This window comes from Sminthopsis crassicaudata, chromosome 4 (assembly GCF_048593235.1).
Source record: "Sminthopsis crassicaudata isolate SCR6 chromosome 4, ASM4859323v1, whole genome shotgun sequence".
Classification (NCBI taxonomy): domain Eukaryota; kingdom Metazoa; phylum Chordata; class Mammalia; order Dasyuromorphia; family Dasyuridae; genus Sminthopsis; species Sminthopsis crassicaudata.
In genome coordinates, this window is record NC_133620.1 from 308,037,286 (window position 1) to 308,325,643 (window position 288,358).

The 288,358-nt window shown below is 34.1% G+C and overlaps 1 protein-coding gene and 1 pseudogene across 12 annotated transcripts; both read right to left on the reverse strand.

Moving 5' to 3' along the window:
- Positions 1 to 5,331: 5,331 nt before the first annotated feature.
- Positions 5,332 to 5,982, reverse strand: LOC141540771 (prostaglandin-E(2) 9-reductase-like; annotated as a pseudogene).
- An 18,178-nt stretch (positions 5,983 to 24,160) lies between these two features.
- MYOCD (myocardin) lies at positions 24,161 to 147,999 on the reverse strand. 12 transcript variants are annotated; one of them, XM_074312040.1, is made up of 15 exons: positions 147,588 to 147,660; positions 116,383 to 116,448; positions 108,490 to 108,533; positions 102,145 to 102,194; positions 100,042 to 100,117; positions 98,882 to 99,004; positions 92,072 to 92,233; positions 62,105 to 62,250; positions 59,781 to 59,906; positions 45,506 to 45,753; positions 43,067 to 43,217; positions 39,563 to 40,492; positions 33,165 to 33,308; positions 30,787 to 30,844; positions 24,161 to 30,219 (listed from the first exon to the last, which is right to left on the reverse strand). In XM_074312040.1, exons 7-15 carry the CDS (start codon positions 92,088 to 92,090, stop codon positions 29,669 to 29,671), a joined length of 2,373 nt encoding a protein of 790 aa, XP_074168141.1. In that variant the 5' UTR covers positions 92,091 to 92,233; positions 98,882 to 99,004; positions 100,042 to 100,117; positions 102,145 to 102,194; positions 108,490 to 108,533; positions 116,383 to 116,448; positions 147,588 to 147,660; the 3' UTR covers positions 24,161 to 29,668. The 12 variants fall into 12 exon arrangements, with proteins under 12 accessions (XP_074168141.1, XP_074168139.1, XP_074168136.1 ...); XM_074312038.1 differs by having other exon boundaries at positions 98,882 to 99,067; XM_074312035.1 differs by lacking the exons at positions 98,882 to 99,004; positions 147,588 to 147,660 and adding an exon at positions 147,864 to 147,999.
- Between the last annotated feature and the right edge of the window lie 140,359 nt (positions 148,000 to 288,358).

The following is a 288,358-nucleotide window of genomic DNA, read 5'->3' on the forward strand; positions in this document are numbered from 1 at the left end:
GATAATGAGATATTAGGTTTTTACTAAGTGCTAAGTCGGTACTTAACAATTTTCTAGTTCCAGCCTTTCCTGGGAGTTTGACTTGTGAATTCCTGGGGAAGAGCTTGCATGCTTAGGAGGAGCAAGTTCTTTGGTTGAAGTGATTCTTCCCAGAAGCCCTTGCATTATCCCATGCCCATTCTCTGGGAGGATAAAGAGGGCAGCTCTGGAGGAAAAAGGGAGTCTCTGCTCTAGACCAGACTTGAGGCAGCTCTCTGAAGGAAGGGAAATCACTTCTCTGGATGAGAGTTAACAGCAACTGTCTGGAGACAACGGTTCTCTACAGGAAGAAGAATCTGTCCAAGAGATTTGAGTTGACACAGCAGATCTCTCCCCAGAGAGTGATCGGCAGCTTCTGGAGACAACAGCACATTACACCCCAGGAAGTAATCTCTGTGGATATTAGGACTGCCCAGTGGGTGGGATCTTGGCCACATTGAGATAGCTTTGTAATGGGTGACTCTCTTGCTGATTGGCTATGTGTGTGACCTCACAGGCCCTTTATAAGGCCACTGCAGACAGCAGTCACTTTCTTTAACCTGGTGCTCTTTAACCTGGCTCCCTAACCTGGGGTAGCCTAGACAAGCCAACCAGATGGATAACTGAGAGGTAAGGAGTTGGTAGCATTAATCATAGCCCAGGATTCTGTAGATAGACAGGTCATGTCTGGTGCTGAAAAGTTCCCCATCAGTCCCTGACTCAAGCAGCTAACTTGGCTGTAGCACGGTTACTGTTCAGGGAGATGGGGCACTATATTGTGAGAAGCATTTCTCATCTCATTTCTTCTCTTTCTGTGTGTCTGTTGCTGCAGCTTCCAGGTTCTGAGCAGCATTACTATGAAGAGAATCAACTGATGCGTTACATCAGTGGAGATGTGGAGATTGGCTTCTTTTTACCCATAATCTCACCTGAAGTGAGCAAAGTAACAGGAGCAGAATGGTTTCAGAGTCCTCCTAACAAGGTTTGTAGGGATTTTAGCTCTGATTGATTTCCACTGCCAGGGGGAGCATCCCTTCCCCCAGGACGAAACTGATCTCTTGAACTGGAATCACCAAGCAAACTGGCCCAATCTCATCCACTGGGGTGCCTCTCCCTCAGATTGGAGGGCTGAAGGGTGGAGCCATAAACTCTGGTCCAAAAGGTTTCTGACTATAAGAACTCTCTGACTACAAGAACTTCTCTAAGGGCAGTGTTGGTAGTAGGAAGGGAATTAGCTTTTGGGTAAAATCTCAGGATTGTTCTGCTCTGAATTGTATAAAGCCAAACATGTCATTCTAGTTTCTGGGAGTCATTTCTCATCTGTAAAGTAAAGATTTCATGACATTTCCTCCAAATGTCTTTGGAACTTCAGAAGTTTTGCTCCCATCACCCAAAGTGCAAAGGTATATCTGTAGATCCTATGATTTTAACCTTCCAATGTGGGTAATATGATGACTCTGCAAGTGTCTTTGTTCTAGTTGTTGGAGAATGGAAATTTGTCATCAAAATCCTTGACTAAGGAACCTCTGAGGTTCCTTTCATCTCTAGCTGATGGGTGTTATGATCCTACATAAAGAGGGAAACCCACTAGGAGAGGAAAACCATGAGCCCTGGACTTTCTATCATGACTCTTCAAAATGGATTACACTGTTCCCTGAGCATGAGACCTGGCTCACGTGGACCCTGGTGCAGTGAACTGGATGAGTACCATAGCTAACAATTCTAGAGTCTTTTAGGGAAATTTTCATCTCTGAAGGATTTAATAAATTTTGTGACACATAATAGAATATTTCATGAGGTTTCTTCATCACAGGTTATTGATTGATTTCAGGTCACAAAACTGTTTTCCTACAAAAGCCACTTCTGGGAAGCAGCCTGACTTTGAACAAGGGAAAGAGAAGTCAAAATATAATTTTGCACTTATAGTTTTCCTATGGGAACACAGCTGGAGATGCCCCAGGGAGTCTGGTCCCTAGAATTCTTCTGAGATTGAGACTTCTCTGTGGAAAATGGAATAAGAGGAATGAACCCCATAATTATCTAAAAATAAATATACCAAGAGGCAGAGAGAAAGTATATAATGGTCACTCATCTTGTGCCATTGTCCTGATCTTGCATATGGACCTGGTTAATGTCCTAGTGTTTTCTCCAGTGTGACCTGTAGATCATAGACACGGGCTACCAACTCCTTACCTCTCAGTTATCCATCTGGTTGGCTTGTCTAGGCTACCCCAGGTTAGGGAGCCAGGTTAAAGAGCACCAGGTTAAAGAAAGCGACTGCTGTCTGCAGTGGCCTTATAAAGGGCCTGTGAGGTCACACACATAGCCAATCAGCAAGAGAGTCACCCATTACAAAGCTATCTCAATGTGGCCAAGATCCCACCCACTGGGCAGTCCTAATATCCACAGAGATTACTTCCTGGGGTGTAATGTGCTGTTGTCTCCAGAAGCTGCTGATCGCTCTCTGGGGAGAGATCTGCTGTGTCAACTCAAATCTCTTGGACAGATTCTTCTTCCTGTAGAGAACTGTTGTCTCCAGACAGTTGCTGTTAACTCTCGTCCAGAGAAGTGATTTCCCTTCCTTCAGAGAGCTGCCTCAAGTCTGGTCTAGAGCAGAGACTCCCTTTTTCCTCCAGAGCTGCCCTCTTTATCCTCCCAGAGAATGGGCATGGGATAATGCAAGGACTTCTGGGAAGAATCACTTCAACCAAAGAACTTGCTCCTCCTAAGCATGCAAGCTCTTCCCCAGGAATTCACAAGTCAAACTCCCAGGAAAGGCTGAAACTAGAAAATTGTTAAGTACCGACTTAGCACTTAGTAAAAACCTAATATCTCATTATCTCATTAGCACTTAGTAAGAACCTAACAAGAAGTGGTAAGCTTTTCACCAAAAACAATCCATCTCTCACAATTATAAAAGCCCTTCTCAAGTAATCATGGAGAAATGTAAGCAATATACAGGAATTTCCTAATGTCTCCTAATTGAACTGTGCACCACTGCTCTTTTATGCATTTATATATAGTCCTGACATATGCTTCCCTGTCAGAAGAAGGTAGAGTGCCTAATTTCTGCCCCATTAGGGTACTTAACCGTCTCATCAGAACTTTGCCTAGTCTAGAAACAGTGCAGTTCAGTGGGCTCTCCCAGTGGAGTCCTCTTAAAGGTTGTCTTGACCATACAGTAGTTCTTAACTGTGAAGTGCTCACTCTAGCACTGTTTAAAGTTCCTGTTTGGGTGCCAGTTGTTGTGGCCATCTTAAGAGCTCAAAGCTTATGAGCCTTTTGATCTCAGAGATGAGATGAATGAGGTGGGAGACTCATAGAGTGTGAAAAGAACTCTGGTTTATTATGCTGTACAGCCTTATTGATATATTTTTACAAGCATGAGCAGCACGTAACCAGTAGGCAATCCCCAATTACCACTCAGAGAAGCAGCTTGTGGGTTTTGTGTATTCATGGTATCTACCAATGGGAGGAGAGCCAATGCAGCAATTTAGCAACTAGCTCACAGGCAAGAGGTCCTGTCAAGTTATTCCTGCTCATGAGCCACTAGGTGTAACCCTCAGGCTTACACCCATTTCCATGATCACAAATCATTACTTCTTGCTCAACAAGGGCATTTCTGTAATGTGGCAGAAAACTTATTGTGTACCAAAGGGCAAGGAATTATATCAATAATTTGACCCCCCCCCCAAAGCTCTGAATTGAAATTGTATTATAAAATGAAAAATTCTATTCTAATTATAATTATGAAAACTCTAAATATAAAAATATAAAATAATCATACATATTTTACATGAAACATTCTATAAGAATTTGAAGACTAAAATGTTAATACCTCATAAACTTATAATTATCTTGGAAAATTTCGTATTAAATTTTATATTCAAAAATTTATAAAAATTCAGGTTTGGGGGGGCCAAATTATTGATATGAATATCAATATATTCATATATTTAATGAATAAATCTAAAAGAATATTATGGATAGTATATTAGATTACCCTAGAGTTTATAACATTTTTAAAATATTAATTAATTAATTTTTAATATTAAAAAGAGTTCATGGAAGAAAAAAATATAAGGAACCACGGTTCCAGTCTAATCCTTACTTTTTAGATTTAAAAACTTAGGCATGAGAAACAATGCATGTGATGATGATTGAGCACTAGATTAGGGTCAGGAGACCCGTATTCAACTTCCCTCATCTGACATTTAGAAGTTGTGGGACCATGGGGAAATCATAACTTCTCTGAGTTTGAGTTTTTACATCTATAAATTTGGAGTAATAACTATAATACCTATCTTATAGGGTTATTGTGAGGATTAAATTTAATGAACTGCTGATATAGGCAGATCAAGTGTCTCTGCAGTTGCTTCAGACAAAACCTTTGTTTCAATGAAGCGAGCATTGTGGAACAAAAGAACCTAAAGGAGAAAGAAAGGTGTGGGTAACTCATCAGTTTTTATGGTTTCAACTATCATCTTTAGGCTGATGACTTACTAATTTTGTAGCCTTAAACCTCCCCTTCTAATCTCAGATTTGCACCTTCAACTTTATGTTGCCAATACATCTTAAACTCAACATATCACAAAATGAATTCACAATCATTTCTACCAATCCCTACTCTTGTTTCCCTATTACTGTCAAGGGTCCTACCATATTGGCAATCACTCATTAAGTGTCATTCTTGAGTTAACACTCAATAGTGGAGCTTTTACTTCCTTAAATATTTCATATATTGCCTCTTCTTTTCTCTGACACCCATAATATTCTCTTATCACCCCATCAAATAGCCTGCTGTTTGATCTCTTCATCTCAATTCTCTCCCTAGCCCAGTCCTTCCTTCACTCAATTGTCAAATTAATCTTCCTAAATCATGGTAGTGTCTTACTCAAAAAACTCAAGTGGTTCCCTGTTACCTCCAATATCAAAAATCTTTAGTTTGACATTTAAAACCTTTCACAATCTGCCCTCCTCAAACCCTCTTTTCCCTTTCCAGTCTTCCTCCACTCACCCTGCACTCTATGATCCAGGCACACTGAACTTCTTGCTGCACCTTACACATATACTCAATCTCCCAACTCCAGGCATTTTCATTGACTGTTCCCCTTTCTTGCACTTTTCTTCCTCCTCATCTCTACATTCTGGCTTTCTTGACTCCCTTCAAGTTTCATTAAAATCTTCTATGAAAATCCAAATATCTCTTAGGGCTAGTATCTCCCAATTGTATTTCTTGGCAATGGCTCCCAGGATTGGGTCATCTAAGATATCAGGAGACTTTTATCCATCTGTGGGAATCCTGTGGGATCCCTATAATATGATACCAATATTATGTAATTTTATTTGCAGAAATCCCAACAATTTGCTCTGGTACAGGTAAGGATTGCATTCTACCTGATTGTAGACATTTTTTTTAAATTTTTAAGCCCAGTTTTATTCAGGATCATCTCTAGTTTTCTGTGGTTGAAGTTCACAAGCAAACTTCAGTGAATAACAACTTCAATGAACTTCACAAGACCTGTATCCTTACATTTTTCCATGGCCTCCTAAGCATCATGGAAATTCACAAAGTCACTGATAATTTTGGGATTTTCATCAATTGGGATTTTGCCAGGTTTAAGAGAAGGCAGCCAATGTATAATATAGAACTCAAGACAATCAAGCTGGAGTCATTTCAGGATAAGCCTGATCAATTTGGGGAGGTGGTGTGTACTCCATGACTTCCCTTTATAGAATATGTGCTCTCTGGTCAGTGTCCCATCTATAATCTTTCTTTGGATTAACTGTCCAGCTTCTTTTTCATTTTCATATAGGAAAACTTCATTAATATGGTGGAAACCCATTTCAATAGTCATCTTTGTGGGCTTTTGACAACACTTTTAGGTGCATATGTACCAAGTCTCACAGTGGGATAGTATTCCCATCATTTATCATTACCCTATGAAGCCTAGAAAGAACCATTTCTTTTCACCTCATTTCACCTTAACCATTTTACTCTTACTGAGGGGATGAAAAAAAATGTTTTCACATGTAAACCCAAATAAGCAAGAGTTACAATCATGCCACATGACTGAGCAAACATAAAAATTCAACCAGAGATAAACTAGAAAACTATATTATTCTGAAACTACCCACAAATAACTAAAAGCAACAAATTTAGATATTAAGGCATTTGGAACAATGTATTAGCATCTACATTTATAAAGGAAACATTAACTGAATTATAAGAATACATAGATAGTAACAAAATAGTGAAGGATTTAAATAGTTTAAATTAAACATTTTAGTTTAAAAAAATAAACAAAAAGGAAAATATGGATCTGAAAAGATTGTTGGAGAAATTGGAGCTAAAAGACTCATGGCTTCTCATTCAGCAGAATAACATTTAGCCCTAAAGGGAAGAGAGCCAAGATGGTAGAAAGAAGTCAGGAAGTTGCCTAAGCCCTCCTCAGTTTCTCTTTCAAGCCTCTAAACTAATTCTGGAGTGACGAAACATACAAAAAGATGGAGCTTAAAATAACTTAGAAGAATTTCAGACAAAATCTGTATCACTTGGGTAAAAAGGGAGTCAGGAACAAATAGTGTCCAGGCAAACCTGGGGAGGGTCTTAGCTACAGTGCAGCTCAGCAACCAAGGCTCCTCTGTCCTGGTTCAATAGACCAGTGACACAGCAGGTTAGTGGTGTAACCTCCAGTTCCAGCACAAAAGGCAAACTGCCAGCCCTGAATACAGGCAACAAGCTCAACTACGCCAGGGTAACCCAGCATAATAAACAAGCCACCAGCATCTGAGGCCCTAACACTCGAAGTCAGTGATGAGGCCTCTGGTCCAAGCATAAGGAACTTGGAACAATTCTTCCTGTATCCCAGGTGCAGAGTTTGACTTTAAAAGCCATAAAACAGGCTCAAAAAAAAAAAAAATAAAAGATAGAACAGTGTTAGGATTACTAGGTGAGAACTCAGGTTGTCTGGACAGTGACAAGGTGAGAATTCAGGTTGTCTGGACAATTACAAGGTGAGAACTCAGGTTGACTTGATAGAAGGAGCAAGCTCATTGGCTGAAGTGGTTCTTCCCAGAAGCCCTTGCATTATCCCACGCCCATTCTCTGGGAGGATAAAAGAGAGGACACCCAGAGATAGAAGAGGTCTCTGCATTACATCAGGCCTGACGGGGGCTCTCTGCAGGAAGGGGAAGTCACTTCTCTGGACAAGAGTTAACAGCAACTGCCTGGAGACAAGGGGTTTACTACAGGAAGAAGAATCTGTCTGAGAGATTTGAGTAGACACAGCAGATCTTCTTCCCAGAGAGCGATCCAGCAGCTTCTGGAGACGACAGCCTCGCTACAGAACAGAAAATTGGGAAAAGAAATGAGAGGAGCACAAGAGAGTATCAATACCTTGGAAAAGGAAGATTATAAATTGACTGAAGAAAATAATTCTTTTAAAATATATCACTGGCTAAATGAAAAATAAATCCACTGAAGAAAATAACTCTTTTAAAAGAAGAATTAGTTTCTTCATGAATTCAAGCAAAGTGAAATGTACTGTGTATAAAGTAATAGTAATATTCTGGGATGATCAGCTGTAAATTATTGCTATTCTCGGAAGTACAATGATCCATGAATACTCTGAAGAATTCTTATGGAAAATCCTATTAATATTCAGAGAAGGAACTGTTTGTATCTGAATATAGATTGAAGCACTTTCTCTCTCTCTCTCTCTCTCTCTCTCTCTCTCTCTCTTTCTCTCTCTCTCTCTCTCTCTCTCTCTCTCTCTCTCTCTCTCTCTCTTTCTCTCTCTCTGTCTCTTTCTCCTCCTCCTCCGCCTCCTCCTCCTCTTCTTCTTTCTCCTCTTCCTTCTCCTCTTCCTCCTCCTCCTTTATTTTCCTTTAGACTTTTTTTAGAGTGGGAAATCTGTGTTTTCTTTCATAACATGACGGCTATAGAAATGTTTTGTATAGTTTCATATGTGGTTTCTTAATAGGGACTGAAAGTGGAAATAAGAAAGAGAATATAGAATTCAAAAGTTTCAAAAAACAAATATAAAATTGTTTTAAATGTAACTGGGGAAAATATTAAATTAAAAAATAAAGGCTTTCACTCCCAAGATAGAATTAGCCAGCTGGAGAGGGAGGTAGAAAAGCTAACTGAAGAAAATAATTTCTTAAAGATTAAAATTGGGCAAATGGAAGCTAATCTCTATAAAATATCAAGAATCAGCCAAATAAAACTAAAAGAATGAAAAATATAGGAGAAAACATAAACCAACTTATTGGAAAAACAACTAACTTGAGAATTAAATCCAGGAAAGCTAATTTAAGAGTCATCAAACTATTTGAAACCATCATATGAGACAGAGACAGAGAGAGAGAGAGAGAGAGAGAGAGAGAGAGAGAGAGAGAGAGAGAGAGAGAGAGAGAGAGAGAGAGAGAGAAAGCCTGAATAGCATCTTTCAATAAATTATCAGGGAAAACAAACTTCCTGGTTTTTTAGAACCAGAGAGTAAAATAGTCACTGAAAGAATATGCCAGTCACATTTTGGAAAAGACCCCCAAAACTCTAAAGAATATTGTAGTCAAATTCCAGAATTATCAGATAAAGAAGAAAATCCTGCAAATAACCAGAAAGAAACAATTCAAATATCAAAGAGCCACAGTCAGCACTACACAGTAGTAGTCCTAAATAGTAGATTTAGTAGTAGTAGTCCTGAGTAGTAGTACTAAGTAGTAGACTTAGTAATTTTAAAATTAAAGGATTGTAGGGCCTGGAATAAAATATTCTGGAATGCAAAGAAGCTTGGATTATAACAAAGAATGAATTACCCATCAAAATTAAACATTATCTTTCAAGGGAAAAGATGGATATTCAATGAAAAGGGGGATTTTCAATCATTTCTATTGAAAAGACTAGAACTGAACAGGAAATTTGATCTTTAAATGGTTGACTCTAGAAAAACATAAAAAAAGGTCAATAGGACAGGAATAAAGACAACATGTTATTCAAAAGAGGATGTGGGATGTGATGATATATATATATATATATATATAATTAAGGGGTGGAAAAATAGAGTAAATTATATCACATGAGAAGGCATAAAAGACCCATTACAGTAAAGGGAAAGAAAGGAAAGAAATGAGCATTGTTTGGTCCTTAATATCATTGGATTTGGCTCAAAGAGGGAATAACATGTACACTTAGTTGAGTATAGAAATTCATTATATATTATAGAGAAGTCAAAGAAGAAAAGGAGGGAGTGGATAGAAAGGAAGGCAGATTGAGAAAGGTGGTGGTCAGAAATAAAACACTGGAAAGGAGGGACAAAGTAGAAAGAGAGAATAAAGTATACACAAGGATAGGATGGAGGGAAATTCACAGGTGGCAATCATAATTGTAAATGTGAATGGGATGAACTCTCCCATAAAAAAGAAAGTGGATAGCAGAGTGGATTAAAAACCTGGAATCCTACAATATATTGTTTACAAGAAACACATTTGAAACAGAGAAATATAAACAGAGTAAAGGTAAAAAGCTGGAGCAAAATCTATTTTGCTTCAGTTGAGGTTTAAAAAAAAAAAAGGCAAGGATGCCAAATCCAACTTCAGACAAAACAAAAGCAAAAATAGATTAATTAAAAGAATTATGCCTTGCTAGAAGGTACCATGGACAATGAAGTTAATATTAATAGACATATATGCATGGCATCCAAGTTCCTAAAGGAGAAACTGAGTTATAGGAAGAAATAATCAGCAAAAACATACTATAGGGAATTCAATCTCCTTCTCTCAGTACTAGATAAATCTAACCTCAACATAAACAAGAAAAACTTAGAATTTTAGAAAGGTTATGATATGGAAAAGTTTGGAAAGGTTAGAAAAGTTAGATATGATTTATACCAAAAATTTAAGACTGGTTAAATATTGGGAAAACTATTGGCATAACTGACTATATCAATAATATTAAGAGAAATTATATGATTATCTCCATAGATCCAAAAAATTTTTAAATAAAATAAAGCAACACTAGAGAATATTGAAAAAATGATAGGCAGTATCTAATTAAAACCATCAGCAGGCATTATATGTAATGGGGATAAGCTTAAAGCATTTCCAACCAGATCAGGAGTGAAATAAGAGTACCTGTTATCATCACTATTATTCAATACTGTACTACAAAATGCTGGCTTTAGAAATAAAAGAAGAAGAAGGAATTGAAGAAATTATAATACTAATGATAGTGATAAGGAAACAAAACTCTTTGAAGATGATATGATGTATATTTAGAAAATCCTAGAAAACCAAATAAAAACTACTTGAAACAATTAACTACTTAGTTAATTGCAGGATATAAAATAAACCCCACATAAATAATCAGCACTTCTATTTCTTGTAAATAAAGTAGAGTAGCTATATATATATATATATATATATATATATATATATAATGAATAACTCTCTTTAAAGTAACTGTAGATAATGTAAAATAATATTTGGGAGAGCAAAAAAAATGAAAAAGGACCCATATGTTCAAAAATCTGTAGGAGCTCTCTTTGTGGTGACAAAGAATTGGAAATAAAGGGGATGCCATCAATTGGGAAAGGCATATGAATATAATGAATGTAATTGAATATTCTTGTCCTATAAGAATTATAAACAGGAAGATTTCAGCAATAACTTGGAAAGATTTACATGATCTGATGCCGGGTGAAGTGAGCAGAACCAGGAAAATAATGTATATAGTAAGAGCAACTATAATAGACTTAGCTCTCCTCAACAATACGATGATCCAAGATACTTCCAAAAGAACCATGATGGAAAATGCCAACCACATCCAGAGAAAGAGCTAAGAAATCTGAATGCAGATCAAAACATACTATTTTCACTTTTTTTGGTGTTTTCCTTTCTTTTGTTCTGATTCACTTTCACAACATTACTGATGTGGAAATATGTATTATATAATTGTACATGTATAACTTATATCAGATTCTTGCTGTTTTGGTGAGTGAGAAGGGAAAATATGAAAGGAAAAATATACAATTCAAAATCTTATAAAATTGAGTGCTGACCTCTTGGTAGTGGCCAGAAACTGGAAACTGAGTGGAAACTCAATTGGAGAATGGCTGAATAAATTGTGATATATGAATATTATGGAATATTATTGTTCTATAAGAAATGACCAACAGGATGATTTCAGAAAGGCCTGGAGAGACTTACATGAACTGATACTGAGTGAAATGAGCAGGACCAGGAGATCATTATATATTTCAACCACAATACTATATAATGATCAATTCTGATGGACGTGGCCATCTTCAACAATGAGATGAACCAAATCAGTTCCAATAGAGCAGTAATGAACTGAACCAGTTACATCAAGCGAAAGAACTCTGGGAGATGGCTATGAACCACTACATAGAATTCCCAATACCCCTATTTTTGTCCGCCTGCATTTTTGATTTCCTTCACAGGCTAATTGTACATTATTTCAAAGTCTGATTCTTTTTGTACAGCAAAATAACTGTTTGAATATGTATACATATATTGTATTTAATTTATATTTTAACATGTGTAACATGTATTGGTCAACCTGAGGGGAAGGGAGGTGGGGGGAAGGAGGGGAAAAATTAGAACAAAAGGCTTGGCAATTGCCAGTGCTGTAAAATTACCCATGCATATATCTTATAAATAAAAAGCTATAATAAAAAAAAAATTGAATGTTGAAAACTGTAGAGGGCTAGAACTGAGCAGATGCAAGGTAACCTGGCACTTGAGTCTAATTACCAATTGGACAATTTTCTATTACCACATGTTTAGAGGATGACCTACTTAACTATTCTGTGCTGGCTCAATAGGTAGGTATGGACAAAGAAGGGGAAGTGAAATGAGTGGATGGAGTAGGAGGAGGAGAGGAGGCATTCTCTTGGCAGTGGAGAGAGAGGAAGGAGGTGTGGAGATTGCTAGATCTAATCCCCTGACTGTGACCACAAAAGACCAAGAATAAAGACTTTTGTTTATCCTGACTCCGGCTGATTCTAAGAGATGCAGGGTCTTGATATTTTGGCATCCAATGTGTGGGCCAAGCACCCTACTTCCACTGAAGTCCTCCGGTGACCAGGAAATTAGGTGAGTATTTTAATAGACAAACAAGGAATTTACTTTATTAAGGGCTAAACTAGCAACCTCTTATAGCTAAAATGGGGCAAATGTTAGGTAAAGATTCTCTCTCTTCCCCAGCCCCAGCCCCACCCCCACTCCACCCCACAGTGTCACTATAGAAAACATGCTTAAGTTAATTGAGGAGCAAAGTTTACTTATAACTTGGGTACAGATTGCTAGATTCTTGGGCACATTAAAATGCACGTCCCCTTTGTTCTTGTTCTTAGAGGAAGAAAAAATAAGTGTTAGATAATTGGAAACTTGTTGAAGAACAATTTAAAGAATTCCACACAAAAACAGGTCCTCGTTCAATTTCCACAAAGCTATTTTATATATACCACATAATTCAATTGGTCTTAAACTATCTTGCAAGTTGTAGAAAAAGGAAAAGTTTTAGAAATGGCCAGATGAGGAAGTGTGAGGGGAAAAAAAAAGACAATAAGCAATCTCTAGACCTTGCCTGAGGGCAACAGGACTTAAATGAGGTTCAAGGGTGTGGTGATTCTGGCTCTCTTGAGGCAGCTTCAACCCCGCCTAGGGAGCAGATTATTGACAGACCCCCATCAACTCCACCTTCAGGGATGGAAGGAGGAGGAGTAGTGGGAGGGGCGGTGATATCACCAACATCTCCCCCCCTAGCAATCACTGCCTCCTATAACTAGATTGCAAAAGGCATTAATCAAAGCCACTGAAGAAGGGAGGGATATAGGGGACCTGAGAGTTCAAATTTTTCACGTGATTCAACAGTTTAACTCTTCAGGACAAGAAAGTAGAAGACACGCTCCTTTTGATATAGACATCCTCAAAGACCTGAAAAAAGCTTGCACTCTCTATGGTGCTACATTAGCTTATGTTAAGATGTTATTACAGAATTTGGCTTATGAAGTCTTAACTCCTAGTGACTGGAAATCCATAGCAAGGGTGTGCTTAGAACCTGGACAAAACTTGTGGCTTTCTGAATATAGTGATCTCTGTAGGATACAAGCCCAACAACATAGTCAAAGTGGAGTTAATACTTCAATCATCTGTGACCAACTAACAGGCGTAGATTTTTATGCAGAAGTTTCAGTACAGATCAATTACTCCATAGCAGCATATGAGCAAATTGCTGCTGCTGCTATCAAAGCATGGGCTTCTCTCCCCAATAAAAATGACAAGGGTGAGACCTTCATAAAAATTGTACAAGATTTTGTAGGACATCTGCAGATAGCTGTCACATGGACTAAGGGTGAAAATACAGTAACAGACACTTTGGTAAGGCAATTTGCTAAAGAAAATGCTAATGAGGTTTGCAGAAGGATTATACTAGGACTATACAAGGATGCTCCTTTAGAGGAGATCATAAAACGTTGTGCCACAGTGGGCACAAATACCTTTTATAGTCAGGCTATGATGCAGACTTCCCAAGATCCCAATATGGGAAGACAGGGTCCCTTTTGGCAAAGGACATCCAGAGAGACTCGTCAATGCTTTCTTTCTTTTTTTTTTCCTGAGGCTGGGGTTAAGTGACTTGACCAGGGTCACACAGCTAGGAAGTGTCAAATGTCTGAGACCAGATTTGAACTCGGGTCCTCCTGAATTCAGGGCTGGTGCTCTATCCACTGCGCCACCTAGTTGCCCCCAATGCTTTCAATGTGGAAAGTAGGGCATCTGAAAGCTCAATGTTGGCATAGAGACAGAGTGAGAAAACAGGCTGGGAGAACAAGACCCAAAACCCCATGTCCAAAATGCAACAGAGGACTCCATTGGGCATCAGAGTGTAGACTGATTCAGGGAAATGGGATGAGGGGCCCAGCTCCAGGGCCCCAGGCAAAAAACACTTGGGGCATGATGGCAGCCGATGCCACACCCAGAGAGTGCCTCCAAGTCCAATACCCAGACATAACCAATCAGCCAGGAAGCCATCTGATGGGAGAAAGGGATTATACAATCAGTCAGCCAGGAAGCAACATGATGGGAGAAAGGGACTACAATTAGGGAGGATAGAGTTGTATGCAGTTGGGACAACTGAGATACCCCCTGGAGAGGTGAAATCTGTTCCTCTCCAGCCTATGGATCCCTTGCCTCTAGGCACAGTAGGCTTGACCATTTCACCTCCTGATAGTACTTACAAAACAGTGCACTGATGTGGGGAACTGGGGAATGTGTAGATAACATCCCAGTCACTAACACAGGTAGACAATGTGTGACTTATCAACCAGGGGAAGTAGTAGCTTCAGGTTTATTGATACAGACCCCTAATAAGCAACCTGGTGATAGTCACCCACATTCTGACTCCAAGCAGAAAAAACCAGGAACATACTGGACAGCAGCTGTGACAGCTGACCGACCTATGCTCACCATCTATATAAATGGCATACCATTAGAAGGACTGGTGGACACAGGTGCACATCATACAGTCATTAGAGGTGCCAACTGGCCCAGTCACTGGCCAAAGACTAAGGCAGACACTTATATGTCTGGAGTAGGAGGATCAATAGCAGCTGAAGTTAGTGCTACCCCTTTGAGATAGATATTTGAAGGTGAAACAGGAATTTTTACTACTTTTATAGCTGAAAAAATCCCCATCAATCTGTGGGGAAGAGACATTTTGCAACAATTAGGGTTAAAAATGAGTACTTCAGCTTTTTAGTCAGGGCTCCTGTTGAAGGCCTGCCAATACTTTCACCTGTTCCTATCCAATGGAAAACTGATACACCAGTGTGGATAGAACAGTGGCCCTTAGGTAGCGATAAAATTCAGGCTTTATTAGATATAGTACAGGAGCAACTTGAACAAAGACACTTACAACCTTCTCTAAGTCCTTGGAATTCCCCAGTATTTGTTGTAAAAAAGAAATCTGGGAAATGGAGGATGCTGACTGATTTAAGAAAGGTAAATGGAAACTATGGGAACTCTTCAACCTGGACTTCCATCTCCTACTCAATTGCCTAGAGAATGGCCTCTTTGGGTTATAGAAATTAAGGATTGTTTCTATGCTATCCCTCTAGATAAGGAGGATATGAACAAAACCATGTTGATTTATATTGTTTGTTATATCACTACTTGCATGTACAATTCATGTTTGTTACAACACATGGAGCCTGCACTGACTGTGGGGAGAGTCATCACTAATAGCCTGTGTGTTATTGCTATGTGCTTGTGTAATATCTCCCATGCTGATGGGTTTGTGCATACTTGTCTCTAATAAGATCCTTCAGTTCAGAAACCTGCTAGCAATCCCCACTTCCCTTTGGTACTTTTCATCTCCCTTCCTGACATGTCAAGGGGGGGGGGGCATAATCACCTCCTTTTTGGTGCTTTCACTTCCATTCCTGAGAAGTCAGAAAGGGTGTGATCATCTCCTTTTGGGGGTTCTCACCTCCCTGAGAAGTCAAGGATGGCGTGACCACCTGTGTTCTAAAACAAAAGAAAGCAGGAGATGTAGAGGGCTAGAACTGAGCAGATGCAAGGTAACCTGCTTATCCTGACTCTGGCTGATTCAAGAGATCCAGGGTCTCAACAGAAACTATCTTTACATGTAATTTTTTCCAATTATTTTTCCAATTTATTTTTTCCAATAAAATACTATTAGAAGAGGGGAAAAAATATCCCTAAAGGGGAAAATCTTTTTCATAGAACCATATATTAACCAATAAAGAAGACAGAATTAAAAACTAAATATATGTATATCTTTAAAAAACACAAGAAAGTTGAGTAAATATAGCATAAACACCATAAAGGGGATATTCAAAATTAGAAGAGAAATAGATAAATGGGAATTTATAAAAAACATAAATATGATAAGTAAAATTAAAATGATTCTTTGCAAAAACTAATAAAACTTATAAAGCTTTAGTTAATCCAATTAAAATGAAGAAGTTAAAAAATCAATTCAATATAGCAAATGAATAAGGTGAAATCAGAAGAGCAGAAGAAATAAAAAGCATAGTCAGAAGTGACAAGCAAAAATACACACTTTTAAAAAAAGGGAGAACAGAAAAGAAATAAAAGAATATCAAAAGTATGATATTAAAAATGTTAGAAGACCACTTAGAGATTTACAAAACATTAATATAAGAAAAGGAAAAACTATTTATAAAGAAACTACCAAAGAGGAAAAAAATCCTGGTCCTGATAGATTTACAGAATAATGCTATTAAGTCTTTTTTTAAAAAGGCAATGCTAAAATTAGCTTATGCTAATTCTCAAAAATTAATAATAAAAAAATGTACCATATCAAAAACTTTTTTACATGACAAATATGGCCTAATACCTTAACCAGAAAACAATAAAACACAGAATGAAGCAATAACTAATGAATACTAATTTAAAAATTTTATATAACCTCTCTCAAAGAGGGATTAATCCAATAAATCATTCATTATGAGCATTTATATTAGAGAAAGAAGGTTGATTCAACATAAGGAAACTCAACATAATTAGTCAAATTAAAAACCCAAACATGGGAGGGGGTGAGGAGAGGGGCAGAGCCAAGATGGCAGAGGGCAGACATGGCTTTCAGTGATTCCTTTGAGCTTTTCTCAAACCAACAGTAGGTTAAGCCTCTGAACTGGTTTTGGAGTGACAGAACCCACACATATTTGGAGTACAACACATTTCCAGAAGAAAATATTTTGGAAGAACTTCAAAACAGATCTATTTCAAACAGACAGGGGGACAGTCTGCTGAGCCCAGACCCAGTAAAGCCTGGGGCAAAGAGCTAGGGGGAGCCAGAGTGTTGCAGGATTCCTGCACTGGGGACTCTTTTGTGAGGCTCTTTGGCTATTCTGTCCTTACTGCAAGCAGGTGGTTTAGCACATTTGCTACAAAAGCCAAATTGTAAGCCACTGAGTCCCAGAAGAATGCAGGAGCTAGCTAAAAAAAAAAAAAAAAAAAAAAAAATGAACAAAAAAGTAAAAAGACACCTCACCATAGACAGCTTTTATGGAGAGAGAGAAAAACAGACCTCAAATCCTGAGGTTCTTCAGGAAATCAACTCCTGCTGAAGCTCCACAGGTCCCCATTTCATAAGGCTTTTGTGGAAGATTTCAAAAAGGATCTTAAACAAAAGAAGAAACATGGGGAAAGGAAATGAGATCTTTGCAAGAGGTAATGGAAAAGAAAAAACAGAAACTATCTAAAGAAAACTCCCTACAAAATAGATTTGATGAAGTGGAAAAAGCCTATAACTCCTTACAAAATAGGTATGAAAAAGATACCAACTCATTGAAAAACAGAATTTATGAAATGGAAAAAAATGCAATCAACAAAACAATTCAATTGGCCAAATACAAAAAGGGCTAAAAAAGGTAACTGAAGAAAATAATACACTAAAAATTAAAATTCAACAAATGGAAGTGAATGGCTAAATAAGACAGAATCAGTCAAACAAATTTAAAAAAAAAATGAAAAAATAGAAGAAAATATGAAATACCTCCTAAGAAAAACAATTAACCTGGAAAATAGATCTAGGAGAGAGAATCTGAGGATTATTGGACTTCCTGAAAATCATAATCATAAAAAGAATCTAGACATCATTTTTCAGGAACTTATCAATGAAAACTTTCCTGATGTCTAAGAATCAGAGAGTAAAGTAGCCATTAAAAGAATTCACCGATCAGTTTCTGAAACAGGTCCCAAAATGAAAATTTCAAAGAATATAGTAGCTAAATTTTAGAATTATCAGATCAAGGAAATTATCAGATCAGCCAGCCAGAAAGAAACAATTCAAATAATGAGGAACCACAATAAGAATTACCCAGGACCTACTTTAAAGGATTGAAGGGCATGAAATCTGATAGTCTGAAAGGCAAAGGAACTTGGATTATAACCAAGAATAAAGTATCCAGCTAAAATGAACATTATCCTTTATGGAAGAAGATGGACATTCAATGATACAGATGAATTTAATCTATTTCTAATAAAAAGTCCAGAGCTAAACAAAAAATTTGATCTCCAAATGTAGAACTTAAGCATAAAAAGGTAAAAAGGAAAGAATTCTTGAGAACTCTATTTCTGTTATGAGAGTGTGGGTATCATTTTATTTTATTATGATAATATGAAAAAGAAACTAGAGGTATAAAAGGGATTATACTGGAAAAAGATGAAAAAGGAGGTAAAATAAGGAAAATTACATCTCATGAAGAAGCAAAGAAGACCTATTATAATTGAGGGAAAGAAGGGAAGGGGTGAACATTATATGAATTTTACTCTCATCAGATTTGGCTCAAAGAGCCAAATATCAGACATATTTGGTTTCACAGAGAAACTTGTCTCATTTCATAGGGAAGTGGAAGGGGAAAAGGAAAAGAAAGGGGAAGGCTAATGGAAGGGAAAACAGAAGTAATAGGGGAAAGGTATAAGAAAGAGGAAGGGGTTCTAAATGGGGAGGGCTGTTTGAGTGAGGTGGTGATCAGAAGCAAAATAATGGGGAGGAGGGAACAGGAAAAGGAAAGAGAAAAACATAACTTGGGGTAAATAAGATGGCAGGAAATAGAGTTATTTTAACTGTGAATGGGATGAGCTCTCTCATAAAGCAGAAGCAGATAGCAGACTGGATTAAAAGTCAGAATCCTACAATATGTTGTTTACAAGAAACACATTTAAAGCAGAGTGACACATACAGAATAAAGGTAAAACGCTGGAGCAGAATTTATTATGCTTCAGGTAAAGTAAAAAAAAAAAAAATCAGGGGTAGCAATCCTGATCTCAGATCAAACAAAAGCAAAAATAGATCTAATTAAAAGAAATAAAGGAAACTATATCTTGTTAAAGAGCACCATAACTAATGAAACAATGTGAATACTAAACCTATATGCACCAAATGGTATAGCATGGAAAAATAAATATAAAATTGATTATGTAAAACTAAAAAGCTTCTCCATAGAAACACTAATGTATCTAGTATAATAAAGAAAGAATGGGAGAAAAAAATCTTTGCATCAAATTTCTTTGTTGAAATCTTGGTATCTATCTATTTCTATCTATCTATCTGTATTTATCTACCTTCAAATAAATGTCATGAAATAATATGGACAAATAGCTCCCACTTGCATATATTTGCATATATATTTATATATCAAATAATATAATATATAAGAGGGGATTCTCAGTCTTTGTGAAGATGAGATATTTTTGAACATTTATATTGCATTATTTGGATGTACTGAGTTTTTTCCTTTTCTTTTTCTCTTGGTCTTTAAAAATGCTATTTGTTACATGAAATAGATCTCTGGGAGAGGGACTGAAGAAAACAATATTCTATGTTATAAAAGCAAAATAAAAACTTACAAAAATGGAAAAAGTTTATGAATATTCAGGATGATATTCAAAATATTATGGATAATGAGAGGTGCTGTAATATGGAAGGCTAAATATTTTTATTGTCACAGAAGGGAAGACATTGTCTGCACAAATAAACTCATTTTCAATTCTTGGCAAAATTTTATTTTATTTTATTTTATTTTTTGGTAGAGGTAAACTGTTCTTTTATTTTAATAGATTTTAATTTTTCCAAATACATGCAATGATAATTTTCAGTATTCAACTTTACAAAACCTTGTGTTCCAAATTTTTCTCCCTCTCTTCCCACCTCCTTCCTCCTCCCTTAGACAGCAAGCAATCCAGTATAGATTAATTCTTCTAAACACATTTCCATATTTGTCATGCTGTGCAAGAAAAATCAGATCAAAAAGAAAAAAAAACCATGAGAATGAAAAAAACAAACAACAATAAAAAAGGTGAAAATTCTATGTTTTGATTCACACTCAGTCACCATAGTTCTCTCTGGATGCAAAGGGCTTTTTCCATCACAAGTCTATTGGAATTACTGTAAATCAAGGTAAACTGTTCTGATCTGTTAGGTCTTATATACCAGCAATATTTTATTTAATAATTGAAGGTTGTGGTGGGAGCAGTAATCTAAGGCTCTTATATCACTGAAGCTTAAGCTAGTTTTTCCTTAAAAGGTTTTGAAATTCTCCTAAAGATCTAATTGATTCAGGAGTTCAAGGTTCAGGCCATGCAGCTGGTTTCCTGTTCACCTGAACACAAAAAGCCTCAAAGAGTTTAGCTGCTTCTGGATACTTACCGTGAGTAATACAGAGGCAGGGAAGTTGGACTCAGATGAATATAACAAGTGTCCTTGCTAGGCTATAGATGAATGAGTTTCTTTTTGGTAGCTGTCAGATCTTCTAGGAGTGGTTCATTTAATTCCAATATAGTGTCTGAGATTCTGGTTTCCTTGTTTAGACCTGGACTACAACTAAGGTGCAAGTAGGTGCAGGGAGATTGTGCAATGAATAGAGCACTGGGCCTGGAGTTAGGAGAATCTGAGTTCAAATCTGGCCTTAGACACTAACTGTATGACTCTGTGCAAATCACTTTAATCCTTTTTGCCTTGGTTCCTCATCTATAAAATGTGCTGGAGAAAAAAAATAGCAAAACCCTCTAGTATCTTTCTTCGCAAAATTTTAGAATGGATTATTAAAAAACTGGCTAGTTTACATCCAGAAAAGGAAATGGTAATTATTAATGACCTTTTTAAGAACAGATCATGCCAGATAAAGCATATTTTCTTTTTTTGACATAGTCATTACAATGGAAAATCTAGGGGATGCTGCTTACATGGTTTACCTAGATTGTAGCAAAACACATTTTAGAAAAAATATCTTGACCTTGATCTTATGTTATTCTTACAAAAAAGATGAAGAGATGGAACCTTATATATTTAAATATTACACATATTTTCTGTAGTTGAATGAATAACCTTACTCAAAGAATAATATAAGTTGGAAAGCATCTTGATAGGATGTTTGCAGTAAAGTGTACTAAGTGTTTGTACTTGTCCCTGCAAAATTTTTGTTTTGTTTTGTTTCTTTTTGAGACATGGCATGTTTTTCCTCTTTTACCTAGGGTATAAGAGCAATGGCCTCTTCCTGGCCAGATTTCAGTATTGTTCAGCACAGAAGCTTTAATGTGTTTGTTTTTTGAACCTGTGTCAATTCACCTATCTTTAGGCAGCTTGGTGACTCTATTTTGGAGGATACACAATATTTGTGCTGATCTTAGTAGTAGTACACAATTTGTGCTACCTTGGCTCAAAATTTCTGTAATCAAATTATCCACTAGCATCATTCAGCCTTCCTCAAATTAAGGATTATAGCCTGGCCATGCACTTTGGACATTTTTAAATAATGATTTGTATGAAGGCATAGATGGCATATATTGAAGGCTTCATCCTCAGATCAGGTTAATATGACGGTGAAATGAGTTACAATCAGTGAATATTTGGAGATTTACCCTGCCCTGATACATAAAGGATATTCAACAAGAATACCGAGAGGTATTTAGCTTCTCTGACAACAGTCTCCCTTGTCTCTATATGGAAACATCTCATCAATAAGAGAGAATTATAGGTTTCTCATGGTTTTTGTCTATCCAGAAAGTCTGAAGGGTCTAGATTCCATGTATTTGTGATTTTTTTAAACCCTTATATGACCAAATAATTGTGTGATGGACCCCAGAGACTTTCATCTAGACCAATCAGTTCTGAGGATCACTTTTATCTTCTTCTTCTTTTTTTTTTTTTTTTTTAAAGTAAAGTCTCCCTCTATGTTATAAGTAGGAAGAACGAAAGCATGAAAAGAAATATTAGTCCTAACATAGTAAATTTCTATGACCCAAAGTATGTGGGTGTGAGGGAAGTTAATATAGTATAGATGACTGAATAAGAATCCAAAAAGTTTATGAAAGGTTCAAATGTTATTTTGACTCTTACATTTTAAACTTTAAAAATTGACTTCATAAATACAACTGAACTTCTTGTTGTGTTTTGCTTTTTTTGCCTTAGTGCTTACTTAGCACAGGTCTATAGTAAGTTCTTATTAAATACTTATCAATCTGACTTGACTTAAATGGTTAGATAGTCATTTGCCTGAAAAAATATCTAAGGGTTTTCATATAAAATAAACTCAACATAAATCAGCAATATGAGATATCCCCCCTCAAACCTTAAAATGATATTGTATTGCAGAAGTAGAGCTTCCAGGAATAAGGAGATAATGATTCTGTTGTACTATACCCTGGGTTCAGTTAAGAGCCCCAATTTAGAAAGGACATTCATATGCTAGAGAGAGTCCAGATTATAGTACCCAACCTGGTTTAAGGTCATGCCATAAAGGACTAATTGAAAAAAGTGAAAATAATTTGGAATAAAAGAAAACTCAGAGAGATCATGATAACTGTGTTCAACTATTTAAAGGATTATCATGTGGAAGAGGGAATAGCCTCATTCTTTTGAACCCAGGAGTAAGAATTAGGAGCAATGGTGGGTGGCAGTGATAAAGAGACAAATTTAGACTAGATATCAGGAAAAATCTTCCAGTGAATAATGCTGTAAGTAGACTTTCTCTCAGGTTGAGGTGGGATCCCCCTTAATGGAGGTCTTCAAGTGGAAGCTGGGCATTCATTTGTCATATATGTAATGAGGGATACGTAGAGAATGTATCATTTCAACTCTCTATACTCTATGATCTAAGTGTGAAATATTGAATACACTATTCACTTATTTGCTTTGTCAATATGTTTTTTAAAATTACTTTTCTTTGTTACAAGGGATGGTTCAACAGGTCTAGAAGAGAAAATATATTGAAAAATGATTGTGATATGGGGGAAAGGCATCAATAAAAAGACTTGTTAAAATGATACCAAAAAGTGATAGAAGCAAGTATAATATTTCAAATGTGGTTTAAGACAATGGAGATCCTTACACTAAACTGCCACCTAAAGGAAGATAGGTGGCACAGTGGTTGGAGGACTAAGCTTATAGTCAAAATTTGGGCTCAAATTCAACTTCAGACACTTAGTAGTTTTGTGATCTTTGACAAATTGCTTCATTCCTCTCTTCACCTCAGTTTTTTTTTCAACTAGCAGCATATTGTGAAGACAAATGAGATATTTGTAAATTATTTGGTAGTTTCTTGCACATAGTAGGTACTTAATAAATGCTTACTCTTTTCCCATTCCTAAAATGATCCTTTGTCAAGTGAAGTAGAAAGGATTTATTTGAACTCGATTGTATGTATAATCTGTACATAGGCCACTACACATACACAGAACTACATACATACACACAAATATATATATATATATATATATATATATATAAATATACAGATATTTATATATATCATCATTATTACATCTTTAAGAATTTAATTAGTCTATGAACATATATATATAGTTTTCACTTCCATGCTACTAGATCTAAACCATACCACTTCCACTTGAGCTCTTATTCCTACTCTAACCTACAAGAATTTTGCCCCTAGAACTATGTTGTCCTCTCACCCTTCAATTTACCAGCTTTTCTTTATGCATTGTCTGCTTCTGTTAGAATATAAATTCCTTGAGGACAGGGAGTATTTTACTTGGTTGTATTTTTAACTTCAGCACTAAGCTCGTTGCATGGCACATAATAAACACTCTGTAATGATCATTTAATTACTAAAGGTTAACATTGCCTTAATTTTATTAGCAGCTGCATCATTGCACTGATTGAGCATTTGACTTGTGGTCAATGAGAAGTAGAACTCTTCACAGGAATTTTTACATCTTCTGCTGGTGAGTGCCATTCTACTTAAAACTCCCATGAGGTAAGGAATATGGGGTGAGCTGAGGATAAAGGAGAATCTTTTATAGTAACCAACAGGAAAAAAACAAACTGAGGCTCACTTTAAGGTGCCTGCCACACACACACACACACACACACACACACACACACACACACACACACACACAGAAGAGACAAAAACAAAGACAGAGAGAGAAAGTGAGGAAAGGAAGGAGTGAGGGGAAAGGGAAAGAGGGAGGAGGGGAGAGACACCCACAGAAAGAGAGAGAGAGTGAGAGAGAGAGAGAGAGAGAGAGAGAGAGAGAGAGAGAGAGAGAGAGAGAGAGAGAGAGAGAGAAGAAGAAGAAGAAGAAGAAGAAGAGAGAGAGACACACAGAGACACACAGAGAGACACACACATAGAGAGAGACAGAGAGAGAGAGAAGGATGGAAAGAGGGAAGGAGGGAAGTGAAGAGAGAGGGCAAGGGAGAGAGAGAAGGTTTGCTGTTAACATTCTCTTTTTGGCCAGAGTACAAGAAGTATTTCACAAGCTAGGAGGAAGCCTGTATGGATGGGTGAAAAAAGAGACACTAGTGCCAGATCCTCAAGATATTTTTAAGTGGTAAAAGAACAACTCAGGCCCAAAGAATGGTAAGAGACATTCTAAGTATATTGCTTCTTTAATATTTGTTGCTGAGTTAAGTCTGCTCAGAGTTCTAAGATAAACAGTTCCTCTGAAGTAGTTTCATAATATGATATGAGAGCCAAAATGCCACAAATAAAACCTAATGTAATATTAGAATGTATAGGTACAGCTTCCAGGACATGAGGTAATAGTGCTGTTGAACTCTGCCCTAGTGAGACTATATCTGGAGTTCTGTGTTGTTCCTAGATTTTGAAGGTGACAAGTTGTAATATATTTGAAAGTTATAGACAATAAGAACTGTTGAATGAATTTGGGACAAAGGGAATTTGCCTGATTGTAGACAGAAAATGAATATATAGTTACTAATTATGAGCTAAGGTAGAATTATTTAAAAAGAAGTTGTAGAGTGCAAACCCAGGAGGATGAGAGAGATGTCTAAAAGAATGAAGTTTGAGGCTATAAGCAATAAATACTACAGTTACTATTGAGGAGTAAAGTCTAGTTGAGCATGAAAACAGATTGGAAGCAAACACAATTCATTCATCTGACCATCTATATGGTGTGACAGACATTCCGTTTGGATCAATTCAGTGATCAAACAGTGAAAGTAGTTAATCAATACAGAAGCTAGTTTATATCAAAGCACTTTTATGGATGGTTTCAGAGATACAAAGAGGACACTAAAGTTTATAATTCCAAAGTTATGTTACCTTGAGAACATGGATTTTCCTTATTCATGTCCTCTTGCTTCTCTCAGTGCATGGGCACACCTCCCTACACAATCTCAACATATTATAGGGAAGTTTGATCAAAGTTTATATCATATACAATGTATGGATTGTGACATTATCATTCAATACATTTGCTTCAATATAAGTACCTATGATAAAATCTTTTGCCTTATTGTTATGTTAATGATAATGCTTACGATTTAAAAGTTTCATTTTTGCAAGTGGCTGATTGTGGAAATTGAAATGAGTTGGTGAAATCTCAAAGATTTGAGTAGTGAATAGATTTATCCCTCAGACAAAAAGTGTGGTGGAGTCAGCTCCAAGTGGCTCACGAGTGACTTAAATTTTCAGTATGAAAATTTCACTTTGGAAATCCGTGCTATAAATCAGAGTTTGATGTATTGTTTTGTTGTTAGGCTTAAGAAAATGCTGGAGAAAAGAGTAGTAAAGCAGATGAAACTTAGAAGTGTGTTTTGCATAATTTTTCTCACCCGAAAGGTGGTTGTTTACCAGATTTTTAGTAGACACAGATGCCTAAAACACTGTAATAGTTTGGACAAAACTGTGTGGTAGTAGCCTTTCTCTAGAAATCTATACTTGCCAGTATGACAGCAAGTATGTTAGCCAGACTAGAGAATGAATAGTTATCCATATAGCCATCTGTGAGGTGAATAGTTATCCATGTAGCCATATGAGAAGTATAGCTACACAGTGGGAGACTCTCCCCATGCACCTATTACTTAAGTGATATTGCATTTTCTATTTATGAAACACAGAGAAAAACATCTTAAGATAAAAATAGTTTTTCTACTCCCTAGTGGAATCACTGAAAATACTTGAATACCACAATCCTTTTCCTTCTCAGTATCTATGGTTGAAGCTACATTTAGAATTCTTAAAACGTTCCAGTGTTAAACAAATGGTTGGAATAATTGGGCCAGTTCTCTACAAGGCATATCCCACAGGAAGGTGCCCTGACATTTGCAATTTTGTAATAGTATTACTAATATATAATAATCAATTTATTAGCAATGTATAATATTTTAACATTTGCCCTTAGAATTATTTATCCTCTGTAACAGAATTTCATCTCCCCCTTTCCCCAGATTCAATTAATATTATCAGGTGAGTAATGTTCTTTTTATTCCACATGTCTTGCTCATTAAATATTCATTGATAAATCTGATTTTTAAAATTTCAGCTGGAAAATATTTGGTTTCTATAGAACTGAGTAAGAATACATAGAAATATTTAGAATACATAGAAAAAGACTCCTCAGAAGAACAGGATATACTTTTCCAGATCTGATATAAATTAATTTGAAAAACTAAAGCTACCTTTCATAAAAGAATGTAAATTTCTTTACCTCATTTACCTCACCATAATTGCAAAATTAAAAGTCAGTTTTCTCTGGAAAAATGTGACTTAATTTTTTTTATCATAGTACTTCCCTGAAGTACTGTTTAAATTGACTAGAATATGGGTCATCTTTATAATTTAAATTATTTAATCTTTATTTATTTATTTAAAAATTGTAAAAAAATATATTTTTAAATTTTATTTAATATATTATTATATGATATATAATAACATGTTAATATAATAAAATATTTTATATTAAATTTATCTAAAATAAAATTTATTTGTTTATTTAAAATTAGGGACATTGCTATTAAGCAGAGTTGAAGGCATTTGTTATGCTGACAAATTTACTATTTCACTTAGCTAAGTTTGGACTGATATGAGAAAATAAACATGTAAGATATGAATGAGTTTCAATTTGGTATCTATAGGCTCTGGGAGTTGCAAGAAATCTGAAAGTAATAGAACTACTGTACCAAACCTTTTTGTCATATCTGCTTCTAATGCTATGCAGAGTATAGTACAACAATGAAAAAAACTTGAAGAATTACTACTTTGAAATTCCTAGGACTTCAAGGGTTAAGAAATCCTCAAATTCTATTTTTCATTATAATTCAATTGTTTTGGACATAATTCCTCATTGGAAGGGGACCCTGAGTCTGTCACCTCAGGTTTTTTTATGTACCCTGGGAGAAAGATGAATGGTTATTTGTCACAGGAGCAAATAAAAACTTGAGATAATAAATTTGTATCTTTAGAGGATGCTAAAATCATTGGGTTTTGTTTTTCCTAAACAATTGGGAAGATCATTAGAGGAGTGACCTTTAGCATACCAGAGAATCCCCAAGGCAATACTGCTCAAGGAGGTAATGCTAGAAATTTCGGCTGGTGTGTAGCAACTTGGGTCTGATTTTGTAGTCTGAATATTTCTTATTTCTTTAGAGAATAGAGTACTTTGGGAATACCACTTAGTTATGTAATTGCTGAGTGAGTGATAGAGACCAAAAGATTACTCTGGACTTCTTTTTGTGTTTCATGTTGGTTTTCTGGTGCATATTGGAACAAAAAAAATCTTTTGATTAGAACAATTCGACTTCTATGTGCATAGATTCAAATCATAATATTTCCTAAATAGGTTCCATTAAACAAATAAATTATGCTATCACAAGTTCAGGAGTCTTCTTAATTAGCTCTTATTTTTTGTCAGAAAAGAAAACAATACTTCATTTTTGAGAGAAATAATGGAGGAGATTACACAAAATTTGTGATTTTTTTTTTAAAAGGAACTAAAAAGAAAAAAACAAACAACATGGCATGTGGCAATATATACCAAGAAGGAAGTTAGATAAGATCATATTATCTTATGAACATGAGGAATGTATTAACATGGTTTCCCTTCTCATATCTAGATTCAAAGAAATGATGATTTCTCCACTTGGATACTCAGGAATGAATAGATGTTCCACATGAATCTTTTAAAACAATATATAATGCTAATTTCTATTGAGGAATGTAATATAATTTGAATATTCTTAATGGACTTTTCCACAGATAATTGTTCAAATCATTTTGTTTCTTCATATCTGTTCTTGATAAGTGAGGTATTATAGACCATGTTCTAGGCACTTAGTTGAGAATAATCAGTTACTTCACTGTAGTCTTGTATTTAATCAGAAAGTTCCTGTAGGATATATCCAGGCATCATTTCATAGCAGCTAAGCAGTTAAACATGGATGCTTAATAATACTGCTTTGGAGACCAGAAAAAAAACATTTTCCCGTCACAATAAGACCCTGGAAGCTTATATAATAGTTGCAACCACCAAAATGACTGTTTAAACATTATTTACAGAGAATACTGGAATGATTATCAGTCTTTGGTTTTCAAAAGAAATCTTAAACATTATGAAATTGGCAATATTTTTCCTATCTTAGGAGTGCACAGTGTATGATATTTATAAAAATAGAAGAAAATAGTGTATTTGTGATTAAAAACAAATCTATAGCTACTTTCTATATCTTCCAAAGCAATACAGAACTGGTTGGCAGTAGCAGTGAGAACTGAAGAGAATGTTCTACAACATTCTTGTCAGCTCCTAGCCCAAATCCAAAAGGTCATGGATCTTTTACCCTTATAAAGTATGACATTGAATAGTTTTCTATTTCTGGCTAAAGTAATAACCCTTCTTCTGATTTTATTTGCTATTCTGCTGAAACCTCTCCAAGGTTAAATTAAGTTCATTCCTTCTTAAGTACCATTCTGCTGACTCAAGCCTTAACTGACACTACTTTCCTCAGTCTCTTCTCCCTGTGTTTGGAAATCTGGAGGATGGAATATCAAACTCTTCCCGATGCCTTCCTTTGGGCAGAAACTGGACTTTTTAGCCCGCTCCACTTTGTATATGCTGTTCTTTTTCTCAAAAACAGTGATAGCTGTTTGACTAGGGTTTGAAATTGAAGAAGGTACTTAACAGGGTTAACCTGGATTTCTTGGGTGTGTCAGCTATTTTCAAGGATAACAAAATAAAACAAAAACAAAAACAAAAACAAACTACTCCTTGGAAAAAGCATTATAACTGAAAGCTACTGACCTAGCTTCCCTGGAATTAAATGGGCTTTGTCCTTTTCTACTGATGGCTTAAAGGCTATCCAAGGATTTTCCTAAGGAAAGTAGGCATTCCACTCCCCAAAGTAGTGTCTAGTCAGCATCATCTCTGGAAAATGAGTAAATTACCTATAATATGAAGATATTCCATTTCCTGAGGTTTGAACATGTTTTTTGATAAAAATATCATGCATTTTGTTCTTAAAAGAAATCTCTTTCCCCTTCTACATTATGTGTTGAGTTGTCCAGTTATGTGAATAGGTTTCATTTTAAGATGAGACAAGACCCAAACAGTGCTTGAGAAAAATCCTGTTTTTTAAAAATAATGTTCTTAGAGGCATTGAAAGACATTCTTTGCATCTGAACTCTAAAAAAAGCCAACAATGAAAGATATAGTTTGAATAATTTTCAGTAACAAACAATTGATAAACATTATATAATAAAGTCCATTTCCCATTGGCTGGAGCTATTGCTTCTTTTTTACTTTATCTCTTCTATTATTAATAAAGGCATTGGTGATTATCCTTCAATGCATTACTTAAAATTGTAAATCTGGTATTTTACCACTGTTGTAAGTGAAGGTCCATGGTGCTATTCAAACTGAGATCAGTAATATCCAAGAAATCACTGTTGAAAATGCTTGGGCCTGTGGCTGTAAGAGAACTAAAGTCTGTGGTAGAACTTGGTGGGGTAAGGTCTAGCCACTCCATAGTTTCCCAGGGAGATTCTGTTAAACTCATCTGTAAACCTGTTCCATTTATGGAAGAAGGTGAAAGTTGAGGCTGAATGGGAGAGAGAAGAGCTGGCAAGATCTCATGAGAACCTAAAAGTTCATCTGTTGCTTTGTCCATCATCCCTTCAAACTGAAATTCGTCAATTCCAATTTTTAGAAGTTTGACATCGCTGACTTTACCCAAGGGACTGTGAGAATTCAATAAGACTTCAAAGTGATTGTCACTATTAGTTGTGCAGTGATCAAAAGAGAATTGGGCTGCTGAAGAGATATGTTCAAATGGACCAGAAGACTTGTGGAGAAGACTTTGAGAAGATCCAGTTATCTTTTGTACTTTTTGAAAACATGAATGATCTTCTTTGGCATTTGCTGGCATTTCTGTTAAAACATAATGCAGTTAGATGTATGTTTGAAATTAAACTAAATCATCTTAAGAGAAAAGAAAATCATGTCAAAGTGTGTTCAATTTGTTTGCTAGTTTTAATACAAATACATTTTATAGCATAAAAATTGTTAAATATATTTAAATCTATATAGGTAAGCCAAAGCATTATTTTTTTTTCTATTTTCTATTTGTTGCAAACAAGAAAAGAAGAAGATTTGAACTAAAATAGAAAAAATTTAGAAGAGTACTATGGAAAAATTGGGGAAAGGGGGAATAAATTAAAAGATAAAAAGAATGAAAATGAGTTTGTGACAACAAAAATAACCATAGGAAAGAGAGAGTGAGGAACTGGCTACCAGAGTGGCAAAGTATTAATGTTTTATTCCCGTTTTTTCCATTGGACAATAAGCATGGATTGCGAACTCAAGGCCACTAATACATTAATAGATTATTTTAGTTTTTGTTCTAGCTCTCAAATCACCAGTTAATGTATCTAAGATAATAAACTGGTTAATGCCACTTCCAGTAGTATGAGAATACAGCATTCAACAGTTTCATACCTCCACTTTCAATGAGGACATCAAGGAGTTCATCCATCTGCTGACTTTGAATCATTTGCTACAGTGAAATACACAGAAAAAGAGAGGACTTAGAAAATCATTTTTCCTGTATACCAGGGTCATTCATTAACTTTAATATGGGAAAAATTAAATAAAAAATTATATTAAAAATAGCTTAAATGGTTAGGGGAAAAGTTAGATCAGAGGAAAATTTGAAACTGAATGAAAGTATAGAAGAGGCAGAGTCTTCTTTCTTTTTAAAAATTTCTTATCTTTAGTGTATTATATATATAATATGTAGAGAAGCTGCTTCTTTTTTTTCTTCCTTGCTCTTTCTTTAAACTGTTTATATCTGATACAAATATTTGATTCATATTCTTCTAGTATCATTAGTTTGAACTTAAAATATTTTTTGATTTGCATCTTAGCTTAAAAATTTTCATCTCAGCTTAAAATATGGTAGATTTGCTTTAAATGCAGCAAATGCATTTGAGATTTAGTTGGTCTTCAGTTCTCTTTTTAGTTTTGAAGCTTTGTGTTTTATTTGTCTCTTGAAAGTCAACTTTTTCCAGCTTTTCTGTTTGAATGAACATTCAAAAAATAACATGGACTTTTCCAGAAAGAAAAGAACTTGAAGAATGTTATAGTGTGTTATTATATTAAAAAAAAAAGAAAGCTTTTTTTTTCAAGTGACTAAAAGAAATAATAATTATAATAATAATAACTAGGATTTATATAGTGCTTTAAGGTTTACAAAGCATTTTATGAATATTATCTCATTTTGTTCTCAAAAGAATCCTGGAAGTTAGATGCTATTATTATCCCCATTATACTGAGGCAGACAAAGGGTAAGTGACTTATCCAGCTCATTTAACTAACCTGGATTCTGAATTCATCTTCCCAAAACTAGATCAATTACTCTATCCATTGTACTACCTAGTTAACTTCAATGGTAAATTTTAGATAGAGATTTGTGAAAATAAGAATTTTTTTTTCCCAATCAGGTTCATGGATCCCTAAAATTTCTCCATGTAGACCTTGGTTTAATAATTCCTACTCTAGAAAAAAAAATCATGCTGTTATCTGTCTTACTCTATAAGTGGGAAATTGTGTTATCTCTGAAAGTCCTGAACTTTATTTTGAAAAAGTTGGGGATAGAATAGAAAGTTTTGATCCTGCCTGACAAGAATGTAAAACAGCTATATATGCATGAGGGAAATACAGGGAAAGTCCTCTCTTTTTTTGAAAGAGTGGTTCTAATTTTAGTAATCTAGATTAAAACAACAACAACAACAAAAAACCATATAGTCTAATTGTATGGAACTAAGTTTCCTAGAAAAAGTTTTCCTAGTTTATTAATCTAAAAAGCATAGTATCAGTTGAAATAGTAGAAACCTATTCCTGCTGTAGACTTGCCTTATTTGGTATGCTTTCCTTTAGGAGGGATCCCTCTACCTAACAACAGAAGAGTAAGAGTAGGGAAGGAAAATAATGAGAAGTTAAACATAAAGTAATAAAAGACCAAAAAAAACAAAACAAAACAAAACAAAAAAACCCCAAGATTTCTTTTCTGCATCTTTCCATCAAAATTATGTGTATTCCCCAAAAGTTTTACAGGTATAAGTCACTTACATTTTGATTCCTTAAATTCAGTTTTATCCATTCCATATAACTTTCCAATGTTAGTGGACATTTCTGTTTCTTTTCTTTGGCAGTTACAATAGCTTATTTTAGCTTTCGCTATTTACAAACATAAACCCTCAACCAGGAGACCAACAAGCTTGGTTTTTTTAAATTGTTATTTCCCAAACACATTATACATAGTCCTCATTCTATAATAATAGTGCTATTAATAGAAACTAGAGTTAGAAGGAACTGGTTTGGAGATAGATCCTGAGTTCAGTCTTGGAGCATGATGAATTATAATTGTTTTCCTAGCCTTCTATGCAATTTCAGAAGAGGCCAACTAGATGGCTCAGTGGAAAGAGCTCTGGACTTAGAGACAAGGAGAGTTGAATTTTAATCCTATCTCAGACACTTACTAGTTTTGTGGGCTAATCACTTAACCTCTGTTTTCATTAATACACTGGAGAAGAAAATGGCAAACCTCTCCAGTATCCTTGCAAAGAAAACTCCAGACAATAGGGCTTGAAGAGTTAGACATGACTGAACAACTACAAGCAAGGGAACATGAGGACCAGTGGATTAAAATTATTTGTTTTTATTCTACACCAGATTCCTTGTGACAACTTCAAATTCATATCTTTCTGAATCAATTAAGTGGCTCAAAAATAGAAAAAAATTACTAATATAATATTATTTTCCCACACTGGATTCAGTTACTTGTTCTAATAGAGGAAAAAAAGATTCAAGCTTACCTTGTGTTTTGTATCAGGGCTTTTGGGAGAAGCATTGCCTCTGGTAATTTGGCTACTGTTTGCCTGGGTGTCAAGGAAAGAAGTGTGGAGGCTTGATAATTCAGGAGAGAAGCATGAAGTACTGTCATCTTGTACTCCTGACCTCTATAGAAAGAAACAAGAGATAAACATGGCATATGTTCAGATAGTCTCTCAAGATCATGGATTTAAAGCTGAAAGAGACCTTCAAGATATTTAGTTACATCCCTTCATTTGACTTTTCTAAGGTCACACAAATAATAAGGATCTGAATTTAAGACCAGCTTCTTTGATTTCAGCCAATGCTATTTGTCCACTACCATGCCTTTCTCTTCAGATGATCTGTAATCCCTTTAATGCTATGCAATTAATTTTTCTAAAACAATTTTATACATCTTAATCCCTGACAAAAACCATCAGTATTTCCTAATTTCTGAATGGGTCATTATACTAATAATCTCCATAGCTAATTAGTACTAATCTAATAGTAGATATCTAATTCAGTACTAGCTTTCCTCAATTTCTCAAGTCAATTCAACTCAACAAGTATTTGAGTTTGTTATGTACCACACAGTGGGAATACAGACAAAAAAAAAAAAAAGGAAGTACTTTCTTCCTCAGAGTTTAAATGCTCCAGGAAGGAAGTAATATATATATATAGAAATAAATGAACACAAAATTTGTTCAAAGTAAATACAAAATAATTTGAGGTAGTGCTTTCACTTGCAGAGATCAGGAAAAGTTGTAATTATCCTTGTCTGGCATGAAAAGGTGGCCTTTTTCCTTTGCAAGGCTAATCTCTGAATATGCACAAGGAATTTCATTTTATCCCCCAAAATTGTCCCCATTATTCTAGCTCTTTCATTTATTTTCATAACCTTCCTGTTCACTGGCTATTTCCTTAATGTCTATAAATATATTTAGGTCTCTTCCATCTCTAGCAACACCCCTGAGTGAAAAGGAAGAAACTACTTTCCAAAGAATCAATTTTAATTTTCCAATCATTCCAATTATTAGTCAGTGTTTTTTTCCCTTCCTATAATCTACTTTTTCTTCTTTTTCCCTACTTTCGTTTTTACTTCTATCTGGAGTCACATATATAAAAATCAAGTAACATAACTTCAATATTTTCTAAACTGAACTAATCATATAGGGCTTGACATGTAAACTCCATAATCCCATCCTCACAAACCAATTCTCACTTTTAACTTCTATAATTGTTTTAATTTTTTTCTAACAGGATTAAAACTTCTTTTTTTGAAAAAAAAATTGTTCGTTTTTTATTTTTAATAGTATTTTATGTATTTATAGTTTTCAACATACATTTTTTAAAACTTTGTGTTCTAATTTTTTCATCCTCCTTCCCTTATCTCCCTCCTTCCCAAGACAGCAAGCAATTTGATATAGATTAAACATATTTCCATATTTGTCATGTTGTACAAGAAAAATCAGACCAAAAGAAAAAAATACTGTGAAAAATGTGAAAACAAAAAAGTGAAAATGAATGCTTTGATGCACATTCAGACTCTATAGTTTTCTTTCTGGATGTAACTGGCATTTTCCAGAATCAAAACTTCTGATTGATATTTTATTCCATACTTTCCTTTGCCCTCTATATCTAATCAGTTTCCAATTTCTGTTGCAGTTTCTTTCTAATTCATCGTCTCAAAGACAGCCCCACAGCCATTAGCCTATTTCCAGGTTTTAATACCTCTTTCTTAGACTATTGCAAAATTTTATTATCTCATCTGTTTTCAAAATTTCTTCTTTAATTCATCCTATGTTCCTTGACAAAGTGATCTTGCTAATACAGGCAATTTACATAGTCCTTTGAATAGGTAATTGACCTTCCCAAAACATTTTCTACTAAAAAAAAATTTATGAACTTCTTACTGTAGCAGTCAATTCCGCAATTTGGTCCCAATTACCATTCCAATGTTAAAGCCCACAACTACCATCATATACCCAGTACCTTAAACAAGCTAAACCACTCCCTTATCCCTAGACTCTGTCTTTCTGGAATTCCATTAAAATCTGACTCATTCCTACTTGCCATCTAGGGGAGGGCATGATGGAAAGGGGAAGGAAAGTTGGAACACAGAGTTTTGCAAGGGCTAATGTTGAAGAATTTTCCATGCATATGTTTTGAAAAATAAAAAGCTTTGATAAAAAATAAAATAAAAAAGAGTCAATGTAGATTAAAGCATGCTGTTTTGTTTTGTTTTTTTTAATCTGACTCATTCTTCAAAAGTGAGCTCAAGTATTGTTCTTCATAAAGTCTTCCTTGATTATAGGGCACTTAGTCCAAACTTATCCTTGACAAAGAATCTCTTCTACTATTGTCTTATCTTCCAAGGCAGTAGAGTCTATTTTTTGTAAGCTCTACATGGAGTTGAAATCTGCTTCTCAGTAACTTCTAACTATTTTGGACCTAGTTCCTGCCTTTGAAACAAAGAAAAATAAATGTAATATTTCTTTCATATGACACTCTTCAGATATTTGAAGAAAGCTATCATGTTTTCTCTGTTTTGTTTTCTAGCTTAAACATCTCCAAAACTTTGTATGATATGATCTTAAACCCCTTCACCATTCTGATCTCTCTCCTGGATATTCTTTAGATTATTGATGTTCTTCTATAACATTCAAAAGTGAACATAGTATTTGACATGTAGATTAAGAACAAAACGAAATATAATGAATCCATCATCTGCCTTACTTCTCAAAAAAGACAGCTAGGTGACATGGTAGATACAGTGTTTAGTCTCCAATCAAGTAGAAAGATCTGAATTTAAATTTGGCTTCAGTCACTTATTAGCTGGTAATTCTGGGCAAGTCACTCAACTTTTGTCTGTTTTGGTTTTCTTAACCAGAAATTGGTACTTACTTCCCAGCATTGTTCTAAGAATCAAAAGAAATAATATATATAAAGTGCTTAGTACAGTGCTTGGCACATAATAGATGCTTAACAAGTGGCTGATTTCTCTTCTCACTATTGTTAAATGCAGTTTAAGATCACATTAATCATTTTGATTACTTTATCACATTGTTGAAGCATACTAAGATTGACTCAGGGAAAATTTTCTGGAAAAATTACCTTCCTCTATTTTATACTTATAAAATTTATTTTCTGAAATTAATTTATCCTTATTAAATTTCATCTTAGTCCTAAATTTTAACCTGTCAACCTATAATCTTCTAATAATACTATTAATTTAAAAGTTGAATCATTCATTAAAATATGAATTATTCTTTCCAGATTTGTGTTATTTTTATATATGGTAACAATGCCATCTATTAATATGTCATCATCAAAGTTCAGTGAAAGGAGAGAGTAACTGAATTGACAAAATTATCAAACAGTACAATGCCAAACTTTGAGATCACACAACTAGAGACTTCCTTCTAAACTAACATGAATTCAATCTTCTGGTCTGGTCGTTCAAATAACTTTGAATCATTCTGCCTACTTGTGGCATTATCTAGTTTATACTTTCTTCTCATTTACTAGTCTAGTAATCCTATGAAAATGGAGAATGAAAATAATATGGCATGACAAAGTAAAGGGCATTTGAGTAAACAAAATTATAAAATATAGATAAAATTATTTCCACATTTTATCAGACATTTACATGTATTATTATTCTGCAGATTACTACACCAATAAGTAAGAGGATACATACATGGAAGAGGCACATAAATAGACACATATCAGAGGAAGCTGAGCAGTAAGGACAACTCAATCTGCCTTGGTAGTGTTTCTATTATTTCAGCATTTCTCATTCTCCAATGCTGTTGTTACTGCTATCCCCTCCCTCCTACTGATTTCTTCTTGTGATGTCATTGTCTTTACTGAGCTGTGATTCTCTCTCTCTCTCTTTCTATCTCTCCCTCTTTTTCTCTCTCTTTATATAGCCATATAGATATATGTATATATGCACATATATATAAATACATATATATACATGTATATATATACATGCCTTGCTGATATGTCTCTATTGATGTTTTAGTTGAGCTCTTTCCTGCCAAAAGTTGGATTCTAGCCTTATATGATCTTTTCCTCTATGCAGGAAAGAACCTATTCAGTTTATATCCCCAGAACTATTGCATAAACGATTTTTAATTAAGCCATGCTGTCTCTTTGAGGTCATTTTCCTTTTCTGGACTTAAATAATCATTCTCTTAATAAATGACTCAAGAATTTTACCAGAAATCAAGTTCCAACTCACTAGATAAAATTTGTGAACTCTACTCACACCCTTTAAAACACAAAACTATTTGTCATTATTTAGCTCTATATCAGTCTTTCAAATATCATTGACAGTGGCTTAAAAATCACATTTGTCAGTGCTTTTAATACTCTGAAATGTGTCTGCTTGGGTCTGGTGAATCAACTCCTCAAACACAGTTTGGTCCACTCCTATCAAATTCCTAATAGTCATTTTCACTCATTTGGATCTTATCCTTTTGGTGTACTTACTTCCTCTTCTGAAATGCAATAGCATGCTCTAACTCTTATCATTTATACTTTTATTATTCCTTCTTTAGTCTGTAAGATCCTTGAAGGCAGGGACAATATCTTATTTATCTTTTAATCACTCATGGTCTATAGTAATGAATTCACAAAGTAGCTTTTCTCCTGAAAAATAATCTCTAAAATACTTTCACACAACAATTGACTGGAAACCTTATCAAAGTTACTGTTGACAAAATTTTCAAGTACATGAGGAAAACACCAAACAAAATGACCATACTGAAATAAGGCCAGTTGTATTTTAAACAAAGTAACATTTTGATATACAAGTAAGTAATAAGATCCTAGTAAAATTCCTTCAAAAGATACCCTGGGAAATAATTTTTTTCCCCTCCTCTGGCGATTGAGGTTAAGTGACTTTGCTCAGGGTCACACAGCTAGGGATGATTAAGTATTTGAGGCTGGATTTGAAGTCAAGTTCTACTGACTTCAGGGCCAATGTGCTATCTACTGCGCTATCTACTGTGTCATCTAACTGCCCCCAAAATATACTTATCTTGATAATACTGATATAGTTCATTTCTTTTGTTTCTCATTGGGAATTATCTTGATATATTTATTTATTGTTTATTGTTTTGAATATTTTCAGGGAGAGAAAATCTAACCTTTGACTTAAGAAGTAACTAAACATTCCTGAGTGATTAATTTGGTTAGTTCCTAAAAAAAAAAAGAAAATCCATCTTCAAAAGCTAAAGATTTACCATCAGTGAAAAATTCACAATAATATGCCTAGTCTCCCAAACAAATTTTCAAAGAGCAGTTCCAACAAACAATTTTACAATTATTTTGTAATTACAACATGTTTTCTATATGGTTTCTGATTAGATACTAATAACCATTGCCTTGTGAAGTAGGAGGTAGTACAGATATGTGAAAGAATTTAATATTTTATTTTAGAAACTATTAGACTTTTTTGAGAAAGGGAATGACATAAAACCCGTGCATTAGAAATAGCTGTTAGCATTTGTAAGAAGTATGATTTAGAGAAGTAAGAGATTAGAGTCTGAACTTTTGCAAAAGGCCAAACATATGAGTCTGGTGGCCATGTGAATGGAAAGGGACAAATATCTTTCATTTTATTGAAATGATCATGTGGTTCAAGGCAGAGCAGAACTAAATTTTACTTTCTTGGTACTTGACTCAATGTTTTTTTTTATATTATGAGAACTATCTTCAAATATTTGATGAATTGTCAAGCTAGAGAAAACTATAGTGTCACTTCATAGAGTAGAGATAGAAATAAGGAGATGGCATGGTATAATTGTTTCAATACTAGATTTAGAGTCAGGAATATATCTACTTTGAAATATTATTTCAGATACATATTATCTATATGTAAAAGTTGCTTAAAATTCTTTGAGTCTCTATTTCCTTATTTTTTTTTTTAAATGGGAGCTAATAATAAATAGCGTCTACCCAAGAGAGTTGTTTGGACCAAATGAGATAACATTTAAAGTATTTCACAGGACTTAAAACATTATATAAATGCTAGTAATTATTATTATATTATATTTTCCTTTTTATCATAGACTAGAACTAGAAAAGATCTTAATTTACATGTTACATTTCTCCATTAGATTGTATACTTCTTAAGAGAAGGTATTGAGAACTTACTTAGCACAGTGATTAACAAATAGTTGACATTTAATAAATCTTTTAAAACTTGAATGACTCCTTCCTAAGTACTTCCTAAGGAATACTAAATGCTAAGGAGTACTTGCTAAAGTACAAATTCTTTTTATGAAGGTCTGTATGTCTAGCCTATCTTGTAAACTGAAATGATAAACTATAGCTCTTTAGCAGTTCATTCTTAATAAATTTTATATTTCCCCAGGGAGCTCCTTACCTGAATTGAGCAAATTTGGCTGTGGGTTTGTGAGAGGCCATTGTGTCTCTCTCCTTGGGAACTACAAGATAAAGAGAGGAGGTAATGGTTGTTGGGTGATGGGGACTGACTGAAATGTTGTGGACTTTTTGCATCTCCAAGAGGGGAATGTTGTGGAGAATTCTGAGGACTAAGAAATGTGGAAGAAAGTACATTGGTCTGTCCTATAGTCTCTACACAATGATTGTTTAGAAGGGAAAGGCATTGAGTACTTAATTCTTTCTCTGAACTATTATTCTGTATTTTCACAGATGTTTGTTTTGATGGAAAAGGACAACTGCATACAGTATCTTCCTTCTTAATGGGAACACCAAAGAAATGTGTCTGTGACTCTTTCTTCTTTGTACAATTATTCCTCTTCTGCTTCCGAAGTTGCATCCTCAGCTCTTCCACTTGTCTTTGCTCTTGCTGTAGCTTCATGGTAAGTTCATTAATCACCTTTTGCTTCTCTACTAACATCTTGTCCTTGTCAGAATCAATCCCATCTAAATCAGACTGGATGCATCCACCATTGAGGCTGCTCATTAGGCTCTCTTCTGCACAAATGTGGACAGGAGAGGGCTGCAGAACAAATGATGGTGAAGTATCATTGAATGTATCTGGTAGAGATCCAGTGACTGAGACATCAGATGAAGCTGGGGAAATAGGTGGTGTGGAGCTGGTGCTACCAAAGTGATAGAAGCCATTAGTTAAGACACTAGTAGAAGAGGACTGATAACTGGTTAGAGTATTGGATGGGTTGACAGGAAAAGTGATAGTAGTTATGTCACTAAAGTTTGGCACTGTGGTCCCAGGGCAGTCCTGGAAAGGTCGAAGACGATTTATGAGGGTTGTTTTAGTGCCAGACACCGGTAGACCCCTTATTCGAAGTTGTTGTCTCAATTCGGAGACCTAAAACAATAAAGGAATTATTAGAATTTAGATTGTTTTTGTCAGTATATTCATAACAAAATCTGTTATTAATAATGTGTATTGTTAACTAGAAAAACTCATTTTATAATTAAAATAAGAATATATTTAGTTGAATTTCCCTTATTCTTTTTGATATATTAATTAATATATATGAGTTTGGATAGATGGCAAATGGTGTATATGCAACAGGTCAAAAAAATGAACCCTGTTTGTAATGCCATACATGGAGTGAACGAACCTATCTATTTATAGTTATAAGTCTACTGATTTGCTTATTTGCGTGTTTAATCTCATCATTCTGAGTTCTAAGAGTATTCTCAGACACTAACTCATTAATTATTGAATTACTACATTTCTCTTATTTAATCTCTAAGCCTTTACCCCAGTTCATCAATTATTATTTTTAACTACCTGGAGAAAACTACTTTTCCTACAATGTTGTTTATTTTTATCACAGGAAAGAGAAAAAATATTCCATGGGAAATAGAGGATAAGGAAAAGTAATTGAAAAAACTTTTACATTAAAAATATTAATATTAGTGCAAGTTCCTTGGAAGTGTTGTTTTTTCCTCTGTGTGTGTGTGTGTGTGTGTGTGTGTGTGTGTGTGTGTGTGTAATGTGTGTTTCTCTTTAGCATTGAACACAATGCCTTAGATGCAAGAAGTTCTTGATAAATGTGTTTTGAATAGTTCCATTTGGAAATGAATTCAGAAAACTATGTTGGCACAGAGGAAGTAATGCAGTTTTCCATAATTGAAAGGGAAAAATTGAAAAGAGAAAGCTGCAGTAGCCACAAGGAAGAATTCTAGCTTTGAGTGTCCTCTGCTGGCCATAGGTGATGTTACCGTCTTTTTAAAGGTTGCTAGACAAACTCTTTCCGGTCAAATATGAGACATTTTAAATAAAATCATATTTGATGATTAACTCTGATATATTTACATTTTGAGTCACTTCGAATCAAATTGGTTAGATTTTAATTCACTCGATAACCATTCCTATAGATGTAAGGTATACAAACATCACGTAAGGAATAGAGGTTGGGAATTAGATTCCTGTATTGATTGCAGTGCATTAAACTAAGTAACTATTAAAATTGGTACCTACTCTCATCTTTAGGACACAAAGATAAAAATTAAACAATCTTTTCCCTCAAGAAGTTTCATTCTATAACAGAATATATGTAATTCCTTGTGAAAAAAAGGAACTAGATGAGGCCATTCTTCATGAAATAATCTCACTAAATTTAGTAAGGTCATTTGGGAGATTATTTCATCATCAAATAACCAAATATTCTTATTTTCATCATGAATTCTATAATGTCAAATATAAATTTAGATTCAAGTAAAAATAAACAAAATAAAACCCTTGACTCCCATTCTTGGATGTAATCTCATTAGTCTATTTTTCCCCATCATCATTTTTAGTGATTTTTCTTTAGCAGAGAATGTGTTTATCCAATAGTAAACATTTGTTTCAAGAATCCAGTTATAGAAAATTAATTACTTCCCAAGACATCCCATTTCTATTTTGGACAGCTCCAATTATTAAGGCTATCCTTATTTGCAGTTCAAATCTTCTTTTCTGTTCTTCTCTGCAACTAGATAGAACAAATCAAAATTCTCTCTTTCATGACAAAATATTTTAAAATAGATATTATTTCTTTTCTTCTTCCCCATTCTCCTTCCCCAAATTTTCCCCTACTATTTTCTGTTTCCCTGGTTCTCTTCTCCAGGATAAATGTTTTCATTTCATGCAAGTAATCTTTAACATGGATATAAGAGTTGTTACCATTTCCCAACCTTGAATATACTCTAACCTACTAATGTTTTTCCTAAAATGTGGCATCATCATGAACACAAATATTCCAGATGTTCTTACCAGGTCAGAATACTCTCTTTAGACAATTTGAACAGATTTTTTTTGCAAAAATCTTTTGATTGTAGCCACCAAAATATGAATAAAATGCCAACAGAGAATTATAAATGTGAAAGTATTTATTCTCAGATGACTTAGTTAAAGGGATAGATTCTGTGCACAGATTTCTAGTAGGCTATGTATATAACATGCAAGTCTCGGAATCAGTAAGACTTGATTCCAAATTCTGCTTCTAACGCAAACAGTGTGACAGTGGACAAATCATTTAGGTTCTTAGTGTCCTAGACTCTCTACAATTTAGAGATAAACTGCAGACTTACATAGAGAGTTTCCTGCAAGGATGATACTGTGTTTTTTCACTTCTGAAAATATATTGGATAAGGATTTTTTTGATATATTCTTTCATGGAAAGGAGTCAAGTTACACTACTATGGAATTGATTGCAATTATTTAATATTACATAATACATTATTAGTGTGGAGCAGGGAGTTCTAAAAAATGGTTGATGACTAGGATTTTATGCAATGATAAAAATTCTTCTCTCCTTTGCCACAGCACAAATATAGACTACTATTATATTACCTACATAATAATATTGCTACACAACCTGCTATTGGTGATTTCTGCTATACAATCTTTTCTTTTTCTTCTTTTTTTTATAGCCAGCAAAACCTATACCTTCAGATCATCCAGATTTGATGGAAGAGGACCAAGCTTGAGAGAACAAATGCCAGTTTGTCCAGAAAAAGTATCTTTGGCAGGAGACAGAAGAGTATTGCTTATGGAAACTGCTGAGTTTGGATTTCTGATCAATTCTTCATTAGATTCCCTAAAAAATAGACAATGGGATATTTTAGACAACTTCATAGTTTATCTCGCACATAGCAGGTTTTTAATAAATGTGTGTTGATTGATCAGTCTGGCAGCATATTTTTATTTAGATTCTTCAGTAACAATTTAGGGCCTGGATTGTCCATATCCCCAGTATAGGAAAGTTTAAAAGCTTGAATATGGCGAGGACTAGGAATATTTTCCATCATGAAATGAGAAAGAATGAATAGAGGAGAAATATTTTTATCTTAAATTTAGAGAGAGTTAATAACAAAATTTGGGATTGTTTCTGTTTTTGAGTTTCTTGATAAACTCTCATTCAGTTATGGAGTTCTTGGATATATTGTATCAAATGCTTAGATAATTTTCCTTTTCCTCCTAAACTATAATTCATATGGAAACAAATTAGAGAGATAGTCTCTTTTCCATGTGGAGTTACATTTCCGTCTTTGCTCTAAATACAAATGTTGTTTCATCTTATCTAATATATGTTTTCTGAAAAATAGGGCCAAACCATTGACTTTCACAAAATTTGTTCCAACTTTTTTTTTTTTTTTTGAGGCTGGGGTTAATGACTTGCCCAAGGTCACACAGTTAGGAAGTATTAAGTGTCTGAGGTCAGATTTGAACTCAGGACCTCCTGAATTCAAGGCTGGTGCTCTATCCACTGCGCCACCTAGCTGCCCCTACAAAATTAAAACATTTTAAATGTAAATTTTATTTAAAGGAATTTACTATAAATCTTTATCACTTAAGAAAGATTCCATTTGTGATATTATGCCCTAAATTTATTAGTTTTATACGTCTATACACTGGATTTTCTTAAAGTTGGGCACAGTAGTATTATAAATAGAAGAAATAAGCTTCTTTGTTTCTTCCAAGAATTAACAAGACTTAGAAATAAGTTGTACTTGCTCCCTTAGGGTTAATACCTTTCTGAGGTAAAGTTAATACTTATCTATTCAAGTTCCTTTCCCCTCCCCTCATCTTTCAGAATTTTGATTGCTTTGGTAGGAATCTAGAAGTGATTTCTCTTTTTATTCTTAATGTTACTTTAATATCTGTTAATTACGACTTCTTTTGGAGGCAGGAAAACATAGGATTAGCAGATGATTTTGTCTGCTCATATAACATATCAATTGTGGTAAGAGATTAAGGATTGAGGAAGGAAGACCAAAATTCAGATTGATCAACCAACAAATTACAGTGACTGGACACTTTTAAAATCACCAGATGACATAAAACACAACCCTTGTCCTCAAAAGGGTTAAACTTTACAAAGAGGAACCCACATTGGCATTATTTATTCTCAGTCAGTGGTTTGGTGGAATGAGTTCTCTTTGCAGACCCTGAACTTCCTACTCTGAGGGATTGCTCTCCTCAAGCTATCTCTTTTTTTCATCATCACTTCTCTCTAGACATAAGTTTCCCAACATACTTGTTTTGGCCTCAATACCCTGGTAAAAATCTAGCTGGGAAGACAAAGCTAACACAATTTAAGACAGCATACAACCAGATACAGAATAATGAAAGGTAGCATACAATCAATGTATAAGTGACATGCAATGTTAGAATCCTTACTAGGTGCTAAGTCAGTACTTAACAATTCTCTACTTCAGAGTTCACACCTTTAAAAGGAGTTTACACCTTTAGACTTCTGAAAGGAGTTTACATCTTTAAAGAAGCTTACTCATTGGTCCATAAGGAGTTCCCACAAGCCCCTGAAGGACCCACAAGCCCATTCTCTGGGAGGATAAAAGGAGGCAACATTGAGTGGGCACAGTCAATCTGGAAGAAGGCAGTCTGGAAAGAGTCAGTCTGGATTGGGTCAGGGAGAAGACTTCCCACACTCTTGGAAACAGAGTCAGATTCCCACACTCTAGAAGATTCAGAGTGAAGATTTCATTCCCACATCCACCTTCACTCTGGCTGGAGGCTCCAGAAGCCTCCCAAGAAACCTGCTCCCAGAGAAAAGGATTTATAGAAAAGAAACCTCCTCCCAGAGAAGGATCACCATCTAGAGACAACAGAAATCACAATGCAATAGGTAAATAGGAAAACATCTTTAGGGCAGAGAGTGGAGGGGGAAAAATTATATATTAGTCAAATATATGCATATTTGAAAGGAATAGCAAGTTGTACAGAATAGATTTGCAGTTTCATGTACCATCATCTTTTTATTGTATGGTATTAAGGAAATGTTTATTTTATTCCAAAAATTAAAAATAAAATAAAAAAGAAATGACATAGAAATGAGAGATTGTAATGAGTTCATAAGTGACTCACTTTAGCTGAGCTTGATGATGTCCTGGGTAGTTGAATCTTTGCTGCTGTTGCTGTTGGCTGAGGATTTGCAATTGTAGGAAAAGTTGTTGCTGCTGCAGAAGCCTAGCATAAGCAGAATCCATGGGTGGAGGAGATTTTTCTGCCTTTTGATCAGGGGGAATGTACTGGTGATATTTGAGCTTCTTCACCTTTGGTTTGGTATCCTTTGGTTTTTTGTGCCGATTTTTGCTGTCACTAAAGGACTTAGACTGCAAAAGACATGAGGAAAATAACATAAGAGTTAGCATGCAGACAAGAAAATGAAATTATATCATGGAAAATTTCTTTGTAGGGAATTTTTTGAATTACAGAAACAAAATGCAGAAAAATGAATTTGACCCATGGCTTCTAGAAGATATATTCTCCTAATAAGAATGGATCACAGTGAATCATCACTTTCAATCTCAATCATTAAACCAAAAAAATATCACTTCATGGTGTGGGAAGTGATTAAGAGCTCTGGTCAGCATGTAAAGCAGCCCCACTCCCCTCTTCAAGTTGAAAGATGAGAGAAGGAAAGAGCACCCTTTATGATTTAAATGACAAAGACTGTACACATTATATAGCCAGGATTTGTTATTTAACAATAGCTAACTTTAAAAAATGTTTTAAACTGTATAATTTATATGCATCATGTCACTTTATCCTAAAAAAATCCTGAGATAGATATTACAACTATTGTTATTCCCACTTTACCAATAAAGAAAATGAGATTTAGAGGCATTAAATGTCAGAATCAAGATTTCCCTGTCATATAGTATAGAGGAAAAAACATTGATTCTGGAGTCAGAGCATCTGGGCTCAGATGTGGAACCTGTGGAAGCTGTCTTAAGTCATTAAAATTTTTTGAGCCTCATTTTCTTCATTTGTAAAAATTACCGGGTCAGATCAGATGCCCTCTGAATTTCCTTCCATCTCTAGGATCCTATGATTGCCAGTCCTCTATTAAACCATATTGGCTTTACATGAAATCTATTTTGAAATCTGAGTATAGTTTATTGACTATTGTACCAGGATTAAGTCAACCTAGAGTAAAGGAAAAAAATTGGTAATTCTAAAATATCATGAAAGTATATTGAATGAAAAATGTTGAAGATATAAGGACAATGGCAACCAAGATAGTGGTAGTCTCACTAGAGAGAAAGGAGAGGTAGATAGAGGTTCAGTAAGATATGAAAATTTTAATTTCTTGGTAGATATTTACTTCTTAATATTTATAAAGTAATTTTATTTACAACAGAAGGACAATAATATTAGTATTCTCTCATTTTATGCTAAGGAAATAAAATTTGAGGTATATATTTATATATATATATGATATATATATATATTATATATATTTATAGTTATATGTTTTACATATAGTTATATGTAACATATAGTTATATGTATTTGAGGTATATATTTATAGTTATATGTTTTTCCCCCATAGTTAATGGCTGATAAAAGGCAGAATTGAGATTTAAATCCAAGGCTCCTGACCAGGATCCTTTGCTGTTTTGAGGAGAGTAACAGCCTCAATAGTCAGTAAATAGCATTAAGTGCCAGGCAGTATGCTGAATGCTGAGAAAACAGATTTGGGCAGAAAGAATGTCAATTCTTGCCTTCCAGGAGCTTGCATTTTACTAGGGGAAGCAAAGAAGAAGGAAAAGGAGAAAGGGCTAGAGAGAGAAAAGGAAGGAAGGATAAGAAGGGGGGGAAAGAGAGGGATAGAAGAAACAAAGGCATTTAGTAATAAATAATCATAATAGTTAACAGTTATATAACACATTATGTGTTAAGAACTGTGCTAAGTGATTGACAATTTCTATCTCATTTGATCCTCACAACAACTCTGGAAGGTAGGTGATGTTATCATCATTTCATACATGAGAAAACTGAGGCAAATAGGTTCAGTGACTTGTCCAGAATCATACAACTATATTATCTCTGCCAAAGGTCTCATATTCAGGATATTATAAGAATTAGATTCAAGTTATTCCTAAGAGCTATTCTGAAATAGATAAGTGATTAAAGGATATAAATAGACATTTTTCAGAGGAAGAAAAAAACTGTATAAAGGTCAGCTAGATGGTGCAGTGGATAGAGTACCTGCCCTGGAGTCAGGAGGACCTGTGTTCAAATACAGTCTCAGACACTTAACACTTACTAACGTGTAATCGTGGACAAGTCACTTAACCCCAATAGCCTCACAACAACAACAACAACAACAGAAAAACTGTATAAAACAGAGTACTGACCCTAAGAATCTGAGTTCAAATCTGGCTTCAGACATTTACTAAATAAATGACCCTGGACAAGTCACTTAATCCTGTTGTACCAGTTCTTCATCTATAAAATGAGCTAGAAAAGGAAATGACAAAGTATTCCAAAGGCTTTGTCAAGAAAACCCCAAATAGAGTCACAAAGAGTCAGACACAACTAATATGACTCAAGAGCAACAAAAAATTAAACTTTGAGGTTTATCTCATACCCATCTGGCTGCCAAAGATTACAAAATAAAATAACCAATACTGGGAGGGCTGCAGAAAACAGGAACACTTTTGGTAGAATTGTAAATTTTGGAACTATGCCCCTCAAATTTCTAAAGTTTGTGTACTTTTTGGTCCAGACACACCATTATTATTTGTATGTATACACATATAATGAATATATACATATATATTTTTATAGATATCAATAGTTTATATATACATACACATATATATTCCCCAAAGAAATAAAAGAAAGAGAAAAAATAAATATGAAAAATATATATTTATGGATATATGTATTGATATACATATTTTCAGATTTTTTTATAATAATAAAAATTATAATCTAAGGTGTCCTTTTGAAGAAGGCTAAACAAATATGAATTGAATGGAATATTATTGTGCCATAAGAAATGATGAAATACACAGTTGTAGAGGAAATTGGAAAGACCCCCTATGAACTTATGTAGAAAGAGGTGAGAAGAATGAGAACAATTTATACAATGACAACATTAAAAAGAAAAACAAGACCATTATGGGCATTTATTTTTTTTTTTATTTTTTATTATATATATATATTTTTTTTATAATATTATCCCTTGTATTCATTTTTCCAAATTACCCCCCCTCCCTCTATTCCCTCCCCCCGACGACAGGCAATACCATACATTTTACATGTGTTACAATATAGTCTAGATACAATACATGTGTGTGAATATCATTTTCTTGTTGCACAATAAACATTAGAATCCGAAGGTACATGCAACCTGGGCAGACAGATATTAGTGCTAACAATTTTCATTCCCCTCCCAGTGTTTCTTCTCTGGGTGTAGCTACCTCTGTCCATCATTGATCAACTGGAAGTGAGTTGGATCTTCTTTATGTTGAAGATTTCCACTTCCATCAGAATACATCCTCATACAGTATTGTTGTTGAAGTGTACAGTGATCTTCTGGTTCTGCTCATTTCACTCAGCATCAGTTGATTTAAGTCTCTCCAGGCCTCTCTATATTCCTCCTGCTGGTCATTTCTTACCGAGCAATAATATTCCATAACCTTCATATACCACAATTTACCCAACCATTCTCCAACTGATGGACATCCATTCATCTTCCAGTTTCTAGCTACAACAAAAAGAGCTGCCACAAACATTTTGGCACATATATGTCTCTTTCCGCTCTTTAGTATTTCTTTGGGATATAATCCCAGTAGTAGCGCTGCTGGGTCAAAGGGTATGCACAGTTTGATAACTTTTTGGGCATAATTCCAGATTGCTCTCCAGAATGGCTGGATTCTTTCACAACTCCACCAGCAATGTATTAGTGTCCCAATTTCCCCACATCCCCTCCAACATTTGTCATTATTTGTTCCTGTCATCTTAGCCAATCTGACAGGTGTGTAGTGGTATCTCAGAGTGGTCTTAATTTGCATTTCTCTGATCAGTAGTGATTTGGAACACTCTTTCATGTGAGTGGATATAGTTTCAATTTCTTCCTCTGAGAATTGTCTGTTCATATCCTTTGACCATTTATCAATTGGAGAATGGTTCGGTTTCTTATAAATTAGGGTCAGTTCTCTATATATTTTGGAAATGAGACCTTTGTCAGAACCTTTGTTTTTAAAAATATTTTCCCAATTTGTTACTTCCCTTCTAATCTTGTTTGCATTAGTATTATTTGTACAGAAACTTTTTAGTTTGATGTAATCAAAATCTTCTATTTTGTGATCAATAATGATCTCTAGTTCTCCTCTGGTCATAAATTCCTTCCTCCTCCACAAGTCTGAGAGGTAGATTATCCTCTGTTCCTCTAATCTATTTATTATCTCCCTCTTTATGCCTAAATCATGGACCCATTTTGATCTTATCTTGGTATATGGTGTTAAGTGTGGATCCATATCTAATTTCTGCCATACTAATTTCCAGTTTTCCCAACAGTTTTTTCCGAATAATGAATTTTTATCCCTAATGTTGGAATTTTTGGGTTTGTCAAAGATTAGATTGCTATAGATGTACCCTTTTTTGTCCTTTGTATCTAATCTGTTCCACTGATCTACCGGTCTATTTCTTAGCCAATACCAAATGGTTTTGGTGACTGCTGCTATATAATATAGCTTTAGATCAGGTACACTTAGACCACCTTCCTCTGAGGTTTTTTTCATTAGTTCCCTTGCAATTCTTGACCTTTTATTCTTCCATATGAATTTTGTTGTTATTTTTTCTAGGTCATTAAAATAGTTTCTTGGGAGTCTGATTGGTATAGCACTAAATAAATAGATTAGTTTGGGGAGTATTGTCATCTTTATTATATTCGCTCGGCCTATCCAAGAGCACTGAATGTCTTTCCAATTATTTAAATCTGATTTTATTTTTGTGGCAAGTGTTTTGTAATTTTTCTCATATAATTCCTGACTTTTCTTTGGTAGATGGATTCCCAAATATTTTATACTCTCAACATTTGTTTGGAATGGAATTTCTCTTTGTATCTCTTGCTGTTGATGGGCATTTATTTTGCTGATGTCAATTTTTCTTCCTTTCTCCCTCCCTTCTTTCTTGCTTTTTCTTTCTTTCCCTCCCTTCCTTCCTCCTTTCCCCCTCTCCCTCCCTCCCTTCCTTTCCAGAAATGCTAGCTTTAACAAAAAATCATGAAAAAGAAATCAATGGAATAAACATAGGAAAAGAGGGGAATTTTCTATCAATTTTCTATCATTTTCTATCAATTTGATAGTTTATCTAGACTTTCAAAGAGTCAACTAAAATTAATTAAAACAATAATAAAGCAGTAATCACTAAAACTTTTGGCACTGGTTTAAAAATAGAAGTCATCCAATGAAATACATTAGACTTACAATATATAAATGAAAACAAACATAAGATAATCATGATTGATAAATGCAAAGAGTCCAGTTCCTCAGGTTTAGATGCATTATTTATCAACTGCTGGGAAAATTGGAAAGTAGTCCAGCAGAATTTTTGTATAGAGATTTTTTTTATATAGAGATGTTAATCTCACATCATATATCAAAGTAAGATTCAAATTAATTCAAGATTTACAAAAGAAATGGAACATCATATTAGAAGTAGAGGAACATGGGAGTGAGATCAGTGCCTTTATCTTTACAAAAAATATTCATAGTCACCTTACTATTATTCAGTTGTTTCAGTCCTATTCTTTATGACTCCATTTGAGGCTTTCTCAGCAAAGATTTAATTTTTGGTTTGCCAATTCATTATCCAATTCATTTTAGAGATGAGAAAATTGAGGCAAATATGGGGGTTAAGTGATTTATTCAGGGCTACACAGCTAGTAAGTGTCTGAGGCCTATTTGAAATCAGAAAGATGAGTTTTCCTGATTCCAGGTCCAGTGTTCTGGTGCCATCTAGCTGTAACTGCAAGCAGATAAATTAGAAAGGATCTAAGTGTTTAACATGGATTATAAGATTACAGAGCTGGAGCTGGAAGAGAATTTGAAGTCCACCTAGTCTAATCTCTTTGCTTTACAGATGAGGAAACAGGTCTAGCTGTGCTAACACAGATAGTAAAGCACCTAGCAATTAAACTACAGTTCAATTAGTACTGAACATATTCTTGCATATTATGTTATGTTGAAAATTTGTGATTTTAACAGTATGGTAATTTTCTTCACCTATGAAGATAATGACATTTTTATAATTTAAAAATTTAAGAGAGTTACCAGAGCCTGAGAGAGAATTTTAGCATACTGGAATATTGCAGTGTCACAAAATGATAAATATGGACCACCTAAGGAAAAGTGAAAATGCAGAGCAAAATCAGTACTATCAAAACTATATATATATGGGGCGGAGCCAAGATGGCAGAGAAGATACATGCGACTGTGTAAGCTCCTTTCTTCCCTCACAACCAACTAGATATAATCAGCCTCAGAAATAGCGCTGGACTGATAGAATCCACAAGGACTGGAAGCACGACTTACCAGCTGAAGAGAATCTGGAGTTTCAACAGGAAAGGTCAGCTCCCAGGGGAGGAAGAAGAAAGGCCAGCACAGATAGTGGGGTAGTGGCACACTGTGCCGATTGTGCTGGGGAGGGCTCTGGGACAAGAGAAGCCACTGAGATAGAGGAATCTGGCACAGGCTGTTAGCTCTTCTCTGCTTATAATACAGCAGTTCAGAAGAGAAATCAAGCCAACTTAAATTTTAAAACCAGATTAGATCTTCCCGGATCCCGGGGGGTGACTCAGCAGATCTCGGCACTGTGGGTGTGGCCAACATAGGCAATCCAGGCTTTTACCTGGGGGTAGTTAAGAGATTGAAAAGTGGGCGGGGCGGTAGCTCATAGTGCCTGGCTTGGCTGGAGGCTGTGGAATTCAGCCCTGGGAAGTCCCAGAGAAGCGGAACCTTTGAACTAGGGACCGTAGTTTCTGGCAGACACTTCCAGTTTGAGTGCAGGGGCTTTTCACGTCACCTGCTGCTGACCTCCACGCCCCACCGGGATGCATAGGCTAGGCTTTGAGTCGCCTTTACTGTTCCGTCTCAAACCTCAGGGAAGCCGCTAGAACACAGCGCCCTCAAAGCACAGCAGTGCTGATCACCTGTGAGGCACTTCCAGGGAGGGGGTGGGGAACTCTCTCCCAGAGCTCTCTCTTAGCTCAGGCGCAGGGGCTGCTGCATCCATCCGGTCTGGGAGGAAGCTGGTAAAGAAATAAATAAATAATTTCCTACCCCAGGGACAGACTCCAAAAGATTTTTTAAGTATGAGCAAAAAGCAAAAAAAAAAAAAAAAAACATTGACTCATTCTACACAGAGAAAGAGCGGGTATCCAACCCCGAGGAAGTTAACAGCAGAGAGTCAGCAGATAACAACCTAAAGGGGAACGATTCCTGCCCCCCATCACATAACTCTCTCCTAGAAGAGACTATTAAAAAGCTAAGAGAGTTTGAAGAAAAATGGGGAAAGGAAAGAGAAGCTATGATAGAGAATAACAACGTTCTGAAATTGGAGTTGGAAAAAATAAAGAATTCACAGGAGATGCAGGGAAACAAAATTAGTGAATTAGAAAAGGTAAAAAAATCACAGGAAAGTAGGATTTCTGAATTGGAGAAGATAAAAAAGTCTCAAGAAAATAGGATTTCTGAATTGGAAAAAGAAAATAATTCTCAAAAAAAATTAGGGAAATGGAAAAAAATTCAATAGAGCAAAATAACTCATTTAAAAACGAAATTGGGCATTTACAAAAAGAACTAAAAACTGTGAAAGAAGAAAATAACTCCTTAAAATTCAGGATGGAACAAATAGAAATGAATGATTCATTGAGAACCCAAGAATCAGTCAAACAAAAAAAAATGAAAAGCTGGAGAATAACGTCAAATACTTACTGGGAAAATCTATAGACCTGGAAAATAGATCTAGGAAAGATAATCTGCAGATTATTGGACTTCCCGAAAACTATGACCAAAAAAAGAGCCTAGATTCTATTTTATAGGAAATTATCAAAGAGAACTGTCCAGAGATAATAGAAACAGAGGGGAAAGTAGATGTTGAAAGAATTCATCGAACTCCTTCTGAAATAGACCCTAAAAAAAGAACAACACAGAATATTGTGGCTAAGCTGCAGAATTACCACACAAAGGAAAAAATCCTGCAAGCAGCTAGAAAAAAACAATTTAAATACCAAGGTGCCACAATAAGGGTCACACAAGATCTGGCTGCCTCCACATTAAAAGATAGAAGGGCCTGGAACCTGATATTCCAAAAGGCAAAAGATCAAGGATTGCAACCAAGAATAAACTACCCAGCTAAGTTTAGCATCTTTTTCCATGGAAGAAGATGGTCATTCAATGAAATAGAGGAATTCCATATGTTTCTAAGAAAAAAACCAGACTTAAACAAAAATTTTGATCTACATCCACAAGATTGAAGAGAAACAGAAAAAGGTACACAGAACCCTTGAGAATTATATCTCTGTTGTGGGTATATAGAAAGTACGCATGGATAATTAGATTTTACTGATATAAAAGAAAAAAAAAAGGAGGGGGTGTAGTAAAGGGAAGGGGGTAATATCAGAAAAAGGGGAGAGAGTGATAAAAAGAGGGAAACTACATCCCAGGAAGAGGCATAGAAAATACACCATATCTGAGGGAACTTAGTGAGGGGGAGAATCATTGTGTGAATCTTACTCTCATCAGGAGAGGCTCAAAGAGTAAATAATTAACATATTTGTTTTTCAGAGAATTTTCTCTCACCTCATTAAAAGGGGGGAGAGGAAAAGGGAAAAGGAAAAGGAGAATAAGTGAAGGGACTTGGAGGGAGGGGGGAGGGATACTAAAAAAAAAAAAAAAAGGGAGGGCTGTGCGTCCCAAGGGGGGGTCTATAAATTAAATATTGGGGAAGGGGTTCAGGGGGGTCAAGGGAAAAAGCATAATCTGGGGATAATATGATGGCAGGAAATACAGAATTAGTAATTTTAAGTGTAAATGTGAATGGGATGAACACTCCCATCAAATGGAGACGGATAGCAGACTGGATCAAAAATCAGAACCCTACAATATGTTGTTTACAGGAAACACACTTAAAGCAGGGAGATACATATAGAGTAAAGGTAAAAGGTTGGAGCAGAATCTATTATGCTTCAGGTAAAGCCAAAAAAGCAGGGGTAGCTATCCTTATCTCAGATCAAGCAAAAGCAGAAGTAGATCTCGTTAAAAAAGATAAGGAAGGAAACTATATCCTGCTGAAAGGTAGCATAAATAATGAAGCCATATCAATACTAAACATATATGCACCAAGTGGTATAGCATCTAACTTTCTAAAGGAAAAGTTAAGAGAACTGCAAGAAGAAATAGACAGTAAAACTATAATAGTGGGAGATCTCAACCTTGCACTCTCAGATTTAGACAAAATCAAACCACAAAACAAATAAGAAAGAAATTAAAAAAGTAAATAGAACATTAGAAAAACTAGGTATGATAGACCTTTGGAGAAAACTGAATGGCAATAGAAAGGAATATACTTTCTTCTCAGCAGTTCATGGATCCTATACAAAAATTGACCATATATTAGGACATAAAGATCTCAAAATTAAATGTAGGAAGGCAGAAATAATAAATGCCTTCTTCTCAGACCACAATGCAATAGAAGCTACATTCAGTAAAAAGTTAGGGGTAAATAGACCAAAAAGTAATTGGAAACTGAATAATCTCATCTTAAAGAATGATTGGGTGAAACAGCAAATTATAGAAACAATTAATAATTTCACCCAAGATAATGACAATGATGAGACATCATACCAAAATCTGTGGGATGCAGCTAAAGCAGTAATAAGGGGAAATTTTATATCTTTAGAGGCTTATTTGAAGAAAATAGAGAAAGAGAAGATTAACGAATTGGGCTTGCAACTTAAAAGGCTAGAAAAAGACCAAATTAAAAACCCCCAACCAAAAATTAAACTTGAAATACAAAAATTAAAAGGAGAAATCAATAATATTGAAAGTAAAAAAAAACTATTGAATTAATAAATAAAACCAAGAGTTGGTTTTATGAAAAAGCCAATAAAATAGATAAACCTTTGGTAAATTTGATCAAAAAAAAGTAAGAGGAAAATCAAATTGATAGTCTTACAAATGAAAAGGGGGATCTTTCCACCAATGAAGAGGAAATTAGAGAAATAATAAGGAGTTACTTTGCCCAACTTTATGCCAATAAATTTGATAACTTAAGTGAAATGGATGACTTCCTCCAAAAATATAGGCTTCCTAGATTAACAGAGGAGGAAATAAATTGCTTAAATAGTCCCATTTCAGAAAAAGAAATAGAACAAGCTATTAATCAACTCCCCAGGAAAAAATCCCCAGGACCAGATGGATTTACATGTGAATTCTACCATACATTTAAAGAACAATTAGCCCCAATGTTATATAAACTATTTGAAAAAATAGGGGATGAAGGAGTCCTACCAAACTCCTTTTATGACACAGACATGGTACTGATACCTAAACCAGGTCGATCGAAAACTGAGAAAGAAAATTATAGACCAATTTCCTTAATGAATATTGATGCTAAAATCTTAAATAAGATATTAGCAAAAAGACTTCAGAAAATCATCCCCAGGATAATACACTATGATCAAGTAGGATTCATACCAGGAATGCAGGGCTGGTTTAATATTAGGAAAACTATTAGTATAATTGACCATACTAATAATCAAATTAATAAAAACCATATGATCATCTCAATAGATGCAGAAAAAGCATTTGACAAAATCCAACATCCATTCCTACTAAAAACTCTTGAGAGTTTAGGAATAAATGGATTATTCCTTAGAATAATCAGGAGCATATATTTAAGACTGTCAGTAAGCATAATATGCAATAGAAATAAACTGCAACCTTTCCCAGTAAGATCAGGAGTGAAACAAGGTTGCCCACTATAATCATTACTATTCAATATAGTACTAGAAACGCTAGCCTCAGCAATAAGAGCTGAGAAAGAGATTCAAGGAATTAGAGTAGGAAATGAGGAAATCAAACTATCACTCTTTGCAGATGACATGATGGTATACTTAGAGAACCCCAAAGACTCTGCTAAAAAGCTATAAGAAATAATTCAGAATTTTAGCAAAGTGGCAGGATACAAAATAAATCCACATAAATCCTCAGCATTCTTATATATCACCAACAAAACGCAACAGCAAGAGATACAAAGAGAAATTCCATTCCAAACAAATGTTGAGAGTATAAAGTATTTGAGAATCCATCTACCAAAGAATAGTCAGGAATTATATGAGAAAAATTACAAAACACTTGCCAAAAAAATGAAGTCAGATTTAAATAATTGGAAAGACATTCAGTGCTCTTGGATAGGCCAAGAGAATATAATAAAGATGACAATACTCCCCAAACTAATCTATTTATTTAGTGCTATACCAATCAGACTCCCAAGAAACTATTTTAATTACCTAGAAAAAATAACAACAAAATTCATATGGAAGAATAAAAGGTCGAGAATTGCAAGGGAACTAATGAAAAAAAAACTCAGAGGAAGGTGGTCTAAGTGTACCTGATCTAAAGCTATATTATATAGCAGCAGTCACCAAAACCATTTGGTACTGGCTAAGAAATAGACCGGTCAATCAGTGGAACAGATTAGATACAAAGGACAAAAAAGGGTACATCTATAGCAATCTAATCTTTGACAAACCCAAAGATACCAACATTAGGGACAAAAATTCATTATTCAGAAAAAACTGTTGGGAAAACTAGAAATTAGTATGGCAGAAATTAGATATGGATCCACACTTAACACCATATACCAAGATAAGATCAAAATGGGTCCATGATTTAGGCATAAGGAATGAGATCATAAATAGATTAGAGGAACAGAGAATAGTCTATCTCTCAGACCTGTGGAGGAGGAAGGAATCTATGACCAGAGGAGAACTAGAGATCATTATTGATCACAAAATAGAAGATTTTGATTACATCAAACTAAAAAGTTTCTGTACAAACAATACTAATGCAAACAAGATTAGAAGGGAAGTAACAAATTGGGAAAATATTTTTAAAAGTAAAGGTTCTGACAAAGGTCTCATTTCCAAAATATATAGAGAACTGACCCTAATTTATAGGAAACCAAACCATTCTCCAATTGATAAATTGTCAAGGGATATGAACAGACAATTCTCAGATGATGAAATTGAAACTATTTCCACTCATATGAAAGAGTGTTCCAAATCACTACTGATCAGAGAAATGCAAATTAAGACAACTCTGAGATACCACTACACACCTGTCAGATTGGCTAAGATGACGGGAACAAATAATGATGAATGTTGGAGGGGATGTGGGAAAACTGGGACACTTATACATTGTTGGTGGAGTTGTGAAAGAATCCAGCCATTCTGGAGAGCAATTTGGAACTATGCCCAAAAAGTTATCAAACTGTGCCTACCCTTTGACCCAGCATTGCTGTTATTAGGATTATATCCCAAAGAAATGCTAAAGAGCGGAAAGGGACCTGTATGTGCCAAAATATTTGTGGCAGCTCTTTTTGTTGTAGCTAGAAACTGGAAGTTGAATGGATGTCCATCAATTGGAGAATGGTTGGGTAAATTATGGTATATGAAGGTTATGGAATATTATTGCTCTGTAAGAAATGACCAGCAGGAGGAATACAGAGAGGCTTGGAGAGACTTACATCAACTATTGCTGAGTGAAATGAGCAGAACCAGAAGATCACTATAAACTTCAACAACAATACTGTATGAGGATGTATTCTGATGGAAGTGGAAATCTTCAACATAAAGAAGATCCAACTCACTTCCAGTTGATCAATGATGGACAGAAATAACTACACCCAGAGAAGGAACACTGGGAAGTGAATGTAAATTGTTAGCACTAATGTTTATCTACCCAGGTTACTTATTCCTTTGGAAGCTAATAATTAATGTGCAACAAGAAAATGGTATTTACACACATATATTGAATTATCTAGGTTATATTCTAACACATGTAAAATGTATGGGATTACCTGTCATCGGGGGGAGGGAGTGGAGGGAGGGAGGGGACAATTTGGAAAAATGAATAAAAAAATAAAATTAAAAAAAATATATATATATATATATATTTATGAAAGGAAGTGAAAAAAAAGAAAGGAAAATGGTGGAAAGAGAGAAGGCAGGCAAAGATAAGAGAAGAGGAGAGGAGACAAGCAAAACATGAAAATAAATTCAGGATTAATGGAACCCAATGGGCTTGAAAAACATTCTTTGCTTTTTTGTTGTTGTTTGTTATTTATTTGGTTCTGTCTTTTCAAAGGCTAAGAATTCATGAGTTAAGATTTGTGTTTATTTTGTTTTTGTTAATAATTAAGTCCATAGTTTTTTAAAAAAAGTTATTTAATTATTTGTAGCAACTGAATTGACAAATTAAGTTTATATAAGGATAGTGACAATCACTAAAAACATACTTAGCTTTCCTAGTGAAATCCAGCTAGGAATACCATATCTTCAGAGCCCCATAGCTCAGCCATCTGACTCTCCCTTCCTAGATTCACATCCACAGAACTCAGTAACTACAGTAAGAGCGATCAGCCCGGAGGTTCTGTATTTCCTTTTTTGTTTGTGTTTTTTATTTTAATGGTTTTTACAAAGAAGAGCAGCAATACCTCCCTTTCACCTCTCTTTATCAATTACTCAATCTTTTTGACTAGAGGAAGACTGAATTTTATTGAAGTCTTCCTTGATCACTCTAGTTAACAGTAATCTTTTCTTCTTGTATTTTTTGTATTATTCATTAGCACTTAGCAAATTGATTAAATTCACCTGAATTTAGGAATTTTTAGGAACTAGCCATGGAAATCTTTTCACTGGATATAATCAATATTATTATTCTGTTATTCCATGGTTTTACTAACCTCAATATCCAGTAATAGTTTTTTCCTTTTGGATTTAATAATTAATATGAACCCTGTAATTTTCCAAACTGTTTCCTTGGTTAATACATGCACTCTCAGGAACAAGGGAAATTATCAGAAAGGATTCTTTCATTTTGAGAAATCATCTTGATGGAGAAAATTTTTCTTAGAATCATAGACTCTTGGAGGGTTCTTGGAATACATCTAGTGAAATTCAAATAGAATATAATATTCCTATCTGTAACATCTTTCATGAACTCAGACATGATTCAGATAATTAGACTCAGAACTTTATTACTTTACCCTGTGGGCTGAGTGTGACCCAACAGATTGGCAGTAAGACTGGATTTAGCTGTTACGTGTATTTCTGTACCTTCACCACAGCAGGCACAGGGATGGGTGAGGTCAATGGGCCATTCACCTGCTTCATGTTGTCTGATTGGTTGATGGGATGTGACACTGGTTCATTTCTATCATTTTCTGAGCCAGAAGTAAGATCCTGAAAAAAAAATAATTTTATTAGTGAGGAAGAAGAAATATAATGATCTCCTACTTCCAATTCTAATCTAACCTAATCCTAGGTTTTCATATTTTTCCCCTAAGGAGTTTACATTAAGCATTATGAGTGTAAACCTGCCTGAAAGCTGTTGGATTCAAATGGATATAAAGGGAACTGGAGACTCTGGATCTTGAGAATGGGAAAAGGGGGAAACAATGAGAAGAAAGAAGACACATGTTTGTTTATATGTTTTGGTGCATGTGGGACTGACTATGTAGATGGAATGACAGGTTTGTAGCTTAGAGTTGAGTAGTAAAAATGAACTGTTCATGTTTGTTTAAATGCTTTTGCATGATTTCACATACTTTCTAAATCACTTCCTAGAAGTTACATAAAAAGGTATAAAACAAATATAGAAAGGATAAAACCATTATAGTCCACCTACAAACCTGTATCATATTCTTACAGAAATATATTTAGTATCTGTGGTGAAAATAGTCATACACTTAAACAGAAATCTGGCAAAGAAAAACAGGAGTGGGCACACGGAAACCTGTCAGGGAAGAATAAGAGTGAGGAAAAGCCATGCCATGTGTTCAGGATAATTCCCAGTACATCTTGCTTATAAATATTGTTTTTACGCTGTTTCTTACATTAGAAGGAATTCCTTAGGACTCTCTATCCCCAGTGAACTGGGGATAACACTGTACCTGGCATATAATAAATATAATAAATGCTTGTTGAAAAGCTGAATAATACTAGAATTATAAACTCCCATGTCCTTAATTCTTCAGTAATTGTTTAAAAAATTCTTTAACGAATGAGATTTCTGTATTGAGTATTGAAAAGGTGCTACTGAGATGAGTTGATTCACAATGTTCTTGACTAATATCTCAATGGGTATGTTATCTCAACCAAACTATTCAAGATGCTAGACAAATTCCCTGATTCTCTGCTTCTAGGTGGTTCCTCTTTTCTGTTAGATTTAACTTATCAAAGACAACTATAGTATCCAACACTTCTAGCTTTAGACTTAGATGATCCTTCAGCTAACTAAGTATCTATTTTTTTAGGAAAATGCAATATTCTTTTTTTTCTTTCCCCCTCCTCCTTCTTTTCTTCTTCCCCTCCTCCTTCTTTACTTTCTCATTCTCCTCCTCTTCTTTCTTCTTCCATATTCATCAGCCTTTAATCCCTCAATCACTTACAACTTGAGATTTTTTAAATCTATAAAACAAAAAATAACTGAGGTCCTAAGAGGTGAAGTGACTCGTCTTTGTTCTAAAAGCAATATTAGAATTAAAATTTGAACCTGTTTTTTTCTAATTTAGAATTGAATGCTCTTATTATACAATGATGCTTCATAGTTATGTGATGGGCCTTGATCTAGGCCCAGATCCCCAGAGATGACAGGACCCTCATGAAAATTGCAAGACAACTTGATTCTGAGATAGGTTTGAAAGACATTATTCATAGTAGGGATGCTATGCATTAAGTTGGGAGAGAGGAACTGAGGAGATGAAGCCAAGGAGACCTTGAAGCCCAAGAAAAGCCAGGATAGTTTGAAATATGCAAAAAGTATTCTATCTTACTCCATATTATAGAATATCTTTCCACATGCTACCCTTTCAGGTAACTTGTTAGGGCTTCACCTTACATTTTTTTTTTTTTTACTTTCATTTCTCTAGTTCTCCTTATGGACATAAGACAAAAAAGACAAGTATGGAAGTAAGACAAAAAGAGCATTACTTTTTTTTCTTAGGGGGTAAGAGGTAGAGTAATAGGAAGAGTGATCCTGAGTTTGAATCTAGGCTGCTAGCTATGGAAAAATCACCTAAACTTTCCTTGTTATTTGCTTTCTTTATCTGCATAATAGGGATAATATTACTACTAACTAAAGGTAGAATAGGAAAGTTAATTTGGAAGTTAACTTTTAAATTACACAATAACTTTATACATGTGATAGAACTATTTTTTGAGCATTCAGTAGTGTGGAATCAAATTTTGCTACTATCAAATTGGCCTGCAAAATGCATGAGGAAAATTAGTTATTTTAAATCACATCAAGAGAAATGCCAAAGACACCTAAAATGAATTTTTGACAGATATTTATTTTCAGCCAAGAGAAATTCTGGAGTATTTTTCCTTATGGTAAAGACAGTAACACAGGTTTGGAGACCTAAATTGTGTTCAATTACCTGAGTTGTTTCTGATCGGACAGTTGAAGAGGGCTCTGTGGCTTTTGTGTCAGGTAGGAAACTATTAGACCCCTGTGAGTCTTCACTTCGTATCTGTTCTGGAGAGAATTCATCATTGCTGCTGTCCTCATCAAAGGCAAAAGCATCTGTTGATTTGGAGATGTTTACATGGTTACCTATCAGAAAATAGCTATTTCATAATATATTACCTTCAGATGACCCTTATTTCACCTATTTTAAATCAGTTCCTTATATGTCTTAGAAATTACATCTTTTTTAAACAAACATTCTGTCTATTTTTTTCTAATTATTTGTTGCAGTGGCTTTCTTTGTGAAAATACTTTTCAATTTTATGTAATCAAAATTATCCATTTCCTCTTGTTTTTATCAAACATCGATAAAAACAAATCAATGTTTTTATCAAACAACCAAACATTTATTAATTGTTTACTATAGGTGAGACACTCTCCTAAGTGTTATTAAAAAATAAAAGCTAGTCCCTGCCCTTATAGAGCTCACAATTCAAGGAGGAAATCACACTCAAACATAAATACAAAGCAATCTCCATATAGGATTATATATAAAAAAGATTTTTCCAGAAGAAAGACAATAGAATTAAAAGATACTGGGGAAGACTCCCAGTAAAAGATGGCACTTAAAGTTGGTCAGGGAGATCAATAATTTTTCATGAACTCTGCACTTATACATAGATTTTAATGGTAAATTCTCCCACTTAATTTATAGTTTGACCTTTTATGTATAATCCATATAGCTATTAGGAACTCTTATTTGATAGATGGTGCAAGATCTAATATTTGATATATGGTATAAGGTCTAAAAAAGTGCTTTCAAACTTTCTCAATAGTTTTTGTCAAAGAGTGAGTTTTTCCCCACTAACTGAGATCTTTGGATTTATTAAAGAAAAAGATACAAGGTCAATTTATTTCTGTTTGTTGTATAACTAATCTGTCCCACAGATCAACCTCTCAAAATTTTTAAGTGATATCAAATAATGTTTTATGATTATAGTTTTATTGTATTTTTTGAAATAATTGTTTAACATTGTTTCATGATTCCCTTTAGATTCTTGACATTTTTATTCCTGTAGGTAGATTTTATTATTTTTAAGCTCTATAAATTTATTCTTTTATATTTTGATTGGTATGTATTTGAAAAAGTAAATTAATCTAGGATACACTTGCACTTTTATCATATTGGTATGGCCTAAATCTAAGCTTAAAATCAGTATCTCAATATTTAGGTCTGTCTTTATTTCTGTAAAAAAGCATCTTATATTTGTTTTAAAAAAATTTTTGCATGTGTAAATTCTGAATTTTTAAGATATTTTCCCTCTTCCTCCTGGGTTTTGTTGAAAATATATAGAAATGCTAGTGTTTGTGTGCATTTTGTACCCTATAATTTTGCTGAATTCAATAAATTTTAGATGAGTTTTGAGGGTTCTATAATTCAGAGAGCTGTCAGGCATGCAGGATGCTGGTCACATGCTTTTTATAAATTCCCAAGTGACTCTCAATAAGATTAAAATGTATTTGGAAAATATTTGACAAAACAAATAGAAATACAATAAAATAGAAATAAGATCACATTTTAAAACTAAGTCAAAATGTGGCCTATAGCAATACTTGTGTATAAATTAGAGGATCCAGTTTTTGTTTGGTTTGTTTTAAATACTCCACAAATCATTTCCAAAAATGATTATTTTCTATTTGTCTCTACTTATTCTCTCAATTTCTTTTTCTTAGTTTATTACTAAATCTAGCATTATTAGCACTATGTCAAATGAGAGTGGTGACAATTGACATCTTTTCTTTACCCCAATCTAGGAAGGATTCAAGTTTATCTCCTTTGTATATAATGTTAGTTCTTGGTTTAAGCACAGTAAAATTGCACCAAGACTTTTAATTTTTTTAAAAATATAAATGTTCCCTAATAAATATTGATGCTAAAATCTTAAATAAAATATTAGCAGAAAGATTACAGAAAATCATCCCCAAGATAATATACTATGACTAAGTAGGATTTATACCAGGAATAAAGGGCTGGTTCAATATTAGGAAAAATATTAGCATAATCAACTATATCAATAACCAAATTAACAAATACCATGTGATTATCTCAATAGATGCAGAAAAAGCACTTGACAATATCCAACATCCATTCCTAATAAAAACACTTGAGAGTATAGGAATAAATGAACTATTCCTTAAAATAGTCAGGAGCATATATTTAAAACCATCAACAAGCATCATATGTAATAGAGATAAATTGGAACCTTTCCCAATAAGATCAGGAGTAAAACAAAGTTGCCTACTATCACCATTACTATTCAATATTGTATTAGAAATGCTAGCCTCAGCAATTAGAGTAGAGAAAGAAATTAAAGGAATTAGAGTAGGTAATGAGGAAATCAAACTATCACTCTTTGCAGATAATATGATGATATACTTAGAGAACTCCAGAGATTCTACTAAAAAGCTATTTAGAAATAATTCACAACTTTAGCAAAGTTGCAGGATACAAAATAAATCCACATAAATCCTCAGCATTTTTATATGTCACCAACAAAATCCAACAGTAAGAGATATAAAGAGAAATTCCATTCAAAATAACTGTCAATAGTATAAAATATTTGGGAATCTACCAAAGGAAAGTCAGGAATTACATGAGCAAAATTACAAAACACTTGCCACAAAAATAAAGTCAGATTTAAATAATTGGAAAAACATTAAGTGCTCTTGGATAGGGCGAGCAAATATAATAAAGATGACAATACTCCCTAAACTAATCTATTTATTTAGTGCTATACCAATCAGACTTCCAAGAAACTATTTTAATGACATAGAAAAATAACAACAAAATTCATATGGAAGAACAAAAAGTTGAGAATTTCAAGGAAATTAATGAAAAAAAAAAATCAAATGAAGATACCCTAGCTGTACCTGACCTAAAACTATATTATAAAGCAGCAGTCACAAAACCATTTGGTGTTGGCTAAGAAATAGACTAGTTGATCAGTGGAATAGGTTAGGTTCACAGGACAAAATAGTGAACAACTATAGCAATCTAGTGTTTGACAAACCCAAAGATCCCACTTATCTTTGGGATAAGAATTCATTATTTGACAAAAACTGCTGGGAGAATTGGAAATTAGTATGGCAGAAATTAGGCATGGACCCACACTTAACACCACATACCAAGATAAGATCAAAATGGGTCCATGATTTAGGCATAAAGAATGAGATCATAAATAAATTAGAGGAACATAGGATAGTTTACCTCTCAGACTTGTGGAGGAGAAAGGAATTTGTGACCAAAGGAGAATTAGAGATCATTATTAATCACAAAATAGAAAATTTTGATTACATCAAATTAAAAAGCTTTTGTACAAACAAAACTAATGCAAACAAGGTTAGAAATGAAGTAACAAACTGGGAAAACATTTTTACAGTTAAAAGTTCTGATAATGGCACCATTTCCAAAATATATAAAGAACTGACTCTAATAAAGAAATCAAGCGATTCTCCAATTGATAAATGATCAAAGGATATGAACAGACAATTTTCAGATGATGAAATTGAAACTATTTCCACTCATATGAAAGAGTGTTCCAAATAACTATTGATCAGAGAAATGCAAATTAAGAAACTCTGAGATACCACTACACACCTATCATATTGGCTAAGATGACAGGAAAAAACCATGAATGAATGTTGGAGGGGATGTGGGAAAACTGGGACACTGATGCATTATTGATGGTGTTGTGAACGAATCCAACCATTGTGGAGAGTAATGTGGAATTATGCCCCAAAAGTTATCAAACTGTGCATGCCTTTTGATCCAGCAGTGCTACTACTGGGCTTATATCCCAAAGAAATACTAAAGAAGGGAAAGGGACCTTTATGTGCCAAAATGTTTGTGGCAGCCCTTTTTGTAGTGGCTAGGAACTGGAAAATGAATGGATGCCCATCAACTGGAGAATGGTTGGGTAAATTGTAGTATATGAATGTTATAGAATATTATTGTTCTGTAAGAAATGACCAGCAGGATGAATGCAGAGAGGCTTGGAGAGACTTACATGGACTGATGCTGAGTGAAAGGAGCAGAACCAGGAGATCATTATATACTTCAAAAATAATACTGTATAAGGATGTATTCTGATGGAAGTGGATATCTTCAACAAAGAGAAGATCTAATTCAGTTCCAATTGATCAATGATGGACAGAATCAGCTACACCCAGAAAAAGAACACTGGGAAATGAGTGTGAACTGTTTACATTTTTGTTTTTCTTCCCAGGTTATTTTTACCTTCTGAATCCAATTCTTCTTGTGCAATAAGAAATTCGGTTCTGCACACATATATTTTATCTAGTATATACTATAATATACTTAACATGTATGGAACTGCCTTCCATCTAGGGGAGGGAGTGGAGGGAAAGAGGGGAAAATTCGGAACAGAAGTGAGTGCAACGGATAATGCTGTAAAAATTATCATGCATATGTCTTGTTCAAAAAAAGTTATAAATATAAAATTAATTTTAAAAATTAAAAAAAACAAAAATAAAAATATAAATGAATATTTTATTTTATCAAAGACTTTTTCTGTATCTAATGACATGATTTTGTGGTCTTTGTTGTTCTAGTTATTAACATGATTAATTACCTTGATAGTTTCTTGGTATAAATCCAACTTGGTCATATATACATTTTTTTTGATATGTTGCTCAGCTTCTTTGCTAATATTTTAGTTCAAAAATTACTACTAATATTCATTAGAGATAGTTTTCTTTCTTTTTTAGACTCTCTTGTTTAGGGGAATATGAACTTGAAATTTATATTTGTATCAGAGAAGAAATTTGGTAAAAGCGCGTTTTCCTACTTTTGCAAACAGTTTGTATAAAACGGGAATTCATTTTTCTTTAAATGTTTGATAGAATTTATTTTTAGAGCCATGTGGTCCTGCATTTTTCTTCCTTTAGGATTTTTTGGATGGGTTTGTTTAATTTAATATTTTTCTAAGAGTGGGTTATTTAAATTATGTTTTTCTTGTCCTATTAAATTCAGAATTTCATATTTTGTACATATTTGCTTTCTTTGTCAGTTTTATTGACAGATTTAGGCAAAAGAGTTTCTAATAATTTATTTTTATCTCTTTCCTATTTTTGTGAATTTCTGCCTTTCATTTTTGATATTAATAATCTGATTTTCATCCATAAAAGATAAAATCTATTTTGTTTCTTAAAAATAGCTTCAAGTTTATTTAGTATTCAAACTATAATTAATCATATTTAAATGTCCAAAATCACCAATAAATAGAGAAATGCAAACTAAACCTACTTTGACATTCCACCTCAGACTTATTAGATAGGCCAAGTTTATATAAAAGGAAAATGACAAATGTTGGGAAGTCTGGGAAAAACAGACAGTTTCTAGCATATGTCATTTTCTGTTTGTGTCAACTTTATTAAATCTGATGAGTGTGTAGGTCTGGAAGGAAATGTAGAAAAATGTCCCCATCATTTGACCCAGAAATGCATTACTAGAATTATTTCTGAAAGAATAGGACTTGTATGTTCAAAAGGACTTTTTTTTTCTTGATGGTGTAATGATCGCGTTAGCATCCTGGATACCTCAGAATCAGATGGAGTCAGGATCAGCAAAAATCCTTGATCTTTAATCTTGGTCGAAATGAGAAGAATGGACACAGGAATCCCCTCACTTCCTTTCTCTCTCTCCACTGCCCAAGAGTGATTCCCTCTTGTCCTACTCCACCCTCCCATGCCTTTCATTTACTGTATATACCCACAGATCTAGCCAGCACAGGATTGTGGGCTGGGTCATTCTCCAAGCATATGCTAATATGCTTGTTATCATCCAATTGGTAATTAGCCTTAAGTGCTCAGCTATTCAAGTGCATCTACTCAGAGATTCAGCCCTTTATAGATGATTTATTTTTTGGTGGTTAAGAAATGAAACTAAGGGGGTTCCCATCAATTGTGGAATGGATGAATAAACTTGAATGTATTCAAATGTAACAGAAATGATTGAGTTGTTGTTAAGGTGTTTTCAGTTGTGTCTGACTCTTTGTTGTCACACTGTAGTTTTCGTGGCAAAGATAGTGAAGTAGTTTGCTGTGATGGCTGAGCTAGCTCCCTATTGACCAGGACCAGCCAGAGTCAGGATCAGCAAAAGTCCTTGTCTTTAGGGGGAGAAGTAAAGGAGACGGATAAGACTCCATGAGGCTCACCACCAACCTCCCTTCTCCTCATTCTCCTCCAAAGTGACTCTGGCTTGTCTTACTCCACCCCCTAATCCCTCCTAATTGTATATACCAAAAGATTGAGCCAGCACAGAATAGTGAGAATGTCCATTTTTCCATATGTTAACAGAGTATTGTCCAATAGGTAATTAGCCTTAAGTGCTTGGTTGTCTGATTCCAGTGCACCTATTCAGAGTTTCAGCCCTTTATAGTTTGCCATTTCCTTCTCTAGCTCATTTTATACGTGAGGAAACTGAGGCAAACAGGAGTAAGTGACTTATCCAGAGTCACACAGCTTTATATGTCAGAGGCCAGATTTGAACTCAGAAAGAAAGATGAGTCTCCCTGATTCCAGGTGAATGGGACTCATGGGATGAAGTTTTCTCAAGTTTATGAGATTAGGCCTTGATCCCTATTCCCAGGCCTTGAAACCTTGGATGCAAGAAGTTAGTGAAGTTACATGACCCATCAGAAGCAGACAACATTGGTGACCATTGGTCAAGGAGGGTTACATACTTTTAGTCTATCCCATGAAAAGGCTTGGGTCTTTTGCTGTTAAAACTTGAACAAGCCAGAAGCTGGCTAGGTTTAGTAGCACATTGCAAGAGTTGGAATGGCTCCTAGGTGTGTATCTGGGCCTCTCCCTGTAGGGATTAAAAAATTGCTTTCTCCTTGTACCTGAAGATATCTCTGATTAGTTAATTTGGGAAAGGGGTCTAGTACCCATCCCACACAGGTACATTTTCTTAGCTCTTTTGTGGGGAAAACCTGGGTTATTATAATTAAGCAGTCTTCAAGTTGTTTTAGTGTTGTTATTCCCATCCTTCCCATTTACATGGTAGTCATTGTGTATGTTTTCTGAGTTCTGCTTACTTCTCTCTATATACATTTATCTCTCATATTTCTCTGAATTCTTCACAATTACTCTATTTAGCCAATTTTATATTTCTTCCATTTAGCAAAATCTTTACTTCTTTAATTTTTACATTTCCTTTGGGAATTTGGATACTCCACAATCAACTATAAGAATTCATTTTCAAGGTGACAATATCTCATACTTGTATAGTATTTACGTTCAGATACATATTTTCCTTTGGTTGTTGCAACAACCCTATAAGGTAAGTAGTATATAGATGATATTATTTTTTTTTTGTCAGTGAGTAAATAAATCAAGGCTCAGGGAAATTTAAAGAAAATGTTCCTTATCACATAGCTAGCAAGTATGGATCTAGAGTCGGGACCCAGGTTTTCTAATTTCTTTTTTCATTATAGTTTCTATATTCTTACAAACACTTTCTAATGCCAAACTGATTAATACAGAGTAGAGTGTGGAAGAAGAATGAGAGATAATGCTAAAGATGATATATACATATATATGTGTATATATGTGGAGAGAGAAATATCTATGTATCTTTTACATCATATTTTATGTTGATATTTTGCTTTTGTAAGACTAAAATATGACAGCTACTAAACTTAATTTTTTTTTTTTTGAGACTGGGGTTAAGTGACTTGCCCAGGGTCACACAGCTAGGAAGTGTTAAGTGTCTGAGGCCAGATTTGAACTCCGGTCCTCCTGAATTCAGGGCTGGTGCTCTATCTACTGTGCCACCTAGCTGCCCCAATAAACTTAAATTTTTAAATGGAAAAAAAGTGACATCGTTAAAAAAAATCCTCATTCAAGCAATTCATGAAATTTTCTAGATCACAAATTTCATTTTGGTTCCTATTTTCTTCACTTAGATTTTGTTTCCTTCTGTATATCTACCTCCATTTTCAGAATACTCCATGGTTTATGGGTATTCCCTCATGGAAGACATTTTAAATACCATTAAATGTGATGGCATGCATGTGGAATAGGACTGACAAACCACCTTTGTATATAGCAATGCCCATATTTGCCCATTAAATTTTTATTGCTAAATCTCACCTGGCTTGTTGTCTAAGTCCACAGTACAACATGTACTGAATACAGATAACTATTCTGTGTTCCAGACATGATTCTTCTGTCACTAAAGGAATTTCAGTACTATCAGGAGATTTTCTAGTTTGGTATTCTGCAATCAAAGTGACAAAAACTCTTGATTTCTGCTTTGTGTAAATAAAGACAAAGAAGCTTTTACCTTAGTGACTGGAAAGTCAATGATGAGGTGAGAATAACAAAACAGAATGTTTTACTCTGGCCCACAGCCATTATTGGTATCTCTTTGGTTTTTCAGATAGGTCTCAGATAGATTGGTGTCAAATGGGGAAATATGGGCTCTAACTATTTCTCTGTTTTATAACTTCTGGTATTTTTTTTTCCAATCTATTACTTTTCTAAAGGAAAAAAAGGACACTGAATATTAAGAATAGCCCTTAGGTTTCCATTCTCCCCCTTTTTGTACTTTTCCAATTATTATGATGGAACCTTGGGATATATCTTTTTTTCCCCTTCTACTTCACTGAGAGATATCTGAGTAGAAAGAGTATTTACCCTGATGTTAAGAAAGGTCTGAGTTTGAGTTCTAGCATTGTCATTTACTGGTAGTATAACCCTAGACAAATGTCTTAAACTTTGAGAGTTTCAGTTTGCCCATTTGAACAAAGGATTACTAGTACCTGTCTCATACATATATGATTTACCTCATAGAGCTTTTGGGAGATTTTAAGGCCAAACAGAACAAGTCTAATCCCTCCTTTAAATTACATTCCTTCGGACACTTATAGATAACTCTCATGTCCTCAATGACTCTTCTTTTCACTAAATATGCCTATCTCCTTCAACTGATTCCCATATTTCATAAATTTAAGATTTTTATCATCCTACTAGGCTACTGAACATCTTCCAGCTTATCAATATCCTTTTAAAACTGTGAAATCTAGTACTGAATATACTATAGAAGAATTCTTATATTACTAAATAATATGCCCCTCAATTGCAACCTAAAAGAATATTAGTTTTTTGACTGCCATTCACCTTGACTCATATTGAATTTGCAATTCACTAAAATAGATTATTTTTCAGAATGCCTGCTATCTATTTATGTCTCATCTATTTCACGTTTGTGAAACTGATTTTTTGTACCCAAGTATAAGACTTTAGTTATTTCTACTAAATTTTACTAAATTGTATTCAGTTTAATACTTTAGCCAAAATCTGCCTGTTGAACATTTCCAGCTGAATATGGCATAGACATATCAAATATAACATGTCCATAGAACTCAAAATATTTTTTCTTAAATCCATCCCTCCAACTATTTTTCTAATTCTGTCAAGGGCATCATTTTTCTTTTAATTATCCAAGTTAAAAAACATGAGTCATCTTCAAATCTTCATTTTCATTCATTTCTTCATATTCAATCAGCTGTCAAGTCTTGTTGATCTGCCATTTCAAAGTCTCTTTCACCTGTCCTCTTCTCCACTAATACTACAGACTTCTTAGTTCAGGGACTCAATGTTTCTCACCTAAACTTTTACAATATTCTCTTAATTGGTATCTCTGCATCCAGTTTCTTTTCTCTTCAGTTTATCTTCCCTGCAGCTTCCAAAATGATATTCCTAAAGTCTACTTTTGACTATAGTACTTTCTACTTAAGAACTTGGTTGGTTGGTTTCTTGATGTCTCTAGGATAAAGCAAAATTCCTCTGTAACTTCAAGACCTTCACACTTGCAGTTAAAATTATCTTTCTGGGATGATTACACATTACTTCTCCATCACACAATCAAATTCTATCTCTTATCTCCAGCCTATACACCATGCCTAGAACATTATTCCACCTCACCTCTTTATCTTGTTATCACTACCTACTCTCAAGGTTTAGCTCAAATTTTACTACCTTCAAGAAACTTTTCCTGCTTCCACCCTATCCTATCTCCACACTCATTTGTTAATACAGTTCCCCCTCACATCAACTAATATTTTTTGGCTTAAATTGCATTTGTTTATCTGAGAATATATAGTATTTTTTCAGTGAAATGTAAACTTCTTGATAAAGAGTCTGTCTCAATTTTGTATTTATATCTCTGGCACCTATAACTGTGATTGGAACATGATTAGTGCTTAATAAATGCTTGTTGATTGACTTTATGCCACTTTTTGTTCTTAATATAAACAATCATTAGTTATATGCTACAGTTTGCTTATACCATTATTCATTTTCCCATTGCCTTTTTGGCAACCTGGAATTTTTTTTCTTAAGAGGTTATGGTGTATCACAATTCATAGGCATAGAACATCACTGAAAACATACTCTGCCCAAGATTATGTGACTAGTACGTGAATTATGTGACTAGTGAATATCTGAGATGAAATTCAAATTCAGATTTTCCTTACTCCAAATACATTTTCCTATCTAGGTACTTCAAAAACATATCCTCCCCTGCGATCTCTTCAAGTTATCATTATATCTCTTTTACCACTCTCAGACAAAGTCTTAGAAAAAAAAATTATAAGAAAAATTGTAATATAGCATAGTGAAAAGACACTGAATTATGTAATCTTGGGCAAAAGTTACAACATCCTTTACTTTGCTAATCTGAAAAATAAGAGAGAGAGATTAAAAGAGCAGAATTAATAATCTCATGGTTAGAAATTACTTTAGAGGCCAAACCTGTTCTTGGATAAGAATTCATTCCAGAGCCTACTCCCTGGCTTGGAGACCTCATTCACTAACTCACCCACTCACTATGTTTAACTGATAGGTAGTTTTTCTTGACATTGAGCCTATATTGTACATTGCTCCTATTTTCTGCTCTCTGGGACCAGGCAGAACAAATTTAATCCCTCTTCCCCAGGACAAGTATTTAAATATCTGAAAACAGTTTATGATGTTGCCACTATCATCTCTTTTCCAGTTTAATATTTAAGATTTCTTCAAGTAGTTCTCATGTAGCTGATATTGAAGTACTTTTTGGGAATATCTTCTAATATGTCAAAGCCATTTAAAAAATATAGCACCTAAAATTGAATAAAACACTTCAGTTGTAAACTAATCACAGCAAAATATACCTCATTGCTTTGGTGCTGGATTTTATGCTTCTTTTAATGTAGTCTAAGACCATTCTTGGCAGCCAAATTATAATCTTAATACATATGGAGCTTACAGTTAATTATAACCTCCAAATCATTTTCAATTGAGTTTTCTACCCATGATGTTTCTTGACACAAGGAATACTAACATTATCTTACACATTTGAAGTTGATATATTAAACATAGGTGAAATAATTAATTTTACTTTATTAAATTTGATCTTCACAACTTCCAATCTATTTTAGGTATTGATTCTATTGTCCATAGTGTTATCTAGCCATTCTAGCTTTGTGCTGCCATATACAAATTTGATAAGCACACTACCTATAATTTTATTCAAGTATTTGATGAGAATGTAAACCAGAACAAAACCCATTCCTATTAAAAACACTAGAGAGCATAAGGAATAAATGGAGTTCTCCTTCAAATGTTCAGTAGCATCTATCTAAAACCATCAGCTAGCATCATATATAATGCGGATAAATTGGAAGCATTCCCAAAAAGATCAGGGGTGAAACCAGGTTGCCCACTATCACTATTACTATTCAATATTGTATTAGAAATGCTAGCTTTAGCAATAAGAGAAGGAAAATAAATTAAAGGAATTAGAGTAGTTAGTGAGGAAACAAAATTATCACTCTTTGCAGATGATATGATGGTATACTTAGAAAATCCTTGAGAATCAACTAAAAACAATTTGTAAAATTGTAAAAAAAAGTTGCAGGATGCAAAATAAATCCACATAAATCATTGGCATTTCTATATATTACCAACAAAGTGCAGTAGCAAGAGATGCAAAGAGAAATTCCATTTAAAATAACTAGATAACATAAAATATTTGGTAGTCTCTCTGTCAAGACAAAACCATATATATGTATATATAAACACTTACAAAATGCTTTCTAGAAATAAAGTTAGATTTAATATCAAGTGCTCATGGACAGACCAAGCTAACATAATAAAAATGACAATTTTACCTAAATTAATCTACTTATTCAATGCCATACTAATCAAATTCCCAAGAAATTACTTTGTAGAGCTATACAAATAATAACAAAATTCATCTGGAAAAGCAAAAGTTCAAGAATTTCAAGGGAATTAATGAAAAATTCAAATGAAGGTGGCCTAGATCTATCAGGCCTAAAACTATATTATAAAGTAGTGGTTATCAAAACCATTTAGTACAGGCTAAGAAATAGACTAGTTGATCAATGGAATAGGTTAAGTTCACAAGACACAATAGTTAATGACTTTAGTAATCTAGTGTTTGATAAACCCAAAGATTCAAGCTTCTGGGAAATAAGAACTCACTATTTGACAAAAATTGCTGGGAAAATTGAAAAATAGCATGACAAAAATTAGCACTGACCATCACCTAACACCCTATACCAAGATAAGATTGAAATGGGTCCATAATTTAGGAAAAAAGTGTAATGCTATAAGCAAATTAGGAGAACTAGGTATAGTTTACCTTTCTGGTCTGTAAAGAAGGAAGGGATTTATAGCCAAAGAAGAAGTAGAGAACATTATGAAATACAAAATGGATGATTTTGATCATACTAAATTAAAAAGGTTTTGTAGAAATAAAATCAATGCAACCAAGGAAGCAGAAACCTGGGAAGAAATTTACATCCAAGGGTTCTGATAAAGGCCTAATTTCTAAAATAAATAGAGAATTGATTCAAATTTATAAGAATTCAAGTCATTCTCCAGTTGATAGTCAAAGGATATGAACAGACAATTTTCAGATAAAAATATTAAAACCATTTCTAGTCATATGGAAAATGCTCTAATCACTATTCAACAGTGAAATGCAAATTAAACAACTCTTGAGGTACCACCACTACAAACCTCTCAGATTGGCTAATATGATAGGAGAAGATAATGATAAATGTTGAAGGGAATGTGGGAAAAATAGGACACTAACACACTGTTGGTGGAGTTGTGAACTGATCTAACCATTCTGGAGAGCAATTTGGAACTATACCCAAAGGGCTGTCAACTCTGCAGCATTTCTATGAGTCTGTATTCCAAAGACATCATAAAAAAGTGAAAAGAATACATATGTGCAAAAATAGTTGTATCAGCTGTTTTTCTGGTAGCAAGGAACTTGAATGGATGCCTATCAGTTGGAGAATAGCTGAATAAGTTATGGTATATGAAAGTTATGGAATATTATTTTTCTATAAGAAATGATCAGCAAGATGACTTCACAAAGGCCTGGAGAGACTTACATGAACTAATGTTAAGTGAAGTAAGTAGAACTAAGAGAATATTGCACACAGCAATAAAAAGGTTATTCGATGATCAATTCTGATGGATGTGGCTCTTTTCAACAATGAGATGAGTCAGGTCAATTCCAATAGACTTGTGATAGAGAGAATCATCTGCATCTAGAGAGAGGACTATGGGGACTGAATGAGGATCACAACAGTATTTTCACCTTTTTGTTATTGTTTGCTTGCTTTTTTTCTTTCTTACTTTTTCTTTTTGATCTGATTTTTCTTGGGCAGCATGATAATTGTGTAAATATGTTTAGAAGAATTGCCTATGTTTGATTTATGTTGGATTACTTGCTGTCCAGGGGAGGGAAGTAGGGGAAAAGAAAGGAGAAAAATTTGGAATGTAAGGTTTTGCAAGAGTGAATGTTAAAAACTATCTTTGCATATATTTTGAAAATTAAAAAAAGCTGTTATTAAAAAAGGAAAATGCTTTGTAAACTATATAATATGTACATAGAGTTATTATTGTTCCTTAGTTGCTTTAAACCTAAATATCCTCACAAGATATGCAGTTGAAAAATAAGGACAGGACAAATTTTATAGGGTTTCTATTTTGCTTTAAGAAATTTGTGGTTGCGAAAGAATCCAGCCATTCTGGAGAGCAATCTGGAATTATGCCCAAAAAGTTATCAAACTGTGCATACCCTTTGACCCAGCAGCGCTACTACTGGGATTATATCCCAAAGAAATACTAAAGAGCGGAAAGAGTCATATATGTGCCAAAATGTTTGTGGCAGCTCTTTTTGTGGTAGCTAGAAACTGGAAGATGAATGGATGTCCATCAGTTGGAGAATGGTTGGGTAAATTGTGGTATATGAAGGTTATGGAATATTATTGCTCTGTAAGAAATGACCAGCAGGAGGAATACAGAGAGGCCTGGAGAGACTTAAATCAACTGATGCTGAGTGAAATGAGCAGAACCAGAAGATCACTGTACACTTCAACAACAATACTGTATGAGGATGTATTCTGATGGAAGTGGAAATCTTCAACATAAAGAAGATCCAACTCACTTCCAGTTGATCAATGATGGACAGAGGTAGCTACACCCAGAGAAGAAACACTGGGAAGTGAATGTAAATTGTTAGCACTAATATCTGTCTGCCCAGGTTGCATGTACCTTCGGATTCTAATGTTTATTGTGTAACAAGAAAATGATATTCACACACATGTATTGTACCTAGACTATATTGTAACACATGTAAAATGTATGGGATTGCCTGTCATCGGGGAGAGGGAATAGAGGGAGGGGGGGTAATTTGGAAAAATGAATACAAGGGATAATATTATAATATATATATATATATATATATGTATATATATATATATATATATATATATATAATAAAAAAAATTAAAAAAAAAAAAAGAAATTTGTGGTAAAAATAGCATGATGGGTCTGGTCAAAATGTGAAGACAGATGCAAAGGGAGTTACTGTGAATTTTCCTGGGTTTAAAGACACAGTCAGTAGGAAGTGTGTTAACCATTAATTATCTTTAAATAGCTTGCATTTGGCACTACAATGGTAGCCTATATGGATGTGTGTGTGTGTGTGTGTGTGTGTGTGTGTGTGTGTGTGTGTGTGTGTGTGTAATGGAGAAGGCAGTAATTAGAGGGGCAGAGCATTAACATGGTCTTAAATTCCCAACATGCATCAACTGAAAGAAATCCTATTGCCAAAAATAAGGCTCAAGGGAGCAAAAGCCAAATACCTCTTAAGTGATCCTGTTCTCTTGAGAGTAAAAGGTATCTTGACCAAGCTATCAAATAAAGCAACTTTGCTCTATTGCTGTTACTGCTTTTGCAGGGATAGTTATGTTTCCAGGGCCTGTCAAATGTTATGCCATGAGGTATCTGTTTCTGGTAATAGGAGCAAAGGAAACAAACAAGTTGCATTTTCTTCTTCCCTACTCAAGTGGTAGGATAAAACGGAGTAGGAAGAAAAACACCATGTCAGGATGCTCTTGGAACAATCTAGTTGTCAGTGTTATCATTTTAAGGAGAATGTTCTCTACTCAGAGCTGTTTTTAATACATAATCTGGGTATTGTCCTAGCCAGCATGACAGGCAGAGTGATAACAAGGACTAGTTTGAATGGATTCTTACATCATTCTCCTATTATGCAGAGTATAGGCTGACTTCTGGGACTGACCTCTTGAAAAGCTATTTACTATGCATTCTTTTTTTCTCTCTTGGAAGTGAATAGATGAATGAGTCAATTGTGCTTTCCACTACATAAACCCAAAGTTTAAACTAGGATAATCCAAAACCAGTCACTTTTTAGCTATGACTCAAACCAATGACTAGAAATCTCAAACCAAAATGGATCCTCTTTGCTTATCTTTGCTGAATACCCTGTGGGAACTCCTCTATAATGATCTATTGATATAGCTCCATTTGCTCTAGGAAATGCTGAAACAAATTCTTTTCCTCTAAGAAAAACAATAATAACAACAAAACTCTTCATTTGTTTCTCTTATCAAACTGTATTAGCCAGACAACCCATATTATGATATCCAAACAAAGTAAATATGCCCTTAATTTAACAATTCAATTCAATGATTTTAAAAATACCAGAATATCATTTACCTCCTAGAGCTATGTGTCCTGTCCCTTAAGAGCCTCTTTAAGTAATGCAGGTATCACTAATGTCACTTTAATTTTTTTTTTTTAATTTGAGACCATGAAGTTTGCACTGAAACAGATATTTAAGTTAAGTCTGTGGGAAAGTGAAAAATTGCAAAGTTTCAGTGTAAAACTCTCAAATGTGTGCATAAGCAAAACTATGATATCAGCAAGGTCTTTTAAGACATTGCCTTCTTTAATCTTATTACTTCTCATGAATTAGGCAAAGTATACTTTCCTTACCTTCAGTTTTTTCTTCTTTTTTCACCATATAAGGACTCAGTGTCCTTATAATCTCTCCCTTTTCCTCCCTCTCAAAATCTGCCAACTGAAAAGACTCTAAAATAAGTAATTCACAAATCAGTGTGAGTAAGCTTGCTTAATTAAAATCAGTTTGGTAACTATTGGTGGTAACTATGGTTTCTTGAAAGTTATGTTAGCTGATTATAACACAGGGATCCTACCAAATTAGAAAGATTTTGAGTTTTTCAATCTATCATCCATATAGCTGTCAAAAAGATATTCCTAAAGTATATACCTGACTATCCATCCTTAATAAACTTTAGTAGTTCTAGGATTAATATAAACTATTCTGACATTTAAAGCCTGTCACAACATGGTTGTAGCTTGTTTTTTCAGTTCTTTTATTTGCTACTTGTGTGATCTTGACAAGGCTATTTATGTACCTTTTAAGCCTCAGTTTTCCCATCTATAAATGTAGACTTATTCCATCCACCCTTTAAGCATATTGGCTTTACTCATGACACTATATCAACCAATTCTTTTTCTTTGAACCAACTTGGAATGCATTCCTCCTTATCGCTGCCTCTTAAAACCAAAGTTTTTTTTAAAACTTTTTTATTTTTAAAATTCACACATAGGTAGTTTTTAACATTCATCCTTGCAAAATTTTGTGTTCCAATTTTTTCCTTTCATTTTCCCCACCTCCCTCCCCTATACATCAAGTAATCCAATATGTGTTAAACATGTGCAATTTTTCTATACATTTTTCCACATCAGATCACAAAGGAACAAAATGAGATAGAAAACAAAAAGTAAACAAACAACAACAAAAACAGGTGAAATACTATATTGGGATCCACATTCAGTCCCCATAGTCTTCTCTTTGGATGCAGATGGCTCTCTTCATCACAAATCTATTGGAACTGTCCTGACTCAGCTCATTGTTGAAAAGAGCCACGTCCATCAGAATCATCACATAATCTTGTTGTTGCTGTGTACAACATTTTCTTGGTTGTATTTACTTCTCTTAGCATCAGTTCATGTAAAACTTTCTAGGGCTTTTTGAAATCATCCTGCTGAGCAGTCCTTATAGAACAATAATATTCCATAACATTCATATACCACAACTTATTCAGCCGTTTCCCAACTGATGGGCATCCCCTCAGTTTCCAGTTCCTTGCCACTTACAAAAAGAGTTGCTACAAACATTTTTGCACATATGAGTCCTTTTCCCTTTTTTATGATTTCCTTGGAATGCAGACTCAGTAATGACACTATTCGGTCAAAGATTATGCATAGTTTGATAGCCCTTTGGGTATAGTTCCATATTGCTTCCAGAATGGTTGAATCAATTCACAACTCTACTAATAATGCGTTAGTATCCCAGTTTTCCCACATCTCCTCCAATATTTGTCATTATCTTTTCCTGTCATCTTAGCCAATCTGAGAGGTGTGTAATGGTACCTCAGAGTTGTCTTAATTTGCATTTCTTTGATCAATAGTGATTTAGAGCATTTTTTCATATTACTAGAAATGGCAAAATAAAAAATTTCATAAAAATTTAGTTCAAGCACCATCTTTTACATGACTAGCAGGCCCTTCCTGATCTGTCCCAGCTGCTAGTATCTTTTTCTTCTCTCCATTCATTACCTATTACCTTTATATGTATTTTGTAAATACTTATATATGTACATGTTGTTTTTCTTAGCTTATTCTAAATATTTGAGCTTTTTGAGGGCAGGTATTATTTTATCCTTGTCTTTTTATTCCAATTTCCTAGTGTGGTGCCTGGTACCTAGAAAGAACTTGATAATGCTTGTTGACAGATTTATAAATTGTTATTAGTGAACCAGCTGAGACTCATGATCCTGCTGAGACTCATAATCAAAAGGCTGACCAGTAAGTAGGTTGAGTATTTTTTCATGATGTAGCATGATATAGCCAATTATAGAGGGTTAGAAATTCTTTTTTCTATAGAATTAAATGAATAAATTTGAATGTCATGTCTATGATTTTATACTTCTTAAACCTTTATTTCTGATTATGAAATGAAAACTTTGTCTCTACCAAAATAGTTTCAAGCACCAATAATTATGTGGAAGAAATAATGCATGTGTTTTTGCTTTCTTTTTTTGTTTTAGATTATGATGGTGGTGGATTTGGGAGCTTTTTTGAATGTTCCTCACTGCTCATAGACAGCCTTCTATACCTCTTAAATTAAACTCCATTTTTATTAACCAGGAGCCTTAATGAGCAATTTCAAAAAAGGTATTTATTAATATGGCATAGTAAAAAGAATTGGTACAAAAACTTTTCCCCCAAGTCAGGGATAAACTCTCTCATAATGACATCAAGATTCTAGAGGAACAATGGGTTTAAATTTATAGTACAACAATGATGATGATAATAATAAATTGTTTCATATTACTTTTTTTTCTGAGACAATTGGGGTTAAGTGACTTGCCCAGGGTCACACAGCTAGGAAGTATTAAGTGTCTGAGGTCAGATTTGAACTCAGGTCCTCCTGACTTCAGGGCTGGTGCTCTATCCACTTCATCATCTAGCTGCCCCATATTTGCTCTTTTCTTTATGATGACAGAAACAAGATGACTTCTTCCCCTAAGAATATCTCTGTTTCAAAAGCTTGGCTTGAGTTAAGAATTCTCAACTTCAGAAATTAAATCTTTCACTGCTAGACCAGAATCCTCTGATCTGAATTCAGCAATAGATTTGCTACTATTTTATACATAGACTCAGTGTGTATGGCTGAATCTAGGAGCTCATCACATCACTTCTTTTCTTGACCTAGTAATGACTAAATAAATTCTAGAAAACCCTTTATACTTCATATTGATGTAATCTTGAATAGCTTGGAAGTAGTTCTGTATCCAAAGAATGATGTTCATGAAAAAACTCCTTGCGTGTATCCGTAGGGGAATTACTGAACGGTATATTCATCATTAGTATGCACTAACTGGAATTGTTGGCTTTAGAGTGGGCTGTCATCAAGAAGTCCAAAGATTATGGAGCTAATTTGTAAGTGTGGAAATAAAATAATTTACTAGTTTATAATCCATTTAGGGTCAAATTAATGCTGCCTATGAGAAATGAGTATCAAGATCAGCTAACATGAGTTCACCAAATATTATTGATAGCAAATAACTAATGTAAGTACAGATGTCCTTCCCACAGGATTCATGATATGGAAATTGTGATGATAGTTATAGAAGCTGTGAGGGCTATTTATGATACCCAAAGAGGAAGTTTATAACTTAAGACTTTGGCAAGATACTGTCAATGCTTATGAATTCTTTTGCACCAAGTAAATCCTCTGCCTTAGCTGGTTGAGGATGATTGAAGCAAAAATATATGTGATAAAAGAGTGTAAGAGATCATAAAAGCAGTAAAGCAAGTGGCTGACCCTGGGAAGCACAAGTTCTATTCGGGTGAATGAATAAGACAATGGCAAAAACTGTGCAATATAATACTATACTAGAGAGTAACTTTCAAAAAAGGGAAGAGTTGGTTTTATTTGGATTAATAAATTTAATATCAATTCTTACAAAATTTCTATAAAAATTCTATGTAATTAAAATATAAAAAGCATGTAATATATACCTATAATATATTAGATTCATTTTAGATACATTAAATGTATAATCTATATAATTAAAGTTTACAATGATTATCTGGTTAAGGAATAATTATCACAAATAATTGTTTTGTTTTTACAAAGAACAGATACAACATAGTCCCCACCCAGATAAACAGAATTTTTCTGTGCAGTTCAATCAAAACTAAGTATTTCTTAAGAATTTATGTTGGGGGGCAGGTAGGTGGCGCAGTGGATAAAGCATCAGCCCTGAATTCAGGAGGACCAGAGTTCAAATCTGGTCTCAGACACTTAACCCTTCCTAGCTGTGTGACTTTGAGCAAGTCACTTAACTCTAGCCTCAGAAAAAAGGGGAAAAGAAAAAAGAATTTATGTTGGGCACTTTGCTGGGGATTAAGCATATTAAGAAGTTGTGGGGATCCCAGAATTCACCATGATTGGTCAATAAGATCCAATCATGATTGACATATTCCTGTATTATTTATAACTGTAGTGTGGAGAGAAGGAATAAAAATGATAGATCTCCTTTGAAAGGAGCTTTTAGGACCATTTTAGTTCTAAGACTATATTGTTGGCATTAAGTTCATTGCATGTCAAATGGATCATGATTGCAGTTAAGAGCAAGAAACTCATAATAGTCTCACTAGGTCAAGAATGATGTATGGCTGGCAGTCAACTCCATCTTTGATGAACATTTATATAACTTGCTAATTTGTCCACATTCTACATACATTAAATGAAACATGCTCATTAAGCCCTGTTTTTCCTTGGAGTACTAAATTCACTGTGAAAGAATTATGGAAGAGACGATTGCATCACTGGATTGTGGGTAAAATGGATAATTATTTTAGTTAGGAATAATAAACACATTCTCACTAAGTTAAAATGACATGGGGATATTAGCCAACTATGTTTTGGTTGAGCAATTAAATATTCTACTACTTTGTTCACATCCTGCATGTTTTTAACCTATTCCCTCCTTAAACAGTTTCAGTTAAATACATAAATAGTTTAAGAGCCAAGATCTTGCATGGATTAATGCCATGGTAATGCCTTCTTGATTGTTGTCTATTGTCTTTTTGTCAATCCCCTAACATATCTTGAATTGGTTATGCTGAATTTGTATCCCTCTTTCCTTAGAATTCCTTTGTCCTAAGTGAGACACTTTTGTATTCCAGTGTGCAACACCACCTCCTACCTTAATATCTTACTCAGTGCCCCACATGTCCTTTGATTTTGTAGCATTGGCCCTCTTATTGTTCCACAAACAAGACATTCCATCTCTCAGCTCTGCTCTGTCCTCTATCCCTGGAATTCTCTTTTTCCTCATTTCAACCTCTTGCCTTTCTTGGCTTTTTCTAAATTCCAGTCAAAATCCCATCTTCAACAGCAAGCCCTTCACAATCTCTATTAATTCTGGTGTCTACACTTTTCTAATTGTTTCTTAGTTATCCTATATGTATCCTGTATCTTATTTATCCTTACATATCCTGTAGGTTGCTTATATGTATTTGTTTGCTTGTTGTCTTTCTCCATTAAATTGGGAGCTCATTGAGAAAAGATAGTTTTTTGTCTCATTTTGCATTGCAACCACTTAGTACCTAGCACATAGTAGCCACTAGCAAATGTTTATTGATTAACTGATTGACTGATAGATTGAAATCAGCCTTATTATAGCCCAATCCCAGAAGTACCTTGTTGTTACTACTGAAAAGAAAAATAACCAAGAGGAATGCCTCCTTTCTGGCATTACCTCAGAAAGCCCAGTTTTGTCACAAACTCCAGATGTAGGAGATCTGAGTGAAATAGAGAGAGGAACCGGAAGAATTGCAATGAAATTCTGGGGATGTGGGTTGTTTTAGGCTGCACCCAGAAGGCAAAGTGGGATTTGTAAGTCCATGTCTTCCTCACAGGGATTGGGAGCTCCAAATACTGTTTAAAACAAGTATTTTCCTTATGCATCTTTTCTTCAAGTGAGGAAATGATTTCCATTAGATATGTAATTGACACATAACATGTCTCTATTATCACATTTGAAATTTTATAGGATTTTACTTGAATTGTACTTGTAACTTACTTTTTGGACTTAAGATGTAACTAGATAAAAGATTCTAAACACAAGGAACTAGGTAGTGAATTGTACTTTTCATAACCGAAGAAGGTTCAAATTAAAAGATTCTTGAAAAATCAGAGAAAATAGTTAAATGAATTGGATACAATATTAGACTGTCAGGTCCAGGAAATATGGACCAAATCTTGCCTTTGAACTGTATGACCAAAGGAAAGTTTTTTAATTGCTCTAAGCCCTCTGCTATTCTATTAAAAAAAATCATTGACTGTCTACTTTGTCATTTTGGAATAGTCACTGTCCTTCTCTGGATGATAGGAACCTCACATTAGGCAGAGAGTTGAACTAGCTGATCACAGAGATCACTTCTAGTTCTGTAATCCTAAAATAGTTTGTTTTCTTACCTTCCTGTGTAGAGAAATTCCTCTGCACTGGGCATAAAGGGATTGATTGGAAAAAGGAATTCTTCGTTGTTCTGTTTTCTTAAAGAAAAAAGTGAACTAGTATTTTTGGGTGGGTATTTTTTTGGGGGAAGTAAAATTCTTGGTCACTTTGTAGCTGTTCCTCTTAATTTGGTTGACAATTTGGGTGTGACTGCTAAAGAAGGTTTATTTGATCAATTCCTTTCTCACAGACTCAGTGTAACCAAGTCAAAACATTCCTTACTGATTGTGCTAGATTCTGACCAAGATATAGGGACCTTGGAATAAACCTTGGAGTAAATTTATGAGATCCAGAATCTATTCCTTTTATAGGTCTGCAGTCCATGAATAGCTAAGCTGAACTAAGAGATTCAGGAGGGCTAAGGATTGTTAATGAACATCATAATTTCTTAGATTCAAAAAACATGATTGATATTAATATGGATATATTTATTAACATAAATTAATTATACTCAGAACTAGTCAGGAAAGACTGTGAAATAGGAAATTGTTTTTAGTAGACCTAAGCCAATTTTTCTTTTTCTTTTTTGCCCAGTAGTTTTATATTTTCAGAGTTCTATTGATTGAAAAAAAATTAGGGAGGTGGAGCCAAGATGGCGGAGAAGGTACAAGCGAGTCTTTAAACTCCTCTCATGCCCTCATTACCAATCTTTGAATTCAGCCTCAAAAATAGCACTTGACTGGTGAAATTCACGAAGATTAAAGGTACAACGACTTACTAGCCGAAGCTAATCTGGAGGACCGCCAGAGCAGGTTTGTCCTGAGAGGCAGGAACAGACCAGGGGCAGGCAGGGAGATAGGAAAGACTGGTGTTCTGAGCAGACCAGGGATGGGGGTAGCTTCTATGGCCAAAAGAGTAGTGGAAACGACTCTGCCATAGACTGACTGCTTTGCCTTGATTGTAAAGCAGTGGACCAGCAGAGAGATTAGAGCCAGGGTACTTTACAAAACTCCAGAACTTAACAGAATCTGGCTGTATCCTCCCTCCCAACCCCAACCAGAAGTGATTCAGCATAGACCAGTGCAACTGTGCAGCTGCACGCTGAAGCACAGGTAGGGCAGCTGCAAATCTACATGGCAGGGGGGTACAGCCAAGGCAGCCTCTAATCTACACAGTGGAGGGCTTGGCCTGGGGCAATAGAACTTCTGCAGTGGGACTGTACTTCCAGGGCAGAGACACTTTCGGTCTGTGCAGGTCTATTTGCTGGCCAGCTGCTAATACTCACAGCCCCACAGCAGGCTTTGGATTAGGGTAGTGACACTTTCACTGCTCACCTCTTGCCTCAGGGCAGTCGTTAATCTGCAGGGGTTCTTCTCATGGCACAACCCCTCCCCCTCTCCTTGCAGCTGGCCGTACAGGCTTGAGTCATTTTCATTAAGGAACTATTTCCCAGAGAATTCTCCCAACTGGCCATTCTTTGTAGCCAGTTGAAAGACCATCCATACACCTATCCCTGTTCTGCAGAGGAAGCTGGTAACTTCCTGGCTCTGAAGGCAGACCCTACAGGCTTTAAAAAATGAGTAAAAAAATTAAAAGGATGATTGATAGCTTCTATACAGAAACAGAGCAGGTTTTCAACCCTGAAGAGACTAATAGCAGACAGTCTCCAGACAATTGTTGGTCCCCAACACAAAAGGCTCTCCTAGAAGAGATTATTAAAAGTCTTAAAAAAAGAGAAAGAAAAATGGGGAAAGGAAAGAGAAGCTATGTAAGAGAGTAATAATTTTCTGAATGGTGAACTGGAAAAGGTAAACAACTTCCTGAAATTGGAACAGGTGAATTGGAACAGGTTAAAAAACTCCCAGGAAGTGCAGGGAAACAGAATTTGTGAATTGGAAAAGGTAAAGAACTCCGAGGAAAGTAGGGTTTGTGAATTAGAAAAAGAAAATAACTCACTAAAAAAAATTAGTGAAATGGAAAAAATTTCCATAGAGCAAAAGAACTGATTTAAAAACTCAATTGGACATATACAAAAAGAAATTTTAAAAAAAGTTAATGAAGAAAATAACTCATTAAAAATCAGAACTGAACAAATAGAAATGAATGATTCCTTGAGTCATCAAGAATCAATCAAGCAAAACCAAAAATGATTTTTTTAAATGGAAAGAAACATTACATATCTACTTGGAAAAACAACAGACCTGGAAAATAGATCTAGGAGAGATAATATAAAGATTATTGGACTTTCCAAAAATTATGATGAAAAAAAGAGCCTAGATACTATTTTACAGGAAATCATCAAAGAGAACTGCCCAGAGGTAACAGAGCCAGAAGGGAAAATAGGCATTGAAAGAATTCATCAAACACCTTTTGAAAAAGACCCTAAAAAAACAAAACAAAACAAACAAACAAAAAAAACTCCACGGAATATTTCAGAACTATCAGACTAAGGAAAAAATATTACAAGCAGCCAGGAAAAAACAATTCAAATACTGAGGTGCCACAATAAGAGTCACTCAAGATCTGGCTGCATCCACATTAATGGATCAAAGGGCCGGGAATCTCATATTCCAAAAGGCTAAAGAACTTGGAATGCAACCAAGAATAAACTACCCAGGTAAGCTGAGCATTTTCTTCCATAGAAGAAGATGAACATTTAATGAAACAGATGAATTTCATTTGTTTTCTAAGGAAAAAACCAGATCTAAACAAAAAATTTGATCTCCAACCATAGGACTCAAGAGAAGCACGACTCAAGAACTCTTGAGAACTGTATTTCTGTTGTGGATAGACATAAAATCCACAAGTATAATTTGATTTTACTGATATAACATAAAAAAGGGAAGTAGAAATGGGAAGGGGATAGTGTCAGACAAAGGGGAAAGGGAAGATAAAAAGAGGGAAACTACATCCTACGAAGAAGCAAAGAAAACCTATCATATCTGAGGGAATTTAGAAAGGGAGAGGAACATTGTGTAAATCTTACTGAATAATCTCATTTTAAAGAATGATTGGGTAAAACAGCAAATTATAGACACAATTAATAATTTCACTCAAGATAATGACAACGATGAGACATCATACCAATATTTGTGGGATGCAGCTAAAGCAGAAATAAGGGGAAATTTTATATCTTTAGAGGCTTACTTGAATAAAATAGAGAAAGAGAAGGTCAGTGAATTGGGCTTTCAACTTAAAAAGCTAGAAAAAGACCAAATTAAAAACCCCCAATCAAATACTAAACTTGAAATTCTAAAATTAAAAGGAGAAATTAATAATATTGAAAGTAAACAATCTATTGAATTAATAAATAAAACTAAGAGTTGGTTTTATGAAAAAAAAAAAACAATAAAATACATAAACCTTTGGTAAATCTGATCAGAAAAAGCAAAGAGGAAAATCAAATTGTTAGTCTTAAAAATGAAAAGGGGGAACTTTCCACCAATGAAGAGGAAATTAGAGAAATAATAAGGAGTTACATTGTCCAACTTTATGCCAATAAATTTGATAACCTAAGTGAAATGGATGACTATCTCCAAAAATATAGCCTTCCCAGATTAACAGAGAAGGAAGTAAATTGGTTAAATAGTCACATTTCAGAAAAAGAAATAGAACAAGCTATTAATCAGCTCTCTAAGAAAAAATCCCCAGGACCAGATGGATTTACATGTGAATTCTACCAAACATTTAAAGAACAATTAGCCTCAATGTTATATAAATTATTTGAAAAAATAGGGAGTGAAGGAGTCCTACAAAATTCCTTTTATGACATAGACATGGGACTGATACCTAAACTCAGGTTGAAAACTGAGAAAGAAAACTGTAGACCAATCTCCCTAATGAATATTGATGCTAAAATCTTAAATAAGATATTAGGAAAAAGACTACAGAAAATCATATTCAGGATAATACACCGTGATCAAGTAGGATTTATACCAGGAATGCAGGATTGGTTCAATATTAGGAAAACTATTAGTATAATTGACCATATTAATAATCAAATTAACAAAAACCACATGATCATCTCAATAGATGCATAAAAGGCATTTGATAAAATTCAACATCCATTCCTATGAAAAATACTTGAGAGTGTAGGAATAAATGGACTATTCCTTAAAATAGTCAGGAGCATATATTTAAAACAATCAGTAAGCACCATATGTAATGGGGATAAACTGGAACTTTTCCCAGTAAGATCAGGAGTGAAAAAAGGTTGCCCACTATCACCATTACTATTCAATATCGTATTAGAAACTCTAGCCTTGGCAATAAGAGTCAAGAAAGAGATTAAAGAAATTAGAGTAGATAATGAGGAGACCAGGCTATCACTCTTTGCAGATGATATGATGGTATAGAGAACCCCAGAGATTCTACTAAAAAGCTATTAGAAATAATTCACAACTTTAGCAAAATTGCAGGATACAAAATTAATCCACATAAATCCTCAGCATTTTTATACATCACCAACAAAATCCAACAGCAAGATATACCAAGAGAAATTCCATTCAAAATAACTGTCAATAATATAAAATATTTGGGAATCTATCTACCAAAGAAAAGTGAGCAATTATATGAGCAAAATTACAAAACACTTGCCACAAAAATAAAGTCAGATTTAAATAATTGGAAAGACATTAAGTGCTCTTGGATAGGCTGAGCGAGTATAATAAAGATGACAATACTCCTTAAACAACTCTATTTATTTAGTACTATACCAATTAGACTCCCAAGAAACTATTTTAATGACATAGAAAAATAACAACAAAATTCATATGGAAGAACAAAAAGTCGAGAATTTCAAGAGAATTAATGAAAATAAAAAAAGCAAATGAAGGTGGCCTAGCTGTACCTGACCTAAAACTATATTATAAAGCAACAGTCACCAAAACCATTTGGTATTGGCTAAGAAATAGACTAGTTTATCAGTGGAATAGGTTAGATTTACAGGACAAAATAGTGAACAACTATAGCAATCTAGTGTTTGACAAATACAAATATCCCCACTTTTGGGATAAGAAGTCATTATTTGAAAAAAACTGCTGGGAAAACTGGAAATTAGTATGGCAGAAATTAGGCATGGACCCACACTTAACATCACATAACAAGATAAGATCAAAGTGGGTCCATGATTTAGGCATAAAGAATGAAATCATATATTCGCACACATGTATTGTACCTAGACTATATTGTAACACATGTAAAATGTATGGTATTGCCTGTCGTCGGGGGGAGGGAATAGAGGGAGGGGGGGTAATTTGGAAAAATGAATACAAGGGATAATATTATAATATATATATATATATATATATATATATATAATAAAAAAAAAAGAATGAAATCATAAATAAATTAGAGGAACATAAGATAATTTACCTCTCAGACTTGTGGAGGAGAAAGGAATTTGTGACCAAAGAAGAACTAGAGTTCATTATTGATCACAAAATAGAAAATTTTGATTACATCAAATTAAAAAGCTTTTGTACAAACAAAACTAATGCAAACAAGGTTAGAAGGGAAATAACAAACTGGGAAAACATTTTTACAGTTAAAGGTTCTGATAATGGCCTCATTTCCAAAATATATAGAGAACTGACTCTAATTTATAAGAAATCAAACCATTCTCCAATTGATAAAGGATCAAAGGATATGAACAGACAATTTCCAGATGATGAAATTGAAACTATTTCCACTCATATGAAAGAGTGTTCCAAATCACTATCTGAGGGAATTTAGAAAGGGAGAGGAACATTGTGTAAATCTTACTCCCTTGGAGTTGGCTCAAAGAGAAAATAATTGACATATTTGTTTTACAGAGAAATCTCTCTCACCTCATTAAAAAGTGGGACAGAAAAAGGGAAAAGGAAAAGAGTAATAAGTAAAGGATACAAAAAAGGGGAAGGGATTTAAAGGGAGGAGAGAGGGATACTAAAGAGGGAGGGCTGTGTGATGCAAGTGGGGCCCATAAGTTTATTACTGGAGAAGGGGTTCAGGGGGAGCAAGAAAAAAAAGCATAATCTGGGGATAGTATTATGGCAGAGAAATGTAAATTAAGACAACTCTGAGATATCACTACACACCTATCATATTGGCTAAGATGACAGGAAAAAATAATGATGAATGTTGGAGGGGATGTGGGAAAACTGGGACACTGATACATTGTTGGTAGAGTTGTGAAACCATTGTGGAGAGTAATCTGGAATTATGCCCAAAAAGTTATCAAACTGTGTATGCCCTTTGATTCAGCTTATATCCCAAAGAAATACTAAAGAAGGGAAAGGGACCTGAATGTGCCAAAATGTTTGTGGTAGCCCTTTTTTTAGTGGCTAGAAACTGGAAAATGAATGGAAGTCCATCAATTGGAGAATGGTTGGGTAAATTTTAGTATATGAATATTATGGAATATTATTGTTCTGTAAGAAATGACCAGCAGGATGAATGAAGGGAGGCTTGGAGAGACTTACATGAATTGATGTTGAGTGAAATGAGCAGAAACAGGAGATCATTATACACTTCAACAACAATACTATATGAGGATGTATTCTGATGGAAGTGGATATCTTCAACAAAAAGAAGATCTAATTCAGTTCCTATCGATCAATGTTGAACAGAATTAGCTACAGCCAGAAAAGGAACACTGGGAAATGAATGTGAATTGTTTGCATTTTTGTTTTTCTTCCCAGGTTATTTTTACCTCCTGAATCCAATTCTTTCTATGCAACAAAAAATTCAGTTCTGCACACATATATTGTATCTAGGATATACTATAACATATTTAACATATATGGGACTGCCTGCCATCTAGAGGAGGAAGTTAGTGGAAGGAGGGGAAAATTTGGAACAGAAGTGAGAGCAAGGGATAATGTTGTAAAAAATTACCCATGCATATGTACTGTCAAAAAATTATAATTATAAATTAACAAAAACTAAAGTAGAAAATAAAAAAAATATATAATAACCTATGATTTTTTACTGGTGTAGGAATTCCCAGTGAGGATATTTATCTTGCAATATAAATTCAAAATTTGGAAAGTTGTCTGCTACCTCTCTGACTCAAAATTTTGAACATTAAATTTTTAATGCTACCTTTTCCAGGAAGTATTAGTTAAAAAGAAAGAATTTGGAAAGGGTAATAAATATACCTTAATCAAGGAATTAGAAAATTGTGAAATATTTGGAAAAAATTGCATATCTTCCAAATGCCTCACAAATTATATAAAGCATGTGAACTATCATGGGCAACAAAACGTTTGGAAGATATGGACAAAGATGGGATGTCAAGATGTAAGAATAATTGTCTCATACTGTACATAAAAACCTGTGTGTGTATGGAAAATTTCATAAAACTACATTATATGATGATTTTATAATCTGAGGACCTCATGTCATAATGTGTTATCACAGAGTAACAACTTTTTTCTGCCCATATAACACGGGAGACAATTGTATTTTGCTTTAACTACCTTTCACAGATTCTTTCATAGTTGAGTCAACAGGAATTCTATTCTTCTCCACTAATTCCCGGAGACTTTGCCTGAGAACAATTTTTTCAGTCAGGTCATCTGCAAGTCGGGCTCTTTTAAGCTTTATTTGAGAGGCTGGAATGGATCCCTCTGCAGTTGTTTCTAAAAGGTAGAAATATAAAACTATCAGTTCTTAACTCTATTACTTTTTTGCCTACAGTTACAACAAAGTATCAAAACATGTTTTATCATCTTTCAGCAATAACATTATCAATTAACATGAATAAAGTAACAAATGGGTTATAAAGCATGAGATAAGTTCCAAATAAGGAATAGGGAAGAAAATATACAGAGAAAAAACAAAGTAAATTGGTTATGAAAAGAATAGGAAATAATATTTGGTTACTAGGTGAATAGCTCAAGAGTCCTAAATCTTTCTCTGAACTTGCTTTTAGATGTTTCAGGAAGCTTACTTATTTTTTTGTAGAGCACTAGGGCTTTATGAGCACATTAAAACTTCATCCATTGTTATCATTAAAGGTTACAAAATAAAAGTTTCATCACTTTCAACATCATCTATTTTAAATTTCTGTTTGTTATATAAATTTATTATCTCTATTAATTTCAGAAGAGGCAAAACATTCACAAACTTTTTCAATCCTACTCTTTTATTATTAATCTAGTCTAGGTCTATACCATCTAATAAATTAAATATTGCAATAGCCTCGTAACTGACTTTCTGTTAGGTTCTTACTAAGTGCTAAGTCGGTACTTAACAATTCTCTAGTTCTGGCCTTTACTGGGAGTTTTACTTATGAACTCCTGGGGGAGGAGCTTGCATGCTTAGGAGGAGCAAGTTCATTGGTTGAAGTAATTTTTCTCAGAAGCCCTTGCGTTATCCCACGCCCATTCTCTGGGAAAATAAAAGAGGGGGGCACTGGAGAGATAGAGAGTCTTGTCTGGACCAGAGTTAGAGCGGCTCTCTGGGAGAGAGAGAGACTTGAGGCGGCTCTCTGGAGGAAGAAGTCTCTCCTCTAGACCAGAGTGTGATCCGCAGTTTCTGGAGACAATAGCACATTACAAATTGGTGTCCACAACGTGGAGCAAGGACTTTTGCTTATCCTGACAAGGACTTATTCTGAGCCCTTCAGAGCTAGCCCGGACCTTCTCATTTAAGGACTTATTCTGAGCCCTTCAGAGGAGCTAGACCGGATCATTGCAACTTTCCTAATTTTAGTTTCTTTCCCCTCACCCCACCAAAAGCAACTCACCTTCTCCCTTCAATTTAATCTTCCTAAAATGTCTAGAAAAGTATTAAAGTATCTTGAACCTCCCTTCAAACATTTTCAACATCTTCCTACTGTCTATAGAATCAAGTTGGAACTTCTTATCCTCACAATCTAGATCCTTTCCAATCTAACAATCTCCCACTGTTACTGTGTTACCCGTCATGTGTTCTTACATTCTTTCAAGTTGGTCTCCCCATTTATTCATTCAACAAGTTTTTATCAAACAGCTACTATTTGGAAAATGCTTTGCTGGGAACTGAGGGTACAAAGATAAAAGTGAAATAAGGCTTGTTGCTAAGAATGTGAAATAATGTGGCTGGAATACAAATTGCATGAAGAGGACTGTAAGATTAGCTTTATGTGAAGGGTTTTAAATCACATATGTGAGTTTGTATTTTATGCCACACACAGTTGGGAGCCACAAGGGACTTTTGAGTACAACCAGAGTTTCACTATCATGCCTGCTCTTCCATTTCATCATTCTCATCTCCCTCTCCTATGGTTTTCTCAAGTTAGAACTCCTTTTCCCATTGAGTTCTTTCTGGTACCTCCATTTTGAGGAAGAGCATAGAACAACCATGCTTCATTCTTTATCTGACTCTGATTCTATATGTCCAGACTTTGCCACCATGCCTCCTCCTCCCTATTTTTTCTCTCTCTCTTTAAAAATCACATTTATCAATGGTTTATCTATTTTATTGGTTTTATTTATTAATTCAATTTTTACATTCAGTTTTATTAATCTCACCTTTAATTTTTAGGATTTCCAAGTTAGCATTTTGACAGAAATTTTATTTGTTCTTTTTCTAGGCTTTTTTTTTTTAATGTACACACAATTCATTGGTCTGATCTTTCTCTATTTTATTGATGCAAGCATTTGGAGATATACACTTTCCTATTTACTGCTTTTGCTGTATTGTTTAAGTTTTGATATGTTGTCACATTCTTTTCATTCTCTTTAATGGAAATATTGATTGTTTCTATTATTTATTCTTTAACCTACTCATCCTTTAAGATTAGTCTCCAATTAGTTTTTCGTCTACATTTCGACCATCCCTTATTAAGTATTCAGTTTTATTGCCCAATATACCAAGTCAAAGGAAACAAATTCTCTCAAGTTTAGCTAGGTGGCAAAATGTTCGTATCATTCACATTCAAAGTTATAATTACTCTTTGTATATTTCCCTATATTCTATTGTTCCTCACAATTGTACTTTTCAGTCCTTCTTTTCATCCAATTCTTCCACACGAGTATAATTTATCTCTAACCAGTACCACCCTGACCATTACCTCTTTTTTAAAAAATCACTAAACTTTATTTTGACTTTATGGGATAAAACAAGAATTTCCATAACATAGCACAATAAAAAAAGATGATTGCCTGTGAAACTACAAATCTAGTACATATGATTTGCTTTTTCTTTCAAATATACAATAAAATTATCACCTATATTTCTTTTTTTTTTCCTTCCCTCTCCCTGTCCTAGACATGGCTACCATTAGACCCAAATAGAAAATTATTTTATATATACTATTTATCAATTCTTTCTTTGGGATAAAGATAATATCTTCATATGTCCCTTATGATTAATTAGGATATTTATAATAAGTTAAAGTAACTCATTCATTCAAAGTCATTCTTAAAATAATATTGCTGTTACTTTATGCAATATTCTCTTGCTTCTGCTCATTTTGCCCTTCATTACATCAAACAAGTCTTTTCATGTTTTTCTAAAATCACTGAGCTCATTTATTATGACATGGTAGTATTCCATCACAATCATATACTACAAATTGTTCAGCTGTTCCCCATTCGATATATCCTTATAATTTTCAGTTCTTTGCCACTACAAAGAGAAATGATATAAATATTTTAGAACATATACATTCTTTTCCCTTTTTCCTAATTATCTTTAGAAATAAACCAAGCTAGGTCAAAGTATTTAGATATATACCTATATACTTTGAAGAAATAATGTTTTTTCTTTAGTGGGGTAATTTGGGGATGGAGAAGTAGATAATATGTTCAATTTTGGATATGCCAAGTTAGAGATGCTCAAGGAAAGAAGGTTTATGCAAGAATTGTTGTAAAGGTAATGTCAAATTTAACTCAAGGCAATTTAACTGAGACAATAACCTAAGCAATTTAACATTTATTAACAAGGCCATACAATCCATAATAAAGGATGGGTCTAATGGCTCTCCCCCTTATTAAAAGACTGAATTGAGAGTGCAATGTATTTTTAATAACTATAGAACAAAGAACAGAATAAAAATCATAACATTGGCCAAGATTGGTCCTAGATTATAATTTTTGTCAATAAAAAAACATGTGCATGGGTAATTTTTCAACATTGATCCTTGCAAAAACTTCTGTTCCAATTTTTCCCCTCTTTCCCTCTATCCCTTCCCCTAGATGGCAATAGTCCTATACATGTTAAATATGTTAAATATGTTAAAGTATATATTAAATACAACATATATATATGTATATATATATATGTATACAGTTGTCTTGATACACAAGAAAAATTGGACTTAGAAAGAAGGTAAAAATAACCTGGGAAGAAAAACAAAAATGCAAGCAAACAATAACAGAAAGAGTGTAAATGCTAGCCACCACCTTAATTGTTATTCTCCTCATTAGTTTTTTGTATCTCTTTTTACCTCACTCTCATTTTATCTTCCCAATTTTTTTCTCTACCTCTTTTATTTGATTTTCAAAATCCCTTTTAAGCTCTTCCATGGCCTAAGACTTTCCCTTCTTTCCTTCCTCTGTCCACATAGAGTATCATACCCTTACCTATGGATGCTCTTAAAAACATTTTTTTCTCTTTTGCACCTCTAAATCCTCCCAAAATATCATGGAATTTACTGGCTAGATTTCTCAAAGCTAGGCCTTAAGCCAAAATTAATCCGATTCTAATTGGCCACCAATACATGCTAGACCAAACCCCATTTGATCATTTTTTGGGCCTGATTGACTCAGATAGATTATAAATAGCAGTCATTTCTGCTTTGGCCAGAAATGCTAAAAGTCTTCCCCACCATCATTCATTTGTTTTATTTATTTAGATTTTTTTGTATACTAGGTGAAAGAAGAGATGCTTTGCTTTAACTTGCTATGTAGCCTTAATCATTGAATGGGTACAAACTCAGTCAAACTGAGACTTGTTGAAGACTAGCTTAAAAAAGCCAAGGTTTCCCATTTCATCCAGGGACATCTCCAGTTATCTTGACCTTGCTTTTGAGATTGGTTTTAGACCTAGATAACTTTGGAAGGAAAGTGAGGCAGGTTATCTTCCATAGCTTTTCCTCACTTAAATTTAACTCACTTGGATGTCATGGCATCACTTCCCTGATGTCATGTCTTCAACAACAAAAGACCAAACAACAACAACAATATACTTCCAGGTATAAAAGTCTAGATTGCTCTCCTAAATGGTTGGATCTGTTCATAATTCCACCAACAATAAATTAATGTCCCAATTTTTCCATATTTTCTCCAATATTGGCCTTGCTTCTTTTATCATTTTAGTCAATCTGGTAGATATAGAATAATATCTCAAGGTAGTTTTAATTTGTATTTCTCTAATCAATAATGACAGAGCATTTTTTTCATATAAGTTGTTTTGATTTCTTCATCAGAAAATTTCCTATCTATTTATATAGTAGGGAATGACTCATGTTCTTAAAGATTTGAGATAGTTCTTTATATATTTGAATTACCAGATCTTTGTCTGAGAATCTGTCTATAAATCTCCCCCCTACACACTTTCTGCTTTATTTCTGATCTTGATTGCATTTAATTTTTTGGTATAATTTTTAAATTTAATGTAATAAAATTATCCATTTTACATCTACATTTGTTCTTTATTTCTTTTTTGTTCATAACTTCTTTGCTTATCCTTAAGTCTGATAAATAATATGTTCCATGTTCTAATTTGCTTATAAAATTTCTCTTCAAATCTGGGTCATGTATCCATTTTGACCGTAATTTGGTAAATGGCCTAACATTTTAGTCTACACTCAGGTTTGCCATTCTGCATTCCAGTTTTCTAAAAATTTTTTTCCAAAAAATGAATTCTTATCCCCAAATCTTTTTCCAAAAATTTAATTGTGATTTTATTTGCATAATTTTTTTATAATTTTGTTTGCATAGTTACTGGGTTTGTCTTGGCAGGCATACTTCCACATATTTTATACAATATAGAATTATTTTAAATGATGTTTTTAAATTATCTCTTCTTGCAAAGTTTTGTTTGTGACATGTAGAAATGCTAATACATTGCTAAAATTATTGTCTCAACTAACTTTTTAGTTGAGTCTTTGGAATTTTATAAGTATATCATCATATTATCTTCAAAAAGAAATAACTTTGTTATTACCTCCTTCCTTATTCTGATCACTTCTATTTCTTTTCCTTCCCTTATTGCTATTGATAAGATTTCCAATGCAATATTGAATAAAATTGGTGACAGTTGTCATCTTTGTTTCCTTGTTTCACACCTGATCTTACTGGAAAGATTTCTAATTTAGCCTCATTACAAATAATACTTCTTAGTCTTAGATAAATGCTTATTAATTTAAGAAAAAAACTATTTATGCCAATTCTTTCAAGTGTTTTTAATAAAAATAAGTTGAACAAATAGATGCTTTTTCAGCATCTACTGATATAATTATATGATTTTAAAAGTTATTATTGATATAATCAATTATATTAATAATTTTCTTGATGTTAAACCAACCCTGAATTGATCATTGATAAGGACTTTAGTATTAGGTATGGTTATCAGAGGAACTAATCCCTGAGACAGGCAGGGAGAAGGCTCTGATAGAAATTAGTTTAGCTCCATCATGGTCCCACCCTCTGAGGAGGTTTACCAGTCTGAAATTCAAGTTATGACAAACTCCTGAGATCCACTCTCTCTAGAGGCCTGGAGCAATCTCACCTTGCCATGCCTTGTAAGAAATCCCAGTCATGTCTCCAGAGTCAAATTTTCCCTATAAAATCTACTTATGAGCCATCCCATGGCTGCTGTCTTCCTTTGGGTCAGTCTGTTACTGCAGGCACTCTGCTTCATGGTGTCTTTCCCTCTCCCTTTCCCCATGCCACATAGTATACTTCCCTAAGAACACTATGCTTCTCAACTCCATTTTTCCTCCTTACAGCTAACAAACTGTGTTAAGGTGCTAAGTCCATTTCACAATTTAGCCTACCAGTTAGAGCATATCCCAATCTCATGAGTTGCTCCCTTTCTACTGGGTAATTGTGAGTTCACTGAGGAATTTGTCTTTCATAGGCTCTCCCACCCTATTTCATAGTTACCATTCCTTATGTCTATTGTATCCCTTCATTTTGTTTATAGCCTCTTCCCTAAATAAAACTTTTTTTTTTTTTTTTGCCAAAGAGAATAGCCATTCTGAATTCTTCCTATTCCCCTTGAATAGATTTTATATGCCACCATCACCAGATACTGGAAAGGCCTTTAAGGGAAAAAATGAAAAATAGGCTGTTTACCTTTGTTTCTTAATTTTCTGAACTCCTCCGTAATCTGTTTCTATTCCCCTTCTCCATTCACGATGTTAAAAATCTCATACTCTACTTTGTCCAGCTCTTCAGTTCCAAAATATCCCCTCCTTCCTATTCCAATTAAAATGGATTACTTGAGTTCAGATGATATTAGGTTACTATTGATCTGATTTTCTAAAAAAAAAAAAAAAAAGTAATTTATTCTAAGACCTAAGTAAAGCTTGGTTCTTTCCAGAGGCACTTGGATTTTAAAAGAATAAAGATAAATGTTTTGAGCAAGGTGGCCTTTCTTTGCCTTCTTCCTTACTATTATCCTCCCTTCTTTTCTAGGATACTTTCCTTTCTTGTACCAAGTATTACAAGGGAGCACCACCCATTTTTCTATTCCCTCCCTCTCATATTGGGCTCAAGAGCAATTTTAAGAAGAGAAAGTGGGATGAATCAACCAACTTTGTATATTTGAAACTACAACAGAGGACCTCTGGTTTGTCCAGTACTTGATATATAAGATCATAGAATAATAAAGTTAGAGGGTACTTCAGAGGTAATATAGTCCAACTCTCTACTGGAAACAGCTCCCTTCTTTCCCAGCACATAATTTTCCTGTCTGTCTCTGTTTCTGTTTCTGTCTCTCTGTCTCTTTCTTCTTTCTTTGTGTCTTTTTTATCTCCTTTTCTCTATATCTCTGTTTATCCCTATCTTTCTTTCTATCCATCTCTGTTTCTTCTCTCTATTCTTTTTCTTACTTCTGTCTCTCTGATTCTCTATTGCTTTCTCTCTGATTCTATCTCTCATCTAGACCTATGGTTTAATGTTCATAGTGTAGAATCTTCCTCCATCAATTCAAATCAGCAATTCTGTAAGTGTAAACTCTAGAAATTCATTGCTGCAGTTTTTTCCCCACACAATTTTAGAAGGTCACCTTGAGGAATGGCCAAGTTATGTGAATTATCTATGATTATGTAATTAATATAAAACAGAGGAAAGATTTGAAGCCATGTCATATTGATACTCGATAATTGCATAACATTTTTATTTTGAATCAGAAAACAAAGAAGCAGAGAAAATAACTTTGCAATTCAAAAGAGATGAACTCAAGGGAAAAGAAGTCTAACATGAAAATGTGGTTTGTATCATTGCAGACTTACCTTGTAATATGTGCATGTTGATCAAGTTGGTCCCTTGAGGCCTATTTCTGATCTTGTGCTTTAAATAGTCTTCAGTCTGTGTAATATAAATACAGAAAATTCCCATGACAGATCCTTACTAAATAATTCAACTGTACTATTTCTAAATTTAAAAGAAATCTAAGATACTCTCAATAAGGAGAAATTGCTTTTGTGATAATTGAAATGCAAGAATACATACAACCAGACTGATTTTCTCCAGCTTTGAATTAATATATCTAGGTGTCTGGTTCACATTTCTCTATTTCATCCATAAAATTAGAATGGGAAACTATCAAATGTTTTGTTACATAGTCTTACTTAAATATTTTAGCAGAAAAATGAGGTGAGTTGTACTGAAATAATCTCTAAGTTAGTTCCCCTCTTTATCTACATTGTGTGGTAGTAGAATGAACACTAGAGTTGGAGTGTCATCTCTGTCACTAAATGCATAACCTTGAACAAGCAGCTTAACTTTTCTGAGTCTCAGTTTATTCAACTGAAGAATGGAGTGGAATTGACTTGTAGTTTTGTTGTTATAAATTCATTTGTGTATATGTATATACATATGAATGTCTGCATAGTATATATGTATATATGGAGAAAAGTTGCTCAATGGATAGAGCTTTTGGTCTGGAATCAAGAAGACCTGAGTTCAAATCCTTCTTCAGATGCTTACTATGTGACACTGAGGAAGTCATGTAACTTCTGGTTGTCTTAATCCACCACTCCAGTATTTTTGTCAAGAAAATCCCATGGATAGTATTGGTATGCTATGGTTCATGAGATCATGAAGAACTGCATGAAGGACTGATTGACTGAATGACAACAATGTGTATACATACCTACATATGTGTGTGTTAATCCCACATGTTATCATAAATACATACATATGTATCTGTTGTGTGTATCTATATATGTATACATATATGCATACATATGTATAGAATCTTTTGCCAGTGTATATTGGCTCCTACTCTTTAATGTCTTAAAGGGCTGTCTGGACACTGATAAATGATTTGTCCATGGTCACAGAGCTAGTGAATGATAGATAAGACTTAAACCTAGATTTTCTTGACTATGAGAATTCTCTTTATCTGATTTCACATGCTGTCCTCCTTATAAAATGGGAATAATAATATTTGTAGAAGTCATTTAAAAGGCTGTTGTGGAAAAAAAAGTGTTTTGCAAACTGTAAAAGTGTTGTTCTTTTTGTCTAGGTCATGAAAAAAAATGAAACAAATCAGGACTCAAAACAGAATATAATGTTCCTTCTCAAATCCTCAGGATTCCTGGAAAACAATTATAAGGCAAAAAATAGACATTTAGTCAGGACTAGATGGCACCATAAAAACCATCTATTTCAACCTTCTTTTTGTAGATAATAAAATTAAGGCCCACAAAGGTAAAATAATCTGTTCAACACTGTATAGTGGGATGCTAGTATATCCAGAACTAGAAATAGGCTTCTTAACTTCCACATTACTCACCTTTCCACTATAACAATACAGCCCCTCTTTTGCACTTATTTGTAATATATAACAAACATCAATATCTTTTTGTTTTATTTATTTATTTATGTCATAGCAAATAAACTATACTTTCCTTTATTCATGTAACCTGTTCAATCAAGAATTTAAATAAGGAGAAAAATAATGTAGAATTTTCCAAATCCTTTGTATTCCCTTCATACAAATAATAAAAACTATATCCTCATAAATACTTCCCTATAACAATGAAATCACAGACCTGAATTAAAAGGTTTTTTTTTTCTTTCTTAAAATGGAATGTTATCTTCTCTATTGAATTAAAAGTTCCCAGAGGACAAGAAAGAACTCTGTATTGTTATTTTTTTCTAAAGTCTAGCATAGTAACATATACATAGTAGGTGCTTTATAAAATGTTCATTGAATTAAATTTATTATTTTTGTGTGTCAAGGGAGAGGACTGTATAACTAAGATCAGTTTGTTTTTAGATGCTCTGTTTTTCTTCCCTCATCTGATACTCAGAGAATTCTGCATTGAAGTTGATTAATTAACTAATACCCCTGCCTCTACTATCCAAATGCATTTTTCAAAAATTACCTTATCAAAGCCTTTTCTTTGTTCTTGAAATATCGTTTGATTTTGCAATGCTAAAACAAAAGAAAATACAATAGAAGGAAGCAATTCAGTTGCTGGTTAGCAATGAGCATTTTATTAAATGTATTCTATTGGCTCACACACCATATAGACAATTACATCTAATTAAACCAACAAGGAGTTAAAGAAAAAAGACCTGGAAGACATCATTTTATATAAAGCCATAGGATATAGTGGAAGATGGAACTCCAGCCTAGTAAGAGACGAGCATTAAGCATAGAAAGTATACTAGTACAGGAATAATGTGAACCATATTGAACTTCTACCAAAATATGAGGCCCACAGGAGGTAAAAGCCTATAAGAGCAATAGAAGAAAAAATATGAAATTGAAATTTGGAGAACTAAAGAAAATTCTTGGGACAACTATCACCCACTTGCTCTTACTGTGCCTTTTAGTAGCAGAAAAAAAAAATGAATTATTTCATTATGTATGAGGAATATTGGAAAATTATTTGTTTTAGATATGAAATGGCTATCCACTTAGGTGACAATCACAGAAGTATACAAAATATCAAAACATCAAACATTAGAGTTAAAATTGGACATCATTTAGATCTAATATTCACATTTTATAAGGGGCAATTTAGCTGGTTAGTGGTTAAATCTAAGTATCATCAATTCTAATTTAATGTACTTTATATATCATGAAGCTATTTCCCCTGATTTTCAATTATGATCTCAACACTTTACACTTAATAATTTAACCTCAAAATAATAATAACTCAAATAATAATTTAACCACATGAAAATGTAAGATAGAAAGAAATAGTTATTATTTTCATATATGATTATAAATTTAGAATTGGAAGAAACCTCAGGAATCATCCATTTTCCTTCCTTCATTTTAAAGATAGGGAAACTTGTTAAGAGACTTGATCATTCTTCTTACACAGGGAGTATACATACATACATACACATATATGTACATATATGTGCACATATATATTTAACTGAGTATATATATATATGTATATAAAGATATATATACTCAGTTAAATATATATGTGTGCATATATATATATATATATATATATATATATATATATATATATATATATATATATACATATACACACACACTCAGTTCTTCTGATTCTAGAAACAGAGATCTTCAGATTATATATTTCCTGAAGATATAGCAAATCTTGAACTTCATTCAGAAGCATTGCTTTTTTTCTCTCTTATTTAATTTAAATATAGAATCCCAATTTACGCTAAATATTGTAGCAACTGACCCAAAGCAATACTGAAAATTATAGAACATACTGATTTTTCCTTTTGAATTTTCATTTGTACTCAATGGTGTGGATAAAATGATACTGTAGACTGTTTTCTTTTGCCATTATCTGTCCATGTTTGTTGATTTTTTGCAGAACTTCTCCTAAACCCATTCTAGAAAATATTATTGTTTGGAGCTTTCTATGTATGAGCCTCATTCAGCTTTGGAGTTGTATAAAATGCATTCTTAAAAATATGAAAATGTGGATTCAGAAGGTCTTCCTGGGCTTTCAGCTAATGTGAGGGATTTAGTGTTGGATAGGAGGTAGGAGTGGGGAGGGAACATAATTTATTTTTTCTAAATCATGGTAAGTCACAACATTTTGTTTTTGCTTCTCCTAGTATTTCTCCACTGAGAAATATATAAAAGTAGTTTGTCTCGGCTAAGAATTATTTAAATATAAAGTATTATCTCTGGAGCACAATTCTACACATTTAGTGCTTGTTGAATAGTTTAATTGCCACATCTTTTAAATTTGATCTTAATTTATCTAAAATTAGAATTTTAGAAAAATTGATGCAGATACTCTTCAACTATTGTTAACATAGTGAACTGTATTGTGTCACAGTATGATGTGATAAAAAAGGCATTGCATTTGAAGTCAGAAGATCAGAGTTTTTTTCCCCAGTTTCACAATATGCAATTTCTCTGCATCATAGTCTCTTGACAATGAGATGTGGATAACATATCAAACATCAGCCTTATTAATGTGGTAGTGATCAAATGAGATAGTGTAAAGCATATCCAAAAGCAACTTATCTTCTTTATGAAAAAGCAATTAGGTGATAGGTGATATGAAACTAGGTAGTTTCATAGCTTGTCACTCTACAAACTTTACAGATCTCCTTTAGAAATGATATTTAGTCTAATATGATGAGGGAGGCTATTTAAGGTATAACAAAGCAATAGTCATTTACTGTGTTTTTCACGTGATACCTCTCCATATCTCCTGACCAAGTAATCCTTTAAATCCTTCAAATAGAAATCCTTTCCTAAATATATATATATATATACATATATATATATATACATATACATACATACATGCTAATAGTTAATAATAGTCATATACATATATTTAATATTATTTATTTGGATATGTACTTATACATGATGTATAATATAATATGTATAATGTGTAATACATATATATGAGGTAGTTAGGTGATATGGTAGAGAGATCTCTAGACTTGGATTCAAGAAGACCTGAATTCAAATCCAACCTCAGATACTCATTAGTTTTTGATTCCAGGAAAATCTGTTATTTTTTGCCTCAGTTCCTCCAAATATAAAATGAGGATAATAACCTCCCAGGATTGTTGTGAGAATCAAATGAGTTGTTATTTGTAAAGTGCCTAACATAATATTTGGCATGTTTTATGATTTTTTACAGGTTTTACCTATTATTATTATTTTAACATTTCTTGGGAATTACTGTAACACTTGGCTTGTTCATTTAATTTCCCTTATTCTGTTATTAATCCCATATTGAAGGTTCAGAGAAATTAAGTAGATTGCCCAAGGTCATAGTAAGTTATAGAGTTGTAACTTGAATTTGAATGTTCATGAAAGAGTAAGAAAATCCCCCCTTCTCTTTTTTTCTCTGTCTCTCTGTCTCTGTCTCTGTTTCTCTATCCCTTTCCTTCTCCCAAATTTTGAAGCAATTCTTTGTGGCATACATTCTTGATGTCTTCCAAGCCTCTGATAATTGTCAATCATCCTCTCTTCCATAATATATTCTCATCTTTCTAGGTTTTTAAGATGCCATTTTGTCGATTCGCCTTCAACTTAATCTGATCATTCCTGTGGCATCCTTGTTAAATCTACCTAACCCCCCCCCCCCAACCTTTCTGCTGACTTTCAATCTCAAACTGGTTTTCAAACATTTTGAACTAGAGGTCCATTAAAATTGGATGTCCAAAAACTTCTTAAACTCTACACATCTAAAATTGAATTCATCATCTCTCCCCCAATCCCTATATAAAGTCTTCATCTCATTCCCCAGCATCATAACCTAGACATCTTCCTCTACTCTTTACTATCTCTCATGCCTCATATGCAATCTATTGCCAAAACTGTCAATTTAACCTTTGCAACATTTCTTGATCATTGTAACATTTCATCTTTTCATCCCCTATGATACTTTCACTATACTTATACAGGCCCTTTTTACTTTTTGCTTGGATTATTGCAACAGCCTACTTGTGGGTCTGTCTGCTAGAAATGCCTTCCTATTCCAATCCATTCTCCATTAAGCCGAGAAAGTGATTTTTCTAAAGAACGAGTCTGATCATTATCACTTATAATTAAAGCTCTAGTGTTGCATAATACCTCCAAGATCAAATACAAAATCCTGTATTTGGCACCCAGAATCCTTCATTTACTACACTACCCTGTCCCAATTTTTCTAGTCTTCTTATTCCTTATCCCTGCCTTAATGTATTCTTCAATCTAGTGACGCTGGCCTCTTTACATTTCAAATAGAAGACACTTCATTTCTTGACTTTAGGCATTTCTATCTTATAGCTCCCCTAAATTCCTGTAAATCTCAACTAAAATCTTACCTTCTAATCCTAAAATTCCTAATCCCACAATTCTAGTTCTTTCTCTCAGTTAGCTTTTTTCCTATTTATCCTGTTTATAGCTTGATTGTACCTTTTTGTTTGCAAATTGTCATGCCTATTAGAATCTGAAGGAAAGAAATATTTTTTTTTCTTACTTTGTATCCCCAGTGCTTAAAACAATTGTTGATCCATGGTAGATAGGTGCTTAATAAGTACTTATTGACTGGATTTGTGTTGTGTGAAAATGGATTTGTTTAAAAGTTAGCATGCTTATGGAAATAGATATTAAAATCTCAATGTATACTAGGTAACCCTATGGAATGAAGTCTACTCATAACACTTGTGGAGAAGGAGAAAGACTTTTTTCTTTTTTCAGGCTATGCTTTAAAAAAATATGTTTAATCTCTAAAAGTAAACAATTTGAGTTATTCAAACCATGACATTTAAAAATGAATAAAATTGATATTTTTCATTTTAGCACCTTGGACTTCAAATATCAAATGCTTTAATTTTAAAAGCCATTGAAATTTGTGGCTGAAAAGAATTTTGATGATTCCAAAGCAAAACTACTGAAAGTAATTTCAAATAACAAATTAGGTGGTTTTCTTAGCCCAAGAACCTCTTTAAGTAAATTTCATCCCCTAGGGGCTTCTAGGTGATGTAGTAGTTAGAGCACCAGCCCTGGAGTTAAGAGGATTCAAATTTGACCTCAGATACTTGACATTTAACAGTTGTGTGATCTTGGCTAAGTCACTTAACCTGATTGCTTTTTCTCCCCCTCAAAAAAAAAAAAAAAAACAAAAAACTATAAATTTTTTTTTCATCACTTACAAAGTAGGTAAATTGCACAATATTTTTCAGTGAAAAGGACTCTACATTTGGAATCAGAATCCAGTAATTGGGCTCTAATCCCAAATGTGCTGCTTACCACCTGTGGAACTTGACTTGGGTCTCAGTTTCCAAAAATTTACCAGTGGATCTCTAAGATCTTTTATACCTTGAAATTTTGATGCTGAATTTGTAGTAAATTCAGTTCTTCCTGAGTCAGATAAATCACAGAACTATAAAATCATAACCTTATAGGATTTCATAATTGCATGAAATTTTAAAGATCATAGGACACAATAGAGAAAATGAATTTTCTATCACTGCACTTCTAATATTACAAGTTATATGCATTTCTCTTTTTGACTAATTTGAATCATCATTGTAGGGAAAACTCTTGCTTTTGCGGGGAGAGCACATCCTGGTTTCAGAAATAGTTGATATTGTTGATAGTTCATTGGTCCATGGGAAATCAGAGAGAAAATAAAATGCTAATATGTCTATGAGGAAGTGATTAACTGGAGCATGATTCCATTTTCCCCAGAGGTAAGGTTGACTGGAGAGACTTACCGAACTGGCTGACTAACAGTGGATTGAAGACCATCCTACTCATTCATTACCTGGGAAGACTTTGCATGTTGAAAAAGTTATCCGGGATATTGAGATGTGGTATTTAAAAATCTTATCTATGTTGAACTAAATAATCCTGGAAGTGCAATTAGGGAGATTTAGGCTTAAACCCATGCTTTATCATTTATCTTTGATAAATTAGAGCAAGACAATTAAGCTCCCTCTACTCTCAGTTTCCCATCTTTAATTTCACTTGCAAAAAGACAAGTCTGATCATAAACTCTTTTCCTACAAACTACTCACCCTTTAGAAAGTAAAGCTTCTTTGAAAACTATAGTAGCAAACAACTTTTCCAGGGCCTTACATGAAAAACTGTGTATTGAAAATGAGTCATAAAATTGCCAAAAGTAATTTTGAAATACCCAAGATATAGTTTCAACTCTGGGAGGAATTTGTCACAACATATATGAAGTATTTTGAAATTCTTGGGAGAGAGACATGACACACACATAAATACATACAAATATGTACACATAAAGTCGATCTACATCCATATATATATTCACACACACATATATATATACATATATATATATACTTATTGTGTCTATCCATATAATTTAAAAATATTCTGATCATTGTGTTATGCAAAATTTTTTTGAAAATGCTCTGTAAAAATCTTTTTAAATTTAGGAAAGATAATTGAGAGCCAGAATCATGAATAGGATTGGCAGAAAGGATCTAGACACCTGCTTCTGAAATTTTTTATACAATAGCAACAAGGAAAGAAGTAGATAGATTGACCCATCTGTGCAGAATTATGCGAAACAGCCAACAGGGTGGGATGCTTATATAGAGAAGCCAAGTCAGGTGAATGCACTGAAAAAAAAAAAAAAAGAAAAAGAAAAAGAAAAAGAAAAAGTCTTTTTGTCCAAGCAAAATCTTAAAACTATTTTTGAAATTGCATATTGTGCAGGAGTGTGCAGGAATTGCCCAGTTCATTCTTCATGCTATTTAAGATGAGGAGATCACATAATTTGAGAATTTACCAAGGCTTTGCAGTACATATGTGGATTCTGTGGCTTGGATTAGTCTGCAAAACAAATAAAGGCAGCACTATTTATAGATAGATCATTGCCATTGGTTAATTCATCTACATTAACTTAGCCACTGGACTAGATTGCCCTTCAGATCCAAGGTTATTCTTTCCCCATTGGATTCCTTCTTTGTCTTTTCACTCTATCTTTTTATTCATACCTAGCAACCATAATCTCTGTTACCTAGTTCATCTAATGGTGGAAAGAGACCTAGAATTGTTGTTGTTTTTTTTTTTTTCATTTTTTTTTCTCTTTTTATGGGAGGGTGCAGGGTTAGAGAACAGAGGGAAAATTTTAAAGGTAATTGAACCTAAGAATTTGGAGAGGAAATTACACTCAGAATACTCCTATTTTCAAGGTAATCTTTTGAATTAATTTAGCTTTGATCAACATAATGACAATGCACAATTCCAGAGGACTCATGATGAAACATACTAGCTACCTCCTGATAGAGAGGTGATGGATTGAAAAATACACATCAGTTTGTATTTTTGAGATTTTTATGGACATAGCCAATTCTGGAATTTGTTTTGCTTGACTATACATGCCTGTAGTAGGTTTTGTTTTTCTTGTTCTCTCAATAGAAATGGAGTGTTGGATGGAAGGAAAGAACTCATACCTGAAATTAAAACAAAATTGAATTTTAAGAAATAGGGGCAGTTAGGTGGCACAGTGGATAGAGCACCAGCCCTGAAGTCAGGAGGGCCTGAGTTCAAATCTGATCTCAGACACTTAATTAGTTAGACACCTAACTCTGTGACCCTTAACTCCAATTGCCTCAGAGGAAAAAAAGAAAAGAAAAGAAAAGAATTTTAAGAAACAATGAATGTTAAGGGCTGGGCCAGATCTTTCCAAAGCTATTAAATATCTTGATTCTTTCCAGATAAAGAAGTCTAAGTAAACTCTGTCATAAGATTGTAAATGAAGAAGCACTGATATCCCTTGCTCTGCTTCTTTAAGAATGACAAAGGAGAAATAGTAGACAGAAATATCTTCCTAACTTCTACTAAAATCAAACAATCTCTGGGCAGGCAATTTCCCTAACAACATTAGGCAATTAGGTAGTTGTCAGAGGATTGTGGTTGTGGCTCAGAATAATTATTTGGGGGGGGAGGGTAGGGGAAGATAGCAAATCAACTAAAATTTTCTCATTAAATTAAAATATTTGTTATTGCTCCTTGTGAATGATTGTTCATTTATTAAACAAACATGTCTATTGTATATAGCTCCAGTTCTTTCCTTTACCTTCAAGAACTTAATAAATGGGAGAGTAAAATATAGACAAAATGGTTGCAAGTTAATAAAGGATAAATTCCATCAAAGGCAAACAAAGCAATAAGGGATAATCAGAGAAGAAAACAAAGAATTGGGATTAAAGTATTGTTACAGTGGAAAAAACATGGGATTTTAAATAAAAACAATAAAAACTCCATATTTCTGTATCTTGACCCTGTTTCTTATAAAACTATTAGAAACTGATTTCACCTCATTATATCTCAGTTTTCTCATCTGTAAAAAGAGATAGTTGAGTTAGATGACCTCTATCCTTCCTTCTATCTGTGAATCCCAAGTTCTTATTTTAATTAGTGTTAGAATTTCATACTTTACGAGTAGGAAAAGTCTTACTTAATATTTTAACATATACTTTAGCATAGACACTCTGACTCATTCAAGTTTAAGAAATAAATAAAAATGATAATCTAGAATTAGAATGTTCAATTAAAGAGTTTTAAAAATGGTATTTTCCTGCTAATCCTTAGTATATATTTAGTTAAATATAACAGAGGGTTTGCCCTACAGATATACCACTAGGATATAAATAAAATGAAAATACTGATATAAATAATTTCTTTGGAAAAATCACAGAAATATGAATATATTAATATGGGAATAATTTTCCAATTAAATTATATACTAATATTTTGAATTATAAAATTAATTTGGGAATCACATTTCATTAGTAGTACAAATTATACTACTTAAAGGGAGATAATTTCCAACAATATTTTTAAAAATGCTCAAATCTTTCATGAGTGTTTTAAAAAGTTAACTTTTGTGCCTTATTCTTCAAGTATAACAAAGCAAAATGAGCAATTTTTTTCTTTTTTTCTTTCTTTCTTTCTTTTTTTTTTAGAAATCTATTTCCCAATGTTCTTCCATTGCTTAGATAATTACATTTCAAAAAAAAGCCAATTTTTATACAAATTCAGTCTTCTTTCCCAGACTCAGAAAGTTTTTACATAGAACCAACTTGAGATCTGTGACTCTTAAGTCTCTCGGGATTATGGTTCACTTAGCATGGGGCAAAAGATCCTGTAGTCTACATCTTGTGCCTATTGTCTTTCGTCATTAATGAACTTTAATTTGGTACTGTCTGGCTTTATGGTTCTTAAACTAATGACTAAAATAAAGATGTGGTCATATTTTTTAAAATGAATATCACATGTCCATCTAGTGGATAACCTAGGACATCATCATAAATTGTAACAAGTCTATAAATTGAATTCTATCCTACTCTATTGGATTAATAGCTAAGCAAAGTGGATTATATAGGCAATGGTGGGATTCAGGAACACAACCTAAAATAGTTTAAGTGGGAAGACTTGGATCTCATTTAAAGCATCGTTCACCTGAACTGGAGACCTCTGGCTTCCTCTTTTATTTCTTTTGGTCCTTTCACTGTTTATTAATCTCTCCACTGAAGTTTGGGCAGAGGAAAGAAGTGAAACACCAACCTGATCTTCTTATTTCGCAACACAGGTGTAAAGACTCCCATAATTTTTTGCATTGCTGGATGGGATGGGAACTTTTTTGCATTGCTGGATGGGATGGGAACTTTTCTAAATTTTTATTTTTTGGTCTGGGGCTGTAATGAAAGCAATCTAAATATGTAAAATTAAAAAACTTCTATTTACATGTGTTTTAAAACATTTTATAGGAAGGAATTTCATGATCTTACTGAGAATTCTCTCTAGAAAGTTTTAAAAAGTTGAAAGTTGTTAGGGACTAGTTAAAGAATTCATAGAAAAGATGACAATACTACCTAAACTAATCTATTTATTTAGCTCTATACCAATCAGACTCCCAAAAAACTATTTTAATGACCTAGAAAAAAAACAACAAAGTTCATATGGAAAAACAAAAGGTCAAGAATTTCAAGGGAATCAATGAAAAAACAATCAAATGAAGGTGGCCTAGCTGTACCAGATTTAAAATTATATTATAAAGCAGCAGTAACCAAAACCATTTGGTATTGGCTAAGAAATAGACTAGTTGATCAGTGGAATAGATTAGGTTCAAAGGACAAAATAGTCAATAACTTTAATAATCTAATGTTTGACAAACCTAAAGACTCCAGCTTTTGGGATAAGAACTCACTGTTTGACAAAAATTGCTGGGAAAATTGGAAATTAGTATGGCAGAAACTAGGAATTGACCCACACTTAACACCGTACAAACAAGATAAGGTCAAAATGGTTTCATGACCTAGGCATAAAGAATAAGATTACAAATAAATTAGAAGAACATAAGATAGTTTATCTCTTAGACCTGTTGAAGAGGAAGGAATTTATGACCAAAGAAGAACTATTTGATCATTTTGTGATCATTATTGATCACAAAATAGAAAATTTTGATTATATCAAATTGAAAAGTTTTTGTACAAACAAAACTAATGAAGACAAGATTAGAAGGGAAGCAATAAACTGGGAAAACATTTTTACAGTCAAAGATTCTGATATAGACCTCATTTCCAAAATATATAGAGGATTGACTCTAATATATAAGAAATCAAGCCATTCTCCAATTGATAAATGGTCAAAGGATATGAACAGACAACTCTCAAATGAAGAAATTGAAACTATTTCTAGCCATTTGAAAAGATGCTCCAAGTCATTATTAATCAGAGAAATGTAAATTAAGACAACTCTGAAATACCATTACACACCTGTCAGATTGGCTAGAATGACAGGGAAAGATAAAGCACAATGTTGGAGGGGATGTGGGAAAACTGGGACACTGATACATTGTTGGTGGAATTGTGAATACATCCAGCCATTCTGCAGAGCGATTTAGAACTATGCTCAAAAAGTTATCAAACTGTGCATACCCTTTGATCCAGCAGTATTACTACTGGGTTTATATCAGAAAGATATTTTAAAGAAGGGACAAGGACCTGTATGTGCAAGAATGTTTGTGGCAGCCCTCTCTGTAGTGGCCAGAAACTGGAAACTGAGTGTATGCCTTTCAAATTGGAGAATGGCTGAATAAATTGTGGTATATGAATATTATGGAATATTATTGTTCTGTAAGAAATGATCAGCAGGATGATTTCAGAAAGGCCTGGAGTGACTAACATGAACTGATGCTGAGTGAAATGAGCAGGACTAGGAGATCATTATATATTTCAACAACAATACTATATGATGATCAATTCTGATGGACATGGCCCTCTTCAACAATGAGATGAACCAAATCAGTTCCAATAGAGCAGTAATGAATTGAACCAGCTACACCCAATGAAAGAACTACATAGAATTCCCAATCCCTCTATTTTTGTCCACTTGCATTTTTGATTTCTTTCACAGGCTAATTGTACACTATTTCAAAGTCTGATTCTTTTTGTACAGCAAAAATAACTTTATGGACATGTATACATATATTGTATTTAACTTATACTTTAACATATTTAGCATGTATTGGTCAACTTGCCATCTGAGGATGGGAGTGGGGGGAAGGAGAGGAAAAGTTGGAACAAAAGGTTTTGTAATTGTCAATGCTGAAAAATTACCCATGCATATATCTTGTAAATAAAAAGCTATTAAAAAAGTAAACTCAAAAAAAAAAAAAAAAAAAGAATTCATAGAACTGGAAAAAATCCAATTCCATTTTACAGATAAAGAAACTGAGGCCCAGTAAGGTTAAGTGAGTACTTTAAGGTTACAAAGCTCATTAATATCAGAGGTGGTACTTAAATCCAATCCTCTTGACTTCTAATCCAATGCTCTTTCCACTATAACCAAAAGCTTTTTATTCAAATTATTAAGCAATACCTTCAAGCTGCTAGAAATACCTGATAGAAAGAACAGTAAATTATAAATTTAAAATTAAAATGGAACGTTTCTTTCCCCTAATTGGGAGGAAATGCATTAGATTTGTTGTTGTTTTGCTCATGTTTTGCCTGTACCTTTCTTCTAGTGTGTAGAATGAAGTTCAAAGTGGGAGAGCTTTTTTCAGGAATAGACTGTGAAAGAAGGCACAGTGAGGGTAATTTGATACTGAACAGCAGGAAGTTTGAGTACTAGCTCATTAGCCAGTAACAGCTTGATTCCAGCCCAAACTAAAAAGTCTTGATTCTTGGCAGTTGTGGGAAGAATTTGACTATGAGGAAAGATTCAGGGTGAATTAGAAAAGTTCATTCTAATTACATTATGAAGAAAAGAGCAGGAATAAAAGTCAAAAGTAGGACAATTAAGCCCCCAAAGCTAATGATATTCGGCTACATTGAAAGACATACTTTTTATAATAAAGAGATTGAAAATACCATTACCAAAAAAAAAAGGTGAAGTGCTGTTTTAAATTCTTTGTGCTATATTTTAGGAAGGATATATATATATAAACTTGAGAGGTTTTTTTGGAAGAAATAGTAAAAATAATCAAATGTTTTAAGTTTATACCATGTGAAGATTGAAGAAATGGAAGATATTTAAATTAGAAAAGAGAAGATTTAGGGAGGGAGGTGATATATTTGCTATCTTCAATAACGTGAAGGGCTATCAATATAGAATAGAGATTAGATTTATTCTGTTTGGCAGAACCAAAAGTGGTTTTTGCAAAAAGTATAGTTTAATCTGCTTATAAGGGGAAACTTCTTTAAAATAAGTTATCTCAAAGTGGAAAGGTCTGCCTCAGGATGTTATGAATTCCCCATCTCTGGAAGTCTCCTACCTAGCAAGTGTTGGGTAACCACTTATCAATTAAACTATATTGTAGGTTGGACTAGGGTGTTGCTGAAGCCTCTTCTATCTCCAAAATCCTATGATTCTGATAATAGTTAAGAATTAGCACTAAATTATACTTATCTCTCTTATAAAGTTTGCTCTCTACAGTTACCTATAGGGTTATTTCCTGTTTTCTTATTTTAGGAAAATTATATTTTTAATCAAAAAATGAAAGATCTGTATAATTCATAGTATAAAATCTAAATCTCATGTAGAATACTTACCTTACTGCACAAACCATGAGAACACATGAATCATAATATATAAAATCATTGATAATAAGGCTAAATACAGGTAAAGTTACATAGGGTGACACCACTACTACTACTACTGCTGCTGCTGCTGTTGTTGCTGCCACCACCATCACCACTGCCATTCTATCATTTTATACTTTAAGGTTTATATAATGCTTTAAAAATATTACCTCATTTTATCCTCATAACAACCTGGGGAGGTAAGTACTATAAATATAAAACTTGCTGCCACAAAATAATAAGTTGATAATAATCATACCACGGGGGTTCAGAATTTACATTTGTGTTATTGTATCCATTTTCTGAGGGAGAACATTCAAACAAACCTATGAGATTAAGGATTAAATTACTTTTATCATCTAGGTCAATGATTCCTGATTTATGATCTAAGTTTCCTCAGGGCATTCATAAGATTCTTTCAAGGGGTCCTCAAGGTCAAAACCAATTTAACAATATTAAGACATCAGTTGCCTATACTTGTCCTTTTCCCCACCAAACATCTGTGTATTTTATATATACACACATAAATATATAAACATATACATACATTAACGAAAGCAACATATTACAAAATAGTGAATCTAGAATAAAGAACCCACTTGCTTTTACTGAGCTAGACATTAAAAACATTTGTAAAAATATGTAAAACAATGTAACGCCTCACATTTTTTTTGTTTTTAAGTATTTTTCCCATTAAAATGTTACTTATGTTAACAAGCAGTGAATTTATTATAGTTATTTTAAGTAAATATGTATAAAATTTATATTAGTTTGTTATCATAAATGCTGATAGGCATAATCCACATGAATCAAAGATCTTTGTTGCCCTCAATAATTGTTCAAAAGTATAAAGGACAAAAGTTTGAGAACACCAATTTAGGTCTTAGGACCCCATCTTTTGTTGCTGAGGGAAAAATAACTGGATAAATGCACACTTTGATGTTTTAATGTGAGGAGAAAAGTTTCAAATATCTGTCATTTACAAATGCTATTAAAACAATATTTTCTTTTAAGTAAAGTTGATTGGGTAAAAATGTAAAACAAAGAACAAAACCAAAATAATCCTGAGATATTATTTTCAATGATGTGAGTATCCTTTCAATTAATGCAGGTAAATGCAACAGTAGATGGTCTTTGAAAATTTTTCTGGCTTAAAAAAAATCTGTTCACCAGGACATTTTTCGAGTAATTTGTAAATAATAATGAGGGAAATGCAGTTATTTAATCTCTCTTTGTTCCTTGTTCAGTTTGTTACTATAATGTTGTACCAAATAAAGTGGTACCAGTATTGTAATCCAGTCCAAAGAGAGGAAGTACTTGGCAATTACAGATGAGCAAAGGGATACATCTCTACAATCAGATGACAGAAAATTATAAAGAAATATATTGGGAATGACATTTGGAAACATTGTATTTATCAGAAAAGCTATTGGTTTTCAATATTTCAAAGCAAAGACAGTGCTTTATGTCCTACCAGAGTCTAAGTCTACTAAAGTACTCATATTTACAGTGAATATAATAGATTAAAGAGAAATTGCATACTGAAAGCAAATTATCAATAAAGAGTACTATAACTGATAAAAAATACTCACACAGCATTATGTCTTGATTAGCCAGTTGTTCTTGGGTCCTTCTTTGCTGAAGTTGTACCTGTAAAACTTAGGAGGAAAAACACATAAACTTTTTATCTGTCTTTCAAGCTACTACTTGTCATATTTACTTCTCAATCCCTTAAAATTTGGCTTCTGACTTTATTGATCAACGGAGACTGCAGTCCTAAAATTACCAATGATCTTTTAATTGAAAATGTTAATGGGCTTTTCTTAGTCACACCTTTTTGATCTCTCTGAAGCATTTGACAGAATGTATTGAGCACCTGCACATTGGTTCTTCTCTGTGATTTTGATTACATGGTATTGAAAAGTTTATATAAGAATAAAATCAATATAGCTAGGATAAGATAGGAAGCTTTTGATTAGGAAAAAACTACATAAAACATGGGCAGGGAGATAACTCGCAAATCAGTAAGATCACAGATACTTTTAGGATATTTGAGGACATTAGTAAATTTTATAAAAGTCTTGATTGCAAGACATATTGAAGAGTAATAAGATAATAAAATAAGATTGAACAATTCCATGATAAATAAAATGATCAAAGAATATGAGCAGTTTATTGACTATCTATATTCTTGCAAGTGGCTTTGTTTTTCAGTGAAGAGAAGCTGATTTGTATTAAATCCTGGGCCAGTATTTTCTATAAGGGAGTGAATAACAATGCAAAGGAAAGATGGTATAGAAAAATTACCTTACATTTTCCTCCAAACCTTAAAAAGAGGGGCTAAATCAAAATAGTTGTGATTTTTATCATTGTTATATCATGCTGCTATGCCAGGATAGTGAAATTTATGAGCCACTTTCTGTCTTCCTGTCCAGGTGTCCTGCAATCTATATACAATATTGCCTTTTCTTCCTTCACTGATCTATTCTCAAGTGTTCTCCATTATGCTTGCTCTTTGTGGATTCCTGGATTTCCTCTCATGAATCCATTTTCTTAATATCTATCTGTTTCCTTCACTTCTCTGTTGATTTTTAGCATTAGGTAGAACAATTTATTCCAATACCAACTCTACTGTAGGACTAACCCTAGTTGTTGCCTTATGTAACTGGTTTCAAGTAGGAATCCTTCCCCATTGCCAATTCCAATGTTGTACCAAACATCAGAACTTCCTGAGGCTGCTTTAAGAATAATCCAGGCCATCCAATGGCATCATCCTTTGCTAGCTGTATCACCAGACTGAGTTCAATGAGACCATTTCCAGAGGGTGCTGAGTTTTGCTGATAACTTCCAAATGCCAGTTGGATCCATTCTAGTATCTGGCCTGGATCTCCCTCAGGTAGGATTGTATCACTAGCTTCTAGTAAGACATTTGTCTAACTAGTTTCAAAACGGGATCAACTTCTTACCTGGTAGCTCATTCCTCCAGAAAAAGTTCCCAAACTCCTCCTTCAAGCAGAACTCCCAAATCAATAAGATCACAGATCCTTTTAAAACATTTGAATATTTTAATATCTCTTATGAAAGTCCTGATATCCAAGTTACATAGATAATAAAATAATAAAATTGTTATGCCACATTCTCCTTGAGCTGTTCTACCTCAGTTTCCCTGCACTGGTTTCCCTCATTGTCCTGACTGAGTTTCCATGAATTGTTCTATCTCAGTTTCCTTAACTGTTCTGCCTCAGTCCTCTAAGTCATAAAACCCCCCTAGTTCATTAAGACTGAGGACCATTTGCTCTAAGGTTATAAATTGTCAATGGGAGAAGAGGAACAGATCAGACTTCCTGACTTCTAGCTCCTTCTGCTCCCAAGAATTTATGACACTGCCCCTCTAAAATATTCCAAAAGATAAGACTATCTCAGATACTTCACTGACATCTTTACTTCTGTTATTCAAACATCCTGACTCTGGCTTTTAGTAAAAATTTACAACTCCCCCCCCAAAAAACTGAAAAGGCTTCTAATTTTCCCGCTCTTTTCCCTTTCCTTTGTCTGAAGAGCTATAAAAGTGTTTATCATTCCCCCATTCATTACTGGATATTTTGAGACGAGAGTCCTATCCAGTCAATTAAACTCTCCAATTAATAAAATATTAAAAAAACCTCTCTAATCTCTGTCTTGCCTCAGTTTCTCCGGCATTACAAAATAAGACTGAACAATTCCATGATAAATGAAATAATCATAGAATATGAGGAGTTATTAAAATAGTTTGTTTATTGACTATCTATCTCTTCTAACCTCTCCTAGATTGTATATTATTTTCACTGGCTCTCATGCCCACTCTATAGGACAGTTTCTATCCCTCTCTATCCTCTTCTATTCAATGGTTCTCTTCAATCTCTGGAGAAGACATTAGCATTATTTTCTCTCAAATCTGTCTCATCCACAATCTTTCTCCTTGCTCTTCCTTAGGGTGGAAAGGAAGGAAAAAATTCTTCTTGAAAGATTTGAATCAATTTACTCCTTATAATGTGAATCCTTTCTGAGAGTAGTGGAAACATTGGGTTGGAATTTCTGGCTTCCCATTTCAACTCAGAGGAAACTCTGAGAGGCTCTGATCCTTTCCTTGCTGGACTAGACTTATTTCTACTAGTCCCCTCCCCCCCCCCCCCAAAAAAAAAAACACAGAAAAACCAGACTCCTGGGTTTCTTGGGAAAACTAATCTGGGATATTCTAATTTTTTGTTTGTTTGTTTGTTTTGTTTCTTTGTTGTTACATTTTTATGATTCTGAATGTTCCTCATGTGTGACAGACTGACCATTTCAGGAATTGGCTCTTTCTATAAAACAACTGTGTTATAAAACCCAAAAAACTTAGAACCTTCTAATCATCCATCTCCCTAAAAAGACTTTCTCTAATGATATTCCTTTTGGTCACATTTCCCAACAGTAAGCCTACTCCTACTCCCTTTTACTCTTTGTATTCCAATGGTACTAAACCCCAGTCAAAGAACACATCACTATCTTCTATTCCATCTACCTGGTTTCTAAATCCCACCTCCTCAATTCTACTTATCTATTGTTTCATTCTATCTGTGCCTGATTCTTCCATTGTTCCCTTCATAATCCCTTGCTTACTCTTATTTCCAAAATCAAATACAAAATCCTCTGTTGGCTTTTAAAGTCCTTCATGAATGGACCCCTTCCTAGCTTTCCAATCTTCTTACACTTTATTCACCCTCTACTTAAGATATGATCCATTGACACTAGCTTCCTTGATAACTCCTCAAATAAGATACTCTATTTTGTGACTATGAATTTGTACAATGTTTGCAATTCTCTACTCACTACATTGAGAGCTTCTTGGGATAGTGATTGTTTTTGCTTTTTTTTTTTCTTTTTTTTTTTTTTTGTACTGCTTAGCACAGTATCTGGCACATAGTAGTTATTTAATAAATGCTTGTTGACCTCTCTTGATTGAAAGTTGTAAAAACAAAAGAAATTCTTTAACTGATAAGTGATCAAAGAGAAAACCAGAGTATATTCAACAGTATGTAGAGGAAAAATAGAGGAATTGGGAATACTGTGGTTCATTTTCAGAGCAGAATACTGAAATAAAAAAGCCTCTCTTACCCCAAAGAGTAACATCAAATGGTTACCTTCCCAAAAAGAATTCATAGAAGAACTTTTATAAAGACTTGAAATCAAATGAGATTGAGGAAAAGCTCTAAAAAATAAGAACAATACAAGAAAAACAGGAAGATAGATATATAAGGAAAATAAATTAATTAGAAAGGGAGATCCAGAATCTTAAGAAAGAAAATTACTCTATGAAAACCATAATTGGGCAAAATTATGAGAGCAAGAAATAATAAAACAAAATATTTAGAATAAGGTAACAGATTTCAGAAATGCCTGGAGAGATTTGTATAAACTGATGTTAAGTGAAATGAGTAGAATCAAAAGAACATTTTAAACAGCAACAACAAAATTATGTGATCAAATCTGATGGGCATGGCTCTTTTCAACAATGAGGTGATTCAGGCCAATTCCAATAGACTTGTGACTGAGAGAGCAATCTGCATCCAGAAAGAGAAATATGAAGACTGAATGAGGATCACAACATAGTATTTTCATCTTTTGTTGTTGCTGTTGTTTGATTGCTTGTTCTTTTCTTTCTCATTTTTTTTCTTTTGATCTGATTTTTCTTGTGCAGCATAATAGATGTGGAAATATAGTTGGAAGAATTGCACAATATTGAGTTACTTTTTGTTCAGAGGAGGAAGAAGGTGAGGTGGGAGGGAGACAAATTTGAAACAAGATTTTGCAAGAGTGAATGTTGAAAACTATCTGCATGTATTTTGAAAACTAAAAAGATTTGTAAAAAAAGAAAAAAGAATAAGAAAATAGAAAAGAATGTGAGACATTTCATAAGAAAAGCAACAGATTGGAGAATAGATTGAGAAGGAAAAACATTAGAATAATTGTAATGCCTGAAAGCTGTGACCCCCCAAAAAAGAATCTTTGATGGGGGTTGAGGTCTCTTTAAGATTCCTTTATGATTTCCAACCTCCTTCTCCTCCCCCCCCCCCCACCTCCATGGTTGAAGAAGCTAGGATCTTTTGATTCACAAATCCTGGTCAAAAAGCACCCTTTTGAATTCTAATGATATCCGGGGTTTCCCCAGCCGCCCCTGGATCTGAGCTAACTTGAGTTTTCCCAAACCTCATAAACAGTTTTATCTAAAAACTCATTGAATTCTATTCAATGTTGACCCTGGCTGAAAACCTGCCAGGAGCCTGGGACTCCACCCACCTTCAAGATCACCAAGAGTCCCCACTATAAAAGGGGCAACCCTGGAGTCCATGCTTTGCAGAAGTCCTAAGCATGGCATCCTTATGTCGGTCATGTCAAGGGTTTCTGCCCACCAGACCTATTCCAGTGCCCTTTTATCTCTACCCTCAACTTTACTAACTAAACTTTACTTCCAAATCCCTACAATAAACTTTTTTTTTTAATCAATCTAGGTTTTCGGGCCTGTAAATTCCTTTACAGGGGACTCTGCTCTGTCACGGGACTATCCTTGAGCCGATTCAAAAGGGGTTCCCCCTTTCCTAACTCTTATTACCTTGATATAATAATAGAAAAAATAATTAAAGAAAATTGTCCTGTGATCAATTCTGATGGACATAGCTCTCTTCAACAATGAGCTTATTCAGTCCTGTTTCAATTGACTTGCAATGGAAAGAGGACTGTGGGGACTGAATGTGGATCACAACTTAGTATTTTCACCTTTTTGGTTTTTGTTTGCTTGCTTTTTATTTTCTTTTTCATTTTTTTCCTTTTTGACCTGATTGTTCTTGTGCAGTATGACAATTGTGGAAATATGTATAGAAGAACTGCACATATTTAACATACTTGCTCTCTAGGGGAGGGGGTGGAAGAAAGAGGGAGAATAAAAATTGGAACACAAGATTTTGCAAGGATGAATGTTGAAAACTATGCATATATTTTGAAAATAAAAAGCTATAAGATGATTTCAGGAAAGCTTGGAGAGCCTTATATGTTCTCTTGATTCTACTCACTAAAGTGAGTAGAATCAAGAGAACATTGAACAAAACAAAAATAAGATTATGTGATGATCAATACTGTTGGGACATTTCAACAATGAGGTGATTCAGGCCAATTCCAATAGACTTTTGATAGAGAGAACCATCTGCATTCAGAGAGATGACTGTGGAGACTGAATGTGGATCACAATAGTATTTTCATCTTTTTTTTTTGTTGTTGTTTACTTGATTTTTATTTTCTTTCTCATTTCCCCCCTTTTTGATCAGATTTTTCTTGTGCAATGTGGTAATTGTGGAAATATATATAGAAGAATTGCACATGTTTAACATGTATTGAATTATTTGCTTCTAAAGGAGGGGGTGAGGGGAAGGGAGGGAGAAAAATTGGAACACAAAGTTTTGCAAGGATGAATGTTGAAAACTAGGCATATATATTGGAAATAAAAAGCAAAAAAAAGAAGAAAAGGAAAAGCTATTATTTTTAAAATAAATGAAATATGATGGTTTGTTCTGTGATAAAGTTGAAAAAAATAAAATTGTTCTAAAGCATTAGAATAAGAGGGGAAAAGTAGAAATAGAAAAAAGTTCACTGATCATCTGAAAGAGATTCTATGAAGAAATCCTACAGGAACACTATAACATAGGAAATGGTAGGGGGAAAGTAGGATTCCTTGGAAGTGGGGGGATGTTAAGTAATAGAAAGACAAGATAGCAGATATAAGGAAAGTAGAAGAGTCAGCAGAGATAGGAAACAGATACAAACAAGCATAACAAATAATAAAGAATAGAATTTATATATAAAAAAGTAGAGGTAGTAATCCTTGATCTTAAAATAGATTCAATCAAAAGAGAAAAATAGAGAAACTACACTATATGTCAGTCACTTTAATTAATTAATAGTTTTAGACTATTTAAAACAATTCAATAGTGTAAGGTTGAAATATTGCTGTGGTGTAGGAAATGATGAGGTAGTGAATTTAGAAAAATACAGAAAGACTTGGATCTAAGACAGGTAATATTATCCACTCTCATAAAAGAAGAGGATAAACAAAAATATATAGAAGGACTTGGACCTAAACAGGATGATGTTATGAACCTTCAGAAAATATAGAGGACAAACATAGAAGTACATGAATGTGTATATGTGTACATAGATATGTATATATGGCCATATATGTCTGCATATATCTATATATCCATGTATATATAAATATATCCACACTTAATTGTAGCATGTTTGGAGGAGATGGAATGAGGAAAGGGTGAAAAAAATAAATGAAAAGTACATAGCAGAGAACAAATGAAAACCTATAAGGAAGTAAAGAAAAAGATGAACAGTTCTAAATACAATATGTAGTATTTATTAGTTTTGCTTTTCTTGAAATGGAAATTTATTGTTTCATATTTTGAATCCCCTCTTTTGTTCTGCTATGCACACGACATTTTTTTCTTTTTTTCTTTTCTTTCTTTTTCTATTTCATATTTGTTTTAAATACACTAAAAATAAAAAATCAAACTTTCAATGTTCTTCTTCTAAAAATGTTCTTAATCACTACCAGTAAGTGAAGTGAAAATTCTATCAACTCTAAGATATCTGAGGTACCAGTAAGACTTCTAAGATGACAGAAAAGGAAAATAAAAAATGCTGAATGGGATGTGAGAAATTAGGAACATTAATTCATTGTCATGGAATTGTGAACTAGTTCAACCATTCTGGAGAACAATCTATGCTCAAAGGGCTATAAAACTGTATACCCAGTTACCCAGCATTACCACTAGTAGATCTATGGCCCAAGGAAATCAAATAAAAAGGAAAAGGACACATATGTAAAAAAATATTTATAGCATGGGGCAGCTAGGTGGCACAGTAGATAGAGCCCCAGCCTTGAATTCAGGAGGACCCGAGTTCAAATCTGGTCTCAGACACTTAACACTTTCTAGCTGAGTAACCCTGGGCAAATCACTTAACCCCAGCCTCAGGAAAGAAAAAAAGAAAAAAGAAATATATATATATATATATATATATATATATATATATATATATATATATATATTATATAGCAGCTCTTTCTGTGATGGCAAAGAATTGGAAACTGAGGAGGTTCCTATCAAGTGGGGAATGGCTAAACAAATTGTATGACTGTGAAGGCATAATATTCTCATGTAAGAAATGATGAAAGGGATAATTTCAGAAAAACCTGGAAAGCCACATATGAACTGATGCAGAGTAAGTTGATTAGAACCATGAAAAATATGCACAGTAACAGTAATATGGTAAGGAAAATCAACACTCTGATTAATACAATGTCTATTGCATTGTAATGCATTACAAAACTCTATGGGACTTATGATATAAAATGCTATCTACCTTTAGGTAAAGAATTGTTGGACAAAGATTGCAGATTGACACACATTTTTCCCCTTTCTTAATTTTTCTTATTTCTCCCCTCTTTCCCTAGAACATGCCTAATGAAGAAATATATTTTGCATGTCTGTGTAACTACATAAGATGGATATCATATTTCTTGCCTTGTTGAAGGAGGAGAGAAAAAAAAGAATTTGGGATTGAAAACTAAAATAAAATTGAAATAAAAAAAGAAATGTGGGAAGATGTCTGTTAGTAGAGCCAAGATGGCAGAGTAAAGTCAGGAGCTGCTTGAGCTCTCCAAATTTCCCTCAAAAAGCACATGAAACCAAGACTCTGAACAAAGTCTAATGGAATGAAACCACTTTCCAGCTCAAGATGGAATGAAAAAACTTCAAGAAAGATCAGTCTCACTGGGATGTAAAGGATGTTCAGCCCAGGCTAGGTAGAAAGGGAAAGCTGGTGAGAGGGTCTTAAGTACAGCAAATCAGCAACTAAGACCCTTAGTCCTGGCTCAGTAGAGGAACAAATCAGTGGGACAACCTGAAGTACCAGCTCAGATGGCAAACTCTGGGAAATCAGGCTGTTCCCTGGAAAGGACAGCGAAACTACTCCTTACAAATACAAGGAGCTCCCGTGCTCAAAGCCATAGCTCAGAGCTGCACCAGAAGCTTGGGACAGCCCCACCTTTACTCTAGGAGTAGAGTTCCACCTTAAAAGTTAAAAAAGAGGAAATACCAACAGAAAAGGAAAGAAAATGAGCAAGAAACAGAAAAAGCACCTTGACCATAGAAAGCCTCTACAGACCAAAACACAAACTCAGAGGACGACAGAATGTCCATGGAAAAAATCTTTAAAAGTGAGATAAATTGGTCTTAACCCTGAAAAAGCTTTTTGGAAATTCTCATAAAAGACTTCAAAAGGCAAATATGAGAGATAGAAAAAAATTGGAAAAAGAAATGAGAGTTATGCATGAGAAAGTCAACAGTTTGGAAAATGAAGAGGAAAAACTGAAGAAAACAAATACTTAAACAGTAGAATAAACCAAATGGAAAACGAAATACAAAAGATAACTGAAGAAAACCATACATTAAAAACTAGAACAGGGTAAATGGAGGCTAATGATTTTATGAGACAGCAAGAATCAGGCAAAAAAACAAAAAACTAAAAACTAAAAAGAATTGGAAAATGGAAGAAAATGTGAAATACCTCATTGGCAAAACAACTGACCTGGAAAATAGATCCAGAAGAGACAATTTAAAAATTATTGGCCTACCTGAAGATCATGACCAAAAAAGGAGGCTGGATATCAAAGAAAAAGACATTAAGGGGTGAGACATTAAGGGGAGGTATAATGGGGCAATTAGTGTACATAAAGATGTATAAAAGACCAGTTACAATCCAGGGAAAGAAGGGAGGGGGATGAGCATTGTTTGAAGCCTGATCTTATCAATTTTGGCTTTAAGAGGGGATAATTTAATCATTCAGTTGAGTATAGAAATTTTTAGAGATAAGGTAGTGATACCAAATTAGAAATTTTGAAACTCAAAGGAGAGATTAATAAAATAGAAACCAAAACTTTTGAACTAACAAACAAAACTGAGTTGGTTTTATGAGAAAAATAATAAAATAGATAAATCTTTAGTTAAGAAAGGAAAAAAGAAAAGGAAAAAAAAAATCACCAGCATCAAAAATGAAAGGGGTGAACTCATCACCAATGAAAAAATAAAAAATAAAAAAATTAGAGCTATTTTGCACAATCTAACCAAAATGGATGAATAATTGCAAAAATGTAAATTTTCCAGGTTAACAGAAGAGGAAATAAAGTACTTTTTTTAGAAAGAGAAATTGAATAAGCCATTAATGGACTCCCTAAGAAAAAATTTCCAGGGAGAGATGGATTCACATGTTAATTCTATCAAACACTTAAAGAACAATTAATTCCAATATTATGTAAACTATTGGCAAAAAATAGGTAAAGAAGAAGTATTGCCAAATTTCTTCGATGACACAAATATGACACTGATATCTAAATGAGGAAGGGCCAAAACAGAGGGAAGAAATTATAGACCAATCTCCTGAATGAATATTGATATAAAAATCTTAAATAAAATATTAGCAAAGAGATTACAGCAACTTATCAGCAGAATAACACACTATGACCAAGTGGGATTTATTCCAGGAATGCAAGGCTGGTTCAATATCAAGAAAACTATTACCATAATCAATCATATCAATAACAATACCAACAGATATTACATAATAATCTCAATAAATGCAGAAAAAACTTTTGTCAAAATATGGAACTCATTCCTATTAAAAAACATTAGAGAGCATAGGGATAAAGGGATCTTACTTAAAATAATATACAGTATGTATCTAAAACCTCCAGCAAGCATTATTTGTAATGAAGAGAAAATGGATATGTTCCTAGTAACTTTGGGGGTAAAACAAAGATGTCCATTATCACCATTATTATTCAGCATTGTGCTGGAAATGTTAGCATTAGTGATAAAAAAAAAAGAAAAGAAAAATAAATTAAAAGAATTAGAGTAGGCAATGAAGAAATAAAATTATCACTCTTTGCAGATTATATGATGATATACTTACAGAATCTTAGAAAATTATCCAAAAATCTACTGAAAACAATTTACAGCTTTAGCAAGTTGCAGGATATAAAACAAACCTACACAAATCATCAGCATTTCTATATATTACTGACAAAGCCCATCAGCAAGAGATAGAAAGAGAAATTTCTTTTATAATTACTGTAGACAAAATAAAATACTTGGGGGTCTATCTGCCTAGACAAACCCAAGAACTATATGAGCACAATTACAAAAGACTTCTCACACAAATAGAGTCAGATTGAAGAATTGGAAAGATGTCATAGGATACATAGGCCAAGCTATAAAAATGACAATTCTGCCTAAATTGATCTAGTTGTTCAGTGCCATACCAATCAAACTGACAAAACATTATTTTATAGAACTAGAAAAACTAATAACAATTCACTTGGAAGAACAAAAGGTCACAAATATCAAGGGAATTAATGAAAAAAAAAATTACAAAAGATAGTGGCTTAGCAGTACCAAACCTAAAACTATACTATAGAGTGGTGGATCAGTGGAATAATTTACATACACATGACACTATAATCAAGGCCTAGAGCAATCTAGTATTTGATAAACCTTCAAATTCCAGCTTCTGAATAAGAACTCACTATTTGACAAAAATTGCTGGGAAAACTGGAAAATAATATGTCAGAAACCTGGTATAGACCTACATCTCATACTCCATACCAAAATTAAAATGGATACATGATTTGGGCATAAAGGAGGCTACCATAAACAAATTAGGAGAATAAAGGGATAATTTACCTATCAGATTTTTGGATCCTTCAACCATTTATCAATTGAGGAATGACCTATATTCTTACAAATTTGACATAGTTCTTTATATATTTTAGAAATGTGACTTTTATCAGAAATATGGTCTGTAAAGAATTTTTTCTCAGCTTTGTACTTCCCTTTTAACCTTGTTTTTCTTGGTTTTGTTTGTGCAAAAACTTTTAAATTTAATGTAAACAAGGTTATCCATTTTGCCTTTAATAATGTTCTCTAGTTCTTCTTCGGTCATACATTTCTACATTCTCCAAAAATCTAATAGGCAAATTATTCCTTGTCACAGATTAGGAAATGTGACTAAGAAAGAGATTTAGGTTAGAGTTGGGAAACTGCTCTGATGAGTACCTTTTTATTAAATAAATATTCATTAAATATCTCGTATTTAATAACAAAACAAAAAGTTTAGGGCTTAGGTAAAGCATACCCTATACCTCCAAGAAATTTACTATTAAATACTGCTACACACACCCATACACACACATACACCCCAAAACAAAACAAAACAAAAACATTTCACCACTGGATCTGTTAAGCAAGCAATAGATGTAATGGTAACACACAAGCAATTGGAGTAGAAAAGAAAAAAGAAAATAGAGCAAAGGCCTTGAAAAAAGTTTCACCTTAACAGCTAACATGGAAATATATTTTGCATTGTTCATGTTATAAATGAAATCATATTGCTTGCTTCCTGAGAGAGGACTGGTAGGAAGATAGAGAATTTGGAAACTCAAAAATTTTTTAAATGGATGTTAATGCATGTGGATCACAACATAACATTCTCAGTCTTTTTGTTGTTGTTCACTTGCATTTTGTTTTCTTACTCATTTACTTTCCTTTTTGATCTGATTTTTCTTGTGCAGCAAGAGAATTGTATAAATGTTTACACATATTGGATTTAACATATATTTTACCATGTATACCATATATTGGATTGCTTGCCATCTAGGGAAGGGGTGGAGGAATGGAGGAGAAAATCTGAAATGCAAGCATATGCAATGGTCAATGTTGATAAATTATTCATGCATGTGTTTTGAAAATAAAAAGCTTTAAAAATTTAAAAAAAATAAACAATCCTACCACCTCCCCCCCCCCAAAAAAAAAAGGATTTTAAATAAATAGGCCTGAAGAAAGTAGGAAAAATATGTCAGCTTAACAAGAATCAATTCTTCTCTCATCATTCTATTCTTTTTTTCTCCTTTCTCTTCATCAAATATTTTAGGGAGTTAAAAATTTGTGTTTTTTAAAGTATAAATGAGAAAAAATTATTCATTTTGTTCAACTCATTTTGCAGATGAGGAAAATGAGTTACAGTTACTCAATGCTGAAAATAAAATCCAGGTGCCTTAATTGCTAGTTTAATGCTCCTTCTTTAGCACCAAGTGTTCATTGATTAAGTGTGATAAACAATACTTTTCAATGAGAAGGTTAAATATATATAGTATGTGTGCATTTCCAAAGAAAAGTTTTAAAATCCTTTTGTTCTACAGACCACTTTGCTTAGACAGAGGGCCCACAGACCATCTACCTCATCTTTTCCCCCCCCCCCCCCTCTGGGAATAGGAGACACAAACTTCAAGGACACAAACACAGGAACCAAGAAAGTTGAGTTTGAATTTTAATGTTTATTAACTGGATTTATTAACTGTAGGCAAGTCGCTTAAATTCTCTGAGCTTCAGTTTCTTTGTTATTGGAAATAGAATGGTAATAGTCTCAATATTTATTTCACAGAATTATAAAGAAAACATTTTATTTCTTAATATTCAGGGCCTAACATGGAGTCTTTTGCGTTGGTAGCTTCCTTGATTGGCTGCCTATATTTTTAAAAGTCAGAGTTCACCTGAGCTCTTTTTTTTAAAAAAAGAAAAAAAGTTTCTGCTTAACTGTATTTTTATTTATTTTATTAAATCTTAGTCAATTCTATTTTAATCTGATCCCTCCACATATATAGTATGGCAGACAGCCCTAGTTTTAATATCTCTGATGTAAACAAATAAATCAGGAAAAGATATTTTTTGACCAAATGTGTTATTCCCCCTATTAATAGACATAGCTCAATTGATCTCAGAGCCTAAGATCTTGGCTTTGACACAACTGACCCAGTGATTGACATAACATTTAAAGAAAGTTCCTTTTCTCCCCCCCCCCCCAATTACCAATTTGCTTTCCTGGAATGACATGAATCTCGCCTATGATAGGACTCCAGAATGATCTTAAGTTCTGAATATATCATAAAAAGGTATCATCAAAATTTTGTCAAAAGTCAATGCTTTTCTGAAGGTCACAAAACACATTCTGTCCCAATCCAATGTTTATTCATTTTAGACAGTGGAAAATGTGTCTCTTTGACTGAAATATTCTATTTGGGTCCAGCTCAAAAATTACATTTTTAGGAAAATTTTAGAAGAATCCCTGTGGCTGTCAGTGAGTCACAATAGGGTGGAAACAACTATTTTTCTATTTAAAGATTTTTGTGCTACTGTTTGAAAATGTCACATTGCTAGGATACAGGGAACTTGAAAAAAAATAATTTGCTATGTAAATTGTCCTCCACAAAGGACTTTGCTAAATGTAAAACAGGTTAGGCATTAGAATGTCATTCTGAATGTACAAATATCACTCTTCTCATTTTATACAGGAGGTAATTAAGGGAAAAAGAAACAAAATGAAATGAATGAGGCCACACAGGGAGTTAGGACCAAAGTCGTCATCAAAAAAGGTCCTCTGATTCTAGAGCCAGTGCTTATTCCATTATGCCAGAATGTTTCTCAGATATGGCATTGGCAGTGAGTCAAATCTAAGTCATCTTCTTATAAGGTAACTTTGTTCACCACTACACCACTAGCATGAGCAAGTTTTCTGTTGGAATATGACACAGGAGAAAGAGCTCTTGCTTGGGAGCTAAGAGACTTCGTTCCAAACTTTAGATCTGATATTAATAAATTTTGTGATTTTGGTCAGGTCTCTAACAAGTCCAGGCTTCAATTTTCTTATTTGTAAAGTGAAGAAGTTGGACCTTGAATGTGACATAGTGATAAAAAAAAGTGCTAGATTTGGAGTCATATCTTCAATAGCAGAGCAGCTAATAATAAATTGGCTTTCTTTAGTAATTAAAGATAAGAAAATACAGAAGAGACTAATATTTTAGACCTGATTTTAACTGAGAAGGAAGAATTAACTACTAAAGGAGAAATGATGTGAACATTGGAAGAAAGTCTTAGAATTTGGAAAATAAAAGAGAAAAGCTGAACAAAGTCAGGTATGCATCTTAAAATTTGAGAGAAAGTGTTTCAAACAGTTCAGAGAAAAGAAACATATGATTTCATGATCTAAGAATTAATTTCTAAAGAAAAAAGAAAAAGTTGATTGAGGAGGAAAATGGGGAGTTACCTAAAGAAACCAATACACTTACATATTAACTGGTTTAGATTTGAATAACAAATGCTTAAAGGGTACATAGAGGAAAAGTATATAAAGGAAGATGAAGATAAAAATGTACCTATAAGATAATATAAATTTCTTGAAGCCAGGAACAATTTTGTTTTTGTCTTTGAGCCTTCAACACTGAGCATAATTCTTGACACAAAGAAAGCACTTAAAAATGTTTTTCAAATTCAGCAGAAGAAAGCTAAAACTCAGGCTAAGTTGAGGTTTATGAAACTGCTAAAGCCAAGAAAATACGGCTTTTAATAACTATGTTGAAGGAGAAAAGAAGAATTGAATAAAAATAGGACCATTACTAAGGATACATACTGTGACAATAATAGATGATATGAAAAAAAAGAACTATTTAACTGTTAGTTCTTCTTTCTTCATATCATCTATTATTGTTTACATATTTTCTCTGCTAATAAGAATGATCTAGCAGAGTATAAAGATGAAACAAAAATGGATAATAGGGAATTGAAAAGTAACATGACTATAACTGATGATTACATACTTTTGTCTCCTCTTTACCTATTTTTGAGCCATTAATTTCTTTCTTTTGTATTATTGCTGTTATTAGCATCTTCAAAACTGTAACAGATAATTGTAAGAACAGTAGGATGTCTATTTATCTGCTATCACATTTCTAATAAATAATATTTCTTCTTTGATTTTTTGTTTTAGTTAGTTGATTAATGATATAAAAAAATGTCTTTCCTTGACCATATTTTATAAGACACAGCATAAATGGGTGTTGTTCTTTGTCAAATGATTTCCCTCCATTTTTTCAGATGATCATATGTTTTGAAATGCTTAGGCTTTTAATATGATTAATCATGTTGATTGTTTTCTTAATGTTAAATTATTATTGCATCCATATTTGGCCATAATTAATTATTCTTTGGCTGAATTTCTAACACTTCTAACTAAGCACTTTGTGTTCATGCTATTTTTCAACTTACTATCAAAATTATTTCCAAGCTGCCATAAAATTTTGAGACTACAACTTAAACAGATTCCAAATAGATGGTTAAACACACACATATTCCTTCATTTGTGTTCTTCACACTGCACTAGAATAGCCATCTTAAACTATAATCATATATCATTAGTATATCACGGTGATCAAGAACAAAATGTTATAAATGCTTATATTATTACAACACAAATATCAGACCATCTGAAATCCATAATCACTGTGCTTGTGCTTGTTAATTACAAACCATCTTTAAACCATCACAAGCCCTCACAAATTTTTTTTTGGTAGAAATAAACTTTATGTTACCTTTCATTGCAGCATCAAGACCAATTTCTGCCTTGAACTCTATAATTCACAACTGAAGATTCTTTCCTTATAAAAGTTTACATATGAAAAAAAGTTTATATATGCATACATACATATGCACATGTGTATATGTATATATGTGTGTATGTGTATATATACACATATGAATGAATATATACATACACATGTATACGCACAAGTGTATATATGTATAAAGATATTTATATGGATACACATATTAAAATTGAAATGATATTTGCAATTGCAGTATAAGTATATTTATTTTTAAGACTGCAATTATTTAGTTTTGAATTAAATACTACAAACCTTTGTTCAAATAAAAAGTTTAAACACCAAAATAAAGCTTATGTATAATTATTATATTATGTTAGGCATATTCTGTTATATTATTTCATTAAAATGTTTCTATTCCATAAAATTTGTAAAATAAATAAACTTTATATGAAGTGATATATATGTAGTTAATATATAGATAGAAGTGTATTTAATGAGAAAATATAAAATCTCTCACAGGAAAAGGAGAAAACAGATTGACGAGAAATAATTTAAGAATTATTGCACTAACAGGAAACCAACAGAAAAAATATTTTAGACATCACATTTTAAGAAATCACAAAAGAAAACTGCTCAGATATCTTAGAACCAGATGCAAAAGTAAAAATTGAAAGAATCCACTGATTATCTCCTAAAAGAAATTCCAAAATAAAGATTTCTAGGAACATTATAACCCAAATCCAGAACTTCTAGGTTAAGGAAAAATACTGCAAGCAGCCAGAAAGAAAATATTCAGAAACTAGAATAAAGATGTATAAATTACCATAATAAAGGAGCAGAGATCATGAAATTTAATATTTCATAAAGCCAAAAATCTACTATTACAATCAAGAATAATATTCAGCAAAATTGAGTGTAATTCTTTGTGAATGCAGAAGGCTCTCTCCATCACAAATCTATTGTTATTGGCCTGAATCACCTCATTGTTGAAAAGAACCATGTTCGTCAGAGTTGATCATCACATAATGTTCTCTTGGTTCTACTCATTTCATTTAGCAGCAATTCACATAAGTCTCTCCAAGTCTTTCTTAAATCTTCCTGCTGATCATTTCTTATAGAACAATGTTTTTATAGAACAATAATATTCCATAACATACATATCCCATAACTGATTCAGCCATTCCCAACTGATGCTCAGTTTCCAGTTCCTTACCACTATAAAAATAGCTGCTACAAACATTTTTGTACACATGAGTCCCTTTCCCTTTTTTATGATCTCTTTGGGATTCAGACCCTAGAGATACAAGCAGCTAACATTCTAATGAGGGAGACAACATGCAAATAATTGATAGATAGATTATATATATATGTATATATATACATACATACATACATATCACATCTATATACATAAATATAAAACATAGATATTATATATACATATAACACATCTATCTCTTTATATCTACATGAAAAGATAATGATATATATAGGGAAGTAGAGGTTAGGAGGACCCATTTCTATAGAAACTGGAACTTAATCTAAGTATGGAAGAATGCTAGGGAATCTAGGAGGTGGACTTGTGCTCAAGAAGAATCACTGGCTGCTGTGTGGAAGTACATTTGAGTAGGGAGAAGTAAGAGGCAAGAAAACCAATTAAGAGACTTTTGCAATGTAGAGCACTATGAAGCTAAATGTGGAGGCAGAGAAGAAGATGAATTTGAGAGATGTTATAGAGGGTAGACATTATAAGATTTGGCAAATTGATTGGATATGAAAAGACCTGAAAAGTCCAGAAACTGGTAATAGAAATAACATGTACCATAGCCACCAGCTTCCAGGTTCCATCTCAGATCAGAAAGGTGATGCCCAGCAACCACTATTAGACCAGTGAAATAATGACCAATTGCCACCTTAAGAAGATTTTTCACAGCCAGAGGAAATGGCTAAGTGAAAGCAGTATAATAATGCCCCTAAAACATCAGTAGTCCTGGATCATTGAAAATATATTCTTGCCACCCCATACATGTTCCCAAAAGACATGTTCTCCTTGTGTATATGGTCAAGTGTAATTTCTATCTGTATCTACTCTCTCTGTGATATTGTATGAATTTGTAAGAAAGTGTGCCCTAGGTTTTGAGATGGGAGAATGTACTATTGATACTTTTCTTACCATGTTATTTCATTAAACTTTGAACTAATTTCGTCTTCTGGCTGACTATAAAAATATTGAGTAATTTAATAAGCTTTTAATAAGTTTTAAGTGGATACAGACCCAGAGAGTACCTTGAACTTTTGGTATCTATTTTTAGAGCCCCAAATGTGAGGGTGTATGACAACATGAAGTGCTACACCCATAATTAGAAAATAGATATTCTGACTTTTTTTGTGATATTTTTGCTTACTCAAATTATACGATTTAGAGCTAGTGGAGAATTTGAAGATATTTTAGTTCAAACTCCTCTGATTTTACAAATGAAAAAATGAATTCCTCAAATTAAGGAGCAGAGAAGCATTGTGATTCTCAAAATAGCAGAATAGTTATTTTTCTCACATCTCTACAAGCCAAAAACCTCATAAAAAGAACATATTCATCAGTTATATAAGGTAAATTAGATAGCACAGAAGACAGAAGGCTAGAATTAAGAGTCAGGAAGAGCTGAGGCTTAATCCTACCTTATATACTTATTAGTTGTGTGACTCAGAATAAATCATTTAACCTCTCTCAGTTTCAGAATGTCATCTGTATAATGAGGATTATAGTCCCATCTCATAGAATTGTTGTGAGGATCAAATAAGATAGTATATATAAAGTGCTTTACAAATCTTAAGGTGCTTAGCAAATGCTGATTATTCTAATTTTTATGTAAACCTGAATCCATAAGAAAATAGAAAAACTACTCTGGGTGAAATTGCAACTGAACAAAAAGATGAAATAAGATTGGCAAGCTAAAATATTGTGAATTTCCAGTAAGCATCCCCCCTCAAAAAAACAAAAACAAAAACATACAACAAAAAACAATCAGATCTTCTCACAGACAAAATGAGAACAAATAACAAAACACGATTGTATCTGCAAGTCTGATTCTGGGATTTGAGTAGATAAAGGTCTTTCCATGGTCTTTTTTTTTTTTTTTTTTTTTTTTTGGCAATTATTCAGCCTGAACCACCTCAACTCAAAAACAAGAAGCAGCAGACTTTGCTTGTGCACAGCCACTGACAGGAAAGGGTAGGCAACTGGGGATGGGGAGGTGACAAAAGCACAGGCAGCATATCTCTGAAGGAATGGATTTTGAAAGTTCAGCTGGGATTAGTCATCTCCCTCAGCAAATGAGCATGATGAAAGGGATATTGGACATTGAGTCAAGAAGGAATTCAAATCTTACCTCAGGCACTTATCTGTGCAAGCCGCAATTTTGTAAACCATAAACCCCATATAACTGCAATTAACTATTATTTTCATATAGAAAGTACTTTTCAAATATTATCTCATTTTATTTTCATAATAACCATTGGCACCATTATTATTCTCATTTTTCAGATGAGGCTAAGGTTATGAAGGTTGTGACTTACCAAGAGTTACACAGCTAATAAATACTTTCTTGACTATTCTTTCTGATTCCAACCAGGTCTAGTACTCTACCCACTGTACTACACAGTTGCCTTATTAGAAAACTTAATGAATAAGATGGAGGACTAGACATTTTCTCTAATCCCACAAATTCTCAAACCTCTTGAAAACAGAAATTTTTCACAGATAAAGCAACTTCAATTGTGTTAATGGGTTTGAGAGCCTCAAAATTTAAAAAAAGAGAAAGTTAATTAAAAAAATACCACAAACTGATTCTCATTGACTCTGACTGAGCTCATTCAAGCAGTGCTCCCCTACTTAACTACTAGCAGCAAAAGTCACACTAACAGATCCAAGAACTCAACGGAGGTAACAAATTTTCAAGAGCAAAAGAGTGCCAGGGCTGCAATCCCCTAACAGCAACCTGGAAGTTTTCTGAACTACAGAGAAACAAGGAATAGAGGTAGCTGAGCAGGGTACTATGTGGAGAATTGCAGGGAAGACTGTGTAGCACTCCATTAAATCCGTGGGAAAGAACACAACATCTATTTGCAAATAGTTCTGACTATCCAAAAGTCACTTAAAGCCTAATCCTATGCTCAAAAAAAGAAAAAATGAAAAAAAAAAAGTAAACAATGTTAGTTGAAGAAAATAAAAAGGGAGATTTTAATTAATTAACTAATAGGGAAGGAAAAGGAAGAATTATATAGCCAGTTAAAAACAAAAGAGAAACAAAGGTTAATAAATAAGCAAGATTCCAAAGGGAAAGCAGCAACAAAAGAGAGGAGGGAATTGACTTGAGGAAGAAAAGAGCCAGTAGTAGCAGGGTCACCTTAAAAATACTAAGGTAAAATAATTAAAGAAACAAAGTACTGTGCTTATAGCAGGAAATGATGCTGGAAATTATAACTTGAAAACTCTATTAAAGACAAATTGAGGAAAATATAAACTAAATTTCATAATTGTAACTGGTTTGTGAACTTTAATTCAAAAAATTAATAAGAGTAATATTAGATAGGAAAATAAAATTCTACTATCTGGTTTATGAGAAACACATTTAAAAACAAAAACATAAAGATTAAAAAATTACTAATTATCAAGGTACTATAATAAATACAGGAGTTGTCATATTTCTGACAAAGCAAAAACAAACATAAATGTATATATTCTAGATGCCTTAGTATCCAAAATCACAAAGGAAATATAAACTGATCTACAAGAAGATATAGTAACCCATTTGTGACAAAAACTATAATTTTCCTTCTCAGTTTTAGACAAGTCTAACAGAAAGATAAACAAAAGGACAACGATGCAAGTGAATAAATTGCTGGAGAGTTGCAAGACCTATGGCATCTTCCAAATGCCATAAAAAACCCTATGTGGAATGTTTACATAAATTGACCATGTAGAAAGAGAAGGAGATATTGCAAACAAATGTAAAACAACAGAAATAGTTAATATATCCTTTTTAGATCATAACACAATAAAAAGTAATTGGCTCCAGGATCCCAAACAAAATATATGGATTCAAACAGAGACTTAACAATGAGATCCTAAATAATGAGTAGGTTAAAGAACACATCACAAAAATAATTAGCAATTATTTAAAAGAAAAATTATAATGATGAAGCAATCTAACAACATTTCTGGGACACATATAAAGCATTTGGAAAGAGCTATTAAAAATGATATAGGGGGCAGCTAGGTGGCGCAGTGGATAGAGCACCCCCCTTAAATTCAGGAGGACGCGAGTTCAAATCTGCTCTCAGACACTTAACACTTGCTAGCTGTGTGACCCTGGGCAAGTCACTTAACCCCAGACTCAGGGGGAAAAAATGATATAGAGATAATTAAGTGGAGCCAACAAAAACAATATACTCAGTAACTGCAACAATGTAAATGGAAAGAACAACTACACAGAAAAAAATTAAAAAGCAAGTCTAACAAATCTGTAAAGATTCAAGTAGGATTTGAATAAAGACATCAGATGGAGGACCACAGGTGTTACACATATTTTCAGAGTACTTCAATGTATTAATTAGTTGTGCTGACTTTTTTCTTCTCTAAAATTGCTATTTGTCATATGAGATGGCTTTCTGGAAGAGGGAAAAGGTCACCTCCTTTATACGTGGGAAAACTATGATAAAAGAAGATATCAATAGAAATTTAGTTTAAATATTTAATAAAACATACAATTTACATAATTTTTGTGATTTCATATTAACTCTTTTTTGTATATTGGTAAGATTGTATTTGATAGTTGCTCAATTCACAATAAAAAATAAAACAAATATAGCTGAAAGAGAAAAAGAGATAAGGATAATTTATCTTTCAGAAGAGCATGATACCTCAAAAAAATCTGAACACCAAGTTACAAAAAGTCACCACCAGATCACCAGCAGATTTGGGGGGTAGACAGGGATCACATCCTTGAAACTTAATTTCCTGAAACTTTGGTAATATTTACTATCAAATATATCAAACAAATATAATTTCTAGCATCTATGAGAAAAACATTCAAAAATTAAGTAATGACAACCTAGATTATGTAAAATTTTTGAACATTCACAAAAAGCCAAAGAAGACAATGGAATGCCATATTCAAAATCAGAAGCTCTAAAAATGTGGAGTTCCATTTGAAATAATGCATCCTACTATATTGAAGCTAATTGTTAATGAAAGAGTATGAGCTTTCAACAAAAAAGGGCATTAGAGACATTTTTACAGAAAAATTTATAGAATATTCAGTTTGTGAATATTGTCAAGCAAAAGAAATATAAAAAAGAAATAATCATAATTTAGACAATACTAAATAGAGTATTAATCACACTATATTTATAAGCTATTGCTTAAACAGGTTTTTAAAAAATGTACTTTGATCACTTTTTTCTTGGTCTTTTATATTTCTCTTAATTTTCTAATATCTGGACCATCATTTATCAGGAATATTTATTAACAAAATTTCTTTTTCCAATCAACTTTCCCTCCTCTTATTCTAGATGCTTTTATTTTGTCTATGCAACTTTTTTTTTAATTTCATGTAACAAAATTATTTCTGTTGTAAAATTGTTATTTCCATTATTTTCTAATGAATCCATCCTCTATCCAAAGTAGTGAATGGCCTTTTTCTCTTCTAATTGGGAAATTCTGAACAAAATAAGGAAAGAGAAGATCAGAAAACATCAACTGATTTTGAAATAATAATAAATGAAAATTTAAAACTTTTACAAGAATAAAATGCAACAGAGATAAGAAAGGATCCTTTCTTGTTTTTAAAAACTCTTTTTGTCAAATATCTCAGATAATTATTATATATATGTGTGTGTGTATATATACATACATATACTTTATTTTATATTACATATATATATATATAACATACATATACATAAAGAGATTTCATAAGGAATGAATTAATATAAATTTATTAAAAGATATTCTTTGACTCACAAATACTATTGGTAGACATATTTTTATCAAGGCAGTCAAAATGAGAAAGAAAAAAAGTTCCATAAGCAATAATTTATTCAAAGTGGTACTTTTTTTAGGGTAGCAAGGAATTGGAAACAAAATTATAAAATAAAGACCATGTCACTAAAAAAACCAAAAACCTTAAATTAAGGAGAATTTTTTGTTTATATTTGCTTGATTTCAGAGAGAGTATACAATAGAAAAACTTCTCCACTTTAGAAACTGAAGACAAATACATTTATTCAATAAATCTAACAAATAATAGCAATGCTTACTTTAGTTTTACATTAAGATTAAAGACTGTGAAGAAAGACAGAAACACAAAACTCTAAATATCGATGAAACAAGAGAAAAATTCACAGAAAGATAAAAATCAAACAGCAAACGAAAATAGAAAGATGGAGAAAATAATACAAAAATACACTTTAGTTTTATATTCTATCCAAATAAGAGAAAGAGTATGAGAGTTAGCAAAGGAAGGACAAAGGAAATAGATGAGAAAGAAGGGGAGAAACAGACTGATGGACTAAGTTGACATTTTAAAATATATTTAATGTCATAGAATGTATTGGTGAACTAAGGGTATAAAGAGGAATATTATCCCTTAGTACTTTCTAACCTGGTCAGACAAAATTAAAATTTAAGTTCAATTTACTGTGGGTCAAAGATTTTCTAATTATACAAATTATAATTCAGGGAATAGACTTAAGTTTTGGTGAGAGAGATAGAAGAGACAGGAATTTCTTAGAGAGCCAAATGGAAGAGGACCTGAATCAAGATAGCTCTCTAGGGAGTTAGAGAAAGGAACCCAAGACCAAGAAATATATGTCTAATAGATCACTCACACATAGTTTTAGACTTATATGAGAACCTATATTAACCCATATAGAGAGTAAAGGTCATGATTAAGTGGCAAAACAACTGCCTTGAGGAATCTGAGAAGAACAAATTGTTTAATTAATACCCACAGTGGATCACTAGTGGTGGCCACAAATGGAATTGAACTCTCTCTCCCTCCCTTTTTTCCTTCCTCCCTCTCTTCTTCCTTTCCTTCTTTTTTTCTCCCTCCTTTACTTCTTTTCTTTCTTCCTCTTTCCCTCCCTCCCTCCCTTCCTTTTTTTCTTTCTTCCTTCTTTCCTTTCTCTCTCCTTCCCTTTCTTTTCTTCCTTTCTTCCTCCCTCCCTCCCTTCTTTTTCTCTTCCTCCCTTTCTCCCTCCTTCTCTTCCTTCCTCCCTCCCTTCCTTCCTCCTTTCCTTTCTTCCTTTCTTTTTGTCCTTGAATCTCCAACATCTATACTGATTTAACAAATGTAGATACTTAACCAATGATTTTTTTAAATTAAAATCTCTTGATTGACTCAAATAAGTCAAAGATACTTCAGAAGCAACCACAATAAAATCAAGAAAACTTCAGTATTTCATTACAAATATTTTCACAAAGTAGACTAGAAAGATTCTTACACTTATAGACATTGGATAGGAAGTTCAGGGAATATCAGCTTACTCCTATTGCTTTTCTTCTACTGGAAAAAACTGAAAAATGGCAATGTTATCACAAAGGTCACAGTGAAAGTGGAGGGGGAAAAAAGAAGTGGAGAGAAGAGGAAAAGAAAAGGAAGGAGAGAAGAAAGAAGGTAAGATGAGAAAAAAAGGAAAAGTAGGGAAGAGGAAGGGAGAGAAGAAAGGAAAAATTAAAAATAAATACAAGGTAGGAAGAGCTATAGTAATTGGAGAGCAAATTAAAGTGCAATCGGGCACATATAATGGGCACTTGTGTAGCTAAACTAGATACAATTAAGGTAGCTTTGCTTTTATGAAATTAAATCTTGAATCAACACAATAAGTTTAATAAGGTTTTTGTTTTCTCTGTAGATTAAAATCATTAGATTGTAAAGCCTCTATTTAGCTGAAAAAAATAATTCTTCACCTGTTCTATGCTCTACAATGTGCATTTCTGATGTTCCTATATGATGAGATTAATAGTTTTTCCAGTGATAAATGGATCATATAATCATAGGCTAAAGCCACAAAGTCTTTCTATTGCCAACATTTCACAGAATCCTAGTTAAAAGTTGTAGCATATATTCCCTACATATACAGTACCAACAGTCTTTTAGATTCATGATAGTCTGTAGATTCATTCTATCTTCCATGAGTCAAGTAGTTATTTGGATTGGACAGAGCTGGGAATTAGTAATTTGGGTCCCAATTCTATCATTTATTAGCCTCTCTAATATTAGTTGCATGTTCTTTGCAGCTCTGACAATCTATGATTCTAATTCTATGATAGCTATGGTGGTTTTCAATGGTTCTGAGTTAGAGGAATTATAGCTTAGTGGATAGACTGTAGGTTTACAAGTCATAAAAACTTCCCTGAGCCTCAGTTTCTTCATCATTAAAATGGCCATGACAATAGCTATAGCACTTTGATTACACAGAGTTGTGATGCTCAAGTGATACAAGTCTCAGAGTAAGATTTTAATTCCATCTTTGTCAATGAAGTTGTATGATACTGGGTAAGTCATTTGATTTATCACTGTCCTCAATCAAAATTCTTATAAGTATAAATGTAAGTTGCAAACAGGTACCTATCTGCATTGGAAGAAAATATCTTTTTCAGGATTTCCCTATGTCAAAGAAATCATAGTTCCAGGAAAAAAAAGTAACAAAAACAAAAGCAAATTGTCTATCATTACTAACAGAATCTATCTACAAATGTACATATGTCCTATTTATCAATTTATATGTATGTGGGTATACCATATATGTATGTATATGTGTAAAATGGCTTTAAAAAGCATTTTATATATATATAGATATATTATATTATTAAAATAAAATGCATATTTTAAAATATGTATTATATAATATATATATATAAGATATATTTTATTTAAATTTTTTTCCATTTCCAAAAATTTTCAAATTCCTAAAAGCATTGAAGGAATAGGATAGTTTTTGGCAATGCAAAAATTTTAAAATTAAAATATATTTATGTAGAAAAATTTGTTGGCTAATGTTTTTTGTTTTGTATCTAGGACAATTCTTTTTCCACTAACTCATATTGTCAGTACCTTCCATTTATGAGACATCTTCATGAATTTAGAAAATTGTCTTGTCAGCCCTTTTAGTTTTGTTTTTAAAATGCACACTTTGCCATTGAATTGACACCAAAGATATTCCTTTTTTATTTAGGCTCCATCCATTACTTGCCTATAGTGTCATATTTCCATGACATTTGAACATTTGTCAGGTGAAGTTGGTCTTCTTTGCTCTCAGCTTCTCTTTTCTGTGCTTTTACCTACCCATCTATTTCTTGTCCCTCTTTTCTCTTCTCCATTTCACTTCTAGTGTTCAGAGTAATCCTGAAATTTAATTCTTTATCTTCGATAATACAAGAAATAACTTGATATGTCACTTATGTTTTGATTAGTGTCCCCCAAGCAATTTTCCGAGTTAAAAAAAGGAGTTGCTGATTGGTATCATTCCAGCAGTCCTTTGGGTGGTTGCCACACAGAAAAAAATCATATTCTGGACAAAACAAAACAAAACAATGTCACTCATGGAGTGAAAGGCATTTTATAATATTTTATGAAGAGAGGAAGATTTGTTTTCTTTTTAAATTTTTATTTATTTTATTCTGAACTTAAGAAATAAAATAAGCATTTCCATGAAATAGAAAAATAGAAAAAAAGATGATTGTATGTGAAACTTTAAATCAATCATATACAACAAATTCTTTTATTTATTTATTTTTCTTTATTAATTGCTTTTTTTCTGGTTATACACGTATGCTAACTTTTAAAATATGCACTTCTTTGTGAATCATATTAGGAGAGAAAAATCAGAACAAAAGAACGAGAGAAAAAAACAAACAAAAAGGAAATGAATGTAGTTATTCCTTTTAAATATATAATCAAATTATCATGTAACTTTTTTTTACTTTTTTCCTTCCTCTTCCTCTCCTCCTTCCCACTCATGTTCCCTAGAGATGGCTACCATTACACAATATATACACACACACATACACACACACACACACACATACACACACACATACAGAAAGATTTTGTTTTTTCAAAGAGGATTTCTTTCAGAAACTAAAACATTCAAGCTTTCTTCCAGCAGGGCAGCTAGGGTTGGAAGAGATACAGTGCCAAGTCTGGAGTCAGGAAGACTCATCTTCTTGTGTTCAAATTTGACTTCAGACTCTTATTAGCTGTGTGACTGTGGATAAGTCACTTAATCCTATTTGCCTCAATTTCCTCATTTGTAAAATGAGCTGAAGAAGAAAATGGCAAACTAGTATCTTTGCTAAATAAAATCCCAAATGAAACCTCAAATGAAATCACAAATACAACTGAACAAGTCACTTAACTTCTCAGTGATCCAGGCAAACTCTTTAAAATTACATATTGAAGAGTAGAATCTGGTTTGTGAAGTCAAGTTCCTTTTTGTACAAATAAAATTTTCTTGGCAGGAATTTCCTATACCTGTGAGATCATAGAGCCCACAAAACAATAGAAACAAAGACAAAAACCTAAAGTAACAAAAACATAAGATCCAAAATAATATAATTAGCAAGTTATCCAAAGTTATTAAAACAATAAGCTACATTTGTCTCAATTAAATTTTTTTTTTTGGCAAGAGTCTGAGTCCACATTTTAATTCAGGTCCTCCTGACTTTTGTAATGGTGCTCTATCCATTGCAATATTTAGCTGTCCCCAATAAGCTGCCTTTTCAAGGGTAGTTAGATTGGTGAGGGAATGAAAGGGAATGAGCTTTTATTCCTCTCAAAAAGGAGGTCACTGGTTCCCTGAGCAAACATGCTATGAATTGCACGTCTTAAACTGTGGGGGACCTTTTTATGAGAGTTCTGAGGGCAAAGGAAGTCAACCACATCAAGTGCTTCTTGATTACAGCTATAACTCAATCCTGGTCAAGAAGAGATATTCTTAGCTAGCTCCTTTAATATCTTGGTATCTCTTCTTCCCCATTACTTTTCCTGCTTGTGCACAACTAAAATCTGTCTCCATTTTTCCAATTATATTCATGAGTGTCCATCTTTTCTTTATTTCTTTGTAAATTGTTATTTTGTTCTCTGCTACACCCTTTTTTACTTTATTCTTTTTTCTATTAAGTTCCATTTTGGTGGATAGAAAGTACTGAAAATCTGCAAGTTCATTAAATGTCCATTTTTTCTCATTCAATATTATAGATAATTTTGCTGAACATGATAATTTTGGCTGCACTACATTCTCTTTTTTACCACACCACTGTTCTCAGTCAGGTCTATACTCTATTGTACAGCTTTATGGCCTTAGGATGCTCAAAACTCTTGTAAATACAAGACTGTCAAAAGAACAGCTAGATATACCACTCAATTTTCAACCACTGTTCCCACTCCTGCTAGGGAGACCTATAGAAATATTATGGGAAACATCAACTTAGGCTCCAGTAGCAAGAGACAGGACTATTAGGAAGGATCTCTGTATTTTAACATATATAATTGTCATATTATATGTTTGTGTATGAGATTAGGATTTAAATCTATGTGATGTGAAAGGAAATTTCCAATATTGATGCTAATTGTGGAGACAATAAAATTAACAAAAAGAGAGAAACTATAAAAATGGAATTTATATGTAACTAATATTACTTATAGCCATTTTCATAAACTGCTTACCTTACATGAACTGCTATATAGAATGATAATTTAACAGTTATTGTAAATGAAATTAATTAATTTATGTGCCATTAATTTCTATAATTTTCACAAAATCAGAATATTAGAGCTAGGAGGGATATAAGAGAATATTTCATTCATCTCTCATTGTACAAATAAGGAAACAGAGATCTAGGGAAGTTGTCATTTATCCAAATTCACACATTTAGTATTATTTAACCATATTCTATACAACATGCCCTGTTTAATCTTCATCATTTATTATTCACTTAGTTTTGTAATCTGTCCATAACTAGAGTTTTTTTAAAAGGGATATTAATTGATCAACATTTTATATATGAAATGTCAGCTATATATATATACATATATATAATTTAGCTTCTTTAAAAAGAAATATTTTCCACAAAATAATTTCAGTCTCTATTGCAAATAACAAAGAGAAATTATGGAACAAAACTGGAGTAGCCATAAAAGATTAAATATTATCTCTAAGAGCCAAAAATCGATAAAAGCTCCTCTACTTACTTGTTAATCATAAGCTAAAATAGACTTTTTGTAGAAAGATGTCCTTTTCAGAATATAGAATTCCCAATTCAAAGACGCGAGAGCTGCTAACATTATATTTTCTAAAATGTTTCTAATTTGCCTTATTTTTCTGACATTTTCTTAGCATATTACTAGTCTCTTTATAACTCTTGATTGCCAAGCTGAATGTTTCTAGACTTGAAGTTCTGACTTACTCATATCTGATTTTATTTTTATATTTTTCTTTTCAACTAACCATTCCATTTGCCATGGGAGATGAAATATGAAATGAATATGCCAAATAAGATCTTTGGTATGAAATATCCCTTTGATCAGAGACTGAAAAGCATTACCATGGATATCAGTATAATCAACTTCAAATTTATGAGATATTGTGGGAAATAATACTAGCTAAAGAAGATGACTCCATAAATTCAACAAGATGGGACATATGAATTGTGGAAGAATTGAATGTGCTCACTCCCCCCTTTAAATTTACGGTAAGGAAAGATTTATTTGACAAGTATGTTTTGTAAGTCTACTATCAAGAACATCACAAAATCCTTTTACAGGCAAACCAGGCAAAAATTAGTTTTAAAAACAGCAATGGCTCATTTGAAAAGAATGTAGGGGCTCTCAAAACAAGGCTGCATCCTCCCTTCTTCAGAAAGGTGGCAGTATTGTTTCACAATTCTTAACAGAAATTTAAGCTCTTTAGGATGCCTTTCAATGAATAACAGACTATTTGTCACATTTGACCAAATAGAGAAAAGACCTGTTCAACTGCAATGTTAAGATCTCAAAAGATAGAAACACACATACCCACAGACACACAGACACACGCCACACTGAACCTCTTTGGAGTTGTGTTTTTCATTTATATTCTGAAGTTTTGATAACATTATTCATGCTGTAACTGCTTAAGTCTACTTAAAGACACCCAAGTCACTTCTGGTAAATACCTCACTCCTATCATCATTTTAAGCAACCTCTCAATAAAAAAATAAAATAGAGGAACAAAAACTAAAAGAGGCATTCTGGAAAACTTAATGGTTAGAAATAAGAAAACTCTATGGTTTTTCTAAATACAACTTTTGGTTAATATATATATATATATATATATATATATATATATATATATATATATGTATATTACTAAATAAAACATCATACAAAAAAAATAATTCCCCAGATATTGAATTGCATAGCCAATTGAATCATACCAGTATTTTGTGAAAAAATTAAGTTGAGGAAAAAAAATATTCACACTTGTATATGAATATTCACTCGCTGGATTTTATCTGTATTCGTTTGAATAAAGACTTTCTGTTGAGGAGGGGTTGGCCCTTTTCAGGTCCCTTCACTCACCTTCATTCAGAGAGAATGCTTGTTCAGAAGTTTCTATGTTCTCCATTAACATAGAAGATTTGGGATAGATTCTCAGTTTATAAATATCAGATGATTGTGGAGAAACTTTTTTCTGCAGTGATGTCATTTTAAATAAATTTGCTATTTTTACTTCCCCAAAATGACTTTTCTGTTTTGGAAATGCGTTTATTTGAATTAGTTGTATCCTAACTGATCTCTAGATTCTAATACACTAGTACCAAGTTGGTCTTCTCAGGAATTATAACTTTATATACCAAAAAACATAAACTGGAGATTCCTTATTTGTTCCTGTTCAGAACCGGCTTCTTCACATATGACCCAATTTACTAGGTATGAAAAGAAGTGAAAATTAATAGGGGTGGTTACAATCAAAAGTGAAATACAGAGATAACGAAAAGCAAGAAAATAGGAACAATATAATCACCCCCAATTTAAATATAAATTTGCTGCAGAATATTGGGGAGGTGAGAACTGTGACAGTATTAGCAATCTGTTATATTTGCATTGTTTGGAATTTCAAATACATTTAGTGAAAAGCAAATGAGATTTGCAGAAGGAAGTGTAAGGAGGAATACTAAATTATCCCTACCTGATTTAAACTTGCTCCGAATTAACAAAGAATGCTCAGACCCCAGGAGTGTCATGATGATTCTCAGCAAGCAGTCCCGAGCCAGAAACCCTACCCTGATATCAACCAGGAGGCAAAATGACCACAGCCAATAAATCAGAATTCATCCAATTTTTGTTGTGCTTTTCTGGGGACTTGCTTCTCAGCAGCCAGTGCCTCAAACCAGTTTGGATGCAATGAACGCTGATTACTAACAGAAAACTAACTGCTCACCCCTTGCTGTGCAGAGCTACTTACTCAGACAGCAGGAATCTCCTCCTACTCAGATGTTACTATGATCATCATAGGCTTTCTTGGCTGATGTCACAGCCTACCAGGGACCAGAGAGTATTGCTTACAAGTTTTTAGAAAAGTCTCAAGTTTGATATCTGATACCATTACTACTGACAGGAGCTCAGCCAATCAGAAGCTTATTGCTTGGACCTGGAACTTGGAGCAGCCAAGAGAATATCAGCACAGCTGTTTTAACTCTTTGTAGCTTGCTAAACTATCCCAGAGACTGCAAATGAGTTGGGGTGGGTGGGAAAAGAAAAAACCAGTAAGTCTTTAGCAAACTAGAGGCAGCAATCCATACAACCTTAGCAAATCTAATAAATGAAGAAGGATTACAGCCATGTTAGAATTTCAAATTATGATCTGTGCATGGGGGGATAAGACATGATCTTTCAGAGAATAGGAATCTATTAAAACAAACCAAGGATTTCCTAACCCATGTTCTGATCTTGGAGTAAAAAACAGATAATAGATTTTGAGAATCAATTATCTTTAGGAGTTTAATTTTATTAGGGGCTATTCGGAAAACCTCCAAGGCTGTTTTGGGCCCCTCCGTTTCTTGCGTGCCTGCAAGACAGTTTGGATTTGCAGCACTCAAAAAAGAGATAAGCTGAAGCACTTCAAAATAAACAAAACTTCCAGTGGAACATATTATCCTCATATCTTCTCTTGGTCCTGCAGTTAAACTGGTAAATAACTTTATACAGTGGTTTCTAAAGAATCAAATCTTAAACCATTTCAATGAAAAATAATACCATTTGTCAGATTATCTAATTTCGTTTTTGCAAATAAAATACATTAGATACACATTGGAATTGTTAAACCTGTCGTGATGAACCAAAAGCTATCATGGACATAGAAAAGGTATATACTAAATGCACCAAACAATATCTATATCTAGCAGCAGATCTCAATAAGCAGGTGAATGTAAAAAGAAAAGCCTACAGGCATTTGGAAGCAACGTTAAGGTTTTCCTAAGAAAAAGCAATGGTTTCTAGTTCAAAGGATTTTGTCACATTTAAAGTTTCTTTCTAAACCTCACTGCTACAGATTCCAAGTTACACCACAACTTCAACATTTCCTTCCTTTTATACTAAAACTGGTAGCATGTGGGAATGAAGAGTGATTCATTCTAAATTTGGCAATAAAATTTATGGAATGGAAATTACTAATACTTTTTTTTGGTGAATAGTAAATGAAGTTATGATACTTAAATTCTGAATTTCAGTTTGTAACACTGAAGAATAGGCATGTAGGTTTCAGAAAGCTTGAACAATTTATTTCCTCAAATCTGAGAACTGATTCTCTAGGAATAAGTCAGGTTAGTGGGATAGACAGTTATTCCTAGTAGGATTGCATATATAATTTTGTCGGTGGTAGGTAGGAAACTATTAGTAGATATCCTTTCACCAATGTAGCGAGGTAACTTGTCTGCAACTTAAATTCTTAGAAAGTTGAGTCATTGAGAGGTAGAATTTATTATGGCAAATCATGTTGTGCATACTCTTGCTGGAACATTTTTGTGACAGTGAAATAAAGTTAAATTGAGCAACAAGTGAAGCTTTAAAGGTGTGTGAGATGGAGAAGTCTGAAAAACAACATGGAGGGGAAACTGCCAAGAGCTTAAGGATCTTTCTTATGATTCTATGATGTGATTTCCTAGCAGTAGATGAGAAAGAAAGCTAGAAGATGCTATTGATTGAATGTATGTCAGTACTTCAGGTCTTTCACACAAAACTGAAGTCTCTGCATTCTGTTGTTTCCAAGCCTCCTTCTTCACCCCTCTCTGACAAGCTGCCATTTCTCAAAGTTGAGGGTGGAGGACAAGGAGTAAGAACTGGGAAGCTCTGGTAAAAAAGAGAATGTGGGGGAAAATGTTTTATGTTCCAATTAATGAATCTAAATTAAAAAATAAAAAAATATTTTTAAAAGTTTGGTTCTATATGAGTGCTTTTAAAGGAGGCAATATAGATTTTATCCTGAAAGCTTTTGGGTCAAGAACAATCAACTGTGCATGTTAACTAAAAAAGTGAAATTTTTTTGGGGGGTGAAAATTGTAAAAAACAGTTGAAAGCAAATATAAAATGTAAAAGGCTACAATGACCGTCAACTAGTTAAACAGAAGTATTTGTCCTCTGAGGGTTTATGTGCAGCATAATATATCTATTATCTATATCTATATCTATATCTATATCTATATCTATATCTATATCTATATCTATCTATCTCTATATCTATCTCTATATCTATATATCTATATCTATATCTATATCTATATCTATATCTATCTATCTATCTATCTATCTATCTATATATATATATATAGCATGTTCACTTAGGATATCTGGATCGTAGGCTAGACTGGAACATTCACTGACTTCAAGGATATTGATGATCTAATGATCTCAGGGACATCTTTGTCTTTTGTGGGCTTCATTAGGATGAAGTTATTGATATCTACTTCTTGAATATTAATATTAATGGATTTTGAAAACTTCCAGTATAAGTTACTTCTTTAAAAAAAGAAATATTTTAATCAGAAAATATTTACCTTCTTTCCCTTCCACCCCAAATTGTTTGAGAATGTAAAAGACAAAACCCCTTGTTAAATAATGTATAATTAAGTGAAATAAATCTCCATATTTCTATACGCCACTCACCTTCCACTCCTGCCAAAAAAACCCAAAAAAACAAAAAAACTCTAATTCTGTGTCCTGAGTCCCTCATCTCTTTATGAGGCAATAGGTTGTATATTTCATCATTAGTGTAATGTGCTGTTGTCTCCAGAAGCTGCCAATCACTCTCTGGGAGGAGATCTGCTGTGTCAACTCAAATCTTTCCAACAGATTCTTCTTCCTGTAGAGAAATGGTTGTTTCCAGACAGTTGCTGTTAACTCTTGTCCAGAGAAGTGATTTCTCTTCCTGCAGAGAGCTGCCTCAATGTCTGGTCTAGAGCAGAGACTGACTTTTCCTCCAGAACTGCCCTCTTTTATCCTCCCAGAGAATGGGAGTGGGATAATGCAAGGGCTTATGGGAAGAATTACTTCAACCAATGAACTTGTTCCTCCTAAGCATGCAAGCTCTTCCCCAGGAATTCACAAGTCAATCTCCCAGAAAAGGCTGGAACTAGAAAATTGTTAAGTACCGACTTAGCACTTAGTAAAAACCTAATATCTCATTATCTCATTAGCACTTAGTAATAGCCTAACATCTAGTATTCTGAAATCATGGTTGATTATTATGCTGATTGGTATTCCTGATTTTTTCAAAGTTACTTTCCTTTATCATATTTTTGTCTTTATATAAATTGTTTTTCTGATTCTATTTACTTCACTCTGAATCAGTTCATACAAGTCTTCCCAGTTTCATCTGAAAACATGCTCCTATACATCAAAACTTTCTCTTCCTTTCCCTAACTTATGGGAATTCCCTCAGATTTCCTCACTCTTTGAGACCTTTAAAAGAATTATAAATAATTTTTTTTACATCCAATGAGTTTATTCTGCTTGATACTCATCTCATCCTTAATCTCCTCCCCAATCTCCCTAATGAATATTGATGCAAAATTTAAATAAAATATTAGCAAAGAGATTATATCAACTTATCAGCAGGATAATACTTTATGACCAAGTGGGATTTATACTAGGAATGTAGGGCTGGTTCAATATCAGGAAAACTATTATCATAATTGATCATATCAATAACAAAACCAACAGAAATCATGTAATAATCTCAATAGATAAGAGAAAAGGTTTTGACAATATTTTGCACCCATTCCTATTAAAAACACTATAGAGAAACTTCCGGCCAAGATGGCGGAGAGGACACACACATCTATCTAAGCTCCTTTTTGCTTTCAGAATACTTTATTTCATGACAAGGCCTCGTAATTAGGGCTTGACTGAAAAAAGCCATGAATGCATTACCAACAGAAGATATCCTTGAAATTCACCAGAAAAGGTTTATTTTTGCTCTCAGGTGAGGATGATTAGATCAGGCACAGACTGAAGGCAGGCAGACAGTGAGAGCACAGCAGGCAATGAGAGTACAGTAGGCAGCTCACCCTGAGCAGACTTGAGGGGGGTGGGGTGTGATCTCAGCCATTTCTGCTGGGAGAGCTTTACTACAGTGTTGGCTACTTTGCTCTTGCAGCAAGCCAGTAGATCAGCAGAGAAGCTATAAACACAGGGGGTAAAGATTACAAGCAGGAAAAGCTAGGGTCTCTTGGAACCTGGCCACACCCACCTGGAGTGACTCAGCATACTCAGAGTCTCAGAGTACAGATGCAGTGCAGCCATTGCTGTCCTGCTAGTGCCTCACTGCTGCCCCCTGCAGTCTGTAGAAGAAGCTTGGTAATATCATCCAGCCTTCCCCCCACCACTCCCTAACAAAAAGCAGACTGCATTTGCTTTTTTTGTTAGTTTGTTTTCTTTAATTCTTTTTTTGACAAAATGAACAAAAAATTAAAGTGTGTTCTGACAATAGAGAGCTTTTATATGGATACAGAGCAAACTTTAAATCCTGAGGAGACTAAAAACAAACTGTTTCCAGTTGAATCCCCAAAGGGGGATATGATGTGGTCCTCAACACACAAGACTCTCATAGAAGAAATTAAAAAGGTCTCACAAGAGAGCTAGAAGAAAAACGGGCAAAGGAAAGGGAAGCTTGGCAGTATGTCATCCCACTCATTTAAAGATAGAGTGGATAAAAAAATCAAATCCTTGAAAAACAGAATTAGTGAATTGGAAGAAGAAAATAGCTCTCTAAAAAATAAACTGGCGAAATGGAAAAAAAATTCCATAGAACAAAACAACTCACTTAAAAACTCAATTGGACAATTAGAAAAAGAAATTTAAAAAGTAAGTGAAGAAAATAATTCGTTAAAAATCAGAATTGAAAAAATGGAATTGAATGACTCATATGTACTTCTAGCAATCTGGAATTATGCCCCCAAAGTTATCAAACTGTACATACCCTTTCATCCAGCAGTGCTACTACTGGGCTTATATCCCAAAGAGATACTAAAGAAGGGAAAGGGACCTGATTGTGCCAAAATGTTTGTGACAGCCCTTTTTGTAGTGGCTAGAAACTGGAAAATGAATGGTTGAGTAAATTGTGGTATATGGGTGTTGTGGAATACTATTGTTCTATAAGAAATGACCAGCAGGATGAATACAGAGAGGCTTGGAAAGACTTACATGAACTGATGCTGAGTGAAATGAGCAGAACCAGGAGTGAAATGAGCAGAACCAGGAGATCATTTTACACTTCAACAACAATAATGTATGAGGATGTATTCTGATGGAAGTGGATATCTTCAACAAAGAGAAGATCTAATTCAGTTACAATTGATCAATGATGGACAGAATCAGCTACACCCAGAGAAGGAACACTGGGAAATCAATGTGGACTACTTGCATTTTTGTTTTTCTTCCCAGATTATTTTTACCTTCTGAATCCAAATCTTCTTGTGCAACAAGAGCACTATATGGTTATGGACACACATATATTATGTCTAAGATATACTATAACATATTTAACATGTATAAGACTGCCTGCCATCTAGGGGAAGGGGTGAAGGGAGGGAAGGGAAAAGTCAGAACAGAAGTGAGTGCAAGGGATAATGTTTTAAATAATTACCCTTGCATATGTTCTGTCAATAAAAAGTTATGATAGTAAAAATATTACCTAAAATATATTTATATTAAAAAATAAAAACAGATCATAGGGATAAAGGGAGCTTTCCTTAAAACAATAAGCATTATCTATCTAAAACCTACAAGAAGAATTATTTGTAAGGGAGAAAAGTTAGACATGTTCCCAATAAGATTGGATTGAAACAAGGATGTCCATGTATTCAACATTATACTAGGAATGTTGGCTTTAGCAATTTAAAAAGTTAAAGGAATTAGAATAGGCAATGAAGAAATAAATGTATCATTCTTTGCAGATGATATGATGATATCCTTAGAGAATCCTAGGAAATCACCCCAAAACCTACTGGAAACAATTCATAGCTTTAGCAAAATTGCAGGATATAAAATAAAGCCACACAAATCATCTTCATTTCTATATATTTCTCACAAATCTCATCAGCAAGAGATAAAAAGAGAAATTCCATTTAAAATTCCTGTAGACAAAATAAAATACTTCGGAGTATATTTGCCATGGCAAACACAAGAATTATATGTATACAATTACAAAACACTTTTCACACAAATAAAGTCAGATCTAAACAATTGGAAAAACATCCATTGTTTATGGATAGAGTGAGCTAATATAATTAAAATGACAATTCTGCCTAAAATGATCTATTTGTTTAGTGCCATACCAATCAAAATACCAAAAATTATTTTATATAACTACAAATATAATAACAAAATTCATTTGGAAGAACAAAAGGTAAAAAATATCAAGGGAATTAATGGAAAAGTACAAAGGATGATAGTTTAGTACTACCAAACCTAAAGCTATATTTTAAAGCAGCAGTCATCAAAACCATTTGGTATTGGCTAGGAAATAGAGTGATGGATTAGTGGAATAGATTAGATACACATGACATAATAATCAAGGTCTATAGTAATCTAGTATTTGAAAAAACCCCAAACTCTAGCTTTTGGAATAAGAATTCACTATGTGACAAAAATTACTGGGAAAACTGGAAAACAATGTCAGAAACTTGGCATAGACCTATATCTCACACTCCATATCAAATGAGTACATGATTTGGGCATAAAGGAGGATACTATAAACAAGTTAGGAAAACAAGGGACGATTTATCTATCAGATCTTTGGAGAAAAGAGGAATTTGTAACCAAAGAAAAAGTAGAGAACATTATGAAAGACAAAATGGACAACTTTGATTACATTAAATTAAAAAGGTTGTTTTTTTTAAATGCAATGTATATATCTGAAAAGATCCCAGAAAAAGAACAAGTACCTATAGGCTGAAAATTATAAATATCAGCTCTTTGTGGTAGCAAAGAATTGGAAATTGAGTGAATGTTCATTAATTAGGGAATGGCTCAACAAGTTGTAGCATATGAATATGACAGAGTGTAAATGAGGCAGGTGACTTTGCACAGTTCTCTCTCACTTAAATCTAATTCAATTGCATGTTATTATGACATCACCTCCCTGATGCCATGGTCATCTTAGAGATCAAAGGACAAACAACAACAATCTATAAGAAATGATGAGGGGGATATTGCAAAATAAAGTTAGAACTAAGAGATCACTATATAAAATAGCAACAGTATTGGAATGATGATCAACTGACTCTGGTCACTACAATGACCCAAGTCAATTCTAAAAGATTTGAGCCAAAATTAATGAACTCTGAGTGCAGATTGAATATTCTTACTTTTTTGCAAAATGGTTAATATAGAAACATGTTTTGCAAGATTTCACAGGTATAATTGATTCTATAGTGCTTGCCTTCTCACAATAGGTGGGAGGGAGGGAAGATGAAAATTTGGAACTTAAATTAAAAAAAAAGCCTTTGAAAGTTAAATAATATTTTAAATAATGAAGTTTTTGATTTTGGTTTGGGCCTATACAACAGTACACTTTTGCCAGAATCAGCCATTATTAATCAGCTGGGAAACTCTTCTGTTTCAGACTGATAGCTATATCCTTTTAGTATGAGATCCTTTCCCTGGTTATTCCTTTACAGTACTCAGACTATGCTGGGAATTTGAACTGAGAAATTGAATTGCTCTTAAGGAGCTGAGCCATTCAAATGCTGCTTACTCCTTACTCACTTCTCTCTCAAAGTCCTGCCTAGGGCCTGTGAATGTTCTTTTATCTAGAATGCCACTCTGAGGAAAGTTCCTCTTTTCATTCTGTCCTTATTCAATTGGTGACTTGGAATTGAGTAGTAGGTGACAAAGTTGTCAGTTGGTATCTGTTCTTATTAAGGTGATTTGTCATGGTTTTAGGATCTTCTTGTCTTGTGTACAACATCTTCCTGGTCTAGAATATTTTGGGTTGCCCCTTGTTAAACCTTGTCCTCAATGTCCACAGACTTCTCTTGTCTCCCAGTGATGGCCTGGAATGGACAAATGACTCTGTGCTTTTGCTTCAGATTTCCCAACCAGAAATTGGTTTAGAATGTTTTCTAGATATTTTTGCAGGAATTTGGGGAGGAAGTACATTGTGGAAGATAATGCTCATTTAGAGCTATTCCTCATTTTCACCTCCTTATCTTAGTGTTTTTCTTATTTTGTATATACTTAAGTATATATGTTATTTCCCCCATACTATATAATCTGCTTGAGGGCAATTATACAAGGTATGACATTGTAGATATTTAGTAAGTGCTTTTCCCCCCTATAATATTATACACTTGTTCTCTACCTTTTTACCTTCTGCCTATCTCTTGATCAGACAGGGTAGTAATAGTGAAGTCTCTGTGTGCATCTAAAACAAGAATATTAATCTATTAATTATACCAAAGTCATGTTACATTTGGAATAAATTAAAAAGAGATATCACTATTTAGTATATGAGAACATGTATTTGTCTCTGGTGAGTGATTCATAGGACCACAAATTTTAGAACTGTAAGAGAGCTTGGCCATCACATTTAAACCTGAAGCAACAAAGCACAGTGGTGTGGAGTCAGCTATAAGCTAATACTTATTGTCCACATTATATGAAGTCCAATCTTACCGCAAGGTACCTGCCAGCTTTGTGACATTGGGCAAGTCATGTAGTGAGCCTCAGTTTTCTCATTTGTAAAATTAAGGGATATGGTCAAATAATTTATGAAGTCCCTTCCAGCTCTAAATCTATGATTTAATAAACCTCTTTATTTTAGACATCAGAAAACAGAGATTAGAGAACTTGCCATAGATCACACAGACAGTAAAATTTAAAACTAAGGTTTGGAATCAGAAATCCTGAATCTAATACTCAGGTTATGATTTATCTTTGCCAAAGCTACCCTTGTGACCACCACTGTTTTTATTATAATCTTGATCTATTATTAAGCTATCCTGCTTTTCTTTGCCTCTCAGAAATGTCTTCCTTCCTTAGAGTTTGATTTCGCATTTGAAAGTATATTTCTAGCTCTTGTGTTTTGCTATTACTTCATTTTATTGTAATACTTCTGGTTTGGAGGTGAGTTTGGTGTGTTTATGTCTGAAAGCTTTTGAGAAGTGTTACTCTCATTCTGTATCACACACATGCTCCTTGCTAGAGGTAAGTTAGATATGAGCATTCTAAGTCTGAAAAGAGTCTTTCCTGTATCAGGAAGTGATTTTAGCTGATTCATTCATTAAATAAGACAATATTTATTGTATACTATTATAACTCACATTTTTAAAAACATTTTATAAAAAAAATTTTCACAAACTGTCTATAAGGTAGTGGTGAAAGAGCTATTATCTCTAATTTATTGTCAAGGAAAGTAAAACAGGGAGATTGAGGACTCTGGGAAATTTATTATTTGGAGAGACCTAGTAAATTTGAAGTAATATTTGAAATCAAGTCTATTAATTCTAAAGTCAGTATAGTTATATTGCATCACATTCTCTCCTGAAACACTTTAGTAAGAGAGAGTTAGATGCAAAGATAAAAAGAACAGACTCTTATTCTCAAGTTGCTTAAAATCTAAAAAAAAAAACAAAAACAAAAACAAAACACTATGGACATAAATAACTGCAATATGATAGAAGGAAGATGAAAGAAATGTGTAGCAGGCTGCTTGCAAATTCACCAATAATAATCCCATGGACAAAAGTATATTTGCAAGCTGAGAACAACACCTCTCAGGTGCTCTCAGGAATAAACACAGCAAATCTCTGCTCCTCATCTTTCTACTTGGCTTGGTACTTTATTATTTCTATCACAATAAATTCAAAGACAAAGAAGAATATGTTCATTAAGTTACTGAAAATGCCAAATCATTGTTACTAATAAACTAATTATTTCTCAGCAACCCCCCCATTTGATAAAAACTGGACAAATCTTTTTATATAAATTCTCTCATCTATTTTTTTTAGACTCCAATATTGAGAAAAAACATTTGTGTTACTATTTACATAACTTGTTAACAGTAGCAACCCATACCAATTCGTAAGTATTTCATACAAGGCATATGCTGTCAAAGCTAAAAGCATGACCTCTACAAGGGTGTGCTGGACCCAGCTTGTACCAGATAATGAGAGAAGATTATTAAATGTTCAGTGTGAGCATTTAACACCTTGTCAATTGGCAAATGCTACATATCTGAGCTTGACATTATTTTGATAAATTCCAGACTTAAGAAAGTGATGTATAAAATGTTAATAATTACAGATTAAAGTGTACTTTTCTTTTGGCGAGCCAGTTGTTGAACATTTACCAGGATTATTCTTCCCTAAGTAACACTTATTGACTCCTTTATAGTATATTAGGACACCAGAACACCAATACAACATTTCAATTCTCTCATTATGACATTATGGGAATGTTTCTTAAGATGTCTTCTCCATGGAATGACTGTAAAAGTCAGTCTTCTGAATAGTTTCACTACTCCAACAACGATGACAATTAACTTTTGCAATCTTTCACAAACTCATTCTTCAGTGGTAATTAATTACCTTAGTCTCATCAGAAAAGAATTTCTTTTCATCTTTGTTCAGTACCTCTCATACAATACCTCCAGTCATAACAATTAATTATTTCTTTCAAAGATTCTATTCTTTTTTCTTAAAGAAACCTTAATAGTATCCAAAATCTTTGTGAGAGGGGATATTTAAGTTGGAATGTCAAGTTTTGAGGAAAATTGCAGACATAGGTCTAGGTGCAGGCAAAATATTATTAGAGATTTCATAATGAAAAGAGCATCTTCACTTCAAAGTCAAAGAAGGGTAGAAGAGGATATAGTTGAATTGGTCCTTTAATCAAAGACATGGATATTAGCACAAAGTCCAGAAGAGTCAGGGTAGAAAAAACAGATCACCCCCACTCAAAAATGTAATTAGAGGTAAAGACAAATCCCAAATTCAATAACTAAAGCTGGAAGGATGTGTAAACCAAATAATAGCATCAAACAGTATAAAAAGTAGTTGTAAATCTAGAGCATCTCCAAATGAAGATATGAGTAACTTGTTTGAATGAATCAAAGAAAAAATAGATTCCCACAAAGACTATCTGAATAACTAGACGTGATGAAGTTAAAAAAAAAAAATAATAGTTCTAGAGGAAAAACATTAGAAGGGAAAAGTAGCTTAGAAAAGAAGTAGTAAGTTGTACCCAAGAAATAGAATTCCAGAAGACTAAATAAATCAGAGAAATCATTTACTCTACAAGATATCAAGAAATAGCAAAATGAAATCAAAGGATTGTAAGAGTAGAAGAGAATGTAAGATTATATGATTGTAAACATTTATTAAGTGCCTGCCATGGGCCACACACTGTGCTAAATACTGAGAGTATGAAGAAAGTCAAGAGACAGGTTTCCCTCTCAAGTCTAAAATGTCTATAATGGAGGAGAAAACATGGAAACAACTATATAAAAATAAGATTTACAAAGGATAAATAATTAAGAGAAGAAACATTAAAGAAATAAAAAAAAGGTTTCTTTATACAAGATAGAATTTTATCTAAAACCTGAAGAAAAGAAAGCAAGCAGTGGGAGATGGAGAGAATTTTTTCTCATTTCCTCACACAGAGAGCAGTTAGTATAAATAACCATAGAAAAGATGTAGTATTTTGTGTGAGGAATAACAAAGATGCCAGGGGCAATGGATCAGAATATGTGCAAGTGACTAAAGTATATTAGTAAAAATGATGATGTGGGAGGACAGCCTATGAAAAAGTCTTGAATGACAAGCAGATAATTTTATATTTTATTTTTGTTAGGGAGTCATTTGTGTTTACTGTGTGTGTGTGTGTGTGTGTGTGCGTGAAAGAGAGAGAGAGAGAGACAGATAGAGACAGAGAGACAGAGAGAGAGAGAGAGAGAGAGAGAGAGAGAGAGAGAGAGAGAGAAACATAAAGACAGAAACAAAGAAAGAGAGATAGAGACGTAGACAGAGGACAGACATAGTCAAAATTGCATTTTAGGATGATTACTTTGACAACTATGTTGAAGACAAACTATAATGGGGAAATACTTGATAGAAAAAAATAACTGACTTAAACAATAGGTTAGGGAAAGATAGTTTAAGAATTCCTGGATTCCTTGAAAACCATGATTTATTTGACGTTGTTCTCCAGCTTCTCATTTTTTTTGTTTTGTTTGACTGATTCTTGGGTTCTCTGTGAATCATTCATTTCTATTTGTTCCATCCTGACTTTTAAGGAGTTATTTTCTTCTTTCACAGTTTTTAGTTCTTTTTGTAAATGCCCAATTTCGTTTTTAAATGAATTATTTTGCTCTATTGAATTTTTTTCCATTTCCCTAATTTTTTTTTTTGAGAATTATTTTCTTTTTCCAATTCAGAAATTCTATTTTCTTGAGACTTTTTTATCTTTTCCAATTCAGAAATCCTACTTTCCTGTGTTTTTTTAACCTTTTCTAATTCATAAATTTTGTTTCCCTGCATCTCCTGTGAATTCTTTATTTTTTCCAACTCCAATTTCAGGATGTTGTTATTCTCTATCATAGCTTCCCTTTCCTTTCCCCATTTTTCTTCAAACTCCCTTAATTTTTTAATAGTGTCTTCTAGGAGAGAGTTATGTGATGGGGGGCAGGAATCGTTCCCCTTTAGGTTGTTATCTGCTGTCTCTCTGCTGTTAACTTCCTCGGGGTTGGATACCCGCTCTTTCTCTGTGTAGAAGGAATCTATGGTTTTTTTGGCTTTTTTGCTCATATTTAAAAAATCTTTTGGGGTCTGTCCCTGGGGTAGGAAATTATTTATTTACTTCTTTACCAGCTTCCTCCCAGACCGGATGGATGCAGCGGCTCCTGCGCCTGAGCTAAGAGAGAGCTCTGGGAGAGAGTTCCCCACCCCCTCCCTGGAGGTGCCTCAGAGGTGATTAGCACTGCTGTGCCCCGAGGGCGCTGAACAGTAAAGGCAGCACAAAGCCCAGCCTATGCGTCCTGGGTGGGGCATGGATGTCTGCAGCAGGTGACGTGAAAAGCCCCTGTGCTCAAACTGGAAGTGTCTGCCAGAAACTCGGTCCCTAGTTCAAAGGTTCCGCTTCTCTGGGACTTCCTGGAGCTGAGTTCCACTCCCTCCAGCTAAGCTAGGCAGTGTGTGTTGCCTTGGGCCGTATCCGCCCACTTGTCAATCTCTTAACTATTCTCAGGTGGGAGCTGAGGCCACACCCCCTGGTGCTGAGATCCGCCGAGTCACCCCCAGGATCCGGGGAAAATCCAATCTATCTGAATTTTTAAAGTGTTTAGATTTCCCTTCTGAACTGCTAAATAATTAGCAGAGAAGAGCCAATAGCCTGTGCCAGATTCCTCCATCCCAGTGGCTTCTCTGATCCCACAGCCCTTCCCAGCGCGATCGGCAGAGCATGCCAGCACCCAGCCGTCTGTGCTGGCCTCTCTTCTTCCTCCCCTGGGAACTGACCCCCTCTGTTGAAACTCCAGATTCTCCCCAGCTGGTAAGTCGTGCTTCCAGTCCTTGTGGTATCTATCAGTACTGGGCTTATTCTAAGGCTTAATTTATCTAATTGGTTGTGAGGGAGTGAGGACGTTCACAGAGTCGTGTGTTTCTTCTCCGCCCCCGAAAACCATGATTTAAAAAAAAATACCTAAAGCATTATATTTCAAGAAACCATAAATTACTAAAATCTAAAAACACCTACCAAATTGGCTAAAATGATAGAAGTGTAATGTGACAAATGTTTGAGAGGAAGTAGGAAAATTGAAATACTAATTCATTGTTGGTAGAATTGTAAAATAATCCAATAATTCGAGAGAATAATTTGGAATTTTGCCCAAAGGATTATCAAATTAGCTATACCTATTGATCTAGCAACACTATTTCTTGGTCTATATCCAAAGATGATTAAGGAAAAAGGAAAAGACTCTATATATGCTCTAAAAAGGTTTATAGTAGCTTCCTTTGTTGTAGCAAAAAACTGGAAACTGCAGGGATGCTCATCAATTGGGGAATGTCTGAACAACTTGTGATACATAATTATGATGAAATTATGGTAAGACTTGCAAGAAATAATGAAGAGTGAAATGACCAGATCCAAAAAACATTGTATACAGTACTAACAGCAATATTCTTTTAAGAAAGACTTTGAGGAGGTGGAGCTAAGATGGTGGAGTAAAGTCAGGAACTTACCATGTTTTCTCCCATACTGTCCCAAGTTCCTTTAAATAATGATTCCAAAAAAATTTTAGAGTATCAGGATGATGTGGATTAAGATTCCTTTCTAATTCCCAGCCCCCATAGAATCTGAGCTAACTTGGGCTGTCCCAGCCCCCATTCTTTTTTTTTTTTTTATTAATGCTTCACAAGTTTTAACTTTTCTTTCTTTTTTTTTTATAATTATAATTTTTTTGACAGTATATATGCATGAGTAATTTTTTTTATAACATTATCCCTTGTATTCATTTTTCCAAATTATCCCCTCCCTCCCTCTACTCCCTCCCCTAGATGACAGGCAATCCCATACATTTTACATGTGTTACAATATAACCTAGATACAATATATGTGTGTAAATCCCATTTTCTTGTTGCACGTCAAGTATTAGATTCCAAAGGTGTAAGTAACTGGGTAGATAGACAGTAGTGCTAACAATTTACATGCACTTCCCAGTGTTCCTTCTCTGGGTGTAGTTGTTTCTGTCCATCACTGATCAACTGGAAGTGAGTTGGATCTTCTTTATGTTGAAGATATCCACTTCCATCAGAATACATCTTCATACAACATTGAAGTGTACAGCGATCTTCTGGTTCTATTCATTTCACTCAGCATCAGCTGATGTAAGTCTCTCCAATCCTCTCTGTATTCCTCCTGCTGGTCATTTCTTACAGAGCAATAATATTCCATAACCTTCATATACCATAATTTACCTAACCATTCTCCAATTGATGGACATCCATTCATCTTCCAGTTTCTAGCCACTACGAAAAGAGCTGCCACAAACATTTTGGCACATACAGGTCCCTTTTCCCTCCTCAGTATTTCTTTTGGATATAAGCCCAATAGCAGCAATGCTGGATCAAAGGGTATGCACAGCCCCCATTCTAATGATCTGCTCAGGTTTCCCCAACCTCCACCCCAAGCACAAACAGTTCCTTATCTAAAAACCCATTGAATTCTATTCAAATTCTAACCCTGACTGAAACTAGCCAGGAGCCAACCTGGGACTTCACCCATGGGCCCCTTCAAGATTATCAAAAGCCCCCCATTATAAAAGAGGGAAACTGGAGTCCAGTCTTGGCAGGAGCTCCAAACATAGCATCCCTATGCCAACTATGTCAAGGGTTATTGCCCACCCAGTGCCAGTCCTGGCCCTGGTGTCTTTTACCTTCCAATCTTATTTCCAAACCCCACAATAAACTTCTTGTGCCACTACTAGACCTCATTTAACTCTATATCCTTGCGCCGAATCCAAAGGGGTTGCAGGAAAGCTCTATTTGACTCCCTGTACCCCAAACCTGCCACTAGACCTCAATTAAACTTAATTTCATTTAGGTACCCCTTATCTAATTCTCATCAAGGACACACACACATACACAAAGACAGAGTAGAGGGATTGTTTCCACCTGAAGATCAATCTGTGGTACCAGAGTTGGAGTCCAGTAAGCAGTCCTGGTACAGATCTGAACCCAATCCCTATGGCAGCAAAGCAGGAACTGGCCAAGGAATCTCTGAATCAGTGGTATACCGGTGGCTTGCAGACTTCTTACCCCAGAGACATCAAAGATGATTTGGAAGGTCAAAAGGAAAAGTTTACCAATAGAATGAGAGAGTCTTGGGAAATTAACATACCAGTAGTAAGCATTGGCAGTGGTAGTGGTGGCAGCTTTCATAGGCTTTAGCTCACAGGAGAGTTCTTTCCTAGCACTGAGGAAGGATACTGTTGCTTTAGCACAATAGATCTTACAGATACAGAGGGGATAAACTCTCACAGTTCCAGGGCAGAAAAGGCGGCTTGTGATTCCCTAGAAGGATCTCTGGAAACAGTTGCACAAAACTCCCTGAAGCTTAGGGCAGTGCACACACCATGCTGGAAACCAAGCTCCACTTTAACAGAATTAAAAGCTAATTATTAGTTTGGAGAAATGGGTAAATAATAGAAAAAGATCCTGATGATAGAAAGATATTTTTGTGACAAGAAAGATTAAAATATACACTCAGAAGATGATAACAAAGTGAAAGCTTCTACCTCCAAAGCTTCCAAGAAAAATAAGACCTGGTCTCAGGCTATCAAAGAGCTCAAAAGAAATTTTTAAAATTAATTTTAAAATTATAACATTTTTTGACAGTACATATGCATAGGTAATTTTTTACAGCATTATCCCTTGTACTCCCTTCTGTTCCAAATATTTCTTCTCCTTCCCTCCACTCCCTCCCCTCGATGGCAGGCATTCCCATACATATTAAATATCTTATATTATATCCTAGGTACAATATAAATGTGCAGAATCGAATTTTGTTGTTGTTGCAAAGGAAGAATTATATTTGGAAGGTAAAAATAGTCTGGGAAGAAAAACAAAAAAATGCTCGCAGTTTACACTCATTTCCCAGTGTTCCTTTTTTGGGTGCAGCTGATTCTCTCCATCACTGATCATTTGGAATTGGATTAGCTCTTCTCTATGTTGAAGATATCCACTTCCATCAGAATACATCCTCATACAGTATCATTGTTGAAGTGTATAATGATCTCCTAATTCTGCTCATTCCACTCAGCGTCAGTTGATGTAAGTCTCTCCAAGCCTCTCTGTATTCATCCTGCTGGTCTTACAGAACAATCTTACAGAACAATAATATTCCATAATATTCATATACCATAATTTACCCAACCATTCTTCAATTGATGGGCATCCATTCATTTTCTAGTTTCTAGCCACTACAAAAAGGGCTGTCACAAACATTTTGGCACATACAGGTCCCTTTCCCTTCTTTAGTATTTCCTTGGGATATAAGCCCAGTAGTAGCACTGCTGGGTCAAAGGGTATGCACAGTTTGATAAATTTGGGGGCATAATTCCAGATTGCTCTTCAGAGTGATTGGATTCTTTCACAACTCCACCAACAATGCATCAGTGTCCCAGCTTTTCCACAGCCCCTTCAACATTCATCATTGTTTGTTCCTGTCATCTTAGCCAATCTGACAGGTGTGTAGTGACATCTCAGAGTTGTCTTAATTTGCATTTCTCTGATCAATAGTGATTTGGAACATTCTTTCATATGAGTGGAAATAGTTTTAATTTCATCATCTGAAAATTGTCTGTTCATATCCTTTGACCATTTATCAATTGGAGAATGGCTTGATTTCTTATAAATTAAAGTCAATTCTCTGTATATTTTGGAAATGAGGCCTTTATCAGAACCTTTAACTGTAAAAATGTTTTCCCAATTTGTTACTTCCCTTCTAATCTTGTTTGCATTAGTTTTGTTTGTGCAAAAACTTTTAAATTTGATGTAATCAAAATTTTCTATTTTGTGATCAATAATGATCTCTAGTTCTCCTTTGGTTACAAATTCCTTCCTCCTGCTCCACAAGTCTGAGAGGTAAACTATCCTATGTTCCTCTAATTTATTTATGATCTCATTCTTTATGCCTAAATCTTGGACGCATTTTGATCTTATCTTAGTATGTGGTATTAAATGTGGGTCCATGCCTAGTTTCTGCCATACTAATTCCCAGTTTTCCCAGCAGTTTTTGTCAAATAATAAATTCTTATCCCAAAAGTTGGGATCTTTGGGTTTGTCAAACACAAGATTGATATTGTTATTCACTATCTTGCCCTGTGAACCTAACCTATTCCATTGATCAACTAGTCTATTTCTTAGCTAATACCAAATGGTTTTGGTGACTGTTGCTTTATAATATAGTTCTAGATCAGGTACAGCTAGACCACCTTCACTTAATTTTTTTTTTCATTACTTCCCTTGAAATTCTCGACCTCTTGTTGTTCCATATGAATTCTGTTGTTATTTTTTCTAGGTTATTTAAATAGTTTCTTGGAAGTCTGATTGGTATAGCAGTAAATAAATAGATTAGTTTAGGGAGTATTGTCATCTTAATTATATTCGCTCGGCCTATCCAAGAGCACTGAATGTCTTCTGACTTTATTTTTGTGGCAAGTGTTTCTAATTTTGCTCATATAATTCCTGACTTTCATTTGGTAGATATATTCCCAAATACTTTATACTATCGACAGTTATTTTGAATGGAATTTCTCTTTGTATCTCTTGCTCTTGGATTGTGTTGGTAATATATAAAAATGCTGAGGATTTATGGGGATTTATTTTGTATCCTGCAACTTTGCTAAAGTTCTGAATTATTTCTAATAGCTTCTTAGCAGAGTCTTTGGGCTTCTCTAAGTATACCATCATGTCATCTGCAAAGAGTGATAGTTTGATTTCCTCATTACCTACTCTAATTCCTTGAATCTCTTTCTCGGCTCTTATTGCCGAGGCTAGAGTTTCTAGTACTATATTGAATAGTAATGGTGATAGTGGGCAACCTTGTTTCACTCTTGATCTTACAGGGAAAGGTTCCAGTTTATTGCCATTATGTATGATGTTTACTGACGATTTTAATTATTGTTATTATTATTATTATATTATTAATTATCCTTATTATTTTAAGGAATAGTCCATTTATTATACTTTCAAGTGTTTTTAGTAGGAATGGATATTGGATTTTATCAAATGCTTTTTCTGCATCTATTGAGATAATCATATAGGTTTTGTTAATTTGGTTATTGATATACTCGATTATGCTAATAGTTTTCCTAAAATTGAACCAGCCCTGCATTCCTGGTATAAATCCCACTTGGTCATAGTGTATTATAACTGGGGATGATTTTCTGTAGTCTTTTTGCTAATATTTTATTTAAGATTTTAGCATCAATCATCAGGGAAATTGGTCTATAATTTTCTTTCTCAGTTTTCAGCCTACCTGGTTTAGATATCAGTACCATGTCTGTGTCATAAAAGGAATTTGGTAGGACTCCTTCAGTCCCTATTTTTTCAAATAGTTTATATAGCATTGGAGTTAATTGTTCTTTAAATGTTTGCTAGAATTCACATGTAAATCCATCTGGTCCTGGGGATTTTTTTCTTAGGGAGTTGGTTAATAGCTTGTTCTATTTCTTTTTCTGAAATGGGACTATTTAGACTATTTACTTCTTCCTCTGTTAATCTGGGCAAGCTATATTTTTGAAGGTATTCTTCCATTTCATTTAAGTTATCTAATTTATTGGCATAAAGTTGAGCAAAGTAGCTCCTAACTATTGTTCTAATTTCCTCTTCATTAGTGGTGAGTTCTCCCTTTTCATTTTCAAGACTAACAATTTGCTTTTCCTCTTTCCTTTTTTTAATCCGATTTACTCAGGGTTTGTCTATTTTGTCGGTTTTTTCATAGAACCAACTCTTAGTTTTATTAATTAATTCAATAGTTTTTTTACTTTCAATTTTATTAATCTCACCTTTTATTTTTAGAATTTCAAGTTTTGTGTTTGTCTGGGGGTTTTTAATTTGTTCCTTTTCTAGCAATTTTAGTTGTAAGCCCAATTCGTTGACCCTCTCTTTCTCTATTTTATGCAAGTAGGCCTCTAGAGATATAAAGCTTCCCCTTATTACTGCTTTGGCTATATCCCACACATTTTGGTATGATGTCTCATTATTGTCATTTTCTTGGGTGAAGTTATTAATTATGTCTATGATTTGCTCTTTTACCCAATCATTCTTTAGTATGAGATTATTTAGTTTCCAATTATTTTTTGGTCTATTTTCCCCTGGCTTTTTATTAAATGTAATTTTAATTGCATTGTGGTCTGAAAAGGATGCATTTACTATTTCTGCCTTACTGCATTTGATTTTGAGGTTTTTATGCCCTAGTATATGACCAATTTTTGTATAGGTTCCATGAACTGCTGAGAAGAAAGTATACTGCTTTCTGTCTCCATTTAGCTTTTGCCAAAGATCTATCATATCAAACTTTTGTAGTATTCTATTTACCTCTTTGACTTCTTTCTTATTTATTTTGTGGTTTGATTTATCTAATTCTGAGAGTGCAAGGTTGAGATCTCCCACTATTATAGTTTTGCTGTCTATTTCTTCTTGCAATTCTCTTAATTTCTCTTTTAAGAATTTAGATGCTGCACCACTTGGTGTGTATATGTTTAATATTGATACTGGTTCATTATTGATGCTACCCTTTAGCAGGATATAATGCCGTCCTTATCTTTTTTAATTAAATCAATTTTTGTTTTTGCTTGATCTGAGATGAGGATGGCTACCCCTGTTTTTTTGGCTTCACCTGAAGCATAGTAGATTCTGCTCTACCCTTTTACTTTTATTTTGAATGTATCACTCTTTTTCAGGTGTGTTTCCTGTAAACAAAATATAGTGTGATTCTGGCTTTTAATCTAGTCTGCTAACTGCTTCCTCTTTATGAGGGAATTTATCCCATTCACATTTATGGTTAGAATGACAATTCTATATTGCTTGCCATCCTGTTAACCCCTGCTTATGCTTTTCTCCTTTCCTTCCCTCTTATCCCCCTACCCAGTATTAAACTTGTGAACACCACTTGCTTTTCACAGCCCTCCCTTTTTAGTATCCCTCCCCCACTTTAAAGTTCCTCTTCCTATTTTACCCCCTTTTCCTCACAATTTCTGTATTGCCTTCCCCTTAGCTTACTCTTTCCCTCTCACTTTTCAATGAAGTGGAAGAAGTTTTATCATAAATCGAATATGTCTATTAATATACACTATGTTTATCTCCCTCCTTTCTTTCTCTCAGATATAATAGGTAACCTTTGCCTCTTCATGAGATGTAGTACCACCACTTTACCCTTTTTTATGATATAATTTCCTTTCCACCTCTAGTTTCTAGGACAAATTATACATGTGCTCTTTACATTTCTTTATGGCAGAAATATAGTTCTCAAGATTTCTTTTTACCTTTTCAGAAATCTCTTGAGTTCTGTATTTGAAGATCAAACATTTTGTGTAGGTCTGGTTTTTCATCAAGAATAGATGGAATTCATTTATTTCATTAAATGTCCATCTTCTTCCCCGGAAAATGATGCTCATTTTTGCTGGGTAAGTTATTCTTGGCTGCATACCAAGTTCCTTAGCCTTTTGGAATATCATGTTCCAGGCCCTTCGTTCTTTTAATGTGGAGGCTGCTAGATCCTGGGTTATCCTTATTGTGGCTCCTCCATATCTGAATTGCTTTTTTCTAGCACCTTCCAGTATTTTTTCCTTTGTCTGATGGTTCTTGAACTTGGCCAGTATATTTCTTGGTGTTTTGATTTTAGGGTCCCTTTCAGTAGATGATCGATGGATTTTTTTCAATATCTATTTTACCCTCTGTTTCCAAAACATCTGGGCAGTTCTCTTTGATAATTTCCTGGAAAATAGTGTCCAGGCTCTTTTTTTCCTCACATCTTTCAGGGAGTCTGATTATTCTCAAATTTTCTCTCCTGGATCTGTTTTCCAGGTCTGTTGTCTTTCCAATAAGGTTTTTGACATTCTTTTCAATTGTTTTGTTTTTCTGGTTTTGCTAGACTACTTCTGGTTTCTCCTTGAGTCATTTATTTCTACTTGTTCGATTCCAATTTTCAATGATGTATTTTCTTCACTCCCTATTTTTATATCTTTTTGTAATTGTCCAATTGAGTTTTTAAGTGAGTTTTTTTCTTCTATGGATTTTTTTTCCATTTCATCCATTTTATTTTTTAGAGAGCTGTTTTCTTTTTCCAGCTCATTAATCCTGTTTTCCTTGGAGTTGTTTACCTTTTCTAATTCACTAATTTTATTTCTCAATGATTTGTTTTCTTTATCCACTCTGTCTTTAAAGGCGTGGAATGACTTCTCCAGGCTCTCTTGCCAACCTTCCCTTTCCTTTTCCCATTTCTATTCTAGCTCTCTTGTGAGAGCCTTTTTGATTTCCTCTATGAGATTCTTTTGTATTGAGGAGCAGATCACATCCCCTTTAGGCGATTCCTCTGGAGACAATCTGCTTTTAGTGTCCTCAGTATTTGAAGTCTGCTCTCTCTCCATACAGAAAATCAAGTAAAAGAGGTAGTGGAAAAATGGAGAAGAGAAATGAGAGTGATGCAAAAGGAAGTACAAAAAGCTAATGAGAAGAATGTCTTAAAAAGCAAAATTGGCCAAATGTGAAAGGAGGTACAAAAGCTCACTGAGGAAAATAATTCCTTAAAAATTAAATTGATGAGAATTTTATGAGATGTTTTGAAAAATCAACATAAAACAAAACAAATCCAAAAGGATGAAAAAAATTGAAACAAAAAAGTAAAATATCTCATTGGAACCTGGAAAGCAGATCCAGGAGAAGTAATCATTGTTTTAGCTGAAAGTCATGATCAAAAAAAAAAAAAAAAAAGATGACTTGGACTTCATCTTTCAAGAAATTTTCAAGGAAAACTGTCATGACATTGTAGAACCAAATGATAAAATAAAAATTGAAAGAATCTGCCAATCAACCTCTAAAAGAGATCTCAAAATGAAAACAGGAATGCTATATCCAAATTCTGAAACTCCAATTCAAGAAGAAAATATTTCAAGCATCCAGAAAACAATTCAAGTATAGTGGAGCCACTTATGAGCCACAGTCAGGCTAACACAAGATTTATCAGCTTCTACATTAAAGGACCACAAGTCTTGAAATATGATATTCTGGAAAGCAATAGAGCTAGGAATACAAGCAAGAATCACGTACCCAGAAATCTGAATATACAACTTTATGGGAAAAAGTGGAAATTTAATGAAATAGAGGATTTTCAAGCATTTGTGATAAAAAGCCCAGAGCTAAATAGGTAATCTGATTTTCAAATACAGGACTCAGGAGAAGCATAAGGAAGTAATTAACAAAATGATACAACTAGGAATTTAAGATTTATTTGTTTACATTCCTACATGGTAAGATGATACTTATAACTTATTAAAACTTACTTACTATTATGGTAATTAGAAGGAGACAAAGAGCACAGGTGTGAGTTGAATATGAAGGGATGATATCTTAAAAAGTAAAATTAAGGAGTGAGAGGAATGTAATCAGAAGAAAAGAAAGGGAGAAGTAGAATGATATAAATTATCTACCATAAAAAGAGTCAAGAAAAAGCATTTACAGTAGAGGAGAAGAAGGTGAGTAAGTGAACTTTATTCTCATCAGAATTAGCTCAAAGAGGAAATTATATACACGCTCAATATGGGTATAGTAATTTATCTTACCTTACAGGAAAGTAGGAAGCGAAGGGAAGAAAGGAGGGTGATAGAAGAGAAGGCATATTGAGGGACAGAGTGGTCAATATCAAAACACTTTCGAGAAGGAACAAGGTAAAAACAGAGAGAGAGAATACAATTAATGGGGGCATATAGTTAGCAATAGTAAATATGAAAATAATTTTGAAGGAAGTTTCTCTAATAAGACCTGATTTCTCAACAATATAAGGAATTGTGTCAAATCTATAAAAAATAAGAGCCATGCCCCAGTTGATAAAAGTTCAAAATATATAAACCATGCCAAAAGGTTTATAAAATTATGCATATCTTTTGACCTAGCAATGTTGTTGCTAGGCATGTATCCAAAAAGAGATTTAAAAAAAAGACCTATGTGTACAAAAATATTTATAGCAACTCTCTCCTTAGAGCAAAGAGTTGGGGAATGACTGAATAAATTGTGATATGTGATTACAATGGAATATTATTGTTCTGTGGGAGCAGGATATTGTCAGAAAAATCTGGAAATTTATCCATGAATTCATGCAAAGTGAAATGTACCATGTACAACATAACAGCAATGTTTCGGAATGATCAATTGTGAATGACTTTTCTATTCTCAGCAATAATGATCCATAACTGGCATGCAGCCAAGATGGTGGAGAGGATACACACATCTATCTAAGCTCTTCCTTTCCCTCAGACTACTTCTTATATGAAAAGCCTCCAAATTAGAGCTTGACTGAAAAAAAACCACGAATATTGGGAGTACAACACATTACCAACAGAAGATATTATCCAAATTCACCAAAAAAGGTCTGTATTTGCTCACAGGTGGGGATGGTTAGACCAGGAGCAGGGTCAGGAAAGTTGACAGTGAGAGCACAGAAGGCAGCTTATGTTTGAGAAGACCTGAGAGGAGTGGGGTTTGGTCTTAGCCAGTGGAAAATTTGCAGGGAGAACTTTTAGCACAGTGTGAACTACTTTGCTCTGGCAGCAAGCCAGTAGATCAGCAGAGAAGCTATAAACACAAAGGGTAAATACTATAACGCTAGGGTCTTTTGGGACATGGCCTCTCTTGGGACATAGTTCTCTTACAAAGAAACTTCATTGAAAAGTGGGAGGGGAAAAGTAAAAAGGGAAGGAGTAAGCTAAATAGAAGAGAATAGAGAAATTGTGATGAAAAGGGATAAGAAAGAAGGATGAACTCTAAGTTATGGGGAAGGATCCTAAAAAAGGAGGGCTGTGAGAAGCAAGTGGTGCTCACAAGTTCAATATTGGGGAGGGGGATAAGGAGGAAGGAAAGGAGAAAAGCATAAGCTGGGGTAAGATGGCAGAAAATACAGAATTAAAAATTTTAATCATAAATGTGAATGGGCAAACTCCCCCATAAAGCAGAGGTGGATAGCAGACTGGATTAAAAGCCAAAATCCAACAATATGTTGTTCATAGAAAACACACTTGAAGCATACAGAGTAAAGGTAAAAGCCTAGAGCAGAATCTACTACGTTCCAGGTGAAGTAAAAAAGCAGGGGTAGCCGTTCTGATCTCTGATCAAGCAAAAGCAAAAATTGATCTAATTAAAAGAGATAAGGAAGGGCACGATATCTTGCTAAAGGATAGTATAGATAATGAAGCAATAGCAATATTACACATATTTCAAACCAAGCCATATTAAACATATTTTAAACCAACATAAACCAAGTGGTTTAGCACCTAAATTCTTAAAGGAGAAATTAAGAGAGCTGCAAAAAGAAATAGACAACAAAACTATAATAGTGGGAGATCTCAACCTTGCACTCTGAGAATTAGATAAATAAAGCCACAAAATAAATAAGAAAGAAGGTAAAGAGGTAAATAGAATATTAGAAAAAGCAGGTATGATAGATCTTTGGAGAAAACTAAATGGAGACAGAAAGTAGTACACTTTCTTCTCAGCAGTTCATGCAACCTATACAAAAATTTAACCATATATTAGGACATAAAGACTTCAAATTCAAATGCAGAAAGGCAGAAAAAATAAATGCATTCTTTTCAGATCATGATGAAAAAAATTACATTCAATAAAAAGCCAGGGGAAATAGACCAAAAAATAATTGAAAAGTAAATAATCTCACCTAAAGAATGATTGGGTGAAACAGCAAATCATAGACACAATAATTTCACCCAAGAAAATGACAATTATGAGATGTCATACCAAAATGTATGGAATGTAGTCAAAGCAGTAATAAGAAGAAATTTTATATCTCTATAGACCTATTTGTGTAAAATAGAGGAAGAGAAGGTCAGTGAATTGGGCTTGCAACTAAAAAACTAGAAAAGGAGTAAATTTAAAAAAAAACAGTCAAATGCTAAACTAGAAATTCTAAAAATAAAAGGAGAGATTAATAAACTTGAAAGTAAAAAAAAACCCTATTTAATTAATAAATAAAATTAAGGGTTGGTTCTATGAAAAAACCAACAAACTAGATAAACCATTGGTAAATTTAATTAGAAAAAGGGAAGGGGAAAATCAAATTGTTAGTCTTAAAAATTAAAAGGGGGAACTTTCCACCAAGGAAGAGGAAATTAGAGCAATAAAAGGAGTTACTTTGACCAACTTTATGCCAATACATTTGATAACCTAAGTAAAATGGAGTGACTACCTTCAAAAATATAGACTTCCCAGATTAACAGAGGAAAAAGTGAATTGCTTAAATAGTCCCATTTCAGAAAAAGAAATAGAACAAGCTATTAATCAACTCCCTAAGAAAAAATCCCCAGGACCAGATGAATTTACATGTGAAATCTACCAAACATTTAAAGAACAATTAGCACCAATGCTCTATAAATTATTTGAAAAAATAGGGAGTGAAGGAGTCCTACAAAATTCCTTTTATGACATAGACATGGGACTGATACCTAAACCAGGTAGGTTGAAAATAGAGAAAGAAACTTATAGACCAATCTCCCTAATGAATATTGATGCTAAAATCTTAAATAAGATATTAGCATAAAAACTACAGAAAATGATCCCCAATAGGGGATCAAATAGGATTTATACTAGGAATGCAGGGCTGGTTCAATATTGGGAAAACTAGTATAATTGACTATATTAATAACAAAATTAACAAAAATCATATGATCATCTCAATAGATGCAGAAAAAGCATTTGATAAAATCCAACATCCATTCCTATTAAAAACACTTGAGAATATAGGAATAAATGGACTGTTCCTTAAAATAATCAGTAGCGTCTATTTAAAACCATCAGTAAGTATTATATGAAGTGGGAATAAACTGGAACCAATCCCAGTAAGATCAGGAGTGAAACAAGGTTGCCCATTATCACCATTACTATTTAATATTGTATTAGAAATGCTAGCCTTGGCAACAGGAGAAGAAAAAGTGATTAAAGGAATTAGAGTAGGTAATGAGGAAACCAAATTATCACTCTTTGTTGATGATATGATGGTATACTTAGAGAACCCCAGAGATTCTACTAAAAAGCAATTAGAAATAATCCACACCTTTAGAAAAGTTGCAGGATACAAAATAAACCCACATAAGTATTCAGCATTTTTGTATATCACTAACAAAATCCAACAGTTAGAGTTACAAAGAGAAATTCCATTTAAAGTAATACTGATAGTATAAAATATTTAGGAATCTATCTGTCAAGGGAAAATCAGAAACTATATGAGCAAAACTACAAAACACTTTCCACACAAATAAAGTCAGATCTAACCAATCGGAAAAATATTAAATGCTCTTGGATTGGGGAGCAAATAAAATAAAGAAGACAAATACTACCTAAACTAATGTAATTATTTAGTGCTATCCAATCAGACTCCCAAAAAACTATTTTAATGACCTAGAAAAAATAATAACAAAGTTCATATGGAAAAACAAAAGGTCAAGAATTTCAAGGGAATCAATGAAAAAAAAATCAAATGAAGGTGGCTTAGTGATACCACATCTAAAATTATATTATAAAACAGAAGTTAATAAAACCATTTGGTATTGGGTAAGAAATAATCTAGTTGATCAGTGGAATAGATTAGGTTCAAAGGACAAAACAGTCAATAACTTTAATAATCTAGTGTTTGACAAACTCAAAGACCCCAGGTTTTGGGATAAGAACTCAATGTTTGACAAAAATTCCTAGGAAAATTGGAAATTAGTATGACAGAAAATAGGCATTGACCCACACTTAACACCGTACAACAAAAAAAGGTCAAAATGGGTTCATGATCTAGGCATAAAGAATGAGATTATAAATAAATTAGAAGAATATAGGATAGTTTACCTCTCAGACCTGTGAAACAGGAAGGAATTTATGACCAAAGAACTAGAGATCATTATTGATCACAAAATAGAAAATTTTGATTATATCAAATTTAAATGTTTTTGTACAAACAAAACTAATGAAGACAAGATTAAAAGGGAAGCAATAAACTAAGAAAACATTTTTACAGTCAAATGTTTTGATAAAGGCCTCATTTCCAAAATATCTAGAGAATTGACTCTAATTTATAAGAAATCAAGCCATCCTCCAATTGACAAATGGTCAAAGGATATGAACAGACAATTCTCAAATGAAGAAATTGAAACTATTTCTAGCCATTTGAAAAGATGCTCCAAGTCATTATTAAACAGAGAAATGCAAATTAAGAGAACTCTGAGATACCACTACACACCTATCAGATTGGCTAGAATGAAAGATAATGCAGAATGTTGGAGGGGATGTGGGAAAACTGGGACATTGATACATTGTTGGTGGAATTGTGAATACATCCAGCCATTCTGGAGAGCAATTTGGAACTATGCTCAAAAAGTTATCAAACTGTGCATATGCTTGGATCCAGCAGTGTTACTATTGGGCTTATATCTCAAAAAGATTTTAAAGTAGGGAAAGGGACCTGTATGTGCAAGAATGTTTGTGGCAGTCCTATTTGTAGTGGCTAGAAACTGGAAACTGAGTGGATGCCCATCAATTGGAGAATGAGTGAGTAAATTGTGATATATGAATATTATGGAATATTATTGTTCTATAAGAAATGACCAGCAGAATGATTTCAGAAAGCCTGGAGAGACTTGCATGAACTGATGCTGAGTAAAATGAGCAGGATCGGATGATCATATACTTCAACAACAATACTATATGATGATCAATTGTGATGGACGTGCCCCTCTTCAACAATGAGATGAACCAAATCAGTTCCAATAGGGCAGTAATGAACGGAACCAGCTACACCCCGCAAAAGAACTCTGGGAGATGATTATGAACCACTACATAGAATTCCCAATCCCTCTATTTTTGTTAGCCTGCATTTTTATTCCTTCACAGGCTAATTGTACACTATTTCAAAATCTGATTCTTTTTGTACAGCAAATAACTGTTTGGACATATATATATACATATTATATATCTATATCTATCTATCTATCTATCTATCTACATATATATTGTATTTAACTTATATTTTAACATATTTAACATGTCAACCTGCCATCTTGGAGAAGAGGTGGAGAGAAGGAGGGAAAAAGTTGGAACAAGACATTTTGCAATTGTCAATGCTGAAAAATTACCTATGTAATAGGAAGAAATAAATTGGTTAAACAGTCCCATCTTAGAAAAAGAAATAGAACAAGCTGTCAATCAACTTCCTAAGAAAAAATCCTCAGGACCAGATGGATTTACATGTGAATTGTACCAAATATTTAAAGAACAATTAACTCCAATGTTATGTAAATTATTTGAAAAATAAGGATTTTTATAGAATCCTACCAAATTCCTTTTATGACATAGACATGGTACTGATACCTAAACCAGATAGGTTGCAAGCAGAGAAAGAAAATTATAGCCCAATCTCCCTAAAGAATATTGATGCAAAACCTTAAATAAAACATGTTAGGATTCTTACAAGGTGCTAAGTAAGTGGAATTGAGGAGACAGTAATTAAATCTAGTTTAGCATTGATTTAATCCTACAACAAATAATGGTTTCCTAGTGATATAATGATACTCAGTGTGGGGCATATAAAGGAGAAGCTCTTGGAGTCACCAAGAGAACTAAGGAAGACAAAGAAATGGTGGCAAATTGTCGTGTGGAGAACACTGAAACCAAGATCTGGAAGGCCTCGGGAAAACTAGATCAGCCCCAAGTGAAGGAGACAAGACTTTGAAGGAGACAATACAGGATTTGGACTTTAATTCCTGGCTGCATTTGGGGTGATTACACTGAACTGAAAAGAAGGCTGCCTCCAGAAGCCCCCCCCCCCAAGAAACCTGCTCCCTGAGAACATTATATTTTAGAGAAGAATATTACATTTTGGCACCAGAACATGGGACCAAGAACCTTCATCTGTGACCCAGAAATTAGGGTGAGTACAACAAGTAAACTTTGTTAAAGGAATAAAATAGTATTTCAGCTAAAATGGAACAGATGTTTAGAAAACAGTCTTCTTTTCCTCTTTAAGGAAAATGTGTCAAAAGCTTGGTCAGATTGATAAAAAATCAAGGTTTAATTGTAACTTGGGAGCAGATCATTGATCATTCAAAAACTGTACAGTAGACATGTCCTTGGTTCTCTAAGGAAAAAAGAATTGAATCCAGACTATTGGAAATTAGTAAGAGAGCAACTAGGTGAATACTGAAATTCCAATCCAACTCAATTTCCAAAAACACACTTTATACATACAATTTAATACAAATGGCTTTAAGAAATTATATAAATACTAGCATAAGGAAAAAGAAGAAAGAGCAGGAGGGAGAGGAGACAAATTAGGTGAAAAGGATGAAGAATCAGATAAAAATGAAGTTAAGTACAATTCTAAGTGTGGTACTGCACAGCAGGAGAAATTAGGTCATTTCCCATCCCCTGACTTACTTCCCTCAATTAACCCTTCATGGGTAGAGGGAGGAGGAGGAGGGGGAGAGGTAGTGACTCAATCAGCACCACCTATGAAGCAGTCTATGACAAGATTACAAAAGGCATTGGTTAAGACTAAGAGAGAAGGACAGGATATATCTGATTTAAAAATAAATGCATACTCTGTGATTGAAGAGCTTGACTCTTCAGGTCAAAAAAGGAAAAGATAAACTCCTTTTGATTTGGAAAAAAATTAAGAACTTGAAAAAAGGTTGCACTCTTTATGGGGCTACAGCATCTTATGTTAAGATGTTACTAGATAATTTAGCTTATGAAATCCTAACCCCCAGTGATTGGAAATTCATAGCAAGGACATGTTTAGAATCTGGTCAAAACTTGTTGTGGCTTTCAAAGTATCATGAATAATGTAGGATTCAAGCCCAAAGCAATAAGCAAACTGGAGTTAATGTACAAATCACTTCTGACCAACTAGAAGGTCAAATGCAGAGAATTTAGCATAGATTAATTACCCCACAGGAACAAATTGCTACTGCTGCAACAAAATCTTGAGGTACTCTTCCAGGGAAAGTGAGCAAGGAGTGAGTCCAATATGGGCCAGAGTTGGGACTGTGGCCTGGAGGAGGAATTCTGGATTGGATCAAGGAGAAGATGTCCTGTGGATTCACAGGTGAAGAGGACAGAGAAAAAGATTCACAGAGAAAAGATACCTCCTCCCAGAGAAGGATTACAATTGAGAGATGACTCTTTAAGGGGAGAAACTGCTTTAAACTCACCACGCCAGCTTACAAAAGAAGCTCAAGAGGCTGTGAGAGAAGTTGAACTGGCTTTATCCAATGTGGTTGAAAGAGTCACTCAAAAACCCTTGGAAATATCCATTTTTGCTACAAAAGAGGCACCCACAGCAGTTCTTCATCAAAGAGACAGTGTGATCGAATGGGTGAACCTCTCAGCACAACCAGAACAAAGCCTTACTCCTTACCCAGTGCTTGTGGCTAGAATTTTATTAAAGGCCATTAAGAGAACAGTACAATTATCTGGGATAAGACCTGACAAGATATACACCATTTATACCAATGAACAAATTAATGTACCACATTGTGGTAGACACCTTTTGAGGATTCACTTTTGCATCTTGTGTTAGAAAATCCAATGATTCCTTCTGGTTTTAAAGTTCTTTAACAGTCTTCTTATTAGCCATGCTCTTTCAGTGTCAGATGTTTCTTAGATTTTCTCCTTTGTTGTGAGGTCTTTCTCTTTTTCTGTCTCTCTCTGATGGACAAGACGAATATGACTCGTTAGCACCCATCTGATTCCTTCTCCATCTGAAGAAATACAAGCAAAACCTCTCCCCAGAGCAGTTAACCTATCTGGTCCCTTCCATATACCACTTTCTGGGTCTCTCCACATCACCTAGCAATTATCTAAGGACAGTGGAGCTGCTTGCACTGGACACCATCCTTCTGGTAGGTTATAAAACCTGTCTGCTGGAGCCAGTGCATCTTTGTCAAAAATTGGAAAATTAATGGTATAGAGAACTAAATTTAGAAGTTCTCTAGGGTTACCTGTGGCTCCCCCTTTCTTTTGTTTTTGGAGGAGTATCTTAATGTCTGTTTCTTCTTTCTACTATTCCCTTGAGGATTAAAAGGTATGCCAGTGGTGTGTAAAATCTTATACTGCACACAAAAGTGCGCAAAATGTTTAAAAGTATATGCAGGTCCATTATCTGTTTTTATTTCTTGTGGCACACCCACAATTGCAAATGCTTGTATAAGGAATTCAGTGACCACTCGATCTGTCTCTTTTGACATTGGCACTGCAAAAATGAATCCTGAAAAGGTATCTACAACCACGTGGATAAAAGACAGATGACCAAAAGATTTATAATGGGTCACATCCATTTGCCCAGATTTCATTGGGTCTCAAACCATAAGGATTCTTCCCTGGAGGGAGTGTAGGAGTGTGGAAAGGTAGGCAAGCTATACAGCTTTTTACTATGCCCCTAGCTTCCTCTCTTGTTATTCCAAATTGTAAATGTAAAGCTCAAGCAGCTTAATGATATTTAGAATGAGATTCTTGTGTTTCCTGAAATAAAGGAGTATTGACTAGCATAGTTAAAAGGCTATCTGCCTTTGAATTTCCATCAAAAATAGGACCTGGAAGTCCACTATGTGAGTGGACATGCAAAATATAAATCTTACCTGGATGCTTTCTCACTTGCTCTTGAAGTTCCTTAAAGAGCTGATAAATATTAGAGGCTACAAATTTTATTTGGGCTGTAGCAATTTTTTGTACTACTGAATACTGAATAGGTTTAATCAGTAATTATATTTACGTCTCCTGGGTAATAAGTAAGAGCTAGCATGATAGCAAATAATTCATTCTGCTGAGTGGACTGAAAAGGAGTTCTGACTACTCTCTTTATGGTTATTTCATGAGAGTATACAGCACAAGTATTTTCTTTGGAGGCATCTGTAAAGATTGTTGGTCCTTTAAGAGGAGCCTTAGAAACCTTTTCTTCAAAAATCCATTGCCATTTATGTAGTAGCCAGGTTATCTTTAATGGAGAGCCATATGCAAAATTTGGAGCTAAAATTTGCCATTCTGGGATGGTCTCACAGCATACATTAATTTGTGCGTTAGTATAGAATGTTTATATTTTTTCAGGACTTATCCCAGATAATTATACTATTCTCTTAATAGCCTTTAATAAAATTCTAGCCACAAGCACTGGGTAAGGAGTAAGGCTTTGTTCTGGTTGTGCTGGGAGGTTCACCTACTCGATGACACTGTCTCCTTTATGAAGAACTGCTGTGGGTGCCTCTTTTGTAGCAAAAACTAATATTTCCAAGGGTTTTTGAGTGACTCTTTCAACCACATTGGATAAAGCCAGTTCAACTTCTCTCAAAGCCTCTTGTGCTTCTTTTGTAAGCTGGCGTGGTGAATTTAAAGCACCGTCTCCCCATAAAATGTCATATAGAGATTGCAGTTGATTGGTAGTTAAGCCTAACACTAGACGCATCCATTGGATATCTCCTATTAATTTTTGGAAATCATTTAAGGTGTTCAACTTCTCTGTTCTTAAAGAAAGCTTTTGTACTGTGAGTGTCTTAGGATATACTTCATATCCTAAATATTGAAAAGGAGCATGTCTTTGAATTTTTTCTGTAGCTATATGCAGTTTGTAGTACTTTAATGTTTCCATGGTCTTTTGTAGACATGCTTCTAACATTTGTTCCTCAGGTGCACATCCCAAAATATCATCCATATAATGTAACAATATTACTTTTGGAAATGCTTTTCTTATTGGAGCAAGAGCAGCAGCAACATACATTTGGCACACAGTAGGGCTGTTTTTCATTCCCTGTGGCAAAACTGTCCATTCATATCTTTTATAAGGCTCAGCTAAGTTAATGCTGGGCACTGAAAAAGCAAATCTTTTCATATCCTCCTTATCTAGAGGGATAGAATAGAAACAATCCTTAATGTCTATAACCCAAAGAGGCCATTCTCTTGTAAGTCCAGGCTGAAGATTTCCCATACTTTCCATCTGTTCATTTACTTTTCTTAGATCAGTTAACATCCTCCATTTTCCAGATTTCTTTTTCACCATAAATACTAGGGAATTCCAAGGACTTAGAGAAGGCTGTAAGTTGTTCTTGCACTATGTCTAATAAGACTTGGATTTTGTCTCTTGTTAAGGGCCACTGTTCTACCCACACTGGTGAATCAATCTTCCACTGAATAGGAACCAGTGAGAGTGTAGGTAGGCCTTCAACAGCAGCCCTGCCTAAAAAGCCGAAGTGTATATTTGTAATCCTATCTGCTGTAAAATGTCTCTTCTCCACGGATTGATGGGGATTTTTTCAACCACAAAAGGAGTAAAAACTCCTGTTTCATTTTCAAATGTCCATCTCAAAAGCATAACACTAACTTCTGCTGCTATTGATCCTTGTACACCAGACATGTAGGTGTCTGCCTTAATCTTTGGCCAGTGACTGGGACAATTGACACCTCTAATAACTGTAGAAATAGACTAGTTGATCAGTGGAAGAGATTAGGTACACAGGACAAAATAGGGTACAACTATAGCAATCTAATGTTTGACAAACCCAAAGATACCAACATTTGGGATAAGAATTCATTATTTGACAAAAACTGCTGGGAAAACTGGAAATTAGTATGGCAGAAACTAGGTATGGACTCACACTTAATACCACATACTAAGATAAGATCAAAATGGGTTTATGATTTAGGCATAAAGAATGAGATCATAAATAAATTAGAGGAACAGAGGATAGTTTACCTCTCAGATTTGTGAAGGAGGAAGGAATTTGTGACCAAAGAACTAGAGATCATTATTGATCACAAAATAGAAAATTTTGATTATATCAAGTTAAAAAGCTATTATAGAAACAAAACTAATGTATACAAGATTAGAAGGGAAGCAATAAATGAGAAAACATTTTTTACAGGTAAAGGTTCTGATAAAGGCTTCATCTCCAGACTATATAGAGAATTGATTCTATAAGAAATCAAGCCATTCTTCAATTGATAAATCATCAAAGGACAACAGACAATTTTCAGATGATAAAATTGAAACTATTTCTACTCATATGAAAGGGTGTTCCAAATCACTATTGATCAGAGGAATGCAAATTAAAACAACTCTGAGATACCACTACACACCTGTCAGATTGACTAACATGACAAGAAATAATAATGAATATTTGAGGGGATGTGGGAAAACTGGGACACTGATACATTGTTGGTGGAACTGTGAATGTATACAACCATTCTGGAAAGCAATTTGGAACTATGCTCACAAAAAGTTATCTAATCCAGCAGTGTTACTACTGGGCTTATATCCCAAAGAGATTTTAAAGAAGGGAAAGGGACCTATATGTGCAAGAATGTTTGTGGCAGCCCTCTTTGTAGTGGCTAGAAACTGGAAATTGAATGGATGCTCATGGGTAAATTGTGGTATGTGAATGTTATATATATGAATTATTATTTTTCTGTGAGAAATGACCAGCAGGATGAATACAAAGAGGATTGGACAGACTTACATGAACTGATGCTAAGTGAAATGAGCAGAATCAATACTATATGAAGATCAATTCTGATGAGAAGATCCAATTCAGTTCCAATTGATCAGTGATGAACAGAACCAGCTACACATAGAGAAAGAACACTGGGAAATGAATGTGGACTGCTTGCATTTTTATTTTTTTCCCCAGGTTATTTTTACTTTTCTGAATCCGATTTTTCTTGTGCAACAAGAGAACTGTATAAATATGTACACATATATTGTATTTAAGATATATCTTAACATGTTTAACATGTATGAGACTGCCTGCCATCTAGGGGAAGAGGTGGAAGAAAGAGAGGGAAAAGTTAGAACAGAAGTGATTGCAAGGGACAGTGTTGAAAAATTACCCATGCATATGTTCTGTCAATAAAAAGCTATATAAAAGAAAATAATGATCCATAACTACTCTGAAAGACTATGATGAAAAAGCCTAATCATAGTCAGATATCTCAATACATATTGAAGCATATTCTCTCTTTCTCTTTTTCTTTTTTTTAACTTTATTTTTCTTGAAGATTTTTTAAGGAGGGGAGATTTTTTTTTCCACAACAATATTGTTAGGGAAATATTTTGAGTAATTGCACATGTGCTTTCTTACTGGGGCCGTAGGAAGGGGATAAGGAAAAAAACCTGATACTCAAAGTTTTAAAAACAAATGTGAAAAAAAATTTGTTTTACATGTAACCAGAAGAAAACATGTTTTACATATACCAGAAAAAAAAAAGAAAGACTTTGAGCAAATTACTTATTGTATCCATTTATAAATATACAAATTAATAATAAAGGACATATGAAGAAACAGGTTATTCACACTAAAGAACTGATAAATAGGAGCAGCAAGGTGGCACAGTGGATAGAGCAAAAGCCCTGAAGTCAGGGAGACCTGAGTTCAAATATGGCCTCAGACACAAACACTTCCTAGCTCTGTGACCCTGGGAAAGTCACTTAACACCAATTGCCTCAGGGGATAAAAACCTGATATATACTGATATATATATATATGTATACATATATATATATATATGTATATATGATGTATAGAATTGTTAAGGGACAGGTCAATTCTTTTTTTTTTTTTTTCCCCTGAGGCTGGGGTTAAGTGACTTGCCTAGGGTCACACAGCTAGGAAGTGTTAAGTGTCTGAGACCAGATTTGAACTCGGGTCCTCCTGAATTCAAGGCTGGTGCTCTATCCACTGTGCCACTAGCTGCCCTGGGACAGGTCAATTCTTCAAGAGACTCCACAGCTATGAATCATAACATCTGGAGGAGTTGCAAGTTAGCCTTTGCTGACACAGGTATTGTGTACTGGGAATGAGATAAATTGGAGGTAGAGGGAAGAGGAGAGAGGTCACACAATGCAACAGCTTTTCAATCAGAGAGGTCAGAGAACAGCAACTGCCTCTCAGTCTCCTTGTATCATCCTCTCACATGAGGATGCAGGTCTGGGTTGGATCTCCAGCAGTTACTGTCAGGTGGCCCCGATAGCATAACATAGAATAATTTCATATATGTGCATTATCTCTGAGTGTGCATATGTTGTATTTAATGTCTGATGGTAACCATTTTTAAGACAGGAAAGGGAAAACAGAAAAAAATGTACACTATGATTTTGTTGCAAATTTAAAGTTGTACATAGAAGATCTTCAGATTTATGTACAATCAACTTTTTAATCTTATGTTATAGGAATAATTGTTACATTCCATAAGTTAAAAAAATTAAAGAAAAGAGAAATCATAAATAAAGACTGCTCATTATTAGGAAAAGAGGGAGAAAAAAAGGAAATAGAATCTTCTTGAAGGAATCCTCAAAAGAAAAGTTCCAGCATAACTCATAAATCTCTCATGAAAGAAAAAAACAACAACACAGCATTCATTAAAAAATATACAGTTAAGGTACCAAAGATATACAATCAAATTCACATAAGCTAGGCAGTTTCAATTAAAAACTAGAGGATATTTTTAATACAATATCACAAAATTCAAAAGATGTTGTTACAACTAAGAATAATTTATCAGGAAAGCTGAGTATACAATCTCACAGTGAAGAAAATTGATCTTTAATATGATAGAGAATTTGCAGTCATTTCTGATGAAAAGACTAGAACTGAATAAGAATTTTACAGTGCAAGAATGAGTCAAAAGAAACTTAAAAGGGTATCTGGTCTCAGACACTTAACAGTTCCTATCTGTTTGACTGTGGGCAAGTCACTTAACCCCAATTGCCTCAGCAAAAAAAAGAAAAAAATAAGTTCTTGTCTTTAAAACTTGTTTTTCTTTATACTTTTGTTCTTCTATGGTTCTGCTTATTTCACCTGGTATCAGTTCATACTGTGCTGGGTTCTATTAAAATAATGTTTTTTCCCATTTCTTATAGAATAACAATAACCTAATACAACTCATCTACCAAAACTTGTTCAGCAATTACCTAATTATCTAAGAGACCATCTAAGTATCTCCTTACATTTTAGTTCTTTGTTTTTAGAGCTAAGAAATTTGTTTTGTTTATTACTGATTGTTTACCCATATTATGCTTCCAGGTTAGGTTCAAAGCACAAAACAGCCAATAACTTTAATAATCTAGTATTTGACAAACCCAAAGACCCCAGCTTTTGGGATAAAAACTCACTGTTTGACAAAAATTGCTGGGAAAATTGGAAATTATTATGGCAGAAACTTGACCCACACTTAACACCATACAACAAAATCAGGTCAAAATGGGTTCATGACCTAGGCATAAAGAATGAGATTATAAATAAATTAGAAGAACTTAAGATAGTTTACCTCTCAGACCTGTGGAAGAGGAAGGAATTTATGACCAAAGAAGAACTAAAGATCATTATTGATCACAAAATAGAAAATTTTGATTATATCAAATCGAAAAATATTTGTTCAAAAAAACTAATGCAGACAAGATTAGAAGGGAAGCAATAAACTTGGAAAACATTTTTACAATCAAAGATTCTGATAAAGGCCTCATTTCCAAAATATATAGAGCATTGACTCTAATTTATAAGAAATCAAGCCATTTGGAGAGACTTACATCAACTGATGCTGAGTGAAATGAGCAGAAATAGATCATTATACACTTCAACAACAATACTACATGAGGATGTATTCTGATGGAAGTGAATATCTTCAACGTAGAGAAGAGCTAATACAATTCCAATTGATCAACGATGGACAAAATTAGCTACACCCAGAGAAGGAACACTGGGAAATGAGTATAAACTGTTAGCATTTTTTCTTTTTCTCCCCAGGTTATTTTTACCTTCCGAATCCAATTCTTTCTTTGCAACAACAACAACAACAAAATTTGGTTCTGCACATATATATTGTACCTCGGATATACTAGAACATATTTAATATGTATGGGAATGCCTGCCATCTAGGGGAGGGAGTGGAGTGAAGGAGGGGAAAAATCGGAACAGAAGGGAGTGCAAGGAATAATGTCGTAAAAAAATTACCTATGCATATGTACTGTCAAAAAATGTTATAATTATAAAATTAATTTAAAATTTTTTTAAAAAAATCAAGCCATTATCCGATTGATAAATAGTCAAAGTATATGAACTGACAATTCCCAAATGAAGAAATTGAAACTATTTCTAGCCATATGAAAATATACTCCAAATCATTATTAATCAGGGATATGAAAATTAAGAAAACTCTGAGATACCACTCTACATCTCTCAGATTAGCTAGGATGACAGGGCAAGATAATAATGAATGTTGGAGGGGATGTGGGAAAACTGAGACACTGATACATTGTTGGTGGAATTGTGAATACATTCAGCCATTCTGGAGAATGATTTGGAACTATGCTCAAAAAGTTATCAAACTGTGCATACCCTTTGATCCAGCAGTGTTACTACTGGGCTTATATCCAAAAGATATTTTAAAGAAGGGACAGACACTTGTATGTGCAAGAATGTTTGTGGCAACCCTCTTTGTAGTGGCCAGAAACTGGAAAAACTGAGTGGATGCCCATCATTTGGAGAATGGCTGAATAAATTGTGGCACATGAATGTTATGGAATATTATTATTCTGTAAGAAATGACCATCAGGATACTTTCAGAAAGGCCTCGAGAGACTTACATGAACTGATGCTGAGTGAAATGAACAGGACAAAGAGATCATTATACACTTCATCAACAATAATATATGATGATCAATTCTGATGGACGTGGCCTTCTTCAACAATGAGATGAACCAAATCAGCTCCAATAGAGCAGTAATGAATTGAACCAACTACACCCAGCGAAAGAACTCTGGGAGACGACTATGAACCACTACATAGAATTCCCAATACCTCTATTTTTGTCCCCTTGCATTTTTCATTTCCTTCACAGGCTAATTGTACACTATTTCAAAACTCTGATTCTTTTTGTATAGCAAAATAACTGTATGGACATGTATATATATATATATTGCATTTAACTTATATTTTAACATATTTAACATGTATTGGTCAACCTGCCATATGGGGGAAGGGGTGTGGGGAAGGAGGAGAAAAGTTGGGACAAAAGATTTTGCAATTGTCAATGCTGAAAAATTTTCCTATGCACATATCTTGTAAAGAAAAAGCTATAATAAAATTTAAAAAAAACCAAAATACATTTGTCATTATATGAAAATAGTTTACTCCTATTTATAAAGGGACTAGGGGCAAGTAGTTGGTGCAGCAGATTGATCGCTGAGCCTAAAACCTAAAGGCTTAGGTTGAAATATGGCTTTAGACACTAACTAGCTGTGTGATTTGAGCAAGTTACTCAACTCTTTTGCCTCAACTTCTACATCTATAACATAAACTAGAGAAGAAAATGACAAACCACCCCAGTATCTCTACCAAGAAAACCAAAATTTTGCTGAGGCAATTGGGGTTAAGTTACTTGCCCAGGGTCACTTAGCTAGGAAGTGTTAAGTGTCTAAGGCCAGATTTGAACTAAGGTCCTCCTGACTTTAGGCTCAGTGATCCCTATCCGCTGCTCCAACTAACTGTCCTGATTCTGGATAATTTTTATGAAATCTATACCAATATGAACTTGGTTTATAATGCCTGGATTAAGTTCTAGGAGAATGGGAAGGAACTGCAATCTCCATGAAAATGGCTAAAGCTCTTAGCTCCCACATATTTTAAGGCTAAAGTATCTATCTGTGAATTTTCTCTTATGTGTCTTCATAGGAATTATGTATTAATTATGTTGGTACAAAGAATGGAGAGAGAGGAAGGAGATGTGGAGATTGCTAGATCTAATCCCCGGACCACGACCACAAAAGACCAAGAATAAAGACTTTTTGATTATCCTGACTCCAGCTGATTTCTGGGAAGACAGAGTTCCAGCATTTGGCGTCCAATGTGGACCAGGCACCCTACCTCCACTGAAGTCCTACCGTGACCAGGAGATTAGGTGAGTATTCTTTTTTTTTTTTTTTTAATTTATTTAGAATTTTTTTCCCACAGTATATATGCATGAGTAATTTTTTTAATAATATTATCCCTTCTATTCATTTTTCCAAATTATCCCCCCCTCCCTTCACTCCCTCCCCCAGATGACAGGCAATCCCATACATTTTACATGTGTTACAATATAACCTAGATACAATATATGTGTATAAATACCATTTTCTTGTTGCACATTATGTATTAGATTCCGAAGGTATAAGTAACCTGGGTAGATAGACAGTAGTGCTAACAATTTACATTCACTTCCCAGTGTTCCTTCTCTGGGTGTAGCTGATTCTGTCCATCATTGATCAATTGGAACTGGATTAGCTCTTCTCTATGTTGAAGATATCCACTTCCATCAAAATACCTCTTCATACAACATTGAAGTGTACAGTGATCTTCTGGTTCTGTTCATTTCACTCATCATCAGTTGATGTAAGTCTCTCTCCAAGCCTCTCTGTATTCCTCCTGCTGGTCATTTCTTACAGAGCAATAATATTCCATAATCTTCATATACCACAATTTACCCAACCATTCTCCAATTGATGGACATCCATTCAACTTCCAGTTTCTAGCTACAACAAAAAGAGCTGCCACAAACATTTTGGCACATACAGGTCCCTTTCCGCTCTTTAGTACTTCTTTGGGATATAATCCCAATAGCAGCAATGCTGGGTCAAAGGGTATGCACAGTTTGATAACTTTTTGGGCATAGTTCCAAATTGCTCTCCAGAATGGCTGGATTCTTTCACAACTCCACCAACAATGTATGTGTCCCAGTTTTCCCACATCCCCTCCAACATTCATCATTATTTGTTCCTGTCATCTTAGCCAATCTGACAGGTGTGTAGTGGTATCTCAGAGTTGTCTTAATTTGCATTTCTCTGATCAGTAGTGATTTGGAACACTTTCATATGAGTGGATATAGTTTCAATTTCATCATCTGAGAATTGTCTGTTCATATCCTTTGACCATTTATCAATTGGAGAATGGTTTGGTTTCTTATAAATTAGGGTCAGTTCTCTATATATTTTGGAAATGAGACCTTTGTCAGAACCTTTACTTTTAAAAATATTTTCCCAATTTGTTACTTCCCTTCTAATCTTGTTTGCATTAGTATTGTTTGTACAGAAACTTTTTAGTTTGATGTAATCAAAATCTTCTATTTTGTGATCAATAATGATCTCTAGTTCTCCTCTGGTCATAAATTCCTTCCTCCTCCGCAGGTCTGAGAGGTAGACTATCCTCTGTTCCTCTAATCTATTTATTATCTCATTCTTTATGCCTAAATCATGGACCCATTTTGATCTTATCTTGGTATATGGTGTTAAGTGTGGATCCATATCTAATTTCTGCCATACTAATTTCCAGTTTTCCCAACAGTTTTTTCCAAATAATGAATTTTTGTCCCTAATGTTGGTATCTTTGGGTTTGTCAAAGATTAGATTGCTATAGATGTACCCTTTTTTGTCCTTTGTATCTAATCTGTTCCACTGATCTACCGGTCTATTTCTTAGCCAGTACCAAATGGTTTTGGTGACTGCTGCTATATAATATAGCTTTAGATCAGGTACACTTAGACCACCTTCCTCTGACTTTTTTTTCATTAGTTCCCTTGCAGTTCTCGACCTTTTATTCTTCCATATGAATTTTGTTGTTATTTTTTCTAGGTCATTAAAATACTTTCTTGGGAGTCTGATTGATATAGTGTTAAATAAATAGATTAGTTTGGGGAGTATTGTCATCTTTATTATATTCACTCGGCCTATCCAAGAGCACTGAATGTCTTTCCAATTATTTAAATCTGACTTTATTTTTGTGGCAAGTATTTTGTAATTTTTCTCATATAATTCCTGACTATTCTTTCGTAGATGGATTCCCAAATACTTTATACTCTCAACATTTGTTTGGAATGGAATTTCTCTTTGTATCTCTTGCTGTTGCATTTTGTTGGTGATATATAAAAAATGCTGAGGATTTATGTGGATTTATTTTGTATCCTGCCACTTTGCTAAAATTCTGAATTATTTCTAATAGCTTTTTAGCAGAATCTTTGGGGTTCTCTAAGTATACCATCATGTCATCTGCAAAGAGTGATAGTTTGATTTCCTCATTACCTACTCTAAATCCTTGAATCTCTTTCTCGGCTCTTATTGCCAAGGCTAGAGTTTCTAGTATTATATTGCATAGTAATGGTGATAGTGGGCAACCTTGTTTCACTCTTGATCTTACTGGGAAAGGTTGCAGTTTATTTCCATTGCATATTATGCTTACTGACAGTCTTAAATATATGCTCCTGATTATTCTAAGGAATAGTCCATTTATTCCTATACTCTCAAGAGTTTTTAGTAGGAATGGATGTTGGATTTTGTCAAATGCTTTTTCTGCATCTATTGAGATGATCATATGGTTTTTATTAATTTGATTATTAATATGGTCAATTATACTAATAGTTTTCCTAATATTAAACCAGCCCTGCATTCCTGGTATAAATCCTACTTGAGTATAGTGTATTATCTTGGGGATGATTTTCTGAAATCTTTTTGCTAATATCTTATTTAAGATTTTAGCATCAATATTCATTAAGGAAATTGGTCTATAATTTTCTTTCTCAGTTTTCGATCGACCTGGTTTAGGTATCAGTACCATGTCTGTGTCATAGAAGGAGTTTGGTAAGACTCCTTCATCCCCTATTTTTTCAAATAGTTTATATAGCATTGGGGCTAATTGTTCTTTAAATGTTTGGTAGAATTCACCTGTAAATCCATCTGGTCCTGCGGGATGAGTATTCTAATAGACAAATAAGGAACTTACTTTGTTAAGGGCTAAACCTGACCCGGCCTGCGGGTCTCGAACTAGGGACGGCTGAAGTCACACATCAGTCTGTAAGCGGGAGGCTGAGGGAGGCGTTTGCCTGGGGATGGGCTGAAGAGAAAGAAATGGAGGCAACTCTGGCAGAAGGTAGAATAGCTACTTTATTGAAGGAGGGTTTGGGTTTATATAGGGGCTTGGTCACGTAGGCAGTCTTTTGAAAAAACATTCCATGATTAGGGGTCATATAACAAAGGTAACATTTGTCGGTTACGGGACATCTGGTGGTAGATATGTGTGTCCTTGTGATGTTCGGGGGCAGGATGTTCTCATGCTTTGTTGAGCATATTTCTTAGAACTCGACAAACCAAGGTCTTTTATTAATTCTTGGAATGTGGGGTGTGGGGCAAGGGGCTCCAGCATAAACCAGCAATCTCTTATAGCTGAAATGGGGCAGATGTTAGCTAAAGACATTCCCTCGACCTCAGCCGACTCTGTTGGTAGAAAGAATGGATTCCCAAATTTAATCCCAAATACAAACAACAGAGATTAGGATAATGCAGTTGAGGATAAAAGAGAAATATGTGTCTGATATATATATATATATATATATGTATATATATATATCAGACATATATATATATGTATGTATGTATGTATGTGTAGTTGTGTGTGCAGATACATACAAACATATATTCAATCATTTGTTAAAGCCCCATGTGCTACTCTTTTAGAAAAAATTGGAGACTAGATGAATTGATAGTTGTTGGGGTTTGTTCTTCATACAGAAGATGATGCTTAAGCTGTGACTTAAAGGAAGAATGAAAATAAAGTAGAAGAAAATACATTCCATGTATGTGGGATAGTCAAGGCAAATGTATGGAAATAGGAAAATTAACATCAGGAAAAACAGAGTAATGCTTATAAGTCTTGAAAAAGGTAGGGCTAAGTTGTGAAGGGCTTTAAAAAGGTAAACAGAGGAATTTATATATTATACATAATATATAGCAGTGATACCTTTGATAGAAATACCCAATTTTTTGGGAAAATATAATTTATTCTACTATAGACATGAAATATCTATATGAGATATCTCTAAGACATTCAGTTTGACATTGACATGGAGATGATAGTGACAATTGATAATGAACTGAAGTTCAGGGAAAGCACTGACATAGATATATAGATCTGTGATGAGTCACTTATATAGCTAAAACTCATGAAAGCTAATAAAGTATATGTGTGTATGTGTGCACATGCACACGTGTGTGTGTAAGAGATAGGAAGACACATCCAAATATACCATGGAGAGACAGAGATTTAGAGATGGGGGAAAGAGAGAGGCATCCAAGAGACAGAGACTGAGAGAGACAGACATAAAGCCACATATACAAAGAAATGGTAAGAGAATAGGTATTGAAAGAAAAGAAGAGAGTCGAAGAATGAGTTTGGGGGAATACACATGGATGGTCCAGAAAAGAATATGAGGAGGAATCAGTCAGCTAGAATAAAAACCAGAAGAAGTAGTATAATAAATAACATAGTGAGGAGGGAGTATCTAGGAGGAAGTGGAGGTAAAGAACTGGAGATATTTAGCCTAGCAAATTTTTTTTAAAAAAGTTTTTGAAGGGGCAAAAATGTGTTCTCCCTGGCTCCAGAGGGAGCAATGAACATAAATTGCTAAGAACTAAATTTAGGCTTAATTTGGAAAAATATTTTAAGCATTAAATCTACACAAAAGTGCAGTGGGTGACATCAGGGAATACCCCTCACTTGGAGGTGTTTGAACAAAGATTCAAACAATTATTTGTTATGCTATAAAGGGAATTTTTATTAGGTATGGGTTAAAAGTAGATGATGCTGAGGTCTCTCAATAGCAGATTTTTTTTATTTGCTCAAGTATGGCATTTAATTAAATAAGTGGTTATTAAGTAAAAACTATGTAAGATATTGCTTCCGCAAATAATTATACCTCCTGCCATCAGCCACTTTCTCCTTCTTTATCATTATTTCCCATCACTTTTGATGAAGTAACCTTACTCTACTCTTCCATTTGTTCAAGTGATCCCATACTATCCTATCTCCTCAGAATGATTGTCCCTTCTGTCATTCTAGCTCTTTCCCTTACTTTCAATCTTTCACTTTCTACTGACTAATTCTTCTATTAATCACAAAAAATGCTCGTCTCCTCTCTTCTGAAAAAAATCCTCTTCCATTCTTGTTATCAGTTTATATGTCTTCTGCTCTTTGTAGCTAAATAAGGAAGTCACAATTCCAATCTGATACATGGTATAATCAAAAGAATATTAGAGTGGGAGAAAGGAGATTAGGTTGGTTCATTGGTTGATTTTTAAAATTTTTATTTAAAGTTTTGGGTTCCAAATTTTGTCTTCCTCTCCTTTCCTTCCTTACTCCCTTTCTGAGATAGTAAGCAATCAGATATAGGTTGTACATGTGCAATCATGTAAAACATTTTTATATCAGTCATTTTATACAAGAAAACTTGAATAATTAATATTTTTCCAGTTGTTTCACATCTATTGAGTTTCATGATATTATTTATGTTGGTTTTCTTATTAATATGGTCAGTTAGCTGGTACCTGCTTTTTTTGTTTGTTTTTTGAATATTCATTCAGCCCTGAATTCCTGATATAAATCCCATTAGCTCATAGTGTATACTCCTTTTGATATATTACTATAATTTTTTTGCTAGTATTTTACTTAAAATTTTTACATTCATATTAATTAGGGAAATTGATCTATAATTGTTTTTCTCTGTTTTGGTTCTTCCGGGTTTAAGTATCAATACTGCATTTGCATTGTAAATGAAAAAATTAGTCTATTTTCCCAAATTGTTTATATTGTACTGGGATTAATTGTTCCTTAAATTTCTAGTGAAATTCACTTGTGAATTCACCTGGTTCTGGGGTTTGTTCTTTCTTTTTTATATTACTTGTTTTATTTTTTTTTCTGGTTGTGCATTTATATTAACTTTTAAAATAAGTATTTCTTTATGAATCATGTTGGGAGAAAAAAATCAGAACAAAAGGGAAAAACAATGGGAGATAAAAAAAAAAAAAACAGAAAAAAGTGAACATAGCATATATTGATTTACATTCAATCTCCATAGTTTTCTTTCTGGATGTAAATGGCATTTTCTATCCAAAGTTTATTGAGATTGTCTTGAATCACTGAATCACTAAGAAAAACCAAGTCACTAATAGGATCACACACACAATCTCGCTGTTATTGTGTATAATGTATTCCTGGTTCTTCCTGTATTGTGCAGCATCAGATCATGTAAATCTTTTCATGCTTTTCTAAAATCAGTTTGTTCATCATTTTTTATAGAACAATAATATCCTATTACTTTCATATACCATAACTTATTCAGCCATTCTCCAATTGATGGACATCTTCTCATTTTCCAATTCTTTGCCACTATCAAAAAAGCTGCTACAAACATTTTTGTACTTTCTGCTTCTTTCTGATTTCCTTGGGATATAGACCTAACAATGGTACTTCTGGGTCAAAAGGTATACAGTTTTATAACCTTTTGGGCATAGTTCTGTTAGGATTACTAGGTGAGAACTCAGGTTGTCTGGATAGTGACAAGGTGAGAATTCAGGTTGGACAATTACAAGGTGAGAACTCAGGTTGACTTGATAGAAGGAGCAAGCTCATTGGCTGAAGTGGTTCTTCCCAGAAGCCCTTGCATTATCCCACGCCCATTCTCTGGGAGAATAAAAGAGAGGACACCCAGAGATAGAAGAAGACTCTGCATTGCATCAGGCTTGACAGGGCTCTCTGCAGGAAGGGAAGTCACTTCTCTGGACAAGAGTTAACAGCAACTGCCTGGAGACAACGGTTCACTACAGGAAGAAGAATCTGTCTGAGAGATTTGAGTAGAAGACACAGCAGATCTCTTCCCAGAGAGTGATCCGGCAGCTTCTAGAGATGACAGCTCACTACAATTGGCGTCCACACGTGGGGCAAGGACTTTTGCTTATCCTGACAAGAGGAGCTAGACCAGACCTTTGCAATTTGGCGCCCGAACAGGGACAGACACGGTCCTGATTCCAGTGGAAAAGCCTCCCATCCAGATCTCAGTCTCTCTGACACAGAACCGTGAGTAACGAGGAAACTTTGTTAAAGATTAAGTGAGCATGCTAATAGATAAATAAGGAACTTAAACTTGTTAAGGGCTAAACCAGGAATCTCTTATAGCTGAAATGGGGCAGATGTTAGCTATATTCAATCCCTGGACCTCAGCCGACTCAACCCCAGCCCCAGAAGCAACCTCAGCTCCACCCCCATTCAGGAGTGGTACTATAGAGAGTATAATCAAGATAATTGAGGAGCAGAGTTTACTTGTAACCTGGGTACAGATTGCTAAACTCTTGGCTGCATTAAGACGCACATCCCCTTGGTTCTTAGAGGAAGAAAAGATAGATGTAGATAAATGGAAGCTAGTGGGATTTGAAATGAAAGAATTTCAAGCAAAAAATGGGCCTCGTTCAATTTCTGCAGAAGTATTTTATATCTACAACATAGTTCAATTAGCCTTAAACTATCAAGCAAGTTGTAGGAGAAGGAAAAGTTCTAAAAATGAACAGAGGAGGAAGTGTGAGGAAAAAAGGAAAGATCAAGATCTTTCCCTAGAGCAAGAGGATTTAAATGAGGAATTAGGGTATAATTCTCTTGAAGAAGCTTCAACCCTGCCTAGAGAACAGATTATTGACAGGCCCACATCAACCCCACCTTCAGAGATGGAGGAAGAAAGAGGGGAAGAGGCAGAAACACAAATAGAATTGCCTGTGAAGCAGCCTAAGCCTATGACAAGATTAGAAAAAGCATTGGTTAAAGCTAAGAGAGAAGGACAGGATATAAGTGATATCTTGCATGTCCACTCACATAGTGGACTTCCAGGTCCCATTTTTGATGGAAATTGAAAGGCAGATAGCCTTCTCACCATGTTAGCCAGTAGTCCTTTATTTCAGGAAGCACAAGAATCTCATTCTAAATATCATCAGGCTGCTCGAGCTTTACATTTACAATTTGGAATCACAAGAGAGGAAGCTAGGAGCATAGTAAAAAGCTGTACAGCTTGTCTTCCTTTCCATGCTCCTACACTCCCTCCAGGGAAGAATCCTCGTGGTTTGAGACCCAATGAAATCTGGCAAATGGATGTGACCCATTATAAATCTTTTGGTCGTCTATCTTTTATTCATGTCGTGGTAGACACCTTTTCAGGATTCACATTTGCAATGCCAGCAGCAAAAGAGACAGCCCGAGTGGTCACTGAATCCCTTATATAAGCTTTTGCAATTATGGGTGTGCCACAAGCAATAAAAACAGACAATGGACCTGCATATACGTCCAAACATTTTACACACTTTTGTGCACAGTATAAGATTTTACATACCACGGGCATACCCTTTAATCCTCAAGGGCAGGCAATAGTAGAGAGAAAAAAACAGAGATATTAAGACACTCCTCCAAAAACAAAAGAAAGGGGGAGCCACAGGTAGCCCTAGGGAACTTCTAAATTTAGTTCTCTATACCATTAATTTTCTAATTTTTGACAAAGATGCACTGGCTCTGGCAGACAGGTTTTATAACCCACCAGAAGGGCAGTGTCCAGTGAGAGCATCTCCACTGTCCTTAGATAATCGCCAGGTGATGTGGAGAGATCCAGAAAGTGGTGAATGGAAGGGACCAGATAGGTTAACTGCCTGGGGGAGAGGTTTTGCTTGTATTTCTTCAGCAGGAGAAGGAATCAGATGGGTGCCAACGAGTCATATTCGCCTTGTCCATCAGAGAGAGACAGAAAAAGAGAAAGACCTCAAAATAAAGGAGAAGATCTAAGAAACATCTTACACAGAAAGAGCATGGCTAATAAAAAGACTGATAAAGAACTTTAAAACCAGCAGGAATCATTGGACTTCCTCACACAAGATGAGACTAATGGACAATGGACTTATGGACATTTATAAATTTTCAATTTATGATTATTTGATTATGTTATATACTTCTAGCATGTGTTACTATGTTACTATGTGCTTATGTAACTTATGTAATTATCTGTAATACTTCCCATATTGATGGATTTATGTTTCAAGGTCATTTATGTAATTATATGTAATACTTCCCATATTGATGGATTTATGTTTCAAGATCATGACTGTCCTATGTTCTAAATCAAAAGAAAGGGGGAGATGTTAGGATTACTAGGTGAGAACTCAGGTTGTCTGGATAGTGACAAGGTGAGAATTCAGGTTGGACAATTACAAGGTGAGAACTCAGGTTGACTTGATAGAAGGAGCAAGCTCATTGGCTGAAGTGGTTCTTCCCAGAAGCCCTTGCATTATCCCACGTCCATTCTCTGGGAGAATAAAAGAGAGGACACCCAGAGATAGAAGAAGACTCTGCATTGCATCAGGCTTGACGGGTCTCTCTGCAGGAAGGGAAGTCACTTCTCTGGACAAGAGTTAACAGCAACTGCCTGGAGACAACGGTTTACTACAGGAAGAAGAATCTGTCTGAGAGATTTGAGTAGAAGACACAGCAGATCTCTTCCCAGAGAGTGATCCGGCAGCTTCTAGAGATGACAGCTCACTACATAGTTCCATATTGCTCTCCAGAATGATTGGATCATTTGACAACTCCATCAACAATGCGTTATTGTTCCAGTTTTCCCACATCCCCTGCAACATTTATCATTATCTTTTCTTGTCTTCACACATCTGAGAAGTGTGAAGTAGTACTTCAGAATTGTTTTAATGTGCATTTCTCTAATCAACAGTGATTTAGACCAGTTTTTCTTAGATGGTTTTAATTTTACTATCTGAAAATTGTTCTTATCTTTTTTTACCATTAATCAATTGGGGATTGACACATTCTTTTTTGTTTCTGAGACAATTGGGGTTAAATGACTTGCCCAGGATCAGAGAGCTAGGAAGTATTAAGTGTCATAGGCCAGATTTGAACTAAGGTCCTTCTGATGTCAGGGCTGGTACTCTACCCATTGTACCACATAATGGCCCCAACTTATATTCTTATACATTTGACAATCCTTTATATATTTTAGAAATGAAGCCTTTATCAAAAACACTAGTTGTAAAAAAGTTTTCTTTTTTTTTTTTCCTTAGGAAGTGTATTGATGTTTTTTTTAATTTCTTTTTTTTAAATTATGTTATTTTTTTATTTACAAATCATATGCATGGGTAATTTTTCCAACATTGAACCTTGTAAAATCTTTTGTTCCAAATTTTCTTCTCCCCCCCCACTCCCTCCCTTAGCTGGCAGGTAGTCCAATACATATTAAATATATTGAAATACATGTTAAATCCAATATATGTAAACATAACAGCAAGTTATCTTGCTGTGCAAGTAAAATCAGATCAAGAAAAAAGAAAAAAAATTGAGAAAGAAAACAAAATGCAAGAAAATAACAACAGAGAGAATGAGAATGCTATGTTGTATTTCACACTTTGTTCCCACAGTTCTCTCTCTGAGTGTAGATGCCTCTCTTCATCACTGAACACGTAGACTTGGTTTGAATCCTCTCATTGTTGAAGAGAGTCACATCCATCAGAATTGATCATTATATACTCTTGTTGTCATGTACAGATCTCCTCGTTCTGTTCATTTCACTTAGCATCAATTCATGTAGGCCTGTCCAAGCCTCTCTGAAATCATCCTGCTGGGTCATTTCTTACAGAACAATTATATTTCATAGCATTCATATACCATAATTTATTAAGCCATTCTGCAATTGATGGGCATCCACTCATTTTCCAATTTCTTGCCACTACAAAGAGGCCTGCCACAAACATTTTTGCACATGTGAGTCTCTTTCCCTCCTATAAGATCTCTTTGAGATATAATCCCAGTAGAAACACTGCTGGATAAAAGGGTATGCACAGTTTGATAACTTATTGAGCATCTTTCCAAACTGCTCTTTAGAATGGGTTGGATCCATTCACAGTTCCACCAAAAACGCATCAGTGTCCCAGTTTTCCTACAACTTTTCCAGCCTTGGTTATTATCTTTTCTGGTCATCTTAGCCAATCTCATAGGTGTATAGTGGTATCTCAGAGTTGTCTTAATTTGCATTTCTCTGATCAACAGTGATTTAGAGAATCTTTTCATGTGACTAAAAATAGTTTTAATTTTTTCATTTGAGACTTCCGGCCAAGATGGCAGCGTGGAGGCAGACAGCTGCTTGAGCTCCTCGTTTTCTCTCAGAACTTACTTCATGACAAGCCTCTGACTTAATGCTTGACCCAGAAAGAAATCCACAAATAATCACCAAGAGAAGACATCCTTGAAAATCGCCAGAAAAGGTCTGTGTTTGCTCGGGGGAGGGTCAATCAGACTGGGCGCAGACTGAGGGCAGGCAGCCAGAGCAAGACAGGCAGCTCACACAGCTCAGACTGGAGGGGGAGGGGTGTGATCTCTGCCATTTCTGTGAAAGGGCTTTTGCCCCAGTGTGGATGCTCCGTCTTGGCAGCAAGCCAGGAGCAGAAGAGAGGGTGTAAACACCAGAGGTGAAGATTAAAACCCCAGAAAGCTAGCGTCTCTCAGAGCCTGGCCACCCCCAACCCCCACCTGGATTGACTCGGTGCGTTCTCAGAGCCTCAGAGCGCAGACTCAGTACAGTCATTGCTGTTCTGTTAGTGGCTCTCTGCTGCCCTACCCCCAGTCTGTAGAGGAAGCCCATTAATACCATCCAACCCCATCCCCCGCAAAACAGACCAATTGTTTCTCTTGTCAGTTTGTTTTCTTTGATTCCTATTCTGACAAAATGAACAAAAAATTCAAAAGGGCTCTAACCATTGACAGCTTCTGTGTGGAGAGGGAGCAGACTTCAAATGCTGAGGAGACTAGGAACACACTTTCCCCAGATGTATCCCCTGGGAGGGATATAAGCTGCTCCTCAATACAAAAGAACCTCATAGAGGAAATCAAAAAGGCTCTCACAAGAGAGCTGGAAGAGAAATGAGAAAAGGAAAGGGAAGCTTGGCAAGAGAGCCTGGAGAAGTCATCCCATGCATTCAAAGACAGAGTGGATAAAGAAATCAAATCATTGAGAAACAAGATTAGTGAGCTGGAAAAGGTAAACAACTCCAAGGAAAACAGGATTAGTGAGCTGGAAAAGGTAAACAACTCCAAGGAAAACAGGATTAGTGAGCTGGAAAAAGAAATCAGCTCTCTAAAAAATAAAATGGATAAAATGGAAAAAAATTCCATAGAAGATAAAAACTCAATTGGACAATTACAAAGAGATATAAAAAAAGTGAGTGAAGAAAATATATCATTGAAAATTAGACTGGAACAAGTAGAAATGAATGACTCAAGGAGAAACCAAGAGGTAGTCAAGCAAAACCAGAGAAATGAAACAATTGAAAAGAATGTCAAGTACCTTACCAGAAAGACAATAGACCTGGAAAAGAGATCCAGGAGAGACAATTTGAGAATAATCGGACTCCCTGAAAAATGGGAGGGAAAAAAAGAGCTTGGACACCATTTTCGAGGAAATTATCAAAGAGAACTGCCCAGACATTCTGGAAACAGAAGGTAAAATAGACATTGAAAAAATTCATCGATCACCTACTGAAAGGGACCCTAAAATCAAAACGCCAAGAAATATAGTGGCCAAGTTCAAGAACCATCAGACAAAGGAAAAGATATTGGAAGCTGCTAGAAAAAACCAATTCAGATATGGAGGATCCACAATAAGGATAACCCAGGATCTAGCAGCGTCCACATTAAAAGAACGCAGGGCCTGGAGCATGATATTCCGAAAGGCTAAAGAACTTGGTATGCAGCCAAGAATAACTTACCCAGCAAGAATGAACATCGTTTTCCAGGGAAGAAGATGGACATTTAATGAAATAAATGAATTCCATCTATTTTTGATGAAAAAACCAGACCTACATAAAAGGTTTGATCTTCAAATACAGAACTCAAGAGATTTCTAAAAAGGTAAAAAGAAATCTTGAGAACTATACTTCTGACAAAAAAAATATGTAAAGGACATATGTACAATTTGTCTTGGAAACTAGAGGTGGAAAGGAGGTTATATCGTAAATAAGTGTAAAGTGGTGGTACTACATCTCATGAAGAGGCAAAGGTAACCTATTATATCTGAGAGAAAGAAAGAAAGAAAGAAAGAAAGAAAGAAAGAAAGAAAGAAAGAAAGAAAGAAAGAAAGAAAGAAAGAAAGAAAGAAAGAAAGAAAGAAAGAAAGAAAGAAAGAAAGAAAGAAAGGAGGGAGATGACCATAGCGTGTATCAATAGACATATTCAATTTATGGTGAAACTTCTTCCACTTCATTGAAAAGTGAAAGAGAAGGAGTAAGCTAAGGGGAAGAGAATACAGTAATTTCGAGGAAAAGGGGTAAAATAAGGGGAGGATCTTTAAGGTGGGGGAGGGATCCTAAAAAGGGAGGGGTGTGAAAAGCAAGTGGTGTTCACCAGTTTAATACTGGATAGGAGGGTAAAAGGGAAGGAAAGGGGAAAAGCATAAGCAGGGGTTAATAGGATGGCAAGCAATATAGAATTAGTCCTTCTAACCATAAATGTGAATGGGGCAAACTGCCTCATAAAGAGGAAGCAGTTAGCAGACTGGATTAAAAGTCAGAATCCTACTATATGTTGTTTACAGGAAACACACCTGAAACAGGGTGAGACATTCAAACTAAAAGTAAAAGGGTGGAGCAGAATCTATTATGCCTCAGGCAAAACCAAAAAAGCAGGAGTAGCCATCCTCATCTCAAATCAAGCAAAAGCAAAAATTGATCTAATTAAAAGAGATAAGGAAGGGCATTATATCCTGCTAAAGGGCAGCATCAATAATGAAGCAGTATCAATATTAAACATATATGCACCAAGTGGTGCAGCATCTAAATTCTTAAAAGAGAAATTAAGAGAGCTGCAAGAGGAATTAGATAGCAAAACTATAATAGTGGGAGATCTCAACCTTGCACTCTCAGAATTAGATAAATCAAACCACAACATAAATAAGAAAGAAGTCAAAGAGGTAAATAGAATACTAGAAAAGTTTGATATGATATATCTTTGGCAAAAGCTAAATGGAGACAGAAAGGAATATACTTTCTTCTCAGCAGTTCATGGAACCTATACAAAAATTGATCATATACTAGGGCATAAAAACTTCAAAATCAAATGCAGTAAGGCAGAAATAGTAAATGCATCCTTTTCAGACCATAATGCAATCAAAATAACATTTAATAAAAAGCCAGGGGAAAATAGACCAAAAAATAATTGGAAACTAAATAATCTTATACTAAAGAATGATTGGGTAAAAGAGCAAATCATAGACATAATTAATAACTTCACCCAAGAAAATGACAATAATGAGACATCATACCAAAATGTGTGGGATACAGCCAAGGCAGTAATAAGGGGAAGTTTTATATCTCTACAGGCCTACTTGCATAAAATAGAGAAAGAGAAGGCCAACGAATTGGGCTTACAACTAAAATTGCTAGAAAAGGAACAAATTAAAAACCCCCAGACAAACACAAAACTTGACATTCAAAAAATAAAAGGTGAGATTAATAAAATTGAAAGTAAAAAAACTATTGAATTAATTAATAAAACTAAGAGTTGCTTTTATGAAAAAATCAACAAAATAGACAAACCCTTAGTAAATCTGATTAAAAAAAGGAAAGAGAAAAAGCAAATTGATAGTCTTGAAAATGAAAAGGGTGAACTCACCACTAATGAAGAGGAAATTAGAACAATAATTAGGAGCTACTTTGCTCAACTTTATGCCGATAAATTCGATAACTTAAATGAAATGGAAGAATACCTTCAAAAATATAGCTTGCCCAGATTAACAGAGGAAGAAGTAAGTAGTCTAAATAGTCCCATCTTAGAAAAAGTAATAGACCAAGCTATTAACCAACTTCCTAAGAAAAAGTCCCCAGGACCAGATGGATTTACAGGTGAATTCTACCAATCATTTAAAGAACAACTAACTCCAATGCTATGTAAACTATTTGAAAAAATAGGGATTGAAGGAGTCCTACCAAATTCCTTCTATGACACAGACATGGTACTGATACCTAAACCAGGTCGATCTAAAACTGAGAAAGAAAACTATAGACCAATTTCCTTAATGAATATTGATGCTAAAATCTTAAATAAGATATTAGCAAATAGACTTCAGAAAATCATCCCCAGGATAATACACTATGACCAAGGGGGATTTATACCAGGAATGCAGGGCTGGTTTAATATTAGGAAAACTATTAGTATAATTGACCATATTAATAATCAAATTAATAAAAACCATATGATCATCTCAATAGATGCAGAAAAAGCATTTGATAAAATCCAACATCCATTCCTACTAAAAACGCTTGAGAGTATAGGAATAAATGGACTATTCCTTAAAATAATAAGGAGCATATATTTAAAACCTTCAGTAAACATCATATGTAATGGTGATAAACTAGAACCTTTCCCTGTAAGATCAGGAGTGAAATAAGGTTGCCCACTATCACCATTACTATTCAATATAGTACTAGAAACTCTAGCCTCAGCAATAAGAGCAGAGAAAGAGATTCAAGGAATTAGAGTAGGAAATGAAGAAATCAAATTGTCACTTTTCGCAGATGACATGATGGTATACTTAGAGAACCCCAAAGACTCTGCTAAAAAGCTATTAGAAATAATTCAGAATTTTAGCAAAGTCGCAGGATACAAAATAAATCCACATAAATCCTCAGGATTTTTATACATTACCAACACAATCCATTCAAAGAGAATTCAAAGAGAATACAAAGAGAAATTTCATTCAAAATAACAGTCGATAGTATAAAATATTTGGGAATATATCTACCAAAGGAGAGTCAGGAATTATATGAGCAAAATTACAAAACACTTGCAACAAAAATGAAGTCAGATTTAAATAATTGGAAAGACATTCAGTGTTCTTGGATAGGCCGAGCGAATATAATTAAGATGACAATACTCCCCAAACTAATCTATTTATTTAGTGCTATACCAATCAGACTCCCAAGATACTATTTTAATGACCTAGAAAAAATAACAACAAAATTCATATGGAAGAATAAAAGGTCGAGAATTGCTAGGGAACTAATGAAAAAAAAGTCAGAGAAAGGTGGTCTAAGTGTACCTGATTTAAAGCTATATTATAAAGCAACAGTCACCAAAACCATTTGGTATTGGCTAAGAAATAGACTAGTTGATCAGTGGCATAGGTTAGGTTCACAGGGCAAAATAGTGAATAAAAATAGCAATCTAATCTTTGACAAACCCAAAGATCCCAAATTTTGGGATAAGAATTCATTATTTGACAAAAACTGCTGGGAAAACTGGAAATTAGTATGGCAGAAACTAGGCAAGGACCCACATTTAACACCACATACTAAGATTAGATCAAAATGGGTTCCCTGAGGGTGACCCCAAAAAGAACAAGAATAAAGACTTTTGCTTATCCTGACTCCCAGCTGATTCTAAGATATCCAGGGTCTTAAAAGAATATTATTGCTCTGTAAGAAAGGACTAGCAGGATGACTTCAGAGAGGCCTGGAAAGACTGAAGTGAAATGAGCAGAACCAGGAGATCATTATACCCAGCAACAAGATGACTGTAAGATGATTAACTCTGATGAACATGGCTCTCTTCAACAATGAGATGATTCAAACCAGTTCCACTTGTTCAGTGATGAAGAGAGCCATCTAAATCCAAAAAGAGGACTATGGGAGCTGAGTGTGGACCACAACATAGCATTCTCACTCTTTAGGTTATTTGCTTGCATTTTGTTTTCTTTCCCAGGTTTTTTTTCCCCTTCTTCATCCAATTTTTCTTGTGCAGCAAAATAACTGTATAAATATGTACACATATATTGGATTTAACATATATTTTAACATATTTAATTAATATTATTAATTAATAATTAATAACATTTTCCATCTAGGGGATGGGGTGGGGGGAATGAGAGGATAATTTGGAACAGAAGGCTTTGCAAGGGCCAATGTTGAAAAATTACCCATGCATATGTTTTATAAATAAAAAGCTTTAATTAAAAAAAATAAATCTATCATAAATACCTTTTCCAAAATGTTATTCACCTCCTTAACTTTTTTCTTATTTATTTCTTGTTAGATGTATTTAGTTTTGAGAGGGGAAAGTTGAGGGCCACACCTACTAATAGTTTTATTATCTATTTTCTCTTGTAATTCATTCAACTTCTTTTTCAAAAATTTAAATGTTACATATTTAACTTATATAGGATTACTTATTGTCTAGAAGTTGAGGAAAAGAAGAAAACTTTGCAACATAAGATTTTGCAAAGATGAATATTGAAAACTATTTTTGCATGTTTTTGAAAAATAAAATACCATTAAAAATGAAAATAAAATTTAGATGCCATATAATTTGTTGCATATATGTTTAATATTAATATAACTATTGTCTATGGTACTTTTCATCAAGATACAGTTCCCTTCCTTATCTCTTTTACTTAGATCTATTTTTGCTTTTGTTTTGTCTGAAATCATGATCATTATCCCTGCTTTCTTTGCTTCACCTGAAGCATAATAAATACTTCCCTCATCTTTTACATACACCTGTGTGTATCTCTCTAATTCAAAAGTGTTTTTTGTGAACAACATAAAATAGGATTCTGTTTTTTAATTTGTTCTGCTATTGACTTCTATTTTATGGTAAGCTCATCCCATTCACATCTGTAGTTATGGTAACTGAAAATACTATTTTCCTTCCATACTATTTTTCCTTATCCCCCTCTCTTTTTACCACTCACCTCCCATCTTAGGAATTCTTTCCCTTCTCAAAAGTGTTTTGTTTCTAATCACTGCCTTCCCCAATCTACCCTCCCTTTCACTGTCCCCTTCTTTATTATTCTTGTCCCTTTTTACTTTCTCGTAGGGTAAAATAGATTTCTGTATCCAACTAAGTGTGTATGTTATACCTTCTTTGAGCCAATTTGGATAAAAGTAAAGTTTCACCTTTGCCTGCCACTCCCTCCTCCCCCAACCTTCCCCTCTATTATACTAGTTTTTTTTTTTTTTTTATGCCTCTTTTACATAAGATAATTTACACTACTTAATTTCTGCCTTCCTTTTCCAATGCAATTTTCTTTCTCACATCTTTATTTTGTTTTTTGAGGAATTATCCCATCAAAGACACTTTATATTCACACCCTCTACCTATGTATACTCTAGTGGCTCTTATAGTAATAAAGTTCTTAAGTATAAAGTTCTATAGTCTTGCCATATAGAAATATAATACTGAATTTCTTATGTTTTCCCTTTCTTGTTTCTTTTTTTATTCCTTTCTTTCCCTTAAGTCTTATATTTTAAGGTCAAATTGTTTATTTAATTCTGTCTTTTAATTAAGAATACTTAAAAGGCTTCTATTTTGTTAAATATCCACTTTTTCCATAAAAGATTATATTCAGTTTTTTGGGTAATTGACTAATTCCAATGACTTCATATATATATATACATATATATATATATGTATATATATATATATACATATACATATACATATACATATACATATACATATACATATAGTATTTTTAATGTAAGTGAAAGTTCTTTATCTCTTATTTATTCATAAATCGTATACATATCCATAAATTCTATAGGTAATAAGTCCTATGTTCTTAAATTTTTCTTGTAGCATTTGTTTTTATATCTATGTCACGTATCCATTTTGACCTTCTCTTAGTAAATGGCATAAGATATTAGTGTATGCCTAATTTCTGCCAGACTGTTTTTCAGTTTTATCAACATTTCTTTTCTACCAAATAATGGATTCTTATATCCAAACTTAAGTCTTTATGTTTGTCAAATACTAAGTTAGTATATTTATTTGCTGCTAAAAAATTATGTTTATTCTGTTCCACTGATCTAGCTGTCTGTTTTTTTAATCAGTACCATAGTGTTTTGATAGTAATTGACTTATAATATAGTTTAATCTCTGATCCTGCTGAGCTTTCTTCCTTTCCATTTCCCTCACCCCCTCCCCACTGCTGCATTAGTTTCTTGGATAATCTTGACTTTTTGGTCTTTCAAATGAATTATTCTTGCTTTCTCTAGATCTATAAAAAATTATTTGGTAATTTAATTGGAATTGCACTAAATATACAAATTAACTTGGGGGAAATTGTGAGTTTTATGGAATTAGACCTGACTATGCATAATTATTCAATTATTTAAATTTATTTTATTTTATATGTATATATACACACACACATATATATATATATTTCATAGAAAATACATTATTTTCTTTATATAGTTTCTAAGTTCATTTTGGCAAGTATACTGCCCGGTTATTTTAAACGAGGTATCTCATCATCTTTTTTTTTATAAGGTTTTGGTTGTGACATAAAAGAATGCTGATAATTTCTGTGGATTTACTTTATATCCTGCTATTTTGCAAAAAAAAAAAAATCATTTCCATTAACTTTAATTGAGTCTTTAGGATTTTCTTAGTATATTGTCATATCATCTTCAAAAACAAAGTTTTATTAGCTCATTCCCTATTCTGATTCCATTTCTTTTCCCTCTCTTATTGCTAATGTTGAGATTTCCAGTATAGTATTGAATAATATTAGTGACAGTGGAAATCTTTGTTTTATTCCTGATCTTACTGGGAAGGTTTCTAGCTTATCTTCATTATAAATAATACTCATTAGCATTAGACACTACCATATACTACACAAAATACATACACACAAATTTATATCATTCTATACATATTTATACTTATTAGTTCTTCTCTGAATATAGATAGCCTCTTTCTTCAAGTGTCTTTTGCTCTTAATTTGGGTACTTTTACAAATAAAAATTACTTAGCCACTCAAAAACAAACAAGAAAAAAAGGTTTTTAAAACAATATGACTGTTATTCTATATGACATTATATTACTTCTGCTCATTTCATTTGTCATTATTTCATTTGAGTCAATGTTTTTCATTGAGTTAATCATTTCATCATTTTATAGAAATATTTGCTCTATTTCCAAAATTCTGAATAAAATTATTTGGGGCAAAAAAACAATACTTGCTCAGGTAAATGCTTTTATTAATTTATGGAAAAAATTCATTTATAACTTTACTTTTGTGTATTTCAGTAGAAATAAGTATTTTATTTTACTAACTTTTCTCTGCATCTCTTGATAGCGGTATTGAAGCCTCACTATTAGAGACACCTCCCCCTCCCACAAAACATCCTCCATCAATCATAAGAGTTCCTAAAACTTGTACCAATAATGTCACTCTTCCACCTGTGTTTTTATGTAACAGAAGAAGAAGAACCTGGTATGACACCTTATTTGGTGGTGCTGGAACTGGTTTGGGTATAGTACTCCAACATTTACATCAGGGCAGTCATTGGGATGTCTGAGACCTGTGTAATGTGGTGCTGACTAGGTTTGTGGCACTGGCTTATACACAATAGCAGGCAACTAGTCAGCAGGTGTCCTGTTTGTCAGAGGATGAATAGGACGGCCCAATGACAAGTCTAAAAGGAGGAAGGCCCCTGGTATCAGGCTTTTCCAAAGCATACAGGTGGACTTTACCGAGCTGATGTCAGTAGGGCATCTCAAATACTTGTTGGTCGTAGTGGACTATCTGACCTTATGGGTGGAGGCCATTCCCCTTGCCTGGGCAACAGCCTCAGTAATTGTAAAAGTACTTCTTGAGCATATCATTCCAGGGTATGGGATGGTGGAGCAGGCAGATTTAGGCCAAGGCACCTGTTTCACAGCTAAGATCCTCCAATCTGTGGCCCAAGCTCTAGAAATATGATGGGACTTAAACGCCCCATAGCATCCACCCTCATCATGTAAAGTGGAAAGGATGGATAAGGAAATTAAGCAGCAACTGACTGAATTGGCATTAGAGACACAATTGCCCTGGACCAAGTGCCTTACCCTTGCCTTATTAAGAATTAAAACAAAACCCCTGAAGAGATGTGGAATTGTCACCTTATGAATTATTGTATGGTCACCCTTATCCAAAAGGGATTCAAAATTCTTCCTTGTATCCGATATTTGAAACCAAGGATTTGTTTTTAAGGAAATATATTATACCTTTACTGTAACATCTGAAAACTTTACAACTAAACAGGCTTATTGCTCAGACTCCTCCTTAGGATTCACAGTGCATGAGTTCTAGCTTGGAGATGGGGTCCTGGTTCGGACATGGAAGGAGGACAAGCTGACCCTGAGCTGGAAAGGACTGTTCCAGATCCTCTTGACATCAGATACAGCAGTGCTACACAGGAAAGAGAGTGGACTCAGTATACCAGAACTAAAGAACTGGTGGACTCCAAGGGTGTGGACTTCCCAACTGAATGCAGAAAACGAGCTGAGAACAAACATTGAAAAGCAACTGATGAACTGTGCATGTAAAATCTTGATAGCGGTATTGAAGCCTCACTATTAGATAAAATACCTATTACTGACACCTCCCCCTCCTACAAAACATCCTCCATCAATCATAAGAGTTCCTAAAACTTGTACCAATAATGTAACTTTTCCTCCTCTGATGAATTGTGTTAAAAAGAAAAGAACCTGGTATGATACCCTATTTGGTGGTGCTAGAACTGGTTTGGGTATAGTAAATTCTATAGATCTTGAGACCTTGGCCAGCAGACTGCGCAGTGCTGGATAAGATGTTTCTCAAGCTTTGACTGTAAATGCTCGATGGTTGCCCACGACAATCCTACCCCACCAAAATATGTTAAAATGTCAAGGCCAATTTCTACAGATTTTTAATGATAGTATTATTACTAGTTTGGGTTTTACTGGAAATATTAGTAAATTGTTTAATTGGACCAAATGCTCTTTACAAAATATATATACCTTGATACAAAAAGAAAATGCTCAGATTGTTACAAGAAGGGGATACTCAAATGTGGTATCATATGTTTAATTTACCAGAAGCATGGAAAAAACAACAACTTGAAAATGTACTTCTTTTTGGTGTACTGGAACTATTGTGTATTATCAAGTTAGGATATGGACTGTTATGTGTCAATTTCACGTGATATCTTTTGTCTTACTTGTAATTACTTTGCTTTACCTCATATATATGGAAACTACATAGATCTGAATAATGTAACCCACACCTTTTCTGACTGTACTGAAACTAATAGGGGGATTGTTTGTGGGATGATGACTCGGTAGATGGAACCCTGCCTTCTTTCACATTCATTCAATTTGTGTGATTTAATATTATATCCTGTGAATAATTTCTCCATGATATATGAGGTATCTTCACAACACATATGTATAACTTCTAATAATCATACTGATCTTATTTCTGTAAATATTGTTACTGCCCCCTTCTCTGGTTGTTTGTCTAATGTCTCTTTCTTGCATTGGCAAGGAAACGATTTTTATTTCTCACCTGATACAGATGTAATCAAAAATTTAACCTGGGTACCCAAACTCATCCCTTTACCCTATGTCTCTCTTTCACTACAACCTCTTATGGATATCCTGAACAAATCCTTAATTTTGAAGAAACTGTTAGAGTTTAATCAGCAAGTGTTAAATGAACATCAAATACAGACTCATATAACTGCAGGACAACTTATTGAGGCCTCACATTTAGTGACATCAGATACTAATCATCATTGGTATGACTTCTTATTTAGATCAAGTAGCGCTACCACTTATTTTAATACTTTATCCATACCCATATTATTATTATTACTCTTTTTTGTAATACTATGTATGTGTAATTGTTATATGTATCGGAAGATGAAAACAATTTATTCTAATTTTATCCCTTTAGCTCAGTCCTCTTATTATTTTTGTGATCTTAAGGCCAAATGAATAAGAAATTAAAATTTCATATTAGAATTATAAGCTCACTCAAATCTAACAGGCCTGAGCGTCTAAATTATAGGAACTTGACCATTCCATAAACTCTGTATGTCCTTGACAACAGATACCAGGAACTAGCCATTCTTGGAAATGCTTATGCTTAGGGCTGGGTGGCTTCCTCCCTGTGCATATGCAATTGATAAGGAAACAGGTCAAGCTTCATGGGTTTGGAATGAGTCAACATGAATATATAGATAAGTTTTGGCTGGGAGCCTTCTTTGTCTGAAAACATATAAAAAGCCCGTGTTGCAAGCTATAGTTGACCTTCACCCAAGGGAAGGACGCTTAGCCCGGGAAAATCTTTATACAATTCAAGTTGATTGAGGCTGAAACGGGGCTCCCAGCCATTTGAGTTTTTGAGGTTCCCTTGAATTGGTGATGTATTCTCTTCCTCTATCTGCTATAATTGTCATATTGTTAATTGTTCTTATTTCTATTTGGTTTTTTATGCAAATCTAAACTATCTATACCTTGTCCTATTTGATTAAAACCTTACTTTCATTTTCAATTGAGTCTTAGAACATCATTTATAGGAGTGAATCCAAATACATACAACTTTTCTTAATACATAAGGTCAGCTTCATATGCATTATTTTCATTAATTCCCTTGAAATTCTTGACCTTTTGTTCTTTCAGATGAACTTTGTTATTTTTTTTTTTTAGATCTGTAAAATAATTTCTTGGGAGTTTGTATGGCATTGAATAAGTAGATTAGTTTAGGTTATATTGTCATTTTTATTATATTAGCTTGGCCTACCCATGAGCACTTGATCAACTTCCAGTTGATTAGATCTGATTTTATTTATATGGAAAGTGTTTTGTAGTTATGTTCATAGAGTTCCTGATTTTGCTTTGGCAGGTAGACTCTCAAATATTTAATATTATCACCATTTTCTTTTAAATGGAAATTTCTCTCTAACTTTTGTTGTTGGACTTTGCTGGTAATATATAAAAATGCTGATGATTTATGTGGATTTATTTTGTATCCTGCAACTTTGGTAAAGTGAATTGTTTCTAGTATTTTTTTAGTTGATTCTCTAGGGTTCTCTAAGTAAATATACCATCATATCATCTGTGAATAGAGATAATTTAGTTTTACCTACTCTATGTGCTCTAATTCCTTTAATATCTTTTTTTTTCTCTTATTGACAAAGCTAACATTTCTAATACAATATTGAATTGTTATGGTAATAGTGAGCAACCTTGTTTCATCCCTGATCTTATTGGGAATGATTCTAGTTTGTTCCCATTATATATAATGCTTGCTAATGTTTTAAATAAATGTTACTTATTATTTTAAGGAAAACTCCATTTACTTCTATACTTTATAATGCTTTTAATAGGAATGGATATTGGATTTTATCAAATATTTTTCTGCATTTGTTGAGATAATTATATGATTTTTGTTAGTTTGGTTATTTGATAAAGTCAATTATGCTAATAGGCTTCCTAATATGGAACCATCCCTGCAGTCCTAGTATAAATCCTACTTAGTCATAGTGTATTATCCTGGAGATGACGTTCTGTAATCTCTTTGCTAATATTTTATTTAAGATTTTTGCATCAATATTCATTAGAGAAATTGACCTATGATTTTCTTTCCCTGTTTTCATCCTACCTGATGATGCTTAAGCATCAGCACCATATCTATGTCATAAAAGGAATTTGGTAGGATTCCTTCTTTACCTATTTTTAAAATAATTTGATTGGAATTAATTGTTCTTTAAATGTTTGGTAGAATTCACATGTAAATCCATCTGGCCCTGGAGATTTTTTTCTTAGAGAGGTGATTAATAACTTGTTCTATTTCTTTTTTCTAAAATGGGACTAATTTATTTCTCTTCTGTTAATTTGGACAATCTATATTTTTATAAGTATTTCTCCATTTCACTTAGATTATCATTAAAACCAACTGTTAGTTTTATTTATTAATTCAAGAGTTTTCTTACTTTCAGTTTTATTAATCTCCCCTTTTATTTTCAGAATTTCAAAGTTGGTATTTAATTGGGGAGGTTAATTTATTCTTTTTTTAGCTTTTTAAATTGCAAGCCCAATTTATTAATCTTCTCTATATCTATGCAAGTATGTAGAGATATAAAATTTCCTCTAATAATGGCTTTGGCTGCATTTTGGTATGTTTCTCATTGTTGCCATTCTCTTGGATGAAATTATTGATTGTGTCTTGTTAGGATTACTAAGTGAGAACTGAGGTTGTCTGGACAGTGACAAGGTGAGAATTCAGGTTTTCTGGACAATTACAAGGTGAGAACTCAGGTTGACTTGATAGAGGGGGCAAGCTCATTGGCTGGGGTGGTTCTTCCCAGAAGCCCTTGCATTATCCCACGCCCATTCTCTGGGAGAATAAAAGAGAGGACTCTCAGAGAAAGAAGAAGACTCTCTGCATTTCATCAAGCCTGACGGGGCTCTCTGCAGGAAGGGAAGTCACTTCTAAGGACAAGAGTTAACAGCAACTGCCTGGAGACAATGGTTTGTTACAGGAAGAAGAATCTGTCTGAGAGATTTGAGTAGACACAGCAGATCTCTTCCCAGAGAGCGATCCAGCAGCTTCTGGACAATGGACTTATGGACATTTATAAATTTTCAATTTATGATTATTTGATTATGTTATATACTTCTAGCATGCGTTATGTTACTATGTTACTATATGCTTATGTAATTTATGTAATTATCTGTAATACTTCCCATATTGATGGATTTATGTTTCAAGGTCATTTATGTAATTATCTGTAATACTTCCCATATTGATGGATTTATGTTTCAAGGTCATGACTGTCCTATGTTCTAAATCAAAAGAAAGGGGGAGATGTTAGGATTACTAAGTGAGAACTGAGGTTGTCTGGACAGTGACAAGGTGAGAATTAGGTTTTCTGGACAATTACAAGGTGAGAACTCAGGTTGACTTGATAGAGGGGGCAAGCTCATTGGCTGGGGTGGTTCTTCCCAGAAGCCCTTGCATTATCCCACGCCCATTCTCTGGATCCAATTCTTCTTCCAGAGAAAAAGAAGGACATATAACCTTCACAGTTCTTAAAAGTTCAGTAATCTCCTCTAAAATTATAATCAATCCTTGGCTTTTCATAACCTTGATGATGCTCTCTAAACATTTTCCTTGAACAGAAGGTGTTTGCCCCATTTCAGCTATAAGAGATTCCTGGTTTAGTCCTTAACAAGTTCCTTATTTATCTATTAGCACACTCACTTAATCTTTAACAAAGTTTCCTCGTTACTCACGGTTCTGGGTCAGAGAGACTGAGATCTGGATGGGAGGCTTTTCCACTGGAATCAGGACCGTGTCTGTCCCTGTTCGGGCGCCAAATTGCGAAGGTCTGGTCTAGCTCCTCTTGTCAGGATAAGCAAAAGTCCTTGCCCCACGTTGGGCGCCAATTGTAACGAGCTGTCGTCTCCAGAAGCTGCTGGATCGCTCTCTGGGAAGAGATCTGCTGTGTCTACTCAAATCTCTCAGACAGATTCTTCTTCCTGTAACGAACCGTTGTCTCCAGGCAGTTGCTGTTAACTCTTGTCCTTAGAAGTGACTTCCCTTCCTGCAGAGAGCCCCGTCAGGCTTGATGAAATGCAGAGAGTCTTCTTCTTTCTCTGAGAGTCCTCTCTTTTATTCTCCCAGAGAATGGGCGTGGGATAATGCAAGGGCTTCTGGGAAGAACCACCCCAGCCAATGAGCTTGCCCCCTCTATCAAGTCAACCTGAGTTCTCACCTTGTAATTGTCCAGAAAACCTGAATTCTCACCTTGTCACTGTCCAGACAACCTCAGTTCTCACTTAGTAATCCTAACAGTGTCTATGATTTGTTGTTTCATCTACTCGTTTTTAAGAATTAGATTTTTAAGTTTCCAATTAATTTTTGGTCTAATTTCCCCTGGACTTATACTGCATGTAATTTTTGTTGCATCATGATCTGAGAAAAATGCACTTTCTATTTCTGCCTTTCTGCATTTGATTTTGAGGATTTTTGCCTAATACATTATTCCATGTACTACTGCCAAGAAAAAGGTATATTCCTTTCTGTCTCCATTCAATTTTCTCCCTATATATCATCCTTAACTTTTATATCATCCCTGACTTTTCTAGGATTTTATTTATCTTCTTAACTTCTTTCTTATTTATTTTATGATTTTATTTATCTAGTATAGTTTTGATATCTAATTCTTGCAGCTCTCTTAATTTCTCCTCTAGGAATTTGGATGCTATGCCACTTGGTGCATATATGTTTAGTACTGATCTATGGTACCTTTGAGTAGGATGTAGTTTCCTTCCTTATCTCTTTTAATTAAATCTATTTTTGCTTTTGCTTGATATGAGATCAGGATTGCTACCTGTGCTTTTTTTTTTTTAATTTCAGCTGAAGCATAATAGATTCTACCCCAGACTTTTACCTTTACTCTAAATACATCACTCTGCTTTAAATGAGTTTCTTGTAAACAACAAATTGTAGGTTTTTTGCAAGAAACTCATTTAAAGCAGAGTTTGGATTTTAATCCTGTCTGATATCTGCTTGCATTTTATGGGAGAGTTCATCCCATTCACATTCATAGATAAAATTATTCTGTATTTCCTGTCATCTTGTTTCTCCTCAGTTATAGTTTTCTCTTCCCTTTCCCCCTTTCTGTCCTCCCCAGTATTTTGTCACTGATTACCTCTCCTTCAAACAGCCCTCCCCTTTTGCAGCCCCTTCCTTTTTTATGCCTTTCCCCTTCTACTTCTATTCTCCCTTCTACTAGCCTACCCTTTCCTTTCACCCTTCCCTTCCTACTTCCCTATAGGGTGAAACAAACTTCTCAGTGAAGCTAAATGTGTCTGATATTCTTTCTTCAAGCCAAATCTTATGACAGCAAGAGTTGCCCAATACTTATCCCCCTCCCCTCTTTTCCTCAATTGCAATAGGTCTTTTTTTGCCTTCTAATGAGGTGTAATTTACATTTTAACTCAATTTTCCTCTTCTTCCAGTAGAATCACCATTCCTCCTGTAATTTTTTAAATCATCAAAATAAAATAAAATTATACCTATACCCTCTAACTATACCCATAACAGAGATAGAGATTTCAAGAAGTAAACATGCCATTTTCCTATGTAGGGATATAAGTTTTTTTTTTGTTGTTGTTGTTGTTTTTAATTTTAAAAGAAAGTTATTTTATTTCCTTTTTATGCTTCTCCTGAGTTCTGTATTTGAAGAACAAATTTCCTATTCAACTTTGGTCTTATCATCAGAAATAGATGAAATTCATCTGTTTCATTGAATGTCCATTTTCCCCCCTGAAAGGCAATGATCAATTTTGCTAGATAATTGATTTTTGGTTGCAATACAAGTTCCTTTGCCTTTCAGAATATCAGATTCCATGCCCTTTGATCTTTTGAAGTGGAAGTGCTAGGTCTTGAGTAATCCTGATTGTGGTACCTTAGTATTTGAATTGTTCCTTTCTGGCTGCCTGCAATATTTTCTCCTTGATTTAATAATTCTGAAATTTAGCTAGGATGTTCCTTGGAGTTTTTGTTTTGGGGTCTCTTTCAAGAAGTGATCAATGAATTCTTTCAATGGCTATTTTACCCTCTGATTACCCTGATGATTTCCTGAAAGATGATGTCTAGGCACTTTTTTTTTTTTCATAATGGTTTTCAGGAAGTCCAATAATTCTTAAATTGTCTCTCCTAGACCTATTTCCCAGGTTAGTTGTTTTTCCAATGAATTATTTTACTTTTTCTTCTATTTTTTTTTTCATTTTTGGAGTTTTGTTTGACTGATTCTTGAAGTCTCATTGATTCATTTACTTCCATTTGTTCAATTCTAATTTTTAGTGAATTATTTTCTTCTTTTAGCTTATTTTATCTCCTTTTACATTTGGCCAATTGAACTTTTATATGAAATGTTTTGTTCATTGCATTTTTTCCATTTCACAGATTTTGTTTTTCAATGAATTGATTTCTTTTTTTCATATCTATTTTGTAAGGAGTCATACGGTTTTTCCATTTAATCAAATCTATATTTAAAGAAGTTTTCTTCAGATAATTTCTGGTTTTCCTTTTTCATATCCTATTGCAAAGATCTCATTTCTTTTCTTTATTTTTCTTCTAGCTCTTTTTAAAAATCTTTTTAAATTCTTCCTACAAAGCCTTGTAAAATGGGGATCAACTCATATCATTCTTTGGGGTTTTTTTCTAGTGTTGATTTGTCTTTAGGATTTTCAGGTCTGTTTTTCTCTTTCTCTATTTTTTTTAGGTTTTCCCTTAGAGTTTATTTTTTTACTCTCCTCTTTCTCCGGTAAAATTGTCTTTGGTCAGAGTTCTTTTTGCTTTTTTGCTCATTTTTAAAAAAGGTTGAGGTCTGCTCTTAGGGCAAAGGGGCAACAACCATTTTAGTTTGCCCTGGAACAATTCTGTTGGCTGACTTCTGGGGCTGGGTAAGCCAGGCCAAGTCCCATATTCTTCTGGGACTTAGTGGCTCACAATTTACCGTTTGTGTTTACTTTTGGGTGTCTCATAGCAAATCTGCTTATCCACTGGTTTGCAACCAGGACAGAGTAACCTTAAGAGCCTCACAATAGGTTGCCCAGGGTACAGACATAGCAATGCCCTGGCACCCAGCCTCGGCTCCCTGAGGTGAGGTCTGGACTCAGCAGCCTCTCCCTCTGCCCAATTGAAAATGATCTTTTCTGAAGTCCTTCCAAAGTATCTTCTTCTAGAAATTTGTTGTATTCCAAATATTTTTGGGGTACAGTCACTCCAAAAGCAGTTCAGAGGCTTAATCTGCTATTAATTTGAGGGGAGCTTGGGGGAGGTAATACAGACATTTGTCTGTTCTCTGCCATCTTGGCTCCTACCTCCCTGCATTTTAAAAAACTTCAGCTGAAGCATAATAAATTCTGCTCAGGCTACTTAGGTTTACTCTTATATCTCTTTCACTATATCAAGTGTGTTTTTTTAAAATAAATAATTTTTTGTAAGATTCTGATTTTTAATATGCTCTTCTGATCTGTATGGGTGAATTCATTCCTATTCACCATTGTGAAGACTTTGTATTTTTCTCAATTCTATTTTTTTCATGTTTGTCCTCTCCTTTCATCTTTTCCCTCCTTACCAATGTTTTGCTTCTGACCACCAGTACTGCCAATCTGCTCTTTCTTTTGTCCTCCCCCTATTTTTGTCCCCCACCTCTCCTACTTCCATATAGAATGAGGTAGATTACTATACCCAATTGATTGTGTATGTTATTCTTTCTTTGAGACAGTTCTGATGAGAGTAAGGTTTAAGCAAGGCCCACCACATCTTCTTCACTTTCTCCTCCACTGTAATAGATCTTTCATGACTCTTTATGTGAGGTAATTTATCCCACTGCACCTCTCCCTTCCTTTTGTTCCCAGTGTAATCCTTTTTATCACACTATTCTTTCTTGTATCATCCCTTCAGAGTCACTTTATACTTATTCCCTCTATGTATACTTCTAAGTGCACTAATAGTGATACAATTCTTAACAGTTACAAATATCATCTTCCCATGTAGTGATGTAAAGTTTAGCTTTGTTGAATCCCTTATGTTTTTTCTTTTCCGTTTTTACCTTTTTTAATGCTTCCTTTGAGTCTTGTATTTAAACATCTTTTTTGTCAACTCTGGTCTTTTTCATTAAGAAAGCTTGAAAGCCCTCTATCTCATTTAATAACCATTTTCCTCCTGAGGAATTATGCTCTTTTTGCTGGATAGGTGATTCTTGGTTGTAATCCTGGCTCTTTGCCTTCTGGAATATCATATCATATGTTCTCTGGGCTTTTAATGTAGAAGCTGCTAAATTCTATGTTATTCCAACTATAGCTCCATGATATTTGTATTGTTGTTTTTTTTCTGGTTGCTTGTAGCATTTTTTCCTTGGTACAAGAGTCCTGAAATTTGGCTATAATATTCTTGGGAGTTTTTATTTGGAGATCTCTTTTTGGTAGGCAATCAGTGGATTCTTTCAATGGATATTTTACCCTCTCATTCTTAGATCAGTTTTCTTTGATAAATTCTTGAAGGATGGGTCTTTTTATCATGGCTTTCTGTTAGTCCAATAATTAATAAATTATCTCAGGTTATTTACTTTTCCAATGAAATATTTCACATTTTTTTCTATTTTTTTCTTTTCATTTTGTTTCCTGATGTCTTATGGAGTCATTAGCTTCCACTTGCTCAATTCTAATTTTAAAGGAATTATTTTCTTCAGTTAGCTTTTTAAAAAAAGCTAGGGAAAGAAATGAGAGTGATGGAAGAGAATCACGAAAAAAATAATCAATGGTTTGATAAAGAAAGCACAAAAAATGAGAGGATATACAAACATTACATTTAAAAAATTCCAAAAAATAGAATAAATTTAGAATTGGCCTACCAAAAAGAGATCTCCAAATAAAAACTCCCAAGAATATTATAGCCAAATTTCAGGACTCTTGTACCAAGGAAAAAATGCTACAAGCAATCAGAAAAAAAACAACAATACAAATATCATGGAGCCCTTCATAAGCACTCCCTGCCTACTTCCATATCTTACATCTCCTCACATTCACCTGCCAGATATTGTACAAACTAATGATTCTAGACTCTTTGTTTTTCTAGAAACAAGACATTTCCACTTCTAGTTTCTGAATATTTTTATTCTCCTTCTTTGTCTCTACCTTCTGGATTCTCTACCTTATTTCAAACACCAGCTAAAATCCTATCTTCCACAAAAAGCCTTTCCAAGTCTCTTCTAATTCTAGTGCCTTTCCACTTGTTTGTCCTACTTGTTTGTTCTTGTTTTCATATGTTATCTCTTACATTAGATTGTGATCTCTTCAAGAGCAGGGACTATTTTATCTTTCTCTGTAACCCTAGTGTTTAACATAGTGAACCACAGTATTTGCTTTAAAAATGATTACTACTTGTTAACTATAGTGGGTTTTATTTGTAATGTTAATTAGAAAATCTGATCTCTGTCTAAGTCTTAGGAATTTAATTAAATGGAAGATTAGGGTGACTGTGTCTGAAATCAGACTATTTTTAAACTCCCTAAAACAAGCAAACAAAAAAACAACCAAATAGAATAAAGATTTTATATTATATGCTAGCCTTAAAACAAGACTTATAACTTGGCATTACAGATGCATAATAATTCTTATAGAATGTAATTCATTCTAATTATGCTTAAACAAGAACATGACTGTATTCTCCCTAGCTTTATTACCTAGAAGCTGTCATGTTCCTAACCTTCATGTAATGTCTAAATTAAGAATGTGAATTTTGTTTGTCTCTATGAAGACCACAGATTGCTGTTTTTCAGTCATTCAGTAATTTCTTGTTCTTCATGATTCCATGGACCATAGCTTTTCAGGCCCTTCTGTCCTTCACTAATATCCTAAAGTTTGTCCAAGTTCATGTTCATTGTTTCTATGACAAGACCCATCCATCCATCAGCAATCCTCTTTTCCTTTAATTTTAAATCTTTTCTAATATTATGGTCTTTTCCAATAATTCCCATCTCCTTATTATGTGACTGAAGTATTTAAGGTTCAACCTCAGTACATGACCTTCCAGTGAATAGTCTGAATTACTTTCTTAAGTACAGACTGATCTGATTTCCTTGGTGTTCAAGAGACTCTCAGAAGTCTTCTGCAATGAGAATTCTCTTTCAATGAAAGCATTGATTCTGTGGTGCTCAGCTTTCCTCCTAGTCCAATTTTCATAATCATACATTCCTTCTGGAAAAAAAAAAACATATCCTTGACTATGTGGATTTTTGCTGACAAGGTCATGTCCCTGCTTTTATTATTATTATTAAGCTGTCTGGATTTATCATACCTTTCCTTCCAAGGAGCAAGTGTCATTTCATTTCATGGTTAAAGTGATCTTTGAATCCAAGAATATAAAATCTGAAACTGCTTCCATTTCACTACAGGTATTCCCTGGCAAAGCCATGGAAAAAGACAGTGATGGGTCCTAGACCTCTTTTTAAGACAAAGTACCTTATAGATGACATAAGATTTTATGATTTAGCAAAATATTTCTGATTTTAAAAACTATTAACAAAGAGAGGGGGGAAAACCACAATAAGGCTATGGACATTAAAAATACTGATATTAGTGTTTATTATAGTTTATGATTCCCTTCAACATTATGCTGGAAGAAATCTCAGTTACTAGATAATAAGCACAGTATGTTCTTTATGCTAATGCCAACAATAAAGCCAGATTACTTTGTCATTTATTTATCTGCTTAATTAGACAAATCACTTCTTTACATGACAAATCTACAAAGTTCTTTTATTTTTCTTTCTATTTCTGATAAATGAAAACTGAATAGGATGATAAGAAGGTGATAAATTTTCTTGAAGCTATTTGCCTTATAAAAATCATAGTAGTTGGCTTTCCTATAGTTGTTTCAAATGTTTGTCCTATTGTTAATTCATGTAACAATTTATCTTGCCCTCTTGTTATTGGACACATTTGTTTTTTCCTTACAGCTTTTAAAGAATCAACTCCAGAAAAAGCTGTGGGTTTGGCCTTTTCTTTCTTTCTTTCTTTCTTTCTTTCTTTCTTTCTTTCTTTCTTTCTTTCTTTCTTTCTTTCTTTCTTTCTTTCTTTCCTCTTTAATTTTCTACACCACTTCATGGCTGAAATTGTCAACTTTATTTCTTTTTATTGTGTCCTTAACTAGTTTAAAAATAATCTATTCAGTTTGTAGCAGCCCTGTTTGTAGTGGACAGAAACTGGAAACTGACCAGCAGGATGATTTCAGAAAGGCCTGGAGAGATTTACTTGAACTGATGCTGAGTGAAATGAGCAGGACTAGGAGATCATTATATACTTCAACAATAATACTATATGATGATCAATTCTGATGGGTATGGCCATCTTCAACAATGAGATGAACCAAATCAGTTCCAATAGAGCAGTAATCAATTGAACTAACTACACCCAGCAAAAGAACACTGGGAGATGACTATGAACCACTACATAGAATTCCCAATCCCTCTATTTTTGTCTGCTGGCATATTTGATTTCCTTCACAGGTTAATTGTACACTATTTCAAAGTCTGACTCTTTTTGTACAGCAAAATAACTATTTGAATATGTATACATATATTGTATTTAATTTATATTTTAACATATTTAACATGTATTGGTCAACCTGCCATCTGGGGGAGGGGGTGAAGGAGGGGAAAAATTGGAACAAAAGGTTTTGCAATTGTCAATGCTGAAAAATTACCCATGCATATATCTTGTAAATAAAAAGCTATAATAAAAAATAAATAATCTATTCAGTATTTTATTTCTCCTCAGTTATATGCAAAAAACAATTTTAAACATTCACTCTTAAAATTTGAGTTCCAAACTCCAAATTCTCTCCCTTCCCTTCTTTTTGGAAGCCGCAATCTCTGATTGCAAAGCCCAGCGCTGAGATCAAATGTGCCCAGCATTCATGCAGGAACAACATTTCCTTCTATGATTCCCATTAATGGACTACTATTTCATATATTATTTATAATTGGCTTGATTACAGAACTAAACATTATCTAAAAAAATCTAGTGACAAGGGGAATTTGAGCAAGTTAACTAGAAATGATTCCACATGCATATTCTGTCCTAATAAAACTAATCTCTCACTGAGACAAATGATAAAGGAGAGAACACCATGGAAAGCATTTTCACTATGAGAGAGAATCCAAAAGTCCAGGAAATGATGGTGTTTACCAATTTAGACTCAGAAAAGATCAATATGTCTAGGAAGCAAAAAATGGTTAAAGTATAACTAGGAATTAACCTAAATGCCTATGTTTCCAAGTCATGGAAATAGAGGAATCAAAGAATCCATAGAATTGACAAAGAAGACATAAGTAACAAAAAATCACTGACACTTAACCTTATATGACATTTACCTTTCACTATTGGCTTCGTGTAATGTAATCAATAATTAACACTTAACCATAAAAAACTTACTCAAATATTAACTGTCAAATGTAGTAACAAATAAAGGTCAATAAGTCAGACACATATCTGAAGACTCTTTTGACCTAAAGAAAAGGAGCCCTAGAGAAGTAGGAGCATCATTTTCATCAATTCCTCACTCAAACTACCCCACAATTCCTGTCTTCCTTTGAAGCCGACCCTATTTCTCCTGCTCAGCCCCCTGGACCCCCTTCAGAGGCTGGACCCCTGCACCTCTTTATGAGAAGATAAGAAATTTGACATAGGTTATGTATATGTAGTCATGAAAAAACATTTCTATATTAGTCATGTAAAAGAAAACAGATTAAAAAATACATCAAGAAAAATAAAGTAAAAATGTAGGTTTCAATCTGTATTCAAATATTAGTTCTTTCTCTTGGGATGGATAACATTTTTCATCATAAGTGTTGCTGAAAAATAGTTAAGTCATTCACAGTTGATCATCTTACAATATTGCTGTTTCTTTGTACATAGTACATATCACTTTGCATCAGCTCAAATAAATCTTCTAGGTTATTCTGAAAGCACCCTGCTTGTCATTTCTTATAGTAAATAGAATTCCATCATAATCACATTACACAGTTTAATTAGGCATTCTCCAATGGTTGCTTTCTTAATTTCCAATTCTTTGTAACTAGAAAAGACTGCAAAAATATCTTAATAATAATAATAGTATAGTCATTTTATAATAAGTCCTTTTCCTTTTTATCATTTTATCTCTTTTGGTGCATAGACCTAGTAATGATATTGCTAGGTCAAAGAATATCCATAGCCTTTTGCACATATTTCCAAATTGCTCTACAAAGTGATTGAATTAATTCACAACTACACCAACAATGCATTAGTGTTTCATTTTACCCACCTCCCCTCCAATATTTGTTATTTTCTTTTTCTGTTATTTTAGCCAATCTAATAGGCATGATATAATGCCTCAGAATTGTTTTAACTTCATTTATCCAAGCAATATTTAGTTAGAGCATTTTTCTTCATATGGCTATAGACAGTTTTAATTATTACATTTGAAAACTGTTCATATCTTTTAATCATTTATCATTTGGGTAATATTAAGTCATTTTTTGAAACTGGTTTTGAGAATCTACTCTACAACCCCAAACACCTAAGTTGAACTTCTTTCTAACAACACATCAGATTTTTTTTTCCTTTATCTTAACAATACCTATATAGTTGCTGCCCCATTTTGAACCAAAACCAAGACAGTGTGTCTCACCTAATATTCTTTAATTTTGCTTAAAATGAATTATTCTATTCTACTTGCCTTTTTGTCAACCACTTTATTTTAATTTTTCAACTACTTTATTTTAGTTGAGTCTACTTCTTTACATTCTGTTCCCTAATTCTCCTTAAGGAGATAGCATGACATTTATTGAACAGAGAGCTGGACTTGAGTTTATGAAAATTGTGACCGTGGGGAAATTTATTAACTAACCACACCATACTCTAGTCAATTCTTTAAGACTGTAGAAAAGATGACAATCTGCTTTGATAGAAGATTGTTCAGAAGACAATCTTGAAATAAAAATCTCTGTATTGAACCAAGAAATTATTTTTCAAATTTTCTTCCATTTTTCTCAAATTTTGATAAATTTTGTCTCCATAAATTTGAGTACTTCTCCCTTATCCTGATTTTCTCTCACAATCTTTCCCAGATACCAGAAGTAGAAATTAATACAGATAGGTGGAGTGAGGATTCACTGATAATAGTGAAGGTACTAATATGGAATCCGAATAATGGGAGTGCTTCCAACCAAAATAAGGTAGTTTGTAGAAAGGTGAGTTTTGGAGGAAAATATGAGTTGACTTTTAGATATGTTGAATTTGAAATATCTCTAGGACTTGCTACTTGAAATGCCCAATAAGTAATTGATAATACAGGTCTGAAGTTCAGGAGAGAAACTAAAGTTTGATCTACAGGTCTGAGAGTTGTTTTATAATTAAAAATAGCTAAACTTATGATAGCTGATAATGCTATTGAGCAAGAGAGTGAAGAGAGTAAAGACAAAGATTCTATACTACTTCCTCTTTTTCTTATTAAGAATCCATCTATCTTCCATACCTCTTTCTCTTTTCTAAACTTCACCTTTCTAACCAATAAGCAGCCATAACAGAAGTTCCATGAGGGTCAAAGTCTGAATTAAGTAAGGAAAAAAGCCTTCTCAAATGTCATTTCCATTAACATCTCTATTTTTCAGTCTATTTGAGATACCTAAAAAGTTCCCACCAAGATTTATTTTAAGGAAATGCTTTAAAAAGCAAAGACATTTACTAAGTTTAAACTTGTCTTTCTCAAGGGATGCTTAAAAAAATACACAAGGTTTAAATACTATTGTAAGTCTGAAATAACATTTCAAGAAGGATCACTTGTAGATGTCCAGGAGAAAAAAGAGATTTTGTATTTGTGGCAGACATTGTCTTTACTTCTGTTTTTTAAAGTGAAAAAATCAATTCATATATAAAATAAAAGTCACAACTCAAAATAGTGAAACAAAGTTAATCATTTCCAGATTATTCATAGCATTAGAAAGGACTGTTCCCCAAAAAAAGTAGTTGAGTAGTTAAATCTCCCCAAACTTAAAAATTATAACAATTCTTTAGCTCCCCTCCTGTGTTTTTACAAGAATGGAAGACATTCATTTTCTGAAACATTCCAATTTAACTTTTAATCAAAGCCATAGTTCTTTCACACAGATGGAAACTTGGACAATCAGTTTACCCAAAAATTTGAGTCAAGCATACTCTACTGCAATACCTAATGTTAATGTTTAAAATTGTCAGTTTCTCTTCTTTAGCAAGAGATGACTGTCATCTATTTTTAAATGCACTACTAAATAAAAGTTTGTAGGTTGTGGATAGAGATGTGGTATAGCCTAGAGGAGTCCAGTTCCCTCACAAATACCTTAATGGTGAACTAAAATGCAACAGAACAATTATTTTAAAAAGATAGAAATGGATATGAAATTCTTTACCCAGTCCAAAATAAAACAAAAATTTCCAGAAGCATACAAAATCATTGGCTTTGTTTGGTAAAAGACAAAGTGCAAAGTAGTATGCTCAGTGCAAAATAATCAGGAATATCCTGATTCCTATCCTTACCAGAACACATGGCCAGAGCAACTCCCAAGATGGAAAAAGTTAGCTGAGGGGCAGAAAATCAATACCCATTCGATCTGAATTCAAAACAGAAAACAGACTAGATAACCCACGTCTAGTACAAGATCCATATAGCCTCAGCCCCAGACAACATCCAGGCAGGATGGTTCAAAACCAAAATAATTATTGCAGAAATTTAGTCCCAGTCTTAGCCACTGAACTAAATGACAATCAAACAGTATCTGAACATGTCATGCAGAAACATGGATACAGAATTTTGCCCAAGTACAAGCTTCCCAATTTAGAAGGTAAATTTAAAGATTTATAGATTAAGTTTGTGAGAAATTAAAAAGAAATATCCAGGAATAAAGAACACTTTTATTAAATCCAAATATTTCCTCAGAAAAAAAGAATGTCCTGGAGACAAGAAACATATAAATACTTGGGGAAATGAATTAAAATAAAAAAATAGTAGTTAGGAAGGAAATTTGGAAGGATAATTAATATTTTAGAAGAGACAGTGTGGTAAAACTTTTGCCTAAACTGAATTAGAATAGACCAAACAGAAAACTACTATATAAGACAAGACATTAAAACAAAATGAAAATATTGAGGGATAAAAAAATCAGAAGAAAATTTATATATTACCAAAATCTGTGAAAGAGATCAAGAAGAGATCATCTAATGAATTATTTTACTACCTGAAAATCATGACACCTCCTGCCTAATTCTCCCAAAACCATATTTCAGATGTCTTAGAAACAGATGGCAAATGAAAATAGATAAAATCTACTGATTATCTCCTAAAAGAAATCCCCCAAATGTTACAATCAAACAAAGAGTTCAAATCCCAAGGAGACACAGTCAGGTCACATAGACTGCAAAGGTCTGGTCTAGCTCCTCTTGTCAGGATAAGCAAAAGTCCTTGCCCCACGTTGGGCGCCAATTGTAGGGAGCTGTCGTCTCCAGAAGCTGCCAGATCGCTCTCTGGGAAGAGATCTGCTGTGTCTACTCAAATCTCTCAGACAGATTCTTCTTGTAGCGAACCGTTGTCTCCAGGCAGTTGCTGTTAACTCTTGTCCAGAGAAGTGACTTCCCTTCCTGCAGAGAGCCCTGTCAAGCCTGATGCAATGCAGAGTCTTTTTATTGAATCTCCTCCAGCTCTTATCCTTCTCCAGGCAGACTCACTTTCCAGGCCCACTGTTGCTTTTTATCCTCCCAGAGAATGGGCATGGGATAATGCAAGGGCTTCTGGGAAGAACCACTTCAGCCAATGGGCTTGCTCCTTCTATCAAGTCAACCTGAGTTCTCACCTTGTAATTGTCCAACCTGAATTCTCACCTTGTCACTATCCAGACAACCTCAGTTCTCACTTAGTAATCCTAACAATAGACTTGGTGGATGGGCCAGAATTCTGAACTTGAAACAAGGATTCTTACAAGGTGTTAAGTCAATGGAATTGATGAGACAATGGTTATCTAGTTTAGCATGGTGATTAATAGTTCTCTAAGTTCAGTATAATTAATTTAATCGTACAACAAATAATGGTTTCCTAGTGATATAATGATTGGTTTATACTCAGTGTGGAGCATATAAGCAGGGACCAAGAGTCAGGGAAGACAAGTGGACTGGAGGCAGTAGCTCAAGCTCTCAGAGCCAAGGAAAGAGAGATTCATTTCCATCTTCATCAGCCTTATGGTGGCTGGCCTGACCTCCTGCATTTTCTCCACTGAAACCAAGTCTCTTCTGAAGGCCATGAGAAAGCTAACTGAATACCAGGTGAATGAGACATTAAAGACTTTTGGACTTTAACACCAGGCTATTCTTGTGGTGATTACTCTACTGAAAAGAAGACTGCTCAGGGACCTCCAGAAAACCACCGAGAACACTACAACTTTTCACCTGCATTTTAAAGGAGAAGGCCTTGAATTCAAAAAGAGAAAGATAAGGCTTATAACTAATAATTGTATTCCTGATGAAAAGATCAGAATTGCAAGAAATAAAAGAAACATAAAAAGATACAAAATATTTGATTAATGGGAGGGACTACATGAAGGGCTTATATTTTGGAAAACAACAAATGTACTTTCAGAGTCCTAATATCCTGCAGTCATAGACAAAGTTACATTACAATGTAATGTAATAGTGTTTTACATACAACTGTGATTGTCCTTTCTCAAGAAGGACCATTGACACCAGGGAGATGATGCCATGATGCACAAGTGAATTGGATTTAACTGTGAGAAGGCTGTGCAAAGTAACCACTTTCTCCCCCAGAGTCATCTGGGTCAAGTGCAAGGCATTGATCAGGATGACCGAAGATGGTCCTGGATGCAATGGGTAATCTTGACCTTTTTAAGTAAGGATCTTTCTTTAACTGAGGCAAGGATCAATCAGTAGTTAAGGCTTCATAAGAAATGAGGCAAAAAATGGTCTTTTTTACCTAGTCAAAAAAAATCAGTCAAAAAACCCTCAGGGGTTTCTAATGTTTGTTGAACTGAGTTATATTTCCACTATCTCTGGAAAATTTAGTAAATCAGAAATAACGCTAGAGGCCTGCTTGGATTTGAATGCATCCTTACACTAACTGTAGACCAAGGCCAGGATTCAAATCCAGGTCCTCTTCATTCCAGTTAGAAATGAAAGATAGGAGGCAGAAGACATCTGAGTGGTGTTTACTTAAAGGACAGGAAAAGATCAAGCTTCCAGAGGATGACTCAGTAAAGTATAAGGCTAATAAAATAAAAAATAAAATAAATATGAGGCTATGTTCTCAACTAAGAGTTGGGGGAAAGAGTTCCATGGGAAGCGTCAAGGGGAATGATTAGGTTTGAAATAAACACTGAAGCAAGAGAAATAGTGATTAATTCAAGAGATGTGACAGGTTAAGTTGTTTAGAAGTGGACAATCTGGAGAGAAAGTATGGTTCCTTCCCGTCCAGGATCTGGATCACATATTTAGACAAAGGAATACACTACATGAACCACAATTTGCCCAAAGGGCCTTTTGAAGGCTGCCCATCCACTTTTGGTATCTACCTGACATTCAACTCTCTCTTGTAGTTTCAAGAAGCTGTAGCATCAGCAGCAACCATACCCAAGTAAACTATTTCAACAGATGGACTAAACAAGTTGAGGTTAACCAATAAACCTTAAATCCATTGGTGGGGTTTTTTTTTCCCTAGCAAATGAAGATTTCCTCCTGACAGAATGAGTATATTAAAACATTTTGTTCCAGCAGTCATGAAGGTGACTGAAGTAGGCATTGTGGAGTGATTAGAGGTTGGTTAGACACAAAGATTTCAAAATCATACGTTATGTACTGGGTCATTATTAGTCATCTTGACATTTGTCTTGCCATTGGACTTCAATGACTGGAAAAGAGAGTAAGGGCTAAGAATTTGGTGCAACTTTGTCTCACTTAAATCAAATTCACAAATTAAGGCATCATCTTGTGATGTCATTGGTCTTTTTCAAAGGAAAAAAACTATTTGGTACTATGTAATAGACATAACATAAAAGGCAAAATAATTTAATGCTAAGGATCTCACAATCTAATATAGGAGGCAACAAGTAGACAAATATACACAAACAAGTTATATACAGGATAAATTGTTGTTATTTAGTCATTTAATTGTGTCTGACTCTTCATGGCCTTCATGCACCATAGCATTTCAGGCCCTTCAATACTCCACTATTGCCACTATTACCGAGTTCTTGTTTGTTGTTTCCATGATATCATCTTTTCATCTTGTCCCACACTGTCTCTTTTTCCTTTTCCTTCAATGTTTCCCAGTATCAGAGTCTTTATAATTAATCCCGTTTTATCATTATGTGGCCAAAATATCTGAGGTCCAGTACATGCCTTTCCAGTGAATATCTTGAAGTTTTTTTTTTAACTATTGACTTATGTGATTTCCCTAGTATCAAAGGGACTCTCCTCTAGCACATGAATTTATGAGTTGACTTTGTGGGGCTAAGCTTTCTTTATAGTTTTAACTCTCACTGCCATTCATTGTTATTGGAAAAAACTGACTATACTGATTTTTGTCAGGAGGATGATGGACTCTGCTTGTCCAGATTTGCCATAGTTTTCTTTCAAAGGAACAAACATCTTTTCATTTCTTTGCTGCAGTCACCATCTGCAGTGATCTTTGAGCTCAAAAATATAAAATATGAAACTTCTTCTATTTCTTCTTCCTCTTTTTGCCAGAAAGTAACATGACTTTGGTATTGTTGCCCAGTTTTTTATATTAAAATTCAAGTCAGTTTTTACACTCCTCTTTCACCTTCATCAAAACTCTTCTTTAAAAAAATTAAGATTGAGGGCCAGAGCCAAGATGAAGGAGAGCAGACAAATTTCTGTGACCTCCTCTGACTTTCTCTCAAACCAACAGCAGATTAAGCCTCTAAACTGGTTTTGGAGTCAAAGAACCCACAAATATTTGGAGTACCACACATTTCCAGAAGAAGATACCTTGGAAGAACTTCAGAACAGGTCTATTTCAAACAGGCAGGGGGATAGTCTGCAGCACAGGGAACAAGGAGCTGGGGTGAGGAATCAGAGTGTTGCAGCTTGGGCTACTCTGTCCTAGTTGCAAGCAAGTGGTTTGGCAGATTTGCTACAAAAGGCAAATTGTAAACCTCTGAGTCCCAGAAGAATTCAGGACCTAGCCTCCGTAACTGAGCATCAAAAATCAACCAGCAGAACGGCCCCAGGGCAAACTAAAGCAGCTGTCACTCTTTTTCATTAAGAGCAGACCAAAAGCCTTTAAAAATTAGCAAAAAGCAAAAAAGAACTCTTATCATAGACAGTTTTTATGTAAAGAGAGAAGAACAGATCTCAAATCCTGAAGTTCCTAAAGGTAAATCAACTCCAGATAAAGTCCCAAAGGGAAATATGAGTTGGTCCCCTTTCATAAGGCTTTTTTGGAAGATTACATAAAAGATCTTAAAAGAAAGAAGAAAAATGGGGAAAGAAAATGAGATCTTTACAAGAAAGGATGGGAAAAGTATATATAACTCCTTACAAAGTAGATCTGATGAAATTGAAAAAGCATATAATACCTTACAAAATAGATATGAAAAATAGATGTGAAAAAACAAAATTTGTGAAACTGAAAAAAATGCAAAGAAAAAAAAAACAATTCAATTGGTCAAATACAAAAGGAGATAAAAATAAAGCTAACTGAATAAAATAAACTAAAAACTAGAATTGAACAAAAGGAAATGAATGAAACAATAAGACTTCAAGAAGCAGTCAAACAAAAACAAACAAATTAAAAAATAGAAGAAAACATGAAATACCTTCTAGGAAAAACAACTGACCTGGAAAATAGATCGAGGAGAGACAGTCTAAGGATTATTGGACTTCCTGAAAGTCGTGATGAAAAAAATGAATCTAGACATTATCATAAAGGAAATCATAAAGGAAAACTGTCCTGATATCTTAGAATCAGAAGGTAAAATAGACATTTAAAGAATTTACTGATCACCTCCTAAAAGAGACCCTAAAATTAAAACCCCAAGGAATATAGTGGCTAAATTTCAGAACTATTGCACCAAGGAAAAGCTATAACAAGCAGCCAGAAACAATTTAAATACAGAGGAGCCACAATTAGGATTACCTAGGACCTAGCAGCTTCCACCTTAAAAGATTGAAAGGCCTGGAATCTGAAATTCCAAAAGGCAAAGAAACCTGGATTACAGCTAAGAATAAGCTACCCAGCTAAAAAGAGCATTATCTTTCAGGGAAGAAGATGGACATCCAATGATATAGGTGAATTTCACCTATTTCTAATGAAAAGACCAGAACTGAATAAAAAATTTGATCTTCAAACACAGAACTCAAGAGAAACATAAAAAGGTAAAAAGGAAAGAACTCTTGAGAATTACATATCTATTATGGATATACTTAGAGAGTGTGGGTATAATTTCATTTTATTATGTTAATATGAAAAAGAAACTATAGGTGGAAAGGGGATCATACTGGAAAAAAGGAAAAGGAATGTAAAATAAGAGAAATTACATCTTACAAAGAAGCAAAGAAAATCTATTATAATTGAGGGGGAGGAAGGAGAGGGATAAACATTATGTAAATATTACTCATAATATTTGGCTCAAGGAGAGAATATCAGTCATATTTGGTTTCACAAAGAAACTTGTCTCACCTTATAGGGAAGTGGGAGGGAAAGGGGAAAAGAAAGGGAAAGACTAATAGAAGGGAAGACAGATATATTAGGGGAAAGGTGTAAAAAAGAGGGAGGACTGTTTGAGGGAGATGGTCATCAGAAGCAAAATACCGGGAAGGAGGAAAGGAGGAAAGAAAAGAGAAAAGCAAATAATATGGCAGGAAATACAGAATTAGTTATTTTAATCATGAATATGAATGGGATGAACAGTTACCAGATCTAAAACTATGCTATAAAGCAGCAGTCATAAAAATGGAAGCAGATAACAGACTGGATTAAAAGCCAGAATCCTACAATATATTGCTTACAAGAAATACATTTAAAACAGAGTGAGACATATATAGTGAAGGTAAAAGGCCAGAGCAGAAGTAAAAAAAAGCAACGGGTAGCAACAAAAGCAAGATCTAATCTTAGATCAAGTAAAAGAGATAAGGAAGGAAACTATATCTTACTAAAGAGTACCATATATAATGAAGCAATATTAATACTAAACATATATGCACCAAGTGGTATAAGCATCCAAATTCCCAGAGAAGTTAAGAGAGATGCAAGAAGAAATAGACAGCAAAACTATAATAATATGAGATCTCAACCTTGCTCTCTCAGAACTAGATAAATAGAACCACAAAATAAACAAGAAAGAAGTTAAGGATGTAAACTGAATCTTAGAAAAGTTAGGTATGATAGATCTTTGGAGAAAATTGAATGGAGACAGAAAGGAATTTACTTTTTTCTCAGTGGTTCATGGAAATTGACCATAAATTAGGGCATAAAACCCTCTAAATCAAATGCAGAAAGGCAGAATTAGTAAATGTATTTTTTCAGATCATGATGAAATAAAAATCACATGCAATATAAGGCCAGGAGAAAATAGATAAAAATTAATTGGAAAATTGGAAATTAAACAATATAGTCCTAAAGAATGAATGGATGAAACAACAAATCATAGACATAATCAACAATTTCATCCAAAAGAATGACAATAATGAGACATGATGCCAAAAATTGTGGGATGCAGTCAAAGCTGTTATTAGGGGAAATTTTATATCTCTAGATGTTTACTTGCATAAAATAGAGAAAGAGAAAAATCAGATCAAAAAAGAAAAAATGAGAAAAAAAGCAAGCAAACAACAACAAAAAAGTGGAAAAAAACTATGTTGTGATCCATCTTCAGTCCTGACAATCCTCTTTCTGGATGCAGATGGCTTTCTCTATCAAAAATCTATTAGAATTGATCTGAATCACTGCATTATTGAAAAGAGCCAAATCTATCACAATTGATCATCACATAATCTTCTTATTGCTGTGTACAATGTTCTCTTGGTTCTATTTGCTTGACTTAGCACCAGTTCATGTATTTTTCTCCAGACCATTCTGAAATCATTCATCTGATCATGTCTTATAGAAAATAATATTCCAGAACATTTATATGCCATAACATATTGTCATTTCTTAACTGATGGGAATCCTCAGTTTTCAGTTCCTTGCCACTAGAAAAGGAGCTACTTTAAACATTTCCCTCTTTCATGATCTCTTTGGGATACAGGCCCAGTAGAGTCACTGCTTGATCAAAAGATATACAAAGTTTAATATCCATTTTGTATTTCATACTGTACTTGAGTTCTTTGGCCTCAAATTCCTTCCTTCTCCACAGGTAAAAGAGGTAGACTATCCTTTGTTCTTCTAATTTGTTTATAATATCACTCTCAATGTCTAATCATGAACCTCTTTTGACCTTATCTTGGTATATTATCTTAGTTGTTGGTCAATGCCTAATTTCTGCCATACTATTTTCCAATTTCCCCAACAATTTTTGTTAAATAATGAGTTCTTATCTCAGTAGCTGGGATCTTTGGGTCTATCAAACACTACATTACTATAGTCATTGACTATTGTGTCTTGTAAGCCTAGCCTATTCCATTGATCAACTATTCTATACCAAATGATTTTGATGACTTCTGCTTTATAACACAGTTTTAGATCTGGTACCGTTAGGCCACCTTCATTTGTACTTTTTTAAAAAAATAATTCTATTGAGATTCTTGACCTTTTTACCTTTCAGATGAATTTTCTTATTATTTTTTCTAGCTCTGTAATTTCTTGGCAGTTTCATAGATATGGCACTGAAAAAATAGATTAAATAGATTAAATCATTTCCATTATATCAGCTCAGCCTATCCATGAGCACTTGATATTCTTTCAGTTGTTTAGATTTCACTTTATTTGTGTAGGAAATGTTTTGTAATTGTGTTCATATAGTTCTTGACTTTGTTTTGGCAAGTACACTCCCAAATATTTTATATTATCTACAATTATTTCAAATGGAGATTCTTTTTGTATCTCTTGCTGCTGGATTTTATTGGAAACATAGGAATGCTGATGATTTATGTGGGTTTATTCTGTATCCTACAACTTTGCTTAAAGTTGTTAATTCTTGCTAATAGATTTTTAGTTGATTCTCTAGGATTCTTTAGAATCATCTGCAAAGGTGATAATTTCTTTCCTCATTACTTATTTTAATTTCTTTTTTTTCTCTTATTGTTAAAGTTAACATTTCTAATAAAATATTGAATTGTAATGTAATGTGAGTAATTTTGTTTCATTCCTGATGTTATTTGGGATTGCTTCTAGTTTATCCCTCTTACATATTATGCTTGTTGATGGATAGATTGATGCTACCAATCATTTTAAGGAAAACTCCATTTATTCCATATTTATATGTTCTCTAGTGTTTTTTTTATAGGAAAGGGTGTTGGTTTAACAATCAGCACCATATCTGTGTCATAAAAGGAATTTGATAGTACTTGTTCTTTCTCTATTTTTTTTTCTAATAGTTTGTATAGTATTGGAGTTAATTATTCTTTAAATATTTGGTAGAATTCTCATGTAAATCTATTTGGCCTTGAAGATTTTTTTCTTAGGGAGTTGATTAATAGTTTGTTCCATTTCTTTTTCTAAAATGGAATTATTTAAGTAATTTGTTTCCTCTTCTGTTAAACTGGGAAATCTATATTTTTGAAGGTATTTCTCCAATTTCACTTCGGTTATCAGATATATTGGCATAAAGTTGGGCAAAGTAACTCCTAATTGCTCTAATTACCTCTTCATTGGTGGAAAGTTTTCCTTTTTCATTTTTGAGACTAAGAATTTGATTTTCTTCTTTCCTTTTTCTAATCAAATTAACTAAAGGTTTATTTATTTTGTTGGTTTTTTCATAAAACCAACTCAGTTTTATTTATTAATCAATAGTTTTCTTACTTTCAATTTTATTATTCTCCCCCTTTTCTTTTCAGAATTTCTAATTTAGTATATAATAATATAATTATATTTAGTATATAATAATATTTTTCTAGCTTTTTTAGTTGCAAGACCAATTCATTGATCTTCTTTTTCTCTATTTTATGCAAGTAAGCATCTATATATAACATTTCCTCTAATAACTACATTGGCTGCATCCCACAAATTTTGATATTTTGCCTCATTGTTGTCATTTTCTTGGATGAAATTATTGATTGTGTTTGTGATTTGTTGTTTCACCCTTCTTTCTTTGGGATCAGATTATTTAGTTTCTAATTAATTTTTGGTCGATTTTACCTGGTTTTTTATTGCATGTAATTTTTATTGGATAATGATCTGAAAAAAAATGCATTGACTATTTCTGCTCTTCTGTATTTGATTTTGAGGTTTTTAGTCCCTAATATATGATCAATTTTAGTGTTAGGATTACTAAGTGAGAACTGAGGTTGTCTGGACAGTGACAAGGTGAGAATTCAGGTTTTCTGGACAATTACAAGGTGAGAACTCAGGTTGACTTGATAGAGGGGGCAAGCTCATTGGCTGGGGTGGTTCTTCCCAGAAGCCCTTGCATTATCCCACGCCCATTCTCTGGGAGAATAAAAGAGAGGACTCTCAGAGAAAGAAGAAGACTCTCTGCATTACATCAGGCCTGACGGGGCTCTCTGCAGGAAGGGAAGTCACTTCTAAGGACAAGAGTTAACAGCAACTGCCTGGAGACAACGGTTCACTACAGGAAGAAGAATCTGTCTGAAAGATTTGAGTAGACACAGCAGATCTCTTCCCAGAGAGCGATCTGGCAGCTTCTGGAGACGGCAGCTCGTTACAATTGGCGTCCACACGTGGGGCAAGGACTTTTGCTTATCCTGACAAGAGGAGCTAGACCAGACCTTCGCAATTTGGCGCCCGAACAGGGACAGACACGGTCCTGATTCCAGTGGAAAAGCCTCCCATCCAGATCTCAGTCTCTCTGACCCAGAACCATGAGTAACGAGGAAACTTTGTTAAAGATTAAGTGAGCGTGCTAATAGATAAATAAGGAACTTAACTTATTAAGGGCTAAACCAGGAATCTCTTATAGCTGAAATGGGGCAGATGTTAGCTATATTCAATCCCTGGACCTCAGCCGACTCAACTCCAGCCCCAGAAGCAACCTCAGCTCCACCCCCATTCAGGAGTGGTACTATAGAGAGTATAATCAACATAATTGAGGAGCAGAGTTTACTTGTAACCTGGGTACAGATTGCTAAACTCTTGGCTGCATTAAGACGTACATCCCCTTGGTTCTTAGAGGAAGAAAAGATAGATGTAGATAAATGGAAGCTAGTGGGATATGAAATGAAAGAATTTCAAGCAAAAAATGGGCCTCGTTCAATTTCTGCAGAAGTATTTTATATCTACAACATAGTTCAATTAGCCTTAAACTATCAAGCAAGTTGTAGGAGAAGGAAAAGTTCTAAAAATGAACAGAGGAGGAAGTGTGAGGAAAAAAGGAAAGATCAAGATCTTTCCCTAGAGCAAGAGGATTTAAATGAGGAATTATGGTATGATTCTCTTGAAGAAGCTTCAACCCTGCCTAGAGAACAGATTATTGACAGGCCCACATCAACCCCACCTTCAGAGATGGAGGAAGAAAGAGAGCAAGAGGCAGAAACACAAACAGAATTGCCTGTGAAGAAGCCTAAGCCTATGACAAGATTAGAAAAAGCATTGGTTAAAGCTAAGAGAGAAGGACAGGATATAAGTGATTTTATACATGCATATCCTGTGATTGAAAATACTGACTCTGTAGGTAAAAAAAGGAGAAGATATGCACCTTTAGATTTGAATAAAATTAAGGATTTGAAAAAAGGTTGTACCCTTTATGGGGCTACATCAGCTTATTTCAAAATGTTACTAGATGGTTTGTCTTATGAAGTCCTAACCCCGAATGATTGGAAATCCATAGCAAGGACATGTCTGGAACCTGGAGAAAATTTATTATGGCTTGCGGAATTTCATGAATTATGTAAAATTCAAGTCAGATGCAATTTGGAAATAGGAGTTAACACACAATTCACTTTTGAGCACTTAGCTGGTGAAGGTCAGTATGGAGAGAATTCGGAACAGATTAATTATACCATGACAATATATGAACAAATTGCTAAGGCTGCAATAAAAGCTTGGGGTGTCCTTCCTGGAAAGAAAGATCGTGGAGAGGCTTTCACTAAAATACAGCAAGGTCCCAATGAACCTTTTGCAGATTTTGTGGGACGTTTGCAAACTGCTGTCAAAAGAACTATTGGAGAAAATTCAGCTACAGAAATAATGACCAGACATCTGGCTAAGGAAAATGCCAATGAGATTTGCAAAAGAATTATATGGGGATTAGACAAAGATGCTCCTTTAGAGGAGATCATAAGATGCTGTGCTACAGTGGGAACAAATGCTTTTTACACCCGGACAATGATGAATGTGGAAAGACAGGGTCCCTCCTGGCAAGGGCCTTCTAGAGAAACTCGGCGATGTTTTCAATGTGGAAAAATTGGGCATCTAAGAGCTCAGTGTAGGTATGGAGATACAGTGAGAAGACAGGGTGAAAGAAGACCTAAAACCCCATGTCCAAAATGCAACAGAGGACTCCATTGGGCATCAGAGTGTAGAATAATTCAGGAAAATGGGATGAGGGGCCCAGGTCCAGGGCCCCAGGCAAAAAAGACTTGGGGCATGATGGCAGCTGATGTTACACCCAAAGAACCTTTAGAAGACCAGGACTCTGATTTAATCAACCAGCAGAAAAGCAATCACATGGCAGAAAGGGATTACCTGATAAGTGAGTCAAAAGCCAATCAGATTGAAAAAATGGATTACACTTGGGGAGAATACAGGCCTTTTAAACCAACAGGGCTGTGCCCAGTGCAAACAACTCCAATGTAATTGTCAGATGATGAGAAGAGATTTAGAAAGTGGTAAATAGAAGGAAATTAGATAGGTTAACTGCCTGGGGGAGAGGGTTTGCTTGTATTTCTTCAGCAGGAGAAGGAATCAGATGGGTGCCAACGAGTCATATTCGCCTTGTCCACCAGAGAGAGACAGAAAAAGAGAAAGACCTCAAAATAAAGGAGAAGATCTAAGAAACATCTGACACTGAAAGAGCATGGATAATAAGAAGACTGTTAAAGAACTTTAAAAACCAGCAGGAATCATTGGACTTGCTCACACAAGATGAGACTAATGGACAATGGACTTATGGACATTTATGTTACTATATGCTTATGTAATTTATGTAATTATCTGTAATACTTCCCATATTGATGGATTTATGTTTCAAGGTCATTTATGTAATTATCTGTAATACTTCCCATATTGATGGATTTATGTTTCAAGGTCATGACTGTCCTATGTTCTAAATCAAAAGAAAGGGGGAGATGTTAGGATTACTAAGTGAGAACTGAGGTTGTCTGGACAGTGACAAGGTGAGAATTCAGGTTTTCTGGACAATTACAAGGTGAGAACTCAGGTTGACTTGATAGAGGGGGCAAGCTCATTGGCTGGGGTGGTTCTTCCCAGAAGCCCTTGCATTATCCCACGCCCATTCTCTGGGAGAATAAAAGAGAGGACTCTCAGAGAAAGAAGAAGACTCTCTGCATTACATCAGGCCTGACGGGGCTCTCTGCAGGAAGGGAAGTCACTTCTAAGGACAAGAGTTAACAGCAACTGCCTGGAGACAACGGTTCACTACAGGAAGAAGAATCTGTCTGAAAGATTTGAGTAGACACAGCAGATCTCTTCCCAGAGAGCGATCTGGCAGCTTCTGGAGATGGCAGCTCGTTACAATTGGCGTCCACACGTGGGGCAAGGACTTTTGCTTATCCTGACAAGAGGAGCTAGACCAGACCTTCGCATTTTAGTATAGGTTCCATGTACTGCAAAGAAAAAAAAATTCCTTTCTGTTTCCATTCAATTTTTTCCAAAAATCTATCATCCCTAACTTTTCTAGTTTTCTAGGATTCTAATTACCTCATTAACTTTTCTCTTATTTATTTTTTGATTCAATTTATCTAATTCTAAGAGAGCAAGGTTGAGATCCCCTACTAGATAATTTTGCTGTCTATTTCTTCTTGTAGCTCTCTTAACTTCTCCTCTAGGACCTTGGAAGCTATACCACTTGATGCATATATGTTTAGTACTGATATTACTTTATTTTCTATAGTACCCTTTAGCAAAATGCAGTTTCCTTCTTTATCTCCTTTAATTAGATTCATTTTTGTTTTTGCTTTATCTGTGATCAGGATCACTACCTTCTGATTTTTTTTTTTTTTTGGTTCAGCTGGAGCATAATAAATTTCAGTATGTTTCCTGTAAACAACATATTATAGGATTCTGGTTTTTAATCCCGTCTGCTATATGCTATCTGTTTCCATTTTATGGGAGAGTTCATCCCATCACATTCACAGTTAAAATGACCAATTTTGCATTTCACGCACCTTATTTTCCTCAAGTAATACTTTTCTCTTTCCTTTCCACTTTTCCCTCCTCACCAGTGTTTACTTCTGACCACTATATCCCACAATCTTTCCTGCCCCTTTACATTCCCTTCGCCCTTTTTATTCTTTTCCCCTTCTGTTTCTCTTCTTCCTTCTATTATCTGCCCTTTTCTTTTCCCCTTTCTCCTCCTAGATTTTTATGAGTAAACTTCCTATATTACACTTTAAAAAGCTGAATCAATTTGAGCTGTATTTAAGATTTATCTTTATTGAATATACTTTTTCTCCTGTGGTTATGTAAATATATATATGTGTGTGTGTATACATACATACATACATACATATATATATATGTATGTATGTATGTATGTATGTATTTTTTACATTTCAATAACACCAAATGTTGTACATAAGATTTTATTTATTTTAGAGAGGTAATTGGGGCTAAGTGACTTGCCTGGGATTGCACTGCCAAGTATTAAGTGTCTGAGATCATACTTGAACTCAGGTCCTTCTGACTCCAGAGCAACCTGAGTTGCTCATTTTGTTTTATTCATTTAATTTTTTTTATTTTGCTGCTTTGTACTCAGGCACATGGGTAACACATTGGGAAAAGTATTGGACCTGGATTCAGGAAGACCTGAGTTCAAACTGCCCTCTTTGTCTCAGTTTCCTTATCTGGAAAATGAGCTGGAGAAGAAAAAGACAAGCCCCCATAGTATCTTTGCCCAGAAAATCTCAAAAGGGTCACAAAAATCAAACACAACTGAAAACAAGTAAACATTAGCAACAAACTCAAACACCCAAGATGCAAATAGTCTGAGTCTTTTATCCCTGAAGTCTACCAAGTCTTGAGGAGGTTTAAATAACTTTTAGTGTGGGTAAACACAACCTAACATAACTTGCATGGGAACAGATTTTAGGATACTGCTCCGAACTCTCAGAAAATGATAGGTATAATGTTACAGCAAAGAAAAGTGAGAAATTCTTAGACAAAAGAAAATAGTATCATAAAAATCCAGAGAAAAGAAAATATTTAAGAGAAGAGTGTGGCCAATAATGTTAAATGCTGTAGATAGGTTGAGGAGGATGAGGACTAAGCTGTGTTGTGTTCTGGGCATTGTCTCTGATAGTTCCTTATATCTAGAATGCTCTCCCATCTTCGTTACACCTATTGGTCTCCCTAGTTTTCTTTGTACTTCAAGAAAAATCTCTTCTTTTATGAAAGCCTTCCCTAATCCCTCTTTATTTTAATGGATTTCCTCCGTTAAATACTTCCATTTATCTTTTATATAGCTTACTTTATATACATATATATATACATATATATATATATATATATATCTTTGGGACTAGCATATTATAGGCAATTAATACATATATACATATGTATTAATTGACTGACTGAACAAATTTTTTCTATTATTACTCTGACTTTTTGTACATATATGCAATATTAGAATGGCTATGTGATCTCATGAATTTGAGAATACCTTATAATGATACAGATTATAATGTTTTCATGCCAGCCTATAGAAGAGAATGCGCTCTTAAATTTGCCATAAGAGGTCTAACCAACATGAAATATTAGGACTAAGATAATTCAATTTTTTTATCAACCAATCTGCCCCTTCATTTGTCATTTCCTAAGGATTTAGAGTATCAACCATCGGATTAAAATTTGACTGTCTAAAACCTGTCCTTTGTAGCATTCTGGTCTTCTTTTCTGCCTTCCTGCCATCATCACTAAAGAAGTAGAAAGGAGATTCATAAATTTAGGCCCACTTAAAATTTTTAAAGTTCCATCATAATTAAAATATGTTTTTGTCAGATGGCCAGTCTACTAGTAAGGTTTTCCTCCATAGTTAGCTACTTTTGTTCTTTAAAATCATGTAGGAGAGGGAATGGATAGTTTAAAAATGAAGCATTTCCAACACACTTAGCCATTCTAATATTGCATATATGTACAAAAAGCCAGAGTAAGAATATAAAAAATTTGTTCAGTCAATCAATCAATACATATATATTAATTGCCTATAATATGCTAGTCCCAAAGATAAACACTGGGGGTACAAAAAAGAAGCAAAAGTATCTTTTCTCAAGGAACTTATAATGGAATGAGGGAGAAAACAGGCAAACAAATATATATATATAGTAAGCTATATAAAAGATAAATGGAAGTATTTAACAGAGGAAATCCACTAAAATAAAAAGGGATCAGGGAAGGCTTTCATAAAAGAAGAGATTTTTAATTGTAACCTATTGGAACCTGCATTCTTCCAGCAAAGCCTTCAAGGATCCAGGATCACCTTAATTGCACTATGACACATGAGAATGTGACTTAAGATTTTATGTATATAATAGTGACTTTAATTGTTATTCTGACAATCTGGAATAAAGCACCAAAAAGTTTGCTACTGAAATGACATTCACATAAAGTATTGAGTCATTTTAAAAATTGCAACTGTAGAATTAGTATCATAAAATGAGACTGTCTAATCAGTCCCATTGAATTTGCACCTATTGGTAAAGAAAATTTGTTAGAAAACACTTAATTTCTAGAGAGATTTTTTTTAGGGTTTTATGGCTGATTTTAGATTCTATCAAGAGTACACAGATATTATTCAGAGAAAATAACAAAGAAACATGGAGATAGAGAAAAAAATGGAAAAGACAAAGAATATGGTGGGCAAAAATATGGGAAATGGACATAGAAAAAAAGGAGATAGAAAGAGTTAGGATGCTTGAGATAACTGACTATTCATTTTGAAAAGGTCAATTCATTCCTATGGACTTTTATTTCTCTACCTGTATAATAAAAGAGTTGAAATAAATTCTCCCTCAGTTTCCCTCTAGCTCTAATGTTCTTTGATATCAATGTCCTTTAAATATCAATAACTTTATTTAGATACCATTTCAACTCTGGAAATCTGATAAATTGTTCTTATGTTCTGGTGAAAAATTTATCTTTGAAATGAAGTCTTACATTCCCATCAAATTTTGTAGTTTTCTTTTAGAACTGATAAATAAATTAAGTTTTAGAAAATTGTTTTAATAACTTTAAAGTGTTGGATCGAATTATCATCCATTACCTGAAAATTATTATGACAATAAAAACTGCCCAAAACAAACTTTTAAAGTTTGGTTTTTTTTGGAATTCAAAGCCTACTTTTCCACAGAAATATTTGCATAAATGGTAATTAGGTTTCCTGTCTAGCCCAAAAAGATCTACTTAACTATTTTAATGAAAAAAATAGAAAAAGCCGTTAGTGAAATAATTACACACAGAAATAAAAATTTAATTAGAAAGTGTAGTGAGCTGTCGTCTCTAGAAGCTGCCGGATCGCTCTCTGGGAAGAGATCTGCTGTGTCTACTCAAATCTTTAAGACAGATTCTTCTTCCTGTAGTGAATCGTTGTCTCCAGGCAGTTGTTGTTAACTCTTGTCCTTAGAAGTGACTTCCCTTCCTGCAGAGAGCCCCGTCAGGCCTGATGTAATGCAGAGAGTCTTCTTCTTTCTCTGAGAGTCCTCTCTTTTATTCTCCCAGAGAATGGGCGTGGGATAATGCAAGAGCTTCTGGGAAGAACCACCCCAGCCAATGAGCTTGCCCCTTCTATCAAGTCAACCTGAGTTCTCACCTTGTAACTATCCAGACAACCTCAGTTCTCACTTAGTAATCCTAACAAGAAAGTCTTCCTGTCACTTTAGAATAGTTTACTCCTCCTTAAAGTCTCTATTCTAGATCCTTGTAGATAACATCATATTCCATCAATTTCATGCTTCAGTTACACTTAACTCCAGTTCATCATCATCTGAATATCTATCCCTTATTTCTGATCACCAAGCAAAAAAAAAAAAAAAAAAAAGTGCTGGCTAAGAATTCTTTACGCAAAATTTTTGTTAACCCTGGGGAAAGGGATGAGAATTATTATTTAATTTTTTTTCCTCAGTAAGAATCTAGGAAAGACCTTAGTTTTCTTCTCAGAAATATAATGTAAGGGAATGGATCAAAGGCTGAATTCTGAGACAACTCTAAGTCCTTAGTGTTCCATTCCCCATTATCAGACCTGGGAAAGTGTCTAAGTACAATAAAGAACCTGACTGGAACAGAGTTGAAGTCCTAAAATGGCAGCTTGTGTAGAGTCTGGAATAGAAATCTGATTCACAGTCAAAATTTGAAATGTTATTGTTGTTTTTGTTTTTGTTGTTGTTGTTGCTTTTTAAGGGTTAGATACTAGAGGAAGGAAACTTGGGTAGTCAGACAAATAAGACCAGTTATCAGCGTTTGATAATGTTTATTTAGCCTGGAAAAGAAAGGACCCTCACAGATATAGGATATCCACATATATGAGAAGGAAGCAGATAAAATAATATTTTTTACATTGTCACAACACAGTAGTTAAATATGCCATCAGCCAAGAGGGCAAAATTATGTGGCCAAAGAATAAAAATCAACAGAAGATTCTCTCTGGGGACTTTACTGTGTCCCTTTACTGTCTTCCAGGGGATGAACAGTATAACTTCAATGAGAAGAGGTACATCTTTTTCTGGGAAATCCAGGTATTGAGCAATATTCAGCTTTTCTCCTAATCACTGGGGATCAGGGTATAGAGATTAGAGAGGCAGGATAGGAAGGTTTGTGTGTAAATGGAAGGATTAATTTAAAATTAAGAAAACTTGGATTAAAATACCAACTGACACTACCTCTGTGAACACAAGCTAGTCATTTGAACTTTCTGAGCTTCAGCAAAGATTTATCTTTTGAGATTTATCTGTCTAAAACGTACTTATTAAACAATAGATAGGTTTGGATCTGTGTTAATGAAAGCAGTTTTCAATGATGTATTTAAGAATCTCCATTTCCTAAAAATTAAATACTTAGTGAAAAATAGGTATATTTTATGGAACTTTTGGTGAACATTTGTCTCATTGCATGTAGCTTGTTGCACTAGAAACAATCCAAATTTGCTTGTTTGCTACCAACTCTAAACCTACATAAAGAATGATATAGCATTAATTACTTAGTGAAGTATACTATCTGTGTTGCTAGATAATCAGTCCATCAATTAGCATTTATTAAGTTCCTATTAGGATGTAGGGCTTATACTGGGGATACAAATAAAAACAAAGAAACAAAACCAGTGCCTGCACACAAGCAGTTCAGTTCAATCATGGAGAAAGTATGAAGAGACTTCTAACAAAGACTGTATTTATATGATATTTAAGGGAAGTCAATGAATTTAAGAGGCAGTATATGGGAAAAGAGCATCCCAAGCATAGGGAACAAATAAAAATTCTTGGAATCAGGAAAGGGAGTATCTTGTGTGAGGAATAGCAAGGAGCCCAGTGTCACTAAGCAATAGAGTATATGGGGATATAAGAGACTTTTTAAAAATAGGAAAAAGAGATATATGAAATCTAGAAAGGTAAAAAGTGACTAGTTTTTCAAAAGCTTTGAACACCAAACAGAGAGTTTTATATTTGATCCTGGAGATAATAGGGAATCACTAGAATTTATTGAATGGGGATATGGATGATACAATCAGATCTATGATTTAGGAAAGGTCAGTAGAGGATGTACTACAGAGTAGAGAGATTTGTGGCAAGAAGACTAGCCAGCTCATCTCCAAAATATACAGAGAATTGACTCTAATTTATAAGAAATCAAGCCATTCTCCAATTGATAAATGGTCAAAGGATATGAACAGACAATTTTCAGATGATGAAATTAAAACTATTTCCACTCATATGAAAGAATGTTCCAAATCACTATTGATCAGAGAAATGCAAATTAAGACAACTCTGAGATACCACTACACACCTGTCAGATTGGCTAAGATGACAGGAACAAATAATGATGAATGTTGGAGGGGCTGTGGGAAAACTGGGACACTGATGCATTGTTGGTGGAGTTGTGAAAGAATCCAACCATTCTGGAGAGCAATCTGGAATTATGCCCAAAATGTTATCAAATTGTGCATATCCTTTGATTCAGCAGTTCTACTACTGGGCTTATATCCCAAGGAAATAGTAAAGAAAGAAAAGGGACTTATATGTGCCAAAATGTTTGTGGCAGCCTTTTTGTAGTGGTTAGAAACTGGAAAATGAACGGATGCCCACCAATTGGAGAATGGTTGGGTAAATTATGGTATATGAATGTTACGAAATATTATTGTTCTGTAAGAAATTACCAACAGGATGAATACAGAGAGGCTTGGAGAGACTTAACATCAACTGATGCTGAGTGAAACGAGCAGAACTAGGAGATCATTATGCATTTCAACAATGATACTATATGAGGATGTATTCTGATGGAAGTGGATATCTTCAACATAGAGAAGAACTAATCCAATTCCAATTGATCAATAATGGACAGAATCAGCTATACCCAGAAAAGGAACACTGGGAAATGAATGTAAACTGTTAGCATTTTTTGTTTTTCTCCCCAGATTATTTTTACCTTCCGAATCCAATTCTTCCTTTGCAACAATAACAAAATTCGGTTCTGCACATATATATTGTACCTAGGATATACTATAACATATTTAATATGTATGGGAATGCATACCCTCCTCTAGGGGAGGGGGTGGAGGGGAAAAATTTGGAACAGAAGGGAGTACAAGGGATAATGTTGTAAAAAATTACCTAAGCATATGTACTGTCAAAAAAAATGTTATAATTACAAAATTAATTTAAAAAAGAAGACTAGCCAGCAGGTAATTGTAATTTTCCAGGTTTGAGGTTCTAAGTGCTACACTAGAGAATCTGTAGTATCAGAGGAAGAAGAGCATGAGAGGTGATAAAAAGGCAGAAACAGTAAGCCTTAACAACTAATTGGTTATAGCAGGTGAAGAGAGTGAGAAGTCAAAGATGACGTTTACATTGTTAGCCTGGATCCCTGGGAGAATAGTAATAGTTTCAAGAGTAATAAGGAAATTAAGAAAAAAAGGAAAATTTGGAATGTGAAAAATAATTAGTTCACTTTTGGAAATAATTGAGTTTAAGATTTCCAGTTTGAGATGTCCAATAGATAGTTGGAGACATGAATAAAGGACCAGAGAGAAGTTAGGGCTGGAATGTTTTTCATAGAGATATCACCAAGTGAAATAGCATAAAAGGAAAAGATGCCCAAAGTAGAGTTTGAGAAGATCCTCACTATTATCACGTGTGACATGGATAAAGAAGATCCAGCAAAGAAGACAAGGAAAGAATGGTCAGATAGATAAGAGAACCAAGACAGAGGAGTGTTACTAAAAATTAGAGAGAAAAGGATAAAAAGAAAAGAACATTAGATTCAGCAATGAGATCACTAATAACTTTGGAGAGAGTAGTTTTCATCGAATGTTGAAGTCAGAATTCAGATTGCAAAAAGTTGAAAAGAAAATAGGAGGAAAGAAAGTAGAGACACTTCTTGTTGATGGCTTTTTCAAGTTTAACCATAAATAGGAGAAGAGATAAGAAATCAGTTATCAGAGATGAATGAATCAATTAAAGGCTATTTGAGCATAGGGGAATCATAGGCTTATTTATAACTACTACAGAAGCAGCTAGGAGGAAGAAATTGAAGATCAGTAGAGATGATAGTGGGTCAATTTGTTGAGAAGAGAGGATGGAATGGAAACATTTGCATACATAGAGGGTTTTATCTTAGCAAGAAAAAGAGTACTCTCTTCAGGAAACTTAGAGATTAAGGAGGGATTTGGTTTTAGAAAGCATCTGAATGATGTGAGATGATGAGAGGAAGAGTATCTTGAGAGATCTTGAGGAATGGCTTCAATTTTTTCAGGGAAATATTAGGCAAGATATTGTTTTCTTTGTTTTGTTTTGTTGTGTTTCTCTTCCCCGATTATTTTTACCTTGCAAATACAATCCTTCCTTTGCAACAACAACAACAACAAAATTCGGTTCTGCACATATATATATATATATATTGTACCAAGCATATACTATAAGATATTTAATATGTATGGGAATGCCTGCCATCTAGGGGTGGGGGTAGAGGGAAGGAGGGGAAAAACTTGGAACAGAAGGGAGTACAAGGGATAATGTTGTTAAAAAAAAATTACCTATGCATATGTACTGTCAAAGAAAATATGTTATAATTATAAAACTTAATAAAAAAATAAAATTTAAATAAAATTAAAAAAAAAAAGAAATATTAGGCAAGATTCTCATCTGAGAAAGTACACTCTCCCAGAATCACTAATCAGGTAGTTACTTAATTTCCTCTTTTAGAATATTTATATATGGGATAACCCTTCCAAAATGTAGCTTTTGTAGCTTTAGTAGCTAAAATGTGGCTTTTTATAAAGGGATATTTACTGCAAAGAAAAAGAAAGAACACAATTTTCAAAGCATTTCTTTTTTCTCAATAGTATTTTATTTTTCCAATTACTTGTAAAGATAATTTTCAACATTCATTTTTAAAATATTTTGAATTCAAAATTTTTTTCTATCTCCTTCCTTTGTCTTTCTTTCCCCTATCAAGACAACAAGCAATCTGATAGAGGTTATACATTATACAATGATTTTAAACGTATTTCTGTATTTGTCATGTTTTTGATAAAAATCAAATCAAAGGAGAAAAAAGAACATGTGAAAGAAAAAGCAAAGAAACAAAGAAAAAAGGGGGAAAATAGTATCCTTCAATCTGCATTCAGTCTCCATAGTTCTCTCTTTGAATGCAGATTAATTATAAAACATTTTACCATATACTAGTGGGCCTATTCTCTCCTAAATCATCTCAATCTTTTAGGGAAATGGGTTCAAACATAAAAAGTTTCTACAGATTATTTATCCTATCACATTTACTTCCCAAGGAAGGATGAAATAGAGTCTCAACTGTGCTTAGTTTCCCTCAAGTTTCAGAACAGCTTCCATATTTCAGATTTCTGTCACTCACTATTCCAATCTTTGAAAGCTCACTATGCCACAGCTTCCTCTAATATTTCTTCATTTAAAGCAGTAAAAGAATAAATACAAATAACTAAAAAGCAAAGGCTTGTCATATTCATTGATGATACATTGGCCCTAGGGGGAAAAGAGGTGAGAATTCTTTTTCATTCCATAGGCTTACAATACATCTCTCTCATTCAATACATCCATACAGGAAAAAGGAAGAAACTCAATTTGACTAGTCCAATTCTATTAAGTAGCCAGTCATAAATCTATTTATGATGTTATTAGATAATTATAACTAGTTGCAGGAGTCTGCATAGGCTGAGAATTGGAGAAAAGCACACTTCCATCACATATCATCATAAATTCTAAAAGTAGGCTCCCTGGCCCTTCATGTGGGCAGTTACAGCATGCTATATATCCCATGAGGAAAGGGATCCATTGGTCAAGTCTACTTCATACATAGTTTATTTAACATATTGGAAAAATGGAAAGGAAACAGGTCATACATTCCTGAATAGTCATCTGATTCCATTCATTTTATAAAACTCCTTGTTCATTCTCTTTCACATTCAGGCTACCTCTACTCTCAGCTCAAAGAAATAAGCTAGTGAATTGTGTGTGTCTAGGACTCTGTCTTTGAATCAATAACTATAGAAAGGGATAAGAAGGAAAAAGAGAGGATATAAATATTGGAAATCAACATCTCCTCATCTTATCACCACTGGATTCACAATAACTGGCTAACTCAGAACCCTAGATTTTCCTCTCAGCATACTTCCCACAGGAGTTTTCATCTCTATCCCTGCTCTAGATAAGAATCTTTTCTACCATGCTCTTCTCTTGAAGCTTAAGGCACTAGCAGATAGAGACTAGCAACAGTCTTAGCAATGTCTTCCTTAGCCATAACCCTAGCTGTTCCTCTCTACCTCCTGGGAGAATGTCTATCTCAATTAAATGGTCACTGCCACTCACCAACAGAAACTGACATGGCAATCAGGAAGTCTGAAGCTTGAAGTGGACAGAAGAAAGAGGGACAGCTAGATAGTGAAGTGAATTGAGTATGGGCCCTGCAGTCAAAGGCCCTGAGTTCAAATCTGATCTCAAACATTTGACACTTACTGTATGACCCTGGGTCACTTAATCCCAATTCCCTTCCTTCTCCCTTTAAAAAAAAAACAAACAAACAAACAAAAAAAAAAAAAAACAGAAGGAAGACAGTCTATTCTGTGTATCAGATCTTGTATCTTATTACAGGCATCCTGATACTTAGAAGAGTGAATTCTGTATTTTGTCTCTTACATTTGATGAGTTCAAAAGAAAGCACTTTTCCCAGTTTCTCTCTGCCCAGAAAGAGAATTATACATCTGACATACAAGAGTGTAATTTTGTGGGCATTGATTATTGTTCAGTAAGGTAAATAAGGATCAAGATCCCTTAATATCTCAGGGACTTTCTATATCTATCCTCTTCTTGATATAATGCTCACTAAAACTTTTTCTATTCATATTAGTTTTCAAAAGACTATGTCACTATACTATTTTAAGCAGCTTGCCTAAAGTTCAATATTAAGAAACCACTATATTTGCTTTCTTTTTCAAACTTAGTTTTCTTCTAATTTAATGTATTTTTTTTAAAAATTGTCAGGAAAAGGAGTTTTAACTTCTTTAACAAATAGAATCAAATCTAGAATAGAAGTAAAAGAAGGATACAAAAGCCTATAGATTGAACCCTTTTTCAGTATTCAGGGCAAATTACACTATAGGAATATTTATACTCCTATCATCACTTTGATTTAGGTTAAATCATTTTTAAAATGTTGAGGGTACCTCCAAAGAGAAAAATATATGGGTAGAAGATCATCTAAATGTGTACCTATGGAAGAATGGAAGACTAAATCATTTATTCTATTTTTTCAGTACCAGATGAGAGACCTTCTTGCCCAAGTAGTCTACTTAATATTTCATAGATCCCAAGTTTTTGTAGTTTTGTATATTACTCTATGATTCTTCACCATTCTACCATCCTAAGTACATTTGTATGACCACTATTTAACCTGAAATTCTCTTAGACCCAGAGTGAGGAAGCATGAATTTGAATTCTTCTTTGTACTCTTACTTACCATTGTGACTCTAATCATTTGGGCAAATAACAATATTCATTTGCCTCACTTTTCTCTTCTGTACAATGGAGATAATAATGGTACCTATCTTCCAAAAGTATTGTGGGGACCAAATAAAATAATATTTCAAAGCACTTTGTAAACCTTAAAATGTTTTAAAAATACTTTTATCATTCTCAACACTATTATTGTTGTCTTGAGATTTTGGATGTTTTGACAACTATTGAACAAAGATAAATTTGATTAAAAAAGAAATGTAGTCCTAAATCCCAGAAATGTTTTCGTGATAACTTTTCAGATGTGACAGGAAACAATTGCTTCTGTTTTCTCAGGATTAGTATTCATTCTATAGTATTCTATAGTACATCCACAGTACTGGCATTTGTCAAATGACAACTTGAAATCAGCAGTTTATAATCAATCTGATACCTTCAGTGATCTCTCTTCATGATTTCATAACATCTTCCCAAATAAAATGAGGTCATACAGATAAATCAATATTCCTAAGTAACTCATATAAGCAACAAGCTTTTCCATGAGCTGGCCAAGAGTCCCAGAAATTTCTTGGAACACGGATTCAAATTAGTAGAATAACATTGGTCAAATCTATGTTGCCTTATTATCGTCCTCTGCCTTAAGTATATCATAGAGGTTCATACTGAGAACTCTTGGGTGCCTAGCAGAGAATATAAACTATTCTGAACTTTTGGTAAAGTCTTCTGACCACAGAGATAGTATGTAGTATGTTTCCAATTAGAAATATAGGTTCAAATCAAATTTCAAATATTTGCTAATTTCATTAGTCTTGAAAATTCAATTAACTCAGAATAGTTAATTCTATTTTCTCATCCAGAAACTTAAGTGTCTGGACTTGATGACTTGTGAAATCCTTGTTAACTCTAAATAAATTAAAAATATCATAAGTTCTGTAGTATTTAAGTTGCTTGAGATAAGAATTGTCCCATTTTGGGATTCATATCCTTATCATATAATACAGTACCTTATATAAGTAAATAAATATTTTGGTTAGATCTATCAATTCTTTTATTCAAATACTGAAAATGCATATAGATTCTAATCTCTTTGTCCTCTTCTGTATCATCATTATGGGTAAGGATCGTAACCTACAGAGCTCTGATGATATCATTCAATACCAGCTCCTATAAGTTTATTTGTCAAAGATGCTTTTTAAAATCTCAAGAGTCATAGAGAATATGTAGCTCCTTGGGAAGAATCTATATCCCACTCATTCAATGAGAACATTATCTGTTATACCTTGATTGCAACTCAAAAAATTTGGAATGTAAAAATGTATTTAAGAGGTCAGGCTATCTTTTGTAAAAAGGGATTCAGTTTTGATTTGTGTGTATGTGTGTTTCTATTTACAGTGTCTGTTGTTTTTCTAATTCGGCTTGCTTCACTTTATGTCATACATACACACTATAAATATATGTGGGTTTATGTATGTATGTGTATTATGTATGTATGTATGAAATAGACTAGTTGATCAGTGGATTAGGTTAGGTTTACAGGACAAAATAGTGAACAACTGCAGCAATCCAATGTTTGACAAACCCAAAGATCCCAACTTTTGGGATAAGAATTCATTATTTGACAAAAACTGCTGGAAAAATCAGAAATTAGTATGGCAGAAATCAGTCATGGACCCACACTTAATACCACATACCAAGATAAGATCAAAATGGGTCCATGATTTAGGCATAAAGAACAAGATCATAAATAAATGAGAGGAACATAGAATAGTTTATCTCTCAGACTTGTGGAGGAGGAAGTAATTTGTCGAAAGGAGAATTAGAGATCATTATTGATCACAAAATAGAAAATTTTGATTATATCAAATTAAAAAGCTTTTGTACAAACAAAACTAATGCAAACAAGATTAGAAGGGAAGTAACAAATTAGGAAAATATTTTTACAGTTAAAGGTCCTGATAAAGGCCTCATTTCCAAAATATATAGAGAATTGACTCTAATTTATAAGAAATCAAACCATTCTCCAATTGATAAATGGTCAAATGATATGAACAATTTTCAGATGATGAAATTGAAATTATATCCACTCATATGAAAGAGTGTTCCAAATCACTACTGATCAGAGAAATGCAAATTAAGACAACTCTGAGATACCACTACATACCTGTCAGATTGGCTAAAATGACAGGAAAAGATAATGATGAATGTTGGAGGGGATGCGGGAAAACTAGGACAATGATGCATTGTTGGTGGAGTTGTGAATGAATCCAACCATTCTGGAGAGGAAACTGAAATTATGCCCCAAAAGTTATCAAAATGTGCATACCCTTTGACCTAGCAGTGCTACTACTGGGTTTATATCCCAAAAAAATACTAAAGAAGGTAAAGGGACCTGTATGTACCAAAATGTTTGTGGCAGCCCTCTTTGTAGTGGCTAGAAACTGGAAAATGAATGGATGCCCATCAATTGGAGAATGGTTGGGTAAATTATGGTATATGAGTGTTATGGAATATTATTGTTTTGTAAGAAATGACCAGTAGGATGAATACAGAGAAGATTTGGAGAGACTTACATCAACTGATGCTGAGTGAAATGAGCAGAACCAGGAGATCATTATACACTTCAACAACAATACTGTATGAGGTAGTATTCTGATGGAAGTAGATATCTTCAACAAAGAGAAGATCTAATTCAGTTCCAATTGATCAATGATGGACAGAATCAGCTACACCCAGAGAAGGAACACTGGGAAATGAGTGTGAACTGTTTGCATTTTTATTTTTCTTCCCAGGTTATTTTTACATTCTGAATCCAATTCTTCCTGTGCAACAGGAAATTCAGTTCTGCACACCCAGGACAGTCACACTTCTGCAGCCCAGCTGCTCTTGTTCTTCACAACCCAATCACTGTCCACCTATCCTTATTCTGTAGGGGAAGCTGGGAACCAACTTGTCCTGAAGGCAGACCCTAAGGGCTTTTTAAAAAATGAGTAAAAAAGCAAAGCAAGCTCTATATTCTATACAGAAAGAGAACAGATTTCCAACCTTGAGGAGAATAATAGAAGACAATCTCCAGACAAAAATCCCAAAGGGGAATGTAACCTGGTCCCCATCACACAAGGCTCTCCTAGAAGAAATTATGAAAGATCTTAAAAGAGGTCTAAAAGAAAAATAGGGAAAGGAAAGAGAAGCTCTGCAAGAGAATATGGAAAAGGCATATAACTCATTAAAAGAAATATTTGAAAAAGAAAACAATTTCATGAAATATGAATTTGAAAAGGTGAAAAACTCCCAGGAAAACAGAATTTGTGAATTGGAAAAGATAAAGAACTCTCAGGAAAATAGGATTTGTGAATTGGAAAAAGAAAACAACTCACTAAAAAAAATTAATGAAATTGAAAAAAATTCCATTGAGCAAAACAACTCATTTAAAAACTCAATTGGACATATGCAAAAAGAAGTTAAAAAGTTAATGAAGAAAATAACTCATTGAAAATCAGAACTGAATAAATGGAAATGAATAATTCATTGAGACATCAAGAATCAGTCAAGCAAAACCGAAAAAAATGAAAAAATATTAAATATCTAATTGGAAAAACAACAGACCTGGGAAACAGATCTGGGCAAGATAATCTAAGGATTATTGGGCTCTTTGAAAACCATGAGCCTAGACACTATTTTTCAGGAACTCATCAAAGAGAACTGGCCAGATGAATTAGAAGGAGATGTAAAATAGGCATTGAAAGAATTCACCAAGCACCTTCTGAAAGAGACCGCAAAATAAAAACTCCAAGAAATATTGTGGCTAAATTTTAGAACTATAAAACTAAGGAAAAATATTACAAGCAGCCAGAAAAAAAACTAAAATTCTGAGGAACTACAATAAGGATTACTCAGCTCTAGCAGCTTCCACATTAAAGAACTGAAAGGCCTGGAATCTGATATTCCAAAAGTCAAAAGAACTTGGAATGGAGCCAAGAGTAAACTACCCAGCTAAGCTGAGCATTTTCTTCCAAGGAAAAAGATGGACATTCAATGAAACAGGTGAATTCCATTTATTCCTAATGAAAAAAACAGAGCTAAACAAAAATTTGACCTGCAAATATAGGACTTAAGAGAAGCATAAAAAGATAAAAATACTCTTAAGAACTGTATTTCTATTACAGGAATACATAAATAGAACATGTATAATTTGATTTTACTGTTATCTGTTTACTGTTTACTGTTAAAGGAGAGTGTATCAGAAAAAGGGAAAAGTGGAGGTAAAAAGTGGGTGTAATTACACCTCACAAAGAGGCAAAGAAAACCTATCATATCTGAGGGAATAAAGGGAGGGAGAGGAACATTGTGTGAATCTTACTCTCATCAGATTTGGCTCCAAGAGAAAATATTAGACATATTTAGTTTAGAGAAACTTCTCTCACCTCATCAAAAAGTGGGAGAAGAAAAGGGAAAATGAAAAGAGTAGGCTAAATAGAAGGGAATACCCCCCAAAAAATAAATAAAGGGAAGATATAAGAAGCAAGGAGGGACTCAAAGGAGGTGGGAGGGATTCTAAAAAGGGAGAGCTACATGAGGCAAGTGGCTCCCATAAGTTTAATACTGGGGAGGGGAGTAAAGGAAGAAGGAAAGACAAAAGTATAATCTGGAGATAATAAGATGGCAGGAAATACAGAATTAATAGTTTTAACCACAAATGTGAGTAGGATGAAATTTCCCATAAAGCAGAGGTGGATAGCAGAATCCTACAATATATTGTTTACAAGAAACACATTTAAAGCAGGGTGATGCATACAGAGTAAAGGTAAAAGGCTGAGGCAGAATTTACTATGCTTCAGGTGAAGTAAAAAAAAAAAAAAAGCAGTGATAACTATCCTTAGATCAAGCAAAAGCAAAGATTGATCTAATTAAAAGAAATAAGGAAGAAAACTATATCTTGCTAAAGGGCAGCATAAACAATGAAGTAATATCAATACTAAGCATATATGAAGCAAGTGGTATAGCATCTAAATTCCTAAAGGAGAAGTTAAGAGAGTTGCAAGAAGAAATAGCCAGAAAACCTATAATAGTGGGAGATCTCAAACTTGCACTCTCAGAATTAGATAAATCAAACCACAAAACAAATAAGAAAGAAGTTAAAGAGGTAAATAGAATATTAGAAAAGTTAGGTATGATAGATCTTTGGGAAAAAATTGAATGGAGACAGAAAGGAGTACACTTTCTTCGCAGCATTTCTTGGAACCAAAATAAAAATTGACGATATATTAGAACATAAAGATCTCAAAATTAAATGCAGAAAGACAAAAACAGTAAATACATTTTTTTCAGATCAGAATGAAATAAAAACTACATTCAACAAAAAGCTAGGGGTAAATATACCAAAAAGTTTTTGGAAACTAAATAATCTCATCCTAAAGAATGAATGGGTGAAACAGCAAATCATAGACACAATTAGTAATTTCACTCAAGAGAATGAATAACAATGAGACAACATACCAAAATTTGTGGGATGCAGACAAAGCAGTAATAAAGGGAAATTATATATCCCTAGAGGCTTACTCGAATAAAATAAAGAAAAGATCAATGAATTGGGATTGCAACTTTAAAAGCTGGAAACAGAGCAAAAAAAAAAAGATAAAGAAAGAAAGGAAAAAAGAAAAAGATCAAATTAAAAACTCCCAAGCTTAGTATTTACTAAATTTGAAATTCTAAAATTAAAAGGAGAAATTAATAAATTTGAAAGTAAAAAAAAAACTATTGAATTAATAAATAAAACTAAGAATTGGTTCATGAAAAAATCAACAAAATAGATAAACATTTGGTAAATTTGATTAGAAAAAGGAAAGAGGAAAAATCAAATTGTTAGTCTTAAAAATGAAAAGGGAGAACTTTCCCCCAATGAAGAGGAAATCAGAGCAATAATTAGGAGCTACTTTGCCCAAATTTATCCCAATAAATTTGATTATCTAAGTGAAATGGATGACTACCTTCTAAAATATAAATTGCCCAAATTAACAGAAAAAAGAAATAAAACAACCTATTAATCAACTCCCTAAGAAAAAATCCCCAGGACCAGATGGATTTACATATGAATTTTACCAAACATTTAAAGAACAATTAACTCCAATGCTATATAAACTATTTGAAAAAATAGAGAATTAAGGAGTCCTACCAAATTCCTTTTATGACACAGAAATGGTACTAATACGTAAACCAGTTAGGTTGAAAACAGAGAAATAAAATTATAGACCAATCTCCCTAATGATTATTGATGCTAAAATCTTAAATAAAATATTAGCAAAAACATTACAGAAAATCACCCCTAAGATAATACACCATGACCAAGTAGGATTTATACCAGAAATGCAGGACTGGTTCAATAGTAGGAAAGTTATTAGCCTAATTGACTGTATCAATAACCAAATTAACAAAAACCATATCATCATCTCAATGGATATAGAAAAAGCATTTGATAAAATCCAAAACCCATTCCTATTAAAAACACTAAAGAGGGACTTCTGGCCAAGATGGTAGCATGGAGGCAGACAGGTGCTTGAGCTGAGCATTTTCTCTCAGGACTTACTTCATGACAAGCCTCAGAGTTAATACTGAACTGGAAAAGAAACCCACAAATAATCACCAACAAAAGACATCCTTGAAATTCGCCAGAGAAGGTCTGTGTTTGCTTGGGGGAGGGTCAAACAAACTGGGCACAGACTGAGGGCAGGCAAGCCAGAGCGAGACAGGCAGCTCACACAATCCGGACCAGAGAGGGGAGGGGTACGATCTCTTCCGTTTCTGCCAAAAGACTTTTACACCAGTGTGGATACTCTGTCTTGGCAGCAAGCCAGGAGCAGCAGAGAAGGTGTAATTACCAGAGGTGAAGAACAAAACCCTGGAAAGCTAGCGTCTCTCTGGACCCGGCCACCCGCACCCCAACTCAGTGCATTCCCAGAGCCTCAGAGCGCAGACACAGCACAGTCATTGCTGTCTTGTTAGTGCCTCACCACTGTCTCCCTCAGTCTGTAGAGAAAGCCCAGTAACACCATCCAGCCCCATCCCCCCAAAACAGACCAATTGTTTCTCTTCTCAATTAGTTTTCTTTGAGTCCTGCTCTGACAAAATGAACAAAAAATTCAAAAGGGCTCTAACCATTGACAGCTTCTGTATGGAGAGAGAGCAGACTTTAAACACTGAGAAGACCAAAAGCAGATTGTCTCCAGAGGAATCTCCTAAGGGGGATATGAGCTGCTCTTCAATACAAAAGAATCTCAGAGAGGAAATAAAAAAGGCTCTCACAAGAGAGCTAGAAGAGAAGTGGGAAAAGGAAAGGGAAGCTTGGCAAGAGAGCCTGGAGAAGTTATCCAGAGTGGATAAAGAGATCAAATCATTGAGAAACAAAATTAGTGAGCTGGAAAAAGAAAACAGCTTTCTAAAAAAATAAAATGGATGAAAAGGAAAAAAATTCCATAGAAGAAAAAAAACTCACTTAAAAACACAATTGGACAATTACAAAAAGATATTAAAAAAGTGAGTGAAGAAAATACATCATTGAAAATTAGATTCAAACAAGTAGAAATGAATGACTCAAGGAGAAACCAAGAAGTAGTCAAACAAAATCAGAAAAACAAAACAATTGAAAAGAATGTCAAATAGGTTATTAAAAAGACAACAGACCTGGAAAACAGGAGAGACAGTTTGAGAATAATTGGACTCCCTGAAAAATGTGAGGACAAAAAGAGCCTGGACACTATTTTCCAGGAAATTATCAAAGAGAACTGCCAAGACGTTTTGGAAACAGAGAGTAAAATAGACATTGAAAAAAATCATAGATCACCTACTGAAAGGGACCCTAAAATCAAAATGCCAAGAAATATAGTGGCCAAGTTCAAGAACCATCAGATGAAGGAAAAAATACTGGAAGCTGCTAGAAAAAAGCAATTCAGATATGGAGGAGCCATAATAAGGATAACCCAAGATCTAGCAGCGTCCACATTAAAAGAACGAAGGGCCTGGAACATGATATTCCGAAAGGCTAAGGAACTTGGTATGCAGCCAAGAATAACTTACCCAGCAAAAATGAGCATCATTTTCCAGGGAAGAAGATGGACATTTAATGAAATAAATGAATTCCATCTATTTTTGATGAAAAAACCAGACCTACACAAAATGTTTGATCTTCAAATACAGAACTCAAGAAATTTCTGAAAAAGTAAAAAGAAATCTTGAGAACTATATTTCTGCCATAAAGGTATGTAAAGAACACATGTATAATTTGTCCTAGAAACTAGAGGTGGAAAAGAAATTCTATCATAAAAAAGGGTAAAGTGGTGGTACTACATCTCATGAAGAGGCAAAGGTAACCTGTTATATCTGAGAGAAAGAAAGGAGAGAGATGAACATAGTGTGTATCAATAGACATATTCAATTTATGGTGAAACTTCTTCCACCTCATTGAAAAGTGAGAGGGAAGGAGTAAGCTAAGGGGAAGGCAATACAGAAATTGTGAGGAAAAGGGTTAAATAAGGGGAGGAATTTTAAGGTGGGGGAGGGATACAAAAAAGGGAAGGCTGTGAAAAGCAAGTGGTATTCACAAGTTTAATACTGGGTAGGGGGATAAGAGGGAAGGAAAGGAGAAAAGCATAAGCAGGGGTTAACAGGATGGCAAGTAATATAGAATTAGTCATTCTAACGATAAATGTGAATGGGGTAGCCTCCCTCATAAAGAGGAACCAGTTAGCAGACTGGATTAAAAGTCAGAATCCTACTATATGTTTTTAACAGGAAACACACCTGAAACAGGGTGATATATTCAAACTAAAAGTAAAAGGGTGGAGCAGAATCTACTATGCTTCAGTTAAAGCCAAAAAAGCAGGGGTAGCCATCCTTATCTCGGATGAAGCAAAAACAAAAATTGATCTAATTAAAAGAGATAAGAGATGATCTAATTAAAAGAGATGTCATCTTTGCAGATGACATGATGGTATACTTAGAGAACCCCAAAGATTATGCTAAAAAGCTATTAGAAATAATTCATAACTTTAGCAAAGTTGCAGGATACCAAATAAATCCACATAAATCCTAAGCATTTATATACATTACCAAGAGAATCCAAGAGCAAGAGATACAAAGAGAAATTCCATTCAAAATAACTGTCGATAGTATAAAATATTTGGGAATCTATCTACCAAAGGAAAGTCAGGAATTATATGAGCAAAATTACAAAACACTTGCAACAAAAATAAAGTCAGATTTAAATAATTGGAAAGACATTGAATGCTCTTGGATAAGCCAAGCGAATATAATTAAGATGACAATACTCCCTAAACTAATCTATTTATTTAGTGCTATACCAATCAGACTCCCAAGAAATTATTTTAATGACCTAGAAAAAATAACAACAAAATTCATATGGAACAACAAAACGTTGAGAATTTCAAGGAAGTAATGAAAAAAAATTAAATAAAGGTGGTCTAGCTGTACCTGACCTATATTATAAAGCAACATTCCCCAAAACCATTTGGTATTGGCTAAGAAATAGACTAGTTGATCAGTGGAATAGGTTAGGTTCACAGGGCAAGATAGTGAATAAAAGTAGCAATGTAGTGTTTGACAAATGCAAAGATCCCAACTTTTGGGATAAGTATTCATTATTTGAAAAAAACTGCTGGGAAAACTGGAAATTAGTATGGCAGAAACTAGGCATGGACTCACATTTAACACCACATACTAAGAGAAGATCAAAATGGGTGCAAGATTTAGTCATAAAGAATGAAATCATAAATAAATTAGAGGAACAGAGTATATTTTACCTCTCAGACTTGTGGAGGAGGAAAGAATTTGTGTCCAAAGGAGAACTAAAGACCATTATTGATCACAAAATAGAACATTTTGATTACACCAAATTAAAAAGTTTCTGCACAAACAAAACTAATGCAAATAAGATTAGAAGGGAAGTAACAAATTGGGAAAACATTTTTACAGTTAAAGGTTCTGATAAAGGCCTCATCTCCAAAATATACAGAGAATTGACTTTAATTTATAAGAAATCAAGCCATTCTCCAATTGATAAATGGTCAAAGAATATGAAAAGACAATTTTCAGATGATGAAATTAAAACCATTTCCACTCATATGAAAGAATGTTCCAAATCACTATTGATTAGAGAAATGCAAATTAAGACAACTCTGAGATATCATTACACACTTGCCAGATTGGCTAAGATGACAGGAACAAATAACGATGAATGTTGGAGGGGCTGTAGGAAAACTGGGACACTGATGCATTGTTGGTGGAGTTGTGAAAGAATCCAACCATTCTGGAGAGCAATCTGGAATTATGCCCAAAAAGTTATCAAAATGTGCATACCCTTTGACCTAGCAGTGATACTGCTGGGCTTATATCCCAAGAAAATAGTAAAGAAGGGAAAGGGACCTGTATGTGCCAAAATGTTTGTGGCAGCCCTTTTTGTAGTGGCTAGAAACTGGAAAATGAATTGATGTCCATCAATTGGAGAATGGTTGGGTAAATTATGGTATATGAATGTTATGGAATATTATTGTTCTGTAAGAAATGACCAACAGGAGGAATACGGAGCGGGTTGGAGAGGGTTACATCAACTGCTGCTGAGTGAACCGAGCAGAACTAGGAGATCATTATACACTTCAACAATGACACTGTGTGAGGATGTATGCTAATTCAATTCCAATTGATCAGTGATGGACAGAATCAGCTACATCCAGAAAAGGAACACTGGGAAATGAGTGTAAACTGTGATCTTTTTTTTTTTGTTTGCTTTTCTTCCCAGATTATTTTTACCTTCCGAATACAATTCTTTCTTTCCAACAACAACAACAAAAAAATTTGGTTCTGCACATATATATTGTACGTAGGATATACTATAAGATATTTAATATGTATGGGAATGCTTGCCATCTAGGGGAGGGGATGAAGGGAAGGAGGGGAGAAATTCAGAACAGAAGGGAGTACAAGGGATAGTGTTGTAAAAAAAAATTACTTATGCATGTATACTGTCAAAAAAAGTTATAATTATAAAAATTATTATAAAAATAAAAATAAATTAAAAAAAACACTGAAGAGGGTAGGAAAAAATGAACTTTTCCTTAAAATAGTCAGTAGCTATTATTTAAAACCATCAGTAAAAATTCTATGTAATAGGTATAAACTGGAACCATTCCCAGTAACATCAGAAGTGAAACAAAGTTGCCTACTTTCACCATTGCTATTCAACATTGTATTAGAAATGCTAGCTTTGGCAATAAGAGTTGACAAAGAGATTAAATGAATTAGAGCAGGTAATGAAGAAACAAAATTATCACTCTTTGCAGATGATATGATGCTATATTTAGAGAACTCCGGAGATTCTACTAAAAAGCTATTAGAAATAACTCCACACCTTTAGCAAAGTTGCAGGATACAAAATAAACCCATATAAATCATCAGCATTTTTATATATCATTAACAAAATCCAACAGCTAAAGATACAAAGAGAAATTCCATTTAAAGTATTTGCTGATAGTATAAAATATTTGCAAATCTATCTTCCAAGGGAAAGTTAGGAACTATGTGAGCAAAACTACAAAACACTTTCCACACAAATGAAGTCAGATCTAACTAACTGGAAAACTATTAAGTGTTCTGGGATAGGCAGAGCAAATATAATAACGATGATAAAACTACCTAAACTAATCTTTTTACTTAGTGATATACCAATGATACTCCCAAAAACTATTTTAATGACCTAGAAAAAATAACAAAAAATTCATCTGGAAGAACAAAAGGTCAAGAATTTCAAGGGAATTAATGGAAAAGAAAATCAAATGAAGGTGGCCTAGCTGTAACAGATCTAAAACTATAATATAAAGCAGTGGTCACCAAAATCATTTGATATTGGCTAAGAAATAGTCTAGTTGATCAGTGGAATAGGTTAGATTCAAAGGACAAAATAGTCAATAATTTTAATAATCTAGTCTTTGACAAACCCAAAGACCCCACCTTTTGGGATAAGAACTCACTGTTTGACAAAAACTGCTGGGAAAATTGGAAATTAGTATGGCATAAGTTAGGCATTGACCCACACTTAACACCATATATCAAGATAAATTCAGAATGGGTTCATGGCCTAGGCATAAAGAATAAGATTATAAATAAATTAGAAGAACATAAGATAGTTTACCTCTCAGACTTGTGGAGGAGGAAGGGATTTGTGACCAAAGAAGAATTAGAGATCATTATTGATCACAAAATAGAAAATTTTGATTTTATCAAATTGAAAAGTTTTTGTATAAACCAAACTAATGCAGACAAGATTAGGAGGGAAGCAATAAACTGGGAAAACATTTTTTACAGTCAAAGGTTCTGATAAAGGTCTCATTTTCAAAATATATAGAGAATTGAATCTAATGTATAAGAAATCAAGCCATTCTCCAATTGATAAATGGTCAAAGGATATGAACAGACAATTTTCAGATGAAGAAACTGGAACTATTTCTAATTATATGAAAAAATGCTCCAAATTATTACTGATCAGAGAAATGCAAATTAAGACAACTCTGAGATACTACTACATACCTCTCAAATTGGCTAAGATGACAGGAAAATATAATGGTGAATGTGGACGGGATATGGGAAAACTGGGACACTGAAGCATTGTTGATGTAATTGTGAATATATCCAACCCTTCTGGATAGCAATTTGGAACTATGCTCAAAAAGTTATCAAACTGTGTATACCCTTTGATCCAGCAGCATTACTGCTGGGTTTATACTGCAAAGAGATCTTTAAAAAAGGAAAGAGGCTGGATTCTTTGAGATGATAGTCTCCTTCAGCCCTGGGACCAAACCATGGATCCATTTGGTCCCAGTATTTCTCTCCATTGTTAGGTTCTTACTAAGTGCTAATGAGATAATGAGATATTAGGTTCTTACTAAGTGCTAAGTCGGTACTTGACAATTCTCTAGTTCCGGACTTTACTGGGAGTTTTTACTTGTGAATTCCTGGGAAAGAGCTTGCATGCTTAGGAGGAGTAAGTTCATTAGTTGAAGTAATTTTCCCCAGAAGCCCTTGCATTATCCCACACCCATTCTCTGAGAGGATAAAAGAGGGCAGCTCTGGAGGAAAGAGGGAGTTTTGTCTGGACCAGACTTCAGGCTGCTCTCTGCAGGAAGGGAAGTCAGCTCTCTACAGGAAGAAGAATCTGTCCAAGAGATTTGAGTTGACACAGCAGATCTCCTCCCAGAGAGCGATCGGCAGCTTCTGGAGACAGCAGCACATTACACTCCATCTAATAAATTATTGAATTATTCTCTAATCTCTATCTTGTCAGTTTCTCTGGTGTTACATTTTGGAGCTCCCCAGCAAGATGTTAGAAAATGAGCAAGATTAGAGATAAGAGACTTTCCGGCCTCTGACTTGGGCCTCAGAGTGTCTGTGAAATCTGAATTCTTGGCCTAGAGAGGCCGGGCCCCCCTGGATTTTTTTCCAGAGCCTCCTGGAAAGAGCAGTTTCCAGCCACAACAGCCTGATGGTAGGCACCCCCATTTCGGCCATAGGAAAGTAAGTCTGTCTGGGTACATTTTGGGGTACCATCTAGTTAAGTCTTAAAATCTGTCCTGTTCTGTTTGTATAAGAACTGTTCTGTTCTGTCTGTATAAGACCTGTTCTGTTCTGTAGGCTAGCATTTGGATTCCCAGAATTATGAAATGCTGATGGGCATAAATTCTGGGAGTAGGGTCTTCTGGACACAGGAGACTCTACCTGGGTGTCTAGACACATCTGTGTGCCAGTTGGCACAACTCTGGCCATTTCAGAGCATAAATTTGGATGTCTTTTTTTAAGACACCATCTGTCTAGGAAAAAAAAAAAAGGCTCCATTTGGATTATGGGAGGGAAGACTGAAGCCAACAAGTTCCCTCAGATAACCCCTGGTCTGAGTTAAATGTTTTGACTGTGCAGTTTTTGTGTTCTGTGTGATTGTTTATTTTGTTAATTTAAGAGCTCTGTTAAATTTAAGAACAATGATCAATGTTGCAACTGTACTTAGTATAATTCTGAACTCTAGCTGGAGAGAACATTTGATTAGAATTTTAGGATGATTCTAAATTTAGGAAATAATTTTACTATTGCTTTTGCATGCCAGATTTGTTCTGAGTATTTGGGGCAGTTTTAAAATTATGGGAAATAATTTTACTGTTGTCTGTGCAAGTTAGATTTAGTGATCTTTAAGAATAAGATCTTAAAAGAACAACAGTTTGTTAAAGAATTCCTGTTAACTTTCCTGAAAGGAGTCATGTACCTCTAATTAGGTAAAGTATGTAGCAAGAAGGATCTGACTTCTGAAGGTTTCAACTCTGGCCAAGTTGGAGTTTAGGAGAAGTCCATTGGAAATAATGGCCACATGGGGCCAGAGGGAGAGAAAGAAAAACTATGCTGTTTCATTATTTGAAATATAATAGGAAAAGCAATTTTATAATTGGGAATTTAAAGCTGTATTTTGGTTCAGAGTTTGTTACCTATATATAACATTGTAAGATATGCTTTAAATCCAGCTCTGCTGGACATGTGAGTTTTATGGAATCTTCCCTCAATCCCTCCCACTGCTCTCTACTACTTCTATGGAGTATCTAGTTTGCCTGGTGTGCAGGTTAGTTTACCTCCCCTCTCTCCTGCCTCTTTGGAGGGGGAGTGGGGGGGAGGAGGAGGGGTGGCCACATGGAATCCTCTCCTCCCCTGCCCCAAACTGTGTTCCAGCTGTTTTCTATCCAAGTTGTAGCCACCTGGTTCTTGGCTAAAAGGAGCAAACTGATTCATATAAAATAAGGTTATGGTAAATATCAATTTAGGATTTATCTGAAACTTTGGTTAATGGGATTTGTTAGTGGAGATTAAATTTCTGGGGTTTGTAGTTAATATGTATTTTTTTCCTCCTGAACTGATTTCTGTAATCAGAGCAATGGTCAATAGGAAACTGTTAATGCAATTCAGTTATGTCATACCTTGCTATTTCCAATATATATCTGGTTATATGTTATACCTGATTATCTGTAATCATAATACCCTAAATACTCAAGCAAATAAATATTTAGTCTGGTCATCTATCAGTTACTAGATATTATGTTTGGATATTCAAGTTTTTTTAAGGTTTATAACTAATTAGAGGGCACATCTTGCAGCAATCCTTGTGGACCAGTCTGTCTATCTCAGACTGTTCTAACTTTTCTTTGTTAGATTTGTTTTTTGATTCTAGATTTGGTCAAATTACAGATATATATTGACTTGCTTCTGGAACCTAGATCCACACCCATCCCCCTCCCTGGACTGAACATCTCCATCCATCTTCAGCAGAAAGCAGTTTTTGAGAAAACCATCGACCCTGCTCCTGATGTAATTTGTACTGATATGTGGGAGTGGAAAATTGAATTATTGTTAAAATTTTAACTGTATTACTGGGTTTGAGACTTGGGATGGAAATTGTTAAACTTATGTAACTATTGCTATTATGTTTGAGGGATTTTTAGTCTGTTATGTATATGTATAGGAATTTTGATTCACTCTTGGGATTTATATGTGGAATGGTTATTTGATAATTCATTTCTATAAAAACAAAAAGGGAGGACTACATAGGAAATTGGGGAAACTAGTTAGGCACTTCTGCCCCACCCCCTAGCTTACTAATTCAGATTTAATTGGAAGTCCTTTAAACAGTCCCTTACTCCTTACTTAAATTTGCTGGACTGATTTCCTGGTTACTATGACTTTGAAATTCTTTATTCTGTTGAATTGCTCTGGCAGACTCAGTTTTGGGGATTATTTTTTAGAAACAACCAAAAATCAGACCCCTGTCCAGACACTGGCAGTCTCTTTGATCTGTTTCTCCATTTGTGTTACTTGAGGTCCTTAATTAGTATTTCAGCATACTTAAAAGGACCTTACGGTTTTGGTGTCAGGCCTCTAAAAGTTTGGGATTTGCCTGCCTTGGTCTAACTGCATAATCTGCTCAGAAATCTGATCCTTTCTGCAGCCCTGTCTGTTTCTTTGGGCAGGGACAGGTGGATCTACTCCAATCCTCACCCTTCTCCCCTAGAGTAGGTTGCTCCTCTGAATGGGCAGCATGACTGTTTTGAGCCCTGCTGCTCTGTAAGCAAAGGTTGAGTCATGCACAAATGACCACAGACCTAACTCACAGTGAACTGTCCATATGTTCCTCAACTGCAGAGGACCTGACATGACTGCAATGAGGAACTTTGTGTATTACTGATTAACTCTGGGGTTATCAGGGAGAGACTTGTCCTTGCAATAAAACCTTGCATTGTTTTAGCTTTATTTTGGTTTTTACTTGGTTTATTTACTTTATATAGGGTTGGTCAAAATTATGGGACTAAGACAGTCTAGAGGAAGGTAATTCAATGATTTGAATAGTTAGAAGAGAGTGTGGAATGTTGCGCCATAGTTCTCTTTTAATGTCCTGACCCAGTTTCCCTAATTGTCCTATTAAGTTAATCTGCCTCAGGTTATAACCATTCCCTCTTAATGTTAAGATAAAGGTCTTCTATCTTAGACCTTAGGCTATAATCTATAGCCTCTTAATGTTTGATGGGATAAAGGTCTTTATCCATTTTAGACATTATTAGAATATCAGGAGCCTCTCCAATACCTCCCTCCATTATGCCTGCCTCCATTTTGTCATCCTCATCCTAGGCTCCTACCCCATTTAGGTCATCTCTATCCAGGTACCTCCCCCATTATGTCATTGTTCTTGTTACCCTATAAAAGAATTTTGATATCAGACATTCAGGGCTGGATTCTTTGAGACTATAGTCTCATTCAGCCCTGGGACCAAATTTGTCCCCAGTATTTCTCTCCATCTAATAAATTATTGAATTGTTCTCTAATCTCTATCTTGCTCAGTTTCTCAGACATTACATTTCTATTAGTATCTATAAATCTATAAAGATCTATAAATGATGGAATTACTTGAAAATTCAATTATTAATAGCTCTGTTTGTTAGTTTTTATACTTCTCCCTCAGAGAGAGTCTGTGCTCAAAAATTTCAGGTGTGTTTAATAGCATTGTGTTTTTTCTACTTGGGCACATGCTACATCCCAGGAAAGACTTGCATAGGCTCTCATATTGAATTTTTTTCCTATTTATCAGGCACTGGAGAATTCCAGAGAGAATTTTTTTGTGAAACCACATTAAAGTGGGAAGATTCGATGTTTTTTTAAATACTCCCTGCCACCCTTGCACTCTATCATCTTGTAAATGTCTACATAACTTTTCAAATAATGAGCTCCAGGATGTTTACGTACTGTGTCAACATGTGTATAAAAGAAGGCAAAAATTTCTGTCTATTAGTATATTTGTAGTATTTTGAACAAATTGGAGATGATGTCAAACATAATCCCCAAGGACAAAGATGCAATGTTTACTTCTAGTACCTATTTCTTCCCTATTCAACTTAAAATTCACTAAAACATGATCCATTAACATATATTTTAATATGTATAACATATATTGAATTTGCCATCTAGGGGAGGGGATGGGGGGAAGGAGAGAAAAAATTTGGAACATAAGGCTATGCAAGGGTTACTGTTGAAAAACTATTTGTCCATATGCTTTTAAAATAAAAATCTATAATAAAAAAAAAATGGGGGGGGGGAAGGGACCAGTATGTGCAAAAATGTTTGTGGCAGCCCTTTTTTGTAGTGGGTAGAAACTGAAACTACATGCCCATCAATGGGAGAATGGTTGAATAAATTGTGGTATATGAATGTTATGAAATATTATTGTTCAGTAAGAAATGACCAGCAGGATGATTTCAGAGAGGCTTGGAGAAACTTCCATGAACTGATGCTAAGTGAAATGATCAGAACTAGGAGATCATTATACACTTGAACAATAATACTATATGATGATCAATTCTGATGGACGTGGCTCTCTTCAACAATGAGATGAACCAAATCAGTTCCAATTGTTAAGTAATGAAGTGAATCAGCAACACCCAGATAAAGAATTATGAGAAAGGAATGTGAACCACAACATAGCACTATTTCTGCTTTTCTATGCTTGCATTTTTGATTTCCTTCTCAGGTTATTTTTACCTTATTTATAAGTCCCATTTTTCTTCTGCAGCAAAATAACTGTATGGATATGTATACATATATTGTGTTTAACATATACTTTAACATATTTAACATGTATTAGTCTACCTGTCATCTTGGGGAGGAGATGGGGGAAGGAGGGGAAAAGTTGGAATAGAAGGTTTTGCAAGGGTTAATGCTGAAAATTTACCCATACATATATCTTGTAAATAAAAAGTTATTAAAAAATAAAACAAATAAAATAAAATTGATAATTTTGTTACTATAAAAAATCTAGTTAACTTTTTTATGAATTTCATTTTTTTTGCCATTTGAGAAACATAGATTTAGTACTTATATTTTCAGTGTTATGATTGATTTAATTGTAATGGGTTTTCCTTCATTTTTGTCTCTGATAGTATTATTGTAATATCTCCCTTTTTTTGAATTCATCTTAATCTCAGATAATTTTGTTGTGGCCTTTCATTTTTACTGTCCTTGATTCTTTATTTTTCAGATGAGTTTCCTCTTTGTTAGGGATTGTTTGGTTCTGCTTTTCTTTATTCATTATGCAACCCTTTTTCATTTTGTTTATTACTTTATTCACATTTGATTTTATAATTGTTTTTGTTTCACTCCATGAATTTCTGTTGTATTTCTACTGTGTTTCTGATCTCTTCCCCTTTGAATTAGTATTTTGACTTTGCAATTAGTTTTGGTTATGTGGAAGTCTATTCTTTAAGTTCTGTCGCTCCTTACTACCTTATCATGTTATTTGAATTTACTTAAGTTCTCCATTTTCTTTCTTTCATGAAGTTAATTTTACATTTCCCCTCTTTTTGTTCCTTCTCTTTTCCTCTCTATTTCAGAATTTCTAACATTGTGTTTAGCTATTATTATTGTTTTTATTTCATGTATTTACAATTTCTTAGTTTGGCCCAATTAATTTAATTAATTAAAATGTTTAGCTATACATTATCTTTAAAAAGCTACTTTAGATTCATTTCCAAAGTTTTTGTACCATGATTCATTGTTGTCATTTTCTTTAATGAAATTTCCTCATATATATATTATATATATAGATAGATAGATAGATATAGATATAGATATAGATATATCTATATCTATATATATGTATATGTATATGTATATGTATATGTATATATGTATATGTATATGTATATGTATATATGTATGCATATACAATCATGTAGTCTTCATTTAATTTAGAAATTTTTCTTCAAAGGCCATTTATTGATTATATTTTTTATTTCCTCATGGTCAATAAAAGATGTGTGTAAAATCTTTGTTTTTCTGCATTGCATTTGCTTATAGCCTTTTATATCTTAGACATGGTTAATTTTTATGATGATGCTATGTTTAGTTGAGAAATATGTATATTATTTTTTATTCTTTTTCAGTAATCACCAGAGATCTTTTATATTTAATTTTCCCAAAGGCTTATTCGATTCCTTTAATTCTTTCTTGTTTATTTATTTTTGTTAGATTTTTTTCTAGACTTGAAAGAAGTACATTGATATCCCCAACTATTATGGGTACATTGTCTATTTGCAGTTAAATAGAAAGCTGATAGAATATTGTACTTGGGGTCAAGAAGGTTTGAATTTAATTCTGCTTTAACTTACTAATTAAATTTTGTTTGTTGCATTAGGGAAATGCTGGTTCTATCATACAAGGCAATGCAATAGACAGACACAATTTTATTGGGATTTTGCCAACATGGTTAACAGATTCACTAATGCTTCTAAACAATTTTAGAACACCAATTAATATTAAACATCAATTAATATTAAAATTCTTGTGTAGGTACTCTGCTTGGAGTTGGGAAAACAAGACAAAATAAAGCAAAAAAAAAAAAACAAAAGCCCAAAGCAAAAAACAAAAAAAACCCCTGTCTTCAAAGAGTTTACATCTGATTGGTGACTTTCCAACAAGGAAATATGCATAAGGTTTATATTAAGCCTATAAACAAATATGTGTGTGTATATATACATACATATACATATGTATGTAGAAGTGAGAAAAGAATGCATTGTATGCCAACTGTCCTCTGGAAACAAGGTCCAGCAATCTATTTCCTCATTATACTGAAAAAGAATGTTAAGAGATGGAAAATGGCAGAGCAGATCAGTAAATTTCAAGCTCTTCATATTTCCCCCACAAACAGAACAAATTTCCCTCTCAGAGTAAACATAACCTGGCAAAAAAATCATTAACAATAGTCCTCCTAAAACAACGCAAGAAGACTTAAAATAAGCTTGGGATTAATCAGTACACAGTGTAAATATCTCTAGGCTACCTCCACAGAAACACGGAGCGGGAAACCCTGAAACTAACTGAATTTGGCTGGAGCCTCTACAGGAACCATAGAAACTCTCATCTTCCTGACTGCATACAGAGTTGGGGGTCAAAGTATGGGAAGATTGAGAGAACCTTGGCTGTTAAGGAATGCCAGGTCCAGCTGTGCTGCTAAGTCAGCACACCTGTCGAGTGTAGAGGCAGTGGGGCAGGGTTACTGTTGGCAGCTGGCACTTGCAGGAAAGTGGAGCTTTTGGTTTGGGGTTACAGGTCAAAGGGGAGAGCTAACGTGAAGGTAGAGGCACCATTTTCCCACCCTATGATTAGAGGTGCTTACACTAATACTTTTCATTTAAAAAATAAATCATCAAAGAAAAACCCAACCATGGAAATTTGCTGTGGGAACAGGAAAAAACAGGATTCATTTTGAGAGGACACTGAAGTAAAATAAGCTTCTTCTTCCCTAAAGAATAATGTTAAATGGCTTCCTGCCCAGAAAGAACTCAAAAAAACAAAAAAAAAAAAAAAAAAAACCAACAACTTTAAAAATCAAATGAGAGACATTGAAGGAAAAAATAAAAAATAATCCAAGAAAAACAAGAATATCACAAAAAAGAAGTTAACCAATGAGAAAAAATATATATAAAGTTTTAAAAATCAAAATAACTCTGAAAATCAGAAATGGGCAAGGGGAAACTATACGAGACCAAGAAATAACAAAACAATATAAAGAATGGGGAAAAAAATACAAAAGAATGTGAAACATCTTATAAGAAAAACAACAGATCTGGAGAATAGATCAAAATAAAATAAAAGAATATTTGAAGTACTTGAAAGCTGTGGCCAAAAAAAGAACCTTGACCAAAATAATGCAAGAAATAATCCAAGAAAAATTTCCCAGAGTGATAGAACGTGAGGAGAAAGTAGAAATAGAAAAAATCTACTGTTCACTACCTCAAAGAAATTCTTTGTGGAAAACACAAAGGAATATTATTGCCAAACATGAAAACTCCCAAATCAAAGAGAAAAATTTCTAAGAAACAAGAAAAAAATTCAAATATGCTGAAGCTACTATTAGAGTTATATAGAACTTAACAACAGCTGTTATAAAAGACCACACGTGCTTATATATCAGTAATCAAAAGATTACTGTGCCCAAAATATCATATCCAGAAAAATGATCTGTAATATTGAATTTTAAAAAGGGTATTCAACAAACTTGCAGATTTTTGGGACTTTCAACCAAACCTGAACTCAACAAAAAATTTAAAATCTAAGAACCAATATCCAAGATTAATTTCAAGAAACTTAACATGGACAAATTTTCATGGTTTTTACATGGAAAGATATACCATATGTTTAAGACTAACATCAGCAATTGGTAGCGCAAGAGAAAGATTGAGTCAAGTTGAGTATGATCTTACTTTAAAAAGCAAAATTGACCTAGGAAAAGAAAAAAATAGAAATTGTTATACAAATAAGGTGCAGAAGAAGAACAGATCAAACCATTCTCCAATTGTTCAAACCATTCTCCAATTGAATCAAATCAAAAGATATGAACAGACAATTCTCAGATGATGAAATTGAAATTATATCCACTCATATGAAAGAGTGTTCCAAATCACTACTGATCAGAGAAATGCAAATTAAGACAACTCTGAGATACCACTACACACCTGTCAGATTGGCTAAAATGACAGGAACAAATAATGATGAATATTGAAGGGGATGTGGGAAAACAGGGACACTGATACATTGTTGGTGGAGCTGTGAAAGAATCCAACCATTCTGGAGAGTAATTTGGAACTATGCCCAAAAAGTTATCAAATTGTGCATACCCTTTGATCCAGCATTGCTGCTATTGGGCTTATATCCCAAAGAAATACTGAGGAGGGGAAAGGGACCTGTATGTGCCAAAATGTTTGTGGCAGCTCTTTTTGTAGTGGCTAGAAACTGGAAGATGAATGGATGTCCATCAATTGGAGAATGGTTGGGTAAATTCTGGTATATGAATGTTATGGAATATTATTGCTGTATAAGAAATGACCAGCAGGAGGAATACAGAGAGGCTTGGAGAGACTTGCATGAACTGATGCTGAGTGAAATGAATAGAACCAGAAGATCGCTGTACACTTCAATGTTGTATGAAGATGTATTCTGATGGAAGTGGATATCTTCAACAAAAAGAAGATCCAACTCACTTCCAGTTGATCTATGATGAATAGAAACAACTACACCCAGAGAAGGAACACTGGGAAGTGAATGTAAATCGTTAGCATTACTATCTACCCAGGTTACTTATATCTTCAGAATCTAATACTTAATGTGCAACAAGAAAATGGTATTTACACACATATATTGTATCTAGGTTATATTGTAACACATGTAAAATATATGGGATTTCCTGTCATCAAGGGGAGGGAGTAGAGGGAGGAGGGGATAATGTGGAAAATGAATACAAGGGATAATGTTATAAAAAAAATTACTCATGCATATATACTGTCAAAAAAATTTATAAATAAAATTTTTAAAAATACATATGTTAAATTTATTTTATTTTTATTTTGTAATAAATGCTGAAGTTGTAGGTAAAACTCAAATTTTGGGATTAATATTTTCCATTAGAAATATTAACCTTCTGTTTAAGTAACAGATATAAAAGAATATTTTCTCATCAATAATAACTATGGATAATGGAATAGGAATTATATGTATATATATTTTTTAAAGCAAACCAGTATTTCTTAAAGCTTTCAAGGGTTTTGTCAATGGTAGGTTTAAAATAATTTAAAATTTTTTGTCATATTGTTTATTTTTATTGTATTAATACTGCATAATAAAAAAGATGAATGCAAAAAAAAAGAAGAAGAAGAACAGACACAGAGTCATTAGAGGGGAGAAGAAGGCTCATAATTTGAAAAACTACTCACATCAGAAAAAGGTTAAATAAGCAATTCTATATATATGCCATAAAAAGTATAGCGCCTTCCAAAATCTATAAATAAATTAAGGGGGAGGGATGGGTGTGTGGAAAAGAAAGGGTAGGTGAAGAAGACAAAAGAAGGATTCATGGATGAGTGAGGTTAAGGGAAAGCAAGGCAAACTAAGGAGTAGAATTAAAGTAGAAGAGTTAGCAGGGTTAGGAAAGAAGAGATATACACAAACACTACAACAGGCTCAAGAGTACAATTTATTAAAAGAAAAAAGTAGAGCTAGTAGTAATTGATCTTAGACAAAGTAAAACTTAGATTCAATCAAGAGAGAAATCTATACTATATGTCAGCCATAGTAATATTTTAGATGCATGTTTACTTATAAGTAAATACATGTATGTGTGTATATATATATATACATATATATACATGTATGTGAGTTTTATAGATATGTATGCATGTTGTTTTATATATGTGTGCAAATAAATATAAGTATATGTGTATGAGTCTATGTGTGGGTGGATGTGAATATATATGTATATATCTATCTATCTATAGCTATGTATACACATTTACATATATATATGAGAGCATTTACATGTGCATGAGTTTTTAATCTATCTATGTATATATAAATATCTGTGCTTAACCATACTCTGCTTGGAGAAGGGGGGAAGGGAATGAAAGGGGGGGAAGAATAAAGCAAAAAAAAAAAGTATGCAGCAGAGAAAAAATGAACAACCTATAAGGAAGCAAAGAAAAGCTGTACATTCATAATAAAATTTCCTCTATTATTGTATATTTTTTCTTGAATTAGATAGTTATTGTTATATTGTATATTGTATAACATATATAAATAACATAATATAATATAAATAATATATTATATAAAATATGATATATGATATTATTAAAACCATTTATTCAAAGTATATTCCTATGTGTCCTAGGTTGCATAGGAATAAATAACTTGAATCAATGAGGATTTGAAATATCAAGAGTAAAAGGAATCATCCATTGTCTGTTATCCATTCCATGGAAATTCCATCCTTCTTCAATGTATGGCTGTAACAAATTCCATTGTCCCTACTTCTATTATGGAAATGATTGTTTGTAACAAATAGATTCTGAATGACTACTCTTTTTTTTTAAACAAGAAAAATAAAGAAAATTTAATAATTATACTTTGACCTTTATTCATATTCCATCGGTTCTTTTTTTTTTTTTTTTGAAGGTGGATAGTACAAGTCCTTCAGAATCTTCTTGAATCAGTATACTGATGAGAATAGTTAAGTCAATCACAGTTGAGCATTATATAATAGTGCTCTTTCTGTGTACAATATTTTTCTGTCTCTGCTAACTTTATTTTGCCTCAATTTACATGTCTTGCCAGGTTTTTCTGAAAGCATACTGCTTTTCATTTCTTATAGCACACTAGTGGTTTTTTTGTTGCTGTTGTTGTTTTTTTGGGTTTTTTTGAATCTGGTGTGGTTTATTTATGTGACTGGAACTAAGGAATTTGTAATAAATCATTACTTCTTTTGAAATATTGGTTCTCAAATAAAGTTTCAAAACAGAAAAAGAAAAATATTTTGACCTAAGAACTTAGTACAGCATTTCTGCAAAAACAACAAAAGCAAAAGTGACATTTCCAGAGACTTGCCTGAGTTTTAACTTCAATGACAACAAAAAGTATTTTAATGATAGTATTGTCCACGATCAGCTAATAATAATCATCCTAGAACGGCTGTTGTCATTAGCTTTTTTTTTTCATATCTAATAGTTTTTATTTACCAGATATTTGCATGGGTAATTTTACAACATTGACAATTGCCAAACCATTTGTTCCAATTTTTCCTCTCCTCTCTCCCTCCCCCCCCCCCCCACAGATGGCAGGTTGACCAATACATGTTAAATATGTTGGAGTATAAATTAAATACAATATATGTATACATGACCAAACAGTTGTTTTGCTGAACAAAAAGAATCGGACTTTGAAATAGTATACATTTAGCCTGTGAAGGAAATCCAAAATGCAGGCAGACAAAATCAGAGGGATTGGAAATTCTATGTAGTGGTTCATAGCCATCTCCCAGAGTTCTTTCATTGAGTGTAGCTGGCTCAGTTCATCACTGCTCTATTGGAACTGATTTGGTTCATCTCATTGTTGGAGAGGGCCACATTCATCAGAATTGATCATCATACAGTATTGTTGTTGAAGTATATCATGATCTGCTCATTTCACTCAGCATCAGTTTATATAAGTCTCTCCAGGCCTTTCTGAAATCATCCTGTGGGTCATTTCTTACAGAATAATAATATTCCATATTATTCATATACCATAATTTATTCAGCCAATCTCCAATTGATGGGCATCCACGTACTTTCCAGTTTCTGGCCACCACAAACAGGGCTGCCACAAACATTCTTGCACATACAGGACCCTTTCCCTTCTTTAAGATCTTTTTGGGATACAAACCCAGTAGCAACGCTGCTGGATCAAAGGGTATGCACAGTTTGATAACTTTTTGGACATAATTCCAGATTGCTCTCCAGAATGGCTGGATGTATTCACAGTTCCACCAACAATGTATCAGTGTCCCTGTTTTCCCACATCCCCTCCAACATTCTGCATTACCTTTCCCTGTCATTCTAGCCAATCTGACAGAGGTGTAGTGGTATCTCAGAGTTGTCTTAATTTGCATTTCTCTGATTAATAATGACTTGGAGCATCTTTTCATATGACTAGAAATAGTTTCAATTTCTTTATCTGAGAATTGTCTGTTCATATCCTTTGACCATTTATCAATTGGAGAATGGCTTGATTTCTTATATATTAGAGTCAATTCTCTATATATTTTGGAAATGAGGCCTTTATCTGAACCTTTGACTGTAAAAATGTTTTCCCAGTTTATTGCTTCCCTTCTAATCTTGTTTGCCTTAGTTTTGTTTGCACAAAGGCTTTTTAATTTGATATAATCAAAAATTTCTTTTTTGTGATCAATAATGATCTCTAGTTCTTCTTTGGTCACAAATTCCTTCCTCCTCACAGGTCTGAGAAGTAAACTACCCTATGTTCTTCTAATTTATTTATAATCTCATTCTTTATGCCTAAATCATGGACCCATGTTGATCTTATCTTGGTGTACAGTGTTAAGTGTGAGTCCATGCCTAATTTTTGCCATACTAATTTTCAGTTTCCCCAGCAGTTCTTGTCAAATAGTGAATTCTTATCTAAAAGTTGGGATCTTTGGGTTTGTCAAATACTAGATTGCTATAGTTATTGACTATTTTGTCCTTTGGACCTAACTTATTCCACTGATCAACTAGTCTATTTCTTAGCCAATACCAAATGGTTTTGGTAACCACTGCTTTATAATATAATTTTAGATCTGGTATAGCTAGACCACCTTCATTTGATTGTTTTTTCATTGATTCCCTTGAAATTCTTGACCTTTTGTTTTTCCATATGAACTTTGTTGTTTTTTTTCTAGGTCATTAAAATAGTTTTTTGGGAGTCTGATTGGTATAGAGCTAAATAAATAGATTAGTTTAGGTAGTATTGTCATCTTTATTATATTTGCTCGCCCTATCCAAGAGCATTTAATATTTTTCCAATTGGTTAGATTGGACTTAATTTGTGTGATAGTGTTTTTTTAGTTTTGCTCATATAGTTTCTAATTTTCCCTTGGCAGATAGATTCCTAAATATTTTATACTATCAGTAGTTACTTTAAATGGAATTTCTCTCTGTAACTCTAACTGTTGGACTTTGTTAGTGACATATAAGAATGCTGATGATTTATGTGGATTTATTTTGTATCCTGCAACTTTTCTAAAGGTGTGGATTATTTCTAATAGCTTTTTAGTTGAATCTTTGGGGTTCTCTATGTATACCATCATATCATCCGCAAAGACTGAATGACTACTCTTAATACCACTTCAATATATATGCGATCATAACATTCAATAACTTTAGCCTACAATGAACTTTTCTGTTTCAAATCATGGAAAAACAAACTAGAGCTATCTTTAGTTACTGTACTGTTTCACTCACGTCATTCATGGCTCTAAAAATATAATTTATATCATTGAATTCTTGGGATTCTTTTAGTTACATACTGAACTGAATGGCATTTAAGCCTGGATAATTAATCTGTGAAGTTCAAGACCATATCCCATCATTCCCTAATGTTGCTGGATTGGTTTGGTGTTATAGATTATTTTTTAAATGACATGTTTGAGCAAAAAGGAAAAAAAAAGTTTTGGGAACATAGACCAGTTCTCAGAGAGCCAAATTTATTTAAATGAGACATATCAAGGGCCCAACTGATAGCAACTTTGCTGGGATGTCCATATTGAATAAGAGGTATTTGTGGTTGTCTGAACCGAAGGGAGAGTGGGAATTGAAGAATCAAATAGATGTCCATAACCAATGGAATGTCTTTATGTCATCATGGGGACTTGTCCAACCTGTTTTTTGAAGGTCACTTTCCACTGATCATGTGCCTTGAGGCCAGAAGTACCAAGTGTTAATTTGATCTCATTGACCTTGTGATATATAGCCTGAGTGCCTCAGGATGAGGAGAGAGGACAGGTTATTTGTATAGCTGATGTTTCTTGGAACCCCTAGAATCAAAAAATCATGTTGATTCCCAAACACCATGGTGACAGCTTTATGCCTAGTGCTAAACAGGATCATATGTTGACTCAGAGGCCTTATTCTATGAATGTTATTAGGTCAGACATGTAAGTTATTATTATTATAGCTTCACTATATCTATCCATATCATTCTCAGGATGCTTGAAAATCTAGAAGTTTTTTCTGATACAAAATTTTATCAGTGATAACCTTATCTTCCTGACTTGCCATATTGCCACATTTCCTATGGCAATAGCTGATGATTTGAATACTAACATCCTTTTTTTTCTTGTTATCTGACAGATACCATGAAGCACAAACATTCTCAGACTGTCATTTGGTATTACTATTCTTCCTTTGTTCCTATTTCTTTTCTTTACTCTTCTTGATATTGACTTTTTATTACTTTTCTAATTCTTTAGCTAATTCTTTGATAGTTTTATTTGTATAGCATTAAATAAATAAAATAATTTAGGTAGTATTGTAATTTTTATTATGTGAATAATATTTCCCATTTATTTATGTGTGCTTTATTTCTTTAAAGAATTTTTAAATGCTATAAATCACTATTGATTAGAGGAATGCAAATTAAGACAATTATAAGATACCACTACATAGCTCTCAGATTGGCTGATATGACAGGAAAAGATAACAATAAATGTTGGAAGGGATGTGGAAAAACTGGGATACTAATAAATTGTTGATGGAATTGTGAACTGATCCAACCATATCAAACTGTGCATACCCTTTGATCCAGCAATATCTCCACTGGCCTATATCCCAAAAAAGATCATAAAAAAGGGAAAAGGACCCAAATGTGCAAAAATGTTTGTTGCAGACCTTTTTCTAGTGGCAAGTAACTGGAAACTAGTGGATATCTGTCAGCTGGGGAATGACTGGATAAGTTATGGTATGTAAAAATGATAGCAGAATGATTTCAGAAAGGCCTGGGGAGACTCAGGTGAACCAATGATAAATGAAGTGAATAGCATAAAAAACCCGGTGTATAAAGGAACAAAATGATTATGTGATGATTAATGGTGATTCAGTTCAATTCCAATTGATTTGTGATGGAGAGAATCATCTGCATCTAGAAAGAGGACTTTGGGGACTGAATATAGATCACAACATAGTATTTCACCTTTTTTGTTAATCTTTGCTTGTTTTTTTCTTTCTCATTTCCCCCCCCTTTTGGATCTGATTTTTCTTGTGCAGCATGATAAATGTGGAAATACATATAGAAGAATTATACATGTTTAACCTATATTGGATTACTTGCTGTCTAGAGGAAGGGTGGAGTGAAGAGAGAAAAAATTGGAGCACAAGATTTTGCAAGGGGACAGGTTGAAAACTATCTTTGCATGTATTTTGAAAATAAAAGGCTATTATGAAAAAATTAAATAAAAGAATTTTTTTGTTGAATTTCTATAATTCTTTTGTGGATCTTAGAAAGAAGCCTCCCTATTATTATATACATACTGCAATAATTGTTGCTGGATATTATTGGCATCTCATGATTTTAAAAACATTTTATAGCCTATTTAAATCTTGCTGGAATTATTGTTTCAAATAATTTTAGTTGATTCTTTAAGATTCTTTAAGTGAACCATGATATCATCTATAAAAAGTGATGATTTTGTTTCTTCTTGTTATTGTTTCTACTTGTTATCACACCAATTTCTTTTCTGATCTGTTTTTCCTGTAGTGAGCATTTCTAGTACTATGCCAAATCATAAACATGCTCTTTTCACCTCTGACTCAATTTTAATAGATATGTTTATCTCTCTTCCAAATAGTAAGAGCTCTAAGTTTTAAATACATACTATTTATATTTTTTTAAAAGGATGCATTATTCCTATTTTTTTTTATTTTGGACAGAAAAAGTGCTCTTTGTCCAAAATTTTTTCTTTATCTAGACACAAAATAACATATTTTTGCTGATTTTTATTAATATGGTTCAGAATGTAATTTTTCTAATATAAAACCAGTTCTGAATTATAAAGCCAACTTGGTTATGTGGCTTAATTTTAGTGATATGGTATTTTACCTTCTTTGTTGATATTTTATTAAAATGCTTACATCACTATTTACTAGGAAAATTGGTCTACAGTTTTATTTTGTTTTTTTTTTTCAGCTAGGAAGTATTTATTTTTAATATAGCTTTTTTATTGACAAGATATATGCTTGGGCAATTTTTCAGCATTGACAATTGCAAAATCTTTTGTTCCAATTTTTCACCTCCTTCCCCCCACCTCCTCCCCCAGATGTCAGGTTGACCAATACATGTTAAATATATTAAAGTATAATTTAAATACAATATATGTATACATGTCCATACAGTTATTTTGCTGTACAAAAATAATCAGACTTTGAAATAGTGTACAATTAACTTGTGAAGGAAATAAAAAATGAAGGTGGACAAAAATAGAGGGATTGGGAATTCTATGTAGTGGTTCATAGTCATCTCCCAGAGTTCTTTTGTTGTGTGTAGCTGGTTCTATTCATTACTGCATTATTGGAACTGATTTGGTTCCTCTCATTGTTGAAGAGAGCCACGTCTATCACATTGATCATCATATAGTATTGTTGTTGAAGTATATAATGATCTCCTAGTCCTGCTCATTTCACTCAGCATCAGATCATGTAAGTCTCTCCAGGCCTTTCTGAAATCATTCTGCTGGTCATTTCTTATAGAACAATAATATTCCATAATATTCATATACCACAATTTATTCAGCCATTCTCCAACTGATGGCTATCCACTCAGTTTCTAGTTTCTGGCCACTACAAATAGGGCTGTCAAAAACGCATACAGGTCCCTTTCCCTTCTTTAGTATTTCTTTGGGATATAAGCCCAGTAGTAACTGCTCAATTTGGTAACTTTTTGAGCATAGTTCCAAATAGCTCTCAAAATGGCTGGTTGTATTCACAATTCCACCAACAATGTATCAGTGTCCCAGTTTTCCCACATCTCCTCCCAACATTCTGCATTATTCTAACCTGTCATTCTAGCCAATGTGACAGGTGTGTAATGGTATCTCAGAGTTGACTTAATTTGCATTTCTCTGATTGATAATGACTTGGAGCATCTTTTCATATGGCTAGAAATATCCTTTGACCATTTATCAATTGGAGAATGGCTTGATTTCTTATAAATTAGAGTCAATTCTCTATATATTTTGAAAATGAGACCTTTATCAGAATCTTTTACCGTAAAAATGTTTTTCCAGTTTATTGCTTCCCTTCTAATCTTGTCTGCATTAGATTGGTTTGTAGAAAACTTTTCAATTTGATATAATAAAAATTTTCTATTTTATGATCAATAATGATGTTAATTCTTCTTTGGTCACAAATTCCTTCCTCCTCCACAAGTCTGAAAGGTAATTCTAATTTATTTATAATCTTATTCTTTCTGCCTAGGTCATGAACCCATTCTAACTTTATTTTGGTATATGGTGTTAATTGTGGGTCAATGCCTAGTTTCTGCCATACTAATTTCCAATTTTCCCAGCAGTTTTTGTCAAACAGTGAGTTCTTATCCCAAAAGGTGGGGTCTTTAGCTTTGTCAAAGACTAGATTATTAAAATTATTGACTATTTTGTCCTTTGAATCTAACCTATTCCACTGATCAACTAGACTATTTCTTAGCCAATATCAAATGATTTTGATGACCACTGCTTTATATTATAGTTTTAGATCTGTTACAGCTAGGTAACCTTCATTTGATTTTCTTTTCCATTAGTTCCCTTGAAATTCTTGAACTTTTGTTCTTCCAGATGAATTTTTTGTTATTTTTTCTAGGTCATTAAAATAGTTTTTGGGAGTCTCGTTGGCAAAGCACTAAGTAAAAAGATTAGTTTAGGTAGTTTTATCATCGTTATTATATTTGCTCTGCCTATCCAAGAACATTAAATAGGTTTCCAATTAGTTAGATCTGACTTCATTTGTGTGGAAAGTGTTTTGTAGTTTTGCTCATATAGTTCCTAACTTTCCCTTGGCAGATAGATTTGCAAATATTTTATACTATCAGCAATTACTTTAAATGGAATTTCTCTTTGTATCTTTAGCTATTGGATTTTGTTAATGATATATAAAAATGCTGATGATTTATGTGGGTTTATTTTGTATCCTGCAATTTTGCTAAAGGTGTGGATTATTTCTAATAGCTTTTTAGTAGAATCTCTGGGATTATCTAAATATACCATCATATCATCAGCAAAGAATGATAATTTGGTTTCCTCATTACCTACTCTAATTCCTTTAATCTATTTCTCAACTCTTATTGCCAAAGTTAACATTTCTAATACAATATTGAATAGTAATTGTGATAGTGGGCAACCTTGTTTCACTCCTAATCTTACTGGTAAAGGTTCTAGTTTATCCCCATTACATATGATGCGTACTGATGGTTTTAAATAGATGCTATTGATTATTTTAAGGAAAAGTCCATTTATTCCTAAACTCTCAAGTGTTTTTAATAGGAATGAATGTTGGATTTTATCAAATCCTTTTTCTGCATCTATTGAGATGATCATAAGTTTTTTGTTAATTTGGTTATTGATATGGTCAATTATATTAATAGTTTTTCTAATATTGAACCAACCCTACATTCCTAGTATAAATGCTACTTGGTCATGGTGTAGTATCCTGGGGATGATTTTCTGTAGTCTTTTTGCTAGTATCTTATTTAGGATTTTAGCATCAATATCCATTAGGGAGATTGGTTTATAATTTTTTTTCTCTGTTTTCAACCTACCTAGTACCATGTCTGTGTCATAAAAGAAATTTGGTCGGACTTCTTCATTCCCTATTTTTTCAAATAGTTTATATGGCATTGGAGTTAATTGTTCTTTAAATGTTTGATAGAATTCACATGTAAATCCATCTGATATTGGGGATTTTTTCTTTGGCAGTTGAATAATAGCTTTTTCTATTTCTTTTTCTGAAATAGGACTGTTTAAGCAATTTACTTTCTCCTCTGTTAATCTGGGAAGCCTATATTTTTGGAGGTAGTCATCCATTTCACTTAGGTTATAAAATTTATTGGCATAAAGTTGGGCAAAGTAACTCCTTATTATTGCTCTAATTTCCTCTTTGTTTGGTGGAAAGTTCTCCCTTTTCATTTTTAAGACTAACAATTTAATTTTCTTCTTTCCTTTTTCTAATCAGATTTACCAAAGTTTTATCTATTTTATTGGTTTTTTCATAAAACCAACTCTTAATTTTATTTATTAATTCAATAGTTCTTTTTTTACTTTCAGTATTATTAATTTCTCCTTTTAATTTTAGAATTACAAGCTTAGTATTTGTTTGGGGATTTTTAATTTGGTCTTCCTCTAGCTTTTTAAGTTGCAAGCTCAATTCATTGATCTCTTTATTTTATTCAAGTAAGCCTCTAAAGATATAAAATTTCACCTCGTTATTGCTTTGGCTGCATCCCACAAATTTTGGTATGATGTCTAATTGTTGTCATTATCTTGAGTGAAATTATTAATTGTGTATAAATTTGCTGTTTCATTCAATCATTCTTTAAGATGAGATTATTTAGTTTCCAATTACTTTTTGGTCTATTTATCCCTAACTTTTTGTTGAATGTGTTTTTATTGCATGGTGATGTAAAAAGAAAGCATGTACTATTTCTGCCTTCCTGCATTTAATTTTTCAGGTCTGGATGTCCTAATATATGGTCAATTTTGTATAGGTTCCATGAACTACTGAGAAGAAAGTATACTCCTTTCTATCACCACAGTTTTCTCCAAAGATCTATCATACCTAATTTTTCTAATGTTCTATTAACCTCCTTAATTTCTTTCTTATTTGTTTTGTGGTTTGATTTATCTGTTTCTGAGAGTGCAAGGTTGAGGTCTCTCACTATTATATTTTTGCTGTGTATTTCTTCTTGCAACTCTCTTAACTTCTCCTTTAGGAAGTTAGATGCTATTCCACTTGGTGCACATATGCTTAGTATTGATATGGCTTCGTTGTCTATGCTACCTTTTAGCAGGATATAGTTTCCTTCCTTATCTTTTTTAATTAAATCAATTTTTCCTTTTGCTTGATCTGAGATAAGGATGGTTATCCCTGCTTTTTTGACTTCACCTGAAACATAGCACAATAGATTCTGCTCCAGCCTTTAACTTTTACTCTGTATATATCTCCCTGCTTTAAATGTGTTTCCTGTAAACAACATATTGTAGGGTTCTGACTTTTGATCCAGTCTACTATCCACCTCCACTTTATGGGAGAGTTTATCCCATTCACATTTATGATTAAAATTACTAATTCTGTATTTCCTGCCATCTTATTATCCCCAGATTAAGCTTTTCTTTTTCTTGCTCCCCTTATCCCCTTTCTCACTTATGGCATCACTTGTATCAAGCACCTCTCCCTTTTTAGGATCCTTCCCACCCCTCTTTGAATTCCTTCCCTTTTCTTGTACCCTTGCCTTATTACTCTTTTCCTTTTGTCTTTTCCTCTCCCATATTTTAATGAGGTGAGAGAAGTTTCTCTGTAAACCAAATATGTCAATAATTTTCTCTTTGGGACTTCCAGCCAAGATGGCGGTGTGGAGGCAGACAGCTGCTTGAGCTCCTCGTTTTCTCTCAGAACTTACTTCATGACAAGCCTCAGACTTAATGCTTGACCCAGAAAGAGATCCACAGGTGATCACCAAGAGAAGAAATCCTTGAAAGTCGCCAGAAAAGGTCTGTGTTTGCTGGGGGAGGGTCAATCAGACTGGGTGCAGACTGAGGGCAGGCAAGCCAGAACGAGACAGGCAGCTCACACAGCTCAGACCAGAGGGGGAGGGGTACGATCTCTGCCATTTCTGCGAAAAGACTTTTTCCCCAGAGTGGATACTCTGTCTTGGCAACAAGCCAGGAGCAGCAGAGAGGGTGTAAACACCGGAGGTGAAGATTAAAACCCCAGAAAGCCAGCATCTCTCAGAACCCGGCCACCCCCAACCCCCACCTGGATTGACTCAGTGCGTTCTCAGAGCCTCAGAGCGCAGACTCAGTACAGTCATTGCTGTTCTGTTAGTGACTCTCTGCTGCCCTACCCCCAGTCTGTAGAGGAAGCCCATTAATACCATCCAGCCCCATCCCCCGCAAAACAGACCAATTGTTTCTCTTGTCAGTTTGTTTTCTTTGATTCCTACTCTGACAAAATGAACAAAAAGTTCAAAAGGGCTCTAACCATTGACACCTTTTGTATGGAGAGAGAGCAGACTTCAAACACTGAGGAGACTAAAAACAGACTGTCCCCAGATGAATCCCCTAAGAGGGATATGAGCTGCTCCTCAATACAAAAGAATCTCATAGAGGAAATCAAAAAGGCTCTCACAAGAGAGCTAGAAGAGAAATGGGAAAAGGAAAGGGAAGCTTGGCAAGAGAGCCTGGAGAAGTCATCCCATGCATTCAAAGACAGAGTGGATAAAGAAATCAAATCATTGAGAAACAAGATTAGTGAGCTGGAAAAGGTAAACGACTCCAAGGAAAACATGATTAGTGAGCTGGAAAAAGAAAACAGCTCCCTAAAAAATAAAATGGAAAAAATGGAAAAAAATTCCATAGAAGATAAAAACTCAATTGGACAATTACAAAGAGATATAAAAAAAAGTGAGTGAAGAAAATACATCATTGAAAATTAGACTGGAACAAGTAGAAATGAATGACTCAAGGAGAAACCAAGAGGTAGTCAAGCAAAACCAGATAAATGAAACAATTGAAAAGAATGTCAAGTACCTTACTAGAAAGACAACAGACCTGGAAAACAGATCCAGGAGAGACAATTTGAGAATAATCGGGCTCCCTGAAAAATGTGAGGAAAAAAAGAGCTTGGACACCACTTTCGAGGAAATTATCAAAGAGAACTGCCCAGATGTTCTGGAAACATAGGGTAAAATAGACATTGAAAAAATTCATCAATCACCTACTGAAAGGGACCCTAAAATGAAAATGCCAAGAAATATAGTGGCCAAGTTCAAGAACCATCAGACAAAGGAAAAGACATTGGAAGCTGCTAGAAAAAAGCAATTCAGATATGGAGAATCCACAATAAGGATAACCAAGGATCTAGCAGCGTCCACATTAAAAGAACGAAGGGCCTGGAACATGATATTCCGAAAGGCTAAGGAACTTGGTATGCAGCCAAGAATAACTTACCCAGCAAGAATGAGCATTGTTTTCCAGGGAAGAAGATGGACATTTAACGAAATAAATGAATTCCATCTATTTTGATGAAAAAACCAGACCTACATAAATGGTTTGATCTTCAAATACAGAACTCAAGAGATTTCTAAAAAGATAAAAAGAAATCTTGAGAACTATACTTCTGCCAAAAAAAATATGTAAAGAACATGTGTACAATTTGTCTTAGAAACTAGAGGTGGAAAGGAAATTATATGATAAAAAAGTGTAAAGTGGTGGTACTACATCTCATGAAGAGGCAAAGGTAACCTATTATATCTGAGAGAAAGAAAGGAGGGAGATGAACATAATGTGTATCAATAGACATATTCGATTTATGGTGAAACTTCTTCCACTTCATTGAAAAGTGAAAGAGAAGGAGTAAGCTAAGGGGAAGGGAATACAGAAATTTCGAGGAAAAGGGGTAAAATAAGGGGAGGATCTTTAAGGTGGGGGAGGGATCCCAAAAAGGGAGGGCTGTGAAAAGCAAGTGGTGTTCACCAGTTTAATACTGGGTAGCGGGGTAAGAGGGAAGGAAAGGGGAAAAGCATAAGCAGGGGTTAATAGGATGGCAAGCAATATAAAATTAGTCCTTCTAACCATAAATGTGAATGGGGCAAACTGCCTCATAAAGAGGAAGCAGTTAGAAGACTGGATTAAAAGTCAGAATCCTATTATATGTTGTTTACAGGAAACACACCTGAAACAGGGTGAGACATTCAAACTAAAAGTAAAAGGGTGGATCAGAATC

What these genes read in the sequence shown, in the direction of transcription:
- MYOCD (XM_074312030.1), bottom strand. Translation starts at nt 147,642, where the DNA reads ATGACACTCCTGGGGTCTGAGCATTCTTTGTTAATTCGGAGCAAGTTT. An exon ending in TAATCAAGACATAATGCTGT is followed by an intron (nt 102,195 to 116,382) that starts GTGAGTATTTTT and finishes CTTTTGTTTTAG; the next exon opens with CATTGCAAAATCAAACGATA. An exon ending in TATGAAAGAATCTGTGAAAG is followed by an intron (nt 62,251 to 92,071) that starts GTAGTTAAAGCA and finishes CCAAATCAACAG; the next exon opens with ATGCTTTTGCCTTTGATGAG.